This window comes from Eptesicus fuscus, chromosome 2 (genome assembly GCF_027574615.1).
Source record: "Eptesicus fuscus isolate TK198812 chromosome 2, DD_ASM_mEF_20220401, whole genome shotgun sequence".
Lineage (NCBI taxonomy): Eukaryota > Metazoa > Chordata > Mammalia > Chiroptera > Vespertilionidae > Eptesicus > Eptesicus fuscus.
The window spans coordinates 38,636,324-38,924,681 of record NC_072474.1 but is presented as its reverse complement, the minus strand read 5'-3'; the positions used below and the strand labels follow the sequence as shown (position 1 = coordinate 38,924,681).

Genomic DNA, 288,358 nt, shown 5'->3' with positions numbered 1-288,358 from the left:
AGCTTCAACGCATGCACCAAAACGTGGCGGTACAATTCCTGGTCAGGGCACATACCCAGGGTGCGGGTTCAATCCCCAGTTGGGATGCATATGGGAGGCAATCAATAAAAATAAAGAATGTTCAACTATGCAAATATAAAATATAGTAATACAACCATTTCACAATATATATATTACAGAGATATAGTAAAAAATGTTTTTTAAGGCTACCAAGGTATAAAACTGTATCTCTTTCACAATCAGGATGCTGTAAAGTATGATGCAGATTTTTAGTAATAATAGACTTAATTTTTTAAATTAAATTTATTGGGGTGATATCAGTCAATAGAATCATATCGGTTTCAGGTATAGATTTATATGATACAAGAACTGTATATTTCACTGTATGTCCGCCACCCAAAGTCAAATCTTCCGTCACCACATATTAATTAGACTTAATTTAAATAGGAAGGTTTAGTATACAATCCTGAGTGTGCATTCATTAATTCAGCACTGAGATACCTTTTGTAACCCTTATTATATTTTTTATTAATCTTTTATTTTATCTCAAAATAATTATAGATCGCATGCAGTTGTAAGAAATAATATAGAGAGGGAGGATATTTAACTCACCTTGTGATTGCTCAAGACAAGCCTTATTAATAAGTTCCTTTGCTTATTAAACCTCCACCAACTTAAAAATAATACTAATAATAGGGAGAGATCTCATATAACACTTATATACCTTCCCCCAATGGAAATATCTTACAAATGTCACAACCAGGATAGTGACATTAATATAGTGAAAATACAGGCAATTTCTATCACCACAGGTATTTCTTGAGTTGCCCTTGTGTAGCCACAACCCCTCTCCTCTGATCTTCCTTTATCCCACATCAGTGACAACTAATATATTCATCTCTATCATTTTGTCAATCAGAATATATATAATTGTAGTACATAACATTTCAGGATGGGCTTTTTATTATTATTATTCAGCATAATTCTCTGAAGATTCATCTAAGTTGTTGGCTGTAACAACAGTTTGTTCTTATTGTTGAGTAGTGTGGTATGGATGTACTGTGGTTTGTTTAACCATTCACCTGTTGAAGGATATCTGATTTGTCACTAGTTTGGGGCTATTATACACAAAGCTGCTATAAACATTTCGTACAGGTTTTTGTGGGAACAAACTTCTTTTGTTTTTTCTTTGTTTATTGACCAATTTATTTGGTACTCTGACCGAGAATCGAACCCACATACACATGAGACAAGACTCTAACCAACTGAGCCACACAGGCTAGGGCAAACATAAGTTTTTATTTCTCTGGAATAAATGCCAGAAGTGCAATCACTGGGTCATATTGTAGCTGGGTGGGTTTTTTAAAACTGTTTCCCAAAGTAGCTGTACCATTTTTACATTACCACCAGCAATGTGTGAGTGCTCCAGTTTTTTTATATCCTGACCAGCATTTGGTGAACCCTTCTATAATTTTTTTATTGATTGATTTTAGAGAGAGAAGAAGAGGAGAAAAAGAGAGACATCGAGTTGTTGTTCCACTTATTAATGTATTCATTAGTTGGGATTGAAGCCATAATCTTGGCTATTGGGTCAATGCTCTAACCCAGTGGTCGGCAAACTCATTAGTCAACAGAGCGGCAAACCGCGGCTCGCGAGCCAGTTTGCCGACCACTGCTCTAACCAACTGAGCTACCTGGCCAGGGCAACTCTACTGTAATTTTTTATGTCAGCATATTCCTGGGACATAAATATTAAGACAATGTATTTGTGTAAGTAATTCCATTTTCTTGTGAAATGATTTGTTCAATTACATATAAATGAAAGATGGCCACTTAAGAAGAATTAAGAATAAAAGTTGAAACCAATAAACTAGGCAACAACTACATATCCTATTTTACTTCATAAGTTTCTCTAATATAATTTTTATAAGCCAATGACTTATCCTCCATAAGAATAAGCTCTTGACAAGCTCAACTTTACCAATCGCATCTTAAGTTTACAGCTTTACCAACAATTTGTTGTGTTTGGGGAGTTCTTTTGGTCAAAATTCAGTAAAGAAAAAAATAACTTATCAGCATAAACAAATAACCTAAAAACAGAGTATTATCACATGTATTCACTTCATTTTCTATTCTTTCATTTTCTATTTCTTTTCTTTTTTTCAGATTTACTTTCCCCTTTCTTCATATTATTTATCTAAGCCAATTATTACCTCTCAAACACAATTGTCCACAGAAGTGTTGCTAATCATTTGAAGAGACTCAGAAAACAAAGTCATAATCCATCTAGACTCAACTCACCACCTCAAGAAATCCACAGGATTATATACCTATTCAGTTATTCAGAGAGTTAAATCCAGGCTTAGGTATAATAAAAGCTTGCTAAAATGTCTTTTGTCCTTTTACTGGAATACACAGTCTCACATGCAAAACAGAGAAGCAGGAAGCGATCACAGGAAGAGGAAAGATAGCACTACAGACTGAGAATAACCAGAACATGTTCTCTTGTGTTTTAAGTTAGCCTCTGCTTTCCATACCTTGAGAAGCATCAAATTAAAAGAATGTGACTTGAGACAGCAAAAAAAAGAGAGAGTAACCACATAGATTTACAGGCATACTCATAAGTCCATGTAGTTGCACAGCTCCAGGCAGAAGGTTTATGTTCATTGAAGAGTGGAAAATGTTTAAGTTTTTCCAGAAGCACCATCTGTTTCTACGGCTGGTCTTGGTTTGAATTATTTATTACAATAATCTCAGATTTATCAGGTTAACCTTTGGATTGCCTCTTAAAAATAACTATGGAATATTTAGAATTTTTTGAGTAATGTGGTAGAATACAGGAATTAATTTTACCGTTTTATTGAGAGGACTTTAAAGTCTTTATCATAACAAAATTGACCCCCCAAAAATTAGGCTGTTTATGACATTTAATAGGTTTGCTTTGTACACATATACACAATAAGTCCACAAGATGGCGCTAAGATAATTAAAAATTTTAAAGGATTATGGGTTGTGCAACTTCAAATAACTAAAAAAACAAACAAACAAAATTTCCCACCATGGTTATTGTAAGATAGCTGCCTTATTGGTCTCTTAATGAAAAATGGAGCCGAGGAAAAGAAAACAGTTTCCAAAATCAAAGCCAGGATTTTAAAAGCTGACAAATGGCTTTCTATGAATCTTTATGATCTGGTACGTCTCAGTATCTTAAGAAAAATATAAGTGACTTCCTATAAGCAAAGTTAAAGATAAATGGAATGCTATGAAAGGATTAAATATAGAAACATTGAGGGGAAAATGCATTTCCAAAAGACAGCATAGCTTTCCCCAGTGCAAAATTACATTAATCTCAATGAGAGTTATTCTTACAAAATGGAGGGAGAAAATAACAATTTTTCACGTATTTGTTGATGTAAGAAACATCCAAAACTATAGCGAATTTTCATAAGAGTTTATATGAGCCAAGCTGACAACAATTGCCAGGAGGCAAGATGTCAAATGCTCTAGAACAGCGATTTTCAACCAGCGTGCCGCAAGGATTTTTAACATCTGCAATACCGGACTATTTAGTCAGGGGCACTGACCTCTTTTCCCTTAGATTGTCAAATAAAATAAAATTACAACAGCCAACACAACAATAGCCATCTGGTATGAATGAATCAACATTATACCTATTTTTTTGTCAGATCAGCAAAAAAAATATTTTTGTGTGTGCCGCAGAATTTTAGTAATTAGTTCATGTGTGCCATGAGATGAAAAAAGTTGAAAATAACTGCTCTAGAAGACAGTTTTTCAGTTTCTTTTATGCATTTAAAATTAAGGAGGAAATATAAGGAAAATTACATGAAGGTGGGAGAAAGTAAGGCAGAGACCTAATTATAGGATAGTTAAGATTATGTGCTCTCTTGCTTCAGAAGGAGAGGTCTGAAAAGAGGCATTTCAAGGGTGTCTTAATATAGATGTGCTGAAACAATGGACAAGGCTTGCTAAAGGCAAAGATAAGCTTTTTACTAAAGAAGTTATATGCCTCGGACATGACTCTTCACCATGACCTACCCAGTTAGGAACTTATGATTAGGTCACCTTGTGAGGTTACTTTCCATGCAACCTCTTTTTTGTCCACATATTTAAGAACTCCAATTATAGCTTCTTGGGTTTTGTAGACTGGGACAACAAATGTTCAGTTAAAAATAGACAGATTTTTAAAAATCAGTTAAGAGCCTAATTACCACACCAAATTGACTAGTCCATTTCCATTCTCTTGAACTAAGTCATGAAGCTTGCAGACCATTAACATAGTCGGTCTAATTCAACTGCATTTCCCCAAGGTTTGGCTTCAAGACAGCATCTAACTGGTTGATAGCACTGGAGAGCACTAGAGGGTACAGGCTACAATTCCTTCTAGATGAAGGTATCAGCCTTCTTTTCTGTGTTTCTTTTGGTTTTGTTGATGCTGTATTATTTTTTGGCTTAACCTTTTCCCTCACTCATACCTAATTCATTTGTACTATTTGGGAGCAGGAAGAACTGAGAAGCAATTATTCCTCATTTTTCTTGGCTTAAAAGTGTCCTTTTATTGATTATCAGCCATTTTTGAATAGTGTGGATAAATTTTTAAGTTTGTTAGCACAAAGTTACACATGAAGAATAAAATGGGGTCCTGGTGGTTTTTGAAAGCATAAAACACAACTTAGAAAAGAAGTTCTAGTCCCATAAGATCAATGTTTTTCTTAGTGAAAAACATTTCAGACTATGAGTCATGTGTAACTTAGCTAGGAGTTTTAAATCTTTAAATCTTAATCCTTTGAATCTTTATGGAGGCGAGCTCTTAAATGGAAAGCATCCCATACCTAACTCCTAAATGGCCTCTTTTAAGATTAAAGTATAGCATCAATTATGCATGGCCATGTTGAAATCCTGTTACTGAACAAATTTTTCAAAATTCATTTCTTAATTATCAAATTAATAGTCAATGGAGGGAAAAAATATATCCTCTTCCTGGGTTCACCTTCAGTTTAGTGGCTATTCAGTAATATTCACAGCTAAAGGGAAGAGGAAATAATTGCAGGGTAGCCTTTCCATTATTATCTCTTTGTTTTGAGTCCCTAGGATATGTTGATAACAAATGAACCCAGACAGAAAACAGAAGCCCAGAGTTCACTGCCCCAACATCCATGGCTGAAGAAAAACCCTGCCAAAAACATTAGCTCAGGAAGACAGGAAGCATGACATGGACAAGAACAGGCAAATGCAGTTAAATGTGGCAGACACTGTGAATTTGAGTCACTGTATATTCAAGGATGAATAAGACACCATTCTTGTCCTCACAGACTTCATAGCCCAGTTAAGAAACAGGCATTTATACAAATAATCACAATAGCTGCTGTCACTGTACAGATCATCACACCACTAGGAGGTAGGTTTGAGTTGCAGTGGCTATAAGACCCTACACCCAGACAAGAACTGTTTAGAACAGTTTCCTGAGCATTGCCTGGATGCGATGGGTAGCACCAAAGTGGTATGAGATCCTTACAATGTCCTTATACTCAAGTTGTTACCTTTCTAGCTTAGGCAAGAAAACTAATATACAAAAACGCTGAACATAGCTCTAGCAAAGATGTAAATCCAACTAATATTGCAGTCTAGCAGCTGTAAAGTCTATATTTGTGTTTCCTTTCCAACATTCTCAACCCTGCCTGACTTTAAATTATAGATGCTCAAAGGGTAAGAATCTGTTTGAACAGCAGTGATCTATAAAGGAAGTTTGGGAAGAGGCAATTTGACTTCTATTCTCCCTCCTCTATTGAAGCTGCACTTTTCAGGGTTTACAATGAATTCTTAGTTGAAGGTTCAAACATCATTGTAGAATCATATCATGCTCTATGTGTTATGTCATTCTTTTTCTGTCTCCCTCACCATACCCAGCCAGTTGCCAAACCTTGTAGTTACCACCAGTGTCTCTCACATCCATCCCTTCTTTCCCATTCACACTAACCGTATTAATCCTAGTCCTCTCCCCCTCCCCCCGCCCCCAAGTCTCATGCACACTTAAAGGATTAACTGAAGAACATTGAATAAAGGGACTATTTACAGCGGTGTAAAAGGTAGTGAAGCTCCCAGGGACTTACAACAGCTGGAAGCCATCACCACCTTGAGTCCTGAAGGAGCAAGATGAGGGATTGTGTTACTGAAACCCAAAAAGAGTTGTACTTCTGAGAAAGGGGCCACCTGATAGAGAATGTGGCTTCAAGGAAAAGGAAGGCAACATCATGACCCAGAGCTGTAGGGAATTTGTGGAAAAGAACAAATACTCCAGCCTCTTTCTCCTTTGACACCCCAATCTCCAGTTTTTTGGTCTCCAATTGGCCAAGCCTAGTTAAAAGCCAGATGCAAAGGAGCCCCGGTGACTAGTCCACAAGGCTCTTAAGGGCAGAGACTAGACCTCCAGGGACAAAGAAAGAACAGCGCACTCTCCTCGGGAAGCTCAAAGCCCAGGATAGCTCACCTAGACTTTGTAATTACCTAACTGTTCTCTCCCTTCTATGGTTCCATGTATTGGTTCCATAAATAGTTTTTAATTTTTTTTTAGTTGGAGTTACACATCACAAAAGCATTCTCTACCTTCTACTTCCTTTCTAGCTCTATCTGTTTTGTTATTATCTCAGCAGTTGTATTTCTCTAAAATTATTATGTTCATTTTTTATGTTCACTCATCATCTACTTCCCCAAATAGAATTAAGCTGCTTGAGAGCATTGGACTGTGGCTAGTACAGAGGGCACTCATTTATTAATGAATAAAGGCATACACATGAATGACCACTGTATGTTGAACAATTATGACTGATGCAAAATGAATCAGCTACAAAACCTGAACCCAAGGACATAGAAATTAATTCATCTTTTTAATGCCCAGCATCTTTGAGTGTAGTTCCCAAAGATATATATTATTGTCAGGATGCACAATCCCCATCTTTTATTACAAGAGCAAAAAGGTAGAAATCACCTGTTTCTCTGTCCAATGGCAGCCAAGACATGGGCATATGACCTATACCTTGCCAATCAAATGCTCCACTTTGAACACTGGAGGAGTGGCAAACAGAAATATGTTCCGATTATATCACTTCTTGTCTTAAGAATCCATCAGTGATGCTGTTTCAAGTATTTCCAGTTAAGTATAAATTTCTTGGGCTGATTTACAGATTTCCAGGTTCTTCTTGTGTACCATTAAATTAATTAAGAACTGGAATTAGAGTTCAAGATCAGGTCTGTCCAATAACAACAACAACAAAAAACAACATGTACTGTCTTTTCAAATGTTACCTCTGGCATCAAGTGAATGAATCAGTCAGAAAAGAATTAGTGAGTTAGGCAGATGTGTTTTTATTTTACCTTACAAATCACAGAACTGATTTTACAGTTAGAAGACGTAACTTTTAAATTTTCCAAACATTCCTTTCAAATGAGAATTTATTCTCATTCATTGTGAAGGAGTCATGGCCAATTTTAACATTAAGAAACTGTTTCTTTTTGTCTCTTACAAAGAAAGCAACTAGAAAAATCAACTGCAATAAAGAAGTCATGTACTTGTCTAAGCTGTTTCATGAAATTGATTTTGGTTTCTATCAAAGTCTTCAAATCACAAAGTAGTAAAGAGTATATATAAGTGTCAAATGTTTTATTTGAACTGTTTTCTTGAAAATTCACCACTAATTCATCAAAGGAGAAGAAAGAAAGCCTAAAATCAGAATTTAAAAGAGTTTTTAGAGAATGGTAACAATTATTTCTAACCCAAAACCACAGTTCAATTCAATCAGGTGAATATAAAAATATACATTGCTATTGGCTGGTTAGTCCTTCAATGTACATCTGACTTGAGACACCATTCTTGCAAATAGAAGAGAACAATGAAGCTACAGAGGGAAAGAATACTGAGAGGGAAAGCTTATGTTTTGGTGAGCTATATCTTACATTAATGATGGTATAAATAAAATAATAATTATAACTCACCATTTATAGGTCCTGTTAGTCTTATATTAACCTTTGGTTAAGAGCCTGATTCTAGGTCCAATATTGGCAATTAAGGGATTAATTATTTAGTAGGTGATTTTAGAGATTTTTTTTCTTGCTAGAGAGTGATTACAGAAGTTAGATAGATTGTGGATAGAAAGAGATAGATGATAGATAGATAGATAGAAGATAGATAGATGATGATAGATGATAGATAGATAGATAGATAGATAGATAGATAGATAGATAGATAGATAGATAGCTGATAGATGATATTCAGATTAATTGAAAGCTTTCTGATATGGTATTGAAAATAACATTAATTTTCCTGGATGTAGTTATTAGTATATAAACACTGGTTAAAGTTGAGACATATTTCAATATACAATTTTGCAATTTCACTCAAGGCAACAGGAAACCACTGAATGGTCCCCAGTATGAGGAGAGCTTAAGTCATGTCATTACTTATTAAGGTTATATAAAGCACATGTCACCTACACCAGTAATTACTGGTATTGGTTTATGACATTCCAGGATTTCTCTACTTATCTTGAAGAGTGGTATAAAATTATCAAAACAAAATTAACATTCTTAATTTTTAAAAATATGTCTTAAGACTCTGAAAAAGAACTCAATGAATATAACCAGGTAAGTAATAAAATATTTGACTTCAAAGTTGCAGGAAATCAACAGTCTTTACCTCATAAGCTAAGCAAAATGATGGCTAAAAGTCAGAGAAATTACTCAAATCTGTGGAAACATTACTTGCCTGATGCTATACCTCCACCCAGTGGCAGTTAATGCTAACTGGACTAGGAGGACTCCAGACGGATACGGGCAAAGGAAAGAACAAGGATGCTCACAGCTGTAAAGAGCTTCTGCAAAAGGCCAGGTTCCAACATTAGAACTGCCTTGTACAAACCACATCCATTATTTCAAAGCATTCAGAGTCTCAAAGCTGCAAGACCATTTAGAATGAGGAAACTAAATCATTCAACACCTCAGTTATGCCTACAATGTGGAAAAAAAAATGAAAAGTGGAAAATTAGGTCAATTGTCCAGGTATTTGACTCTACATAATTAATAACCCTAGGGCTGACTTTTCCACTGTATATTCTTAGGTAACATTTGTATAATCTGAGATTAGAATTTGAGCATTTTGCCTTCATTGGGTTTCCTCTGATTTCCATAACATTTCTTGTGAAATGCTATTCCCTTCAGCATGTAAATTCAATGAAAGAACAATCTGTCTGATTCATAGCTATAGCCCAACCTTAAAACAATGCCTGTCCCATATTATGTTCTCAATACATATTTATCGATGTAATGAAGAAATATGATTCCTCCTATAATACTTGAGATATGTAGTCTTTTATTCTCAAATTCCTTTGAGAATCTGAAAAAAGCAATCAATCCTTTCTCCCAAGATATACATGTATAATTATGCATACAGTTTCCCTTGGACTCAATCACTCATGTTTATGGACCAAAGATAAGAAGTTCTACTCTAAAAATAACATTAAGACCAAATTTCAAAATTGGGAAATCGAGATGATTAATTGCATACATTATTTTTGCCCACCTTGCTTCAGCTGTTATTATCTCAAATCATGACCTGACAGTAAAATGAAAACTAATGGGGGGAAAAATCAGTTATATTTGAAAATCATGCAAAATATCAAAAAATATATATGAGAAGAACACAAGAAAAAAAAAAAAAGATTAATCTGAGAACACCAAACACTCAGTCTACTATTGTTCCCCTTCTCTTCTTCACAAAGTTGTGCCCAGAGTGGTCATAGTGATCAGCAGTCTGAGAAGAATGAGATTCACCAGGTCCAAATGCCCCCAAAGAAGGCACGCCTGGGGTTTTACCCCTATTCTGCAATAAGGGCCAACCCAGTGCCCAGAAGTTTCCCCATAAGTCAATAAATCTATTGCTCAAAATAATTTGACACTAAGACAGTGTCCTAGCTCTGGGCTCTGAAATCCTTATTGCACCAATAGTTGTACAACCTCCCTTTTCTATGTCTTAGGTTTTGCAACCTTTCCTTACCTGCATCTTTACGGTAGAACATAAGAATTTTTCAATTGTTCTCTCCAAGAACATTTCTATGGGCACATCTGGTGCTGGTTTGCAATTTCTTCGTTTGCAACCTCGGGAGTTCCCCAGGTGTAATTTGGCACTGGCCCCATACGTGAAAGGCAGGGAGATACTAAAGAAAGAGGCAAACCATTCCAGATTGGTAGGTGACAGGTTTAATAAGCAAGAAAATGTAATACATATGAGACTTGTCTTGAGCAGCCATAAGACAGTATCTCTGCACCCTCACACCAGAATCTTAAAAGTTTATATAGAGGCCTTATTTTTTAATATTTTGCATGATTACAGTCCAGATGGTTTCAACAACACAGTGCTCTCTCGAGGCTGCATCCTTGAAGTGACTGTCAGTATGAGAATAGTAGGCAGAACCTGCATTCCAAGGACAGGGGAAAGGGGAGGAACCTCTGATTGCCCAGGTTCAGCTCTCAAGTCAGCAGGTAGTCACATCCTCTTAACGACTCCCTCCAACAACTGGCCATAACCCATGACAGCCATCTACTTCAATTTAATTGAACTATTATTTACTGAAAACTCCTACATCCCAGACTCTCTGCCAAACATTGTGGGGGTGGAAAAAAACAAAAACAAAAACAGCAATTCCACTCCTATGAATGTTCCTGAGAGAATTAAAAACATATGCTTATGCAAAAGTTGTCCATAGCAGTATTATTCATAATACCCAAAAAGTGGAAACAACCCAGATGGTCATCAAGTGATGACAAGCTAAATAAAATGTGATATATTTATACAATGCAATACTTATTAAGTCATCAAAAGAATAAAGTAGTGACGCATGCTACAACATGATTGAATCTTAAAAACATGCTAAGTGAAAGAAGCAAAACACAGAGAACCACATAATGTTTGATAATATTTATATGAAATGTCCAGAATGGGCAAATCCACAGAGACAGAAAGTAGAGTAGTGGTTGCCAAATAGTGTGGGATTGTAGGAATTGAGATTAACTGCTAATATATACAAAGAATTTTTTTGGTGCAGGGAGATGGAAAAGTTCTGGAATTAGATAGTGATGATGGTTACACAACATAGTAAACATACTAAAAAGAACTGAAGTGTACACTTTAAAGTGGTGACTATTACGCTGTGTGAAATATATCTCAGCAACAAAAAATACTATTAAAAAAGTCAAGAGCGTCCATATTTCTGGAGAGGATGGTAATTAGGAAGAGGCACAGAAGGACTTTGGGGGAGTTAGCAGCATTTTATTTCTTGGTTTGGTTGGTAGTTACATAAGTGTTTGCTTTAACTTATTAAGCCATATATTTGTGTTTTATGCACAATTCTGAATGTATGTTTCACAATAGAAATTTTTTAAAAGAAAGAAGGTGTGAGATAGTACATTAATATCTATATGGTATTGTTTCCAACAAGAAACTAAAGTAACACAATTAACAAGGAATCTCAATTTTTTGGAAACGAGACAAATGAATATACATTTAAGGCAATAAAATGTTTACATATTATATGTGTTGGTATCATTACATATTCTTATATCTCAAATCGGCATCTTAAAAGATGTGCATTTGGGAGGGAAAGAATTACTGTATTTAAAACTGAAGCTAAATCAGAAAAATAAAGATCATATACAAATAGGAAACACTGACCTTAAAAATTTTGAAATGATCAAAAGGTAATAATATTTTTCCATAAAAAGTCAATGACAAGCCGAAACCGGTTTGGCTCAGTGGATAGAGCATCGGTCTACGAACTGAAAGGTCCCAGGTTCAATTCTGGTCAAGGGTATGTACATTGGTTGCGGACACATCCCCAGTAGGGGGGTGTGCAAAAGGCAGCTGGTCAATGTTTCTAGCTCTCTATCCCTCTCCCTTCCTCTCTGTAAAAAATCAATAAAATATATTTTTAAAAATAAAATAAAATAAGGGCTCTTGTCCTACTTGTTAAAAAAAAAAAAGTCAATGACAAATTAATCTATAACTAAAACAAGTTTGGTGAACTGTGAAAAATTCGGAAATCTAGATACTTTTTTTAAAAATATAAACACTTAGAAATTACCTGTAATATATGCAACTTGTGTTCTTTGCTCATTCACCTCTCTTCTTTCCTCCTCTTTTTCCTCCTCCTTCTCTTCTTCCTCTTCCTCTTCCTCCTTTTCCTTTCACCATTTCATACCAAATGGGTGTAAAAAGAGAAGCAAAATAATGTTGAATAAAGAAAACTCTTATAAATCAAATAACTTAAATATTTTGGGAAAGTAACCACATAAAGAAGTATTTTAAAATGGTATGTCGCCCTAGCCAGTTTGGCTCAGTGAATAGAGTGTCGACCTGCGGACTGAAGAGTACCAGGTTCCATTCTGGTTAAGGGCACATTCCTGGGTTGTGCCTCAGTCCCCAGTGGGGAGTGTGCAGGAGGCATCCAATCAATGATTCCCTCTCATCATTGATGTTTCTGTCTCTCCCTCTCTCTCTTCCTCTCTAAAAACAATAAAAATATATATTTTTTTTAAATGACGTGTCTCCCTCTCTGCAGAGAGAGTTTTACATAATAAAATTTCAGCACATGCTCAGTAGAGGTAATAATATATATTAATTAATATATTATAAATCTTTCTCTAGGAAGTCTACCATTTCTACAAATTTATTTTTTAAAAATTCTTTCTACCTAAGATCCTCCTTCCAACCAAAAAAGCAAACCAAGAAAAAAATGTCATTTAAATCCAAACCCATTTACTTAGGTTTTACTGTACCAATATACATTGAGTGGACAGATTATAATGATCTCTGAATACATAATAACCTGGCCACTCAGTATATATATATTGGGCCCGGTGCATGAATTCGTGCATTGGTAGGGTCTGGCCAGCCTGGCCAGGGAGAGGGGACATGGACGGTTGGCCGGCCTGCCTGCTGGTCGAACTCCTGGTCGAGGGAACAATTTGCATATTAGCCTTTTATTATATAGGATATACACTGAGTGGCCAGATTATTATGCGTTCAGAGATCATAATAATCTGGGCACTCAGAGTATTAGAAGTTATAAATATGTCAGGCTTTGTCCATGCAGAGCATCATATTTTATCTGTCAGATACTGACATTGATAGAACTGCAAAAAAAGGAAGAGGAAATTACTCCTTTTACTCCTGCATGGTACAAAAGCATTCTTTCTCCCTCCTCACTTGTACACCCAACTCTTTTGTATGCCTCCTACTCATCATCCTTCAAATCTCAGTATCAATATCTCTTCCTCAGGGAACAAGTTACAGCTTCACATTATTGCCTCATAGTCTCTATCCTTCCCCTTCATAGCACGTGGCACAATTGAAGTTAATGATTTGTACAGTGTTTGTTTGATACTTCTTATACCCACTAGATTGTAAACCCCATGAAAATAGAGAGCATAAATATCTGAGTTGCTATTGTATTCTAGCATCTAACCTGGTATATGGCAATAAATAAATAAACAGGAATTTTATATTTTTACTAGAGGCCCGGTGTATGAAATTCATGCATCGGGGGGTGTCCCTCAGCCCAGCCTGCACCCTCTCCAATCTGGGACTCCTTGAGGGATATCTGACTGCCTGTTTAGGCCCTATCCTATCCAGAACTTCTGGCTCCCAACTGCTCGCCTGCCTGCCTTCCTGATTGCCCCTAACCACTTCTGCCTGCCAGTCTGATCATCCCCTAACCACTCCCCTGCCAGCCTGATTGATGCCTAACTGCTCCCCTGCTAGCCTGATTGCCCCTAACTGCCCTCCCTTGAAGGCCTGGTCACCCCTAACTGCCCTCCCATGCAGGCCTGGTCCCCCCAACTGCCCTCCCCTGCAGGCCTGGGCCCCCCCAACTGCCCTCCCTTGCAGGTCTGGTCCCTCCCAACTGCCCTCCCCTGCTGGCCATCTTGTGGTGGCCATCTTATGTCCACATGGGGCAGCTATCTTGTGTGTTGAGTTACGGTCAATTTGCATATTATTCTTTTATTATATAGAACTTGAGGCCCGGTGCACGAAATTTGTGCACGGAGGGGAGGGGTGTCCCTCAGCCCAACCTGTACCCTCTCCAATCTGGGACCCCTTGGGGGATGTCCGACTGCCCGTTTAGGCCCGATCCCACCGGGCAGTCGGACATCCCTCTCACAATCCAGGACTGCTGGCTCCCAACTGCTTGCCTGCCTGCCTTCCTGATTGCCCCTAACCGCTTCTGCCTGCCAGCCTGATCACACCCTAATCACTCCCCTGCCAGCCTGATTGATGCCTAACTGCTCCCCTGCCAGCCTGTTTGCCCCTAACTGCCCTCCCCTGCAGGCCAGGTCCCCCCCAACTGCCCTTCAATGCAGGCCCGGTCACCCCCAACTTCCCTCCTCTGCTGGCCTGGTCACCCCTAACTTCCCTCCCCTGCAGGCTTGATCACCCCCAACTGCCCTTCCTTGCAGGCCTGGTCCCTCCCAACTACCCTCCCCTGCTGGCCATCTTGTGGTGGCCATCTTGTGTTCACATGGGGCAGGAACTTTGACCACATGGGGCAGCCATCTTGTGTGTTGGAGTGATGGTCAATCTGCATATTACTCTTTTATTAGATAGGATAGAGGCCTGGTGCATGGGTGGGGGCCAGCTGGTTTGCCCTGAAGGGTGTCCCGGATCAGGTTGGGGGTTCCCTTGGGGTGTGGGGCGGCCTTGGCAGGGGCCTGTGGTGGTTTTCAGGCTGGCCACGCCCCCCAGAAATCCAAGTGGAGGCCCAGGTATCTGGGATTTATTTATCTTCTATAATTGAAACTTTGTAGCCTTGAGCAGAGCCAAGCTTCCTGCTCACTCTGTGGCTGCAGCCATTTCTGTTGGAATTTATTTATCTTCTATAATTGAAACTTTGTAGCCTTGAGTGGAGACCAAGGCAGGCCAGGGCTGCAGAAACTTGGCTTCCTCCATCACCAGGGGCAACCCTAGCCTCCTGCTCTCTGCAGCTCCATGACTGCTGCCATTTCTGTTGGAATTTATTTATCTTTTATAATTGAAACTTTGTACCCTTGAGTGGAGACCTGGGCCCGCCAGGGTGTGTGGAAAGCTTGGCTTCCTCCATCACCAGGGAAACCCAAGCCTCCCTCCTGCTTGCTCCATGGCTGCAGCCATCTTGGTTGGGTTAATTTGCATACTCACTCCTGATTGGCTGGTGGGTGTGGCTTGTGGGTGTATCAGAGTGATGGTTAATTTGAATATTACTCTTTTATTAGATAGGATTCCCTTGAATTCCTTTAAGTTAAAATTCAAAAAAATTATGATGAATTTAAATACCAAATAAGACATGTGATATACATACTTAGCCTAGGACAGTTCCAAACTCCATTAAAATTTATTGTTTAATAAATATTGAACATTATTATGAGTCAGTACCAGGTCATAAAGTCAGACATTTACTATAAATTGATACGATTCTTAATCTCTTCTGAAATATTCCTATTAAATTTCCATAAATAAAAGGGAAACTTAAATGTAAGTTCTCTATTTTAATAACTGTGGCATTTAATTAAAACATAAATCTGTATAGCCCATATTACTGGTTTGGAATATATGTTTGGTCTCATCTCGTATTTTCCACTGTGTATCTCTTTCCACCTACCTGGCTTTATTAATAGAAGGTTGGTTATCTCTCTCTTCTGACCTACCCTTTCCCTTTCTGAACCCAAAGGCTTATTCATGCAAAATGCCTGGCTGATGGTGAAAACAAGAAAGGTTCCTTGCCTCGCACAGCTGTTGTTTCTTTCACTGTCACAAGATGTCACTGCTGAAAACCAGCCTTCCCAATCTAACAGACACATACATGTCTGCAGCAAAATCCTTTCTAATCCCAGTCCCTGCAAAACTCCACCCTTGAATGTAAGTTTATAGCTCTTTAATTTTCTACACAGATGCTCAGTCTTTTATTTATTTATTTTTCTAAAGCATCACACTTGGGGCAGAGTGGCTGAGTCCACAGGAATTTACAGTCTGCTTTATACTGTGCCAGAACTTGCAAGTCAGGGGCCCCTGGTTTAAAAATTTCTCTTTGATATGTTTTGTTTATCCACACTCTTAAAAGTCACCTAAAGTTTTTTACAGAAAAGAACTGAATTTCCAGTTTCTCTCGAATAATGTTGCAATACTAAACTTCTATCTGACCACAGCAACAGCCTTCTGGAGCTGAGTTGCAGGCGCTTCCTTCTGCCTCCTACATCAGATCACACAAGGCAGGCACTTCTCTACAGTCTTCTTCCACTCCACATGCTTTAATGTTGGCTGCTACCTGGCTTTAAGCAATTGAGTGTATGTTCATTCTAGGCCCTAATGCTCATCCAAGGTCAAGAATCCAGAGTCTGTCTTTTTTCACAAACTTTCCTATGTGGACCTAGGGGTCCTCACCTGCCATGAAACATTAATCAAGGCCACTTATGTTCATTAGAGAGGTCTCTGGGACCTCTCCTCCCAAAGACTCATTGACCCCCAACCATCCAGTAACAGGTTCTACAGACAAGGCCAACCATATAATTTGCAAGGCCCAGTACAAAATGAAAATGTGGGATCTCTTACTCAAAAAGCCGAAGAAGTGTCAGTGACAGTACTACAATATAAAACTTTTCCTTTTTTTATGGTCCCTCTCTCTAAACATGTCAAGATGGTTTTTTCATTTACTATTTAATAAAATAGTGGAAACCTCTCATGTATAGCCGGTTGGTCAGAAGTACAGGTAACAACCTGGGATTTCCATTGGCATCTGAGGTAGAGGACAGCCTGGTAGCACTAAACCCTTAACCTGTGGAGTCTGACATTATCTCCAGGTAGATAGTGTTGAGTTGAATTGGAGGACATCAGCTGATGTCAGAGAACTGCCACCCATTATAATTGGTGACCAGAATTGTTACAAAGCATGTTTTATTGTAAGAAGTTATCAAATCATAGTAGCCAAAGTTCTGAAGATCACCAAGTAACAAATATTAAAGCAATCGTTAATGAGGATTTCCCTTCTCAATTAAATACAACTTAGTAAGGAGCAGAGAGAATTATTTTGTTTCCTTTGCCTCATCTCCTTTTCCTTTCCATCTATGTACATTACATCGTGTACTATGTAATAGATCATACTTCCACAGTGACCTTTATTCCTGAATATAATTTCTTATACTATGTCACAGAAAAAGGTTTTTTTACCAGAAGAAAGCTTAGCCAGCCCAATTTCAATTGCACATTACAATGCGGGCTTCAATAATTTAATTTCTCTGATAAAAGGATGATAAATATGTTGTAAAAATATGATGATAGTGTCCATTTCTAGTGGGGAATTTTAACAATCTATTAATAATCAATTTTCCATGCATTTTTTGTTTTTCTTTTTCCCAGAAGATATGGTTTTAGTTTTTTCCCTCAGAAATTTAAATATTTGTCTCTTTCAATACTCTTCTAATCCTATCATGCATCTTCCATCAAACTCTCTGCCTTGGGTTTGTCTAAAATAAAGGATAAGAAAATTAAAAGCTAACACTTAAAAATATTTTATTTCAAGTTTACCAAAATGAAATCCCCATCAAAAATAATACATACCTCTCCCTCTCTTATTTACTTTTTTCTTATATGAGTACTAAGTTGTAGGCCTGGTTGGCCCTCCAATAATTCTACCATAGAACAAATTTAAATTAAATTCCTAAGATTCAGTTAAATTCATCTGATATTCCCATTTCTAAAAATGCCACTATGTGGAAAGATGCTCTAAACTGATAATAATGTAAACCTGAAGGAAAACATTTAGTTGAACATTTGTAACTGGACTTTAGACAAAGTGTTGAATTATGCTTTATGAAAGTAATGCTACTAAGCAAAAAGGACAGAGCCCTCTTTCAAGTCTTCTTACTTCTTCTTTCAAGAAACTGTGTCAGGTCTTATGTCCAGACTGATAAGGCTTCCTAATGGGACATTTAGCAAGGATGCTGACTATAAGAAAAGAGACATACCTCACTCAGAAAACTGTTTAGGTTGTAAATGTTTAGGGAATTAAACAGGTTATAAATGGTTATTAAGATAAAGAGATGCATAGCTAAGGAAATAGAAAATAAAACAGGAGCTGTTGATGTTTTTCAAAGTATATAGGGTGTCCTAAAAAAGTATACATACATTTTGAATAATTATAAAGGCAGTGTTTATTAAAATACATTTCACTTTCAAAATTGAACTATCAGCTGTTATATACACACTTTGGCATATGAAGTGTGTATACATTTTGGGGGGACACCCTGTATATGCCAAAGAATGTTGTTTGTGGTGAGGCCAACATCAAAACAAGCTCAGAGTGTTGGAGCAAACACTTTTCAGGGGTAGCTATACACCACTAAGCTACTAATAAAGGCACTAACCTCAACTTGTATTGGGACTTACTTTTGCCCCACCTTGTGTATTCTTTAGAATTAGTGTTTTGGATTTCTTTGGATAAATACCCAGAAGTGTAATCACTGGGTCATAAGGCAGTTCTATTTAAAATTTTTCCCTTCATAGTGTTTTCAGTAATGGCTGCACCAATCTGCATTTTCATCAACAATGCACAAGGATTCCCTTTTCTCCACATTCTCACCCACACCTGTTGTTTGTGGATTTATTGATGATAGCCATTCTGATAGTGGGGGGTGATATCTCATTGTGGCTTTAATTTGCATTTCTCAGCTGATTAGTGATGTTGAGCATCTTTTCACATATCTATTGGCCATCTGTATGTCCTCTTTGGAAAAATGTTTATTCAGATCCTTTACGCATATCTTAATTGGATGGTTTGGTGTTTCTTGGTGCTAAGATGTATGAGTTCTTTATAAATTTTGAATATTAACCCCTTATGGGATATATCATTGATGAATATCTTCTTCCATTCAGTAGGCAGTGTTTTATTGATAGTTTCCTTTGTTATGCAAAAAAGAAATTTATTTCAATGTAGTCCCACTTGTTTATTTTTTCTTTTGTGTCTCTTGCCAGAGAAGATATATCAGGAAAAAAGCAGCACTACTAAGAGCAATATCAGAGTTTACTGCCTATGCTTTCTTCTAAGAGTTTTATGAAAATATCTTCTTAAACCTAGGGTTCTGACATTTCCTAAGGCTGGGGAATTTTCAGGGTTTTTAAGGAGACCTATGGTTTAATAAGTAAAGAAGATGCTGCTCACAGCATATTTTCTTTTACCTAATTTTTTTCATTGGGAAATCTGATTAAGAACAAATCAATGTTACAAAAAGAAAGGTAAGCACTAGTACCACTACTATTAATTGCAACACATAACTGAAGCCAACCCCTAGGTCTGGGTGCTGATAAAGTTGTGAATACTCTGACCTCCTGGCCATTGTCTTATTGATTAATGTCTTACTGATTAATGTAGTTCATGGAAAGACTGCCACTTCAGGTGATGTCTTGAGTTTCTGCTATTGATAGAGCAAGGATTCTCAAACTTTAATGGACAGAAGAGACTCACTCACATTGTTTTACCAATAACAAACTGTATCCCCAGTTTATGATTCAATAGATCTGGGAAAGAAATCTTTCATTGATCACACACCGAAGATGATTCTGAGGCAGGACCATGGACCATGTTTTAAATATCATTTGCTACCTAAGTTTCCTCCGTCATACATATCTGGATTCAGGCTGTGAATCTAACAATGTGATGATAATGGGCTCTTACTGATGTATAGTGGCACAGATGAGAAACTAATTTTGCTCAATGAAAAGGGAAGGCAGAGAGAGTGAAAGAGATCCCCAAAGAATAGGTGATATTTAATGTGGGATTTTAAAGATGAGAAGGACTTTTCTAGCTAGGGCTACCTTATGCAGAGCTTTGTATCCTCAGAGGAGCATAGTTTATCCGTGGATTGGTTGTTTCCAAACACAACAGCTGCACCAGAAATCTCCTGAGCTACTTATTAAAATGTAGATTCCCAAGCCCTGCACCACATTGAACTGAATCAAAGCACCTGGGGAGAGACCTGGGTATCTGTACTCTTAATTAACAAGGGTCCCGGGGATTCTGATAAGCAGCCAGTATGGGAACTGCTGGTAGACCAAGGGTTGTCCATCCTGAGAGTCTAGGTCCTTAAGAGGATACAGCATCTGAGAGTTGATGGCAGGAAATATCCAGCCAGGGGAGCAACATATAGTCAAGGAGAAGATCCAAAGCCAGAAATAGGTCAGGAAATTTCCATAGAAAAAGAGATAGGTATAAATATGAGAATTAGGCAAATGAGTTGGACTAGAAAAAGCATAAGGTGTGACCACAGAAGGCAGTTTGTAGAAATAAAGACAAAGTGAGACAGAAAAGCATCCTATAGATCTGGCAGAGGTGAGCATCCTGAACTCTACAAGGATCCTTAATCTAGCTGATGATTTTCACCTGGGGCTGAAAAGACATCCTTTTCAATTAGCAGTTGAAAAGACAAGTCTAAGGAAAAACCAGGATTGGAGTTTGGAAATCATGATGCAATAGAAACCTGACTTTAAAGGGACCCAGTCGAGAAAACAGACACTAATTCTCAAGAGAAGAGGGTAGTATGTTGTCTCTTCATTTTGTAAATTGCATTCTCAGTAGGATTTAACTCATAGTTTCCCTCATGCTTCCTATCTAAGCATGTAGAATTGTTCTTTAAACTACCAGTAGATAGTGCATGGTTTTGGTAAAAAAAATAAAGGCAAAGCCAATGATAGCAAATGAAATAACTTGTTTTAAAAAGAAAAGAAATTGATGAACAAAAATAGATCCAGAGACAAATGTCAGAGGAGGTGCGGGGGGGTTAGAGAGCAACCAAAGGACTTGTATGCATGCATATCAGCATAACCAATGGACACTGACACTGGGGCGGTGGGGGCTTGCCCCGGGGTGGGAATGGCTGGGGGTGGGTAAGGGAGGGTCAATTGGGGGGGGTGGGGGGTGAAGGAGACATATGTAAAACTTTAGACAATAAGAAAAATAAATTAAAAAATTTTAAAAAAAAAGAAAAGAAAAACTTATGTTAAGGAAAGTCTAAGCCAAATTAAGATACTAGACCCATATCTGAAGGCTTATTTATTGTCCAAATAAATATTACTCAGAATTTTATGCTCTACATTAGTTTTAACTTATGACCAATAAATTGCATAACCCAGCCAGGAATGAAACGGATCACCAAACCCACAAACATAAAAAACTCTGAAGAATTTCTAATATGGTTATCAATTAAGAAGTGTTTTTTTTTCCTGTAAAGCTAACTACTTTCAGTGTGAGCTTTGGGCACCTTTATTTTCATAGGCTCCTTCCTTCATAAAATACTGTATATATACATATAAATTGTTTTTTATTACTGCTTTGGCATAACAACAAATATACTCCAGGCTTGATTAATTATAAAATACTATTGTTATATTCAGTTTTTCCTTTTAATTTAAAATAATTCTGTGACCCCCTAAAAGTATCATGGGCCCTATACACTGTGCCTATTCTGCTTAATAGACAAGTCCATCCTGGCTACTTTAAGTTATCCTAAGAAATGAAACATAAATAGAAAGTAAAACTAGAGAGAGAATGAGGATGAAGAAGACTGTAGCCCAAGTTATCCATGGCAAATGTAAAATTCCTTGGAACCTGCATGCATTATCTTAAGATTATATTCAAATATTGCAAAAAAAATGTTTCAAATTACTTCTCATGATGACTTGGGCTTTATCTTTTAAAGAAGATATAGATATAGGAAGCATGAAAGGAGAATTATACAAATAGGTTTTCATTTTAGAATGGCTCCTTCACCACACAGCAGAGTAAATTAGAGGAAACAAGGTGAGCATTTGGATTATAAAGATCACCCACCACTCCTCTCACAGTTTCTTCTTACAAACTTCTCTCAAAATGTCATGCAACCTCCACTGGCTTTGAAATACTTCTGAAAATCCTTCCTCTAAACTTGGGTAAGCCGAAACACAGCTCTGGGGGAAGTGGCATTTCTGCTTGATTAATCTTGGCTGAAGGGTAGCAAGATATTAAATAAGACTTTCTGTCTTGGAGTTTCACCAGTGACCCCAAAGTCTAAGGACAATGTCTAAATTGAGTTGCTAGCCCACTGAAGCAATACATGCTAAGGCCTGTGAAACTGATTGTATCAACATCGCTCAGTCTCCCACCTCCATTTCCGTGAATGTTGAAACTGAGGAATGTCTTTGGAAAGAGTTCTGGGAACTATAGAAGGGATGGGACCAGGTAAGGAAGGAAAAATATTCTCCACACCTTAATCCAGGAGAGAAGGGCTTTTATGAGCTTCTCAAAGAACTTGGCCTACAGCCTCTGAAGATTGGGAGACCAAGGTTGGACTCTCTACCTCTGCTGCAAGAAGTCTAAAGATGCAAAGGTGTGACTAGGGTTGGTTGCACTGGACGAGATCTACACTTCCAGTGAGGGTGTGCAAAGGTGTTTGTCTCCTAGGGGGATGTGAGAGGTCAACCAGAAGAAGCCAAAGACCCAGAGTGAGAGATATATTGCCAGAAACTTATAGCTAAAGGGAGACTCAAAAGCAGCCAGATATGGGAGCATGACTTGCTTAATGCAGTCATAGCTCCTCTTGCAGAAGGATCTCCCAGGGGAAAAAAGCACCCCTAGAAGGAAAAAAGAGCCAATAATTATATATATGTCATTATTCAGACACCTATCTTTGTCCCCTGCCCTTGACCAGTATGGGTGTGAGTCTCTTTTAATCAGTAAAATGAGGAAGAAGTGACATTGCAAGACTTTGAGGCTAGGTCAGAAAACGCCATGTAGCTCTCACTTTGTTGCCAGATACAACTATATTAGTCAAATAAAACCTTTTTTATGTCTTACCATTCTTCTTTGGAGAAACAGGAAATTATACTGAGGAGTGGAAGAAGAGGTAGAATTAGGAAATCATGAAAAGGCAAAGCATTCCTAGGCAGGCCTAAGCTGAAGGACTATAGAACCCTAAATTAGATTATAACCCTAATTTTTTATATTAAACTAGAGTCCCAGTGCACGAAATTCATGCACTGGAGGGAGGAGGGGGATCGGGCCTAAGCCGGCAGTCAGACATTCCTCTTGCAGTTTGGGACCCCTCGCTCCTTACTGCCTGCCTGCTCACTGCTCCTTACCACTCAGCTTGCTGCTCCTTAGCGCTGCCATGGAGGCAGGAGAGGCTCCTGCCACCGCCACTGTGCTCACCAGTCATAAGCCCGGCTTCTGGCTGAGCAGTGCTCCCCCAGTGGGAGCACACTGACCACCAGGGGGCAGCTCCCACATTGAGCGTCTGCCCCCTGGTAGTCAGTGCGCATCATAGGGACCAGTCATTCTGGTTCCAACGTAATGGTCACTTAGGCTTTTATTATATAGACTAGAGGCCCGATGCATGAAATTCGTGCACGGGGGGGAGGGGGTCCCTTAGCCCAGCCTGCACCCTCTCCAATCTGGGACCCCTCGAGGGATGTATGACTGCCCGTTTAGGCCCAATCCCGGTAGGATCGGGCCTAAACGGGCAGTCAGACATCCCTCTCACAATCCAGGACTGCTGACTCCCAATTGCTCACCTGCCTGCCTTCCTGATTGCCCATAACTGCTTCTGCCTGCCAGCCTGATCACCCCCTAACCACTCCCCTGCCAGCCTGATTGATGCCTAACTGTTCCCCTGCCAGCCTGTTTGCTCCTAACTGCCCTCCCCTGCAGGCCGTGGTGGCAGCCATTTCTGTTGGGATTTATTTATCTTCTATAATTGGAACTTTGTAGCCTTAAGCGGAGGCCTGGGCCGGCCAGGGTGTGCAGAAAGCTTGGCTTCCTCCATCGCCGGGGGCAACCCAAGCCTCCCTCCTGCTCTCTCCAGCTCCATGGCTGCCACCATTTCTGTTTGGATTTATGTATCTTCTATCATTGAAACTTTGTAGCCTTGAGTGGAGTCCTAGGCCTGCAAGGGCAGGCGGATAGCTTGGCTTCCTCCATTGCTGGGGAAACCCAAGCCTCCCTCTTGCTCTCTGTGGCAGTAGCCATCCTGGTTGGGTTTATTTGCATATTCGCTCCTGATTGGCTTGTGGGCGTCGCTTGTGGGCATGGCTTGTGGGTGTAGCAGAGTGGTGGTTAATTTGCATATTACTCTTTTATTAGATAGGATTTGGTAAGAATTTTTTTTTTCCTGAAATGAGACTTTTTTGTGATCAAAGAAACCAGAATGCTATTTAACCTGCCAATTATTTTTTCAGGGCAGAGAAGAGTAAGTCCAAAAGCAAGTTTGAAAGAAAAGAATAAAAAATAATTCACACCTGGCCAGGCATGGCTCAGTGGTTGAGCATTGACTTATGAACCAGGAGGTCATGATTTGATTCCCAATCAGGGCACATGCCTGGGTTGTGGGTTTGATCCCCAGTGGGGGACATGCAGGAGGCAGCTGATCAATGATTCTCCCTCATCATTGATGTTTCTGTCACTCTCTCCTTCTCCCTTCTTCCCTAAAACCAATAAAAACATATTTTTAAAAATAATTACATAGTATAGTTTAATTTGTTTGATAAATTACTACACAATTTATAATGTATTTTGATGCAGATATAAGACAAGAGCTACAGAGTCAACAGAGAGCTGGAATTATATAGAAAGTGGCGGTCATCTAGTGATGATATCCAGGACAGTTAAAACCCTGGCCTACTGAGGGTTAGGATTTTATATAAAATAAATAAACTAGCTAGTGCAATCATAAGATGAGCAAAAAAAAAAAAAAGACAGAAGAAAGAATAACTGGGTTATACTTGCTCAACTTTATTTTATGCTCTTAAAATATTACTGGGGGGAAATGTTTGGTAATTCCTGGAAGTCCTTTGGAAGTTGAGCAACATGGAATTAATTTAAAAAGCAAAACTATTCTATGTTGTGGCCAGTAGACAAAGTGGCCTTAATAAGCCAGAGTAAGTCCCAAACAGGCCTCTCTCTTCTGTACAGAGCCTGCTTTCTAATTCTTCTCAAAAACAAGACAAGCAGTAGCTTGTTGTTTTTTTATAGGAAGGTTTGTGGTGTGTTGTTTTTTTCAATATGTCTTATTTATAACTTAAATTTCCTTTAAATAGATATGTTCTTTTTTTTTTTAGTGATCAGAAATTTTGTATTTTGTAAGGCCTAGATCTATATCTCCTACCCCAAATCTGGGAGGGAATATGGCCCATTTTTAACCCGTAGAACATGACAGAAGTGACATTGCATGACTTACAAAGCTAGGTCAGAAAAAGTGATGCATCTGCCACTTAGTTTGCTAAGATACTAACTCTGGGAACCCCTGATACTGTTGTATCGCAAATCTGCCAGCTGGACAAGATGCCTAATGAGCCAGTTAGTTAGGAGTCATCTTTATTATGCGCAGGTTCAGAGCAGATTATCTCTGTCAAATTCTGAACTAACACAGGAGGGAGTATTTCCTTTTTTATATCCTTCTAGTTCTTTGTGTAAGACAGCTTGTAACCTTGAATACATATTATATCTAATCAAACACCTGTAATATCTATACAGACAACTTGTAACTTTGAGTACAAATTATATCTAATTGAAGCAGGAATTTTAGGGGGACATAGGCAGGCTTCGGGAATTTTTAGAATTGGGGTCCATGGGAAAAGCCTGGGGTTGCAGACTGGGAGAAGGTACATTTCCATAACACAAGGAAGCCAGGTGCAGTTACATTTCCATAAGACAAGGAAGCAGCAACAGGTATATTTCCATAAGACAAGGGAACTGGAAGTAGCCAAGAAAGGTCCATATTTACAAAATAGAAGGAAGCCCTTCATTCAGAAGGAGAGGAAGAAAGCCCAAAGGAAATAGGAAAACAATAAGGGAGGAGAGGGGAGAATCTCACATGTCCCATGTGAGGTGCGACCTTTGAGCCCAGGAGTTACTATAGTAACCAACTTGAAGGGGGATATTGACCAATCAGAGGGCATATCAGGCACCAGGATCTGCAGCCTTTATAAGCCATGGGGAAACTAACCCAGTGGGACTTTTCCCCCTCCCTACGTGGGAGTCTGTACTTGTTCTTCAATTAATCTCCATCTTTGCTATACCACTTTCTGTCTGTGGATTCATTCTTCGATTCTGGCAGACAAAGAATCCGGGTTCTAGTCCAAATATTAGGTATCAGATGGTGCGTCAGCTGGGAAAATTCTCTGTAAATTAGTCAACCCCCTTCACATCGAATGGTGAGTAACCACAGATTCTGTCTCTTGTATGATTTTGGAGGCTGACGGCGCCTGCCAGTCACTTAAACTTGGCTGCCGTCTAAAAAAGTGGGTATCATCTCTCTCTCTCTCTTTCACTGCTCCTTTCTGGATGTATTCTCCAGGGCCAAAACCAAAGGGGGCATGGGTCAGTCAAGTAAAAGCCACTAGGGCGACTGCAGCTAGAAGAAAGTCTCCCATGGAAGGATAAACTGGTGCCGGGTCGGGTTAGAGCGTTAGGCTTTGTCCAGTTGCAAGTCAAAGCCCAGCCATCGACTAAAAGTGCTTGGGTCCCTGCCCAGCTCAGAAGATCAAAAAGGTAATTCTCCCTTCAGTCCAGGATTCTTGGATGTTCTTACGTGAGTAAGAGCCACAGCGGGAGGTGCTGGGAAAGAATCTCTCCATGGCCTCAACAGGGTTTTAACAACACATGTAATTAAATTCTGACCTGTCCAGGGGATGCATGCAAGAGTTGGTCACCCAGCATCCTGGGAGAGAAACTGAGGCACAGTTCCAAGAACAGCACATATCTGACCCACTACATATGTCCACTCCCCTGGCCCAGATCCCAAGCAGGTTTTATTTGGAGAATCGTCTGCCTTTTCTTCTGCTTCCTATCTCAGTCAGGTCAAATAGTATCCAGCCAAGACCGCTGCCTCCGCGGTCCAGGACCCACTAAGCTTAAGATCCTAAGTCACCATTTGTGCAGGCCTTTATGGTAAGGGTCCTGGGGGAAAATTTCTAGGCAAGAGTTAAGAGAGGAAGAGCCAGCTGTTTTCCACCCCTGTAGACGTTTTAGCCTTTCAGAGAATTCAGCATTAGAGCCAGACATAGCTGTTTAGTTATCTCATTAATTACTGGGTAATTCGCCTCTCGCCTTCATTGTGACCCTGTAAAATGGTCACACACTCTCAGGAGCATTCTTAAAAGTCTGATTTTCACCAGGATTTATTTCCCAGTCCATTTGAAATTTGGAAAGGTGATGCATTCCGCATAAATTACGGGATGCTTCTGGGACTTTTCTACACCCGTGCAGAGGAAAGGCCAGTTCAAGGGGAGGCGCCCCACCTGACTTTAGGTGGCCCTTGGCCTGAGCCCACCTCGTCATGGCTGCTGTAGAATATCCTTGAGATGTGTCAAATGACACAAGGAAAATGCAAGACAATCGGGCGAGCCACATGGTCAAAATGGTCCATTGGAAAATGCTGAGGTTCTGGGGAGGGCCAGTCCCAAACCCAGGACGAGACACATTGCTTTTAATGGGGTGCCTTGTGAAGTGTCTGTGGATTGTGCGCGCTTGTAAATATTGTGTCTGGAGGGTTTCTGTTAATGTTTCATGTTGACGTATGATTAAGTCTGTTTGAAGATAGGGAACGTCCCAATTTGCCGGGACTCGGCTGCTTGTGGACAGGAGAAACATGTGGTTTGAATCTTGAGAGTCTCTTTGTCTGTGATAGTACCTAGGTTACAGATTGCTAGCTTGGTTTGCTCTTTGCCATCTTTATGAAGATAGAAAGCACTCTGTCTCTGTCCTGTGTAGGCTTTGTGTGTCGCTCAGAACCAAAGATTGTTCTGCTAGGATAAAATTTTAAGATTCTGAAGCTAATTTTAAAGTGTAAATTTGTGAAGGTTGCATATATGTTAACCCAGGGAAGTTTACATAAAGACCACTAGCTAAAGTTGTATGATTGTCTTCCCCACCTGGGGCGAAGCGGAAAAAGGAAAAAAAAGACCTTTTACTCAGACAAGCAGCCCAATTCAGAGTAAAATGTGTTAAATCTTGGTCTATAGGACAACCTATTCTACCACTACCACCAACCAAAACCACTTCCTCAGGCATTGGTTTATACTGTTTTATTATTACTCGTCTTTAACCGTTGCTTGTTATGTTTCATATTCTCCCATTTAGAAGCCCTAACACTGCAACTGGTCCTCTGCATGGAACAGCAAATGGAGGCCACTACATCCATCTTCCATGGACCCTTAGACCACCCACTTCCGGTGGGACTCTGACTGCCGCCAGGAACTACGACCCCTTTGCCAGCAGGAAGCAGCCAGAAAGACGCAGCGTCCATTGTCCCCAATGGCAGTTGGGGTTTCCTAATCGGAGGGGGGACTGAAGCAGGAATTTTAGGGGGACATAGGCAGGCTTAGGGATTTTTTTAGAATTGGGGTCCATGGAAAAAACACAGAGCCACAGACTGGGAGAAGGTACATCTCCATAACACAAGGAAGCCAGGTGCAGTTACATTTCCATAAGACAAGGGAACTGGAAGTAGCCAAGAAAGGTCATATTTACAAAATAAAGAGAAGGAAGCCCTTCATTCAGAAGGAGAGGAAGAGAGCCCAAAGGGAATAGGAAAACAATAAGGGAGGAGGGGGGAGACTCACATGTCCCATGTGAGGTTCAACCTTTGAACCCAGGAGTTACTATAGTAACCAACTTGAAGGGGGATATTGACCAATCAGAGGGGATATCAGGCACCAGGATCTGCAGCCTTTATAAGCCATGGGAAAAATAACCCAGTGGGACTCTTTTCCCCCTCCCCACATGGGAGTCTGTACTCGTTCTTCAATAAATCTCCATCTTTTTGCTATACCACTTTCTGTCTGTGGATTCATTCTTTGATTCCGGCGGACAAAGAATCCAGGTTCCAGTCCTAAAATTCGGTATCATAATCAAATACCTGTAACCTTGGATGAACAAACACTTGGCAGAATATGTGAATTAATATAGTGTATCAGCCCCTTTAGATGGCTAGCTTGCAAGGTCAGACAGTTAAGTTTATCTTTTCTATTATTCAAGCTAAAAAACAGTTATATTTTATAGAATAAGAGACTATCTAAAAATAACAATAGTTCAAACAGTTTTAAACAGCAGTTTTCCAAAGGAGGGACCACCATGCTTCAGTGCCATACGAAGGGGATTACATGAGGTTGCCATATTTTGAGGAAGCCCAGGCAACATGGAGAGGCCATGTGGAAGTGTTCCATTGAGACCCCTAATGACTTAACTGACAAATGAGGGAAGACACCTGCAAATGATACCAGCCTCTAGTCCTTGAGTCAACCCAGCCCTCATGTCTTCCCAACTGAGGACCCCGACTATGAGCAGAGACAAGCCATTTGAACTATGCCTCATCCAAATCCCTGGTTCACAGAATCTTTGAGCATAATAAATGATTACTTTAAAGCACCAATTTTGGGCGCATTTGTTGCACAGATAACATCAGATTCCACAGGTTGAGTTCAGCCCTATATAAGACTTGCTTCTGCCAACACATACACTCTTCAAATGCCAGCCACAAACCCAGACTATGCGTCTGATCAACTGACTACAAATTGGACGTTCCAACAACTCCCTTCAACTCGGAATGCCATTGTTGTTACCTATACTTCTAACTGGGGCTGTAAATCAGAAGTTTCCCCAACCCGCTCCTTGGGTTCAATTAATTTGCCAGAATGGCTCACAGAAATCAGAGAAACATGTTACTTACTAGATCACTGATTTATTGTGAAAGGTTTATTGGTTTGTTGTACTCAGGAACAGCCAGGATGGGGAAGAGCTGCATAGGGTGAGCTATGTGGAGAGGGAATGACACTTCCAGCCCTCCCCAGGCAAGCCAGGCTCCCAGATCCTCCAGGAGTTCCCCAACCCAGAAGTTCTCTGCACCCCATCCTCTTGGGCCTTTATGGAAAATTAATTACATAGGCATAATTGATTAAATCACTGGACATTGACAATTGATTTAAATCTCCAAACCCTCTCCTCTCCCTGGGAAGTGAATGTTTTGGAGTGAGACGAAAAGTTCCACCCCTCTAGTCACAAGGTTGGGTCTCTTGGCAATCAGTTCCCACTGAGGTGCTTTCCAAAAGTCACCTCGTTAACATGATAAAATATACCATTTTCACTGTCTTCAACTTCGGAAATTTCAAGAGACTGGGAGCTGGAAGCTAGGAATTGTGTACTAAGACTAAACATATTTCTTCTAAGTCACAATGATTCCATGTCCCGTCACCACCATGACTATTCTTCCATGAATTTGAGTCCATTTATGCCCAAACAAGAAACTTCCTATAATAAAAGCTATTCAATAATGCCACAGACTATCTTATAAGGCAGTGAGTTTACTGTCGCTGAGAGACCAGCTTTAAAGACTCACTCAGGGATGTTGTAGAGAGATTACTAAATCAGAGTGTAACAGAATGAAATGCTGGGTCTCTCTTTGACTCAATCTTGTTCAAGGCTGCTTTGTTCCCATAACCTTCAGGCTAATAGTTGAGTCTTGCATATAGACATGCTAATAATGAGTGGAATTTGGCTTGAGTTTTACAAAAACAGCCCCTTCCCCTTCCCCCTACCCCTGACCTAAAAGAAGCCTAAGCTCTGTACTCTCTTAACATGGATTTCAGGCATCACCAGGGCTCCCATCTTCTCCTTTGGTGCCTTCTCCATCAGTAAACCTTTCCTCACTCCAAACTCTGACGTGTTGAGTTTTGGCTTCCAAAGAATCAGGAACATGGACTTTGGACCAGTGACAAGAGAAAATACCAGACTGTCTGTCCTCAAGGAAACTTTTTTATTTTAGATTTTACAACATATTTGGGACTGTGATTCTGTTTATAGTCTCTCATGAACTGAGTAATAAATGAAGTACAGAGGGGGCACATAATAAAAATTCTGATGATAGTATTGAAATAGGAAATTTAGGGGGATATAGGCAGGTTTAGGAAATTTTTAAAAAATGAAAAAGGTCCATGGAAAAAACACAGGGTTACAGACTGGGAGAAGTTACATTTCCTTAAGATCAGGGAGCAGAAAGCCAGTAGAAGTTACATTTCCACAAGATAAGGAAACTGGGAGTAACAAAAGGTCTATATTTACAAAATAAAGAAGGAGGAAGAAAGCCCAGAGGAAATAGGAGAACAATGAGGGAGGCGGGACTCATGTGTCCCATGTGAGATTTGACCTTTGAGCTCAGGAGTTGCTATAGTGACCAAATCAAAAGGGGGATAGTGGCCAATCAGAGTGGATATCAGGACACAGGGACTTGCAGCCTTTATAAATTGTGGAAGAAGGGACTAGGTGGGACTCTTTCCCCCTCCCCACGTGGGAGTCTGTGCTGTGAGATTCTTTCCCCTTCCCCACGTGGGAGTCTGTACTTGTTCTTCAATAAATTTCCACCTTTGCTATCCCACCTTCCACCCGGGGTCTCATTCTTCAACTCCAACGGACAAAGAATCCGGGGAACCATCCTGCCCAGGAGAACACCACATGTTCCAGTCCAAAAGTCCCGTACCAGTATACTTTAGTAAGTCTTCACAAAGGGAGAAAACTGCAAAAAAGAAAAGAGCCTTTTGAGTAATAAACAACAAACTACTTACTTGTCATAGTACCTCATTTACCTTCCCTTTGGGTGAACTAGGTTTTTAATCCTCCTACCACAGATGCTCACGGGAACATTTTTACAAAAGCAAGTCTTACGGAATTCGATCTAATTGCATGATTTTTTAAATCTGCATTGAAATAAAAAGGCTAGGAGGAAGATTTCTTCACGTGGTTAGCCCTATGGCATTTCCTACAAATTTATCTACAGATCAATCTCTGAAATATGGTTCCTTTTAGTAAAACATATTTGAACAAAACTTTCATCTTTGAATAAATAATTAAAAGGTTAAAAGGAAATTTTTTGACCCTGACCCAATGCACAGTGAGGTTGTATTTCTAAGCTGTCCGGCTCCCGGCTAGTTTCTGTAACTGAGATGCTGACCAAGAGAACTTATCTACAGACTGAAAATTCGTAGTCTTATTCTACTCATAGACTTAAAAGGAGCTTCAACTATGACACTTGTGATAAAACAACAAATACAAACTATCAAACCCTCAGGAGACCGAAATTTCAGTCATGGTCTTATCCTTACTCTGGAGATAGGGGCACTTTCTAATGTGTAAGATCTTCACTCTTTGAAATACTACAGAGAAGAGCAGGGTTGCCTAAGGGCAACAAAGGGGACTTTGGTACCCTTGTTGAATTCCCCCAAAAAAGTGGCTTTACCCTTTACCCCAAAATAAATTTAGGTTTAAGACCAAAGATTTAAATGAAACAAAATAAACCAAAAACCAAAAAATATCCAGAAAAAAATGAGGGATTATTTTTTAATCTTGAAAGGAGAATAGCTGTTATAAACATAATCTCAAACATGAAAGCTATAAAAGTGAACTAAGTTTAACTTCATAAAATGTTAAACTCTCTTAGTGGTGTTAAAAAAATAAACAAACAAAACAAAACCATTGACAACAGGATAAGAACAGACCATTCACAGAAATAAATATGAACAGCAATCATGAAAAATGCATAATTTCCTTCAAAAGTTAAAAATGGAAATCAAAGTGAGGAAACTGCATATTTTACCTATCAGATTAGCATTCCTTTACAAAATAAAACCAAGCATGAGTAGAAGAAAATAGGCCTTCTCATACACTGTAAACGAAAGAGTAAGTTGCTAAAACTTTTTAAATTGACTTTTTAGAGGAAGAGAGAGGCAGGGAGAGAGGGAGAGAGGGAGAGAGAGAGGGCGAGAGAGAGAGAGAGAGAGAGAGAGAGAGAGAGAGATTTGCTGTTCCATTTACTTATGCATTCATTGGTTGATTCTTGTATGTGCCTTAACCAGAGATTGAACCCACAACCTTGGAGTGTTGGGTGATGCTTTAACAACTGAGCTACGCATCCAGGGCACAAAATGTTTAAGGGTCCATTTTGGAGAGACCATGGCTAGATTGGCCCCTTCACTAGGTTTTAATTTAACTTTTTTTATTGGCAAGAGTGAGGCCACTGCCTGGATTCCATTTAATCCCCAGGATCTTAGACTAAAATAATGCCTAAATTGAAACCTCAAAGAAGAAAGCTAAAAGCAAAAAAGATCCTCTCTAATAAAAGAGTAATATGCAAATTAACCATCACTCTGCTACATAAGCCATACCACCAGCCAAAACACACCCACCAGCCAATCAGGGCGAGTATGCAAATTAACCCCAACCAAGATGGCTACCAGAAGGGAGGCTTGGGTTTCCCCGGCAACAGAAGAAGCCAAGCTTTCCACAGTCTGGTGGGCCCAGGCCTCCACTCAAGGATACAAAGTTTCAATTATAGAAGATACATCAATCCCAAGAGAAATGGCTGCCGGCCATGGCGAGGTCAGGAGGCTTGGCTCCACTCCAGGCTACAAAGTTTCAATTGTAGAAGATAAATAAATTCCAGATACCAGGGCCTCTGCTTGCGTCGCCAGGGGAGTGGCTGGCCTGCAAACAACCACAAGCCCCTCGCCCAGGCCTCTCCACACCCCAAGGGAACCCCACCCTGATCCCTGATCCAGCACACCCTTCAGGGCAAACCAGCTGGTTCCCACCCATGCACCAGGCCTCTATCCTATCTAATAAAAGAGTAATATGCTGATTGACCATCACTCCAACACACAAAATGGCTGCCCCCATGTGGTCAAAGATCCTGCCCCCAGATGACACAAGATGGCCACCACAAGATGGCCAGCAGGGGAGGGCAGTTGGGAGGGACCAGGCCTGCAAGGGAAGGCAGTTGAGAGGGACCAGGCCTGCAAGGGAGGGCAGTTGGAGGCGATCAACCCTGCAGGAGAGAGCAGTTAGGGGTGACCAGACCGGCAGAGGAAGGAAGTTGGGGGCAAACAGGCTGGCAGGGGAGCAGTTAGGCATCAATCAGGCTGGCAGGGGAGCGGTTAGGGGGTGATCAGGCTGGCAGGCAGAAGTGGTTAGGGGAAATCAGGAAGGCAGGCAGGTGAGCAATTGGGAGCCAGCAGTCCTGGATTGTGAGAGGGATGTCCGACTGCCCGTTTAGGCCCGATCCCACTTGGGCCTAAACGGGCAGTCGGACTTCCCTTGAGGGGTCCCAGATTGGAGAGGGTGCAAGCTGGGCTGAGGGACACCGCCCCCCCCCCCACCCCCGTGCACGAATTTCATGCACCAGGCCTCTAATCTTTAAAATAAAAGAAAAAAGAAAGCCTCTCTCTTTCAGTCCAAGCTAATCACACCTCCCCCTGCACCAACCTCAGAAGAAAGAGTGGTTATTTCTTCAATAGATACACCACTTGGCAGACGCGGGCTAAGATCATCCTGGAACTTCAAATGTCCCAGCATCAAGGATGCAGTAAGGCTCTAGCTCTCCCCAGCAACCAGCACCTTTCCCTTCGCCCTCCTCTCCTGCCCAGGCACATCACCCTCGCCTTTCTCACTCCCAGGCTCCGAGGGCCCTTCTTTTGCTTCTGTAACTTGTTTCATGAGCCTATGCAGCCCAGGCTCACTTCTATCTCTGTAACTTTCTAAATAAACTTTCTCGTAATTTGGGGGAGGGCGGAAGGTACAGTAAAACTTTGGACAGAAGATGGTCTACCTGCAACCGGTGCCAGCACTGCATAGCCCAGAGTTTAGAAATATTGAAAAATACCATCTTTCCATCCCATTTCTGCCACCGAGAACTTTATAGTCTTTAAAAACAAAAACAAAAAACCGGTTTGCATTTATAAAATGAATTATGCAAGCTCCAGGAAGTGCTGAAGACCTACTCAGAAAATTCTTCCTGTGCAACCTGTGGTCAAACCTGTTACACGACTGGTAAACTTACAAGCGCCTTCCTGTGCTCTAACCACCCCTGGAGAATCCTGAGCTGCACTTCCTCCCACGCAGCCACAGCCAGCCCCACCCGCTCCACCTTCTCCTCTGCCTCACCTCCAGCCCCCACAGCACCTTTGCTGCTCAGAAAACCCAACCTAAAGCACTTAGTCTGGATCGTTAAATAAATAAATAAATAAATAAAAGATGCCCATGCAGAAAACAGTTAAAGATCTGCTGACTGTAAAATTTTAAAAATACAATTTTGAGGAAAGGATAAAGCTTGTTCCATCACCAAAGGTATGGAATTCATTAGTTGCGTCTCTGACCTACAGCAGGTTACCCTGGAGCCCAACTCCAAAGTGTTATCAACTCGAGTTGCAAATGCCTTCGTTCCTCCCGGTAAAAGGCAGATAGATCTGCAGAAACTGCTTAGAAAAGTCGATGCCGAGAAGAGCCCAGGTGGGACCCCAATTCCCAATAAAGAAAATAGGGAAACAGAAACTGGACGGACTCCAGCAATGAGCCGGGTCTTCAGGAGAAAGTTTCAGCCGGCTCACCCACTCCGAGAGCAGCTTTGATGAACAGAACTGGTGCCAACTCTGCCTGACTCTACGTGATGATTCATAAAATATATAGATACCACCACAATTCTTTCTTTTAAATGTAATAGGGTATGTACTAGTAGATAATTATTCTAATATATAATTTTATTTAAAGAATTAAAGTACAGTATGTACGGAGCCCATAAATACTGTGGGTATCTGGATATTTTCTAGTTTGCATGATCAATAAGAGAACAGACGGAAACCCCCAACATGATGTTTATCCTGGAATTACTCAATTTAGGGTGGAGAAGTTTTTCAAATTTAACTAGATAACACTAATTTGTATTCTGTAGGTGCAGTTATGACATTAAGATAATAACGTAGTTCCCCATTCATCTGGGGTAATTGAAAAGTATTTCAGCCTGTAAAGCTCAATTATTCATTAAGCGCTACAAACTAGATCAATAAAAGACACCCTCTAGATTTCATTTCTGTTCACTATAAACAGTCAAGAAGTAAACCCGTCCTCATCCAAACCCAACTGCTTTCCAAAAGGACTGGAAGCAAAATATCCAATGTGGCCTTAAAAATAAGAATGGATCATTTCTAGCATCTTTGGTAGGTAGGTAGTTATATCCGGCTCACTGAAGTCTGAGATACTCGTTCTTTGACGTCTGCTGTCCACATTCATACAGCTAAATATAAATCTCATGAAGTCTTCAACACAAACCTTTTATTTTCTGCAGCGCCCTGCGAAGGATGCTCTGAGGTCCTCAGCAGGTTCACTGCAAGACCTGATTCCTAGTCTTCAACAGCCTGTTGATTCAATGACAGTACATGCACACCTAACTGGATTTTTGTTCTTTGCTGCCAGTCCAGGGCTGCCAGGTCCGGCAAATATAAATGTGATGCCCAATAGGATTTGAATTTCAGATAAACAACAAATAACTCTTTAAAAATTGTTGTTTTTTACTTTTTTAAATTTTTGAGTATAAAGATGTCCCATTAAACAGTAACATTTTTTAGTATAACTATGTACCAACTATTGCATGGGACATATTTATACTGGAAGAAAAATGCATTGTTTGCCTGAAGTTCAAATTTAACTGGGCATCCTATATTTTATTTGGCAACCCTATCAGTCAGTCTCCTACAAAGTTGCCAAGTATTTCTGGGAGCCCCCAGTTTGTAAGACATGGGTACTTAGCAGTGGACACTGGTATCGCTCCAACAAGGATCCCCAGCACTAATGTTCTAAGTATCCTGGAGGAAGGGACACTCTCATTAGGTGAGTGTGACTGAAGGTGCAGGATGAGCTGAGATGCTGTAACCTCCACTGCAGTTCCAGAAATAAGGAGAGCAGTTCTTCATGGATAGGAACCCAGGGGTTTCACATCTTCCCTGTACTTTTTAGCCTGAGAGGAAGCAGCTACATGGATGACATCCTTGAAATATCCCCTGATTGGCTTAGGCTATAAAGATACTTTAGCATTTCCCAGAAATGCCTGTATTTCCACAAATAAATAGTGCTTTGAGGTGCCAAATAGTGTTCTGAAAGTTGCCAGACTAGAAAGCAGACCTGAGGAACCTTTTGTTTTTATGACATCCACATTTATGTTTACAGCACATTTACGGATAAAAATTCAACAGATAATGAAGTTAAGAAACTTATGTGCTTCCAGTAAAAGTCTTTTTTTTAACTTGCTAGCTACATTTTTTTATATTACATTTGAATAAAGAGAATAATCCCTGATAATAAAGCAGTTGAATGCTTGTTTCATGAGGCACTTATGATGTTTCTAATATTTTAAACCACTGTGTATTATATCAAATTAATTTAAATGATTTGATGATTTGATCATTCTCATGGAATAAAAGTTCATAAAAATGTTACAGAAAGCCTATAAACATTTGTAAATATATTGCCATTGTACCAATATCAAAATGTATTCTACTTTACATCATTTACTAATTTTTACATTTTATATTGTACCCATTTAAGAATCCTGTAAATACATGGTTTCATTAAACTATTGCTGATCAATAAAAGGGGGGAAGTTTGACAATATTTATCTCTAATGCTTTTCATCAGTTTTGGAAAGTATTAGCTGTTATCTATTTTAATATTGCTTCTGTCCCATTATGTCTCTTCTCCTCTTCTAATCAATTATATGTATGTTAGCCAACATAACTTGAAGAAGAAAGCTAAGCAATTTACACTATTACAAATCAAAAACTATTAGAAAACTATAGTAATAAGACTATGGTAATGGTACAAGTATAGACAAATCAACTATGGTAGGCAGAATTTAAAAAATACCACCCTACCCCCAAATTACTATTCATTGTTATTCAATCAAACCTAATTGAGACTGCTGTGAAGGAAATTTGCTGATATAATTATGGCTACTCATCAGCTGACCTTAAAATAGGGAGATTATCCTGGATTATCTAGGTGGCCCCAATGTAATCATGTGAGCTTTTAAAAGCAAAAGAGGCAAGTAGAAGAATCAGTCAGAGATGCAGCAAAAGGGAAAATATGAGAGATTCTAAGTAAGAGAGGAACTTGACTTGCTGTTGCTGAAGGGCCACACGGAAAGCAGAAGAAATGCATTACTTCTAGGAGCAAAAACTAAATCACAGCTGTCAGCCAACAAGGAAATGGGGGCCGAAGTCCTACAACCACAAGGCATTAAATTCAGCCAACAACCTGAATGACCTTGGAAGCAAATCCATCTTCAGACATTAGAGTTCAGACCTATCAATACCATGTTTTCAGCCTGTCAGACTCTAAGCAGAGGATTCAGGAGAACCACACTATGCCCAGACTTCTGTTTCACAGAGTTGTGAGATAAAAAAAAAAAAATGGGTGCTGTGTTGAGCTACTAAATTCATGGTAATTTTTTTAAAAATATATTTTATTGATTTTTCACAGAGAGGAAGGGAGAAGGATAGAGAGCTAGAAACATCGATGAGAGAGAGACATCAACCAGCTGCCTCCTGCACACCCCCCACCGGCGGATGTGCCCGAAACCAAGGTACATGCCCTTGACCGGAATCGAACCTGGGACCTTCCAGTCCACAGACCGACGCTCTATCCACTGAGCCAAACCGGTTTCGGCTCATGGTAATTTTTAATGGCAGAAATACAAAAGTAACACACTGACCAAGGAAAAAAGGTCTATAAATGGGCCTATACATATAGCAAAAGTGACCCTGAAGTACAGTGAGAAAAAGATATTCCTTTCAACAATTGGTGCTGGGCCCATTTGATTTTTTTTTTAATTTAATTTTTTTTAAATTGATTTCAGAGAGGAATAGAGAGGTAGAAACGTCAACGATGAGAGAGAATCATTGATTGGCTGCCTCCTGCACACCCTCCACTGGGGATGCAGCCCGCAACCTGGGCATGTTCCCTTGACCAGAATCGAACCTGGGACCCTTCTGTCCGCAGGCCAACACTCTATTCACTGAACCAAACCAGCTAGGGCTGAGTTCTTTCTTTCTTTCTTTCTTTCTTTCTTTCTTTCTTTCTTTCTTTCTTTCTTTCTTTCTTTCTTTCTATGTGTTTTGACCACTATGTCATACCATATACAAAATAAATTCCAGATGGATTGCCAATTTGAATGTTGAACTAGTAAGGGGGAAGGGGGTTGTTACAGAAAAACATGAGAGATTATCTTTGTAACCTTTTTTCCCCAGCTTTATTTAGGTATGATTGTCAAGTGAAAGTTATGTGTTTAAGTTGTACAACATGATTTTTTGAATCTGTAGAACATAATGATTTAACTGTGAACTGATTACCACAATCAAGTTATTGATATATCCATCACCTAACATAGTTATCAATTTTTGATGTGCTTAAGATGTAATCTTTTAGCAAAGTTCAAATATACAACACAAAATTAATAACTATAGTCACCACACTGTGCATTCAGTCCCCAAAGCACATACATCTTATAACTTAAAATTTGACCAACATTCTCCATTTCCCCCACCACTCTAGCAATCACTATTCTACTCTCTGGTTCTATGAGTTCAGCTTTTTAAAATTGTACATGTAGGCCTGGCAAGTGTTTTTCAGTGGTTGAGGGTCAACCTATGAACTAGGAGGTCATAATTCCATTCCCAGTCAGGGCACATGCCCAGATTTAGGACTCTATCCCCAGTAGGGAGCGTGCAGGAGGCATCCGGTGGATGATTATCATCATTGATGTTTCTATCTCTCCCTTTCTCTCTGAAATCTGAAACTAATACATATGTCCCCTTCTTTCCCCCATTGACCTCTGCACTTATTATCTTTCTATCACCTTAATGTCCCCTTTTGTATTTTCAGTCCTCAAATGCCTAATCCACCATTTCTTTATCTTAAATTCTCTCCTTTGAAATAACTAATATTTTGATAACCCATCAAAATATTAGTTACTAGAGGCCTGGTACATGAAATTCTTGCACTTGGGGAGGGGTTCCTCAGCCTGGCCTGTGCCCTCTCACAGTCTAGGAGCCCTCGGGGGATGTCAGACTGACAGCTTAGGCCCGCTCCCCATGGGAAATGCACTGTGTTGAGCATCTGCCCCCCTGGTGGTCAGTGCACATCATAGCGACCAGTCATTTTGCCATTGGGCTGAAACCAGCTCTCTGACATCCCCTGAGGGGTCCCAGATTATGAGAGGGTGCAGGCCAGGCCAAGGGACCCACTGGTGCACAATCGAGGCCAGGGAGGGATGTGGGAGGTTGGCCAGTGGGGGAGGGACCATGGGAGGGCTCCAGGGCATGTCCAGCCCATCTCGCTGAGTCCCGATTGGCCGGACCCCAGGAGCAAGCTAACCTACCAGTTGGAGTGTCTGCCCCCTGATGGTCAGTGCACATCATAGAAAGCAGTTGAGCGACCTTAGCATATCATTAGCATATTATGCTTTAATTGGTTGAATGGCCAACTGGACGACCGGACACTTAGCATATTAGGCTTTTATTATAAAGGATTGTGGTGGTGGCTAGTGGCTTGGGAGCACAAGGAGAACTTCTACATTGCTGGTAATGTTGTGCCTTGAGCTAAGGTTCTTGGCACAGCAGTGTTTAGTTTGTGAAAATGCACTGAGTTTTACAGTTATAATATGGCCACTTTTCTGTGTGCTTATCCTACATCCAGAGAATATCCAACCAATAATGTAGCAATCGTTGTAAGCTAGTATTTGCAGTCCAACTTTCAGCAACTTTCATTGTTTATGTCATAAAAATATTTAATATAGTCAGAAATGTGGTAGAATCATGAGCAATTCGTATTTTTAAAATTAAAATATACAAACATAGAAATAGTACTTTTTCTGAATAGTCTTTTTATATAATGTATCACATTTGTTTTTGTACTCTTGTCCCATTTCTTTTATAAAATGTAGTGTAGTGTTAGTCACTTTTTTAGCACACTCAAGTTAGTTTTATCAGCATGGTTTTACAAGGATAAGAAAAACTGGAAATGATTTTTAAAAATGAATCATAAATTTATTCTTGAAAACCTGACAACACTGGAGATCTTGGTTTTTATTTCCTTTTCAGGGTATAGACCCCAATAGCTACTAAAAATCTACAACTGCTTTTTATCTGCTTCAGTTCTAGCTTTTTACATTCCTTTCCCACACTCCATCTGCTTGACAGTACTTAGTACATCTTTAAGCTCCCTGATGCAATTCACAATACTGGTCTGGACTGTTTGTCTTCTGTATATCATGATCCTATTGCAGGCCAGACTTTCCCACAGCATTTCTGAAGACTTATCCATTCAATTTATTCCCCATGCCTACCCCTATTTCCAAGTCCTGACCCTTCCTGAGGTTCCAGGTCCTGCCCTCTCATAAGAAACATCCAAAAATAGAATTTTCACAAACTGAACACACCTATAAAATGAAAGCCCAAAGAAAGACACAGAACATTATGAGCATGCCTCACGGTATAGTTTGCTCAAAGTCTAGATGAGAATCTGTTAAAATCACTTATTCATTCTATTGATATTTATAGCACATCTACAATGCCAGTCCACTTCCAGCTACCCTGGAAATTTATGAGGCCACATTTTTATATATATTTTTATTGATTTTTTTACAGAGAGGAAGGGAGAAGGATAGAGAGCTAGAAACATCCATGAGAGAGAAACATCGACCAGCTGCCTCCTGCACACCCCCCACCGGGGATGTGCCCGCAACCAATGTACATGCCCCTGACCGGAATCAAACCTGGGACCTTTGGGTCCACAGGCCGACGCTCTATCCATTGAGCCAAACCGGTTTCGGCGAGGCCACATTTTTAGTGCCACTTTCTAGCTATTTCATCTTTTTTTTTTTTATTATTTTTTTTTTTTAATTTCTTTATTGATTAAGGTGTCACATATTTGTCCTCATCCCCCCATTCCCATCCCACCCCTCTCCCCACGCATGCCCCAATCCCCTGTTGAACTTAACCGTTGGATAGGCTTATATGCATGCATACAGGTCCTTTGGTTGAACTCTCCCCCTCCCCCCCACCCTCCCCCTACCCTCCCGTATCCTCCCTCTGAGGCCCGATAGTCCGATCGATGCCTCCTTGCTTCTGGTTCTGTTCTTGTTCCTCAGTCTATGTTGTTCATCATTTCCTCTAGATGAACGAGATCAAATGTCACTAGATATATACTAATAAGAACTGAATGTGAGACGGGCAATAATATTTATGCTGACAGGCAAATGAATCAATCTGTAGCGAGCTTCCCCCTGGACCACCAGTTCTTTTGAGACCCAATTTCGATGTCCAGTAGTTCCTTATGTGTACATGTCAGCACTGACCCCTCAGCTCTGGATGGTGGACAAATGGTGGTAATGGAGGTCTGACTCCCTCTGGTTTGGTCTCGGCCGATCCCAGGGGCACGGCGTCACCTGGACTAAGGGGCACGTGGCCTCACCCATATCCAAGGGGCGCGTGGTCTCACCCGGGCCTGGGACCCAGCCTCACCCGGATGGATCCAGGGGCGGACGGCCTCACTCGGACCCAGGATCTGGCTTCACCCGTACCCAAGGACACTTGGCCTCTCCCAGACCCAGGGGCACGTGGCCTCACCCGGGCTTAGTTGCACAAGGCCTCACCTGGATCCAGGGACACATGGTCTCTCCCGGACCCAGGGACGCTTGGCCTCTCCCAGACCCAGGGCCACTTGGGCTCACCCGGGCCTAGGTGCACGAGGCCTCATCCGGATCCAGGGACGCATGGTCTCACCCGGACCCAGGGACGCTTGGCCTCTCCCAGACCCAGGGCCTCTTGGGCTCACCCGGGCCTAGGTGCACGAGGCCTCACCCGGATCCAGGGACACATGGTCTCACCCGGACCCAGGGACGCTTGGCCTCTCCCAGACCCAGGGCCACTTGGGCTCACCCGGGCCTAGGTGCACGAGGCCTCACCCGGATCCAGGGACACATGGTCTCACCCGGACCCAGGGACGCTTGGCCTCTCCCAGACCCAGGGCCACTTGGGCTCACCCGGGCCTAGGTGCACGAGGCCTCACCCGGATCCAGGGACACATGGTCTCACCCGGACCCCGGGACGCTTGGCCTCTCCCAGACCCAGGGCCACTTGGGCTCACCCGGGCCTAGGTGCACGAGGCCTCACCCGGATCCAGGGACACATGGTCTCACCCGGACCCAGGGACGCTTGGCCTCTCCCAGACCCAGGGCCACTTGGGCTCACCCGGGCCTAGGTGCACGAGGCCTCACCCGGATCCAGGGACACATGGTCTCACCCGGACCCAGGGACGCTTGGCCTCTCCCAGACCCAGGGCCACTTGGGCTCACCCGGACCTAGGTGCACTAGGCCTCACCCGGATCCAGGGACACATGGTCTCACCCGGACCCAGGGACGCTTGGCCTCTCCCAGACCCAGGGCCACTTTGGCTCACCCGGGCCTAGGTGCACGAGGCCTCACCCGGATCCAGGGACACATGGTCTCACCCAGACCCAGGGACGCTTGGCCTCTCCCAGACCCAGGGCCACTTGGGCTCACCCGGGCCTAGGTGCACGAGGCCTCACCCGGATCCAGGGACACATGGTCTCACCCGGACCCAGGGACGCTTGGCCTCTCCCAGACCCAGGGCCACTTGGGCTCACCCGGGCCTAGGTGCACTAGGCCTCACCCGGATCCAGGTATCATGGTCTCACCCGGACCCAGGGACGCTTGGCCTCTCCCAGAACCAGGGCCACTTGGGTTCACCCGGGCCTAGGTGCACGAGGCCTCACCCGGATCCAGGGACACATGGTCTCACCCAGACCCAGGGACGCTTGGCCTCTCCCAGACCCAGGGCCACTTGGGCTCACCCGGGCCTAGGTGCACGAGGCCTCACCCGGATCCAGGGACACATGGTCTCACCCGGACCCAGGGACGCTTGGCCTCTCCCAGACCCAGGGCCACTTGGGCTCACCCGGGCCTAGGTGCACGAGGCCTCACCCGGATCCAGGGACACATGGTCTCACCCGGACCCAGGGACGCTTGGCCTCTCCCAGACCCAGGGCCACTTGGGCTCACCCGGGCCTAGGTGCACGAGGCCTCACCCGGATCCAGGGACACATGGTCTCACCAGGACCCAGGGACGCTTGGCCTCTCCCCGACCCAGGGCCACTTGGGCTCACCCGGGCCTAGGTGCACGAGGCCTCACCCGGATCCAGGGACACATGGTCTCACCTGGACCCAGGGACGCTTGGCCTCTCCCCGACCCAGGGCCACTTGGGCTCACCCGGGCCTAGGTGCACTAGGCCTCATCCGGATCCAGGGACGCATGGTCTCACCCGGACCCAGGGACGCTTGGCCTCTCCCAGACCCAGGGCCACTTGGGCTCACCCGAGCCTAGGTGCACGAGGCCTCATCCGGATCCAGGGACACATGGTCTCACCCGTACCCAGGGACGCTTGGCCTCTCCCAGACCCAGGGCCACTTGGGCTCACCCGGGCCTAGGTGCACAAGGCATCACCCGGATCCAGGGACACATGGTCTCACCCGGACCCAGGGACGCTTGGCCTCTCCCAGACCCAGGGCCACTTGGCCTCACCCGGGCCTAGGTCCACGAGGCCTCACCCGGATCCAGGGACATATGGTCTCGCCCGGACCCAGGGACACTTGGCCTCTCCCAGCCCCAAGGGCATGTGGCCTCACTCATGCCTAGGTGCCCGAGGCCTCACCCGGATCCAGGGACACATGGTCTCACCAGCACCCAGGGACGCTTGGCCTCTCCCATACCCAGGGGCACGTGGGCTCACCCGGGCCTAGGTGCACGCAGCCTCACCCGGATCCAGGGACACATGGTCTCGCCTGGACCCAGGGGTGTGTGGGCTCTCCCAGACCCAGGGGCGCTTGGCCTCGCCCGGGCATGGGGTCCAGCGTCATCCGGGTCCAGGGGCACTTGGCCTCACCCGGACCCGGAGTCCGGCCTCACCTGGACCCAGGGGCATGTGGCCTCACCTAGACCCAGGGACGTGAGGCCTCACTTATACCCAGAGGCGTGTGACCACACCCGAGTCCAGAGGCGCGCAACCCCGCCCGCACCCGGGTCTCAGCGGGGCCCCGTCTTCCCGATCCCAATTCCTGCCGGTCAATCCCCCCTCAGCAATTCCCCTGGCCATCCTTCCAGAGCTCCAGTATGGCTGCTGCAGAACTCGTCGGGCGGTGGCTCGGCGAAGTTCCGGTGCACCCGGTGCATGGCGGTGGGCCAGTCTGGCGTCGCTGCGTCGGCCCTTGGGTCTGCATAGGTGGCCGGTCGCCGAGCATGCGCACCTGGCCGCTTCCGGGGCGTTGAGATTCTTGACGGACTCAGAGGTCAGCAAGCGCGGAGTCTCCCACCCCATGTCTCATAGGGGCTCGTCTGTCCGTGCTTGGCTGCCAGTGGAGCCGTCCCCTCAGCCGGAGACCGCCGGGGGAACTGCGCCGAGCACGTTCCAGGCCGCTGTTGTATCGCCTGAGCCATAGTTCTTTTGTGTCGCCTGAGCTGTAGTTCTTAAAGTGTGGTCTTTGGGTCACCGGCATCAGCATCATCCCACATACCCCTCTTTTATTCTAGTTGTAGAGCATCTACTCAGCCAGCCCTATGGTGGTCTTGGATGGTGTCTGCTCTGCTCTCTTGTCGTAGTCTCAAAGTTGTTGTGGTAGGCAACAATCAGGCTTCCGCCCTATGCCTCCATCTTGGTCCTCCTTTGTATAGTTAAGTCTTGATTGTTGTTGGTGTCACTGGGGGGGCTCTCTTTGTCTATAAAGGAAGAGTTGCTGTGCAGGAGACACGTTTATGGGCCGGGTCTTGGTGCAGCAAAGCTTTGGCGCTCACTGAATATTCCCGTTGAATGTGTCCCTTATGCACGTGGTTGAAATCTGGTGTCATCTCCCACAGACCACTAGATGCCCTCGTTTCTGGGTCTCCAATGGGGTGTAGATCAGCTACTGCCTTAGGCACTCAGCAAGGATTATAGCAAAAACTGTAGTTTCTTCCTCCTGTCTGAGTGGCCCTGGAGCAGTCCGACTAGAACAGCAGATCATCTGGTCCGCTGCCAGAGGGCAGGCCACCCACATGCATAAGCCGTTGCTTGGGGCGCAGGTGTGCCTGCAAGACTTGCGGGGCAGGTCTTCAAAACATGCGGGGCGGGTCCCAGGGGGGGGCGGGGTCTCAGGGCGCCAACAGGCCATGGTGCGGCGAGCCTCGATGGCTGTGAGTCTGGTCCTTCTGCCTTCCATGTATCTAAGTCCCCTCGTTCCGTACTCCAGCGCAGCAAACACTGATTGCTGGGCGTACCTCTGCAAGAGTCCCGCCTCTCCCCGCAGGCATCTGGGTCTCCCGGGGTTCGCCAGAAGATGGGTTTCAGGGTGATGGAGAGCTAATCTCCCTTAGGTTTGGAACAAAAGCCCCTTTCCCCCGCCACCAGCCAGACCCACGCACCTCCACACCTCATCCCCTCCGATTTCGCTGGGTGCGAGGCAACAGAACAGCCTTTAACCTCCGCCGCCATCTTTTTCAAACTTCTCAATTTGTACTTCTTAATCCCTTCATTTCAGTCAACTCTACTGAAGTCTAGCGCCGCCGGGAGGTGCAGGGAAAGGGCGCCCGGGCCTCCATCCGGTGCGCGGTGCGCGCGTCCCGCGGAACCAGGCGCGCGAGGGCTGCGCGGCTGGGACGGGCGCTGGGCGGCCGCCGAGCTCCAGGCACCGCCATCACCGTGTTCCGGACGTCGCCGCCGCGGCGTCCCCCCAATTTATACTTTTTAATCCCTTGAATTCAGTCAACTCTACTGAAGTCTAGCGCCGCCGGGAGGTGCACGGAAAGGGCGCCCGGGCCTCCATCCGGTGCGCGGTGCGCGCGTCCCGCGGAACCAGGCGCGCGAGGGCTGCGCGGCTGGAACGGGCGCTGGGCGGCCGCCGAGCTCCAGGCACCGCCATCACCGTGTTCCGGACGTCGCCGCCGCGGTGTCCCCCCAATTTATACTTTTTAATCCCTTGAATTCAGTCAACTCTACTGAAGTCTAGCGCCGCCGGGAGGTGCACGGAAAGGGCGCCCGGGCCTCCGTCCGGTGCGCGGTGCGCGCGTCCCGCGGAACCAGGCGCGCGAGGGCTGCGCGGCTGGGACGGGCGCTGGGCGGCCGCCGAGCTCCAGGCACCGCCATCACCGTGTTCCGGACGTCGCCGCCGCGGCGTCCCCCCAATTTATACTTTTTAATCCCTTGAGTTCAGTCAACTCTAGTGAAGTCTAGCGCCGCCGGGAGGTGCACGGAGAGGGCGCCCGGGCCTCCGTTCGGTGCGCGGTGCGCGCGTCCCGCGGAACCAGGCGCGCGGGGGCTGCGCGGCGGGGACGGGTGCTGGGAGGCCGCCGGGCTCCGGGCGCCGCCGCTGCGGCGGCGTCCCCAGCGTCCCGGGCTGGGCGGCCTGCGGGGGCGGCGGAGTTGCGAAAGTGAGTGAGTTTCCCAGGGTTTCGCCCGGAATGGGGTTCAGTGCAATCGGAGCCGGTGCTCAGCGCACTCCGGAGCCTTTATCTCCTTCCTGCCAGTGAACTCCGGCCAGGTCATCAGCCGCCCCCTCCTCTCCGGTTCCATCCTCCCCGCAGGCGCGTGTGCTCGTGTCTCCGCCCGTTTCTCCATACCTCAGGCTTTTACGGCTTCCCCGACTGTCCCCGTGGCCTTCTCCTTCCCCCCAGCTGTGGGCATTTCAGTCCGCCAGCTCTCCTGTGGTTCTGGACGATGTCCTTTCTGACCTCTAGTTGTATTTTTGAAATTGTTGTGCCCGGCTGCAGGTTAGGTGTTTAACCTATGCCGCCATCTTGGTTTCTCTCTAGCTATTTCATCTTAAATGCATCACTTAATATTTCTAAGCCTCAATTTCTTTACATGTATAAATGTATTCAAACATTTCTAAGGTTTCATAATTATCTAAAGATAAGCCTTACTGGAAAAATATGGGTTAAAAGGGGAAAGGCATAGATTTCCAGTTAAACAGAGTTAACTGAGCATACTTCTATTTCCTCTCTTTCATAAATTCAAAAAAAAAAAAAAGAGAGAGAGAGAAGAACTAAAAGGAGATAAAGTATAAGAAGAAAAAAAAGAATGGACAACAGCAAATGAGAAATATTTCAAGAAATTTAGTGGAAAAGAAGGTGGAGCAGGGATAACTAATGTAGCAGTGTAACCTACATGTCTTTAGAGAGCATACCAGTAAACAAGACAGTTTTTTTCTAGAGGCTCTGGGCTAAGATAGAGCTCCATGGAAAGGGGTAGGGATGACTCCTGCTAAAACCAGGGCCCAGTTGAAAATCTGTATGTTTGCATGTGAAGCAGCTAGAAGTCTAGGTCCCCATCCCACCTCACCTGTGGTGGGCGAGAAATTGACTCAGAGAAGTACTTGACTGATGAAACTCAAGAGTATGGGGGATGGAAAATGAAAATAGGATTAAGTGAACATCTGAATACTGAAAGCTGAGACTTTCTGTCCCTTTCTTCTACCCTATTTTCAGAACAGCAGCCAGACATTCACACCAACCTGTCACATTTACTCCTCTCCCCATTCATGGTGCATTAAATATAGTCAAAATACTATTGTCCGGCGTGTGGCAGAGACATAATATTTGTAAAAAAATAGGAAGAGAATCTTAGCAAACCCGGCACATGAAAAGATGAGGGAATTATTAACTGCAGAAAAAAGTATAGGAGAAAAAGGTGGGATGTGGCACACTGTGTGGCTTGTGGGTAACATTTGCACAGGCGGAATAATGTAAACACTGAGTAGTGATTTAGCCTGAAATAGTCATGTAACTACCTTGGGGAATGAGAGAAGGAGACTGTGCTAGATATGATTGTTGGGTCTTACCCCTTCTATGTACTCCTTAATCACCAGTGCTGGGAAGCTAAAAATGGCCACATTTCCCAAAAGGTCTTGAAGCTACAGCTCTGGGTACACTTTAAGTTATGTCATAAAATTCAGTGACTTATGAAAGGCAGAAGTGAGACAAAGGCCATTTCCTTGTGGCTGTGGCTGCCGGTGAATAGGTTGGGCAGATAAGAGTGTTTACAGTGGGCAGCTTTCACATTCCACTGTCTATTCAGGCCTCCAGGGGTGTGCCCTTCGCTTGGCATGGGTTGCCACAGAATCCAATTGTCCTGCAGCGGCCCTCGCCTCTCACCCTGTTGTTGCCTCCTCCACTCCCACAATTTGGTAATCGCCTCATTCCCTGCTCTGAGTCCCTAGAATGGTTGCCAAGAAAAACAAGTCCAAAAGAACAAATTGAGAAACAGCAGTATGAGCACATTATGTAGAAATCTAGAATTTCTTACCATGAAAGTCCTATCAGAGTGAGAGTGCGTAGCCTTGGAGAGCAGGCCGGGGGATACATAGAAGTGAGTATAACTTATAAATTATACTCAGGTGTCCTAGGACTATGAACTGGATCTAGCCTCATTTATCTAATATTGTTGTTCCAAGATTAAAGATAGTATTACTGTAGGGTAGTTTTAAACACCTACACATATGCCAATTTTATTCTCTCGAGTTTTTTGTGTCAAGTTTATGGTATTCATACAGCCAAAGGAAGAAAAAGCAATCCACAATATGTCTCACCATACATTTCTTAGGATCAGACCCATAGGGAGCAGGCAGACAGCTCTGAGGTGTGTGTTGGGGGGCGGGGGGCGGTAAAGCAGAAAAGGGATTAAAAAAAAGGGAGAGAAAACTCATGGACACTGGACAACAATGTGGGGGGGGGAGGGGGAGTAGGTTTATGTTAGTTTTTTATTATCTTTTTGTAGTTGTGGGATAAATCTTCACCCATTGCCTCTCTCAGGAGTACATAAAATATGATTAGGTAAAGACCTCCAAAGTTATCCTTGAAAATAAATTCCTGTGTGTATTTAACTGTTTTAACTTAATTATGTCTTTATATCACTAAAGTTTTTTCTGCTTTGGCAAACATACCTCTGTTGCAGGCTCCTCCCCAGCCCTGGCCTACCTTGTGCAGGAGGCAACCAATCGATGTGTTTCTCTCATCTCACATCAGTACTGTATTTCTCTCTGTCTTTCCCTCTCTTCTACTCTTTCTAAAAATCAATGGAAAAATATCCTCAGGTGAGGATTTAAAAAACAAAAATTGATGCCAGAAGGTGAAAGAAGCTGCAAACTAAAACGTTAAGTCCCCTGAATATTTATTTATTACTTTTATTTAAAAATAAGAAATATAGATGTGAATTTGTTATTTTTCAGCTTTTAAAACAGCTTAATTGAGCTATAATTTACATATCATAAAATTCACCCAATGTAAGTAAGTAATGATTTTTACTAAATGTACAGTTGTGCAATGACCTTCACAACCCAATTTTAAAACATTTTTGTTGCCTGAGGAATTGCCAAACTGTTTTCAAAGCAGCCACACCGTTTTTGTATTCCCACCAGCAATGCATATAAGTTCCAATGCTACACATCTTCACAAAAACTTAATATTGTTAGTCTGATCTGGAGGAATTTGCAGATTACCAAGAAAGAAGTCACTGATCCTTCACAAAAACAAAAGGAAATCAGGTTTAAAAAAAAAAAATCCAAGCCTACAGATTATAAAAATTTATGTTATACAAAAAATGAAAATAAAAGTATTCTCTGGAGCAGAAAATGGAGAATATTTGAGAACAGTGGTACCACTCCATTAGCCAGGCAAGCCAATTGGAATGAACTATGGAGAATGCATTCCACCTGCTTTGGGTGGTGCTGGCCCTTTCCATCTCCCTGCAGCTGAAAACACAATCTCTGGCCTTGCAATCAGAGAGCTCCGCCCCCTTATTGCTGAGGTTGGCTTGGGAAAGGCAGAGGAACCGATGGAGAGTCCTCCCTGGAACTTTCCCTGGAAGGAGCAAGAAAGAGGTATATTCCTATTTGCTGGGGTGGGCCGCCAGGCATGAAGACAATGGAAGCCTGGAGTTGTAGTTTCCTCAAATGGTACACCACTCCTCTCCCACCATTTAGTCATGGAATTTGGGAGTGGTTTTTTAAAAATCAATTATCCCATCTTTCCTTCTACAAAGCCAAGGCATTCCCTCTCCTTACAGTCTGGTCTAGAAGTGATCTAATGGAGGCAAAGGTCAGGACTTTCAATCAGTGGTTAGGGAAGCTAAATGCTCTCTTTACCAAGAAGTGTGACCCACTGGTCGTAAGCAGCCATGAGAAAAATCAGTCTGAGGGTAAACCTACCACAAGGAGAGGGAAAAGCCTGGAACATCTCAGAGAAAGATACTGAGCCCTGAAAAGCCATTCATGAAAAAGGTGTGTGAACAAAGAGATTTTTTTTAGCGGGTTTAAATTCAATTTTCTGCTTCTTGCAATAAAAGCATTCAACATTTCTTTAACATGGGTTTTGTTTTGTTTCGTTAAACTTCTCTGTATTATTTGACACTACCAATCCCTTTTTAGAATGTTGTCTTCCTGGGCTTTGTCAAAATTCAGGGTCTTTCTTGGTTCCATATAAATGTTTGGATTTTTTGTTCTAATTCTGTAAAACAATACCATTGGTATTTACATAGGAATTATGTGGAATCTGTAGAATGCTTTGAGTATCTACAGATTAATGAGTTAATTCTTTTTCCTCAGGATTGCTTTGGGTATTCAGGGTCTTTTGTGGTTCCATATAAATCTGGCGATATTTTGTTCTCTTTCTTTAAAAGATGACATTGGGATTTTGATGGGGATTGCATTAAATCTATGTATTTCTTGGGGTAATATGGCCATTTTTAACTATGTTGATTCTTCTAATCCATGAAAATGAAATATCTTTCCATTTCATTTTGCCTTTTTCAATCTCTTTTAATAATGCTTTGTAGTTTTCAGTATATGGGTCCTTCACATCCTGTGTTAAGTTTATTCCTAGGTATTTTATTTTTTTGGTTGCAGTTGCAACAGGAATTAATTTTTTCATTTCTTTTTCTGAAGTTTCTTCATTAGTTCGTAGGAAAGCAATGGATTTTTGTACATTGATTTTGTATCCTACAACTTTACTGTATTTGTTTATTGTTTCTAATAGGTTCTTTTTTTTGGTGGAGTCTTTAGTGTTTTCTACATACAGGATCATGTCATCTGCAAAAAAGTGATACTTTTACTTCTTTCTTCCCAATTTGGATGCTTTTTATTTCTTTCTCTTGCCTGATTGCTCTGTCTGGGATGTCCAGAACTATGCTGAATAAGAGTGGTAAGAGTAGGATCCTTGCCTTGTTCCTGATTTTAGAGGAAAAGATTTCAGTTTTTCACCATTGAGTATGATATTACCTGAGGGTTTATCATATATTCCCTTTATTATATTGAGGTACTTTCCTTCTATACCCATTTTATTGAGTGTTTTGATCATAAATGAATATTGTATCTTATCAAATGCTTTCTCTTCGTCTATTGATAAGATCATATGATTTTTATACTGTGTTTTGTTGATGTAATGTATTACATTGATCAATTTGTATATGTTGAACCATCCTTGTGCACCTGGAATAAACCCCACTTGATCATGATATATTATTTTGTAATGTATTGTTGTATTCAATTTGTTAGTATTTTGTTAAGATTTTTTGCATCCATACTAATCAGAGATATTGGTCTATAGTTTTCTTTTTTAGTGTTATCCTTACCAAGTTTTGGTGTCAGGGTTATGTTGGCCTCATAAAAATGTTAGGTAGCATTACCTCTATTTCAATTTTATGGAAAAGTTTGAGAAAGATAGATATCAAATCTTCTTTGAATATCTTCTTGATATTCAGTGTTCCTTATAAAATGTCCATCTTTGGAGAAACCAAGATGGCGGCATAGGTAAACACCTATACTGCCACCTCACATAACAATTTCAAAACTGCAACTGGAAGACAGAGCGGACATCGTCCAGAACCACCGGAAAGCTGGCTGAGTGGAAATTTTACAACTAGAAGGAAAGATAAAAGGACACTGAGACCCAGAGGAGCTGTGGAGGACAGATGCGGAGACCCACACGCGCGGAAAGGGCGGGCTTGTGAATACGTGGCTGGCTTATTCGCAGCGCTCGGAGAGGGCGGGCAGCAAGCGCACAGCTAGCTTTCTCGTTCGGGAGGGAAACAAAACCTCACGACTGCACTGAAATCCAGTTCCAGGTGAGACTTTGGGTACCCAGACTCATTTGGGGAGAAACTGGACTGTCTGGCAGCGGGCGAAACGCAGGGCAGCCTTCTCTCAGAGGTGCGTGCAGCCATTGCCGTGGGACACTGAGACACAGGGGCCTTGTAGGGCGGGGATAACGGGAAACCAAGGCTGTCTGCTCAGCCCTGAGACTCCGCCCCATCCAAGCTGAGCACAGAAGCTCTCCCAGTGGAGACACAGCTGATCCTCACAGCCAATTGGCCTGGAGGTCAACTCCCCCTAGTGATACTAAGAACAATCTAGGCTTAACTACAACAAGACTGCACACACAGTCCACAAAGGGGTGCACCAAGGGTGTCCACCTCAGGTAACTGGGAGGCTGAGCCACTGGGCCCTGCTAGGACACCTAGCACACAAAGCCACTCCATCAACTCAGGGAAGCAGCCAAATTGCAGAGACAAAGAGGCAGGTCACAAATGAAGGAAATGGAGGAAAGTAAACAACTGGATATAGAGTTCAAAACCACAGTTATAAGGTTTTTCAAGAATTTCCTAGAAAAGGCCGATAAATTTAACGAGACCCTCGAGGATATGAAAAAGGATCAACTAGAAATTAAGCATAAACTGACTGAAATAAAAAATATTATACAGAGACCTAAAAGCAGACTATAGGAACGCAAGAATCAAGTCAAAGATTTGAAATACAAAGAAGAAAAAAACACTTCTCTGGAAAAGCAAAAAGAAAAAGAATACAAAAAGTTGAAGATAGTGTAAGAAGCCTCTGAGACAACCTCAAGTGTACCAACATCCGAATTATGGCGGTGCCAGAAGAAGAGAGAGAGCAAGATACTGAAAACCTATTTGAAGAAATAGTGACCGAAAACTTCCCCCACCTGGTAAAAGAAATAGACTTACAAGTCCAGGAAGTGCACAGAACCCCAAACAAAAGGAATCCAAAGAGGATCACACCAAGACACATCATAATTAAAATGCTAAGAGCAAAAGACAAAGAGAGAATCTTAAAAGCAGCAAGAGAAAAACAGTTAGTTACCTACAAGGGAGCACCCATACGACTGTCAGCTGATTTCTCAACAGAAACTATGCAGGCCAGATGGGAATGGCAAGAAATATTCAAAGTGATGAATAGCAAGAACCTACAACCAAGATTACTCTACCTAGCAAAGCTTTCATTCAGAATTGAAGGTCAGATAAAGAGCTTCACAGATAAGAAAAAGCTAAAGGAGTTCATCACCGCCAAACCAGAATTATATGAAATGCTGAAAGGTATTCTTTAAGAAGAGGACGAAGAAGAAAAAGATAAAGATAAAAATTATGAACAACAAATACATATCTATCAACAAGAGAAGCTAAAAACCAAGGGAATAAAAAATCTGATGAACAGTATTAACTGGTGAATATAATAGAATCAGGGGCATAGAAAGGGCGTGGACTGACAATTCTTGGGGGGAAAAGAGAATGGGGGGTGCGGGAAGAGACTGGACAAAAAGTGTACACCAATGGATGAGGACAGTGTGGGGGAGGTAAGGGCAGAGGGTGGGGTAGGAACCTGGTGGAGAGGAGCTATGGGGGGAAAAAAGAGGAACAATTGTAATAATCTGAACAATAAAAATTTATTAAATTTAAAAAATAAATAAATAAAATGTCCATCTTTGTTTCTTATAACCTTTGTTATCTTGAATTCTATTTTGTCAGATATAAAGTCACTATTGAAGCCATCTGGTCCTGAACTTTTATTTTTGGGGAGGTTTTTGTTGGCTGGTATAATTTCCTCACTATTTATTGGTCTATTTAGATTTTCCATTTCTTTATGATTCATTCTAGAACAATTATGTATTTCTAGGAACTTACCCATTTCTTCTAGATTATTGAATTTGATGGCATATAGTCTTTCATAGTATTCTAGTATGATCTTTTGTATAACTTTGATGTCTTTATAACTTCTGTTTCATTTCTGATTTTGTTTATATGGGTCTTTTCTCTTTTTTTTCCTTAGTGAGTCTAGCCAGGGGTTTGTCAGTTTCATTAATCTTTTCAAAGAATCATCTCTTTGTTGTATTAATTTTTTGTATAGTCTTTTTGTTCTCTATTTCATTCAGTTCTGCTCTAATTTTTATTATCTCTTCTGCTGACTTGGGGTTGCTTTTGCTCTTCTTTTTCTAATTCTTTAAGATGTAGTAGTTGGTTGTTTCTCGTGTTTCTTGAGTTAGGGCTATAATGATACAAACTTCCCTCTTACTACTGCTTTTGCTGCATCCCAGAAGTTGTGGTATATTGCATTGTCATTTTGATTTGTCTCTATATCTCTCCTGATCTCACCTTTTATTTATTCTTTGACCCAATCATTGTTAGTAGTATATTAATTAATCTACACATATTTGTGGGTTTCTTTACTTCCTTTTTGCAGTTTATTTCTAATTCCAAACCATGTGGTCAGAGATTATGCTTGGTATAACTTCAATCTTCTTGAATTTGTTGAGGCTAGTTTTGTGACCCAACATATTGTCTATCCTTGAGAATGTTCCATGTGCCCTGGAGAAAAATACATAATCTGATGTTCTGGGATAAAAGGCTCTATAAATGCGAATTCTATCCACTCAGCCTAAAATATCATATGAGGCCGATATTTCTTTGTTGATTTTCTGTTTGGATGATCTGCCTAGAGCTGTCAATTAAGGTCCCAATTATGATTATGTTTTGTTCTGTGTCTCCCTTTAATTCTGTTAGTAGTTGCTTTATGTATTTTGGTGCTCCCTGTTTCTGTTGAGAAATCAGCTAACAGTCTTATAAGGGCACACTTGTAGGTAACTAACTGTTTTCTCTTTGTCTTTAACCTTTGCCATTTTAATTAAGATGTGTCTTGGTGTGAATTCTTCTTGTTTGGGACTCTGCACTTCCTGGACTTATGTGGGAGACACACACTCTTGATCTGAATTGGTCAGATGGCTTTTAAGATTTGAGATCCTTTTTAAATTTTATAATGTGTCTCCATTGAAATACAGTAAGTGTAATGTTAATATTTGCTCTGCAAACTTCAGTATGAGTAAGAATCACCTGGAGAGCTAGCTAAAACATATACTGTATCAGAGCTCCACCCCAGCCCCAGAGATCCTGATTCAGTATGTCTGAGGCAAGGCCCAAGAATTTGCTTTTCTAATAAGCTCCTAAATGATGCTGGTTTTGCTAGTCCACAGACCATGCTTTGAAGAGCTCTGCAAATTATAATTTTATTATATATTTATGAGGAGATGAAAGAAAATTAAAAGCCTTTAGCAAGCAAAAAAAGGAAATAAAAATTACTATGTACTTAGAATTCATATAGGAAATAAAACACTGTAATGACTACTACAAAGAGAAGAATCCTTTCAAAACATAGGCCATATCTACCCAACAGTATAAAGACATCTAGAGAGGAAATTAATTGGTACATATGACTGTGGGTGTTCCTTTCTAACAATACTAAACGTTCCATCAGAGCCTTTCTTTTAAACATCTGGTTAAGTAATTCTAATGAGATGATGCCATTTAATAACCTCCCATTTGGGGTGAGGAACCCACTCAGGCCCAGGCATCTCTTCTGCTCATCTAAAACACCTTTAGCAACTCCACCCAGACGGGTAATAAAACTGGGGAGGAGCTTGCCAGTGAAAAGTAAAGAACAACTCTTTGGGACAAATAGCAAAATTTAGTCTGTAAGTGTCTTTACCCTTAAAATGAAGATCTGCAGTCATCATTTTAAAAATACAAGCTCTCCAATGGCAAATTCAAAGGAAATCCTTATTTATTCTTCAAAGTTCATCTAAAATTGCACTCCCTCATTAAGTCTTTCCAGACCCCATCAACAGACTGTGAGTTCCAAATCCTTACCTCATGTTTAAATCTCTTAAGACACTCCATACTTACTATATTCTATCTTGCAAATGTTATCTGTTGTATTACTGTAGGCCCAATCATAAATGGGTTAAACAGAGAGCATCCACAATAATAAAAGAGAAAGATGCAAATTGACCATACCTTCGCAACGCCCACCAGCCAATCAGGAGTGAGTATGTAAATTAGTGGGACTAAGATGGCGGTGGCCACAGAGCCAGCCAGAGCAAGCAGGAGGCTTTGGTCGCCCTGGCAATGGAGGAAGCCAAGCTTCCCGCCCACCTGGGCCAGCTGCTGAAGGAGGGGCCTGCAAGCGGAGGACACGGAGCTAGCCCAGGCACGCGGGAGGCTTGGGTCGCTGTTGCCCAGGCTGGCTGCTGAGGGAGGGGCCTGCAAAAGGGGGGGCATGGCAAGCCTAAAAACATTCATCAGCCCCTCACCCAGGCTGGCCAGGCACCTCAGCAGAGACCCCCACCCTGAAGCAGGTGTGACCAGCCTGAAAACAGCCCTCAACCCCTCACCCAGGCTGGCCATGCCCCCCCAGTAGGGACCCTCACCCCATGAAGGCGTGGCTGGCCTGCAAACTTCCCCAGCCCCTCGCCCAGGCCAGCACCATCCCCAGTGGGGACCCCCACCCCAATGGGGGCATGGCCGGCCTGCAAACCACCACAGGCCCCTTGCCCAGGCCACCCTGCCCCCCAAGGGAACCCCCACCCTGATCCAGGACACCCTTCAGGGCAAACCAGCTGGCCCCCACCCATGCACCAGGTCTCTATCTATACTAATAAAAGGGTAATATGCTAATTAGACTAGGAGACCTTCCAGACGTTCTTCTGGACAAAGTCATGGTGGCGGAGCCAAGGTAGAGGCGGTTAGGGGGCCAAAAGGGGAGGGCAGTTGTGGGTAATCAGGCCGATGGGGGGGCGGCAATTGGGGGTGAGTAGGCCGGTGGGGGGGGGCAGTTGGGAGTGAGCAGGCCAGCAGGCAGAGTGGTTAGGGGCAATCAGGCAGGCAGGCAGGTGAGAAGTTAGGAGCCAGCAGTCCTGGCTTGCAAGAGGACCTAAAACAGCAGTAGGACATCCTTTGAGAGGTCCCAGATTGGAGAGGGTGCAGGCGGGGCTGAGGGACACCCCACCCCCCCCCCCCCCCCCGCACGAATTTCATGCACCGGACCACTAGTGTAATATAAAGAATTATTACATTATGATAACTGAGTGTGTAGAAACAAGTATAAGGAAACTACATGGTACCCTCTGGATGAGGGAGAGTAGCCAAGGGAGAACAAAGTTGCAAGGGGGTCCCCTCCCCAAGGCTGGGGTTCAGACCTCAGGAAAGAATATAGTTCAGCTCCCTGGAAAACAAAATAGCTTACTGGTTTGTTCTTGTGAGAGCTGATTGGAGTTGCTGGGAGAGCAGGGGTCTCCCCTCTAGAATGTAGCAGGAGGATAACTGATCAGCAACCAGAGGTTTGGGTGTGCATAAGGGCTGGGGCTCCTGGGAGCAGGCAGGCCATGGAGGCTGGAAGAGGAAATAATGGCTCTTGAAAACCCTCCAGGCTTCTTGCGGTCTACATGTGGGCCTGCACAGGGAATGAGGGCAGTGACGTGGACAGCAAGCCTTCAGGACACCAGTTGCTTTGTGGAGGAGGGGTTGCGTGGGAAGTTTACTGCCAGGCTAGGCTGAGGCTGCAAGGTCACCTAGTGACCACACATTTTGAGCATGTGGCTGAAGCAGAGTTCCAGCAAATGTTCTAACACCCACTCCACCAGCTGGAAATAGCAGGAGATACCCTTCCAACAGCCTCTACTGAGAGAATTTGGCATCATCCTCACTGTAAAGAGGAGGTACTTAAAAGAATTCTGTCCATTATCAAAGAGCATACTTGAAGATCAAATTTGGAGCTGAGAGGCAATAAGTTGATAATTGACACATTTGTGTTATTCCTAGACTGTTTTCTTTTAAGATTAAGGAGTGGGCTTCATCTTTGTAGTCTCTGTGGTGTCTAGTTGTTTTTGTTTTGTTTTGTTATATATATATATGTTTTGTTTTGTTGTTTTTTTTGTTTTGTTATTGTATATATATATATATAATTTCAGAGAGGAATGGAGAGGAAGAGAGAGATAGAAACATCAATGATAGAATCATCAAGCGGCTACCTCCTGCATGCCCCTCGCTGGGGATCGAGCCTACAACCCGTCATGTCCCCTGACTGGGAATCGACTGTGACTTACTGGTTCATAGGTGCACGCTCAACCACTGAGCCATGATAGCTGCACTGTGGTATCTAGTTTTTATAACAAACTATGCTTCAATAAATATTGAGAATTCCCAGCTGTCTTTTTCTTTTTTCAGAAGTTGACAGGCTGATCTTAAAATTTATATGAAGCCCTAGCCGGTTTGGCTCAGTAGATAGAGTGTCGGCCTGCGGACTAAAGGGTCCCAGGTCTGATTCCGGCCAAGGGCCCATGCCTGGGTTGCAGGCTTGATCCCCCCCAGTAGGGGGCATGCAGGAGGCAGCCAATCAATGATTCTCTCTCATCATTGATGTTTCTATCTCTCTATCTCTCTCCCTTCCTCTCTGAAATCAATAAAAAATATATTTAAAAATTCATATGGAAATATGAAGGATCCAAGAACAGACCAAACACTCTTGAAAACAAAAAATTGGAGGACTCACAATTCCTGATTTCAAAATTTACTATAAAGCTATAGTAATCAATACAATGTGGTATTACCATAAGAGTAGAAATATAAACTAATGGAAAAAAATTGAGAGTCCAGAAATAAACCATTAAATTTATGGTCAATTGATTTTTTATATAGGTGCTAAGACTATTCAATTGAGAAGAATATCTTTTCAATAAATTATACAAGAGCAACTGAATATTCACAGGCAAGAGAATAAATTTGAAATCCTCCGTTATATACAAAAATTCACTCTAAACAAATAATAGATCTAAATGTAAAACTCTTAGAAGAAAAGATAGGAGTAAATCTTCATGACTTTGGATTAGGCGATGATTTCTTAGAGATGACAACAAAAGCACATGACAAAATAAAAAATAGATAAATTGGATCTCATCAAAATCCAAAACCTTTGTACTTCAAAGGACATCATTAAGAAAGTAAAAGGTAGCCCACAAAATGGGAGAATATTTTGCAACTCATATATATGATAACAGACTTGTATCCGGATTATATAAAAAACTTTTATAAATCAACAGCAATAACAAAATAATGCAATATTAAAACTAGGCAAAGGATTCAAATAGACATTTCTCCAAAAGAGATATACAAATGTTCAATAAGCATAAGAAAAAAGGTTCAATATCATTAGTCAATAAAGAAATGCATATCAAAATAACAATGATCTACCACTTCACACCTACTAGGATGGTAATAATAAAAATGGCAAGTGCTGGGGAAGACATGAAGAACTTGGAATGCTCATGCATCGCTGATAGGAATGTAAAATAGTGCAGTCACATTGGAAAGTAGTCTGATAGTTTCTCAACATGTTATACATACAGCACCATATGACCATCAGTTCCATTCCTACACCAAGAAAAATGAAAACATATATCCACACACCAAAAAAACTGTACACAAATGTTTATAAGTAGCATTATTCACAATAGCCAAGAAATGGAAACAATTCAACTGTCCATTAACTGATGACTAGCTAAAATAATATGCTATAACTATCCAATGTAATACTCATGCTGCCATTAAAAGGAATAAAGTATTAATACATGCTAAAACCTGGATAAACCTCGAAAACATTGTTCTAAATAAAAGAAGCCACAATCAAAAGGTTATACGTGATTTAATCTACAGTGACAGAGAGTGGATTAGTGGTTGTCAGGGACTGCGGGGGGAGGGAGAAAAGGGAATGACAGCTAATGGGTGTGAATGAGATTTTGGGGGGGAGAGATGAAAATGTTCTAGAATTAGATAGGAATGATATATGCACAATATAGTGCACATAATGAAAACCACTAAACTGTACACTTTAGAATTAACTTGATGCTGTGTAAACCCTATCTCAATAAACCGTATCTCAATGTTTATTTTGAAAACTAAGATTTTAATATTTACTTCCATCTTCTTCTTTCATTACCATGTACAGAGATGCATCCAAAAAACCTGTATTGGAAAAAAAATTTCTCACTGAAACTGGTTTGGCTCAGTGGATAGAGCTGCGGCCTGCAGACTGAAGGGTCCCAGGTTCGATTCTGGTCAAGGGCATGTACCTTGGTTGCGGGCACATCCCCAGTAGGGGGTGTGCAAGAGGCAGCTGATCGATGTTTCTAACTCTCTATCCCTCTCTCTTCCTCTCTGTAAAAAATCAATAAAATATATTTTTAAAAAAATTTTATCTCCCTTTTCTTGGAATAATTAAGATATATGGAAAATTGGAATGTAATAATTAATGATTTCAAGTTTCATACATTCTTATAAAACTGTCTAATTACAATTATTGGTTGCCATGAATTTTGAAAACAAGTGTGATGGTGGAGAGGCTGTGGGGTAAATAACCAATGGAAGAGAAGACTTACAGCAAGCCACCTAGTCTCTCTTGGGACCCAAATTCCTCACCTCTGAATAGGAAAGCTGGGATAGGCGACCTCCAGCATCTGCATGCTGCCATCATTTGCCCTAGAAAATTAGCTTTAGAATCACGTTTTCAAATGCCTTTAATGTTTAATAAATTAAATAGTAATAAGAATTATTTTCTAACAAGAATACTTATTAAATGTGGGTAGAAGTATATGCTTTCCTTTTTCTCTTGATGGGGCCTGTGTCTTTTTATCACAAGGCTAAAAAATATATAATTCTAACCCTCTGTGTGTGTATTTATATAATACTATTTAAATTTTTATGTATTCTTTGAAGGAGTCTATCCACTTAACAACATAGGCCTTCTAATTGGTTACATAGATTTCATTTTTCTCTGTGCAAAGTTAAAATACAGGCAGCTAATAAGAAGCATAAACTATTTCTGCCAGCCCTCTCCAGGGACTCTGTTCCCAAGTTAGGCAGCTATTTAAAACTGAGCAATTGTACTTTCTGTTTCTCTAATAGTTATCATTTTTAAAAATCATGGCATTTAAAAAACAACAACAACAACCAAGAATAAAGCAAACCTTCTTCAACTGGTCAGTGTGCTCCCTTGAAACACAGCGATACTCTTTTATCTATATTTGGATTTAAAAATATATTTAGACTCTTTATCCTAGGGGGCTGAGTGCTCTGAAAGCATGTGCTCATCTTAAGAAACCACTTTTCCCCTTCCTACTTCAAAAAAAAAAAAAGTATGAGGCTGGGGAGAAAAATAATTTGATCAAGAGCTGGAGGGAGAGTAACCAGTAAGAAAAAACTAGGGCAAATGAAATTCCTCAAGGCTATGTCCACCCACAGAGATCACTACATGCTTACCACACTCTTTTTGGTGCCTGCAGTCACAATTTCCCTGCCTTTCCTCTGTGTACCCACAGAGTGTTACTTTAGACTGTGCTTACTGCTTATTTTATTCTGTGTGCATTATATTAAATATGCCTCCCCCATCAGAATCATATTTTTTTTAGTATTGTGTCAGAATACCACTAAGTCACATTGGATAAAAACCTAGTCATTTCCAATTTAAGCTACTCCAAATTCTTTTAAAATGGAGAAGGATGCCTAATTGATATTTATATTCCTTGACTAGCTCCTTAAAAAGTGTGTTCTTAATACAGTTCATTGAATTCAATTTACTTGTGAAATCATTTAGTTAAAACATATGAAATGGCCATTTTCTCAGGTCAAAAGTTGATAAGAATTCCATCACCCTAGCGCAGATGAATTTCAGAAACCCAGACTTGAGTGTTAGCTTCTTCCCTCCCCGTAAATGGGCTCTCCTATCAGGCACTTCACATTCAAGTGATTTTGTCAACATTTCATATGGCTCAATTTAATAATTTTCACTAAAGAATTTTTAATTTATGGAAGTGTATTAATTATAAGAGCATTATCTGAACTTAATTCCCTCCTGTCTGTTACAGATTTTATATTTAAAAACTATAACAGGGCATCAAGGGCCAGTAACTTGTGAGTGAAATGATGGAGTAATGATTCTTATTCTTTTTTTTTTTTTTTTTTTTAATTTCTTTATTGATTAAGGTGTCACATATTTGTCCTCATCCCCCCATTCCCATCCCACCCCTCTCCCCACGCATGCCCCAATCCCCTGTTGAACTTAACCGTTGGATAGGCTTATATGCATGCATACAGGTCCTTTGGTTGAACTCTCCCGCTCCCCCCACCCTCCCCCTACCCTCCCGTATCCTCCCTCTGAGGCCCGATAGTCCGATCGATGCCTCCTTGCTTCTGGTTCTGTTCTTGTTCCTCAGTCTATGTTGTTCATCATTTCCTCTAGATGAACGAGATTAAATGTCACTAGATATATACTAATAAGAACTGAATGTGAGACGAGCAATAATATTTATGCTGACAGGCAAATGAATCAATCTGTAGCGAGCTTCCCCCTGGACCAACAGTTCTTTTGAGACCCAATTTCGATGTCCAGTAGTTCCTTATGTGTACATGTCAGCACTGACCCCTCAGCTCTGGATGGTGGACAAATGGTGGTAATGGAGGTCTGACTCCCTCTGGTTTGGTCTCGGCCGATCCCAGGGGCACGGCGTCACCTGGACTAAGGGGCACGTGGCCTCACCCATACCCAAGGGGCGCGTGGTCTCACCCGGGCCTGGGACCCAGCCTCACCCGGATGGATCCAGGGGCGCACGGCCTCACCCGGACCCAGGATCTGGCTTCACCCGTACCCAAGGACACTTGGCCTCTCCCAGACCCAGGGGCACGTGGCCTCACCCGGGCTTAGTTGCACAAGGCCTCACCTGGATCCAGGGACACATGGTCTCTCCCGGACCCAGGGACGCTTGGCCTCTCCCAGACCCAGGGCCACTTGGGCTCACCTGGGCCTAGGTGCACGAGGCCTCATCCGGATCCAGGGACGCATGGTCTCACCCGGACCCAGGGACGCTTGGCCTCTCCCAGACCCAGGGGCACGTGGCCTCATCCGGGCCTAGGTTCACGAGGCCTCACTCGGATCCAGGGACACCTGGTCACACCCAGACCCAGGAACGTTTGGCCACTCCCAGACCCAGGGCCACTTGGGCTCATCCGGGCCTAGGTGCACGAGGCCTCACCCAGATCCAGGGACACATGGTCTCACCCGGACCCAGGGACGCTTGGCCTCTCCCAGACCCAGGGCCACTTGGGCTCACCCGGGCCTAGGTGCACGAGGCCTCACCCGGATCCTGGGACACATGGTCTCACCCGGACCCAGGGATGCTTGGCCTCTCCCAGACCCAGGGCCACTTGGGCTCACCCGGGCCTAGGTGCACGAGGCCTCACCCGGATCCAGGGACACATGGTCTCACCCGGACCCAGGGACGCTTGGCCTCTCCCAGACCCAGGGCCACTTGGGCTCACCCGGGCCTAGGTGCACAAGGCCTCACCCGGATCCAGGGACACATGGTCTCACCCGGACCCAGGGACGCTTGGCCTCTCCCAGACCCAGGGCCACTTGGGCTCACCCGGGCCTAGGTGCACGAGGCCTCACCCGGATCCAGGGACACATGGTCTCACCCGGACCCAGGGACGCTTGGCCTCTCCCCGACACAGGGCCACTTGGGCTCACCCGGGCCTAGGTGCACGAGGCCTCACCCAGATCCTGGGACACATGGTCTCACCCGGACCCAGGGACGCTTGGCCTCTCCCCTACCCAGGGCCACTTGGGCTCACCCGGGCCTAGGTGCACGAGGCCTCACCCGGATCCAGGGACACATGGTCTCACCCGGACCCAGGGACGCTTGGCCTCTCCCAGACCCAGGGCCACTTGGGCTCACCCGGGCCTAGGTGCACGAGGCCTCACCCGGATCAAGGGACACATGGTCTCACCCGGACCCAGGGACGCTTGGCCTCTCCCAGACCCAGGGCCACTTGGGCTCACCCGGGCCTAGGTGCACGAGGCCTCACCCGGATCAAGGGACACATGGTCTCACCCGGACCCAGGGACGCTTGGCCTCTCCCAGACCCAGGGCCACTTGGGCTCACCCGGGCCTAGGTGCACGAGGCCTCATCCGGATCCAGGGACACATGGTCTCACCCGGACCCAGGGACGCTTGGCCTCTCCCAGACCCAGGGCCTCTTGGGCTCACCCGGGCCTAGGTGCACGAGGCCTCATCCGGATCCAGGGACGCATGGTCTCACCCGGACCCAGGGACGCTTGGCCTCTCCCAGACCCAGGGCCACTTGGGCTCACCCGGGCCTAGGTGCACGAGGCCTCACCCGGATCCAGGGACACATGGTCTCACCCGGACCCAGGGACGCTTGGCCTCTCCCAGACCCAGGGCCACTTGGGCTCACCCGGGCCTAGGTGCACGAGGCCTCACCCGGATCCAGGGACACATGGTCTCACCCGGACCCAGGGACGCTTGGCCTCTCCCCGACCCAGGGCCACTTGGGCTCACCCGGGCCTAGGTGCACTAGGCCTCATCCGGATCCAGGGACACATGGTCTCGCCTGGACCCAGGGGTGTGTGGGCTCTCCCAGACCCAGGGGCGCTTGGCCTCGCCCGGGCACGGGGTCCAGCGTCATCCGGGTCCAGGGGCACTTGGCCTCACCCGGACCCGGAGTCCGGCCTCACCTGGACCCAGGGGCATGTGGCCTCACCTAGACCCAGGGACGTGAGGCCTCACTTATACCCAGAGGCGTGTGACCACACCCGAGTCCAGAGGCGCGCAACCCCGCCCGCACCCGGGTCTCAGCGGGGCCCCGTCTTCCCGATCCCAATTCCTGCCGGTCAATCCCCCCTCAGCAATTCCCCTGGCCATCCTTCCAGAGCTCCAGTATGGCTGCTGCAGAACTCGTCGGGCGGCGGCTCGGCGAAGCTCCGGTGCACCCGGTGCATGGCGGTGGGCCAGTCTGGCGTCGCTGCGTCGGCCCTTGGGTCTGCATCGGTGGCCGGTCGCCGAGCATGCGCACCTGGCCGCTTCCGGGGCGTTGAGATTCTTGACGGACTCAGAGGTCAGCAAGCGCGGAGTCTCCCACCCCATGTCTCATAGGGGCTCGTCTGTCCGTGCTTGGCTGCCAGTGGAGCCGTCCCCTCAGCCGGAGACCGCCGGGGGAACTGCGCCGAGCACGTTCCAGGCCGCTGTTGTATCGCCTGAGCCATAGTTCTTTTGTGTCGCCTGAGCTGTAGTTCTTAAAGTGTGGTCTTTGGGTCACCGGCATCAGCATCATCCCTCATACCCCTCTTTTATTCTAGTTGTAGAGCATCTACTCAGCCAGCCCTATGGTGGTCTTGGATGGTGTCTGCTCTGCTCTCTTGTCGTAGTCTCAAAGTTGTTGTGGTAGGCAACAATCAGGCTTCCGCCCTATGCCTCCATCTTGGTCCTCCTTTGTATAGTTAAGTCTTGATTGTTGTTGGTGTCACTGGGGGGGCTCTCTTTGTCTATAAAGGAAGAGTTGCTGTGCAGGAGACACGTTTATGGGCCGGGTCTTGGTGCAGCAAAGCTTTGGCGCTCACTGAATATTCCCGTTGAATGTGTCCCTTATGCACGTGGTTGAAATCTGGTGTCATCACCCACAGACCACTAGATGCCCTCGTTTCTGGTTCTCCAATGGGGTGTAGATCAGCTACTGCCTTAGGCACTCAGCAAGGATTACAGCAAAAACTGTAGTTTCTTCCTCCTGTCTGAGTGGCCCTGGAGCAGTCCGACTAGAACAGCAGATCATCTGGTCCGCTGCCAGAGGGCAGGCCACCCACATGCATAAGCCGTTGCTTGGGGCGCAGGTGTGCCTGCAAGACTTGCGGGGCAGGTCTTCAAAACATGCGGGGCGGGTCCCAGGGCGGGGCGGGGTCTCAGGGCGCCAACAGGCCATGGTGCGGCGAGCCTCGATGGCTGTGAGTCTGGTCCTTCTGCCTTCCATGTATCTAAGTCCCCTCGTTCCGCACTCCAGCGCAGCAAACACTGATTGCTGGGCGCACCTCTGCAAGAGTCCCGCCTCTCCCCGCAGGCATCTGGGTCTCCCGGAGTTCGCCAGAAGATGGGTTTCAGGGTGATGGAGAGCTAATCTCCCTTAGGTTTGGAACAAAAGCCCCTTTCCCCCGCCACCAGCCAGACCCACGCACCTCCACACCTCATCCCCTCCGATTTCGCTGGGTGCGAGGCAACAGAACAGCCTTTAACCTCCGCCGCCATCTTTTTCAAACTTCTTAATTTGTACTTCTTAATCCCTTCATTTCAGTCAACTCTACTGAAGTCTAGCGCCGCCGGGAGGTGCACGGAAAGGGCGCCCGGGCCTCCGTCCGGTGCGCGGTGCGCGCGTCCCGCGGAACCAGGCGCGCGAGGGCTGCGCGGCTGGGACGGGCGCTGGGCGGCCGCCGAGCTCCAGGCACCGCCATCACCGTGTTCCGGACGTCGCCGCCGCGGCGTCCCCCCAATTTATACCCTTTAATCCCTTGAATTCAGTCAACTCCACTGAAGTCTAGCGCCGCCGGGAGGTGCACGGAAAGGGCTCCCGGGCCTCCGTCCGGTGCGCGGTGCGCGCGTCCCGCGGAACCAGGCGCGCGGGGGCTGCGCGGCTGGGACGGGCGCTGGGCGGCCGCCGAGCTCCAGGCACCGCCATCACCGTGTTCCGGACGTCGCCGCCGCTGCGTCTCCCCAATTTATACTTTTTAATCCCTTGAATTCAGTCAACTCTACTGAAGTCTAGCGCCGCCGGGAGGTGCACGGAGAGGGCGCCCGGGCCTCCGTCCGTTGCGCGGTGCGCGCGTCCCGTGGGACCAGGCGCGCGGGGGCTGCGCGGCGGGGACGGGTGCTGGGAGGCCGCCGGGCTCCGGGCGCCTCCGCTGCGGCGGCGTCCCCAGCGTCCCGGGCCGGGCGGCCTGCGGGGGCGGCGGAGTTGCGAAAGTGAGTGAGTTTCCCAGGGTTTCGCCCGGAATGGGGTTCAGTGCAATCGGAGCCGGAGCTCAGCGCACTCCGGAGCCTTTATCTCCTTCCTGCCAGTGAACTCCGGCCAGGTCATCAGCCGCCCCCTCCTCTCCGGTTCCATCCTCCCCGCAGGCGCGTGTGCTCGTGTCTCCGCCCGTTTCTCCATACCTCAGGCTTTTACGGCTTCCCCGACTGTCCCCGTGGCCTTCTCCTTCCCCCCAGCTGTGGGCATTTCAGTCCGCCAGCTCTCCTGTGGTTCTGGACGATGTCCGTTCTGACCTCTAGTTGTATCTTTGAAATTGTTGTGCCCGGCTGCAGGTTAGGTGTTTAACCTATGCCGCCATCTTGGTTTCTCCCTGGAGTAATGATTCTTATTCTTTTGAGGTATTACAGAAACTTTGAGAATCTGACAGAAAATATGGACACCCTTCCTAGAAAAATGTGTATGTAAACACACACACACCATTTTGCATATAGTTCCATCAAGGTAATAGATCTTTTTATTCCTACTAAGCCATTAACTCCTCTTCCAGAGGACTACACTCAGAAGATGAAGAGAGTGTTGTTCAATAATTCCAGCCATTTTCCAATTTTTGAACAAAAAAAAATGTCTATTTTATGATCTACACAGTTCACAAATTGCCAGATGGTTGCTACTATCACCAATAGATCACCGTCACCAAGTCAACGCCAATAGGAGGCCCCAATTTGAGGTGTGGTGGTGGGGAGAGATTTTATTCACTGAAAACATCTCAATTGTGATACAGCTCAGTTGTGGAAAAACGTGGCTTCCAGCTCATTCCTGAAACAGCTCAGTTCTGAAGTGACTCAGGAGAAGCAGCCTACGGAGGAAGTCTTGATTTTACAGCCCAGAAAAAGCAGTCTTCAGGGGAACCTGAAAGTGTGCTCCACTGAGACAGAAGTGAAGTTGTCTCATATAGAGGAGTTGCACCCCTGGTCCCTGATTGGTCCATTCTCATGTAAATGAGGGCTCCAAATCTTCACGTTTGATTGGTCTAAAAAGCACTGTCCTGCTAGGATTGGTTGGTAAAGATGCAAATGAGGATATAGCTGTGAAGCTATGATTGGACAGGGAAAGTCTCAGTCCTATTAGTCAAATTTTGATCCTGGGAGCTCTCTTATAAGGCTCCACTCAGCTGACAGGAACACAGCGCAGGAGGCTTGGCAGCCCATTCTGTAGTCTTTCGCTGAAATGCAGTGTGCATTAGGGACCTCTGTAAACAATGGCTGTGGGACTCTGGTTATGAATTTGAGCCCAATTAACCATGAGGAGTCCTTTTTGGCAAGTATATTCTTTTCATAGTCCACATTCCTCTGCCTGTATTAAAACTATTAAACTGGAAAAGCATGAAATATATTGTCTAAACTGAGACACTTTTGAGGGTGAAAGGGGCATTAGTAATTACACCAAGACAACAGAACCATGATCTATTAAAAAGAAAATATCTTCATTAAATATTTGTAGCATTTATTCTTTTAAATGTATAAGACTTCTATTGTCCAGGTGACCATCCCATTTCTCTGCTTTCCATAAGGGACTAATGTCCACCACCATAAAAAAACCAACAACCAAATTTACAGCTTTTTCTTCCTCTTACATTTCAATTAGAGTAAGTCGTTAAATTCTATAGGACTCAAGTCTCCTCACCAGTAAATTCATAGGTGGAATATAAGCTCTCTTAAGGTTTTTAAAAAGTTTCAAGCTCCATCATCCTACAAATCCAATTCAAACATGATTTTTATCAGAAATGCTTCCAAGTAAAAATTTCCTAAGCCTCCTGCTTAGAAAAAAAAGAGACTTTTAAAATCAAAGTATATTTGTAAAAGACGAATAAACTTAATTGATTAAAAGTCTCTAATAGGGGACTCTCTCCACCTCCCCACGTGGGAGTCCATTCTGTGGGACTCTTTCCCTCTCCCCACATGGAAGTCTGTACTTGTTCTTCAATAAATCTCCCCCTTTGCTATACTACCCTCTGTCCGTGGATTCCTTCTTCGACTTTGGCGGACAAAGAATCTGGGTTCCAGTCCAAAAATTCCGCTTCACTACCCTGGTGTCTTCCACCTGGATTGCATCCCTGCTCACCCACCCCTACCACCTCTCCACACTCTGCTTGCCTACAAGCCACCCGGCAGGAGGTGGGAGTTCTGGGAAGATGGAGAACCTGGAGACCTCTTACAGAGCTGATATGCATAGAGGCTGCCCTCAAATTGAAAATTTGCAATTAACAAATGTAAACAATCATAGGGTATCCTGCGAGCCCAGAGCTGGGATGGAGCATCCTGAGGAGCAGCCAGCCAAAGACTGGGGAGCCCAGGGGCCAATTGACTAGATTGGTTTATAGCTCTCTGCTCATTGGTGTAGACTCTGGGGGAGAAATGACAATCTTTGCTGCTTCACATGACTTGGCTATAAAACAGTCCTGGGGACTGAGCCCACTAAAAGCGGCTACCCTTGCTCTGCTGGTGCCTGCGACATCGTCGGATGCCCTCAGCCCCTGTGACCTCACCACCTGGACAGCTCAGCCCAGCAGGGCCCTCACTACTCCCTCAAGCAGCACACGTAGCAGAAGGCCTAGATGACCACTGCCCCCTCGGGAGAAGCCGGCATCCCCACGCACAGTGACGGCAGGTCTTCAGACAGCCCTGCAGTGGGGTCCCAAAGTCAGGTCTCCCTCCCCGCAGATGGCCCGTGGCTAGCGGTGCAGCGTCAACTGAACAGCAGGACGTAGATCCGGCCTCCATCAAGCCAGCCGCCTCCAAGGCCACGGCAGCGTCTGGGGATGAGAACCAGCGTGAAGATGAAGCTGATGCAGGGCACAGGCAGGAGCCCAAGGAGGCCATGGCCCAGCTGGCCCACCCGGCCCCGGATGCCCTGCAAACGTCCTTGAGTCTCCAGAACCTAGTGTGGGCTGGGCCGGTGCGAGATTCCAGGAGAACCTGGAGTCTCTGATTTCCCAAAGTGACTCCCTGGTTAAGGAAGAGACACCACAAAGAGCAGGTGTCCCAGACAGGGAGCAAGACTTAGACCCATCTACCCCTAGGGCTGAAGCACAGTTCCCCCGAAATGTGCCTGCAGATGCAGACAGCCAGCTTGACACCATTGAAGCTGCTGAGAAATCTGAGGGTCCGGAGGCCGTGAACCCTGACACTGAAGCTTTGCCATCGGCTGAGTCCCAGGCAGTGACCGAGGGGGGTCTGATAGACTGACTGCTCAAGAGACCTGCAGGCTCCACCGGTCCCTCCCTCCCCAGGAAGCAGTGTGTCCTGCTTGCCAGGCGCCCCCACGGCGGCCCTGGGGAGAAGGCCTCTGGACTCCAGTCTGTACATAGCCTGCCAGGAGAACTCCTACATGCGCTCCATGACCAGCTTGCTGGGAGGGGCCGAGGGGTCCATCAGCTCCCTGGCAGACATCCTGGTCTGGTCTGAGGCCACCGTGAGCATGGCCACTGGCCTCCTGGCCTCGGGACACAGCTCCGTGACAGACCTGCTCCAGGGCCCAGCCTCTGCTCGGTCTCCAGCATCTGCTCGGTCTCCAGCATCCTGGGGAACGCTAGGTCGGCCTTCTCCTCCGGGCTGGTAGCTGGGACCCGCTCGGTCCTTCGCTCTGTCAATCGCATGCTGGAGAGGATGGAGCCGAGGACTGTAGAAAGCATCCGCTCAGCCGTGTGTTACATGACCAGCCAACTCACCTCTCTCTGGTCCCAACCATGACTAGACCCTGCACAGCAAGCCACCGAAGGACTGGCTCAGCAGCCTCCTGAGACCCTGGGACACTCATGCCCTGCCCTCTTGCCCCTGCCAGCCTGGGATGGCTCTCCCCAGACAAGCAATAAATCCCCAGCAGCATTTATTTTCTGGAAAAAAAAAAGTCACTAATAGCTTACAATCTATCATACTAGTAAAATCAGTGTGTAATTTTGAAGTGTAAATGGATAAAATGTATTATTATTGATAAACATGTAACTTTTTTTTACATTGGCAATGAATTTTATTTTTTAATTTCTTTATTGATTAAGGTGTTACATATGTGTCCTTATTCCCCCATTACTCCCCTATACCCCCCCCCTACTCATGCCCTCACCCCCCTGTTGTCTGTGTCCATTGGTTAGACTTATATGCATGCATACAAGTCCTTTGGTTGATCTCTCCCCCTTACCCCACCCTCCCCTACCTTCCCTCTGAGGTTTAATGGTCTGATCGATGTTTCTCTGTCTCTGGATCTATTTTTGTTCATCAGTTTATGTCGTTCATTATATTCCATAAATGAGTGAGATCATGTGATATTTATCTTTCTCTGACTGGCTTATTTCACTTAGCATAATGCTCTCCAGTTCCATCCATGCTGTTGCAAATGGTAAGAACTCCTCCTTTTTTACCACAGCGTAGTATTCCATTGTGTAGATGTACCACAGTTTTTGAATCCACTCATCTGCTGATGGGCACTTAGGCTGTTTCCAAATCTTAGCTATGGTAAATTGTGCTGCTATGAACATAGGGGTGCATATATCCTTTCTGATTGGTGTTTCTAGTTTCTTGGGATATATTCCTAGAAGTGGGATCACTGGGTCAAATGGGAGTTCCATTTTTAATTTTTTGAGGAAACTCCATACTGTTCTCCACAGTGGCTGCACCAGTCTGCATTCCCACCAGCAGTGCACGAGGGTTCCTTTTTCTCAGTGTAACTAACTTTTATAGAGTATTTAGTATGTGCCAACCAACGCTAACTAAGCACATCATGTATTTTCTCACATAATTATCACAATGAGGTAGGTACCTTAGTCCCACTCTACAGACAAGGAAAACAGAAGTTAGATACTTAACTGAGATTGCACTGCTAGTGAATGAGAGAATCAAGGTTAAAGCACAGTCTGATTGCTGAGCCTAAGCTCCTTACCGCTGAATTCAGCTAATGAATTTACCAAATAATGTCCCTGCTTTGAACTTAGCTGCCATTCTACTTATAGCCCTGACATAAAAAATACCACATTTTCTAGATGTCCTAACAGACATCTCTTGCATAATCACTTAATTGCTTATTATCACAATATGTGGTAATAGTCATTCTCATCATCTTTTTTTTAAAATATATTTTATTGATTTTCCACAGAGAGGAAGGGAGAGGGACAGAAAGTCAGAAACATCGATGAGAGAGAAACATTGATCAGCTGCCTCCTGCACACCCCCCACTGGGGATGTGCCCATAACCAAGGTACATGCCCCCGCTGGAATCGAACCTGGGACCTTTCAGTCTGCAGGCCGATGCTCTATCCACTGAGCCAAACCAGTTAGGGCAAATTCTCATCATCTTTGAGATCAATTCTCTAAGGAATCCTATCTAATAATAGAGTAATATGCAAATTAGGTGTCACTCCACAACAAAATGGCGGCCCCCATACCCACAAGATGGAGGCGCCCAGTCCCCTCAGCCCCACTGCTGGAGTGTCTGGCCTGTCCCACCAGCAAACAGAGCACTGAGAGCAGGGCATGGTTGCTTCCTTAGTGCTGCGGCAGTGGGAAGACACCAGGCCCTGCGCACACGGAGCTGGCGGAGGAGCAGGGCATGGCGTCTTCCTGATGGTCGCCAAGGCGATCGGGAAGACTCCAATGCCAGCAGAGCAGGGCATGGCAGCTTCCTGATCTCGGCAGCCAGGAAGCCGCCAGGCCCTGCAAAGCCGGGCATGGCAGCTTCCTTAGTGGGGCAGTGGCAGGGAAGTCCCCAGACATGGCAGACAGAGCCCAGACAGCAGGGCTTGGGGGCTTCCTTAGTGGGCAGTGGCGGTGGGAACACCCCCAGGCCCTGCAGACAGAGCCTGGACAACAGGGCTTGGGGGCTTCCTTAGTGTGTCCATGTCTGGGAAGCCCCTAGGCCTGGCAGACAGAGCACACTGCAGGGCATTGGGGCTTTCTTCACATGGCACATGGCGGCAGCAGGCAGAGAGCGACAGCAGGGCATGGGGGCTTCATCTCCATGGCTGCAGGGAAACCTCCAGGCCCCGCAGAGAGCAGAGAACCATGGGGAGTGGGCCTAAGCCATCAGTAGGATATCCTCTGAGAGCTCCTGGATTGTAGAGGGTGCAGGTTGGGCTGAGGGACCCCCGTGCACGAATTTCGTGCACCGGGCCTCTAGTACTTCATAAGGGACTATGTCCTTGAATATGAAATAGCTGCAATTGTGAGGGATATGACCCCATCTGAAAGAATTTTTAAATGACAAACCAAAAACTACACTGCATTTGTTACATGTGGTACTTAAAACCAACTTCCATAAAGTTTTTTTAATCTTAATATATGATTTAAATATATATAATACGTATTTATATAAAATTGTCCATTTCCTTCAGAATTGAGAAAATACATCAGCACAAATATATATATATATATAATATAAAATACATCAGCACAAATATATATATATATATAATATATATATATATTACTACTAATTTAAAACATACAACTACTACCTCTTTAAAAGACACCACCTTATAGGTTTAATTGTCTTAATCTTGAAACCTAATATTGTAAGTTAACATGCACGATTACAATGCACATTTTCCTGGAGATATAATGAAAAGTCAAGGAAAATTTGCAATTAACAAATGTAAACAATCATAGGGTATCCACCTGTAGTTGCCTTCCTGCCCTTTCATGAATCAACCAATTGTGGTGTAAGAAAAGGCAGAGTGAAGTTTTTGGTGTTGTTGTTTGTTTGTTTGTTTGCTTGTTTGTTTTTCCCAGAATCGAAATCTTTGAAGACCCTACAAATGTTCCATTGGCTTTTTAAAAATATATATTTGTTAATGATTTCAGAGAGAGGAAGGGAGATGGAGAGATAGAAACATCAATGATGAGAGAATCATTGGTGGGCTGCCTCCTGCACACACACACCCCCAACTGGGGATAGAGCCAGCAACCTGGGCATGTACCCTGACCGGGAATCGAACTATGACCTCCTGGTTCATAGGTCGACACTCAACCACTGAGCCACCACGGCCAGGCTCCATTGACTTATTTTGACATTTTCTCAACTCCAGAACATGTATTATTAGTTGTGTAAATGCTCTGTATTCCCTATTAGATTTTAAGCACTCAACAATACGGAGAATCTCTTAAGCAAATATGTGCTGCTATCTACCAAAACAACAAAAATAATAACATCAGATGTCCATGTTAAATTAGTCTGTTTTCTTGGTGACCTGAAAGCTATAAATTTCAGAAAATATTTTAGAAAAAAAACAAGTATTTTGTGCCTTTCACCTAGAATGTAACTTAAGTTCACATAAATCTTAAATACTCACATAAATTATAACCAAATTACATAATTAAAACTAAAAATAATAACTATTTGCACAAAGTGTACCTAATAGAAAACCAAAACTGGAAATACACTATCTCATAAAACACATCAAAATATAGGTGCAAAACCAAGGACAATATTTAAATACAGGCCAGAAACCCTATTAAACCAAAGGCAAAACTTGCAGATTGTTTTTGCTCTATTATCCAGGAACTTAAAGCCAGCTGGGTAAAAACAGAGGGAGGTTTCTTCCAAACTACCCACACAGTAGCTGTTTTTCTGCTCCCAGATCTGCCCATGATGACCAGCTTCCTGCTCCACCATGGGGAGCACACGTGCATGTGGAAACTGTGGAGCCAAATTCCCACCAATATCAGTTCCTCTCCTGGAGAAGGGAGCAAAATATATTAAAAAACAGTCACACAAAGAAAACTAATCTGAGAAATTAAACCCATTTCAAAGGGGTTATAAAAGGAAGAAAATAAATTGATTGAATGTAAATAAAAATTAAAACCTTGTCTCTGGAGAAACATTAGTGAATGAATTGTGGTATACAGAGTTTTCTGGAGAGCTGGGAATTTTAACTAATACACATTTAAAACAAACTTAGCCTTCTTGAATGCAAATCTTTCTAAAAATGTGATACATTATTTTTATTCTTTTTTTTTTTGCCTTGATTCTTAAATGTGATTATTTTTTAAGGCTCATGATAAAACACATTGTCTAATGATTTACTAGCCCTAGCCTGAGGTTAGGTACTAGGTTGATGCATAAGAATCACCTGGGACGTGGCTGGCATGGCTCAGTGGTTGAGTGTCGACCTATGAACCAGGAGGTCACGGTTCAATTCCCGGTCAGGGCACATGCCTGGGTTGTGGGCTCGGGTGTGGAACATGCAGGAGGCAGCCCATCAATGATTCTCTCTCATCATTGATGTTTCTCTCTCTCTCTCTCCCTCTCCCTTCCTCTCTGAAATCAATAAAAACATATTTTTTAAAAAAAGAATTACATGGGAAACCTCACAAAAATATAGAGAACAGACTCTGATTTACTAGAGCAGAAGTGAAGCCCAGAAATCTGTGCTTTTAAAAAATTTCCCAGGTGATGCTCATTCATGGCCAGTTTCATGAACCAGGAGTATAAGGAAAATTTGCAATTAACAAATGTAAACAATTGTAGGGTATCCACACTTGCCTGACCATTAGTATTCAGGTAACTTTATTTCCTACTAGAGGCCCGGTGCACGAAATTATTGCACTGGGGGAGGGGGGGTCCTCAGCCTGGCCTGTGCCCTCTCACAGTCCAGGACCCCTCGGGGGATGTCCGACTGCTGGCTTAGGCTCAGTCCCCACAGGGAGCGGGCCTAAGCTGTCAGTTGGACATCCTTAGCACTGTCACAGTGGCAGGAGAGGCTCCCGCCACCACCACTGCACTTGCCAGCTGTGAGCTTGGCTTCTGGCTGAGCAGCACTCCCCCTGTGGGAGCACACTGACCACCAGGGGGCAGCTCCTGAGTTGAGCGTCTGCCCCCTGATTGTCAGTGCACATCATAGCGAGCGGTTGAGTGGCCTTTGCATATCATTAGCATATTACACTTTGATTGGTTGAACGGCCGACTGGCCAACTGAACACTTAGCATATTAGGCTTTTTATTATATAGACTAGAGGCCCGGTGCACGAAATTCGTGCACGGAGGGGGGTTGTCCCTCAGCCCAGCCTGTACCCTCTCCAATATGGGACCCCTCAAGGGATGTCCAACTGCCCGGTGGGATCGGGCCTAAACGGACAGTTGGACATGCCTCTCACAATCCAGGACTGCTGGCTCCCAACTGCTTGCCTGCCTGCCTTCCTGATTGCCCCTAACTTCTTCTGCCTGCCAGCCTGATCACCCCCTAACCACTCTGCTGCCAGCCTGTTTGCCTCCAACTTCCCTCCTCTACCAGCCTGGTCACCCCTAACTGCCCTCTCCTGCAGGGTTGATCACCTCCAACTGCCCTCCCTTGCAGGCCTGGTCCCTCTCAACTGCCCTCCCTTGCAGGCAGGGTGCCTCCCAACTGCCCGCTCCTGCTGGCCATCTTGTGGTGGCCATCTTGTGTCCACATGGGGGCAGGATCTTTGACCACATGGGGGCAGCTATATTGTGTGTTGCAGTGATGATCAATCTGCATATTACTCTTTTATTAGATAGGATAGAGTCCTGGTACAGGGGTGGGGGCCAGCTGGTTTGCCCTGAAGGGTGTCCCTGATCAGGGTGGGGTTCCCTTGGGGCGTGGGGCGGCCTGAGCGAGGGGCCTGTGGTGGTTTGCAGGCCAGCCATGCCCCCTGGCAACCCAAGCAGAGGCCCTGGTATCTGGAATTTATTTTCCTTCTACAATTGAAACTTTGTAGCCTGGAGCAGAGGCCTGGGCCTGGCCAGGGTATGTGGAAAGCTTTGCTTCCCCTGTTGCTGGGGGCAACCCTGGCCTGCTCTCTCAAGCTACATTCTGCTGCCATTTCTGTTTGAATTTGTTTACCTTCTACAATTGAAACTTTGTAGCTTGAGTGGAGGCTTAGGCCTGGCAATGGCAGGCAGAAAGCTTGGCTTCCTCTGTTACCTAGGAAACCTTGCTCTCTGTGGCTGTAGCCATCTTGGTTGGGTTAATTTGCATGCTCGCTCTGATTGGATGGTGGGCGTGGCTGGTGGGCGTGGCGTGTGGGTGTGTCGGAGGTATGGTCAATTTGCATATTTGTCTATTATTAGGTAGGATAGTACAATGAGCCAATTCAATAGAATGCAGTGAAAATCTATCACTGGACAGTAAAAGACCTCCTTTCTTAGCCTGGGCTTCCTGAAGGAGATGGCATTTGAGGTGAATCCTAAAGGTTGAGATATTAGCCAAGTAAATTTGAATAAGTTATCATATGAGGGAAGGAGGCAATATGCCAAGCCCCACCCCCCAATATTAAACATACAGTATCAGGAGTCCATGGTATGAAGTGGGGAAGGGAGGGCTGGATAGGAGTTCAAAGTTCATCTTGCAAGCAATGGAAAGCTTTTACAGCATAAGGTCAGTGAGTGTCACTATCAGATTTGCATTTCAGCCAGGTGTTTCTGGCTGGATAAGTGGCATATAGATTTAAGAATAATAAGAAATGGAAAGAGAAAGATGAGTTAGAAATCCAGGGAAGAATTTCTAGGCAGGAGATCTTGAAGGTCTGACATAAGGCAGTAAAAATTGAGACTTAAAAAAGGGAATATAAATTTGAGGAAAATAAAAGAAAAAAATAAGGTAATTGATTAGTTGGGATGGCAATTTGGAAGGATGAAAAAGGTAAAGGAAAGAGGAAAAAAGGAGTCAGAGATGATCCCCCAGACTACCCAAAGCAAATGACTTACCCTTTCCAAATGTCATTAATAAAATTCACAGCCTAGCTGGCATTTAAGAGAACTTTGAATTCTAAAAGTCTATGACTCATTATAATACTGATTATTGTATTATTCAATGATGTCCTCAAAACCTATTAAAGTTGACCTTACACTAAGTGACTCCTGGAAATTTTAAGTTCACATACCTGCTTTCTAAAATATTGCTAAATTCTCTGTTGGTGTTAACTATCAGCTGTAATAGTAGCTGCCTACTTGTAAATTTGCTATTTCTGATGAATACTGTAGATATGGAAGCTAGGTAACTATGTAATCTCCCCCTCTTCTGAACTACATAGCACTTCATTTGTAATTCCCTATGACACTCTCCTCATTCTACATGGTTTTACTCTTGGCTGTGTAAATGCTTTATAGTGCCTTATTAAGGTTTAAGTGCCTGAGATAAGAAGGACCTCAATATTCTTTGTGTCTCTTGACATTAATCTCCCCATACACAATCATCTTGCATACAGAACTTAAACAATACATAGGTGTCTTTTTGCACCAAGATTGTTAGAATTGTGAATAGAGTATGAATACATGGACTCTGAATGAGGACTCAAACAGCATTTGTTTTTTCTGAGTGGAGGAACTATAAGGCTTGGCTGGTTTCACAGTTTTTCAGAAGGCTTTTTGCTCAGTTTCTTATTCTTATTTATGATCTAGATAAATACTGTTATTAAAAGGCAGAGACACAAAATAGCAAGACATCATTAAACCAGAAAAAACTGAAGATACTCAGGTACAATTTGAGAAAAGGGGCAACTATTAAAGAAAATAAATAGAGGCAGTCCCCTCCTTTTGCATAGAATAGATTTCTGAAAATCTATGTGAGGGCTGAATGTACCTTCTCAGAAGGCTAAAAACTATTTGAAAATCCTTTAAAGGATTTGAAGCTATATGAAGATATAAACTATTTGAAGATATATGTCTAGCAATTTGTATCGACTCTATTTTATTTTTCCTGACAATTAAATTTCACAGATGAGCTGAACAAGTTAAATCTAAATAGTGTATTTGTTATGCCAAAATTATTCCATTAGGGGTATGCCTAATGGTTTTGACCTTTGTTCACTGCAATTAAGTTTAAAATTTCAGCAGAACTTTTCTTTTTCAAGCACACTGCCTCTTATAACTATAAAAATGTGTCAAAATTCAATTGAGTAGCTGAATGGTCACTTCTGTTCAGAAAAAGAAGGCCGTGGGGTCAAAACTGAGCTCTTGACCCTCTTTCTCTCATGGCTCAGAATACTCGCTCTCCAGCCTCTGAATCCAACAGGATACATTTTATTTATGAGAGTCAGTCAATGTGCAAACTGCAAGTTGGACAAAATCTCCGGAATTATGATTAAGGACAGCCTTTAACTTAAATATTTACAAAGATAAGGACTCATAGAATTTTTATTTTGTTCTTGAGGTCTTAATAAATACTTTGTCTAATGACTTTCAGAAGCAGAAAGGACTGGTTAGTATTCACAGAAAGCCTAAAATTTGCTTCTCTGAGGTCTCCCAAGTCTCCATTTCCTACCTGAATTCTGTCCTACGTAAACTCTTTGGAAAGGTTTTGCAATCAAGGGTTTATTGCTACTTTTCTACAATAATTGAAGTTTGGCAAACATATTTTTGCTCTTAGTTTACTTAACACAAGATGATAACTTATAAAAGATATTTTAATAGAAAACTAAGCAAAGAAGAGACATCAAAATAAGCATAAAAATGCGGTGAGTTTCATAGGGTAAGGACTTTCAATTCAAACCTCATCAAAATTTAGATATAGCTCAATCAGCTCAAACATTGATTATGCACCTACTACATACCTGGCACTGTGTAAAACACAAAGGATAATAGTGGATCTTCCCTCTGGAAACGTACAGGCCCCAGTGGAGAGAGGAACACAGAAACAAAGACGTTACTACAATGTGGTAAATGTGGGGACAGATATAGACACATTATTGGTTTACTAACAGGTCTGATGGAATACTTCATTTCCTTCTACAATTTCTTTTTTTCTCTACTTAGTCTTAACAGTATTTACTAGCCAGTTGTCAAGTTCACTCCCCGTCCCTGAAATTTGCTTTGTCTTTTACACCTAGATCAGAAATAACAAATACATGGCATTTGTGCTATTGCTCAGCTCTCCCAGGCCATAGCAGCCATTCTTTCCCCAAAGTTCTCACAAGGTATTTTATACAGTGTACCAGGCAGCCACTAAGAGTAACTGGCGCATGAGATGAAACCATCTGCTTCTCTTACCTAGGTTTTGTTGCAGTAGCACTGCAGTGGCAGATGCTATTTGAAACTTTCAGCATGGGGTCTGATCTCTTGCCCAGCCAAAAACACATATTTTTAAATTTCACTTCAGATTTCTGCATTCTCTTTTGGGTCAAGCATTAATTTGTTTCCTATGTGAGAAAACTCAAGATCCAAGCTCATTTGCAGAGCAGAGATAACTGAAGCTTCCCATATGCAATGACAAATCATACACATTTCATGTGAGCTCTACTCACATAATATTAACACTATGTAGCATGTTTTGAGTCTGAAATTAGGTGCCAATAATACCCATATTTTGCAAATATGAAAACTGAAGATAAGAGTGAGTCAGGATTAGAATGCAGGGGAAGTTAACACTCTAGATTGTTAACCCCTACCCTGTACTATCTCCATTTCTCTAGGTCCTTCTAAATGTTCCCAGGTAAGGGTAGCCTCCTCTGAGCAGTCTTTAGTTTTCTTAATATAAGCTCTTTTAACACATTGAGAGTAATAGACTTACTCGGGAAAAGATACACAGGAAAGCAACTACAACAAAATATTAACATCTGGCCAATCTAGGTGAAAGCTCTGTTGGTGTACTATTTCTGAAACCTTTCTGAAGGCTTCAATTCTTTCGAATAAAGAGTTGGAGCCCTGGCGGGTGTTGCTAAGTGGTTAGAGTGTCGAACTGCAAACCAAAGGGTCGTAGGTTGCGGGTTCACTCCCTGGCCCTGGTCAGGGTGCATGCAGGAGGCAACCAGTCTGTGTGTCTCTCTCACATCAATGTTTCTTCCCCCCTCCCGCCTGATCCCCACCCCCCGCAACCCTTCCACATTCTCTCTCAATGGAAAAAAAAATATCCTTGGGTGAGGATTAACAAAACAAAAAGAAAGAAAGAAAGAAAGAAAGAAAGAAAGAAAGAAAGAAAGAAAGAAAGAAAGAAAGAAAGAAAGAAAAAAAAGTTGGAGACAAAAGAGTAAAAGACCTAATTTTCACTGAGTAAAATGGGTTATTTCATGCCATAGTCTTAAAATTATAGATGCCTTATAATTCTAATAGGACAGTTTATATGTTCATTAGAATATTTTTAAAAGATTGGAGGGGTGATAAAGGAAGATGCAGCATAGGAAAATTGCTTCCATCCTTTTGCTTTGGGAAATTAATCTGTCCAATAAGAACAACTTGGCCAATTGGAATAAAAGGAAAGGACAGCAGTCAAGACAGTTAGGCTAGAACGGAAGGTAAAGTCATATAGAAATCATAGAATTTTAAAGCAGGAACAGTTTTCTGTAATTGTCTACCTCACCCTGCTCTTTTTACTAATGATGAAATTCAATACCAAAGACTTTAATGACCTTCTCAAATTTCTTCATTCTGACACTAGCAGAATAATTCATTTCTTCTGTACTAATTTAGAACTTGTACCATTCTGACTCCTTAGATATAGCCCAATCAGCTATAAATGAACATATAAATTGTCCTATCCTATCTAACAAAGAGGGAATATGCTAATTGACCCTCACACCATCGCAAAGATGGCAACGCCCACAGCCAATAAGGAGGGAATATGCTAATTGACTGCCACGCCCTCAAAGATGGCATCCACAACATGGTGGCATCCAGTCCCCTCAGGTCCACCGGGACGGCAGGTGCGCAGCAAGGCTGGGCCACTCCGTGCACCTGCCTCTGGAGTCCCCCAGTGCCCTCAGCCTCCCAGCTGCCCAGGGCCAGCCCAAGGCACAGGCAAGCCTCAGATGTTGGCTGCCCAGCCGCCCAGGGCTGGCCTGAGGCACAGGCAAGCCTGGGATGGAGGCTGCCCAGCCGCCCAGGGCCACCTGAGGCTCAGGTAACCAGGGCCACAAAGGCTTGTGCTGCTGGCAATGGCAGCAGCAGATGTGTGATGGGGCATTGCCTTTCCCTGATTGCCAGGTCGCCTCCCTCCCCTGAGGGCTCCCAGACTGTGAAAGGGGGCAGGCCAGGCTGAGGGACGCCCCCCTCCAGTGCATAAAAATTCATGCACCGGGCCTCTAGTCTAGACTAGTAAAAGAGAAACATGCAAATTGACCATACCCCGCTACACCCACAAGCCATGCCCACTAGCCAATCAGGAGCGAGTATGCAAATTAACCCAACCAAGATGGCGGCCAGCCACGGAACTGGAGAGAGCAAGAGGCTTGGGTTGCCCCCGGCGATGGAGGAAGCCAAGCTTCCCGCCTGCCCTGGCTGACCCTGGCCTCCGCTCAAGTCTACAAAGTTTCAATTATAGAAAATAAATAAATCCTAGATACTTGCTTCCAGCTGGCCCTGGCCTCCGCTCAAGGAGGCACTGGGGGGAAAAAAAAGAAAAAAAAAAGGAGGGGCTGGGACCTTGGGTCGCTGGGGGTTGATCAGGCCAGGATGGGATGGCAGGGGCCATTGGGGATAAGCAGACCAGCAGGGGGGCCAGTGGGGGTGAGCAGGTCGTCAGTGGGGGTCAGTTGGAGGTGATCAGGACAGCGGGGAGGGGGGCAGTTTGAAGTGAGCAGACCAGGATGGGGGCAGTTGGGGGTGAGCAGGCCAGTGGGGAGGGGAGGTGGGGGCAAGCAGGCCAGCAGGGGGGGGCAGTTGGGGGTGAGCAGGCCGGCTGTGGGGGCAGATGGGGGCAAGCAGGCCGGCAGGCAGAGTGGTTAGGGGCAATCAGGCAGGCAGGCAGGCAGGTGAGCGGCTGGAGCTAGCAATCCCGGATTGTGAGAGGGATGTCCGACTGCCAGTTTAGGCCCGATCCCTGTAAACCAGCAGTAGGACATCCTTCGAGGGGTCCCAGATTGGAGAGGGTGCAGGCCGGGCTGAGGAACACCCCCTCCCCCGTGCACAAATTTTGTGCACCAGGCCACTAGTCCTATATAATAAAAGAGAAACATGTAAATTGACCGTACTCTGCTACACTCACCAGCCAATCAGGAGTGAGTATGCAAATTAACCCAACAAAGTTGGTGGGTTAATTTGCATACACAGGTGCCGGGAGGAGAGCAGAGCGGGAGAGCCGGTGGAGAGTGGAGCGGCTTGGGGAACTTGACTCCCCAAGCCGCCAGATGGAGAGCAGAGAGGGAGAGCTGACAGCTTAGAGGACTTGGCAGAACAGGAGGCCTTGGGATGGAGACAGAGCAGGAAGGGAAAACCAAGAGTGCGGGGAGCACCAGGAATTCTGGGAATAGTAGTTCTGGTGGCAGATGGATCTCCTAGACACTAGAGCAAAGTGAGCCTGGAGCAAGTTACTGTTGAGGTGGGGAATGGAGGGAAAGCAAAGGTGAGAGACATAAGTAAAATCAGAGTGTCTAAGAAAGATAAAAGGGAAGATATCCTAAAACTTCCAGGAAATCTCCACCAATGAAGCAAAGAAAAAAAATGCCTCTATTATTCTGTGAGCAACAAACCAAACAGGGTTGGGGTCTCAGACAATTTGCTCATATGATTGCAAAGACAGACAGAAACTCCCGGATTGGAGAGGGCTCCCGTGAGGGCTCCCAGATTGGAGAGGGTGCAGGTCAGGCTGAGGGACCCACCCCCTGTGCATGAATCTTCATGCACCGGGCCCCTAGTTATAACTATAAGTGATTAAAAACCAACCCAAGGTGGCTTATGAGGAGAAAAAGAGGAGTGGGGTGGAGAAGAGACAGGATTATGGTGATATACTGAAAAAGGACACACAGGGTAGCTTAACTTTTGGAGTAGTTGGCTTAAAAAGCTCATCTCTCTGTCATGTATTCTTCTGGGTTGACTTCATTCTTAGGCCCTATAAGGTGGTTCTCCAATAGTTAGTTCCAAGCTCATATCACACACCAATCCTATAGACAAGACTTTGCTTTTCCTATAATACAAAAAAAGGTCACACAACGGAGTTTTATTGGCCCTGATCGGCCTGACCTGGGTTATGTGCCCATCCTTGAATCAATCACTATGGCCCACTGTGAGAGTTAGGGAAGGTAAAATGCATTTGATTTACTTAATAAAAGTCATATCCTTTCCTCCTGGACTCAGGAATAGTTATCTTCACTGAAATCACAGACTGAGAGTGGGAGAGAGTTGGATCAATAACAAAAAGCTGGGATACTGTTAATACAAGATGTTGATACAGATAACAAATGTCAAAATCCACAAATTCTACAACATCTATCCATAAATAACAGTTGAAAAAATAAAAGTTAATAAAGAAGACAAAAAATTGCTTTGTAAAAAATATCCAAGAAAACTGTCTTGAGGAAGAAAAATATTAATCTGTTTTCTTGTACTTCAGAAAAGAATTAGGACCAATAGGCAGAGGAGATAAGGATAAAGGTTCAATCCAATAGATGCAAAGAACTTTCTAACCATTAGAAATATCCAGTCATTGAACAGGTGGCATCATGAAGTAAGGAGTTTCCCATAGTCGGAAGCCTTCAAGCAGAAGGAGGGTGATCATCTGTCAGGAATGTCATACAAAAGATCCCTACAATGGTTGGAAGGTTGCTTTAAACTGACTCTCAGATTCTAAATTATTTTGAACAGCATGGATAAAAGATACAAATCCTGCTCTAGCCAGTTTAGCTCAGTGGATAGGGCATCAGCCTGTGGACTGAAGGAGGAATGCAGGAGGCAGCGATCAATGATTCTCTCTCATCGTTGATGTTTCTATCTTTCTCTCCCTCTCCCTTCCTCTCTGAAATCAATAAAAAATAAAATAAAAAGACCCAAATCCTGTCAAGAACTAAATTATTCAATGAAAGGTTATAGAACTTTATCTATGAAGTTGAACCAACCAGAATTTGGTTGCCCGCTGTCTAGTTTTTACAAGGATTACAAATATAAGTATTTAAAATTATTATTTTTAAGTTATAACATTTAAATTAATTTTTCAAGAAAATACAGCATCCAGATATTTTTAAACACACATTCTGAATGTATGAAGTAATGAGTTTCCCATAGTTGGAAGCCTTCAAGCAGAAGGAGGGTGATCATCTGTCAGGAATGTCATACAAAAGATCCCTACAATGGTTGGAAGGTTGCTTTGTTCAATATGTTCATATAATTTTACTTTTGTCACACTTATACCCTAATAAGTCTGTATTACTCTTTTTATCTTCCTAGTTCCTGAGATACAGGATAACTAAGTGACTCTGCTGACTCTGCTACTATCAAGCTGTACTTTTTCACTTAACATTAAATATGTTTATTACATCCATACATAATCTTCATCATTACCATTTAAGGACTTACACATTTAATTGCATTGGTATATACCATAGTTTACTCAGCCATTTCCTCCTGGAGGGCATTTAAGCTTCTTTCAACTTTTCACCATAGTTTTGCCTTGAACATCTTTATACAAACAGCTTTTTCTCCTAGGTCTGGGGTTACTGGGCCAAAGGGTATGAATATTTTGGGTATGATTTTCTAAATATGTACTGACAGAAGAATGTCATCAGTTTGCAGCGCTACTGGCAATAACTGAGTTTAACCATTTCTCTAAGGCATTGTCCAAGTTAGGTTTTATTCAACATTTTAAAAATTGCTAATATATATTAAGTGGTACTTTATAATTGTTTACATTTCTATATTCTCTCTCTCTCTCTCTCTCTCTCTCTCTCTCTCTCTCTCTCTCTCTCTTCAAGTGAGTTAGAATCATCTGTGCAACTCTTTTTTTTAACTAAAACACAACTCAATCTACATTCCTACCAGAGGAAGAGAACTCAGCAGTGCATAAGGATACAAGGAAGTCACACCAGAGACAAAGGGAATAAAACAGTGTTAAAGTGAACAGACAAGACTCAAAATGGAGTCACTCATGGTAAACCCCACGTTAATAACTCAAAACTTAACAAAGTTTCTATGCTAGCTCTCCCAAAAAGGGATGGCCCGAGTCAACCAATCAGTGCTTGCCTAAATGAACACAAGTTACCCAGCTCCAAGACTTCCCTTTGCTCCATGTAAGGGATGTAACCCTACTTTAACCAATCAGCAAATACCCAGTAAAACTTACTTCTTCCTGCTGACTTTGGCCTAAAAAAAAAAAACACTTGGAATTGTATAATTCTTTGGCGCTCCTTTCTGTTAGATTGCATCCTGCTCACTTCATGAATTGCTTACTAAAGCCAATAAGATCCTTAAAATTTACTCACAGAGAGGATAGAAATTAACTCCAAGAGACAGGCAAATTTCTCCTCTGAATCAGAATGGACTCTCTGGAAAGGCTAGAGAACATTGAGCAAGTATTGGTTCAACATCTCTCTGATATAGCTTCTTGAAACAGAAGGAATGTTAAAGGAAGTAAAGTTCTCTAATAAGTTCCTTTTCCTTTAGAAATCACATGTTATTCAGAAACCATACTTTTTCCTGGGATTTTTTATTAAGATTCTAAATATCTCAAAAAAAAATAATGTTCCACACCAACAGCTCTGCTAAACAGATAAGACAAAGATTTTTTAAAATCCCATTGATATGGGATTTTTGGACTGGAACATGCGGTGTTCCCCTCGGCAGGATGGTTCCCCGGCTCTTTATCCCTCAGAGTAGAAAAATGAATCCACGGATGGAAGGTGGGATAGCAAAAGTGGAAATTTATTGAAGAACAAGTACAGACTCCACGTGGGGGTTGGAGGGAAGAGTCCCACCAAGTTCCTTTATAAAGGCTGCAGTTTTTGTGCCTCGAGATCCCCTCTGATTGGCCGCTATTCCCCTTTGATTTGGTCACTATAGCAACTCATGAGCTCAAAGGTCAAATCTCACAGGGGACATGTGAGGTCCTCCTTTATTTTGTAAACTAGTGTTCCCGTTGCAGGAAAAATCCTGCAATAGGGTTTCCTGCTGCACTCTACCCCACCCTGCCCGCTCTCCTTCCTTCTCCCCTAGCCCCGCCTCCGCTCCTCCCTTCTCCCCCGGCCCGCCTTCTCCGCCAGCCCGCCTGCTTTTCCCTTCTCCCCTGACCCTGCCTCCGCTCCTCCTTTCTTTCCCAGCCTCTCCTTCTCCGCCAGACTGCTCTCCTTCCTTCTCCCCCGACCCCACCTCCACTCCTCCCTTCTCCACCGGCCCCGCCTCCACTCCTCCCTTCTCCCCCGGCCCCGCCTCTGCTCCTCCCTTCTCCCCCGGCCCCGCCTCTGCTCCTCCCTTCTCCTCCCCCCGGCTTGCTTGCTTCTCCACAGCTTTGTTCCCTTCTGCAGCTCTTGGCTTCTTTCTACACTGTCTTGATATGCAATTAGCCACCATCTTTGTTGGGGTAATTTGCATATTCATCCTAATTGGTTGGTGACGTGGCTTGGCTGGTGGGCGTGGCTTGGGCGTAGCGAAGGTGCGGTCAATTTGCATATTTGTCTATTATTAGATAGGATACAGACCTTTGGCTATTCCCAGTTCCCTTATCTTATGGAAATGTAACTTCTGTCTTCCCCTTGTCTTATGGAAATGTAACTTCTGCTGCTTCCAACTTCCTTGTCTTAAGGAAATGTAACTGCTGCCTCCCCCAACTTTCTTGTATTATGGAAATATAACTTCTGCTGGCTCCCTGCTCCCTGTCTTATGGAAATGTAACCTTTTGCAATTCTGTAGCCCTGTGTTTTTTTCATGGACCCCCTTAATTTTAAAAATTCCCTAAGCCTGCCTTTTTCATACCTAAAAATTCCTATTTCACCATAAGAAGCAAAAATTAAAGTACAACAATCATATAATAAAATAACATCATAGTATGTCAAAAAGCAAACTGAAAAATGAAGTTTGACATAGTTTCCACAAATAACTGCATTTGTTTTTCTAAGATTATATTAATAAATAAGTACAGATCACTCTGATTTATTCATTTGTTTCCTCTGGGAAAATCCTATATAATAAAAGGCTAAAATGCAAGTAAACCAAACTGTGGAACAACCGAACAACCGGTTGCTATGATGTGCGCTGACCACTAGTGGACTCACGCAGAACATGGCGGGCATCAGCAGCAGGCTGCAGAGCACAAAATATGGTGGGCATCGGCTGCGGTGGGATGGTGGAGCAGGTGAGCGGGGGCGCCAGACCAAAGCAGGGCACCTGTCGCTGTCATTGGAGCGAGCCTCTGATGGTTACTGAAAATTCTTTGCTCCCGCACACCATGGTTCCACCCAGAGCTCGCACCTGCTGCTGGCACCCAGTGCCGGCTCTGCTTATCCCTCAGGGCTTCTCCACCTCCCTCTGCTCCTGAGGGGCAATCAGGGCAGCAGCCGCCATTCGCACCCGCTGCTGGCACCGGCCCCAATGGCTCTGCACAGTCAGCAGGGACAGCGTTGTCAGCACATGGGAGCAGTGGCAGCAGGAGTGGGGCTGCTGGCAGACAGGGGACTGGGGGCTACTGTGGGAGGGGCTGGTCTGGGGTGCAGAGGATGGGCTGAGACCTGCCCCTGTGCCCACCACAGCCTCACAGCCCACAGTACAAGGTGCACGTATTGGTGCACTGGGCCCCCAGTGTACAAATAAAAGTGGTTGAAGATTTAAAATAAGATATGAAAGGTGTAAAATTGAAAGATTAAAAGTCTTTGTTCTCACAGCTACTGCAAATGAGCTATTTGCATTACAAAGACCACTCCTTATACTTTCATCTGTTTCTTGCCACTTATTATTCCTGGGAAAACACAAGGCAAATATACTAATAAAATTACAACTGAAGTACACACAGTTTGATACCAATGTGTTATAGTTGCCTAGGTAATAACAATCCTATATTTCCCATAGGAAACTGGCAGTAATAGCTTTATGTGTATATTAGTCATATTGTGCAGCAGAGTGAAAACAGCCCTCTCCTCTCTTAAGGTGTGCTTGAACTTGTGTTACCTGTCATATAATTAAATAATGGGTGTTTTGTGCAGAGTGCTGGAGTTAGTTTTTTTTTTAAAGAGGTGATTCCCTAAATCTCCAGGAAAGACCAAAGTTCTGTGAACAAAAGAATAACAGTTCAAAGGCAAACTTATTCACGAAATAAAAGGTAGATAATACTAAGAAAACGAAAAGGCTCTGACATTTGCCCTAGGATGGGATCAAAGGATTCTGATCACCCTTGGGTGAAATTTTTTGGTTTTTTGCCAGGAGAAGCAAAATAGAATTCAATAGAGAATGAAATGGAAGCTTCATGAGACTAGGGACCTAGATCTAGGTCAGATGCCTACTGCTGTTCAATAATTACGTACCTGCTAAATAACTGAATAAATACACTTCTCACACTATCAGGAGGAAGCCTGAATTGCCAAAAGGCCATACAGTGTAAACTTAAGAACTTCTGTAAGACTTGTCCCCTAAGTTGAAGACAGCTAAGGTCTATATACTCCTTCTACCAGCTCGCTCATATATATTCTGTGCCTTCTATGTTCTCATGTACACAAGGAGTTTCTGTTCACTCTCTAGCCTGATTGAAGAGTGCACAGCTTCTTGATTACCAAGTTATCACACACAAGCCAAAAGAGGGAGAACTTCAACTGTGCCTTAAAAAAAAAAAAAAGAAAAAGAAAAAAATGGGACTACATCAACCTAAAAATTTTTGCTACATCACACTTAAAAGTTTTTGCACAGCAAAGGAAACCATCAGCAAAACGAAAAGACAGTCTACTAAATGGAAGACGATATTTCCTAATGATACATCCTATAAGGGGTTAATATCCAAATTTATAAAGAACTCACACGTCTTAACCCCAACATACATATATATATATATCCAATTAAAGAAAATAGGCAAAGGACATGAATATACACTTCTCCAAAGAGGCCAATAGACAAATGAAAAGATGCTCAATGTCACTAATCATCTGAGAGATGCAAATTAAAACCACAATGAGCTATCACCTCACACCTGTCAGAATGGCTACCATCAATAAATCCACAAACAAGTATTGGTGAAGATATGGGGAAAAAAAGGGGGGGGAGCCCTTGATATTGTACACAACAGGTCCGAGGTTGCCTGTCACTCCTTGAGCCAAATTACGCAGAGGCAGGGTTGAATCATATATGAGCGTTTATTCCAATCATGCCAGCAGAATGCGGAGAGCAGGCGGTCACCTTGGAAAGCCTGCTCTGACCCCCCACACACACACCCCTTCCCCCGCCAGTGGTCGGCAAACTCCTAAGTCAACAGAGCGGCAAACCGCGGCTCGAGAGCCAAAGTTTGCCAACCACTGCCCTAGCCAATTGGCTGATTACATATGGCAAGGGAGAAGAGAACTACATGCAGCTGTGAGCTGCAAGTGTCACATGGAAAGGGGAGGGGAGGGTCTGTAGTCCGGCCTCAGGAGCTCCAAGTCCCATAACAAGGTGGCTAATCTGTGATGTTCCAAACGGCCCAGCCCGTTCCTGGGGCCGGAAAATGGTCAGCGTTCTGAGGCAAACTCCCAGAGGGGGTCAGGGTCTGGACACAGCAACCAAATCAAAGAGTGTCCTTGGTCTGTTCTCAAAATGTAATAAACTCAGAGGAACATTTACTTACTTTTACCAGTTTATTCTAAAGGCTATGATAAGCAACGCAGATGAACAGCCAGATGAAGAGGTAGAGGGTGAGGTACGTGGAATGGGGCACAGCTTCTTGGGTGTCTCTGGGAGTGCCAATCTCCCCACATCTCCACGTGTTCACCAACCCATGAGTTCGCCAAACCCAGGTCCTTTGGCTTTCTATGGAGGCGTCATTACACAGACATGATTGATTGAACCATTGCCGATAGGTGATTGATCCAACTGCCAGCTCCTCTCTCCCACTCCCCAGAGGTCAGGAGGTGGGACTGAGAGTTTCAACCCTCTAATCGAGTGGTTGGTTCTCCCATCCTTATATTGCCTAGGGCCGTGGTCGGCAAACTTCGGCTCTCGAGCCACATGAGGCTCTTTGGCCCCTTGAGTGTGGCTCTTCCACAAAATACCATGGCCTGGGTGAGTCTATTTTGAAGAAGTGGTGTTAGAAGAAGTTTAAGCTTAAAAAATTTGGCTCTCAAAAGAAATTTCAATCGTTGTACTGTTGATATTTGGCTCTGTGGACTAATGAGTTTGCCGACCACTGGCCTAGGGGCTTTTCAAAAGTCACCTCATTAATATAACAAAAAGCGCCTTTATTACTCTCCTCCCTTAGGAAATTCCAAGATTATAAGGATTCTGGGCCAGAAATGGGGATGAAGAGCAAATATACACTTATTATAAACCACAATATCACAGGTAGTAAGAAAAGGAATTATAAATTGGTTGTGTCCCCCTTACCACCCACTGAGCGATACCTATTCTTACCCTTTTATAAAAACACACACAAAGGCAGACAGCTACACCACCAAATGCTCCCAAGGCTCCAACAACCAACAAACACCGGGGAAGCACTCAAAAGAGAAACAAAAAGATACTGGAGAGGAGACAAGAGGAACAAAACAGAACAGTATTCCTTGGAAAGAATGGACAGAGCTACTCGGCCTGTCAGCCAGCAGCACATCCCCCTCGGGACCCCCCCACCCCCAGTCCCGGTGTCAGGCAAGGACAGGGGACCCCACTGGATTGTAACTGTGTTTCTCTCTCTCTCACACTCACACACACACACACACACACACACACACACACACACGTGATCTCTCAGTCTCTTACACAATCTCTCACACTTTTTTATGTACAGGCAGCCTCTTATACACACTCACACACACAGTCTTCTAAGGTAGACAGTCGCTCTCACAAACGCGCGAAAACAACGCACTAGCCCCGTGGACCCCGCCCCCGCGTGGCCACACCCCCGGGCTCCGCCGGGCGGGCGGTGAGCAGGGGCGGGGCGGGGCGGTGAGCAGGGGCGGGGCGGGCGGTGAGCAGGGGCGGGGCGGTGAGCAGGGGCGGGGCGGTGAGCAGGGGCGGGGCGGTGAGCAGGGGCGGGGCGGGGCGGGGAGCAGGGGCGGGGCGGGGCGGTGAGCAGGGGCGGGGCGGTGAGCAGGGGCGGGGCGGGCGGTGAGCAGGGGCGGGGCGGGGCGGTGAGCAGGGGCGGGGCGGGGCGGTGAGCAGGGGCGGGGCGGGCGGTGAGCAGGGGCGGGGCGGGCGGTGAGCAGGGGCGGGGCGGGGCGGGGCGGTGAGCAGGGGCGGGGCGGGCAGGGGCGCGACAGAGCTGCTACTCCCCGCGCGGGCCGGCGGCCGCAGGCGGGGGAGACCGCTGTCAGCAGCGAGCGCTTTGGGTGCCGGCGGGTCCCCTCCGGTGGTGGCGCCGCCTCGCGCTTCGCTGCCTGGCCCCTCCGGCGGCCGTCCCGGCGGCGGGATGTGCTCGGCCCGGCAGCTCCTCGGAGGCGGGGGTGGCAGCGACTGCGGCGGTGACGGCGGGGCGCGCGGCGAGGACGGAGACGCGCTGGCCGAGCCGGCGGCGGCGGGGACCGAAGGGGAGCCCGGGGCGAGCCCGCGGCGGAGCGGGCGGCGGCCGCAGGAGGAGCGCGGGCAGGTGAGCGGGCGGCGCGGCCGGTTCCGAGCGCCCCCCGACGGAGGGCGTGGCCCGGAAGAGCGGTTGGACCGGCGCGGGGCCGGGTGCGAGGCCTGGCGCGGGCAGGTCCGCCCGGCCCTTGGCCGGCCCGGGCCCCGTGGGGGGGCCCTTGTCAGTGCTCACTGCCCCGAAGCCTCCTCGTAAACACTTCTTTTTCAACTTGGTGCGAGGCCGGCCCGGCGCTGGTTTCAGGGCCGCCCCCCCGCCCCCCCATCCCGGCGTGGGGCGCACACCTGGCGCCGGGAGGTGTGGGCGGGTTTCTCCCGCCGCCCAGCCGGTGTCTGAGCCGCGGTGGGAGCGATATTACTGTCACGGTCTTGACAGGGACTTTCCCAGAGCGAGACCTTCCCGTGAACACAAGAGCTGAACTTGGTTTTAAAAGTAAAAGAATCGGGAAATTTGCTTCCAGTGGGCACCAAAGGCATTATAACACATCAGATGTGTTCAACATTAGGCCAGGAATTTAATCAAAGAAATTGAATTACATATGTGGGATGAATGTTCACCAGCAAATACAATTAGACGTTCGAAAATATGAGAAATAAGCCGACCTTCAGAATCGCATTAAGGAACAGGAATTCACATCATTATTTGCCTTTACTGCAGCCGATACTGTTGGGAGAATCCACACCTGTCTCCTCTCATTTTCCTTCTCCATCTGTCCTTTTGGTAACATTTCACAAACTCCAGTATCATTAAATACACTGAGAGGTTAAGTATAACGTCTAGTGTGTCAATATTTTACTTAGGAAACAGAGGTAACAGTGCGTGGCACACACAGAATATGTCTTAGCATTAGGCTTGCTCGCCATATGGAAGTGTAAGTTTTCATCTTTATGACAATACTAGAGGCCTGGTGCATGAAATTCGTGCACGGCAGGGGGGGGGGGTGTCCCTCAGCCCAGCCTGTACCCTCTCCAATCTGGGACCCCTCGAGGGATGTCCGACTGCCCGTTTAGCTCACAATCCAGGACTGCTGGCTCCCAACTGCTCGCCTGCCTGCCTTCCTGATTGCCCCTAACCACTCTGCCTGCCAGCCTGATCACCCACTAACCACTCCGCTGTCAGCCTGATTGATGCCTAACTGCTCCTCTGCCAGCCTGTTGGCCCCCAACTTCCCTCCTCTGTCGGCCTGGTCACCCCTAACTGCCCTCCCCTGCAGGGTTGATCGCCTCCAACTGCCCTCCCTTGCAGGCCTTGTCCCTCACAACTGCCCTCCCTTGCAGGCCTGGTGCCTCCCAACTGCCCTCCCCTGTTGGCCACCTTGTGGTGGCCATCTTGTGTCCACATGGGGGCAGGATCTTTGACCACATAGGGGCAGCCATATTGTGTGTTAGAGTGATGGTCAATCTGCATATTACTCTTTTATTAGATAGGACTAGAGGCCCGGTGCATGAATTCGTGCACGGGTGGGGTCCCTTGGCCTGACCAGCGATCGGGCCGATTGGGGCCAGTAGGCTGGGGGGTAGGGACTGCAGGAGGTTGGCTGGCTGCCCAGATTGGGAAGTTGGCCAGCCCCAGGAGGTTGGCTGTGGGAGCGCACTGACCACCAGGGAGCAGCTCCTGCATTAAGTGTCTTCCCCTTGGTGGTCAGTGCGCATCATAGCTACCGGCTGGTCGTCTGGATGTCTGGTCCTAATGGTCACTTAGGCTTTTATATATATAGATAAGAGATGGTGACTAAAGCAAAACATTGGTTGCCACATCTTCCTGAGTCTCTCCCTGGTAGTTTTCCCCATCAATTGCACCATAACTCAGTAGCTAAAGGGCTTAGTTTCCCCTTACCTTAGTGGTTGAACTGGAAAAGTGAAGAAAAGGGCCACAGGAAGGCAGGGGAGGGGGAGTGGAGGAAGTAGGGGTTTGTGGTGCATTTGAGCTGAGGTTCCCAAAGTAAATTTTCAAATGGTTGTAAGAGAGCATGTAAAATACTTCATTTAGGCCAGCCGTGTGGCTCAGTGATTGAGCGTCAACCTATGAACCAGGAGGTCACGGTTTGATCCCGGGTCAGGCCCATGCCTGGGTTGCTGGCTCGATCCCCAGTAGGGGGTAGCCAATCAGTGATTATCTCTCATCATTGATGTTCCTATCTTTCTCTCCCTCTCCCTTCCTCTCTCTGAAATAAATAAAAATAAAAATAAAATACTTGATGTAAGCTTTTGTGGATATCACATTATCAGTTGCTCTGGTCTTGCCAGAGCTGCTTATGGTACAAAGAAAAAGAATGAAACATATATTCTAGAAAACAAATATCACTTTGCATACCTGCTTCTTTTGTTGCATGTCATGGAAATTTATTTTCCTGTACTCCTTCGAAATGTTATTTTTATTTTTATTACAGGATTGATTTATGTACTCTAAGTCTACATACACAGTAATTGAAAATAATGCCTGAGATAAGCATTTCCTCCTCTATCAGCACCAAAGAAGAATTTATCAAGAAGTCAAAAATAAACAACAAACTTGGTTTAAACCCAACCCATTGGTGCAAGGAGCAAGCTTTTGTGATAAATCATTTTTTGGTAATATTATTACAAAGGCTTATTTTCTAGCTTTATTTTAGCTCCTGTAAATGAAAATGAAAATTTTGTATGCACTGCCTTGCATTAATGATAGAGGTAGCTACAGATATGAAGATATTTGAGGGAAAGAGAAATGAAATTAACAACTATAAAACATACTCTAGGGAGTTGTTTTATTTAGCTTTTCTTTAGGGAGATGATGTGTGTGTTTTTGTTTTAAGGACACACTGACTTTACATTACAAATGGAATATCTTTGTAAACTTGGTTTGTAAACTAGTTCTTTAGAACTTACGGGAACTTTCCCATAGAAACAATGATAGAAACAGAAACAGAATCACAACTAATTAGCTGGAAATGAGGCAGAGGTGGTTTTCTTCCTGTCCTTTCTGCTTAGCTCAGTCACTTGGCATCCCAGAGTCTCTGTGGCCCCGGGGACATTGGGAGAGAACTGACTGCAGTGGCGGCGGCAGCAGCAGTGGCAGCTCCTTGATATCTGGGTCAGGCCCATGCGGGCCGCGCTGTACCACAATGGCTCCGGAAGGCACCTGCCTTTTGCTCCTCCAGCTCTTCAGTGGTTTTTGTCAGCCCCTTCACAGAATTTTGCTCTTATCTGATAAGTTGATGAGGTGGGTTTCTTCCCCAGGCTGAAGGCTCCTCTACATACATCCTTTCCTTCGCTGATTTTTCTTTCCTCTTTTTTCTGAAAGGCTCATACCCTTCCCTCAACCTGGAAGGCTCTTGCATCAGATTTGATTACACAAAGTCCATCTTTGGCTCATTGTTATTATGATACCAGATCAAAGTGTCTACGTATTTTGGTGTTTACTTCATGTAATACTGAAATGTTGGTATTAATATAGGTGTTTTGATAACAGAGATATTGTCAGCCTCGGGGTTTTTTTGGTTTTTTTTTACAATTTGTCATTAGATGCCACTCCATCTGAGAGAAAACTAAGGTTCTTCTGCCCTTTTGGCCTAGGTCTTTCCAGGTAGGATGGTTGACAAAGAAAGCCTGATCAAAATCAAGTATCCTAGGAAAGAAGGACTTTAAAGAATGGACCAAGTCTCTAGATGAAGTAGGAGTCAGGTCTCTCAGAGAAGTAAGCTAGGGAGAGAAGCAGAATGCCAAAGGAACTGAAGGGACAGGGCACAGTTATCCTACATGTGTGTTGGTAATTGTGTGCATGAGAGATGACCTAAATATGTTTATAACTGTAAGGGCCGTGTTGTACAAGAGTCTCTGCCCTGTTGCACAGCTGGAAGGCTAACCTTCTCCGGTCCATTTATTACACGTCTGTAATGTGAGTGGCATCCACTTAGATGCAGCAGTTCACAGCCTGAAAAACCTAGGACAGCCTTGCTTACCTAGAGCATATAGATGTCCCATTATCCTTAGATTGATCTTTAGCTTTAAGGTCTTTATGATTCGAAAAGTAATGTGTACTTCAGAAAATGTAGAAATATAGAAAGATCTAAAGAAGAAAACAAAAGCATTTGAAATCCCACACTGAGAAATATTTTGTTGTAAAATATAAAAGTTTGGTACTACTACATTAATATATCTTTATGTATGTGCATATGTGTATATATACACAGAGATATATTTTTAACATGTTTTAATGTAGTGTTTGAATTTGGTATCTTGTTTTATCTACTTAGCATATTTTGTCATTTTTTCCATGTTATCAAAAATTCTTTTCAAAAATTATATCTAGGGCTGCCTAATAGTTTATTCCTCCAATACTGCACACTGAAGTTGTTTTAAATTTCCTTTTATAAATAACTAGTGACCCGGTGCACGAAATTCGTGCACATTAACCCTTTGCACTCGCTTGCTTTTTTCTCGATTCCTTTATTCTAATGCTAACCATGTCGAGTCACACTTGACATCCGAGTTCAAAAGGTTAAAAGGGGATTAATTAGAGGAAATAATTTAATATTGCTATTTTCCCTTTCTCTATAATAGAAGTGTCAGAGATGAAAGAAAATTAGTAAAATGTATATGAAAACCTTCCTCCTGTCTGAGTCTGGGGCTCACCACGGGATCCAGAGTCAAGTCCCCGCCTACCCACATGCACCTCAAAATCACATGAGACCCAGACCCGGCCGCCCCCCCCCCCCCCCACCATTGGGCTAGATCCAGACCCCGCCAGTCCCACCCTTGTCAAGCCCTGCCAGGCAGGGGGCATGGCCTGAGGTCCCCCAGCCCAGACTGGGGCAAGGGGCATGCCTTGAGTCCTTCATCAAGCCCCGCCAGGTGGGGGACATGGCCTGAGGTCCCCTGTCAAGCCCTGCCGGGTGGGGGGGCGCGGCCTGAGGTCCCCTGTCTAGCCCCACGGGGGCAGGGGAGGGCATAGCCTCAGGACCCTGCTGATTGCTCATTGAGGCTTCTTATGGGAACTTGGCCTCAGCTGTGGGTGTAGCCATCTTTGTGACGGAGTGATGGTCAATTAGCATATTCCCTCTTTATTAGATAGGATGCTGTCATGAAAGTCTTTGCTTGTAAATCCTCACAGTTCTACTTCGGAATAGATTCCTAGAACTAGGTCAATGAGTCAAACTCTGAAGCCTCTCAAAACAGCCTAAAACATTGCATTCAAGAAAGGTTACAGCAATGTATACTTCTATCATTGCCATATTTGAGTGCTGATTGGAAACCATCCATGCCAGCAAAGAACAGGATAATTTATAAATTAATATTTGCCAATTTACTAGGCAAAAATTATCTTACTGTTGTAAGACATTGCTGCAGAGATTTTCTAAACCATGCACAGGGACGGGCATAAGTAGGATTACAGTTTATATAGAAAAAGACAAATACAAAAACAGTAATACAATAATAAATAAATAATAAGACAACTCACAACTATAAACCTACTTTTGCCCACCCCTGTGTGTGTATACACACATTTGTATTTCATATATACATATAAACATTTGTATTTCCTTTTTTATATGTTTTTATTGATTTTAGAGACAAAGGAAGGGAGGGGAAGAGAGAGAGATAGAAACATTGATGAAAAACACTGATCATCTGTCTCCCACATGCCCTCTCACACACCCTCCCACATGCTCTCCTCCCAACTCCCCCTCTCCCATCCCCGCCCCCCCACCTCCCTGGGATAGAGCGCACAACCTGGGCATGTGTGCTGATTGGGAATCAAACCAGTGACCTCTTGTTATATAGGTCAATGCTCAACCACTGAGCCACACCGATAATATTCTTTGACCATTTTCCTTTTAGCATTATATTTATCCCTTATTTCACATTGATTATAAATATTTTTCCTGCCGAAACCAGTTTGGCTCAGTGGATAGAGCGTCAGCCTGCAGACTCAAGGGTCCCAGCTTCGATTCCGGTCAAGGGCATGTACCTTGGTTGCGGGCACATCCCCAGTAGGGGGTATGCAAGAGGCAGCTGATCGATGTTTCTCTCTCATCGATGTTTCTAACTCTCTATCCCTCTCTCTTCCTCTCTGTAAAAAAAATCAATAAAATATATTTTTAAAAATAAAATAAATATTTTTCTTGCTTGCTGTTTACTTGATAACTTTGTTTATGATGTTTTGGATTTAGAAATCCTCTACACTTTTATTAGCTACAGGAATTTTTTTGGTAATTTCATACACATCACCCACATTCACATATAAACATAATACTCTCCATATATATACAAGGTGTCTATACTAATAAAAGGGTAATATGCTAATTAGACCAGATCAACCAGCCATCTTCCTTTGTCCGACTTCCATCTGGACAAAGCCATGGTGGTGGGGGCTGAGGCAGAGGCAGTTAGGGGCGAGATCAGGCTGGCAGGGGGTTAGGGACAATCAGGCCAGCAGGAGAGGGCAGTTGGGGGCAACCAGGCCCGCAGGGATCAGGCCTAAACCAGCAGTCGGACATCCCCTGAGGGGTCCCAGATTGGAGAGGGTGCAGGCCAGGCTGAGGGACACCACTCCTCTCGTGCATGAATTTTATGCACCAGGCCTCTAGTCTATATATATTTGTTTAGAGCATTCTTTTTAATTCTACAGTTAGTTAAATATCCACTAATTTTCTCTCTCTCTTTCTCTGGTGTTTGTGTGTGTGTTTATGTGGGGGTTTTTTACCTTATGCATATAATCATTTTAGAATGATTAATGTATAATGTGAGGTATGGAGCTAATCTTCTATTTTTTTTCCCCTAATCATTGAATAATCCACTTTCTCCCTGGCTTTCTAATCCTTTAAAATAATTATGAATACTAAAGTCTGTATTAAATTTTTATATTTTTGTTGGTATTATGAAAGGGATTTTTTTTTTCCACATGATGATTTTGCTCCCGGTTTCTAGCTATTGGTTCTCATATAGTTTTTAACTAGCTACCTTTCTGAATTCGTTTTATTAATTTTAATGCTAATAAATACTATTAGCTCTTAGATTTGATTTTTTGCATCTTCTAGGTATATAATCATCCAGTGTATAAACAAGGTTGATTTTGCTTCCTTTCAAATGGTAATGCTTCATTTCTGTTTATTGCTTTTTACAATGCCTAGAACTCTCAGATCAATGCTGGCTCATAGATATTTAAGCAAGTTAACTTTTCAGCCTTCAATTTCTTCATCTATATAAAGGGACTCATAGTTGTATAAACATCAGGATTTTTGGGAGAATTACATGAGTTAATAATATATGTAAAATGCTTACAGCAGCCCCTAACACATAATTAGCATGTAAATTAGCTTTTGGACCCAGTTTTCAACCAGAACTCTAGCTGAAAGAAACCTGAAAAGTGCCCCTCTTAGGTTTTACAGACTCTGCAGTTAGAAAGTCACCCTAGCTGGAAGGTGGAATAGAACAGTTCTCCTCAGCTTTAATTTGCATACAAATCATCTCTTGTTAAATGCAGATTGTGATTTCATTGGTCTGGGGTGAGGCCTTAGATTTTGCATCTCTAACAAGCTCCCAAGTGATGGTGATGCTATCGATGCCCATGGACCACACTGAGTGGCAAGGGACTAAAGGACAAGCAAGACAATCCACTGTGTTCATCGTACTATCTGTAAAGATATATAGATGTAAGTGATATAGATACAGAGGTAGAGGTAGAGGCAGAGATAGAGGTAGTAGAGATAAGAGCTAGAAACAGAGATAGAGATAGAGATAGAGATATACTATAGACGTGTTCTAGGTTCTACAACTAAGTAGTATTAAAGCAGACCAGAATGCAGGTCTCCAATCTCCAAAGACAGTTTTTTTTCATATATAGAAAGAGCCATCCTACATGATGGGTAAACGGTCACTGACAAATCTCCTGCTCTCCCTTAAAATGTGTAGTTCAAAACTAGATACACTTCCTTTTAATGCAGCTTGCAAGCAATACTGTAACAAGAGCTATGAGTTTAGATGAATTTGGCCCTAAACTTAATCTCATATTGTTCTCAAGGATGTCCAATCACTAGAGGAATTTTGCATATGGTAGGCATTTTTTGTTCATTTCTTAATCATTATATCCGTGGTTCTTTTTTTTTAAATATATTTTATTGATTTTTTACAGAGAGGAAGGGAGAGGGATAGAGAGTTAGAAACATCGATGAGAGAGAAACATCAATCAGCTGCCTCCTGCACAACTCCTACTGGGGATGTCCCCGCAACCAAGGTACATGCCCTTGACCGGAATCGAACCTGGGACCCTTGAGTCCACAGGCCGACACTCTATCCACTGAGCCAAACCGGTTAGGGCATATCCGTGGTTCTTAACTGGGGCAGTTTAGCTCATAGGGGAAATCTGGCAATGTCTGAAGCGGTTTTTGATTGTTAAGACTGCTGGGGTGGCACTGGCATCTAATAGTTAGGGTCTAGGGATACTGCTAAACATCCTATAATGCTCACAACATTCCGCTCAACAAAGCATTATCTAGCTCAAAATGATAATAATGCCAAAGTTGAGAAACCCTGTTCAAAGTGTACTAGGGTTACAGTGCTTTCACTTGTCAAGAATAATCACTCTGCTAATAGATATTCCAATGCATATGTAAAAATTGTATATTTTCTTGAAGCCTACATTCCAAAGAGGCAGTCTCCCAACTGATCTTTTTTCGCATTCCTTCTTCTAGCACCTTCTCACATGCAACTTTCTCTGTTTTGCTCTCTCTCTCAAATCTTTTTCTGCCCCTTTCTTGCTGCTCATCTCCTTTTTATCTCTCTCTATTGAGTGTCTCATTCTTTCTTTGTCTTTTATTCTCAGCCACTTTCTCTTTTTCTCCATACATCTCCTCCTCCCCACTACATCCTCTCCTCTGAAGAAGTGGAGAATTATGGGACAATGAAAAAGGTTATGGAGTATGACAATTTCAAGTTTGAATCCTGGCTTTACTATTTTATTAGCCTTGTCATACTAATTACTTAATCCCTTTGAGCAGTAATTTTCAATCTTTTCCATCTCATGGCACCTGTAAACTAATTACTTAAATTCTGCAACCAAAAAAAGTTTTTTTTGGCCCATCTGTGAAAAAAAAATAGGTATGGTTTTGATTCATTCACATCAGACAGCTATTGTGTTGGCTTCTGTCATTTTTTTATTTGACAATCAAAGGGAAAAGAGATCAGTGCCCCTGGCTAAATAGTCAGGTATTGCATATTTTAAAAATTCTTGTGTCATACCAGTTGAAAATCACTACTTTAGAGACTCAATGTTATCATTGTAATAGGTATAATGCTACTCACTTCTTAAAGTTCTTATGCGAATTCAGTGACATTTTGTATACAAAATGCCAGCATATAGTAGGCCCTCAATGACTATTAGAGACCTACCGTATTTTTCCATGTATAAGATGCTTTTTTTTTTTTCTAAAATCATTAGACTGAAAATCAAGGAGCATCTTATACACAGAAGTCAGCGGAGGAGGGAGCAGTGCTGGTGCGTAGCTGCCCATACCTTGTCAAACAGGCTTCCTCCAATCACGAGCCTTATTGTTACTGACTTCAGCTGATGCCGTAATTGGAGGTGGAGGTGGAGATGGAGAATGTGCAGATGCAGCAAGGACCCGAGCATTCTGAGCCATAAAGCTGTCAAAAAATAAAAAGCTAAATACTGATAAGCAATTGTCTTACTCCGCAAAATTCAAACTGAATGTAATCAGCTATGCAAAAGAGCATGGAAGTAGAGCTGCAGAGAGACAATTTGGACCTCCTCCCACTGAGTATATGATCAGACAGTGGAGAAAACAGGAAGAACAACTCCTTATGATGCCAAAAAAGAAGAAGGCCTTAAGAGGAAAACCAGAAAAATGTTTAAAATATTGATTTCTTAATTTGGGGTTGGAAAAGTAGGGGGGCGTCTTATACATGGGGGATCTTATACAGAAAAATATGGCATTTCACCCTCATCTTATCCCCTGGTTCCCTTCTTATTCCTATCAACCAACCACATGATAGTACTGAATTTTGTAGATGTAAAACTATCCAAACTGGTAGAGAATTTTTATAGTAACTTATTTGAGCCAAACAGAGAATATACCTAGAAGCAAGATCTTAACAGAAAAAAAATGCTTCTGAGAAAAAGTTTGCAGTTTATTTTATGAATTTGAGATTAAGGAGGAAATGTAAAACATGAAGGTGGAAGAAAGACGGGGATCAAATTACAGAATAGCTAAACTCTTGAGTGTGTTCACACATGCATTGGATTGCAGGTTCTCTCTTTGGGTGGTCATTGCTTTAGGAGGAGGGGTCTAAAAAGGTGGTCATGTATTAGAAGGAGGGATCTGAAATTGGGTATTCCAAAGGTGTGATAACCTAGATGCACAAAAACTGGACATGGCTTGCTTTAGGCAAAAATAAAGAAGTTATATGCCTGGGGCATGACTACCCACCATGACCTTCCCAGTTAGGAATTTTTGATGAGATCACCCTGTGAGATTGTTTTCCATTGAACCCCTTTTTTGTCCATAATTTTAATATATGTAATTTTCAGATTTCAAGAATGAATATTTATTTACTGAAAAACACATTAAGATTTCCTAATCTAAAAATTATATATTTTATATTTATCTAAAAAAATTTAACCTGCCTTGGCCAGGTGGCTCAGTTGGTTGGAGCATCACCCCACACACTAAAAGGTTGTGGGTTCAACACCCAGTCAGGGCACATATATAGGTTGCAGGTTTGATCCTGGTTGGGGCTCATATAGGAGGCAACCAATCAATGTTTCTCTCTCTCAAAATCAATTAAAAAAATAAAAACATATCCTCAAGTGAGGATTTTAAAAAATTAAAAATTAACCTGCCAACCTACATTATGTTGCTTTTTGTGTAGATTTTCAGTTGATTTTTTTGTTGTAGGTCACTGATCCTTGCTAGGAAAAAGAATACCCACCCACTGTCCAATTTATTTTTAATTTCTTATTCAAAATAAGTGTGAAATTAAGAAATCAATATTTTAAACATTTTTCTGGTTTTTCTCTTAAGGCCTTCTTCTTTTTTGGCATCGTAAGGAGTTGTTCTTCCTGTTTTCTCCACTGCCTGATCATTGAAAGCAATGTTAAAGGGAAAGCTACATGTACCATGACATTAGCTTTGCCCTAAGAGGCCTAAGTAGAAACTCTATATCCTTATTCAAGTCTTCTTTAAGCCTTTGCCACAGTGTCTTTAGTTTCTGTCTTCTCTGTAGTTACAATCTTATCTTGCAGTAGCAGTCACATATCTTCAAAAACCTTGAGTCCCAACTAGTCATGTTTTGGTTCATTAAGTGTGTGTGTGTGTGTGTGTGTGTGTGTGTGTGTGTGTGTGTATTTAAGGGAATTGATAAGACAATCAAGGATTAGTTTTATTTGAGCAGAGAAATTGAATTTCTAATAAACTTGAAACAAAAGATACTTTCTCTCTCTGATCTAATCTTTTCCCATATCCAGTGTTTTTTTCCATTTAACCTCATTGGTAGCTTTGCCTTATCTTGGCATAGAAAGAAGTGATTGGCTTTATTTGTTGTTGCTAGTCTCTTATGGCAACAGCTATAGTTTATCAAAATTCTGAGCAAAGAGAAATCATGGTGAATATGTTTTGAACTTTTTGGAAAATGAAGGATAAATTATTAATACTTAATATGTGAACACATGTTAAGAAAATTAAATTTCATTTGTGATTTTTTACTATACTACCTTTGATATAATTTTTCTCTAACATCTGTGTTTCACATTTTTTTATTCCCTTTTCTAGTTAATGTGAAATAAATTTATTTTTGTTTTCTATTCTCTTGATCAAAATTTTACTCAGATACATGCAGATCATCTACAGAGGCAGGGAATTTAAGTTCGATTTTTCGTGACTGGCAAATTTCATCAGGCTGATTGCAATCAGAGTTCCCTATCCCATGATTTTCAGAGGTAATTACATACAAAAGAGGCTCTTGTCACTGCTAGAAGTTGAGAATTGAGAAGGAGAGTTATTTTTCGGAAAAGATGTTTGATTTGGCTACTTTCAATAGACAAGCTATTCCATCTTTAGGTAGCATACAGTAGTTCCCCCTTATCTATGGTTTCAGTTATCTTCAGTCAAGTGCAGTCCAAAAATATTAAATGGAAAATTCCAGAAATAAACAATTCATAGGTTTTAAGTTGCACACTGTTGTGAGTAGTATGAAATATCTTGAAGACTTGCTTCCTTTCTGCCCGGGACATAAATCATCCCTTTGACCGGCGTCTCCACACTGTACAAACTACCTGCCATTAGTCACGTAGTAGCTATCTGGGACATCAGATCCACTGTCAAGGTATCACAGTGCTTGTGTTCAAGTTTCCCTATACGTAGTCTTAACACTTTGTCACAATGCCCAAGTCATTCACCTCAGTTCATCTCATCACATAGGCATTGTATCATGTCACATCACAGAAAAAGGAGTGAGTATAGTACAATAAGATACTTTGAGAGACAGATCATATTCACATAACGTTTATTACAGTATGTTGTTTAATTATTATTAGTTACTAGAGGCCCGGTGCACAAAATTCGTGCACTGGGGAGGGTGTCCCTCAGCCCAGCTTGCACCCTCTCTAATATGGGACCCCTCAGGGGATGTCCAACTGCAGGATTAGGCCCGATCCTGTGGAATCGGGCCTAATCCTGCAGTTGGACATCCCTCTCACAATCCGGGACCACTGGCTCCTAACCGCTCACCTACCTGCCTGATTGCCCCCTAACTGCTTCCTTGCTGGCCTGATTGCCCCCAAATACCCTCCCCTGCTGGCCTGATCACCCCCAAGGCTTTTATTAGTATAGATATGACCCTGCACAGAAAATTTTACTAACCCTGCTTTACAATAAGGGCTTGACGATTGAATCATTAGGACCAGACACCAAGATTTCCTTTCTTTGAATAGTGGAGGGAATACTTATCTTGTCTTTAAGTTGCCCGGAAATTAAAATGAGATAATGACTTAGAAAAGTATAAAAGCACCATATAAAGACAACTGTCTTTTTAATGAAGTGGCAAAATGAAAAACACTTTTTATTCTCCCCTTCCTTCCTTTACAGCTTTTATTTAAACTTTGAAATTTATAAATATTTCACTCCAATTTTCATGTCTTTACATTCAACATTATTTTGTATTGGTTTCAGGTTTTATATTAGTTTCAGAATAGTGGTTAGACAATCATATACTTTACAAAGTGTTCCCTGATATATCTAGTACCCACCTGGCATCATACCATCATTACAACACTACTGACTATATTCCCTATTTAAGTGACAATGGGTTTACAGGTTCCTTTTAGTCTTTCTTTTGTGTTTCTCATCCTTCCTTTTCTTTCTCACTTCTTCCCTCATTTTCTTTATATAGTATCTCAATTGGCCATCAAAGCTCATAGAAGGCACTGGGACACGCTTCATCCATTTTACAGACCAGGAAACTGAGGCCAATTCCAGTTGGCTGTGGAACTTGACTCAGCACAAAGGAAGCCCTCAGAGCCATGCTCTTTGTGCTTCCTAAGGGGCAGTGGCCCAGCAAACAGAACAAACCTTCCAGTCAGGCTTCCCAGCCTCTTTCTCAAGCACCTCTTCATTGCTAATGCTCCACATTCTTTCCTCTCCCCCCATTCTTTACTGCCCCCGCTTCTCTGAAGCAGGTGGAAGGCTTCCCACTCACTGCCTAAGCATGCTCTGCTATGGGGCAGGGTGTAGCGAGCTTGCTTTTGGGTGAAGGCAGGAGCAGTAGTCACTGCCTCTGAAGTGTGAAGGCCTCCTGAGCGAGGCCCATTAGCACTGGGAGCTTCTCTGAATCATGTCAGTCAGTCCAGTACCCTGCAGTGCAGCACCCCTTCACTGAGGTGGCTCCACCCCTCAACTCCCGCCTCAGGGGTGAGGGTCCTTGCCCCTCTGCCAGGAGTCCTTCCATACCCCTTGATCCCTGGCTGGGCCCACCCACATCTTGGGGGCACTGCAGAACCTCTGTCTCTCTGCAGATGAGGCAGATCCCTGCCCTAGGTCTCCACAAAGCTATGAATCTGTGGCCAGAGGCCTGGTCTGGGTCTCAGCAACTACATGCCTGCAATGTTCCCAGGGACCCTGGGAGGGGCTGGGAGAGTCCTGCCAACGCCCCCCCAGGGTGGCGATCACCCCTGGGACCCCCGGGAGCATCTGGCTCAGCCCGGCCACGCCCCTCCCCCCCCCCCCCCCCCCCGGGTGGCGATCACCACCGGGAGCCTCTGGCTCGGCCCGGCCACGCCACCACAGGGTGGTGATCGCCCCTGGGAGCGTCTGGCTCGGCCCGGCCACGCCCCCCCAGCGTGGCGATTGCCCCCAGGACCCCCGGTGAGCATCTGGCTGAGCCCGGCCACACCCCCCAAGCGTGGCGATCGCCCCCGGGAGCGGCTGGCTGGCCCGGCCACGCCCCCCCCAGGATGGCGATCGCCCCCGGGACCCCCGGGAGCAGCTGGCTGGGCCCAGCCACGCCCCCCCAGGGTGGCGATTGCCCCCGGGAGCGCCTGACTCGGCCCGGCCATGCCCCCCCAGGGTGGCGATCGCCCCCGGGACCCCCGGAACTAAGAGGATTGGGCGCCGCCATCTTGGTCTTCTCAACCACCGGATAAGCCACCCGGAGTCCCGCCCCCAGCCTCTCGCAGGCCCAATCATGGGCATAGCGGAGGTGCGGTCAATTTGCATGTTTCTCTATTATAAGGTAGGATTGTTCATCTCTTACTACATCTAATTTATAAATTAAATTTTATCACAGGTATGTATGTATAGGAAAAAACATGGTATATATAGGGTACTATCCCTGGTTTCCAGCATCCATTGGGGATCTTGGCACATAATAAGGGAAGATTGCTGTACTGCCCTGTATTATCCAAGGCACTTGATAATGTCACCAGAGGCTTCATTTCTTAAAAACAAGTAGTATGTTGTTCAAGTGTCTATATATATATATTGATAATATGCAAAGTGTCCCCTCGGGAGTTCAACCGGGAGACTGGGAGTTCGATCGCTTGCTATGATGTGCACTGACCACCAGGGGGGCAGCACAGATCGAAGGAAGGCCCTGGCCAGCAGACAGGGAAGGAAGGCCTTGGCCAGCAGCCAGAAGGCCCCAATCGGCCCTGATCACCAGCCAGGCCTAGGGACCCTAACCATGCAAGAATTTCATGCACCGGGCCTCTAGCATAATTATGAACTAGAGGCCCAGTGCACAGATTCGTGCACCGGTGGGGTCCCTCGGCCTGGCCTGCGCCCTCTTGCAATCCGGGACCCCTTGGGTGATGTCGGAGAGCTGGTTTCTGTCCTCTCCCCGCAGGCCAGGCCGAGGGACCCCACCAGTGCACAAATCCATGCATCAGGCCTCTAGTATGCATATAAGATCTTTGGTTAATCTCTTCCTGCTCTCCCCCAGCAGCAACCTAACCCACAGCCAATTCCGTGAGGAATTGGGCTCCCTCCTCCCTCCTTTCTGGGTCTGGGGTGCGGATGAAGCAGATTCGGGGCCGACAGTGCCCCAGCAGCAACCTAACCCATGGCCGATTCCGAGAGGAATCGGGCTCCCTCCTCTACTAATCGAAGTGTCTGCCCCCTGGTGATCATTGTGCCTCATAGCTGCCAGGCGAATGGTCGGACAGTCACTTAGGCTTTTATATATATAGACGGCATACTCTTCCACTACAATAGGCAACTCTTTTAATATGTTTGATAGATATGGCTGATACTGTATGTATCTTTTTTAAAACTTGGTTGTTTCATTTGTCTATATTTGCAACTATGATTTAAAGTATTGAATCCTTTTAGTTAAAATGAAAATGAATACAAATTTTAATATTGTTTGGTTTATACTAATTTCAAAGACTAATTCAAGAACTAGCTGATATTCTCATTAATTTTTTATCCATCTCCTCAAAAACTTTTTTTTTCTTTATTGGTTATATGTAGTTTAATGGGAAATAGTATAAATGGAGGCTATAACTTTGCATTGACAAACAAGTTCTAAAGTAATAGTAAACATGTTATAAATTATGTAATATAATAAATTATGTAATATAATGCTGTGGTTAGGTGAAGATTTATATAATTATAAATTTTTATTTAACATATTTTTGCACATTGTGTTGTAAATGAAACTGCAACTACATTTAGTATCCAATAATAAGCAGGAAAACATGTCAGTTTCACTAGAAATAAAAAAATGCAAATTAAAACTATTAGGAATGATTTTTTACCTATCAAGTTGTTAAAGATTAAAAAGATGAATAGTGTGGGTTTAGAGAAACAGTATATGAAATAAGAATACACTAAAGTTAGAAGTGTAAATTGGTTTAGTCTTTCTGAAGGGAAACCAGATATCAAACCTCATGAGTAGATATTGTATTGCTCCACTTTAACGATTTAAAAACTAAAGCACAGCAAGGTTAAATAACACAAAGTATCACAGCTAGTAAATTGCGGAGTTCAGATTTAAACCCATGCTTAAAGCCTGAGTTCTTAACCATCAAGCTAGTGTTGGGGCATGAAATCAACTTAGTAGATTGTGTATAGCATAGGATAGGATAGAAATGGTTCAAATGTATCCCAGATGGTATGAGTGTCGTGCCATGGAACTTTAGTTTATATGGGTCCAGAAATAAAATATATCTAATTGTGGATCACAGTCACAATCACTGCACAAGGCAAGCCAGCTCAGTTCTGTCTCAGGACTTCTTCCCAATATTTTTCCTATGCAGCGCATCAGATCATCAGCTTCCTCTCTTCCACTACTCTGTTTTATTCTCCTTATAGCTCTCACACTATTTGAAATTATTTATTTGTTAACGTGTTTATTCTCTGCCACTTCTCATTCACCCCTTCACAGGTTCACACTAAACCACAATCTCCATGAAAGTAGAGATCACATTATGCTTCAGAGAATTAATCTGGTATCTCTGAGGTAGTACAGAGCCTGCAAAAACTTCTATACAAAGTGATACTAGTATGTTGGTAAAAACTCAGTTGATGTTTTTGCTGAAGCAATGTGGCAAAAAATGATCATGACAGAAATTAGAGAGAGGACTTTGTATATAACAGGAGTATATTCTATGATCAGAATCAACAACAAAGAAACTAGTGGTTTTAGTTACCATTGAACTAATGAGCCCTGTAAGACATTTGTAAGAATTTAGGCAAGGATTGTGTTCCTTGATATGTTGCATTTAAAAACCACCATAATATCAAGAAGGTGAAATGCTAATGAACATAGAGTGTGGAATACTGTTATTAATCTACGTAATTACTCTAAATTTGCAGTTTTGTTTCTAACTGTTCTTGAAGTGAATATAGGAAGATAATAAATGAAACCCAGAGATAACGTAAGTTAAAATGCAAATTAGCCATTTTTAATAATGGCGATTATAAAGGATTATTTGCAAAAAGAGGTAATGTTATAGCTATTATTACATGTAAAATGAACAGGCATTAAGGATTTTATTTAACTCACTAGTGGCCCGGTGCACGAAATTCGTGCACATTAAAAGGAGGACCCAGAGTCAAGTCCCTGCCCACCCACATGCACCTCAAAATCGCGTGAGACCCAGACCCAGCCACCACCCCCCCATTGGGCTAGATCCAGACCCGGCCAGTCCCACCCTTGTCAAGCCCCGCTGGGCAGGGGACATAGCCTCAGGTCCCCTGGCCTGGCACCAGGATGGGGGGGCGTGGCCTTGAGATCCCCCAGATGGGGCAGGGGGGGAGTGCCTTGAGGTCCCCTGTCAAGCCCCGCCAGGTTGGGGACACGGCCTGAGATCCCCTGTCAAGCCCCGCTGGGTGGGGGGCGCAGCCTCAAGTCCCCCATCAAGCCCCGCTGGGAGGGGGGTGCGGCCTGAGTTCCCCCGACCCAGCACTGGGGGTGCACTTTGAGGTCCCCCGTCAAGCCCCACTGGATAGGGAGCACGGCCTGAGGTCCCCTGTCAAGCCCCGCCAGGTGGTGGGTGCTGCCTGAGGTCCCCCGGCCTGGTGCCAAGGCAAGAGGCGTGGCCTGAGGTCCCCCAGCCTGACGCCAGGGCGGGGTTGTATGGTCTGAGGTCCCCTGTCAAGCCCTGCTGGGTGGGGGGCGAGGCCTGAGGTCCCCAGTCAAGCCCCACTGGGGCGGGGGAGGGCGTAGCCTCAGGTCCCTGCTGATGGCTCATTAAGGCTCCTTAAGGGAACTTGGCCTCAGCTGTGGGTGCAGCCATCTTTGTGACAGAGTGATGGTCAATTAGCATATTCCCTCTTTATTAGATAGGATTATTAATGAGGGACCCAGGGAGTGTTACATCTGATTCAAAGAAAAAAATCAAAGAAACAAAAACAAGTATATGGAGAAAATATATGTTGAAATGAACTTACACGTGGACATGAAACTTACTGGCTCTTTCCATAGGCAGGGGAGGGAACCTTCCCTGGAACAGAATTTGTTTACATGTGGATAGATAAGAATTATTTTGCATTGCTGTCAGTTTTCTACAGACCTGCAAAATAGCTCAAAAGCCATGAAGGCTATATAATATTCTAAACAACGCATCGTTGCTCATGAGACACCCCATATTTTTAATTTTTTGCTTATTCTTAACTTCCTTATAGTAATAAAGAAGGTAATTTATAAAAATCACCACACAGAGTAATTTGTGGATAGAGGGTACTCCATTTCTTTATAATGTCTCATGCTACTAGAAAATATTAACTCTATTCTAATCTCCTTTCATGGTAATATTGTATATATTCGTTCAATGTGTATGTGACTTATATGCATGTGAAAAGCAAGGATTGATTTCTATTGGAGTTCTTTCTGATGAGTTATAGAACTAAAATTAACCTGATACTAAAAGAACTACCAAAAAACAAAATATTGCTGCTCCAAGGATTCCATAGCTATGTCTACTTTTTATTAGCACACAAATCCCAATTTCTTGTTCATATCATTCTAGCATATTTTATCCATATGCAATAACCAATGGTTATTGGTTTCAGAGACAACTTCATCTATTCAAGAGTTTCACAAGAGTGAAGAAGCACATTTAGTTTAAGCTTTTAAATTTAAAGTAGGTCGAGAATTAAGTGATTTCTTCATAGAGAATTAACTATTTTAGCATGACCAACTGTGTAAAACAATTGATAATAAATATATGAAGAAAATTTAAAGAAAATGCCATATTTATTTCTTCATTATTCAGTATGTGTGCATACATAGTTTAATAGTAATATAATAAAAAGGCTATAATGATTCAGCCATATTTGGATGATAATATTTTCCCTTTGGAGTTTAAATTATTAACTATTTGGAAATCAGTATTTGTATATTCTATCCTTGGCTACTAATTTTAGAATTCATTTGTGCTAACCATCTGGCCATATGCTGAAGATATTTTCTTTCTCCATTTGTATTATATTGAATATGAATTGCTTTAATAACTAATTATAGTCATTGTATTATAGACATTTTATGTATTTATTATTTGTTCCTTATTTTTTGTATAGCATATACATATACCCTTGATAGCTTCTCATTCATGCATTGAAAAATGTTATTGAGGGGTAAGGGGTTTGGGGGAGGATGAAGAGAGTAAAGAGAGTCAAATATATCTGTGATGGAGGGAGACTAGACTTTGGGTGGTGAGCACAGAATGCAATATGTAGATGATTATATAATTGTATACTTGAATCTTATGTTATTAAACAATGCCACCCCAATAAATTTAATTTATAAAAAATTTATTGAGCTCCTACTGTTTTCCAGGCACTGCTCTAGGCAGCGGGGACACAAAGACACAAACAGAAACAGGCACAACACTGTACTAGGGAGAGAGAGAAACAGTGAATAAATGAGCAAAACATCCATGGGTTATTTTTTTGGGAAAAAAAATAAAAGTACGGAAGGTAGATAGGGAGTATGGGTATGGGGTAGGATTGTTGTTTCAAACAAGGCAGTCATGAAAGGCTTGCTGTGCTGATACTTGCACAGGCCTAAAGGAAGTGAGAAGTACTTACTTGCCTGTGTTTCTCCTTTTGCTTTGACTCCCCCGGAAGGGAGAGCCAAATGTAAGGCTCAGTCTTAGTAATTGTGTTAACAACGTATCTTTCCCCAGTCAAGTTTTTCAATTCTTTCTCACCTATCCCCTCTTCCAGTTCTTTATTTTTTTATTACTATTTTATTTATTTGTTCCTACGCAAGGAAATTCAAATCCTTTGTGAAAAGATGAGAGGAAAAAATAAATTGAATTATGGACTTACTTCCATTAGCAAATTTCATTATTTATATTTCTTAAGGAGTATCTGTCATGTATCTCACCTCATAAGGAATTTGTTCAAATATATTGCTTTCTTTTTAATACCTGGTTCATTTCCTTTGCACTAAGGGATTTACAAGTTTGAAGAGCAGTTTATTGGAAAGAACTCAGAATTTATAGTCAGAAGATTCCTGAGTTCAAATCCTGGCTGGATGACTGATTTTGGGGCATGGCTTCACCCCCAGAGTATAATAACATCTGCCTTACGGCGTTTTTGTGATGAGCAAATGCTTGGAATATGTGTGTTTAATAAGTTTATTTGAATAAATGGAATAGTATGGGGGATTTCACTTAAAAAATGGGGGGGATCAAATTTAAACTATAGGGATATTTTTTCTAAGGAGATTAAATATATTTCACCAATAATGTTTTTCTTAGCCAGAGTGGGATTTAAAAAATTAAAGTCTAGCCCTGCGCATGTGGTTCAGGGGTTGAGCGTCGACCCATGAACCGGAGATCAAGGTTCAATTCCTGGTTAGGGCAGGTGCCCAGGTTGCAGGTTCAATCCCCAGTAGAGGATGTGCAGGAGGCAACCGATCCATGATTCTTTCTCATTGGTGTTTCTATCTCTCTCTCTCCCTCTCCCTTCCTCTCTGAAATCAATGAAAACATAAAAATTTATTAATTAAAAATGAAAGTCTTCAGCATATAAATCATAGAAACACTAATAAAATCTCCATCAGGAGAGACTTATAAAGAAGAAAAGCTGGCCTACAGATAAGTCCCTGAGGAGTTCCAACACAAACTCAGAGGGAAATGAGCTAGCAAAAGTTGAGCCAAAAGGACAAAGGCGATAAAGACATGTAGAGTGACTAGCAGGCCTCTCGCTTGCACTTCTGGGTCATGCCATTCACGGAGGTAGGGGACCCTGAAGGAAGGGCAAGTGTAGGGCAAATGATTGAGTTTGGTACAGGGCATGTTGAGTTTGAGGTTCCTGTAAGACATCTCTGAGGAAATGCTGAATAGACAGTTGACCATATAAGTCTAGAAATCTGAAAGGTTTCCTGAGCTGAGAAGTAATGCTCAGGAAGATAAAACTATGAATCTTGTATAAAAGTACAGATGATTTTTACTAGTAAGGGAGTGTGCAGCCATGTTTTAATATAGTGGTTTGAGTACATACTGGTATCTTTTCCTATATATTAAGCAACTTTCCTATATATTAAGCAACTCAGGGAGTATGGATTATTTATTTTGCATGCCCCACAGCACTTACCTTGCTCATGGTATGCATTCAATTATTATTTATTGAATTGAACTAAGTTAACTAAAGGGTTTACTTTGCAAGCCAGACTGTTCTGTGAGTCAAGAACTGTGAATTCTTAGAGTTGGAGTTTTCAGTAATCAAGGATCAGTGGTTCTCTGAGAGGACGCGACACATACTAAGAACCAGAGGGTGGTTTCCTGGAAGTAAACAGCTGCCAGTCTGGTAAACCAGTCAGGACCGAGCAGGCTTGGCACGGGTAGTGCACAACACATCTTGGATAAAATGCAGGTGCAAACATGCTGAGAGAAGAGAATAATGTAACTACAGACTATTACAATAGGCAGAAAACTTGTAGTCATTTTCACTGTATCACCATTCACCTAAAATTAAAAAAAACTAATATACTTCATTATAAAACAAGGTGGCTTTATATAGATAGACTGTTTTTCAAAGAATTTTTCCATAAGAAATATCATAAACCTACATACTCTCTTTATCTACAAGACTAAATTTCTATAGATTATTTAGTGTCATGTGAAAACCAATTAAACTTTCCCCCCACTTTGTCCAAATGGTTAATTGATAATTTAATAGGCATTTTATTTTATAAGAACTGCACCATAGTGGTTATTTCAGAACTGCAAAGAAAATAATTAGCCAAGTCACTAGATTTAACAAAAAGTGCAGTATAAAAAACAAGAAGTTGTTATTATGTAGAACACAACAGACAGCTCCCAAACACTGTTATATGAGTGGCATTTTTATAGCTGTTTGACATATCGTCAGATTCTTAAGTATGGTTAACTTTGCTCTGAGACAAAATTCCCAATATAGATCTTAAAGGCAACATAATTCTAACAAGGATGGCTCATATATTTGCAGAGTTCTATTAAACATACCAGTCATGTTAATCTTTAACTCTTCAACTATGATAGGGAAAAGATATATAATAGCACCAGAGGCCCAGTGCACGAAATTCATGCACGGGGGAAGGGTCCGCTCAGCCCAGCCTGCACCCTCTCACGATCCTGGACTGCTGGCTCCTAATTGCTCACCTGCCTGCCTGCCTGCCTGATCGCCCCTCACTGCCTCTGCGTGCCGGCCTGATCGCCCCTAACTGCCCCCCCCGCTGGCCTGGTCACCCCTAACTTCCCCCCTGCTGCCGGCCAGGTTGCCCCCAACTGCCCCCTCACTGCCAGCCTGGTTGCTCCTAACTGCCCCCCCCCCCCGCTGGCCTGGTTGCCCCCAACTACCCTCCTCTGCCGGCCTGGTTGCCCCCAACTGCACCCCCCCACACTGACCTGGTCGCCCCTAACTGCCCCCCACCGGCCTGGTTGCCCCCAAATGCCCCCCCCACCAGCCTGGTCGTCCCCAACTGTCCCCCCTGCCAACCTGGTCACCCCACGCAGCCTGCTTGTTTAGTCATTTGATCATCCCTGGGGCCGGCCCTAGGTGGCTGGGCAGCCACCATCTGAGGCTTGCCTGCGCCTTAGGCTGGCCCTGGGCGGCTGGGGGGCTGAGGGGACTGGGGGACTCCGGAGGCAGGCAGGGCTGAGGGGACTAAGTGCCGCCATCTTGTGGTTGTGGGCACTGCCATCTTTGAGGGCGTGACAGTCAATTAGCATATTCCCTCCTTATTGGCTGTGGGCACCGCCATCTTTGTGAGGGAGTTAGGGTCAATTAGCATATTCCCTCTTTATTAGATAGGATAAGCAAACTTATGCTATTTTCAAATTTTCATAAAGCTATATAGTGTTAGCCTAGATCAGCAATTTTCAACCAGTGGGTATTGTATGTTTTAAAAATTCTTGCTGCACACAATTGAAAATCACTGGCCCAGATACATACTTAAAACTTCTATTCTAAAATCTGACTTAAAATAAAAATATTCACAAAGTCATAAATGTTGGGGTGACTCTTTCAATAGATTATGGTGAAAAAAACCATAACAGCAGCATCAGTGATAGACCTAGTGCTTTTAAGAATCAGTCATCTATTTAGTGCTTCAGATTCTGACTAGTGCCTCTGATTTTGTAATAACTTTGCCTTTCTTTGTCTTAAGAGGAAGTGTGCCTGATAGACAAGTGTTCCCATTCTAATCAGGATTTCTATTTTGCTTCTTTTGCTTTAGGAATGAAAAGGTGTGTTACAGTACAAAGTACTTAGATGTATGGGTGGAAGCATTTGGGATTATGATTCATTGTTAACCTTAAAAGGAAATAGCAATACCTCTAGGAGGGAGAAGATAAAAATGTGACAAAGATTTGGAGCAATAAATATGAGGAATTGGATGGACAGTTATCAAGAAGTGACTGAAAGGATTGATAACATGGAAGAAGTACTAAGAACACCAGGATAATGCATCTGAGCACAATTTTTAGCCCAGTAGAAGAAAGAGGGAAATTGGAGGCTACTGTAAGTCAGGGAGTCGGGGAGATCATATGGCTATGAAGTCATAGTGAAAATGGTAGACTGTGAGCTCTAAACTGCAAGGAGAAAATGAAAGCCCAAAGGGCTAAATATATAAGTAATCAGAAATTTTTAAAATATAAAACTACTTCTTTCTTAATATATATTCCATGCGTTTGTTTATTACAGAATGAAACTCTCTTGTTGGTGTTTTGCAAATGTGAGACTCCTGCCCTTTTAAATGAAAGTAACAAGATCTTTTTCAAGAAATGTCTTTCTTTTGAGAGGTTGAGTGAGATGGTAGAGTGGATTAAGTTCCAGTACTTTTTTGGGAAAAGACTTTTCAGTCTAAAAGCCCTCTGAAACTGATTGAAATTTTTTCTGTCCTTGTTCTTCCTCCTTAATATTTGTCTCTCCATAATCATAGTCAATCAAAAAATATTTATAAAAGCAACCTTTCCATGATCACTGGAGCACATTCTATAGTCATGTACCACATATCAACGTCTCAGTCAATGAGAGACCACATATATAATAGTGGTCCCATCCTATATAATAAAAGCCTAGCCGAAACCGGTTTGGCTCAGTGGATAGAGCGTCGGCCTGCGGACTGAAAGGTCCCAGGTTCGATTCCGGTCAAGGGCATGTACCTTGGTTGCAGGCACATCCCCAGAAGGGGGTGTGCAAGAGGCAGCTGATCGATGTTTCTCTCTCATCCATGTTTCTAACTATCCCTCTCACTTCCTCTCTGTGAAAAATCAATAAAATATATATTTTTTTAAAAAGCCTAGGTGGTGTCATGCGACGTCATCACAAGATGGCTGCCGCCACTTTGTCACAAGATGGCCACCCACATCATCACAAGATGTCCACCCCATGTCATCACAAGATGGCCGCCCCCACATCATCACAAGATGGCTGGCAGGGGAGGGCAGTGTGGACAATCAGGCTGGCAGGGGAGGGCAGTTGGAGGCGAACAGGCCGGCAGGGGAGGGCAGTTGGGGGTGAGATCAGGCTGGCAGGGGAGGGCAGTTGGGGGTGAGATCAGGCTGGCAGGGGAGGGCAGTTGGGGGTGACCAGGCCAGCAGGGGAGGGCAGTTGGGGGGAGACCAGGCTGACAGGGGAGGGCGGTTAGGGGTGACCAGGCCTGCAGGGGAGGGAAGTTGGGGGCGAGATCAGGCCAGCAGGGGAGGACAGTTGGGGGGCACCCAGGCCGGCAGGAGGGCATTTAGGGGCCGATCAGGCAAGCAGGCAGGAGAGCGGTTAGGAGTCAGCGGTCCTGGATTGTGAGAGGGATGTCCGAGGGGTCCCTGATTGGAGAGGGTGCAAGCCGGGCTAAGGGACACCCTGACCCTGTGCATGAATTTTGTGCGCCAGGCCTCTGGTAGGATTATAATGGAGCTGAAAATTCCTATTGTGTACTTGCATCATAGCCATAACAATGTAGTGGTGCAATGCTGGTGTAAATATACTTACTGCGTTGCCAGTTGTATAAAAGTATAGCACATACAATTATATATAGTATATAATACTTGATAATGATAAAAAACTTATGTTACAGGTTTATGTACTTACTAGAGGCCCGGTGCACAAAATTCATGCACGGGGGGAGGGGGTGTCCCTCAACCCAGCCTGTACCCTCTCCAACCTGGGACCCCTCAAGGGATGTCCGACTGCCCGTTTAGGCCCAAACCCAAACGGGCAGTCGGACATCCCTCTCACAATCCAGGACTGCTGGCTCCCAACCGCTCACCTGTCTGATTGCCCCTAACTGCTTTTGCCTGCCAGCCTGATCACCCCCTAACTACTCCCCTGCCAGCCTGATCGATGCCTAACTGCTCCCCTGCCGGCCTGGTCACCCACAACTGCCCTCCCCTGCAGGGCTAGTCCCCCCCAACTGCCCTCCCCTGCAGGCCTGGGTCCCTTCCAACTGTCCTCCCCTGCAGGCCTGGTTCCCCCCAAACTGCCCTCCCCTGCAGGCCTGATCACCCCCAACTGCCCTCCCATGCTGGCCATCTTGTGGCGGCCATCTTTTTTCCACATGGGGGCGGCCATCTTTAACCACATGGGGGCAGCCATCTTGTGTGTTGGAGTGATGGTCAATTTGCATATTACCTCTTTATTATATAGGATTATACTTTATATTTTTTATCATTTAGAATGTATTCTTTATACTCATAAAAAAAAAATAGTATGCCTGTGTTACACCGGCAGCAGCCTCATATATCTAGTGTTTGCTATATCTCTTGCATGCATCATTTTCTCTCGTGCTTGATATAATCTCATGTTGTTTTATTCATCATGGGTCCTAATCCTACAAAATCCACTGCTAATATTGCCAGTAAGAAGCAATGTCCAGTGATTGACCTGGAAACAAAGTTAAAAGTGATTATAGACTACAATGGTAGAAAATCCGTGATGGTTATTGCTCACAAGTCAGGCATGTTCCTTTCACCACAACTGTGATCTTGATCTTAAAGAACAAGAACTAAGTGGCTTAAGCTGTTAAAGTATCAGCTTCTTTGAAGACAGTGAGACTAACAAAAAGTCAAGCAGAGAGAAACTTCTAATGACATGGATTGAAGGGCAAACATAGAAGCTCTCCCACTCAGTCCTGTGGCAATCACAGCCAAAGCAAAAAGTTTGTGGTGTTGAAAGAAAGGGCTGGATCCTACTACAATGTTGAATTTTTACTAGCTCTGGATGATTTAAACAATTCAAGAATCATTATTCATTGCATAATGTGAAAGTGGTAAATCTGCAAGTGTCAATAAGAAGGCAGCTGGATAATTTTTGGGTATCTCAGAATTTTTCTCTTGTCATGTATAATTGGGTACAAATGAACATTTTCTGGGGAACGGACTTGACTTCTAGGTGAACTTTTGAGCTTATTGTACAAAATTATTTCAATTTGTAAACTATGTATTTCTTTCTATGAGATTAATAAGAGGCATTTAAGACATTTGTAGAATTTAGACAAGGCCTATGCTGAAGTCTCCTTAGCTGAGGCAAAGGCTGAAAGATCATAGCAGTAATGACTAAGGATTGCTCAATAGTAGCAGCAAGACATGCTCCAATCATCTGAGGCTAGGATCCTTAAAGTATCAGTGTCAAAGGAAGACACTAAAAAAAAGCTTACTTACAAATCCAGGGCCCTGCCTCAAAAAAGAAGATTGCTGGGAAAGGGTTATTCTGAAATCATGGCCACTGATAAGAGCAGTACAAACATGGCTCTTCATGTAAGCAGCTAGCTGTCTTTGTGCAATTCCAGGAAATTAGAGAATGAATGGAAATTAATCAGGTCCTTCCTTCATCTTGTGAATCAGTGTTCTGGTAGTTGAAGGTCCAGTCAATGCTGATTTTCACAGAAAATAAATCGGTGCTTTCCACATTCTTGGAAGGTGAGCACAGACACAGTTCTATATGTCAATCAAAAGGAACATTCCAAGTATTTATTGAATGATTATCAGAAGTATAATTCTTACTTCCAGTACTTTGGAAGATAAAGAAGAATTATGAGGTAGCCTTTATTCTTAAAAACCTTCACCTATTTCTCATTTTCATGTTTATGTTTTGTTTTGTCTGCCTGTCTTTAAAGGATTGTGAAGAATCACAGAACCACGCTGGCGATCCTGTTGGAGATGACTACAAAAAGATGGGAACACTTTTTGGTGAGCTGAACAAAAACCTCATCAACATGGGCTTTACGAGGATGTACCTTGGAGAACGGATTGTGGAACCAGTGATCATCATTTTCTTTTGGGTTATGCTGTGGTTCCTTGGCCTACAAGCCTTTGGACTAGTTGCTGTTCTTTGCCTTGTCATTATTTATGTACAACATTAAAATATGGCTGAATGAGCTGTTGATTGACATTTGGTAGCCATATATATATATATATAATTAGTGAAGTTATATATTTCACTACATGAAAGCCAAAAAGCTTGCCTTGTTTCAAATTGTGTGCTGTTTTATAATATAATTATAAGTGGATATTGTTTAAAATAAAACTCAACTCTTGATTATAACAGGGTTCAATATACATCTTGTAGCTTATTCAAAATTCTTGTGTTAATACTATAATCTGTGCCCATTTTTAAATATCCCTATTCCCATGCCAAATCTTAAATAACACCACCAAGTGAGCAGGGAAAATAACAGGATATGCAGTTCAAATTGGGCAATATAAGTCTTATAAAGAGCTCCAGTAAAATGTTTTAGAAGAAAAATGATGAAACAATACGCTAAAAATAAGTTGTACTTGGGGAATTTCTCCCCACCCACTCCCACCAAATAACCCCATATTATTTGGGAAATAATTTGGACTTTTATTGTCCCTGCTCAGCCCAAACCATTGTATATGATAATTACTATACACTACCTTAATGTTTTGATGAAAATCAGTAAAGTTAGCACATCTTCTACAGATTGACAATAGTATATTTATTATTGCTTGGGAAACTTCCCAAGTTAAATATAACTTTTTTATAATGAAACATGTGGGCCTGGAATCACTTCAGTATATCATTTGGAGTTTTAGATCATTTTGGTGCTAATTACTTTTTGTGAGTTTTTAAAGTTTCATAAGCCAGATCCATAGTTATTGTACCCCATAGTAATGCTATATTTTCTTGTACCTAACAAGTTGTATATTTTTTCCTAGAGAGAGACATTTGCAGTGTTGTTTTTCAAAATTTATATTTATAGTTCTTTTATAAAAATTATTCTAAGACTTTAAAAATCAATTTATCTTGTAATGAATTACTTTTTTCCCCAAAAATTTGATTTGTATTATAGCTGAAATACTTAACTATTGTTTTGAGGGGGGGAGGTCAGTTCATTTCTTTGATATATGTATTGGAAATTACAGTATTACAGAATAAAAAGCAAATGCTTAAATGGAATTTAACAGCCAATTGTAATAATATTCCTCTAAGGCTAAAGTAGAATTATTAATGTGTCTTCATTCAGCACTTTGGGATTTTATATTGAAATAAGCATTTCTTTAAATACACTTTGAAAATGGAAAATGGCTTAGTGACATTTTGGATTTTTGTCAGAAAACCTAAAATTTTTACACTTTTGTCTCAAAGAGTTTCTATATATACAAAGGAGAGGTAGTTAGATGATTATCTAAAAATTCAAGTTAAATAAGAGAAAAATGGAACATTGGGTCATTTTTACCTTTGGCAGGGCAATAACTAAAGCATGTAAAGTGTTTACTAGTCCACTTGGTGAAGTTTTTGCCCAATCCTGTTTTTTAAATTTACTCTATAAGTTCTCGGTGTTTTCTATTCGAAAGCAGAAAATTAATGAAAAATATTCAAGTTAGATTTCTAAAATCAGATAATCCTGAACAAAAATACCAGTCATAGGGTACTAAAACATATTGTACATTTGTATAAATATAGGCCTTTTAATGTTTGACTTTGAAAAAAGACTTTATACTATACCATTGTGTTTTTATTGGGCTTGCAGTATTTTTATGGTCACTTTTATAAACTCGGCAAAGTGTAAGTTATTTGAAAAGCTGTCTTCATTTGTGCACAGTGGAATTGTGAAGTTTTTAATGGAAGCCATGAGATTTTTTATACCTGCATTAAATATTAAAAAATGCGTTCTTCTCTATGCTACCAGGAATTTTAATTTCCCTTTGGAATGTGAAAAAGACATAGTATGCATAATGACAGCTCTGGTTCCACCAGTGCCTGATGTTGAAAGTATTTTAAAAGTAAGTTTTAATGGTAATTATTCAGTATACTAACAATACTGTTTCTGCACAGTGTGTTAATAGTGTATATATTAAATTATATAAAGAAATTAGATATTTTGCTGCTATTCTTTCTGCATATATTATTCATTACATCAGTATACCATCAAAGTGTTTGCTTTGATAGGGAAAAGGCAAACTTTGCTTATTTGATGGAAATAAAATATTTTATTTTATGAAATATATTAGAATGCAAAGTATTCTGATACCCCAAAATGAAAAGAAACTAGTCATTTCTTTGGTTCATAGTATAAAGAAGTAGATTGAAAATGATTCTCAATAGTTTCTATTTCATATACAAATCAATTTTAGAAACTTATCACTTATAAAAATATATATAAGTTGACAAATGCTAAGTTATTGATACATTACTCATACCACCAGCTTTCAATTCAAAGGCAAAAGATCTACAGATAAACTGAATATAGGTGAATGAATCAATTTTCATTAGAATAAAAATTCAGTATTAGAATTTATTCCTCTCATATCTTAAACTGTTACTAGATTACGGTTACTAGTTAATACAGATTTTGTAATCAAAGAAAACACGATAATTTCAAGAGAAACATCAGAAGTGCTTTATTCAAAGTATTGTCCATCGCTAGCTACACATTTCCCCCATCTTTCAGGTAATTTGTGGATACCGTCCCAATAGAACTTTTCTTGTTTTGAGGCAAACCAATCAGAGACCCAATTTTCCACTTCTTCGTATGTTTTGAAGTGCTGCTCAGAAAGTGGGTGTGCCATCGATCGGAACAAGTGGTAATCTGAAGGAGCAAGGTCTGGTGAATACAGCGGGTGGTTAATACTTCCCAGGCAAGGTCTTTTAACGTGTCTTCAACTGGTTTTGAAGTGTGTGATGGTGCATCATCATGAAGCAAAATTACTTTGCCGTGTCTTCTGGCACATTCTGGTCATTTCACGATCAAAGTGTGGTTCAAATTATTTGTTGTCGGTAGCGATCAGTATTAACGGTTTCACCTGGTTTTGGAAGCTCATAATACACCCACACCTTCCTGATCCCACCAAACTCAGAGCATTGTCTTCTTTCCAAAGCGATTTGGCCTTGCAGTTGATGTTGATGGTTGACCTGGATCCACCCATGATTTTGTGCATTTGGGATTCTCAAAATAAATCCACTTTTCATCACCAGTCACAATTTGATGCAAAAAAGACATTCTTTCGTGCCATTGAAGCAACATTTTACTGATGACTTTGGTTTTCCATTTGTCTTTTATTCAATTGATGTGGCACCCATTTTCCTTCCTTTAAAATCTTTCCCATTGCTTGAAAACCATCGGAAATGGTTTGCTGAGCAACGTTTAATCTTTCTGCAAGTTCTTTTTGAGTTTGACGTGCATCTTCATCCAATAATGCTTGTAATTGTTGGTCTTCAAACTTTTTCAGTTGACCTGGATGTTCTTTGTCTTTCACATCGAAATCATCACTTTTAAAGCATTTAAACCAGCGTTCACAAGTATCTTGAGATGGAGCATGTTCACCATAAGCTTCCTGAAGTATACAATAACTTTTTCTTCAAAATAAAGTAATGAATTAAAACTTCCCGTAAATGCTCTTTTTTTGGCACGAAATTCAACATTTTTAAGTGTAAAAATATCTATGATGTTAACACCTTCAGAAAATTTGACATACGAAGTTTTGAAGCTTATCAGTACAACAAAATAGCATACATATCAAATCGCATTTATATCAACATATGTGTAACTCCATCTATTGAAAAAAATCCGCATTATTAACTGGTACACCTAGTATATACAAGGTGATTTCCCATTCCTGGCCACCAGTCAGATCATTCTTGGTCCAGTAATGTGCTGGAGCTAGCTCACACTGGCTTGCAAAAGCAACTGTGTACATTTCCCCCTACTCTGATTTCAGTGACATTGATTGCCAGTGGTGGTGGTGGTGGTGTTTATACTTTAAAAATTGGCAAACACAACAAATCAGGGCTCTTTTTTCCTGGCTAGCCAATTGTTAAACATATATCCGCACACCAGTGATTAGCCACTCTGGAGGCCACATTCCTATTTCTACTCCCACAGATATAAAAGGAAGTATATTGAGGCAAATCCCCTTGGGCCCATCCAAAAATGTATTTGGATCTTTTCCATGTGGAAATTATGGACCAGGGTCATCTCTTGGCAGACATATTTCTGTTTACTCAGACATTTTGATCAGAGAAAATCTCCCCTAGCTGTCACTGAGCTGCAAATCCATTAAAGATACTCAGAAACTAAGAAACAGACACAGAACTGATGGAGGGCAAATTGCAGCATGAGTAAAGGTTTGTTGTAGAGTAGAAGGTTCAGCATAGCCAAAGCTAGGTATTGAGCAACCAAGGGATGTTTGTTTGGCTTGTAGATTAATTTTAAATGTTTTCATTGCCAATTTATGGCTTTGCAAGGTAAAAGAAGGGGAAAAATCAAATAAGACTTTCATAGCTGTTAATACTTCTGGTAATAGAATTGGCCAAGGAGAATATAAAATAATGTACAAATTATGGCTTCAAAAGTATTGCTGGACTGAGAGCTCCTATTTCTCTCCTTAGCTTTGGTGTTCCTTAGGGTTTCTTCCAACAGCCTGTTCTCTCATCACTCTACACATTGCCTTGGACAACATCACCGCTCCCATGGCTTTAGTTACCATTTCTTACTGAGAACTCTCCAGTGTGCATCTCCAGTAGAGAACACTGCACAGAGTGTCAGATCTAAACATTCTCTTGCTTGCCCAACATTTGTACTTGCTTTTCCCTTAGTACCTCAAATTCAGTATATTCAAAAAAGGAACTTAGTATCCTTCTCCTAAACCCTTTCTTCTTTCCGTTTCCAATCTCAGCAAATGACAGAATCCCCTCCCACCCTGCCCATATATAAAATCAGTCACCAAGTCCTGCCTATTTTACTTCCTAAAATGGTACTCTCTCCACTTCTCTCCATTCCCAGTATACCATCATCATCATATCACCTAGATTTCTATCTCAGAATTCTCAATGGTCTCTCTGCCTTCATTTTTTCAGTTTAAGGTCAATAATCTTTCAAACAATAACTTTGATCTCCATGGCCTAAATCTTTTCAGTGGCTTCCTGTTGCCATATGATAAAGTCCTTACTCCTTAATATGTTTTACAAGGCCCTTCGTGAACTGGTTCTTTCATGCTTCCTCTCCTTCTATTACCACCCTCCCTTTCCAAGACTCAGCAATACTGAATTTATTTTTCAGTTCTATGAGAGAGAAATGCTTTCTCACTCAGGATTCTATACATGCTTTACCTGTATAGAATTTTAACCGCTCCCCAGCAACAGGTCCACAGCTTTAATGTCTCCACAAGACATCATGTCCTCCAGGAGAATGACTCCTTCAGGTCCAGAGAGCCCTTTACTTCCCCATCAGCATTTGTTATCCTATGTTGCAGTAGCTTATGTGGCAGCTTCTTCTATTAGACAGTCGGCTTTACAAGGACAGAAAGCATGTCTGTCTTGTTCATAATGGCATTGCCTAACACAATGCCTAGCATAGAATATGTGTTCAAATTATCTGTCAAGGGAACAAATCAACTTCATGTATTCTTGCTCTCTCTATAGTGCCTCAACAAAGAAGATCTAGAGCTGGTTGTAGAGTTCTTTGACTCCAAAAATATATATATTGTGCATAAAGAAAATGAATAAATGTATATGTTACCATTTATAATGTTTACTCATTTTGATGGAAGAATATTGCTGTTATTTGCATGTATTCATATATGCATATATGCTACTTTACACTTACATTTTTTAGGAGAAAATGTATTCTCTTTTGAAAATTTTTTTCTAATTTTCCAATTACATTTAATGTACAATATTGTATTAGTTTCAGGTGTTCAAAATAGGGATTAGACATTTACATACCGTATTTTCCAGCGTATAAGATACTGGGCGTATAGAAGATTTTCCTGGGTTAAAAAGTCGTCTTATATGCCAGAAAATACGGTACTTATGGAGTGATCACCTTGATAATCTGGTACCCATTTGGCACCATACATAGTTATTACAATATAATCGACTTTATATCCCCGTGACTGTTTTTATAGCTGCTAGTTTGTGCTTCTTAATCCCTTCTCCTTGATAAAATGTATTTTCAATGATGTACTTGATGGAATCACTATTTCTCCAGAAAGGATCATTTAGAATTCTTATGGTCACTGATGCTACCTAAGTTTCATATTTTTCCAGTATTTTTAATAGACCTTTATCTACTAAATTTTAGTATTTTAAAAAACTTAGAAGTTGTGAGCAAGAATTCTCAAGTAAGTTTGCTATTTTAGTATCCAGAATAAACTCACTACTACAATGTGTTAGTAGCCCAGATAATATATGCTAAATAACATGTACTTTGTTATTCTAATAAAGAATATTCTTTCAGAACTCTGCATTCTGAGTCTCTCTTCTGACTGCATATATCATATTCTACTTATCAGTTAATTGCTGCCACATCAAATTTGGGAATTGCCAGAGCAGCAACACACCTTGAGAGTGAACAGAGCTTATTATTTTCCTCATCCCTGCTGCTGGAGCAGAAAGCCATGGCTGATGTGTGTGTGGCTTCCCAGGCAGTAGTGTAGTAGGAACACCCAAACTGAAATCAAACTCTGAATCCAAGCTGCATTTCTTCTTGACTGCTGTGTGAGTTAGAATTATTAAGTGAGCTCTTCAGGAGCCTGCTAAAATCCAGAACATGAGCTAAGTCTTATCATTTAACCTTTTCGCAACTTAGTGAGTTGGAAATTGCCTTGCTAGTACAGAATACAGTAGCTTTTATCATAAGACCATTAACCTTTTTTGTTATTGGTTTACCTTTGTATTACAAGAGGCTAGTTAATTGATGCTATATTTTTTAATGTGAGAACTTTTAAAACAGAGGAATGAAAATTCTATATACAATTTATTTATTTATTTATTTCCTAGTTAGTTTAAGACAAACTCTTAAGAAGAATTTGGGGGCTGGGGGTGCAGATCGGGTAGGATTGGATAAAATATTTGAGAATATGTGCCATTTACTGAAGGCCCTTCTCTGGTCTGTCATGATTGCTTCTGTCGTATATGTTACTGGTTTCACTTATGTAATATCAAAAATACTTGTGCCTGGCCGGTATGGCTCCATAGTTGAGCATCTGCCTATGAACCAGGAGATCATGGTTCGATTCCCAGTCAGGGCACATACCCAGGTTGTGGGCTCTATCCCCAGTGTGGGGCATTCAGAAGGCAGCCAATCAATGATTCTCTCTCATCATTGATGTTTCTCTCTCTCTCCCTTCCTCTCTGAAATCAATAAAAATATTTTTTTAAACATACTCTTGAGTTTATTATTTAATGGATTTCATCTTTAAAAATCACAGTATATATGTAAACACAAACAAAAAGGCTAAGAAGAAACAATTGCATAGAAAAAACACACTCCTTAGGTGTTGATTTGGAACAATTAACTTAAAGAAATTGGCCATGCACAAAACCATAATGATAATTTTTCATATTGTGAGAGCAGTGACTTTCAAAGTTTTTAGTTTAGTTTGCTTTAAGTGTAATCTTACATGACTGTCCAGTATATGTAAAAGATAAAAGCAGCCCTAGCTGGTTTGGCTCAGTGGATAGAGTGTCAACCTGCAGACCAAAGGTCCCGGGTTCGATTCCGGTCAAGGGCACATACCACGGTTGCAGGCTCCTCCCGGGTCTGAGCCCTGGTGGGGTTGTGTGCAGGAGGCTACCAATCGATGTGTTTCTCTCACCTGGATGTTTCTCTCCGTGTTCCCCTCTCTCTTCCACTATCTCTTAAAGATCAATGGAAAAATATCCTCAGGTGAGGATTAACCAAAAATAGATAGATAGGTAGATAGATAGATAGATAGATAGATAGATGATAGATAGATAGATAGATAGATAGATAGATAGATAGATAGATAGATAGATAGAATAAAAGGTAAAAGCAGAGCGGCTATGATTTTGCTGTAGGTCCAGTTCCCTGGGGCTGAATCTGAGAAAATATTAGCATGCAGGAAGTTCATTAGAGAGTGCTCTGGGATCAGCACCTGTGAAGGAAATAAAATAAGCAAGATTGGGCATCGGGAGTTATGCAAACAGTCACAGCCAGGCCTCAGTAGCTCTCTCCCAAGCTCATGTGGGACAAGGGTGCTCTCCCGCCATAAGTTCCTGAGAGGGCTGACAGCTGGGGATATCCTCTAGCAGCACTCTGAATAAATCCTTTAGTTCTCTGGGGATCTGAGCACACATCACAGCATCCACTATATTCTCTATTCTTTTTTTCATCTGAGTCACCTCCATAAAACCCACTTCAGAGTACAGCATGAAGATGACTAATTTAAATCATAAACTCGTTTGTTAAGATGGATTTAAAAATTAGGGGTACAGCATTTAGTCATGTTGCCTGCTTCTATTATGGGTCTTCAATTATGATAAAGCTTTAGTTGACTAAACAGTATGCCCAGGGTTTAACAAAGGCTTGGAGGTATTAGGAACAGGTGACAGAAAATACCATTACTTAAAATGAGGAGTAGGAAATTCATGAGACCTATATGAGTAAACTGCTTAGTCCAACACTTAACCAGTTAACTGCCACGATATTTTGAATTTAATTGAAAAAGGTCCTCCAGTTGCGTCTATAGACACTTACGGCGTACAAATAGTTTTAAGCTAATAAGTCCCTCAAATATAAGGTGACCAGACGTCCCGCTTTTGGCGGGACAGTCCTGATTCTTAACAATTTGTCCCGCGTCCCGCGGCGTTTTAAAAAAGTCCCGATTTTTGGAAAGAATGCACGACAAGCTACGGAACGGCGGGAGAACGGGAAGGGAATATACGGTTTTCGGCGGCTATGTGGCTATTTAGCCAGGATATGAGTTTTATATTATTTTTGTTAATTTTATAATGTTAAACTTTAATAATAACAAATAATTGTTGAGAACTGATTATCGAGAACTGCTTATCAAAGTTTGCATTGTTGATCAGTTGTTAGAATTCGACCACCATTGTTTGGACTTAATGAACAATGGCATTTTTTGGGATTGGCAACGATACACATCGTACTGCGTGCTAGTAAGCTAGTTAAACAAGTGATATCATTACAAATCAGCTATTCAGATAATTTAGGTAAGTAATTTATTTATTTAATAAATACATAAATTTTCTTGAATTTAGCAGACAGTACTCGTATTCTTTATATTTTATAGTGGCAGCAAAAAGTCTAGCGCCGGCCTTGAAAGTGACACTTACGACTTACGTTACGGCAAATTCATGACCTTTTAAACAACGACAGCAATCTACTAAAAAAAATTCACTCAAATGAGAAATATGCCAAAGAATAAAATAATACTATACATAATTTTTTATTTATTATATTTGTAAATTGTACTTAGGTTGAAATTTAAAAAAATATATTACAATACTATTTTTGCGTTCTATGAAAATTTTTGTTGCTCCATATAGACCAAATTTTTAATCAAGAACTCCCCCCCTCCCCCCCCCCCGGTCAATGGTGTCCCACTTTACCAATGTTAAAATCTGGTCACCTTACTCAAATAGCACCCCAAAGGACATCAGGGCAAACCATCGTCAGGGTGTGTCTGAGAAGCTGAGTAAGTTTAAGCCGAGCTATAGGTAAGTCTGCTTCCTGCTCTCTTGCCCCTTTCCCAAGTTCCAAAGCAGCTGGAATCCTCAAACTTTTGGAGCGTGTTTAAAATAAAATTTTTAATGGGAGAGCTGAATTCACTTGGACAATTGCAACTGATTTATGATTTGGAGATTTGGCCCTAATTGTGACTTACCCATTGTTAATGTAAGAAATGTTCAAACCTGTAGAGAATTTTTGTGAGTCTATGTGAGCCAAACTTGACAACAATTGCCGGGAAGCAAAACCTCAACAAATTGAGAAAATGGCAGTTCTTAAAAATAGATACAGAGGCAAAGAAGCATCGAACAGACTGTCAAACTACAGCGGGAAGGCACGGGAGGGTGGGGGCGGGGGGGGTGGTCAGGGTGGCAGGGATCAACCGAAGGACTTGTATGCATGCATATAAGCATAACCAATGGACGCAAGACACTGGAGAGGGGTTGAGGGCATGTGCGGGGGGGGGGGGGTGATTAAGGGGGGGAGGGAGAAGGGGAGGCAGGGGGGAGGTCAATGGGGAAAAAAAAGAGGAGACATATGTACCACTATTTGTAATACTTTAAACAATTAAATAAATAAAACAAATTATTACAAAAATAACAACAACAAAAATAAAGAAAATGGCAGTTCTTCACCCTGCTTTATACATTACAATCAAAGGGAAAGACATAAGCTGGTTACATGAAATCTATTGGTGATAGATTAGGGAGGTGGGAGAAAGCAACGTGAGGGTCTCTCTGGGATTGGATAAAAAGTAAAATGATGGCCCCATACCTCTTTTACGGAGGTAGGCATAGGATAGTTAACAGTCAGCAAGTAACATAACAGTGATAATGAGGGGATTTGTAGTCTCTGCTGTTTGAGGGGTCGGAAAAGGGGAAATTTTTATTTTTTTACAAAGGCAAGTATGTTACCCTGGATGCAAAAAGACAACAGACAGGCTTAATTAAGGTAAAGATTGACCTTTGTTAGGGAAAAATAACTGCCTTAGGACATGACAACCACCATGGACCATCTTTTTAAAAAAGTTTTCATTTCAGACCATCCTATGTGTTTATTTGGTCTCTGGGTTTGTAAGGCCGCCACGGAGGCCTCCCTGAACTTGTCAAGTTTAGTGTGTGGCCCCTTTTTGTCCACACCATTTCTTTTTAGCACAAAGGATCTTACAGGCCAGATTTGGTAATTCAGTAGGACGAAGGGCCTAGTACAGAAACTCACCAGGGCGGAAAGCCCCAGATGCCTAGCAAGGGGCAAAACTGGGAAAATAAAGAACCTCACCCCAGGGTAACCTATCCTTCCCTAACATCGCTGGTCATGCAGTTTGGACCTCCTGGCTTTTTATGTGGCTAGTCATACGGCTTAGACCCCTCCTGACCTTTCCCTCCCTAAAGGTAACATCTAGGTCCCAGTTGTATTTCAGCTCCAGGCACAGGAAAGCAGCAAAACCAGACAAGTGACGCCAGGGCTGCCTCAGGACCAGCTGCAGTGACTGACTACTCCAGCTCTGGCACCAACCAATCAGTGGAGACCACGACCCTGAAAGAGCACACCTGGAAAGATGATGCATGTTCTGTTGAGACGTTCTCCTGGGACCTTTTCTATGACTTCCACCTGCAAGGAGAGAGAAATACACTCAGGATGAAGCACGCCCTGTCCCAGAGGAGCACGCCCACACCATTCCCTTCCTCCCCAGGAGACTTGCAACCAGGGGAGCAATGGGCAGCAGCAACTTGTCCTGGGCTAACCCCCTGAGCCTGTCTCCAAGGCCCCCTTTTCTCTGACTTAGTGAACTAAAGCAGCCCCACCTAGGCCCTCCTGTTGCTTCTTCTATGCCCTTCCTTGTGTCACTGTCCTAAGTATATTTTTGCTGTGGCCAATAAATTCTTATTTAACTTTGCTATGCTTTGTCTCTTGTGAAATCTGTCCTTCAAGAAGACAAGAATCAAGGTTGCAGTGTCTCCCCAGTAACACTTTGGCTTAGTAAACTTAGGTGCAGAATTATAGTCACCACTGTATACACAATTCTACGATGGGTTTGAACAATTTACTACATAAAATCAACAATGAAAAAATTTTCTAAGTTTCAATCCATTGAATTGACCAAGAGTATTATGTTATATTTATAGAATTGCAAACAATCTCTGGCTTTGATTCCAAAGTGAAATTTCAGACTAATCTGTTGGTCTATGTATATTACATTTTTAGTATACACCAACATAAATGTAATAGTACACTCATACTCTCACACAAAAAAAATCCAGTACATGCCAATACATTGGATCCATTCTGTAAACAGGTAGATAGTATAAGCCAATAGAGATTGTTAATTTGTTGTGTTTAGTGTTTAAAGAGTATTATTAATACACTAGAGGCCTAGTGCACGAAATTTGTGCACTGGGGGTTGGATTGTCCCTCAGTCCAGCCTGCACCCTCTCCAATCTGGGACCCCTTGGGGGATGTCCAACTGCTGGTTTAGGCACAATCCCTGTGGCAGTTGGACATCCTCTCACAATCTGGGACTGCTGGCTCCAAACCGCTCGCCTGGCTGCCAGCCAGATCACCCCCTAACCACTTCCCTGCCAGCCTGATTGATGCCTAACTGCCTCCCTGCTGGCCCAATTGCCCCTAACTGCCCTCCCCTGCTGGCCCAATCACCCCCAACTGCCCTCCCCTGCTGGCCTGGTTGCCCCCAACTGCCCTCCCCTGCTGACCTGGTCACCCCTAACTGCCCTTCTCTGCAGGCCCGGTCGCCCCCAACTGCCCGCCCCTGCTGACCTGGTCACCCCTAACTGCCCTCCCCTGCAGGCCCAGTCACCCCCAACTGCCCTCCCCTGCGGGCCTGGTTGCCCCCAACTGCCCTCCCATGCTGGCCATCTTGTGGTGGCCATCTTTGACCACATGGGGGCGGCCATCTTGTGCGACGGTGTGAGGGTCAATTTGCACATTACCTCTTTACTATCTAGGATTCATAATACATGCAAGATCTGTGAAAACATGCTAAAAGCATATTGTGATAAAGAAACATTGTTATCACAGAGTTGTGAACCATTTCACTAAACATTGCAGAATGGGCATCAGTTCCATTCAAGGAAAGAATACTGTGCTGAATGTAATTTGCAAGTAGCTTATTAGAAACATCTTTTTCTTTTAAAAAATGTTTTTTATTGGTTCTAGAGAGAGAGGAAGGGAAAGGGAGAGAGAGAAACAGTGATGTGAGAGATCATTGGTCGGCTGCTTCCTACATGACCCCTACTGGGGATGGAGCCTGCAACCTGGGCATGGATCCACGGTGGAGATTTCACCCCCATGTCTCTACTCCGTCTTTCCTCAGGAACCCCTCTGCCCCGCATAAGCTGGCTGGAGCCAGAAGTCATCTCCAGGACTCACCTTGCCCACCTTTTCCCAGGACCACCTCTGCCAAGAGGGAAGGGTGGCACAGGCATGCATAGGTAAGAGCCAGGCAAGACGGGAGTTGATGGTGGGCCAAGCTCTGCATCAGGGTTCACCTTGAGAACTCCACGTTCCAGTGGGCAGCTTCCAGGGCACAGCTGATCATATCTGTGGCACGGCCCTAAGTCACATTCCTTCCTCATGGGCTCAGAAGCGTTTGGAAAGAAAAGAGCTTTTCCTGGTGACCTCCACTCAGTTGTTATTCATAAGATGCACACTAGATGGCAGCAGTGACCTCTGATGTTATTCCCAAAATGACCACTAGATGGCAACAGAGAAGATCTTTTCCTGGTGACTTCCACTCCTGTGTTATTCCCAAAATGCACACAAGATGGCAGCAGAGAAGAGCATTTCCTTGCCTTAGGGCTTAGGGTGCTCTGCCCATTCTGCATTAAAATGAGAACCCAGGGCAGGGGCGGGCTAACAGGGGTCAATGGAGGGGGGGCAGAGGTTGGGGAGAGCATTAGTAAGACTTTCAACAATAAAGATTTTTTAAAAATAAAATAAGACTCCAGACCCCTGATACTAAGCTCATTTTGAGATAAATCTTGTTTTAGGCCCTTCACCTACTGCTCCCATTTGCCAGATAAAGTAGGGACAATTATTACCTCCATTTTATAGGTATTTATACTGAAGACTGATTCTAACAGAGTTCTCAGTACAGAACACTGGCCTAAATGGGCCAAGATGGGCCAGAAGAGCATGCACACATAGGGTCCTGGACAAATAGAGTAATCTAAATAATTCTTGCAGCTTTGGTCATTCAATTTAAAGAAAACCTGCATATAACCTAGTGGTTGAGCTTTTATATACTCATCCAAACTGCTTTTTGGGGTGGGACTTGGGAAAGCAGCTGGGGATGAGGACAGGTGGGGAGGCAGGAGGTGGCCTGGCCCTTCACAGACAACCAGCACCAGAGCCTGATGACAGTGACTGCCCTGCTTCTACAACCTGCCTGTCCTCTGGCCTTTTAGAAATCTGTTCTTCTTCAGTCCAGGCCAGCGGTGTACTTCTGCCCATGCTCCCTTCCTCGGAGGTCTCAACTGACAAAAGCTTCGTAGCTACCCAGAATGAAGTCCAGGGGGGCAGTTTCCTTTTGGGGGAATGCCTGAGCCTCAGACAAGCAGGGAGCTGACTTCTGGCCCCACCACCTACTAGCTGTGTGACTTCAAGCAAAGAAATGAAAATTCAGTCTCCTCATCTGTCAGATGGAGATAACCACTCTCTCCCAGGATGGCTGTGAGAATTCCGTGAAGCAGTGCATGTTAGCTTCTGCCCTACAAGTGATCAGCACTCACTCTCCCTCCCTCTTTCCTTCTTAGTCCTTGCTTTACTTTCCATGGGCCAGATAAATGAATGAGCAGATATATTCCTGTCATTTCCTATGCATAAGAACCTCCAACAGCTTCCACCGATCCTACAGAATAAAGTTTCTATCATTATCACAGTGTCAAAACTCCTGTATTAATTTTTTAAATAATTTTTTATTTTTAAATTACAGTTGATGTGCAATATTATGTTTCAGGTGTACAGTCCAGTGATTAGACATTTATATAACTTACTAGAGGCCCAATGCACGAAATTCATTCCAGAAGGACATCCGGTCTAATTAGCATATTATACTTTTTATTATTATAGATTAAGTGACCGCCCCAATAAGTCTACTACCCACCTGATACCATACATAGTTATTAAAATACTCTTGTCTTTTTCCTTATGCTGTACTCCATTCCTGTGACTATTTTGTAAATACCAATGTATGCTTCTTAATCCCTTCACCTTTTTCACCCAGCCCTCTAACCTGCCTCTGGCAATGGTCAAAATGTTCTCTGTATCTATGAGAAATGTTCTGTTTTGTTTGTTCCTTTATTTTGTTTTTTAGATTTGACAGATAAATGAAATCATATGGCATTTGTCTTTCTCTGTCTGACTTATTTCACTTAGTATACCCTCTAGATCAGTGGTCGGCAAACTCATTAGTCAACAGAGCCAAATATCAACAGTACAATGATTGAAATTTCTTTTGAGAGCCAAATTTTTTAAACTTAAACTATATAGGTAGGTACATTGCTATTAACTTAATTAGGGTACATGGTATTTTGTGGAAGAGCCACACTCAAGGTGCCAAAGAGCCGCATGTGGCTCACGAGCCACAGTTTGCCAACCACTGCTCTAGATCCATCCATGTGGTTGCAAATGGCAACATTTTTTTCTTTTTTTATGGCCCAGTAATATTTCATTGTATATATGTACCACTTCTTCTTTATCCATTTGTCTATTGATGGGTACTTAGGTTGCTTCTATATCTTGGCTATTGTAAATAATGCTACAATGAACATATGGATGAATATGTCTTTTTGATTTAGTGTTTTGGGTTTCTTCAGCTAAATACACAGAAGTGGAATTGCTGGATCCCCCTAGCCCCCCACTCATGCCCTGACCCCCCTGTTGTCTGTGTCCATTGGTTAGGCTTATATGCATGCATACAAGTCCCTTGGATGATCTCTCCCCCTTACCCCCACCCTCCCCTACCTTCCCTCTGAGGTTTGATGGTCTGATCGATGTTTCTCAATCTCTGATCTGTTCTTGTTCATCAGTTTATGTTGTCCATTATATTCCATAAATGAGTGAGATCATGTGATATTTATCTTTCTCTGACTGGCTTATTTCACTTAGCATAATGCTCTCCAGTTCCATCCATACTGTTGCAAATGGTAAGAACTCCTTCTGTTTTACCGCAGCGTAGAATTCCACTGTGTAGACTTATTACAGTTTTTTAACCCACTCATCTGCTGATGGGCACTTAGGCTGTTTCCAAATCTTAGCTATTGTAAATTGTGCTGTTATGAACATAGGGGTGCATATATCCTTTCTGATTGGTGTTTCCAGTTTCTTGGGATATATTCCTAGAAGTGGGATCACTGGGTCAAATGGGAGTTCCATTTTTAGTTTTTTGAGGAAACTCCATACTGTTCTCCACAGTGGCTGCACCAGTCTGCATTCCCACCAGCAGTGCACGAGGGTTCTTTTCTCCGCATCCTCGCCAGCAGTTGTCGCTTGTTGATTTGTTGATGATTGCCATTCTGACAGGTGTGAGATGGTAACACGTTGTCGCATGGTCGTTTTGATTTGCATCTCTGGGATGATTAGTGACTTTGAGAATGTTTTCATATGTCTCTTGGCCTTCCTTCTGTCTTCTTTTGAAATGTATCTATTTAGGTCCATTGCCCATTTTTTGATTGGGTTGTTTATCTTCCTTTTGTTAAGTTGTATGAGTTCCCTGTAAATGTTGGAGATTAAACCTTTATCAGTGATAACATTGGCAAATATGTTCTCCCATGCAGTGGGCTTTCTTGTTGTTTTGTTGATGGTTTCCTTTGCTGTGCAAAAGCTTTTATTTTTATGTAGTCCCATTTGTTTATTTTCTCTTTAGTTTCCATTGCCCTAGGAGCAGTATCAGTGAAGAAATTGCTTCGGCATATGTCTGAGATTTTGCTGCCTATGGATTCCTCTAGTATTATTATGGTTTCCCGTCTTATGTTTAAGTCCTTTATCCATTTTGAGTTTATTTTTGTGTATGGTATAAGTTGGTGGTCTAGTTTCATTTTTTGCATGTATCTGCCCAATTTTCCCAACACCATTTATTGAAGAGACTGTCTTGACTCCATTGTATGTTCATGCCTCCTTTGTCAAATATTAATTGAGCATAGTGGCTTGGGTCAATTTCTGGGTTCTCTATTCTATTCCATTGATCTATATGTCTGTTCTTGTGCCAGTACCAGGCTGTTTTGAGAACAGTGGCTTTGTAATACAGCTTGAAATCTGGTATTGAGATCCCACCTTCTTTGTTCTTCTTTCTCAGGATTGCTGCAGCTATTCGGGGTCTTTTTTTATTCCAGATGAATTTTTGGAAAGTTCATTCTAGGTCTGCGAAAGATGCCATTGGTATTTTAATGGAGAGTGCATTGAATTTATAGATTGCTTTGGGTAGTATGAGCATTTTAATGATGTTGATTCTACCAATCCATGAACATGGTATATTCTTCCATCTGTTTATGTCTTCCTCTATCTCTTTTTTCAGTGTCCTGTAGTTTTCCATGTATGTTATAGCCTTCTTTAAGTCTATTTTGTGTAGCATAAGTACTACTACCACAGCTTTTTTTTTTTTTTGATGATACACTGTTGTCCATTCCTTTACTATCAGTCTGTGTATGTCTTCCATCTGAAGTGAGTCTCTTCTGGACAACATATATAAAGGTCTTGTTTTCTTATCCATTCAGCCACCCTGTGTGTTTTGATTGAGCATTTAATCCATTTGCATTTAAAGTAATTGTTGATAGATTTGTATTTATCGCCATTTTATTATTCATATTTATTATCTTTTTTCTAGTTCTTCTTAAAGAACACCCTTAAACATTTTTTGTAATACTGGTTTGGTGGTGATGAACTTATTTAGCTTTTTCTTGTCTGGGAAGATCTTTATCTGTCTTCTATTATAAATGATAGCTTTACTGGTAGAGTAATCTTAGTTCTAGGTCCTTGCTTTTCATCACTTTGAATATTTCTTGCCACTCCCTTCTGGCCTGCAGAGTTTCTGTTGCGAAATCAGCTGACAGTCTTATGGGAGGTCCCTTTTAGGTAACTTTTCTTTTGCTGCTTTTAAGAGTTTCTCTTTGTCTTTCATCTTTGGCATTTTCATTATGATGTGTCTTGGTATGGGTCTCTTTGGGTTTGAAACTCTCTGCACTTTCTGCGCTTATTATTCTATTTTCTTCACCAATTTAGGGAAGTTTTCAGTCATTATTTCTTCATATAGGTTTTCAATTTGTTGCTCTCTTCTCCTTCTGGAAACCCCATGATGTGAATGTTAGTATGCCAGAGGCTCCTTACACTATCCTTTTTTTTTTTTCCCTGTTCTGATTGGATGTTTTCTGCTTTCTTATCCTCTAAATTGCTGATTGGATCTACTGATTTTTCTTCTCTACTTTTGATTCCCTGTAATGTATTCTTTATTTGAGCTATTCTATTCTTCATTTCTGACTGGTCCATTTTAGTTTTCAATTTTCATTTTTATGTTTTCTACCTTTTTGTTGAAGTTCTCACTAAGTTCATTTACTCTTCCCATAAGTCCATTGAGCATCCTTATAACCAGTGTTTTGAAATCTGCATCTGGTAGATTGCTTGTCTTCATTTTATTTAGTTCTTTTTCTGGACTTTTGTTCTGTTCTTTCATTTGGTACATGTTTTTTGTCTCCTCAATTTGGCTGCCTCTCTGTGTTTGTTTCTAGAGCTGCTATGTCTCTTGGGCTTGGTAGAGTGGCCTTATGTAGCAGGTGTCCTGTGGGTCCCAGTAGCACAGCCTCCCTGGTCACCCAAGCTGGGCATTCCAGGTGCACCCTCCATATGGGCTATGTGTACCCTTCTGTTGTAGTTGAGCCTTGATTTCTGTTGGCATTTTAATGGGAGGGTTGACCCTCAGGCCAGTTGGCTGGTCATCCCACAAAGTAAGACTTGCTTCAGCAGGCCTCTACTACACTGAGTCTGACCCTTGAGTGTGTTGCTTGTGGAGGTGGTTGGATGATACTTTGACTAGTCTGAAGCTGTCCACTGGGTGTACTGGCTTCTGGACTCCTGGGAGGTGCAGGCAAAGGTCAGCCATTGCCTGTGCCCTATTCAGTGCAACTGAGCATCAGCTACAAAGCAATCTGCTGATGGCTGCTACTTGTGGTAAGCCTGGAGGTGCCCGGGAGAGATCAAGCCATTACATAAACTGAGGCTGACTGCTGTTACTACTGGGCTTAGGCTGCTTAGTAAGAAGTGCCAGACATGCGGAGGCCAGATGCTGCTTATTTGAGGTTTGTGGACCTTTGAGAGATTTTAGAAAGTCCACAGCATTAGCCAAGACAGACGATTGTATGGAAAAGCCATGGAAGTGGCTTGGGTGAGCTTAAAAGTTGGTTGGGGAGGGAAATTGGGGAATCAACAGGGCAGGGCAAATAGTGTTAGCCAGGTTGATGGAGACTCAGATATGGCAATCATTTGCTGGCTCTGTGAGGGAGGGCTCAGCAAAGAAACAATGGCTTGTGCCAGCACTTTTGTCTGAGAGAAAGCTGTCCCTCCAGCCCTCACTCTGAAGCCAGACAACTCAGTTCTTCCCAGATGGCCCTGGTGCCTTTCAAACTGCTGCTCCAGCACTGGAACTCAGAGTGAGTGAGTCCGAGTAAGTCTGTGTGTGGGCCCTTTAAGAGGAATGCCTGGGTCTCTAGCAGTGCTTTGTCTCACTCAGCAGAAATCTCTGCTGGTTTCACAGCCAGAAGTTACAGGAACTTCTCTTCCCTGCACTGGACACCTGGGCTGGAGTGCTTGAGGGAGTGCTGGAACCCCCTCACTCCTCCAGCGGGGGACCTCTGCAGCCAAGATATCCCTCCCAATGTTATCTGCCACACATGAGAACGGAATCAGTTCATTCCATGTCTTTGCCCTTCCTACCAGTCTTGATGGTTTCTGTATATCCTTAGTTATAGGACTTCTGTTCAGCTAAACTGGGTCATTCTCAATGATGGTTGTTTTATAGTTTAATTGTAATTTTGATGTATCACATTTATCTATGCTGCCACCATTACCACGAGCCTTGACACTTTATCAGGCCCCAATTTCTTCACCTGGTCTCATTTCCTATCATGCCACCCCAATCCAGCTGCCAGACACCCTAGTTGTCAACACTAACCTCTCTGATTGGATGATCTGTGAGGCCTTTAGCAGATCGAGGCACCAAAACTAAAACTGAACCTTGTCTATGGAAACCTGAATAAAATATAGACTTTATCCTATCTAATAAAAGAGTAATATGCAAATTGATTGTCACTCCAACACACAAGATGGCTGCCCCCATGTGACACAAGATGGCTGCCACAAGATGGCCAGCAGGGGAGGGCAGTTGGGAAGGACCAGGTCTGCAAGGGAGGACAGTTATGGGTGATCAGGCCAGCAGGGGAGGGCAGTTAGGGGTGACCAGGCTGGCAGAGGAGGGAAGTTGGGGGCGACCAGGCCTGCAGGGAAGGGCAGTTAGAGGTGACCAGGCCTGCAGGGAAGGGCAGTTAGGGGTGACCAGGCCTGCAGGGGAGGGCAGTTAGGGGCAAACAGGCTGGCAGGGGAGCAGTTAGGCATCAATTAGGCTGTCAGGGGAGTGGTTAGGGAGTGATCAGGCTGGCAGGCAGAAGCAGTTAGGGGCAATCAGGAAGTCAGGCAGGTGAGCAGTTGGGAGCCAGCAGTCCTGGATTGTAAGAGGGATGTCCCAGATTGGAGAGGGTGCAGACTGGGCTGAGGGACACACCTCCCCTCCCCCACATGCACAAATTTTGTGCACCAGGCCTCTAGTTTCATAATAATGAATCAATATTTACTTATTAATTAGAACAATTCTGTAAACACCTGAAAAAGAGAAGGAAAATTAAAGTAAAATAACAGAAACCTATTGCATCAAAATTGAAGCTTAGAGGAAATGGGTAATCTCCTAGTAAAAATAATCATTAATAATATAGACTCTCGCCGAAACCGGTTTGGCTCAATGGATAGAGCGTCGGTCTGCGGACTGAAAGGTCCCAGGTTCGATTCCGGTCAAGGGCATGTACATTGGCTGCGGGCACATCCCTGGTAGGGGGTGTGCAGGAGGCAGCTGATCAATGATTCTCTCTCATCGATGTTTCTAGCTCTCTATCCCTCTCCCTTCCTCTCTGTAAAAAATCAATAAAATATATTAAAAAAAAATAATATAGACTCTAAAAGTAAGGAAAATACCAAATACCAGATAAATTACCCATCCAGGGACCTCTCCCCCCTGCTGGTTCTCCTCTCCTTGTTCTGAGGTTTTTCTCTCCCAAAACAGACAAGGAACTGGGACAGAGCTGATTTGCAGCTGCCCTAAGATCTGACCCCACCCTGTGTCTTCATCTCCCAGCCAAGTCCTGCCCAGTAAGGACACCATGCAGAGGGAGTCTTGGGGATTATTGATTCTGATGTGTCAGCCAGGACTTATTTGATTGCAAGAGACTGGACACACTTACTAAAGTAAAATAAATTGGTCAAATGGTAGGGATAAATTAATACTTGTAAGAGGCAAGCTAAAGGATGGGTTTGGACCTGGCAGGTCCAGGTTCTCACACCTGCAGTGGGACCTGGCCCCTCTCCAACCTTTTGTCCTGCTAAGTGTCTTTGGGCTGCTCCATTCACAGGCACAATCTCGCTCCTTTATCAGGTGCCATCAACAGTGCCAGGCTGACCCCCCTCACCATCCATTTTATTGATTTATTTATTTAAATAAGTTTCATACACACACACACACACACACACACACACACACACTGAGTGGCCAGATTATTATGCGTTCAGAGATCATAATCTGGCCACTCAGTGTGTGTGTGTGTATGTGTATATATATAATTGATTTTAGAGAGGAAGGGAGAGGGAGAAAGAGATAGAAATATCAATGTTGAGAGAGAATCATTGATTGGCTGCCTCCTACAAGACCCCTACTGGGGATCAAGCCCGCAACCAGGGCATGTGCCCTGACGGGGAATCGAACCATGACCTCCTGGTTCATAGGTTGACACTCAACCACTGAGCCACGCCGGCCGAGCTCACCATCCATTTTAATGGGAAAAGTTTCTTCTTCCCTTAGGTTCCATGAGAAGTCACAGGTTTAAATGCCTTGACCTGGATTAAGTCACTTCCTCATTCTAGATCTCGTCAGAGCACCCAGAAGTTGGAACATAGATTTGGTTAGACGTGGCGTCAGCCCTCAGGACTGTTTGGACTGGAAGCAGGTAGGTTGAGTTCCCAACGGAAAGCTGAGGTGCTGGACTTTGGCAGGAGAACAGATTCTGGGTGGGGAGAGCGGCAGATTCCACGCCCCTGACGGCCCACTGCACAGCTGTGGGAGGGTTTCACCTAGGGTCCGGGGCTGCAGCCACCATCCAGTGCTCTTGCTGTCTTCCACAATGGCAGGAAGCAATTCCACTTACTTAAAAAAAAAATCATTTCTACTTGTGGTAAACTCCAGGCTCCTGTCTTGGGCATCAGGGTCCTCACATCCCTTGGAAGGTACACAGGCCTCAGTGTGCCTGGGAGGTGGGGACACAGGAGGATGGAAAAGAAATTATCGGGGGGAAATGGGAGCTATCTGTAATACTATCAACAATAAAACATATATTTAAAGAAAAAAATTATTTGCACACAACTCCAGGGAATTAAAAGAATTAAAAAGGAGAGGAAATTGTTCTAATTATTTATTTAATGTTGTGGAATAATATTTTCAAAACAACTTTTACAGTTATCATCAGTTATCTACACTACCTACTTTTCCAAACTTTCAGGAAAATGTTAATTTTTAGAAGCCTGCTTTTGAGGTTAATTCCTCGTAGCACAAACATGTTTTCTATTCACACAGTATTTCTAAGCATCCATGGCCACACAACCCTGTAACTCTCTCATTCCAGGTCCTCCAAGTTTCCAAGAACGGCCCTTCTAGACACATGGTATCAGATGAAATCTTATCTCTGGTCTCTGCCCTCTTTCCTAAACTTGGCAATCATGTGTCTACTGTAAACATTCTCTCCATAAAACTTCAACAAGTGGGTAATGAATTCCTTATTTTGTCTGTGGAAATATTTTCCTTGTTATGCCTTGAAAAATTGAATCTGAAGAAGCACTTTATCTTGGACCACACATTTAGGAGAGAGTGGCAGTTTTAAACTAAGGTTTACATGAAGACATAAACAGTCACAGTGGCTTCGCATTAAGTGATAGATACCTCAAAGTGATTGTTCGATGTGCAATGCACAAATAGGTGGTCCTTCCATACCACTGTTCTTTGTATTGTGTGCACGGCACACAGCAAGTACTGATGCTGACCTGCGGCACTTGACAGAAAGTACATCAATAGCTGCTTTCCTGGAGCTTCAGTCCCCACATCATTTACAAAGACCATCACTGTTTCATGGCCTAATGGTCTTACTCAAAACATGTTTGCTATGTTTAGGTGCTCTATCTAAATAAGAAATCCTGTACACACTATATACTAAACATCCATCTTTTCACTCCTTTATTCGCGGAGCCATAAATTTGGTATTTACTGTTTGCCAGACGAAAAAGAGAAGAATAGGATAACGTCTGTGTCTTGAGATCATAGACTCAACATAGAGACAGGCATATAAATGAATAATCTTAAGACAATAATTAAAGTTGTGTCCTGGGCCCATAAAATGTATCTTCTACCTGAACTGATTCAGTCAGCTCACTGTTTTGTGATTTCACAGGTGTTTCTTGTCATCCATCCTTCTCAAACATCTCATTCAATTGTGTTGTATTACAAAAAGAACCCATTAATTGACAGATTAATTCAACAAACATGTTACATGGCATCTATAAGTTCCTTGGGTTAGGGAGTTTTGGATAATGCAGTATTTGATAATAGTCACCGTAAACTTCTAATAACAAATGCTATCCAAAATGCTCCAAGGACAGGCCAACTGTACCATTTTCTTTTCTCCCAGGTGTTCTATAGCCGAGAAAACAAGAGACAACATTGAATTTCTCAGTATTATTCTGGCATATTAAATACTCAGTAACTCATCTTGCTATATTTGCAAAAACTTACCTGTCTGAGGAATCAGACCTCTTTTTTCCCCGAAGAGAATGTGGCAACATAAGGAGAAACGTGGATTCAAAATGCTTTTGATTTCTCAGAGAATTGTTAATGGATAGTTCATAATGTAGTATTATAACATAAATATTACATACTATATTTGGAGGTATAGACCATATATTATGCCACAAAATAAGTTTCAATAGATTTAAAAATATAGATATGATGCAAAGTATCTTTTCTGTCCATAATGAGATAATGTAGAAATAAAAAACAAAAGTTTAAAAAAAGATATTTTGTGGAAATTATGCAATATACTTTTAACCACCTAATGGATCAAAAAAAGGCACAAAGGAAAAAACATTTAGAGAATAATGAAGCAAAAATCAACTTATGAGTGAAAATGGTGCTGAGAAAAATGTATAGCTATAAACATTTACATTAAGAAACAAGAAAAAAATCTCAAACAATTTAATTTCACAACCTAAGAAACTCAAAAAAGAACTAAACCCAAAGCTACCAAAAGGAAGGAAATAATAAAGATGACAAAAGATAAAGATAAAATAGAGAATAGAAAAGGCAATAGAGAAAATAAATGAAACCAAAGGGTGGTTCTTAGAAAAGCTAAAAAAAAAAAAAAAAAAGACAAAACTACAAAGCTCAATGGACTAAGAAAAAAGGAGAAGACTCAAATTACTAAAATCTTAAATGAGAGTAGAGACATTACAATGGATTCTACAGAAATAAAAAGGATTATAAGATTGTCTGCCAAGAAATTGGATAACCTAGATGAAATGAACAAATTGAACAAATTCCTAGAATCACAAAATCTATGAAGAAAAGTCATGCCTGGCCAGTGTGGCTAAGTGGTTGAGCTTCAACCTGTGAAACAGAAGGTCATGGTTTGATTCCCGATTAGGGCACATATGAGCTTCATTCCCAGTATAGGGCATGCAGGAAGCAGCCAATCAACAATTTTTTCTCATCATTGATGTTTCTATCTCTCACTCTCTCTCCCTTCCTCTCTGAAATCAATAAAAAGATATGTATTTTTAAAAAACACCATGAAAAAAAAAAAGAAAAAATGAATCAACCTATAACTAGTCAGGAGATTGAATCAGTAATCAAAATCTCCCAACAACAAAAAGCCCTGGACATGATGGCTTCATGGGTAAATTCTACCAAAGTTTGAAAGAACTGATGCCAAATCTTCTCAAACCTTTCCAAAATATTGAAGAGGAGGAAATACTTCCTAACTAATTCAATGAGACCAGTGTAACCTTCATACCAAAGAAAACCATATTATTGACTATATTCCTGTAATGCACACTTCATCCCTGCAGCTTATTTCATAACTGAAGGTTTTTACCTGTTATGTTAACTAGATTATTGAGGTGATCATATCATAAGGTATATAAATGTCACACCACTTTGTTTTACACCTAAACTAATACAATGTTGTATGCCAATTATACTTTAATAAAAATTTTTAAATGGAAAAAAGCAAAGAAAACTATAGACCAACATCCCTTATGAACATCATTGCAAAATTGATCAACATAATACACCACCTCAACAGAATGAAGTAAAAAAAAAAACCACATGATCATCTCAATTGATGCAGAAAGAACTTTGACAAAATTCAAAGTCTTTCATGATAAAAACACTCAATAAAATAAGAATTAAAGAAAACTAGTTACATATGATAAAATCATATATGAAAAATCAACAACATGAACATTATACTCAGTGGTGAAAGACTGTAGCTTTTCCAATGTAATAAATGATTTCTCTATAGGACAATGGCTGAATATAATTAGTGAGATTGACAATGCCTAGTAGGTCTTTAAAAAAAGAAACTCATTTCAAATGATAAGAGCAATAGTAGGAAAAATCTGTTAACTCATGAAGAATTGATGGAGTATGAAATATATGCATGTCTTACCAAACTGCTAAGCTAGCAACTTCTAAAAGTCATATCCTATCTAATAAAATAGTAATATGCAAATTGACCATACCTCCACTACACCCACAAGCCATGCTCACCAACCAATCAGGAGTGAGTATGCAAATTAACCCAACCAAGATGGCTGCAGCCACAGAGCAAGCAGGAGGCTTGGCTCTGCTCAAGGCTACAAAGTTTCAATTATAGAAGATAAATAAATCCCAGATACCAGGGCCTCCACTTGGGTCGCTGGGGGGCGTGGCCGGCCTGCAAACCACCACTGGCCCCTTGCCCAGGCTGCCCTACGCCCCAAGAGAACCCCAACCCTGATCTGGGACACCCTTCAGGGCAAACCAGCTAGCCCCCACCAGTGCACCAGGCCTCTATCCTATCTAATAAAAGAGTAATATGCAAATTGACCATCACTCCAACCCACAAGATGGCTGCCCCCATGTGGTCAAAGATGGCTGCCCCCATGTGGACACAAGATGGCCACCACAAGATGGCCAGCAGGGGAGGGCAGTTGGGAGGGACCAGGCCTGCAAGGGAGGGCAGTTGGGGGTGATCAAACCTGCAGGGGAGGGCAGTTAGGGGTGACCAGGCCGGCAGTGGAGGGAAGTTGGGGATGACCGGTCCTGCAGGGAAGGGCAGTTGGGGGTGATCCAGACCTGCAGGGGAGGGCAGTTAGGGGTGACCAGGCCGGCAGGGGAGGGAAGTTAGGGGCAACCGGGCCTGCAGGGGAGCAGTTAGGCATCAATCAGGCTGTCAGGGGAGTGGTTAGGGAGTGATCAGGCTGACAGGCAGAAGTGGTTAGGGGCAATCAGGAAGGCAGGCAGGCGAGTAGTTGGGAGCCAGCAGTCCTAGATTGTGAGAGGGATGTCCGACTGCCCGTTTAGGCCTGATCCTACCAGGATCAGGCCTAAACGGGCAGTCAGACATCTCTTGAGGGGTCCCAGATTGGAGAGGGTGCAGGCTGGGCTGAGAGACACTCCCTCCCCCCGTGCACGAATTTCGTCCACTGGGCCTCTAGTGTAAAATAAATAACAGCAGGTTAGCTAGACAGATTACTTTTTATTTATAATAAATATCAGGAATATAAAGATACATCATTCTATTATAACATAATAATGATTAAGTCACTTGTATCACAAGGTATATTCTATGGAGTATATGTTTGCTTAAAATTTTTCTATTCCTATGATCATACTTAGGTATAAGAAGTTTTTAAGTTTACATCAAGTTATCGATATATATAAAGAGGTAATATGCAAATTAGCTGGGACTCTGTAAGGCATCACGACCGTCTCAGGAGGGGTGATTAGGCCAGTAGGTGAGCAATTAGGGGCAATCAGGCCAGCAGGGGAGTGGTTACGGGCAATCAGGCCAGTAGGGGAGCAGTTAGTGGTGATCAGGCAGGCAAGCAGAGGGGTTAGGGGCGATCAGGCAGGCAGGCAGGTGAGCAGTTAGGAGCCAGCAGTCCTGGATTGCAAGAGGCAGTTGGACATCCCCTGAGGGGTCCCGGATTGGAGCGGGTGCAGGCCGGGCTGAGGGATCCCCCCCCCTGCACGAATTTCATGCACTGGGCCTCTAGTTAAACTATATAAAGATTGAGGAAACATTTGTTACATTTTAATAACTGCTTAGATTACCCTTCTTCATTTTGGGACAAGAATTATAATCTCTTTTTTAAAAAAAACTGTTTCTGAGGAGAACAATATTTCCTTAACTGGCCAGAGGTAAACAACTGTAAGAGTATATTACCCAAATGGCAACCACTAATCCTTTAAATTATATTAAATAAAGATTCAGTCCATCAATTGCACTTGGCCATATGTCAAGTGCTTGATAGCCACATGTGGCTGGTAGCTACCACACCAAATGGCACAGACACAGGACATTTCCATTACTGCAGAGAGTTCTTTTGGCCTTTCCTGCTGTGAGGAGAAGCCTCCAAACACAGAGGAAAATAGGTAGATTTAAAACCAGTTTTATGGCATTATTGGGGAAGAACTAGATGAATGGTTTTCTCTCTTTCAGAGTTTGAAAGAAGTGTTGCTTGCCCTGTGCTGAGCTCAATCCAAAAAATTGGATTATGCTGCCTGACTCTCACATTCCAGATGTAGTCCCATAAGCCTCAAACAGATACAGTTTTTAGTTATCTCAAATATCTAAATCTAAACCAACAAGGGTAAAAGGAATCTAGTTTTAAGAGAAAACTATGCCCTTGATAACCTGGGAGAAGTTTAATTTAACATTTTAGCGGTCTCTTAAATATCTATGGCCCTTCTAACAAAAAGCATCAATGAACTCTATGAGCCTTCTAAGGCCTCTGCATGACAGATATGGCTGTTTTTAAACTGCTGCTCTGCAAGTCCAAATAGGCACAACAATTTTGAAAAAGAGGGGGGTAGGGTTGTTTCAGTTGAAAATTTCAGTACCTAAAGGAGACAAATGTATTCGCACTAAAATATAGCCAGAACAGAGAGAAAAAAAAAACACCTGTTGCAGAGGAATTGATGTAGAACCTTTAATAATTTTATGCAGAAGGATTTGTACTTTGGCCAGAAGATTGCTTTTATTTTTCTACGACTGCTAGATAAACAGGGGTGTGTGTTTTCATCACAAAAGTACTTTGCTTGAGTTTAAAAAAAGTTACTCAAATCATTTAGCGAAGTATAAAATTCCCTTGAGAGCTTGTGTTTGTATAGATGGATGCGTACATTTTTATATGTGAATGATAGTGCCAAGAGAAGGCAAACGTCAGTGGGAATCTGCAGATTTCTTAATGAATGCTACACCCTGCATCACCTCATCTCTTAAAGAGATTCAACAGCAAAGCAAAAAATCACAGAGCCACAGTGCTGACTGGCTTTAAGAAGTGAGAGAACAAAATAACAAAATTTAAAAAACAGAAAGCAACTGCATAAAACTGGAGTGAAGTCAAGAAAAGAACAGGTGCATATAGCAAGAAAAAAGTAAAAATCATATTTCTGGGTGGAAAAGAAAAATAAAGATGAAATTAAATTTCCACCCCTTTTCCTCTTAATAATAATCTATACTAATAAAAGCCTAGGTGGCCCTCACGCGATGCCCTCACGTCATCACAAGATGGCTGTCCCCACATCATCACAAGATGGCTGCCCCCCCACATCACCATAAGATGGCTGCCACAAAATGGCCACCACAAGTTGGCCACCACAAGATGGCTGGCAGGGGAGGGCAGTTGGGGGCCATCAGGCAGGCAGGCAGGTGAGTGGTTAGGAGCCAGCAGTCCTGGATTGTGAGAGTGATGTCCCAGATTGGAGAGGGTCCAGGCTGGGCTGAGGGTCACCCTTCCCCCCCCCCCCCCCCAGTGCACAAATTTCGTGCACTGGGCCCCTAGTAAATAAATAAAACCTGATCCTTTCCATGCCCACTGGGAAATGACATAGTTCTTGTACATAAATATATAATTAGTTTCTTGCTTATTTGGTATAACCAGTAAAGTACATATTGAATTAAATATACACCCTCCTTTAGCTAAAGAAAAGGAATCTACCCCCACTACCCATCAATATCTCTGAAAATCGGCATCCAGCAGCAAGGGCACTGATTAGAGTACTTCTTTACTAGAATTGGTACTGTGGACATTTTAAGGATGTCAGCTATTAATTTCCCTCAATAATTTTTAACTTTCCTTCTCTCTAATTTACCAGAAGCGTATTGTCTTGAGAGAGATCTGATTCAAGCATATTTTCTTCTTCAAGGACTAGACTGACCAGACCACGTTGGAGACTCCTTCCCCACTGGTTATGTGGACCCACGCCTGAGTGGGACTGACTCCATCTCTCCCGCGTGCCCTTCCCCTGCATGTTAGCCCTGCCCTGCCGCGGGCCCCAGACTTGTTCAGACAATGTGCTCATTTCTACTGGAGAGAGCTCCAGGGCAGTCAGGGGGGGCGGGGCAGAGAGGCTTCAGGCAAATACTTGCCTCAGGCGTAATATTTCAGCACAAAATTCAGGGCCAGGTCTCACTGATTCATGTAAACTGGTTGGTTTGACTTTCCTGGAAATGTGATAGGAATAGAACAACATAAAGCCTTCTGGACGTGTTCCTATAGTCTTCTCTTCTTTCAAAAGATAGGAAGAGCCCTAACCGGTTTGGCTCACTGGATAGAGCGTCGGCCTGCAGACTGAACGGTCCTGGGTTAGATTCCCGTCAAGGGCACGTTTCTCAGTATCTCTGCTGAAGGCGCATGTGGGAGTCAACCCATCCACGTTTCTTCTCTCTGTCTTTTCCCCCTCCCTTCCACTCTCTCTAAAAATCAATGGAAACATATCCTGGAGTAAGGATTAAAAAAAAAAAAAAAAAAAAAAAGAAGGAGGAAAGGAAGTAAGAAAGGCAGGCAGGCAAAGCTGCTGCGAGTGCTGTCCCTGCGCCTGTGCGTTTGTGATAACTGAGGCTTGGCCCCGTAGGAATACAGGGTGTTGGTGAGGGCGAGCTACCAGTTCTGTGCATGTGACACCTAAGAAACTATTTTGGCCACATGGCTTGCCAAGGGGTATATTCATTCAAAACCAAAACAGGCATAGCTAATCCACTCTCCCAGCAACCACACAGCAGGCCACAGTGACTATGGGGCCATTATACCCTCCAGCCAGGCATAAAAATACAGGCTGAGTACACAAGGAGGTTTGTTTAATGGTCACGATTGAAGCCCACGTAACCAAGACCCACAGAGAATCAAAAGAGGGAATTCTTTACGGCATGTGGAGATAGTGCCTTCTGGGAGAGAAAACTCCTAATGTGCTGTCAATATATGCAGAGATTTTACTACTGAGTTCATTTCCAGGGTTAAGCAGATCTGCTAAACACTCTTTGATGAGGACTTAAAATGTAACTTTACCCAAGTATATCAGCAGACATGATAAGCACATTTACTTCTTTCTAAAACACATCTATTGACAAGAATATGTTTCGGTAGAGAGACGATTCCCAATTCTCTTTGGCATTCATTGCACTCTGCTTCCCTGTCCAGGAGCTGTGGGGGAGGGGTCTCGCTGGCCCTAAAGAAATGGGACTGAGCCATACACTGATAAAGGGACAGTAATCTATCAAAATCTCACAGAAGGTGTGAAGGAAAACACCGGATGAAGTGGACAAAGAACAATCACGAACAGCTTTGAAAGGGCAGCTTCTTATTTGATCTCTTCTGACAAAAGAATAAGAAAGAAACTTCTTTATCAGAATAGAGTTCGTTTAAATACGGGGATTTATTTCTCTTTCGTGTTGTTACATTGTCAAATTCTTAGAAAATAGTCCCTGGGCTGGAACAAAGACGAGAGTCTCTGTGTTTCATAACCACTGGGCTTTTAGCACCAGCACTTCCTCCAGAGAAATGGCACAAGTGAAATGTTCCTCAATTGAAATAGGGTTGTGGGTGCGTGTGGGATGGGGGAAGTGCTTTACCTTCCTGAAATTAGTAAAATATACTGCATAACCTTACGTTAGTTTTGATACTTCGTCAGTCATGCTATGCTAACCTATTTCTAAGTAATCTAAGTTCAGTTATTAGAATTATTACTTTATAGAATAATGTTATTTTATTTTTAAACCTATAGAGAATTACGTAACTTTATACATCAAATTAAAAAAAAATTGTGATAATGTCCGCTAATGCCATGTTTGCTATTCTTATTTCAATGAAAATAATTGAAATTCTACATTGTCTGTGGAAGAAACAAGAACTACAGTATTTCACTGACTTTAGTGATCATGCAAACTAGGGATTATACTGTTCTTAAAGTACTTTTAAAAATATGTATTTTTATTGATTTCAGAGAGGAAGGGAGAGGGAGAGAGGGATAGAAACATCAATGGTGAGAGAGAATCACTGATCAGCCGTCTTCTGCACGCCCCACACTGGGGATCGAGCCTTTCACCCAGGCTTGTGCCCTGACCAGGAATCGAACCATTATCTCCTGGTTCACAGGTCAACCACTGAGCCCCATCAGCAGGGCTAAATACTGGTACTTAAATTTTTAAATTACCAATAAATTGCCTTGGTAAAAATTAATAGACATTAACCTCATGTCTGAATATGGGTTTTACTTTGTGAGATATCTTCCGATCCAGATGAGGACAGGATTGCTGACACTGTGAAGAAAGCCCGCTCTTGTGGGAGTAGCAACTTTTTTCTCAGTGGACTGTCTCTTCATCCATGGGGGTGTGGTTCTCAGTCTCATTTCTCTGGGAAACGCAGTGTGAAGGAAGGACTAGAAGCAGGGTGGACATTTTATAAAACCCAGTCCTTGGGAGGACAAATGCACAGGGTGCATTAATGACCATGGAACTAAATAACTGTCTCACTCCTGGTCAGATTCTGTAATTTTTACATCTATAGCATAATCCTGAGGCCTTTAAGAAAGGGCAATGTCTTATGAAAGTGGGATTATAGGTGTGAGCAGTTTCAGTTACAGTGAGGGAAAGATAAACCGAAAGACAGTTTAAAGAAAAAAAATATTTTTTCTCCTCTCATTTTACATGAAGGATGCAATATGGAATTTTATTAATTTTCTTAGATTTTAATAGGCACTTTGTGTACTTCCTAAGATTGAGGTTGAGGAGACTTGATAAGTGAATAGGGGGCTCTGAGCGAGCATCCCTGGAAGTGGTATCCAGGGACCCTGCTCGTGGCTGTGTGCTGGGCACAGCATGGAATCATGGGCACATCTCTTGTGACCCAGTAAGTCTCCTTGGACATTCACACACCCTCTCTGCACACCCTGCTCACCCTCATTAGACGAGCCCTTCACAGATCCCCCTTGTCCCCAGCATCCCAGATCTTGTGCTGAAGGCGAACAGCCATGGAATTGAATTGAATACAAAAACAAATTGTCTATTAAACTTCACTCTTGTTTTTAAAAAATTACAAATTATTACACGCATATTCTAAACAATTTATCTTTTAGAAATTTTAACTATATTACATAAATACAAAGACTTACTACTTTCTCATTGGTGTTCTCACCAAAACCAAAGCATACTTTGTAGGTTGACACACAAAGTGGTAGAAATTTTTGAAGTAATTAATAATAGGCACTTAAGAATTTAAAGTATTTAAAAGGCAAATAAATTCCATGAGGTCAGTCATTGAAAGATGACATGTTACTAATTTGAAATGCAAAGAAATGAAAGAGTAATTCCATATGAAAGTAAACCCTAAAATTTGGAGAGGAATTCCCTTATTAACGGACTCCAATAATGAAATGCAGCATTATCAGAATAAGATCTCTAAAACAAGTATCAGAAGTAATGGCTGGGTCCGGGTGAGGCCACGCGCCCCTGGGTCTGGGAGAGGCCACGCGCCCCCGGGTCCAGGTGAGGCCACGCGCCCCTGGGTCCAGGTGAGGCCATGTGTCCCTGGATCCGGGTGAGGCTGGGTCCCGGGTCGGGTGAGGCCACGCCCCCCTGGATCTGGGAGAGGCCACGCGCCCCTTGGGTCTGGGTGAGGCCACGTGCACCTGAGTCCGGGTGAAGCCGTGCCCCTGGGTGCGGCCGAGACCAAACCAGAGGGAGTCGGACCTCCGTTACCACCATTTGTCCACCATCCAGAGCTGAGGGGTCAGTGCTGACATGTACACATAAGGAACTGGTGGACATTGAAATTGGGTCTCAAAAGAACTGTTGGTCCAGAAAGAAACTCACTACAGACTGATTCATTTGCCTGTCAGCATAACTATTATTGCTCGTCTCACATTCAGTTCTTATAAGTATATCTCTAGTGACATATGATCTCGCTCATCTAGGGGAAATGATGAACAACATAGACTGATGAACAAGAACAGAACCAGAAACAAGGAGGCATCGATCGGACTATCGGGCCTCAGAGGGAGGATAGAGGAGGGTGGGGGGAGGGGGGAGAGATCAACCAAAGGACTTGTGTGCATGCATATGAGCCTATCCAACGGTTAAGTTCAACAGGGGGTTGGGGCATGCGTGGGGAGGGGTGTGGGATGGGAATGGGGGGATGAGGACAAATATGTGACACCTTAATCAATAAAGAAATTTAAAAAAAAAAGAAGTAATGGGACACTAGAAAACAACCCTTCATCAAACGTCATGACCAATGCACCACCACCACCTGCGGTATAAACTGAGTGGATACGAGTGAGCACATTTTTAGCATTTCTCTTGATACTTAGAGGATAGAATAGTCCGCATGCAACCCTCTACACTGGTAAAGTTTCCAGAATCATTGTTTTTATTTTTTAGGTCAATTTAACACACTGAAATGAAACTCTGAAGTTTAGGAGATTCTCCCACATAATTTGAATGAAGTCGTTGTGAGTTTAGAGTTAGTAAACTATTAGGTAAGTATCTCTCTGCAGTTGTGGTTCTAGGCACATCCATTTCATGTGTTTTAGTTTTATTGAGACATAGGAGGCATTAACCAACTATGTTAAGAATTTTAATCAGAAATCCGGAAAGGAAAATGCCAGGCTTAGAGCAGCTGGAAAACGACACCCCCAGGCATTTTGTTTAATTTAGCAGAAAAGTGGCTCCTGTGTCTTATGAAGCGCGTTTGTGGGTTTTTTTTGTTTTTGTTTTTTAACATGAGGGCAAAAGCACCTTGGGGATGATGCTCCTCAAGGGAAGAAGCATTAAACACTGAAAACTCCTTCCTCGTGCTCTCTCATTTTCAACAAGTCAAACCACTAGCAATCCCTGCTGAGTGCTCTTTTTGCACGGGAGGAAAACATGGATGGGAAAAAATCACTTATGTTGTATTTTGAATTAATTTAAGCAAGGTGAAAATTGCATTTTGCTGTGTCTGGTATGCTAATGTTTAACCTGACTTCGCTTTAAGAGGTTTGCCTCTGTATTAATTACAGAGTGACATGGAATTTAATGCAAAGAAATCCCCTTTCCTCCCAGTCTTTCCCACATCCCATAAAAGTGGTTGCAGCTAAAGACCTTCGTTATTTCAGAAATTTATAGATATTAATAATGAAATATCATTTGTCTATCATTTTTAAATGAATAAATTTTTATTAAGCACTTATTATTTACCCAGTAATCCCAAAAGTTTCTGTTTATTGGGTACCTAGTTTGTGTCAGTACATACACCAAATACAAGTTATATATTCAAGCTATCCATACAGTTATGTCATACCAGGAGTGTGTACTTTACTCCCGCATACATAATAATATGACATGGTATGTATTGAATTATAATTTGAATGACTCTTCTCCAGATTAGTGCCTAAACTGAACTTGGATATTGATTTCTCAAAGTCTGTACAAGCTCAAATTGGCATTTCAAAAAGAAATGTCAGGAAATATTTTAAAATATTTTGAAATAGATGAGAATAAAAAGACAACTTATCAAAATTTGTGGGTTGCAGCAAAAGCAGAGCTTAAAGGGAAATTTATAGTGTTGGGTACATAAATTACAAAAGATGTTCTAAAATCAATCATCTAAGTTTTTACCTTAGGAAACTAAACTCATGAATACAAAAACACAAGTTTTATGTTAGTTTTGAGATCTAAGTGTTATATATACAGTTCCTGTGAAGAAATAATATATACTTCTCTATAAATATATTATTGATATATATTAAATACTAGAGGCCCAGTGCACGAATTCATGCACCAGTGGCATCCCGCGGCCCGGCTTGCGGGATCGGGCTGAAACTGGTTCTCTGACATCCCCTGAGGGGTCCCGGATTGTGAGAGGGTGCAGGCCAGGCCAAGGGACTCCACTGGTGCATGATCGGGCCAGGGAGGGATGTGGGAGGTTGGCCAGCAAGGGAGGGACCACGGGAGGGCTCCAGGGCGTGTCCAGCCCATTTCACTCAGTCCTCATCAGCTGGACCCCAGAAGCAAGCTAACCTACCAGTCAGTGCATGTCATAGCAACTGGTTGACCAGTCGATGCCTGCCCCCTGGTGGTCAGTGCACGCCATAGTGAGCGGTTGAGCAGCCTTAGCATATCATTAGCATATTATGCTTTGATTGGTTGAACAGACGACCGGACACTTAGCACATTAGGCTTTTATTATATAGGATATTTTTATATAATTGCTATCTCAATTATACTTTAGTGAATGGCAAGAGATATTATTTTCTATTGTTTCCAATAATGGAGGAGAGCAGACATATGAATAAAACAAAATTGGATATTAGAAGTAATGGTAAAATAAATGGAATGTTACTTTCTTTCAACTGTGGTTTTATTTGCAGAATATAAAAATATTAACTTGAAACAGCTCAGGAACAGAGTCCTGAGTCCCCTGGACAAAAACATTTCTCTATAATTTAGTAGCCCTGTTGACAATAGATTACTCACAAATATATTGACCTTTTTCTCTCAAATTTCATTTCTGAAGTAAGGAACGTAATAATAATTACTGAACCCACACCAAATTGACTTCACTCACTCCAGTGAAAATGTTTGTATGAAGGTCACCAATAAACTCTAAATGTTCCATCTGCTTCTCACCAACTTTTAGCACAAGACATCATGCTCTATGATCAAAACATTTTCTTCTTTTTCTTCTATGACACCACACAGAACTGTTTCCTCCTACATGAACCAACTTCTTGGTTTCCTTTGGTGACTCTTCCTATAGCTCTAACAGGACTTTTATTTGGATATTTTTCTTTTCCCTTATTGCCTCAATTCAAGACAATAAGAAAGCTTGTCAGTTCAACCTTGTAAATATATTTCAAAACAGTTGATTCCCGTCCTGCTCCAGCTTCTGAGCATGTCCAGGGATGCGTATTTCAGACTCTGTGATGTCATCAAAGACCCTGTTTTCTTCAATCCTTCCAGGGGTCAAAGGACAGAGTTCTGGACCAATAGATGTTTACCGCTATTGTGCATGATGTTCATTGCTAGATTGTATGTTTCTGACTTGTATTTTAGAAATACTTATTATGGAAAGATCACAATGGTCTAGCTAGTTTAAAGGGAGTATGAACTCCACAGACAGGAAGAAGGAATATATTCACATGAGGTAAAAGAAAGAGAAAGAGGGAGGGAAGTAAGAAAGGAGGTAGAGTAGACAAATCTATATAGTTTTAGCATATTTTGTAAAATCCAAATATCAAGTAAAAGTACCCTTCATATTTTGCTATGCGAGTAGGAGCAGTACACTTATACAACTTGTAAGAATACTGTAAGATTCTTGTAAGAATCTAGTACCATAAGATAAAGTTTAAAAGATGAAGAAAATGTGATATTGATGAATTTCCTTAGGTTATGTATAATGTGTAACTAAGTTGTTTCTGACTTCACATTTAATTTTAAAATCAGCTTCTTTTACTGCTTTTTTTGTTATTGATTTTAGAAAGAGAGGAAGGGAGAGGGATAGATGAGAAACATCAATGATGAGAGAGAAACATTGATCGATTGCCTCCTGCATGTCCCTTACTGAGGACTGAGCCTGCAACCCAAGCATGTGCCCTGACCAGGAATCGAACCATTAACCTCTTGGTTCATGGGCTGACGCTTAACCACTGAGCCACACCAGCTGGGTGCTTTTATTCTCAAATTTAACAAATCTTTTCATTATATACAGCATAGTGAAAGCAATTGGCAAACGGTAGAGTTAAATCTGAACCAAATTGTCTAGCATGTAAATGAGATTGCCACAGAGTCACACACAAAGGTGAATGTGATTTTATAAAAGTATAACAATAAAATACTTCAATTTAAATTTAAAACTTTTCATCCAGGCTAAATTTTTACTGTTTTGATAAAAAATATTATTATCATTAAAAGAACATAATAGCTATAATTCTCACACCTGACCTTAACTTTGGAATTCCTTCTCTTTATCTGTCATCATCAACCTAATCTTGCCAGAGGAGAATCTGAGCATGTTAAATGTCTTAAAGGAAATAAACAAAATAACCAAGATGGACCCAATGGCAAATTCTATGGTTCTAAACTGTAAGTGATCAGAGGGAAAGATTTTTTCCACTTTGGGTGACTCACTTAAATTCAATATTTTGGGTTTCTTTTGCTTTGTTTGTTTTAGAGTTTTTCACATAGCCTTTGTTTAGTGAATGTGCATCTTTTATTTTAAAATGTCATTATTTTGTTCTAATTAAAAGACTAGAAATTTTAGTACAAGACAGGGAGGTTTCTTGTGTGTGTGTGTGTGTGTGTGTGTGTTGTGTGTGTGTGTGTCAATATATGTGAATTGTCTTAGCTATCAGGAATAGCCCAGACTTCAGATTCTGTCAGTAAGTAATCTTGGATTCAAGTCTGAGTTCGGTCACTTGCCAGCTCAGAACCTAGGCAAGATATTTCATCTTTCTAAGTCTCAGTTTCCTTACGAGTAAAATATGAGTAAAGAAGTTCTCAGTTGTTAAGGATGAAATGAACTCCTGTCATGGAGGGCAGCTCCCTCCCTACCACAGGGAGCTCCACACATTTTATTATGAATGAAGGTCTTTGTTGTGAAGGGGTTTAATGATTGAAAGTACATTTATAGAAAAAATGAACTTTCTAACTACAACTCCTCACTATATCATTCAGAGAATTTTTTACCTTCATGAGCTGTATCAGTTCAACATCACTATGATTTTCAATTAAGTGAACTATTGAACTGATTTCTAGAAGATAAGTTTGAGGGGAAACTTACATGAAATGCTATGAGCACTTTCTTTTCGTTGGAATCCAGCTTATTCTATTGGATTACCATTTTCCTAAAGAACAAACAAACATGTCTGGCTTCACTTTTACTTTTATTTTTCAAAACATCCCACTCAGCCCTAGCCAGTGTGACTTGGTTGGTTCCATGAACCAAGAAGTCGAGGGAAATTTCATTCAGGGTCAGGACACTTGCCTGGGTTGTAGGCTCAATCCCCAGTAGGAGGTGTGTTGGAGGCAGCCAATCCTATCTATGTTTCTCCCTCTCCTTTCCTCTCTCTAAAATGAATTTTTTTTAAAACCCAACATAGTAAGCCCAGCCAATGTGACTCAGTGGTTGAGCATCGAACTATAAACCAGGAGGTCACGGTTCAATTCCTGTTAAGGGCACATGCCTGGGTTGCAGGCTCGATCCCCAGTAGAGGGGGCATGCAGGAAACAGCCAATGATTCTCTCTCATCATTGATGTTTCTATCTCTCCCTCTTCCTTCCTCTCTGAAATCAATTAAAAAATATATTTTAAAAGGATTTGTGATTAAAAAAAAAATCCCACTAGTGGAATCTGAAGATCAATACTGGTAAGTTGAACAATATGAAAGTGTTAATATTCAATTTATTTGACTTAAAAACTGGCTTTAATTAAATACTACTATGAACAGTAGATTTGTTTCTCATTTAACAGAGTACGTAAATGTTTTCATAGATATTTTAACTGAAAATAAAATTTCTAATAACTGTATTGTATGCTGCTTTTGAGGCATAGTCTCATTACTATTGAATATTATTTAAAGTTAGATAGCAAATCTTTTTTTATGTTATTTTATTGATTTTTTTACAGAGAGGAAGGGAGAGGGACAGAGAGCTAGAAACATCGATGACAGAGAAACATCGATCAGCTGCCTCCTGCACACCCACTACCGGGGATGTGCCCACAACCAATGTACTTGCCCTTGACCAGAATCGAACCTGGGACCTTTCAGTCCGCAGACCGACGCTCTATCCACTGAGCCAAACCGGTTTCAGCATATAGCAAATCTTTTAACATCAAATATTTTATTTTCAGAATAGCTTTTATAATCATAAAATGAATATAGGATCAAAAAATAATATAGCCGAAACCGGTTTGGCTCAGTGGATAGAGCGTCGGCCTGCGGACTCAAGGGTCCCAGGTTCGATTCCGGTCAAGGGCATGTACCTTGGTTGCAGGCACATCCCCAGTAGGGGGTGTGCAAGAGGCAGCTGATCGATGTTTCTCTCTCATCGATGTTTCTAACTCTCTATCCCTCTCTCTTCCTCTCTGTAAAAAAAAATAAAAAATAAAAAAAAATAATAATATAAAAAAGGAAAAATAAATCACATATAGTTTTATTTGCCAGACATAAATATATTTAATATTTTATCTTATTTCCTTTTTGTCTTATTTCTATTAATATGTATGGTTATTTTTATATATGATCATTTCTGTAATGCATATCTTAGTTTTTTACTTAACAGAAAAATAACCTTTATCAACAACTTATTTAATTGTTACATAAATCATAATTTTTTAAAATATTTTTTATTGATTTCAGAGAGGAAGAGAGAAGGAGAGACAGACAGAAACATCAATGTTGAGAGAGCCTCATTGATCAGCTGCTTCCTGCATGACCCCTACTGGGGATCAAGCCCGTAACCAAGGCATGTGCCCTTGACTGGAATCGAACCTGCAACCCTTCAGTCCACAAACGAATGCACTATCCACTGAGCCAAACTGGTTAGGACATATAAATCATAACTTACTTAGCCATGTTGCTATTGTGTGTGTGAGTGAAGTGGGGGGGAAGGTGGGAGTGTAAGAACTTGCTGACATAATGGGCAGTTTATATAAAGGATTCCAAAATGTGTTTAACTTATAACAACTAAGCACCTCTAATAGAAACTCTTGGTTAAATAGTAAATAGAAATAAATACATATGCATTTAAAATAAATAGTTATAAACTTACCTAGAATGGAGGCACACACTAAAACAGTTTTATAATTAGCATTTGGTATATTAGTAAATATATAAGAAATTCTATACTTACTCCTAAATCTTGTAATCTATAGATTCAACTACTTTCTCTTTCAGTAACAGTCCTTAAAAATATATATATATTGATTTTTTAAAAAGTGCCCTAAGATTCACTTTTTCTTTTACCTTCCTTGCCCCTATTCTGGAATAATTTTCAAAATAGAAATAACAAAATGAGAAATGAATGCAAACAAGAAAGGACATCCACCCTGAATGGCATTGTGTGTGAAGGTTAACGGGCTTACCCAATGAGGAGGGAGGCAGAAAAAGCCTTGACTACAAGAGGCAGCAAACCAACCAGGGTCAGAAACAAACAAATGCATTCATTGCTGTTTATATATAGCTGTTGAGGAAGCAGCACTTCCTGTCTGAAATTTGTAGTACACTTAAATAAAAAGAAAAAGGAAGTTATGCTTTCAGCCTAGAGTGCCCAGCTCAGGTGATTGGGGAGGCTGAGCAACTGGGCCCTACAGGACACCTACTACACAAGGCCACTCTACCAATTCCAACAGCAGCTCTACCTAATACATAGAAACAAACAAAGGGAAGCAGCCAAAATGCAGAGACAAAGAAACATGTCACAAATGAAAGAAATGGAAGCAAGCAAACTACAGGATACAGAGTTCAAGACAATGGGTATAAGGTTACTCAACGATCTTGATGAGAGGTTAAAGGGACTCAAAGAGAGCTTCAAGGAACTTAGTGAGACTTTCAAGAATCTTAGTGAAAATGTCAAAGACATGAAAAAGGACCACTCAGAAATTAAGCATACACTAACTGAAATAAAGAATCATTTACAGGGATTGAACAGTAGAGTAGAGGATTCCAAGAATCAAATTAGTGATTTGGAATATGAGGAAGCAAAAACAAACAAACAAAAAAACCACACACACACACACACACACACACACACACACACACACACACACACAATCAGAAGAGCAAAAAGAAAAAGAATCCAAAAATATGAAGATAGTGTAAGGAGCCTCTGGGACAACTTTAAGCTTATCAGTATTTGCATTATGGTGGTGCCAGAAGAAAAAGAAAGAGAGCAAGATATTGAAAACCTATTTGAAGAAATAATGACAGAAAACTTCCCCTCCCTGGTGAAAGAAATAGACTTACAAGTCCAGGAAGTACAGAGAGTGGCAAACAAGAGGAACCCAAAGAAGTCTATACCAAGACACATCATAATTAAAATGCCAAGGGTTAAAGACAAAGAGAGAATATTTAAAGCAGCAAGAGAAAAGCAGTTAGTTACCTACAAGGAAGCACCCATACGACTGTCAGCTGATTTCTCAACAGAAAACTTTGCAGGCCAGAAGAGAGTGGCAAGAAATAGTCAAAGTGATGAATAGCAAGGACCTACAATTAAGATTACTCTACCCAGAAAAGGTCTTTATCTGACCTTCAATTCTATCAGTTAGAAAAAGATAAAGGAGTTTATCACCACCAAACCAGTTTTACATGGAATATTGAAGGTTATTCTTTTTTTAAAAAATATATATTTTATTGATTTTTTACAGAGAGGAAGAGAGAGGGATAGAGAGTTAGAAACATCGATGAGAGAAACATCGATCAGCTGCCTCCTGCACACCCCCCACTGGGGATGTGCCCGCAACCAAGGTACATGCCCTTGACCGGAATCGAACTTGGGACCCTTGAGTCCGCAGACCGACGCTCTATCCACTGAGCCAAACCGGTTTCAGCGAAGGTTATTCTTTAAGAAGAAGAAGGAGAAGAAGGAAAAAAAGATAAAAAATATGAACATTAAAATGGCAATAAATACATATCTATTAACAATTGAATCTATAAATCAAATGAACAAGAAATGTAATGAACAAAATAAACTCAGAGGCATGGGAACATGGAACAGACTGATGAATCTCAGAGGGAAGAAAGAGATTAGCCAAAGATCTTACATGCATATATGCATTACCTATGGACACAGACAGTAGGGCGAAGGCCTGAGGCAGGGTGGGAACCAGGTGGAGGGAGGCAATGGGGGGAAAAAGAGGACATCTGTAATACCCTCAACAATAAAGATGAATAAAATAATAAAATAAAATGTTTTATGTCTTTTTTTTAGCTATTTCACTGGGCAATTCAGTGAGATAAAGGTATTTCCTTCAAACAGAGAGAAAGTAAGAATACAAAAAGATATTTTATATTTACTTCTGGAAGGGAATTTTCTCACAAACTATTTATTTAGAACTGTTACCTGTAATGTTCCTGTCCCTTAAGGCTTTTTAAAATTTCTCTCAACTCTAATTGGTATTACAAACCTGAAACTCGCATAAAGAATGTCACTTTTAATTTTATGTCAATTATCCAAATCTGGAAGAAATCTTCTCTAAATATTAGAAAATAGAGGATCTTTTTAAAATATATATTTTTTTTTTATTGACTTCAGAGAGGAAGAGAGAGAGAGAAAAAATATCTATGAAGATAGAGAATCATTGATCGGCTGCCTCCTGCACACCCCCTACTGGGGATCGAGCTTGAAACCCGGGCATGTGCCCTTGACTGGAATCGAACCTGTATTTCGTATCCACTGAGCCAAACCAGCTAGGGCAGAAGATAGAGGATCTTTCAGAACAAGCGTCAATTCCAAGGTCACTGGTAGAAAATTGATGTTTTTGTAAATATGAACTTGTGCAGGAAGGAACATAACCAATCATGAAGCTGAAGGAGGAGAATAAAAAAAAATCTTAAATACCATATTCCACGGTACTGGATTTGAAAGAAGCTCAGAATGTTTACCCCAGGTTCTCATTTGTTACTACACTAGGTGGCAATGAGAGAAAAGAATTTCTGTAAAACGTAGCATGGAGAAGGGCCTCTTTCTGTTAACAGTGGCATGTGATCAGACGCGTTCATCGCCATCACTGAGAGAGTAAACCTTAGTAACAAGTGGTAATGTTGGTGTCTCCTCTTTTGATATAAACTTCCTACATGAAATCCTTCCTAAGATTGTCCTGTGTGTAGAATGTGACTAAATTTTGTCCTCCCTAAAAAGTGACAATATGTTGAAGAGGTATCCCAGATGAGAGGTTGGGGGATGTATATAAAAAGGAAAACGTGCATTTTCTGGTGTTTTAAATCTTTAAATGAAGAAGAGGGAGAGAGGAATCTACCCGCAGCCAATCAGTCTGATGGTGCCTTCGCAGAGACCAGGAGTTATTTAAACCCAAGCAAACAAACCACCATAAAGGGAAAAGAAAGAAGAAAAACTGGGGGTACAGAAAAATAAGGGTGCATGAAGCAGAAAGAATATCTGATAAAAGAGTTTTCACAGAAGACCTTAGGACAGGTTAAGTCAGAACAGGCAGAGAAAACAGGATTCCAGGAACAGGTGTGAGAACAGCCCTGGAGTTCCTACTACTTGAGCGCTCAGGGAACCTTAAAGCGCAGTTAGTAAACCTCCCTCGCCTACAAAAGAGAAAACTGAAGCCTGGAGAGGTTGCCTTTTGCCAAAAGTTGTGTGATTAGTCAGAAGCAGTGTTTGGGAAAGTGGCTGCTGGGGTCCACGCAGACTGATATTTAAATTTCTTCTGTCCAGATGAGGGTAATTAGGTCAGAGTTGGATGAGAAACAGCTGTAACCCCTGGATCTGTCCTGGGGCTTGGTTGTTGGACCTGAAAGGATGCAGAGGGATGCGGAGGTGAGTGACTCACCTACACATCCTTTTGTCTTCAGGTTTCCTGCTTTTATTGTCTTGTGTATGGGGCTTGATGTGTACGGGGCTTGACGTTGTGGTGAAAAGGGGAGCACATTTTAGAGTCTTCAACTCACTTAATACTTGTGTTCAACAATGGTATTATTGTCCCCATTTTACAGATGATAACAGCAACTGGAGCTGTTCATTATGGAACAGTTATTTCGGTCAGGCATTATTATGAGAATTATACGTGCATTTCGTCATTTAATCTTCACAATGACTATGAAATAGGTCATTCCTACTTTAAAGACGAAGAAACTGAGACAGATTGGTAAATAACTTGTTCAAGGTCAAGCTAGAGAATGTTGGAGTTGGATTTCTAATCCAAGCAGTCTGATGTCAAAAATCCATGCTCTTGACAACTGGGGAAGTTGAGGCTCATAAGGTGCAATCACTGACTCAAGGTCTCACAGTGAGCTGGAGTTTGAACTCAGATGCTCTCTCTATGCCAAAGCCCCTGCTCTTTCTGCTGTGTTGCGCTAGAGAAGAGAGACAGGGAGAAGAGCAGGATCCCATTTTGGAGGGAAAAAGACACACACGCACAAACACCCTTTTCACCTTGAGTTGCTTTCCTTTAAATGTTCTGAAGCATGTTACCAGGTGTGGTAGGTCCTCCTTCCCGTAGGTACTGTACATTCACAGACAAAACCAGGAGCGAGCTGAAGGAGTCCCAGGCAGGGAGTGCTAAAGAAATGCCTGGTCTGGGCAGGAGGAGCAGGCCTGCCCGAGGAGCACTGTCCAAAGGAGCCACGCAGGCAGTGGGGGCGTTGGTGCCTGCACCTCCTGCCCAGGCCCAGGCATTTCTCCAGCACTCCCTTAAAAGAGAGCTCTTACTTTATACTGGAAGCTTTTTTAAAACTAAAATATGCCACAGTGCGTGCTTCAGGCTTAGCCACAAAGGATCGCAGCTTTGGTGAATGGTCATCGACATTGCAAGGTTTGGTCCACAACGTTCTTCAAAACATGATTTTTCATCATCCACAGGTGACTTGACACTTGGAAACTCAGCAACACTGGCTGAACTCATTAATAGCAATTTAATACCAGAATAGCAATTTATCTTTAGGGAAAATAGGGGGAAACTATATTCATATCTAAAATACCAATAGCTAATTCAAAAGATTATGGGAAATCCAATCAGAAGTCAAAAAGGTATGGAATAAAATCAAAGGAAATTTGTAAAACCGAAGTGCAGTCCTAGAAAACATTTTATCGACCCCTGAGGCATTATCACTCTGCACTCTGTAGTGACCGCTCACTTCAGTATCTTTTATTAAATAGGGGTCTTTATTCTGTGTGTGTGTGTGTGTGTGTGTGTTGTGTGTGTGTGTGTAAGGGGGTGGGGGGCTGTCACATAAGTAAGAGAGGACATTCTAGGCCACACATCCCCATGGATATGAGTTTTTGGTTTTTTTTTTAATATATTTTATTGATTTTCTACAGAGAGGAAGAGAGAAGGATAGAGAGTTAGAAACATCGATGAGAGAGAAACATCGATCAGCTGCCTCCTGCACACCCCCTACTGGGGATGTGCCTGCAACCAAGGTACATGCCCTTGACCGGAATCGAACCCGGGACCCTTGAATCCGCAAGCTGACGCTCTATCCACTGAGCCAAACCGGTTTCGGCTGGATATGAGTTTTGATTCCCTCCTGCTCTCTCACATCAGGAAACACCTTTGAAAGTGAATGAGTGAAGAAGATGGCCCTGAATGTGAGTGTAAGTCCACAGGGGCACCTTTGGATTTACACTCACCTACAGTCATTTGCAACAGCCTGCTGCAGTTACTAGTAAGTAAGTGCTCGTGGTAATATCGTACAGCGCAAAACGATGTGTTTTATAGTATTGCACACAGACAAATCTTTACTTCTTGATTCTCCTGTTTTGGAATGGTGAATTCCAGAGTGGGTGTACGTAGCCCCAGGTTTCTCCCAGATCACAGGCGCTGTCTCGGAAGGACACTCTGTTGATCTTTATCTGTTTTGTACAAGGAATACACAGATAAGATTTCGTTGCTTGTTTTTGTGACAATATAGTGAATGGAAGGTAATAATTACTTAAGTTCACTTTACATGACAGTAGTTTATCCTCATTGATAAGTAATCCATTTGTAAACCTTTTGTGTGTGTGTGTGTGTGTGTGTGTGTGTGTGTGTGTGTGGTGAGCTGCTTCTATGACAACTACCCACATATAGCTTACATTTATTTTTATTAGCTTTCATTGCCCAAAAGTTATATTTTGGGGCTTTTTATATAAATTTTGGGATGTGAACTATGTATAGATTGCAGCCATAAATCTCTATATATACCAAAGAAATCATTGGGAAATAAGATTCTATATAACTTAATTTTATAGTTATATATTCCTTCAAGAAAGGGATCCCTACCTGGTACCGTTCTGTATACGGGGAACAACCAGAATTGTAGGCTAGTTACTAGTAATCTTTTACCTGATCATGAACAAAGATTTTTTTTAAAAAAAGAAAATGCCTGTAACCCAAAGAAATATACATTGTTGTCATTTTCTTCCTTCTAATATTTAACAAAATGGAAATCATATGCATATGTAATTTAATATTCCTTTTCAACCGTCAGTCTCTAATGTTGGATTTTTATCTTATTTTCATTTTATTTTATTGATATTACATAAAATTGTGATGAGCAGCATTCGTTAATTCATCAACTAGTTCTGAATGCCAAATATTTCTGAGTTCCAAGTATTTGGCAAAAGTGCCTAACCATGGGTAGTTAACATACCTCACTACCAGCATTCTGCCTCCTTTCTTCCTTAATTTCATCCCCAGTCCTGATCCTGGGTGCTGAAGTTCACTGGTCTGCTACACCAGACCTGTTTCTAAATATGTTGAAAATGAAAAAGAAAAATAATTTAGAGAATTGTGTTATCTCTCAACAAAGCTATGTTTGCAATCCAATTGTCTTGCAGATTGGAATTTCCTATTTGGAGTGTCAGCACCTTAATATTAACTTTCCTTCTATGTACATTCTTGCGCTGACCATCCTAATGCCCTCCAAGGTACATGAATGCCTTAGGGACTTCATGCATCGATATGCAAAGGAGAAAAGTGTACTAATGTGCTTCAAAACGCTCAGGCATATATACCTCTTCTGTTTTATGAACACACCCACACACATGCACCCAGTGAGCAGGAAGAACATGACATGGCTTCTCCCAGGGTTTGGGGGAACTGCATTTATAAGATCCTTTACTCCACAGCCTTGAACTATTAGCCTAAGTATAACATCATCTAATTAACATGTGGTTTTAATTAATATGCATTTAGAAGGACTACAATGCTTGAGTGACAGAGCTACGGGTATTAGGTTATTTAAGAGCAAAACACTAATATCTAGACAGTGCTCTGTCAAGTACAATGAGACCACCAATTTTATCTGTGGCATTTCTCCATTTAACACATTTACTGGAAGCCTGGATGTGCTATGCAGAACAAACCCTCCCATCAGTTTCTAAACACTAAAGTAAACATATAATTACAAACAATTTTGTGTTATGGAGAAAAATAGAGAGGGCCAATTTACATTGGGGGCTCACAAAGGTCCTTTTTTTTGGGAAAAAAGTAACACTTGAACGGAAACTGAAGAAGATCGGGGAAGTATGTGCTGGAAGGAGGGGACAAACTTTGCATCTTCCTGAGAGAGTTATGCAGTCACTTCTTTCCTAAAAGCTAAGCTTTCTTTTATGCATATATGATGTTGCCACAGTGAAATAATGCGGAGCCATAGTCTTGTTTTATAGATGACTTTAAAAGAGGGTGATGTGCTTAAAGCTGTTTATTGTTAGAATTCCTGGTCCAGCACTCAAACTAGGTCTGGCTTGATTTTATCTGAAACCCTTTAACCCATCTGCTGCATTTTATTTATCTGAAAAAATAAAATAAAATTATTTTGTGATGTTCCCTGAGATAACCAAAAACTCTTTGTGATGTATCAGAACTAGGGCTATCGATGGCTGAATAATTGCTTTTTTGACTGGTGTACATCGTGAACACCTATTCAAATATCACCCATTTATTTCTAAATTCTGAGTCTTAGAGACCAGCTATGGAAAAAAAAAAAAAAGATCGATACATTGGATTATAATCCCAAAATTACTCGGACAGACTCTTCCCAATGATTTTCAGGTACCTCTGTCCAATGAGAATCAGAGCAAGAAATTTTGGCTGATAGGCTGTCCATCCAAACTCCTAGTGGGGAAAGCAAGGTTTTTTTTTGGAAAACATGTAGAACCTGTAAAAGTAGGCTTATCTTTGAGACTTTCTTAAACCATATATTGGGATCTTCTCTGGTTAGATCTAGAATGACAAACTTAAGAGAGATAACCTCGTTCTCTTTGCACAGATTTGTAGTGTTTCTGTCTAATTGACAATGGGTGGTCCCGTGCTTTTTCGAAGTCCTCCGTGTGTGTATAGAATGAGGAATTAGCACAGCCCTGCGATTCTCCTTGAGGACAGAATGAAAAAGATACTAAAACCACTTTCCCAATTTGGTTAACGAACGTAAAAATGAATGCTTCGCGAAGGCTCTGCCATTGGGCTCGCTGCACGCGAGGAAACGAGTCCCTCGGACCGGAGACGGACGCGGGCGGGCGGGCGGGCGCCGGCCCCGCGGGCCGCGCGCGGAACAATGCGGGCCGGGACCTTTGTGCGCCGCTCCGCGCCCGCGCGCCGGCACGTACGTCGCTTCCACGTGTGGGGCCGCGAAGTGCATGTGCGGCGCCGTGAGAATATGCTGGAACAAATTCGGGTAGCGGCGCCGCGGACAGGACGGAGGGAAGGTGGGTGTGGGCGTGCACCGCGCCGGCCGCCGGGAGGGAGCCCGAGCCCAGCGCGCCGCGCGGCCGGCGCCGCACAATAAAGTCCGGGGGCGGGCGGAGGTGGAGGAGGCGGCCCGCGAGCGGCCGCCCGCGCACACACCGCCATGTGAACAGCGCCGCGTCCTCGCAGGACGGAAACTTTCCCGGCGGCGGCGCCCCAACTTCCCGCCCCGCCCGGGCCCGCCGCTCGGCAAGGAGACCCCGTAAGTCCGGCGGCGGGGCCTCCGCGTCCCTGGCCCTGCCGGCGCCCCCCCCCCACCCCGGCCGCCGTGCTTCCCTGGCCGGGCTCGCGCTCGCCGAAGGTGCGGGCTGTAAACATGGCGCCCTGAAGCGCCGAGCGGCCGGGGGCGGCGGGAGACGACGCCGGGGAGAGCGCGCGGCCCGGCCCAGGGAACCGAGGAGGAGGGCGGCGGGGGGACGCCAGGGAGACACCCTGGAGAGGGGAAGGCCGGGCGCGCGGAAAGAGGGCGGCGGGGAGAGCCGGAGGACGGGCCCGCGGAGCCGGAGAGGAGGGCGGTGGAGAGCCGGGAGGGCGAGCCCGCGGGGGCGGAGGCGGAGGCCGGCGGCCCCCCCTCCCCTCTCTCTCCGCGCCCGCGGCCCAGACCGGGGGGGAGGCGGCGCGGCGGCGGGGCCGGGCGCGGAGGGGAGGGCGGGCACCGCGGCGGAGGCCAGGACCGGAGCATAATGGTAGGAAGGCTGTGCGGCGGGCGTGGGGGCGCGGGCGGGGGCGTCCGTGGCTGGCGCGTCCGTGGCGTTGGCGCCGAGCTTTGTGGAGCCCGGGCTGGGCTGCAACCTCTCCGGGCTCCGAGCGGGAGTGACCGCCGCTCGCCCTCCCGCGAATGGCCCCGAGTTGCTCGCGGAGCTTTGTGTGCGGCGGGCCCGGGCCTGCGGGGGTCCCGTCGGCGCCCCTTCGCCTGCGGTGGGCCGGGAGGGAAGGCCCGGAGCGGGGAGACGGCCCGGGGCCTACTCGGGCGGGGAAGCCGGGGTGTCGCGTGAGCGTCGCACGCGAGGTCCGCCCTCCTCGCGCGGCCAGGCCTTGGGGCCCGCGGCCGCGCTTTGAGGTCCTCCGGAAAGCGGCCCTGTGAGTGTGAGGAGGGCGGGAGGGGGCGTTTGCCGTCGCCGTTCGTTTTTTTTGGGAGCCATGACCGAGGCTGGGCTGGCGGTCCCCAGAGATCCAGGCGAGGCTGGCTGGGTCCGCGTCCCCCGCGGCTTTCGCCTCCTCAGCAGGCCCTTGAGGCCCCGGGACTGCTTGCGGGGGCCACCACTTCCACGGGGCGTCCAGAGGGCCTCTGCCGGGCGGGGGGCTCCTGGAGCGTCCCGGGGACCCAAGTTCCACGTGGACTGCCCCTCACGCCCCTCCTGGGCCAGCTGTGAAGGCGCTTTACGGTGTGGGCCTGGTTCCGGGGGTGTGCCCGGTGTTTATGGGTGTGGGCATGAACTCAGTGTCCCCGGTTGTGCATGGCGCCTGGGGTGTCCGGGGCGCCTGGGGTGTCCGGGGCGCCCGCTGTTACGTGTGCTGTGTTCATGATACGCGGTGTGGACATGGTGCCCTGTGTTATGTATGGTGCCTGAATAGTACCTGGTGTGGGCATGTGATACCCTGTGTTACCTACGGTATGTCCATGATGCCGGGTCTGCATATGTATATAGTGTGTCTGCGAGCTTAAAGCAGGTGCCCAGGTAGCCTGTGCAAGGACCAGTGCCTGAGGGTTGGAGAGGCCCACCTGACTCTCTGAGGTGTCCCTACTGGGTCCTCTGGTCTGCCTCACCCAGGTGTCCTGCATCCTATAGTAGGCCCTGTCCATGGAGGGATTAAATTATTTTTAAGAGCTTGCTTAAAAATAATTTAATCTGTGGGTTGAAAGGCACAAAGTACAACATTTACTTATTTTCTTTTAAACTGAAAAAAAAAATGTAGTAGTTGTAGCATAGTAATTATGGGATGCATACATAACCTTTTGAGGGTTTTGGGTCATTGATTCATATTAATAATGGTCGGAAGTTATCAGGGTATCAGATAGTCTTGGTTGTACTTGAGGAATTTGAGTGCTTTCTGGTTAGCAAAGTCACCTTTGATTATTTGGAATTCTAATTTGTGCACAAGGCAGGAGATAAAATACGAGTTTTGGCCCTCGCCGGGTGGCTCAGTTGCTTGGAGTGTCCTCCCATAAACCAAAAGGTTTTAGTTTGGATTCCCAGTTCAGGGCACATATCTAAGTTTTGGGTTTGATCCCGGTCCAGGTTGCTTATGGGAGGCAACCGATTGATGTTTCTCTTCCTCTCTCTCTAAAAATAATAGACATATCCTCGGATGAGGATTAAAAAGAAATAGGAGTTTTGTACAGGTGTGTAATTTTTCTTATCTTTGGCTAACTAGTGCTTGGTACAGTCATTTTGTTGGACTCTTCTTTATAAGATGGTCAGGTTAGAGAATAAAGGATTAGAAAATATGGGATGTGATTATGACAATAAAATTTTTTCTTGCTTAACTCTACCGGTGATTAACAGGATTTTTATTTTTTGCATGTACTTTTTTGTCCTAGTTGTTTTTCATATGAAAACTGAATCTCCCTTTTACATTCTGTAATTGGGTGACTTATTTTTGCAGTTACTTGTTACAAGGTGTTTAAAAAATGCATGTAAGTGCCTCCAGCTTTACAAAGAAAAATCAATATAAATTTAAATGTTAAAATTTAGCTCCTTAGTTCATACTAAATATTTCTAGGATATTATTACCTTGGTACTTTAAGTGGATGTCATCTTGCATGTTTCTATGAATTGACATGTGTTTATTTGAACTCTCACCCTTCTGTAACCCTATCCTCTTTTCCTTTAAGGGTTGTTCAGATAGTGTATAATAGAAACATTCATACCCTTAGGCATGCATACCTTAACTGAGACAACTAAATGAAGCTAATTAAGAATTTTAACATTTGTAATGGAAGTATCAAATGCAGTCTAATACTACTTAGAGCCCTAAACCTTTGGCTTCAGATTTTCTTTACTTACTTTATCTTTCAGTTGAATTCCACATGGAAAAACAAGCAAAGACTATATCTAGAAAAAAACATTAAGGAGAAAATGGATAGTCAGACTTATGATAGTTAAAAACTTTTCACTGTTTGAAAACCTTAATTTGGACTTCACATTGAATACTTTTAGAGGGTAATAAGATTTTTTTTGCCATTAGAGAAGTAGCATAAGTGGAGGCTAGATGGCTTGGGTTTGAATCTCACCTCTGTTATTTACTAGCAAAGTGATCTTGGACAAATTACTTAAACTTGTCATGTCTGATGTCAGTTTCCTCATCTGGAAAATAATAGTAATTGTACTATAGGGTTATTGACTCATAAATGACTCTAGACTAATTCAATTCATTTGAGACAAATTCAGTGTTACTGAGACTTTAATGTGGAAAGGTGTGAAGCTCTGAAATTATATTATTGTCTTACTAATTTGAGTTTGACTGTCGTAGCATACCTCTGAATCTCTTTTTCCTTTTTAGTTAACTCAGAAGGTTAGAAAATAAACATTTGTTATATTTCTTGGGTCTCATTTACTTGAAGCAATTTTAAGGGTCTTTCTATGATTACTTTAACTTTTTAAAATTGGTAAACTATGCATAACGTAAAATTTGCCATCTTAACCATATTCAAGTGTACAGTTCAGCGATAATTAAATACATTAACATTGTTGTGCAGCCATAACCACCATTCATCTCCATAGCTCTTTTCATCTTGTAAAACCGAAATTCCATATCCATTAAACACTTAACTTCCCATCTCCTCTCTCTCCAGCCCCTGGCAACTGCCTAGCATTACTTCTTAATATTTGATGAAGAATATAGGTAATTGAAGTACATAGTGTGAACATTCTTATTTTAACCATTGGTTTTAAATGAATATTTTTGTATTTTCCCACATCTGCCACCCTATCTGTAACTGCTTCAGGTTGTATGTTTTATATTTGCTTGAAGCAGATGGACTTTATAAATAAAGAAACGCTGCTTGGCACCTCTTCATTTGATCATTGTGGAACTAATCCCTCACCAACATTTTTACTAGTACTAGGAATTTTGAGAAGAAGTAAAAAATAACTGATGTGAGTTTAATTTTTGCCTGTATCTCTTGCATAACAACTTTTTTGTTGTTTTTGTTAATCCTTACCTGAGGATATTTTTTCCTTTGCCTTTCAGAGAGTGAGGGAGGGAGGGAGAGAAGAAGAGAGAGAGAAACATCAACTGGTTGCTTCCAGCACACCCCCCTACCAGGGGCAGGAGTGAACCACAACCCAGGTATATGTCCTTGACCAGGAATCGAACCGGAGAACCTTCAGTGCTTGGGCTGATGGTCTTTCCACTGAGCAACACGGGCCAGGACTTAGATAACTTTGTTATTTCCTTGCACTAGTGTTGTCAACTTTTCAAAATAGTTTAAATCTGCTTTGGTGCAGTGATTCTGTAAAGATCACTAGTGATCTGAAAGTTCTTCACACGTCCTTCTTTGGCCTTGATTTTAGAAATGTTTTGTTAGTCACAGGTTTATTATACAAAATAAGTATATGATGATAATATGCATCACATGTTATATGTTTACCATGTCTCAGCCACTGTGCAAATTTCTTTACAAACACTGTCCCACATGATCATCTTAAAACATATCAGTCTTCCTTTTAATTATGGAAGGTTCCACCTCCTCATAACACACCCCCATTCTAGCACACACACTCTAATGAGAAGTGAATGAACTAGGAGTTTTGTGAGAGAATGTGATTCATATAACAAAATCCCCGTAACAAGAAATAAAATGATAAAAATGAAGATGTGAGGGAGGGAGAGAAAAATAAAAATATCCAGTAGTATAGTCTGAATAATCAAGTCTTAACTAATATTTTAAACATATATGTACTGCCTTAAGGGAAGATCTTTTTGCATGTGTGTGTGCTTGCTATTACTGATTTTTCCACTTAGAAAACTCTTAATTTAGTTTCTATTGTGAAAATGCTGTACAATGTTTAATATCAAAATTACTTACAAATGCAAGTAAATAGTCTGTAAAATAAAATTATTTGGAAAATAATTTTATTTTTGCATGTGTGTGTGCTTGCTATTACTGATTTTCCCACTTAGAAAACTCTTAATTTAGTTTCTATTGTGAAAATGCTGTACAATGTTTAATATCAAAATTACTTACAAATGCAAGTAAATAGTCTGTAAAATAAAATTATTTGGAAAATAAAAAATATTCGTGTATCCATTATGTGTTTAGTAGGGAAATTTCTAGATATTTAATTCAGTTTTATAAACAATATGATTTATATGGATCTGGTAACTATTTATACATTTAGTTAATCTTCCATTCTATTTTTGGGGGTATATTTCTGTTCAATAAATGGCTAAGTGTTTGCCTGACTTTATGTGAAATTAAAGAAAAATGACAAAGGCAATGGAATACTGTTATATGAGCATTTATAAGGGATCATATTGACTCATGTCTATTCAGTGATGAGAAGTTCTCATTATGTGATGGTATACCTTATTTGGAAAATGTCTGTTCCTGAAAATGTGTACAGTTTTTTTATTTTTTGTGTGTGAACTGAGTAATATTTAAGTACTAGAGGCCCAGTGCATGAAATTCGTGCACTTGGCAGGGGTGGTCCCTCAGCCCAGCCTGCGCCCTCTCACAGTCCGGGAGCCCATGGGGGATGTCCGACTGACGGCTTAGGAGTGGGGCTAAGCCGTCAGTCGGACATCCTTAGCGCTGCCTCAGAGGAGGGAGAGGCTCCTGCCGCCACTGCTCTACTCGCCAGTATTGAGCCCGGCTCAGGGCTTCTGGCTGAGTGGTGCTCCCCCTGTGTGAGTGCACTGACCACTAGGGGGCAGCTCCTGCGTCTGCCCCCTGGTGGTTAGTGTGCGTCATAGCGACCGGTCATTCTGCCATTTAGTCAGTTTGCATATTACTCTTTTATTATATAGGATAATAGGTAAACTAGTTTTGTTTTAAATAAATACTTTCATAGTTCAAGTTACTTCATAATTGATCCAATTCGTAAGATCACATTAAAATGTTATATTTTTACAATGGGTAGAATATGTTTTAAGATCTTATTCACTTATTAAACAGTTATTTATTGAAACTGTACTATGTACTAGACTTTTGCTAGGTAGCATCATTATTGAAACAAGTGCAATGCAATGTGACAGAAGAAAGTGTATGATGTATGTGAGTTAAGATACATTGTATTTGAACGAAAATTATTTTTGAGGTCTTAACGATGATGATTTCGAACTTTGTGATTTCACTATATTAACTACCTGAGGATTTTTAAAAACAACTTTGTTATGATTAGTAATTTTTATGTTCTCCAGATATTTTCTAAGCATTTAAGTGAAATGTGGACCCACTTAATATTTTTGATTTTTTTTTTTCTAGTTTGATCTGGTATGCTAAGTAAATTTATAATTTGAAGAAGGATGATTCTTTCCTAGTTCAAACATTTATGCAAACACTAAAATATATGTGTGTGTGTGTGTGTGATATATATATACATATATATATAATCACACACACATACATATGTGTATATTTTAATGGATTTGTATTGAGATTGGGATATTTCACAGTTGGGATTAAAATGCTTTTTTTTAAGATGGCATAAATACATTTTAATTTGACTGTGTAGGCACATTAGTTCCCATTAGAAATCTATATAAGCAGTTTTTAGAAAGCTGTGTGTCATTATAAATGTTGCTTGTGGCAGCACCATTTTTTTAAAAAATATATTTTATTGATTTTTTACAGAGAGGAAGGGAGAGGTCTAGATAGAGAGCTAGAAACATCGATGAGAGAGAATCATCGATCAGCTGCCTCCTGCACACCCTCCACTGGGGATGTGCCCGCAACCAAGGCACATGCCCCTGACCGGAATCGAACCTGGGACCTTCCAGTCCGCAGGCCGACGCTCTATCCACTGAGCCAAACTGGTCTCGGCACCATTTTTTTTTTTAAAGGTGACTTAATGAGCACCTACTATAGTAGGCAATTTACATACTCCCATTTCTTTCTCACAACAGCATGAGGGAAGTAGTATTAGTGTGAGTATATGATAAATTCCAATATTATAGTATAATCATTACTGTCCTATAACTTATATTAAGAGAACAGACTTAGGAGGGTGAAGTTACCAGTGCCTGAGGGTCACTCAGAATACATGATCAAGTGGGTATTTGAATTCAAGTGTATGACTACCAAAACCTATGGCTGCTCTGTCTCCTAAGATTCTCTTAAGTCCTTGAATCTTTGTACTGATACCACCTTCATCACCCAAGTGTGCTTTTATTTACAAGTCTGCCAAACGGGGATAATAAAAAAAGGTAAAACTAAACTCACTCTTTATACAAAAGTAGGAGGTGGAAAGAAAAGGAATATTAGAAATCTCCTGGTAATCAGAATGTTCCATACATACATAAAGTTCTGCTTAATTCCAGCTTCACTGGCAATCTAAGAACAAGTGTCTATAATTGGCTTACTTTCTTCTTGTCACTTTTTGCTAGTATTATGAAGATACTTGGCATGAGGTAGAAGGGGAGGAACCTACAACTTTATTTTAATATGTATAGGAGAGAAATGTTGGAAAATATTCGGAATTAACTCCAACACTAAAGTGTTTTTGCTGTATGAGAAGGGGGGTCATATAGCAAGAACACTTTACCATTCCCTCTGTTGGATAAGTTCAGTTTGTATTGAAATAACTAATTACTTGAAAGTTGCTCTAAGTGTGAAGACTTCAGAGTTCTGTAGGTATTTACCATCTAAAATATGAGAAGCATATGGTGAAGAGAGAAATAGATCAAGTGAGTTGTAGCATTCACATATTCACATCATGCTGATATTCATCAATGGGGATGTTACATAGTAAATATGACTTCCTCATTAAATAGCTCTGGAAAGATTTTTAAAAATATTCTATTAATGAAGGCTAGCATGGGGAATGCTTTTGCATGGGGAAACTCTGAACTTGAAAGCCATTATGAACTTTTTAGTTTTTTTATAGGCTGATTTGTCTGCTTGTTGATTCTTTCCTTTCCCCTTTCAAAACTGTATCTGAAAAATGCTGTTTAGGAGATCGAGGAGTCCTTCTTGAATTAATATAAAATATACCTAGTTTGTTTGACCAGTTCTTTCAGTAGAAATAAGTGAGACAAATTTTGGAGGCGGGGGGAGAGTTCCATTAATATACTTAAAATATTTTTGGGTCATTAGAAATTTTTTCTTTTTAAAATTACTTTTTAAGACATATAGTTTAAGGTGATCTATTTTCCTACTGTACTTAACAGTGTTTAAAAATAATCACATTAAGCCCTGGCCGGTTTGGCTCAGTGTATAGAGTGTCGGCCTGTGAACTGAGGGGTCCCAGGTTCGATTCTGGTCAAGGGCACATGCCCGGGTTGTGGGCTCGATCCCCAGTGGGAGACTTGTAGGAGGCAGCCGATCCATGATTCTCTCTCATCATGGATGTTTCTATCTCTCTCTCCCTCTTCCTTCCTCTCTGAAATCAATAAAAATATTTTAAAAAAATAATCACATTGAGTATTATGTCAAAATACCTGGTATGTTTTATTTTTGAAATACTCTACCTAGTTATTTTACTACTAGAGGCCCGGTGCATGAATTTGTGCATGGGTGGGGTCCCTTGGGGGGGTCTGCAGAGATCGGGCCCCAGCTTGCGCCCCCAGCCTTGCAGCCCTGCAGTCCTGCCTTGGCTTGACGCCGCACCCTCACCTGCTCCACCATCTGCCTTCGGGGGGATTGATCGGGGCTGGGCCCCCCACCCGGCTCCCTTTGCGCCTGGGAGCTGGGTGGTGGCCCCGCCCCCCGCTGCCACCACTGGTCGCCCTCTGCGGGGCGATTGGCGGGGTGATTGGGCCCCCGCTTGCACTGCCTTGGCCTGGCGCTGCCTGTTCACCTGCTCCACCATCCCGCCACGGTCTCACTCTTGTTGGGGCCGGCAGCGCCTCCACTGCGTCGCCGATGCCCACCATGTTCTGTGCCACCCCCTGGTGGTCAGCACACGTCATAGCGAACTCCCAGTGTCCTGGTCAAACAACCGCCGGAGGGGACAATTTGCATATTAGGCTTTTATGATATAAGATAGGATTCTGAACATAGATATTCTGCACACATAATGTTAAGAAGCCTCTTGCTTGTGATCAGTATTCATGTTGGATTGTTTCAGGTAAGAAACTTTCATTTGAATAATTTGAAAGTTAAATTTTATTTTCTTAGGATTACTAGCTTTAGTCTCAGTGGTTTTCAAGTGAATTAAAAGCTGAACAACACCAATCTAGTTTAAAATTAGACTTTCTCATTTCATTTGTATATTTTAAACAAATCCTAATGAAAAATACACTGTTGTAAGCCTTAGTTGCAGTAGTATTTGGATTTTTTTTTTTTTCTTCAGAGAGGAAGGGAGAGGGAGAAAGAGATAGAAACATCAATGATGAGAGAGAATCATTGATCAGCTGCCTCCTGCATGCCCCACATCAGGGATCGAACCCACAACCCCGGCATATGCCCTGACCTGGAGTCGAACTGTGATTTCCTGGCTTATAGGTAACGATGCTCAACCATTGAGCCACATCAGCTGGGCTGGATCTTATTTTTTTAAAATAAATTCTTTGGGGTTCTAGCTGATACATTAGAAACCAAGGGTGACCTGATGTGCCATTAGTACAACTGGCTCAATCAGGACTGAACATCTGAATTACTATTTTTTCTTTAATAAAAACATTAAATCAGAATCTCTGGAGATGGGTCTGGGCTCTTTTTTAAAGTCACAAAAGTTTTTTTAACTTGTGAGTTTCAAATTTTTATTTTGTAAAGTAGGTTGTGGTATGTATGCCTTCTTTTAAATATTCCTTTTTGAAATGACTTACAGAAAATGATGTACCCTCTGATCTTTAGCTCTATGTCTCAGAAATTGTCTTTCAAGAATAATATTCATGAAGTTTCTTTTTTTATTATTTTTCTTTTTTTATTATTACTTTTTAAGATATATTTTTATTGATTTCAGAGAGGTAGGGGGAGAGAGATGGAAACATCAATGATGAGAGAGAATCATTGGTCGGCTGCCTCTTGCACGCCCCACACTGGGGATTGAGCCCACAACCCAGGCATGTGCCCTTGACTGGAATCGAACCCATGACCCTTTAGTCTGCAGGCCGATGCTCTATCCACTGTGTCAAACCAGATAGGGCTTCATGAAGTTTCTTAAAGAGGGTTAACAGCCTGAAAAATAAATGCTTCCTACAGGAAAACCTTGAGTCTTTTTTGGTTTCTCTAAAATGCTCCTGTATTGTTGCTCTACTAGTCATGGAAGGTGGATATCAAAGGTAGGGTTGGTTGGGGTTTCCTGATAGTCCTACATCAGGTCTAAGGTGAACGATATTCAGGAGATAAACTGCCACTCAGTTTCATTGTCTCTGGGCTTTTCCGTAATTTGAGCAGTGGCCTAAAGTTCCTGCTGGTGCTGGAGTAAGCTTTCGACGCTGACAGGTATCAGAAGAACTTGGATGTCTTTCCCTAGACCAGTGGTTGGCAAACACTTTAGTCAACAGAGCCAAATATCAACAGTACAACGATTGAAATTTCTTTTGAGAGCCGAAAACCGACTTCTGCGCATGGGCCACGAAGTTTCAATCGCACTGTATGTGTGTGCCTGCACGTGGTATTTTGTGGAAGAGCCACATTCAAGGGGCTAAAGAGCCGCATGTGGCTCGCGAGCCGCAGTTTGCCGACCACTGCCCTAGACAGTCATGCCATCCATCATGGGTTGTGTCTGCAGGCAGGGTTGAGACCACATGCAAAGGTTTTTTAGGCCCTTAGCAGTCTGGCTAACCCTGGCCTTTGTCTGGATTTCAGGTGATCCTTGGTATTCCTCCAGATTGAGGGTGTCATTTCCACTTTCAGGTTGTTCCCCAGAGACATGAGTATTGCAGGGACAGATTCAGTGTCTGAGCTGAATACCAGAAGAGTATGAGGGAAGAAGCCCTGTCACTTTGATGACCAATGTCTACACCTTTCCATGCTGAGCCATCACAGTGGCTCTGGATACCTGTGGAGTGCCTGATAATGACCACGGTTTCTCTTCATCTCTGATGCAGTGTCCATCAGTTTTGCATAGCAGATGGGATGTCAAGGAGGAGGGAGTGGCTCAGGGAGGCCTCAGCTGGAGTCTCTAACAAGGTCTCAGCTGTTATTTCATTTGTTCTTCTGAGCATATGGCACAGGCCATCCACAGCTGATTTCCAACTGATGTCAGTCTTTATACTGTTCTTTCTAGTTATACTCAGGTGATTAAAACAAAGTTTTATCTGTTTTTAAACTGTTAAGTCAAATTTTTTCTGAAATACACATAATTTTCTCAGTTTTAGATTACCAGATACATTCAAGAATTATATTAATTGGTGCTGTTAGGGTTGCATTTTAAATAGAATATTTTGTAAAATTTTACCTTGAGGAATAGAGTGGAAATGTTAAAAAGTTTGCTATTATGAGTCAGTATTTGTTCTTAACTAGAGGTACCATTTCATAGAATAATCCTGAATATCATAAATAATAGGGAGGGAAGAGGATCTGAAGTCTGGTTCATAGAACTTAAAAGTTTAGGGTCTACAAAACTGGCCACTAGTCTCTGCTCTTTAGTCTCCTTAACTCAGGAGGCCACAGGCTTCGTTCAGGCTCTTCCTGCACTGCGGCCTGGAATTTGCTACTAGGTAGCAAGATGTAATTGTAAACCTCTCTTCATGCACTCCCCCCTCCCAACCCCCCAATGGATTTTAATTCTGTCATTCGTGATATATATATTTTAAAGTTTTTTAAAATTTATTTTGAGAGAGAAACATCAATGTGAGCGTGGAACATCAGTCAGCTGTCTCCTGCACACCCCCCTATGGGGGATTGAGCCCCCAACCCGGGCATTTGCCCTGACTGGGAATCAGACCAGCAACCTTCCTGTGCACAGGACAATGCCCAGCCAACTAAGCCACACCAGCCAGGTCTCATTCATAATATTTCGAATGGTTTTAGTCTAACTTTTTAGTCTTATTTCCTGTTTCCCTAGAGGTAAAACTTTTGTTTCAGCCAGTCATTCTATTTATTCTTTTAATAAATGGCTTTTAAAATACACAGATAGTACTGATTGTATAAATATTATTTTATAAGTTTTTAAATACATATTTTTATTGATTTCAGAGGGGAAGGGAGAGGGAGAAGATAGAAACATCAATGATGAAAGAGAATCATTGATCGACTGCCTTCTGCACATCCTGCACTGGGGATTAAGCCCACAATCTAGGCATATGCCCTGACTGGGAAGCAAACCGTGACCTGGTTCATAGGTTGATGCTCATCCACTGAGCCACGCGACTGGGCATATAACTTTTGTTCAAGTATCCTTTTTCCCCCTCCTTATTTCATACGCAATGCTGAAGTCAGCTTAAAACTTAATTTAAAATTAGTTGGCATTTGAGATCTCTGTCAATTTTCATCTTATTAGCCCACAGTTAAACTTCTACAGCATTTAAAGTTTGCCTCAAATAGTTCTTATTCTATTGCCTTTTATTATTTAAACTTTACCCCAATAATCATCTTCCCAATTCCTTGACCTATAAACACTGACTTTTTAAATCTACATGAATAAAAGAGTAACATGCTAATGGACCGTACCTTTGTGACACCCACCAGCCAATCAGGAGTGAGTATGCAAATTAACCCAACAAAGATTATGGGTTAATTTGCATACACAGGCCCCAAGCGGCCGGGGGTGGGGCGGGATGCTTGCGTTGTCACCATGGCGACGATGCAGGCATTCCGCAACACCCCAGCCGCTCTGGGCCTCTGGGCAGCGTGGGAAGGCAGAAAGGCGGCTCCAGGCGGAGTGAAAGCGGTGCCGGCAGCCAGGGGAATGAAGGCCCATTCTTGGACGAATCTTCGTGCATCGGCATCTAGTATCTTTATAATACCTAATGTGTACAGTGCTATTCATACAGTAGGTCACATGAGTGCATCTAGGTAGACAAAAAAGTGTCCCTTTATCTTTTCATTGCAAACATGTTAAAGGCAAAACCCAAATTCTGGATAAATTTACCCTCCTTGCCTATACACTGGAGAGAAATTAGAGAGCTGAGTGGTGACACTGTGTGTAGGTTCTTAGAAACCGACATAGATGGACATCTGAGCTCTCAATCAGACTTTATTTCTCTGATAGTTCATCATCCACTTTCCATAAAGATTTACTTAACTTTCTTTATTTTCCTCAACTCCCCCACCACCACTCTTGTAGACCACTTTGGCATCTTTTTTTTTTTTTTTTCCCCAGAGAAGAGACTGCATCATGTTGGAAGTAACTTACTTTAGGCACTCACCATCTCCTTTTGTCATTCTCTTCATGTGCCCATAGATCATTTGCTTCAGAAAACTCACCTATTTTATTTTAATCCTCTTCTGTACTGGCTCCCTTTCATTTACATTCAGATATACTCAGACATCTCCTACCATTACAAAATAAACAGTATAAATGCTTTCTGAACTCTACACTCCTCTGGTTTTCTTTTTCTTCCCTTTATAAACTTTGAACCCTCAACAAAAGCATTCTTTTGTTTCTCTTTTCTGAGTCCAGCTCCTACCACCATCATATGATTGGAGCTGCTCCTGAGAGGTTGTCATGACCTCCAGCCTGCCAAAGGACCGACTTTCCATTGTCCAGCCCATCACCCGCTCAGCTCTGTTCTAAGACTAGTTCATGCTTATGGTTGCCAGATGGCTGCATCAGTTTGGGGCATCATATCTAAACCTAGTGATAGTAAAAAAAAAACAACACAAAAAACAAAATACCACTTCATTTCTTATTTTTATTTTTTATATTTTTATTGATTTTAGAGAGGGAGGGAGAGGGAAACATCAATGAGAGAGAATCATTGAGCGGCTGCTTCCTGCACACCCCCTACTAGGGATCGAGCCCTCAACCCAGGCATGTGCCCTTGACTGAATGGAACCTGGGACCCTTCAGTCTGCAGGCCAACACTCTATCCACTAAGCCATACCAGCTAGGGCAAGAAGAGACCATTTTATAGGAGCTAGGATAGTGGTCGGCAAACTGTGGCTCGCGAGCCACATGCGGCTCTTGGGCCCCTTGAGTGTGGCTCTTCCACAAAATACCACGTGCGGGCGCACATGTACAGTGCGATTGAAACTTCGTGGCCCATGCGCAGAGGTCGGTTTTCGGCTCTCAAAAGAAATTTCAATCGTTGTACTGTTGATATTTTGGCTCTGTTGACTAATGAGTTTGCCGACCACTGAGCTAGGACATCTGTCCTAAAAGTAGCTCTATCACACTTTTTCCTCATTGAGGCATACAGCAGGTGCTGAGCCTGATATCAGGTGATTAGAAAGATGGAATTACCATGGGTGGGTACAGACTAAACTTCTAATCTAAATAGCTGTTGGGAGTCTAATCCCTCTGACTGAATTCTTCAGTGACTTCCCATTGCCATTAGGTTAAAGTCTCAAGTCCTTTATAATGGTGTATGAAACTTCACATAAACTGGCCTCTGTTTCCTGTACTACCTTTATCTAATCTTTCTTTGCTTCTACCTTGCTGACTAAGTCTACATATCCTAGAGGCCTCAGGTTAAATGTCAGTTCTTCAGGGAAATTATAACTATCCTACAAGTTGAGGTAAAGGAACACAACCTTTTCTGTACCTTTCTGCACTTCCACAGCATATGTACTCCTAACAACCAAAATTGTTCTTTAATGTAAATAAATGCTGACTGATTAAATGGCCTGGGTAGTACAGCATAGAATAATGAAAGAGTTGATGGGTAGGGAGCTATGAAATACCCTTGACTGTCTCTTAATTATGGTTAAAACTAGTGTTGCATGTGCTTAAATAACATTTGTATTAGCTTGTTAGGTTACTATTTTTAAAATATAAATATAGAGTTTAATAAGAATACACAGTAAAGTATAAATATATTGTTAGCTTACCATTGTTAATATTTCTATATGAAAGTTATGTTTTGATATATTTAGAGATGAATTTTATACTTTACCAAGTATTACACTTTATATATTATATTACTTAGGAGGAGGGCAGTTATTCTATGAGAGGAAAAAGGATGAAGCAGAATCTAATCAAGTGAATTATTTTCGCTCTTTTCTCTCTCCCTTTTTATGGAAACCTGCTCCTCAGACTAGAGAGTAACACGTATTATCCTGACCACCCCACCTTCAAAAACAGAGAGGGAGAAAGTTGAGAAATGTAGTCATAAGTGAAGGAAGTTATTTGCCAGCTGCATCAAGGTTAGCCAAGGAGGCATGATGAATGTGAGCTCTCTCGGTGCTATTCTGGCAACTTTCAGAATTGAGCCATGTCTTAGGCTGTGGCCATTTTAAATGCCGATGAGATGGGATTATTTTAGAAAACAATATGCCTTTATTAATCATTGTTAATAGTTACTTACTTTTTTTTTTTTAGTTTTCTGGAGACTCAGTCTCTTCCCCCTTTCCCAATAACCTGTAAGTTTACTCCTTGACCTTAAAATTCTTAACACATTGCCCTAAGCAGTCAGTACAAACTGATTAGGAATGTGAAATGAAACTAAACTTTTTGACACCCCTTTCTGAGATTATGGGAAACATTTTACCCAAATTAAAACTCGAAAGTACTTTAGAAACTGACATTTTATTAAAATAACAAATATTTGACAATTTAGCTATAGAGAGTGCCAGATTTACTGGCAGATATTGTCAGTGTCTGCTGTTGCTTGTGTCCACTGTTGCCATACACTTTACATGTGTAAGATAATTGTATGATTTCAGATTTTTTTGCATATTTAATAAAATAGACATTTTCAAAGATATAATAAACTTTGAGCTGTATGTTATATCAATTCAATACTATAGCATGGAGAATAAAATAACCAAATCCTGCCCTGGCCAGTGTGGCTCAGTTGGTTAAGCTTCGTTCCATGCACTGAGAGGTCACTGGTTCCATTCTGGGTCAGAGCCATATGCCCAGGTTGTGGGTTCGATCCCCAGTAGGGTGCATGTAGGATGCAGCCAAATGATGTTTCTCTCTCTTTCTCTCTCGCTCGCTCTCTCTCTCTCTCATCAGTAAACATATTTAAAATAACCAAATCCTTCTCAGATGTGGAATGTCAGTGTAAATGCATGCTGTTCTGGATGACATTTGCATTGGTGCAGAGCACGTACCAGGAGCCTTTGAGCCATGTGCTTGTTCTCACCCTGTGCATGGACTTGCCATCTTTGATCTAGAATATGGTCCTGTAATTTCTTAGTTGTTTTTTCTATTGCTTTTTCATTATAGCAAAATATATATAGTAAAATAAGATTTGTTCCATTGTTATCTTTTATATGTACTGCTAAATAATTGAGGGTTTTAAAAAATTACAGTTAACTTTCATGTAATCAGAATCCAAGGAAAAATTCAGTTGTAAACTGGTCTAATTTCATGAATTAAAGAGATGATAATTTTAAAGGTAGATGTATTAGGAAAGAAGAGGTCAGTATAGATCAAGATATCACCTAGATCTTGTCTTTTAGAAGTATGCTGTGACTATTAATGTGCATGAAAGTATAAACCATTATTTGAGTAGACACCTTTTAAATCCACTCAAACATTTAATAAGCAAGATGTGTTGTTACTTTTAGTGTAAACTAATAACATCAGATAAAATTGACATTTACTTTTGTGTCTCTGCCCTTGAATACCTTCAGCATGGTGCTATTGTATACTCTCAAGTATTTCATATTTTATCAGTTCTGAAATCCAGATTTTCTATTTGTCATTTTCTTCAGATTTGAAATTTACCATTCTACAAATTATGACAAACTTCTTTTGAAAAAAAAAAGTATTTGAGAAATGAAGTAGTCTGGTTAACTTAGCATAGGCTAGTATGATTGCTATGTAATAAACGAATGGCTGATTAAAAATAATTTTAATATAAACTATATATGTAATTTTGTAGATTTTTAAGTTCTTGGAAGACAGTGGTTGTGTTATTTTAACTGATGTGTTAGGAAATAATGTAATGAGCAAATTATAGGATCACAATAATCCCTGTTCTACCATACTGACATTTATCATCAAAGTTGGCTATCTCTTAACTGGAAATATCATAAAAGCTTTAGTTGAAATTTTCCATCTCCTTACTTAAAATGGTTTTCAGGAGCTCTTTAAAATAATGTTATAAAAATAGCTGTTCAAAACATTTAAAAAGTAAGGCACATTTTGTTATAATCAGTTAATTCTTGTTATTTGCTGTAGATACGTTTCATAAAGTCACCACAAACACTGAATTAGCTATTACTGACTCTTTTCCCCTTGGGGAATACAGAGTTAGGTCTGTGAGCCTCTGGTCACAAAACATTTTTTGTAAACCAAAATGCCATTTCCATTATATAGATTGGTTTGCCAACATCCTTGTAAAACAAGCCACTCTCAGCATCGAAAACCTGTTCTTCTACATAACCATTTTCCTGTACTAATATTTGCCTGCCGTTCCCCACCCCCCCATACTACCTATCACCTTTTAAAACATGCCAGCCAGCTCTACCTGAGGAGGAATTAGTATTTTCCTGACCCTTGGTATTCCTATCTAATAAAGAGGGAATATGCTAATTTACCCTCATACCTTCTCAAAGATGGCGGCGCCCACAGCCATAAGAAGGCGGTGCCCAGTCCCCTCAACCCCACCAGGACGGCAGGTGCACGGCAAGGCTGGGCCCTCACCTAGGCGGGCCCAGCCACTCCGCGCGCCTGCCTCCAGAGTCCCCCAGTCCCCTCAGCCCCCCAGCCGCCCAGGGCCGCCTGAGGCTCAGGTAACCAGGGCCGGCCAAGGCTTACACTGCTGGCAGTGGCAGCAGCAGAGGTGTGATGGGGTGTCGCCTTACCCTGATTGTTGGGTCGCCTCCCGCCCCTGAGGGCTCCTGGACTGTGAGAGGGGACAGGCCGGGCTGAGGGACACCCCCCCTCCAGTGCATGAATTTTCATGCACTGGGCCTCTAGTATGACTATAAATTTCTTTGGCTTTCAACCTCCAACCTTCTGTTCTTTTTATTGGTTGTCATCTCATGGATCCATGAATTTAGCCACTTTCCTATTTTTTTTTTTTTTTTGTAGCTCCCTCACACATTCTAAATGTTATTTAGCATTTCCAAAATACCCTTGGGCACAGATGGCACACTCCTCTTCCTTGTTTTGGGTGTACCTGATAGCTGTTTGCACCATAACTTGTACCTAAATGAAGCTCATCTGACATATCACAGCCTATCTGTGCTCAGGAACACTGGACAGCATCATACCTAGGGCCATTTTAAATGGCAGAAGCAACAAAAACACAAAAAACGTGGCACTAGATTGCAAAAAGGACACTATTTGTACTCTAAGCTGGAAGGAGAAGGCACAGTGTTGCCTGCTCCACGGACTCTGCTTGGGAGCATGTGCATAACTGCAGAAGGCTGAAAGTATTCAATGTGGGGTTACATATAATTTTAGCAAGTTAGTGAATTTACAAATATGAAATCTGGGAATAATAAGAATTGACTGTAGCTGCAGTAGCTAAAGATTTGTGTTAGGGTTTTTATGGTGATTTTTATGTCTTATTATTTTATTTTATAAAATAAGTTTTGTTCTGAAATTTCATGGCTCAAATGCAATATAAGAAAATTCCTCTTATTTTGAGTTCTATTAATTGGACTTTTTTTTTTCTCTGTAAGTTTTAGCTCTTTTTCCCAACCCAGACAGAGCTTAATATACACTAGGCTCTTGGTAAATTTGGCTTTAAAGAAAGGATCCGGATTTCTTTTTTCAGAAAGCATTTCATATGATTAAACAAATCAGATGTACTTTAAAGAAGTTGAGATTGTTTTGGTGGGAAAGTGGACAGTGTTTAGAAGTTTTTTTAAATTTTAAGTTTAGAAAGGTGATTGATACCAAAAGTAAAAATTTTACATTGACAAATTTGAGTACATAAAAATTTAAACTGGAAAAAAAGCCCATTATAAACAAACAAGAAACTAAGAAGTGTTGGCAACATAAATGGTAACCCAAAGGGTACTATTCTTCAGGTGTATAAAGAATTTTGGAAAATCATTAAGAAAATGGTAAATAACACACAGAGAACACAAACAAGCATCTTTCTAAGAAAGAGCTGCTAATGAAGCTCATCTGACATATGGCCTTCCTGTGCTCAGGAACACTGGACAGCATCATACCTTATTTATTTTTATTTTTTTTACAAATCACTTTTTTTTTAATTAAGGTATTATATGTGTACATATCTTACCATTGCCCCCCCCACACACCCCACTCCCATATATGCCCTCACCCCCCAGAGTTTTGTGTTCATTGGTTATGCTTATATGCATGCATACAAGTTCTTCGGTTGATCTATCTTCCCCACCTCTCCCTAACCTTCCTGCTGTAATTTGACAGACTGATGCTTTACTGCCTCCCTAGGGCCATTTTAAATAGCAAAAGCAACAAAAATAAAAAAACGTGGCACTAGATTGCAAAAAAAATTATTTGAAAAGATGTTTGGTCTTAATAGCAATCGTAAAAGCAAATTAAAACAGGATGCCATTTTTGTACTTTTGGTGAAAATTGAAACAAGAACAAATAATCTACCCGACCAGTGTGGCTCAGTGATTGAGCATCAACCTATGAACCAGGAGGTCATGGTTCAATTCCTAGTCAGGGCACATGCCTGGGTTGTGGACTCAATACCCATTGGGGGCGTGCAGGAGGCAGCCAATCAATGATTCTCATCATTGATGTTTCTATCTCTCCCTCTCCCTTCGTCTCTGAAATCAATAAAAATTTATTTTTTTAAAAAAGAACAAATAATCTGAAATGGTTAAATGTCTGTAATAATCATGATCTAAAAACTCATACCCTATATTCAGAGGAGAGTTCCACTCTCTTCAACTATGACCAAAGAGGTGTTCTGATATTTTGGTGGACAACACGTTTAAAATAATTTTAAAAGGAAAAGGGAATTCTTGGAGAAACATGCATACTTAAAAGAGGTTACTGTGCCATTGAGAGGTGAACACTGAGGGAGGAGAAAGAAATTTACAAAAATCAAATATACATGTAAAAAGCATGATCATTTGGTTTGCAGCCAGTGAGTTTGACCCCCTCTCTCCCAAGGGACATTTGGCAACGTCTCCAGACATTTTTTATTGTCATGCCTTGGGGAATACTATTGGCACCTGGTGGTCAGAGACCAGGAATGCTGCTAGCAACCTACAGTGCACAGGACAGCCCACAGCAAAGTTACCTGGCTCATGAGAGCCCTGAGGTTGAGAATCTTGGTGTAGGGGCCGACAGCTCCTGTGTATCTATCTCACTGAAGAGTTGATGTACCACTGCATATGATGATGGCCCAGAGTTATTAAGAAAATGTGTTTGCTATATACTTAAGCAGATATGGGTGTGACTACTGTATGTTAGATTTCCAATAACATTATTTAAAGACATTTTTAATGCTTAAATCACTTATTTGGAAAATTTTATACAATCTATTTTTGAAAAGGATAATCTAGGCATTACTGTATTTTATTGTTTTATTTACATGAGTCATGTAACTAACTTAATTGGAAAACATTTTTACCTTTTCATGTGATTAATTTAACACTAATCACAAATTTCTTATGCTAATCACAAATATGATACACACTTTAGCTTAAAGGCCCTTATATAGGTTAAACAAAACAACTAGTACACATGAACCTTCAGGTAATGTGAAAACCATACATTTGGAAGTAGACTGGTGGGTTACACTTGAAAGGGATATTTGTGATTATTTTGTCTTGAGTTTTCATAAATATCCAGGATATGATTACTTATTAAAAGCACAGAATGATTAGATAAAGTTAAAAATACAAACACATCCTTGGCCAATGTGGTTCAGTTGGTTAGAGCGTTATCCTGTATACTGAAGGGTCTCGGGTTTAATTCCCATTCAGGAAACATACCCAAGTTACAGGTTAGATTCCTGGTTGGAGACAACCAATTGACGGGAGACAACCAATTGATGTTTCTCTCTCACATTAATGTTTCTCCTTTGCTCACTCTCTTTTTGTCCATCTCCCTCTCCTTTGCTTTCCCTCTAGAATCAATGAAAAACATATCCTCTGGTGAGGATTAAAACAAACACCAAAAATACCGTTATAATACTTAATATTTAGGTTATGTAGGGGCAGATTTTTGCATTGATATTTGAGAGTTTGCTGTATATAATCTATCATTTCTTTGATATCTTTTGGTAATAGATGGGAGGGAAGGATATTATAAAGAGTTGTTTGAGGCTTTTGGTCAAGATGGCAGTGTAGGTCAATGGGGTACTTGCATCCTCTGACAACCACATCAAAATTACAACTAAACTACAGAACAACCATCATTCAGAACCACCTGAAATTTAGCTGAAAAGAATTTCTACAGCTAGGAATTTAAAGAAGCCACTTTGAGACTGGTAGGAGGGGTAGAGAATGGGATAGCCCCAAATCTACATGTGGCAGATAAAAATTGGGAGGGATATCTCGGCTGCAGAGGTCCCACCTGAGGAGTGAGGGGTCCTAGGCCCCCCCAACCCAGTGTTCCAGTACCAGGAAGAGAAGGCCCCATAATTTCTGGCTGTTAAAAAACAATGGGTATTGCCCTGACTGGTTTGGCTCAGTGGATAGAGTGTCGGCCTCCAGACTGAAGGGTCCCAGGTTCGATTCTGGTCAAGGGCATGCACCTTGGTTGCGGGCACGTCCCCAGTCGGGGGTGTGCAGGAGGCAGCTGATAGATGTTTCTCATCGATGTTTCTCTCTATCCCTCTCCCTTCCTCTCTGTAAAAAATCAATAAAAATATATTTAAAGGTGGCTCTCCATGATCTCATACTTTAAAACAAAAACAAAAAACCCAAAAAATAATGGGTATTGAGGCTGAGGGAGATGGAAGGTTGCTGGAGTCCCAGGCATTCCTCTTAAAGCAGTGGTTGCCAATCGGTGGTCCATGAGGTCCTGAAGGTTGGTGACCGCTGGTTTAAGGAAACCTTTGGAGCAGTGGTTGCCAACCAGTGGTTCGCGGACCACTGGTGGTCCATGAGGTCTGAATGGTTGGTGACCGCTGTCTTAAAGGGCTCACACACGGACTTATTTGGACTGACTCCCTCTGAGCTCCAGTACTGGGACAGCAGCTGAAAAGGCACCAGAGACATATGGGTAGGAACAGAATTGTCTGTTGAGAGCTGGAGGGGCAGCTTTCTTCCAGGCAAAAGTGCTGGAAGAGGCCATTTTTCCTTTTCTGAGAACCACCTCCACAAAGCTGGAAGGTGGGTGCTCATATCTGAGTCTTCACCAACCTGACTCACACTGTTTGCCCCACCGTGGTGATTCCCTGAGACCCCACCCCACCCCACCCAACTTATATGCCCACCCATCCTATTTCTAGTGGCTTTTCCATACAAATGGTCTCTTTTGGCTCATGCTTCAGACTTTTCTAAATCTCTCAAACAAGCAGTATCTGGCCTCAACGTGCTTTGTACCTCTTGCTCAGTGAACCCCAGCACCAGGTGTGGCACTTGTAACAGCCAACCTTGGTTCACAGTTTGAGCTCTCCTGGGCACCTCCAAGCCAGCACAAGTAGCAGCCATCTTCAAATTGCTTTGTAGCTCATGCCAGATGCCCCTGGCAAAAGACAGGTGGCAAATAACCTTGGCCTGTACTTCCCAGGAGGCACCAGAGCCAGTGTACCTGGTGGATAGCTTCAGTCTATGTCAAAGCACCAACCATCCACCTCTACAGGTGACACACTCAAGGGGAGGACTCGGCGGGCATCAGGGCTCTGCACAGCTGATCCTCCATGATGGTTGGTGATCTCTGCCAGTCCTTGCAGCTGATCAGCCTTAGGGTAAATTCCTCCCATTGATGTGCCAACAGCAGTCAAGATTACCTATCAATCAGGGCTTAACTACAACAGAAGGGTGCATACAGCCCACATGGAGGGTGCACCTGGAATGCTCAGCATGGGTGACCAGGGAGGCTGTGCCACTGGGACCCACAGGACACCTGCTACATAAGGCCACTCTACCAAGCCCAGGAGACATAGAAGCTCTACTTAATAAATAGAAAGAAACAGAGGGAGGTAGCCAAAATGAGGAGACAAAGAAACGTGTCCGAAATATGAAAGAACGCAACAAACCTCCAGAAAAATAACTAAATAAAATGGAGACAATTTATCAGATGCAGAGTTCAAAACACTTTTTATAAGTATGTTCAATGAACTTAGAACTTCAATAGCATACAAAAGGACAAGGAAACAATAAAAAAGAACCTGTCAGAAATGAAGGATACACAACTGAAATGAATTTAAAAGGAATCAACAGTAGAATAGATGAAAACAAGAACCACATCAGTAATTTAGAATATAAAGAAGCAAAAAAGAATCAGAACAGGAAAAAGAAAAAAATCCAATAAAATGAGGTTAGTAATGTAAGGAGCCTCTGAGACAACTTCAGTTGTACCAACAGCATGGGGCAGGAGAAAAGAGAGAGCAAGAAATTGAAAACCTTTTTGAAAAAAATGACAGAAAACTTCCCTTATTGGTGAAGGAAATAGACATACAGTCCAGGAAGTGCAGAGAGTCCCAAACAAGATGAACCCAAAAAGGTCACACCAAGCACATCATAATTAAAATGCCAAAGGTTAAAGCAAAGAATCTTAAAAGCATCAAGAGAAAGCACTTATTAGTAGTTTCTTACAAAGGAGCACCCATAAGACAGCTTATTTCTCAATAGAAACTTTGCAGGCCAGAAGGGAGTGGCAAGAAATATTCAAGGTGATAAAAAGTCTCATTGACAAGAAAAAGCTAAAGGAATTTACAATCGCCAAACCAGTACTAAAATTTTTTTAAAGGATCTTTTTTTTTATGAAGAGTGAACAAAAAGATTGTAAATATGAGCAATAAAATAGCAGTAAAAACATCTATTAATAATTCAGTCTAAAAAACAGTAAATAACCAAGAACAGAAACAGACATCGATACAGAGAATATTTTGATGGTTGCCTGATAGGAAGGGAGATGGAGGGATGGTTAAAAAAGATGCGAAGGGATTGAGAAGTACCAATTGGCACTGTTGGTTATTGGTAGAGCATTGCCAAGGTTGCAGGTTCAATTCCAGGGTCGATACAAGAAGGATCCCTAGAATGCATAAATAAATGGAACAACATATTGATGTTTCTCTCACCCCTCCCTTTCTTTCTCTCTCTCTCTAAAATCAATTAAAAAATAAGTACTAATTGGTTGTTATAAATAGTCATGGAGATGTCAAGTAGTACAGCATGGGAATTTAGTCAATATTCTAGTAACTATGTATGGTTTCAGGTGAGTACAAGATTTATTGGGATGGATGATCACTTAGTAAGCTGTATAATTTCTAATCGGTGAGGTGTGTACCTGAACCTAATTTATGTCAACTGTAATTGAAAAATGAAAAATGATTAAGAAAATAATGAAGTTTTTTATTTTATAATTTAGTCGTTTTTATATTAAGGATAAATTGCTGTGTCTAATAGTGAACATTTGCTAGCTATGTGTTGGGGATTTTTAGGAAAATAATTTAGACTTAAAAATATATTGCAAAATGTTAATTATTTGAAGCACAAAAGGTTCATATAATTCTACTTTTGTATATGTTTGACTTTTTTCATAGTGTTTTAAAAAGTTAATAACAAAAGCAGATACTTTCTAGAGGATAGGTAGCCTGTCTCGTGGAACATTACTGCATTCTCTCTGATTCAGCTGTAGAGCTCCTGGTTCAGGAATTCCCTTTGCCTCCTTCCTTGTGTTCACTACACAGGATCTCATATTCATTTACTCCTGAGAAAGAATGCAAAGGGCATAAATTTTGGTGTTATCTGTGTGACTGAAAAATCTCTTTATTCAGTGTTCACTAGTTGATAATTTGAATAGTTACAGAAATTTAGGTTGAAATAATTTATAAGGCACTTAACTCATCTTTTCCTGGTTTCCACGTTGCTGTTGAGAAATCCAGTACATCTTGGTTTATGACCTCTCCCCACCACTGCAGAAGCCTGGGAACTCTTCTTTTTCATACTGGTGTTTTGACATTCTAAGTTGGTGTGCTTTGTGCCTTCTTCCATTCACAAGCTGGGCCCTTGACAGGTCCTTTCTCTCTGCAAATGCCTATACTCAGTGCTAGTTACTGTTCTTGAATTTTTCTTGGATAATACTCTCCCCTCCAAATGTTTTCTGAAGCTTTTATTATTCAGATATTGTATCACATGAAGTTTTCTCCTCTGGTCTCCGATTGTGTGTTTCTTAATATTTTTTATTCTTCTCTAGGGGAGATTGCCTTAACTTTATTACATTTAAAATTTTTTCTGACTATTCCTGTGTATAGTATCCTATTTATGGTTTCATAGTTGCAATTTTCTCTTACATGTTTATATCTTTACTGTTTCTATTTTATTTGAGTACTCCCCCCTTTTTTGTTTGCTTGATATGACCTCTTTTTCATTGAGAAGCTGTTTTCAAATGTCTGGTGCACCTTGTCTGTCTGTGCACACTGAAAAACTAATTGAAAATTCAGTGGATGGACTTTACTGTAGGAATTTCAGGAGGCCATTTGGCTGTTTTTTGTTGTTTGTTTGATTTTAGGTTCCCTCAAATGTCAGTGTCTAAAGGTCCTTTCTCTGAGATAATTTAATTTCTCCAGGAAGGTCTCATTTGGTCTCTTGCCTGAGCCTAAGGTCAGACCCCTGGAATTTGTCAGTACAAAGGTATTACCAGCTATTTACAATTTATGTTGTAGTTTCCCTAATCCCCTGTTCTAGTCTGTTTATCACCACTACCCTTCTCTGTTGGTGGGTCTAGTCTCTCTGGCTCAGCTTATTCATAGCTTGTATCTCCTGTTCCCTCAGGGCTAAGAATGGGTAGCTGTCTGACTGAATCAGAAGGCACTGAAGATCCAGGACTCCTAATTGCTTATTGAGGCTATTAAATTATAATCTTTATTCAACATCTCTAATTACTCCTATATCTGGTGCATCCTGTTCCCAAATCTTTCTCAAATTCTGTGCAAGTGGCTTGCTTTTCATCACCTTTTCTGTATATAAATTTGATTTTCCTCTGTTTGGCCAAAACATTTAAAATTCTTATATCTATCTATTATCTTCATTTTTTGTAGAGTATTTATCTTTATTTTTATTTTTTTAAAATATATTTTATTTATTTTTTACAGAGAGGAAGGGAGAGGGATGGAGAGCTAGAAACATCGATGAGAGAGAAACATCGATCAGCTGCCTCCTGCACACCTCCCACCGGGTATGTGCCCGCAACCAATGCACGTGCCCCCAACGGGAATCGAACCCGGGACCCCTCAGTCCGCAGGCCGACGCTCTATCCACTGAACCAAACCGGTTTTGGCGAGTATTTTTTTTTTAAATCAAAGATGTTTTCGTTTGTTACTTTTAGAGAAGGGGGTAGCAAGGTTTTTACTCTGTCATCTTAAAATCTGTAATCTAAGGATAACCTTCAATCAGATTATGTTACTCCTCCTGCCCCACTGAAGTTTAAAATTCTCTCACTTGCTGCCTGTTGAAATTATGAGGAAATATAAGCCAGTTACTCTGGCCTTTGGATCCTGCCTGGCCTGATCATAATTTACCTCTACTACAGCTGTCCTTGCTCTCTACATTTCAGCCAGTGTCCTGTCTGCTCCTTAAATCAAACTGTCTTACTGTAGCCTTTTGCATGGCTAGGTCTTTTTCATCGTTCAAGTCTTAACTCAATAGGATCTCCTTAACTTTCTGTGATAGGATCAGTTAGATTTTGCTGGGATGACATGTGAACTCCATGTCTTAGTGGCTAAAAGGAACAGTGACTCTTGCTCATTGATATGTCCCTCATGGATTGGCTGGGACCTACGATGACAGCCACCATCTGCAGCATCCCCATTACCTATGGCATAAATAAAAAGAAAGCAGACCAAATCAGAGAGTTTCTCAATCTTCCAAAATAGAGTGATATAAATCCCTTTTACTCAGATTCCATGTGCCAGGTCTAGTCACATGGCCAAATCTAATTTTAGGGCATTGGGGGAAAGTGCAGTCCTGCCAGTGCCTGGAACAAGAATTAGAAATATTTGGTGAATATTTGGTGAAAAACACTACCGTAGCAACTTTGACCAACTTAGTGTAAAGTAGCTGTATTAGTTAGGGTTCTTCAGAGACTTAGAACCAGTAGGGGACACACACACATTTGCTATGTGGTTATAGAGGCTAAGAGGTCCCATAATTTGCAAGCTGGAGACTTGGGAAAGCTAGTGGTGAAGTTCCTGTTCAAGTCTGAAGATTTGAAAGCCAGAGGAGCTGATGGTGTAAACCCCAGTCTGAGGTTAGGAGAAGATGGGATGAGATGTCCCAGCCCAGTAGTGAGGGAAAAAATATCAGGGCAAATTCCTCCTTCCATGTTTTCTTATATTCAGGCTGTGGAGGAAATCTACTTTATTGAATCCACTGATTCAAATATTAATCTCATCCAGAAACACCCCTACAGGTATTGTTTTTTCATAGGTTTTGTAGTTCTTCTCTGTTCCTTTCTTAGTCTCTTGTATGGTGATGACTTTCTATAGTTTAGATTCCTTTCTCTACTTCTTGTATATTTCTTGTAGATTTTTGGTTGATGGTTACCATGTGCTTCATACATACCAAGTTATGTTTATACCAGTCTGTTTAAGTTGATGGTTGCTTAAGTTTAAACACATCCTAAAGTCACTACAATATTTACTCATTCTCTTTATGTTTTTGTTACTATTTGACTTTTGTGTATGTTTGTGGGTATCCCCTCATTTTTGTTGTAATTACATGGTCTTCCTACTTTTGTCTTTTGTTTTTTATCTTTATCACTTTAGTGCTTAAATATGTCTTTGTTTTTAAAACTGTAACAAATTATAATAAGACTTAAAGCAATACATTCTTGCAAAAGACTTTCAAAAAAGATTTTAGATAGTATATTATGGCATTTGAAACAGCATCCCTGGTGTCTCCATTGCCCAAACCTAATCAGAAGCCAACAGTGTGGAAAACTTGAGTGCACTTCTCAGGTCGGACTTCAGGGGATGGCGCCAGCAGATAAGTTCCACAGAGGCAAACAAGCCACTGTCATTGAGTGAAGATGTTCTATTTCCCGTCAAGTCTAAAATTACTCTCGTAGAGCATCTCTAGGATCCACTATTTCCTCTCCATTTCCATGGCCAAAATTTCAATCCACACTCTCATCACATCAGCAACTCTCTGCTGAGCTCATGCATTATACCCCAACTATTTTTGTTTACTGAACATAGTGAAAATATGGATTTATGGGCTCTGATGTACACAAGCTTGTTTGACTAACAATGAAATAGCAATGCTCTGTAGATAGTAAGAATCATTAGACTGTTTATTGGGCAGGAGGTCAGGGTAGAAGTTTTGATAAATGAGGCATATACAGCTGCCTATTGAAGCCATTTGAATAGATGTTTTCCCCAGTGGTTACTAGAGTTAATATTTTCCGCAGTGTAACTTTTAAAAAAATTATTTATTGTTTAAAGTATTACATAAGTCTCCTTTCACCACCATGACCTCTCCCCAGCCGCCACCACCCCCAGAACATGCGTACCCACTTCCCCATTCCCCCAGTCTGTGTCCATTGGTTATGCTCATATGCATGCATACAAGAAGTCCTTTGGTTGATCCCTTACCCCCTCATAGGTTGGACAGTCTGTTTGATGCTTCAATGACTCTGTTTCTATTTTTGTTCACCAGTTTATGTTGTTCATTATATTCCACTAATGAGTGAGATTATGTGATATTTATCTTTCTCTGAGTTATTTCACTTAGCATAATGTTCTCCAGTTCCATCCATGTTGTCACAAATGGTAAGAATTCCTTTTTTTTTTTTTTACAGCAGTGTAGTATTCCATTGTGTAGATGTGAGTAGTTTTCTAATCCACTTATCTGCTGATGGGTACTTAGGCTGTTTCCAAATCTTAGCTATTGTAAATTGTGCTGCTATGAACATAGGGGTGCATATATCCTTTCTGATTGTTGTTTCTGATTTCTTGGGATATATTCCTAGAAGTGGGATTACTGGGGTCAAATGGGAGTTTCCTTTTTAATTTTTTGAGGAAACGCCATACTGGTTTCCACAGTGGCTGCACCAGTCTGCATTCCCATCAGCAGTGCACGAGGGTTCCTTTTACTCCGCATCCTCTCCAGCACTTGTCCTTTGTTGATTTGTTGATGATAGCCATTCTGACAGGTGTGAGATGGTACCTCATTGTTGTTTTGATTTGCATCTCTTGGATGATTAGTGACTTTGAGCATGTTTTCATATGTCTCTTGGCCTTCTGTATGTCCTTTTTCGAAAGATCTGTTTAGGTCCTTTGCCCATTTTTTTGATTGGATTGTTTATCTTTTTGTTGTTATTGTTAAGTTGTATGAGTTCCCTGTAAATGTTGGAGATTAAACTCTTATCAGAAATAACATTGGTAAATATGTTCTCCCATGCAGTGGGCTTTCTTATCTTGTTGATGGTTTCTTTTGCTGTGCAGAAGCTTTTAATTTTGATGTAGTCCCATTTGTTTATTTTCTCCTTAGTTTCCATTGCCCTAGGACCGTGGTTGGTGAACTGCGGCTCGCGAGCCACATGCGGCTCTTTGGCCCCTTGAGTGTGGCTCTTCCACAAAATACCACGGCCTGGGAGAGTCTATTTTGAAGAAGTAGTGTTAGAAGAAGTTTAAGTTTAAAAAATTTGGCTCTCAAAAGAAATTTCAATCGTTGTACTGTTGATATTTAGCTCTGTTGACTAATGAGTTTGCCGACCACTGCCCTAGATGCTGTATCAGTAAAGATATTGCTACGACAAATGTCTGCTATTTTGCTGCCCATGGCTTCTTCTAAGATTATTATGGTTTCCCGTCTTACATTTAAGTCCTTTAGCCATTTTGAATTTATTTTTGTGAATGGTGTAAGTTGTTACTCTAATTTTTTTTGCATGTATCTGTCCATTTTCCCCACCACCATTTATCAAAGAGATTGTCTTGACTCCATTGTATGCTCTTGCCTCCTTTGTCAAATATTAATTGAGCATAATAGCTTGCACCAAAATTACAGGTTTGATTCCTAGACAGGGGACATATGGGAGGCAACCAAGCCATGTTTCTCCCTTCTCTCTCTCCCTTCCTCTCTCTCTAAAATCGGTAAACATATCCTCAGGCGATGATTGAATAAAATAGTTATGATGCCAATTTTACATTGGTTGTATTTTACTACAATAAAAGAAAATGGAAAAACTTTACTGGAAGTTTTGAGTTTTGGATTTTTATTTTTTGAACTGTAGGCCTCTTGAGAATTATTGCCCGAAGGAGGTACTCCTCCTGAGGGGAGTCTGTCATTGAGGACTGGATTACGTACCTCTACAAGTCTTCTCATCTTTGTTTTTGGTGTTTTAATCTTTGATCTAACTTAAATGAAGGTTTACTCTGGGACTTTGTTATTTGTATAGCATAGTTGGAAAAGTTTAATTTCATACTAAAAGTTTATCATGTTTATAATTATGCTAGGCACCTTTAAAAGACAAATGAAAAAATAAACAGTATATAGTCTTTCTTACTTGAATTAATGGATTCTTTGGGGAGGAATTTATAATTTTGTACATTGCAGTAAATTTGAAGAGATGCATAAACAAATTACACTATAATACACAAGACAATTGAGTTTGATTCAGTTTGTTGGTCAGGAACAATTGCATTAGTGTAACTTCTAAAAAGAAGGAAAATTTTAATAATTAATAAAGGGGCAGGGTTAAACATTCTAGGTAGAGAGAACTATTAAGCAAAGCGATAAAGCTGTGAAGTTTTTGGACATATTTAGGAATTTTGAGGAGTTCAGTTTCGTAGTAATATAATATACATTAAGGAAGGATGGATTGAAAAGTTTGGTTTGCCGTATTAATGAAGACTTAAAATAACAAACTGTGTATATAGGATATAAGAAACTCATTTTCTGAGGTTTTCTTTTTATTGATGAACACCAGAACTTCAAATTATATTTATATATGATAGAAAGATTTGTCTGTTTTGCTATTGCTATATTCCTAGAGCATACAGAAGAGTTGAATGAATGATTTTAGATTTCATTAAGAAAGGAGAATTTCAGCAATTGTATGTTAAAGAGACCTTGCTCTACTGGGTCATATTGTTTTTGGTACTATTATATGGTTCAGGTATTAATTGTTTTCACTTTACTTGGTTTGCATTCTTTGCAATGTTCTCTTTGGGCTCCTAAAACTGAGCATCTTCCTTATGGTGTACCTTCATTAATAGGGCATATGTATTCACCTGTGTGAGTTGGTTCAGGTAGATCCCAGAATTTTTTGGTTTTCACTTTACATCTGTTTTCCTGAAACTTGGCATTGCTTAATTCTTTAGTCTTGATTTTAACTATTTGTAGGAATTGACATCACTTTTAGGGATTCTGCTACTTTTCCCTCATTGTATTCTTTTGGTTGTTAGATTATGTTATATAAAATTATTTATTTAGGTACTATTTCTTCAATGTTAACTTTGTTGTTATATATTTTCTATAGTTTTGAATAAGTTATTCTTAATTTTACACATATTTTGAAAAAACATTTTATAAGTTGAATTAAAGTTAACTGTTCCTGTTTGTATTCTTTAGTGCTTGCTCTAGGGATTATAACATGCATCCTCAATTTACCATAGTCCCCATTGAATTACTATAAAACCACTTCAAATAAAGTGTAAGAATTTACATGATGGTAATTATTACTGTCTCTTCCCTGTTTGTGGTGGTATTGTAACCTATTTTATGTCTACATATGTTATAAATCTAATCATAACAATTATTTTTATCTTTGCTTTAAACAGCCAATCATCTTTTAAAAGCAAAGATAAACAGGTCCCTTCATGCCCTGCTGAGAGTCCAGGGATACCTCTTTCTGTGGTAATAGCACAGGCATTCAGGCTGCAACCCCATTCCCCCCACCCCTCCCTGCCCCATCTTGCCAGGATACATTAGTGGCCATTTTCCTTAGTTCACTCAGAATACTAAAATTTGAATAAAATAGCAATGTTGTTTCCAAATAATGTAATGAACAACCAACACTAATCCAAGCACATGAACATTTGTGTATCTGCCCCAGCCTTTCACACCTCAGCCAGAAATAACTGCCTTATATTCTCTGTTTATGGTTTTACTTTAAAGAAAGAGAATGTTGTTTTCATTTATCAGTAAGATTATATAAAATTGAAAATTTAAACCATGAGTATAATAAACTGAAGAACCAAAGAATTAGGGCATTTAAATTTCATTTTGTATCAATCTGTAAGATGAGGCACAATGTAATGTCAAAAAATGAAATTTTATGTTGTAATATTTTTATTTTAAAATAAAATTTAAATATATTTTGATAAATTGGAATAAGGTGACCATTTGTCATTAGGACGATGTTTTTTAACTTTGGATCTTAAAATTTCATTCTTTATGAAGTAATGAAGTGAATGATAATTTTTATGAAAGTAATTGATGATGTGTATTGTAGAGAATAAAAAGTTGGTCATATTTCATACTACATTAGTGTACTCAGCAGTATTCAAGAGATGCTGATAGTGTTAATTATAATTCATTTTGTAATCCATGCTTTTTGTCCTTATATTTTTGTATATTCCCACAGCTAAAGCAGTTAACAGGTCATGGCACGTTTAACAAAAAGACGACAGGCGGATACAAAAGCTATCCAGCATCTTTGGGCAGCCATTGAGATTATACGGAACCAGAAGCAAATTGCCAACATTGACCGTATTACAAAGTAAGTAAATTTAAACAAAAATATCTCTGTAAAATTTCATATAAGACTTTGGGATAAAAGGTCCAAAAATACTTATTTATTATGATAACATATATTACAAAGTACTAGTCACTTTTTGCCTTGCAGGAGTATACAGTTGTTAGAAAAACAAATACAGAAACATACACAAGCAACTTGTGTTTAGAGGTTTTATAAATAAATATTATTATTCACTATTTGGAATAGTACTTTAGTTATCAAAAATTTAACTCTTGAAACAAGTCTTTATATGTTTTTTGTTAAAAAGGCTTTTAATTAATCACTTTTATTTAAACTAAAAACTGTTCATTATTGATTTTAATAAAGGATAAGCATGGTACCTATATAACATCCTTTTAGTTCATAGCCCACTAACCAAGAATGTTTAATATTTTATTTGAATGTTTAACAATATTATTCTATAGTTTAAAAATATAGTAAATAAATCTTAGTTAAAAAAAGGAAGTTCTTTTTCCCTCCAGTTTCCAATGCTATTATTTATCTTGATAGACCAAGATTCAGTATAGAAAAAATCAGACTGCTTTATGAATATTCAATTTTCATGTAAATATTAGTTATAAGGGAGTCTTCAAATAGAACTTGATTTTATTATATTTGTTTTCCTGGGTATTTTTAAAGGAACAAAGCTAAAAAAAATTTTTTTTAATGTTTAAATATTTTTTTGGTAAGTTAGAATTTCTTTATACTTATTCCTCCCACACATTTTTAGATGTTATCTGTAAAAAATGGAAAACATGATTTATATAAAAGCTCATTTAATTAAATACTTATGTTGGCCTTTATTAATAAGCAACAAAAGTGAGTACCATATATTTTTGTCCCTTACCTATATTCTGGTGGAGAAGATTATAAAGGTTAGCTAAGAGAGAAGCAACAGGAGAAGTTGAAAGGGATGTTATATATTGTTCTCAATCTGTATTTACACTTTGAATATTTTAAAGTTTCCTATGTACAAGTCCTAACTCCTATAAGCTAATGGAAGAAAAAAGGTGGGTAACACCTATGTGGAAAATAAAAATAAGTAGCAAATAATAATTAAATTTATAGTACTTTATGTTTTTAAATAAAGCAACTAATTTGAGGCATGACAACTAAATGCAAGTTACAGTGAAATAATATTGGTATAAAAACATTTTTAAAAACATCTCAAAGAATTAAAAGCTCAAAGTATTTTCCCATGATTGGGAATTTTTTATTAAAAAAACCCATGTAGTTTATGTATGTCAAAATTGTTTATAGAAGAAAGTAGAAATGAAATACTATTCTTTGGATTTAATTTTTAAAATTAAAGTCATTTAAGGCTGACTAAACTGTTTTTTCAGGCTATTCTTTCTAAGCCATGGCATCTTTCTCTAAAAGCTTTAAAAGGATGGTCGCTAGGAATCTGTGGGAATCTCCCAGTGTGAGATGTACACAGTTTGGCCTTCAACATCGCTATTAGGCTATACCAGTGGTCAGCAAACTGCAGCTCTCGAGCCACATGCGGCTCTTTGGCCCCTTGAGTGTGGCTCTTCCACAAAATACTACGGCCTGGGTGAGTATTTTGAAGAAGTGGCATTAGAAGAAGTTTAAGTTTAAAAAATTTGGCTCTCAAAAAGAAATTTCAATCATACTGTTGATACTTGGCTCTGTTGACTAATGAGTTTGCCGACCACTGGGCTATACCAACCTGCTGATCTGGGAGTCAGAGAATTAATCCTACAGAAGTGGATGCAGGTGTCTTTGGATGGTCATAACATCTTGTTTGTACATACATATGTACACATGTTAAATTATAATAAAAGATACAGAGGTTGTTAACAGAATTGTACACCTCTTCTCATTTTGCATTATGGATTGTTGATAAACATTTTCTTGGCTCCTTTCTTCATCGGTACAGCATTAGGGATGCCAAGGCTTATTTTTCTTCATATCTTAAGGTCCATAGATCTTAAGATAAATATGAATAAACTAGAGGCCCGGTGCATGAAAATTCATGCACTGGAGGGAGGGGTCCCCTCAGCCCGGCCTGCCCCCTCTCACAGTCCGGGAGCCCTCAGGGGCGGGAGGCGACCTGGCAATCAGGGGAAGGTGATGCCCCCATCACACCTCTGCTGCTGCCAATGCTGGCAGCGCAAACCTTGGCGGGCCCTGGTTACCTGAGCCTCGGGTGGCCCTGGTCGGCTGGGCAGCCACCCTCTAAGGCTTGCCTATGCCTTGGGCCAATCTTGGGCAGCTGGGGGGCTGAGGGGACTGGGAGACTCTGAAGCAGGTACGCGGAGCAGCCGGACCCACCTGGGGGTGGGCCTGGCCATGCCACATGCCTGCCACACCGGCGGGGCTGAGGGGACTGGGCGCCACCATCTTGTGGCTGTGGGCACCGCCATCTTTGAGGGCATGGCAGCCAATTAGCATATTCCCTCCTTATTGTCTGTGGGTGCTACCATCTTTGTGAGGGCGTGACAGTCAATTAGCATATTCCCTCTTTATTAGGTAGGATTAATTTACCTACCAAATAGTCATTGTTTTATTAGACTTATCCAAAGGTGAAAAGTACTTAAGTAAACCAGAGGGTAAGTGTTTAAGAGTGGTTCCCAGTGTTTTTTCTGCTTCATCTCATCTGAGAGTATGCTATTTTCCTTTTTATTAGGGGGTAAGCTTCATAGCATGCTGTACTTTTTTTTTATAACATTAGTCACATGTGTAATTACCTCCCTGCCGGACCATCAGCCCCAGGAAGGAGCTATCTAGCTAACTGCCTAGCCCAGTGGTTGGCAAACTCATTAGTCAACAGAGCCAAGTATCAACAATACAACGATTGAAATTTCTTTTGAGAGCCGAAAACTGACTTCTGCAAACTGACTTCTGCGCATGGGCCACGAAGTTTCAATCGCACTGTACGTGTGCGCTCGCACGTGGTATTTTGTGGAAGAGCCACACTCAAGGGGCCAAAGAGCCACATGTAGCTCGCGAGCGCCGTTTGCCGACCACTGGCCTAGCCTAAAGCCTTGGCTTGCTCATTATCATTATACTTGCCAAGGTAAGTTAGGAAGAAACATTGGACCATGACAAGAATTCAAGTCTTTTGCTTTAAAGCCTAATATTCCTGTTCTGTATTCTAAATTTAGGTACTTTTCCAGCATTAGACTAATTTTAAATCAAGTTGCTCTGCTTATTTATAGCCAATTCTGAACACACAGGTATCTTAATCTTTACAAATAATCTTAAATTACTGAAGGCTGTAGTAGAGTAATCGAATGCATATGTAGTCATTATGTTTCATTCTGTATTATGATTAATGAGTGACTCCATTATAAAAATAAAAGCTACATAACTTTAAAATGATGCTTTAAAAGTTTTAGGCTTTGGGGTCATGGCTCTTCATAATATTTGGAAGCCTGGCACACCTGAAACACTGTAGTTTACTTATGTATAGTGTTTTAGTTCTCATTTTGTTTAGGTTTGGTATGACTTTTAAGCCACTTTTAATCTATAGGTTTCTTGCTCATCTTTCTTGTTGTTGTTTTCCTTTGCAATTTATTTATTGAAGAAACTGATTCTTTTGCTATTTGGTTTCCTATAGTCTGACTTTTGCTTATTGCATCCCTGGAGTGGACTTTAACCTTTTTCTCATTCCTCTGAATTTCATGGAAATTGATATTTATCTATAGAATTGGGGGTGGGACTCTTGTTTTCCTCTCAGGAGGCCTTAATGCCTGTTGTTTCTCATATGTGAGGTTAGTAGCTTTGATACAAAGGATTAAAGATTGCAAAATGATGGTAGTCTAATTTTATTCTTTTTTTTTTTTTTAACTGGAATACTTCTATTTAAGGACGTAAGCTTCCCATTACTTACTGTTTGATTCATATTGGAAAAGTAGAATAACTGATTGTTTTCCTTTATTTACCAGTTTTCAACATCGTATCCTCTAATGGTAACCAATTAGTTTTTTAAAGTGTTATTTGGAATTTATGCATTTGATATATTTCAGTCCATTTCTGATGTAATCTTTATTGATGCTCAAAATTTCCCATCTTTGACCAGTTGGAGCTTATTCACATTGTGAAGTTACTCTGCTCTCCAATACAGCAGGATTTTACATACACCTTTCCCCTATATTTCTCCAGGGGCCTTTGTTAGAAATAGTATTTCAAGAGCACTTTCTGGCCCTCATTGTGCTCATTAATGCTAAGTCAGTCTCTCTAGGAATCTAATGGACAGAGTTTTGGAAATAAGTATAATTGTAACAGAAAAAAACGATCTCATGAATTCATACTGTTATTTTCCACTTGAATTTATGTCTGTTGGGTTTTACTTAACTCTTTTATCTAAAATCTTTATGTCCTTTCTTACACAGTAAGGGTCATATTCTCAAGGACATCATGAATGATAACATTTTGGAATATCATGTAATAATCACTCAGTTGTTTTATCCAACATTATGTACCAAGCTATTTGAGTATAATAACAACACTATAACAAATAATAGTTCTGTGAAAACCATATGAATTGCTTTTTAGAATCAGTTGTACTGATTCTAAACTATCAGAGAATATAGCAATTACATATTATACTTTCTTCCTAATAAAACCACCATTTAGTCTTCTATAAGTAGCTATTTCATGCTTATCACTAGCCTATGTTGATATTTAAAGTTCATTCTCTAGTAGATTCTTTTCCCCCAATTTCATTGAGATATAATCCACACTGTGTTAGTTTAAATTGTACAACTTAATGATTTGTTATATGTTTATATTGCAAAATCATCACCTCAATAAGTTCAGTTAACATGCATCATTTCATATAGTTACATTTTTTCTTTGTGATAACGTTTAAGACTTATTCTCATAGCAATTTTCAAAATATACAGTACAGTATTATTAATAACTAGAGGCCCGGTGCACAGATTTGAGGGGATAGGGCCGAAACCGGCTCTTCGACATCTTCCGAGGGGTCCCGGATTGTGCGAGGGTGAGTCTCGGGTAACGCACCCTGGAATCGGGCTCCCTCCTCTCTGGTTCCGGAGAACTGCAGCTGCCAAGTCACCGCAGCTTGGCGGCTTCTGTGTTGAGCGTCTGCCTCCTGGTGGTCAGTGCGCGTCATAGCTACTGGCCAGTTGGCCGGTCAGCCAGTCGCTTAGGCTTTTATATAGATAGATAGTCACTATGCTGTACATTACTCCACAGAAATTATTTATCTTATGCTAGAAGTTTGTACCTTCTGTCCGCCCCCAAACCCTGCCTCTGGCAACCACTAATCTGTTCTCTATATATTTATGAGTTTGGTTTTTATAGATTCCATATAAAAGTGAGGTTGCACAGTATTTATCCCCCCCCCTCAATTTATTTCACTTAGCATACTGCCCTCGGGGTCCATTTACATTGTCACAAAATGATAGAATTTCCTTTTTTTTAAATGGCTGAATAATAATTCCATATAATTTTTTTATCCAGTCATCTGTCATTGGACACTCAGGTTGTTTCCATGTTTGTGTTATTAATAATGCTGCTATCGCCGAAACCGGTTTGGCTCAGTGGATAGAGCGTCGGCCTGCGGACTCAAGGGTCCCAGGTTCGATTCCGGTTAAGGGCATGTACCTTGGTTGCGGGCACATCCCCAGTAGAGGGTGTGCAAGAGGCAGCTGGTCGATGTTTCTCTCTCATCAATGTTTCTAACTCTCTATCCCTCTCTCTTCCTCTCTATAAAAAACCAGTAAAATATATTTTAAAAAAATAATGCTGCTATGAACATGGGGAGCAGATATCTTTGTGATATAGCGATTTCATTTCCTTTGGATAAATATGCAAAAGTGAAATTGTTGGATCATATGCTAATTCTATTTTGATTTTTTGAGGAACCTCCATACTGTTTTCCATATTGGCAGCACTATCTAATAGTAGATTCCTTTTTTGTTAATACTCACCCAAGAATATTTTTTCCATTTTTTTTTTTTTAAGAGAATGGAATGTGGGAGAGAGAGAGAAATACTAATGTGAGAGAGACCCATCAATTGGTTGCCTCCAGCATGTACCCAGACTGGGCCCAGAATTGAACCTGCAACCCAACTACGTGCACTTGACCAGAAAAAGCCTGCACCCTTTTGGTGTATGGGCCGATGCTCTAACCAGTGAGCCACACCGGCCAGGGCTAGTTGTAGATTTTTTTCTTTTTCTTTTTTTTTTAACAAAATCTATATAATTTATAAATGCTTAACAAATATAGTGAATTCCAGTTTGTTGGGAGAGGCAGTCTGCTTATGGACCCTGAGTACTTGCACATTTTGCTTATAGTGACTTTCTTCAATGCCTATCTGTGCTCTGACCATGAACAGCGTCTATAGCTGGTCATATAGGCAGTTAAGCAGGTCAGGGAGACACATTGAGACTACCATAATCATTCTGTGGAGGCGAGGGACTGGTTAGTTTACTGCATGCTATAAAAGTGCAGAGCCTTTAACCTTGGGTTCTCAACTGTAGCAAAACCCATTGTACATGTAACTGACATTTGGTCCACTGCATTACCCCAGGAGACTTGGATTTAGGGGAGCCAGTAGTGCCATGCTATTGCCTCTGATGTTTGATATGCTGTGAGCAATAAATTTTCTTGCTCTGAGCTACTGAGTCTTATTGCCTATTTCTGGCGCCTGTGACAAACTAATCTGCTTCTTTAATAATCTCTTTTGGAGTCTTGTTACTTCTTGCCATGTTCTATGAGGTTGGGGTTCTTTCCTGAACAAACCGACTTGCTGAATTCCAAATATAGGCAGAAGGGCATGCCTGAGGTTTAAAAGAAAGATCTTCTGGATGATTAAAGTAGGTGTCACTTCATGGAGAAAAAAGGAGAGCATTGGAAGTAATCAATTATTGAAGAATTGTAAAAAGGGGGGAAAAAAGGAATTTCCCTCCCTGATATATGAGGTTGACATAAGTATAAGCAACATGACATCACACAGTTCTTAGTGACTCCTCAGACTTAACAATTTGGAAATCATCCATTGTTGTAATTTTAAGTACAACATTGCTTTTTTCTTACTATCTTGTCCTTATAAGTGTATCAACATTTCTATAAGGTAGGTAAATGCAGTGTTCTTTCCTCAAACTTCACTTCTAGTAAATAACCTTGCTTGGCTGTTTTTTATTCTATTTGTGGTAATGTTCTGAGTTATTTTCCTGCTGCAATGATGGTTCTTTTAGTGTCTCCTTCCAGGGCTCCATTTTATCCTACCACCCTGATGTACTCTGATCCCTTTCCCTCAAAGTAGCCTTCAATCTCAGTTTTCACTTTTCTTCTATATTCCCAAATCAATTTCTAGTTTCATCTTTTCTATCAGTAGCATGGCATCTACATTTTTTAAATTTAAATACTTTATTGTTGAAAATATTACCTATGTGTCCTTTTTTCCCCCATTGACCTCTCCCCGGCCGCCCCCGGCCCCCAGCACATGTCCCATTCCCCTTACTGTCTGTGTCCTTCAGTTATGCTTATATACATGCATGCAAGTCCTTTGCCTGATCTCTTACCCCCCCCCCCCTCCCGTCCCCTCCCTCCACCTTCTCTCCAAGGCTCAACGGTCTGTTCAATGCTTCCGTATTTCTGGATCTATTTTAGCTCATCAGTTTATGTTGTTCATTATATTCAACAAATGAGTGAGATCATGTGATATTTACCTTTCTCCGACTGGCTGTTGCAAATGGTAAGAGTTCTTTATTTTTTACAGCAGCGTAGTATTCAGTTGTGTAGTACCACAGTTTTTTAATCCACTCATCTGCTGGTGGGCACTTAGGCTGTTTCCAGATCCTAGCTATTGTAAATTGTGCTGCTATGAACGTAGGGGTGCATATATCTTTTCTGATTTCTTGGAATATATTCCTAAAAATGAGATTACTGGGTCAAATGGGAATTTCATTTTTAATTTTTTGAGGAAACTCCACACTGTTTTCCACAGTGGCTGTACCAGTCTGCATTCCCACCAGCAGTGCACGAGGGTTCCTTTATCTCCACATCCTCACCAGCACTTGTCATTTGTTGATGACAGCCATTCTGACAAGTGTGAGATGGTACCTCATTGTCGTTTTGATTTGCATCTCTTGGATGATTAGTGACTTTGAGCATGTTTTCATATGTCTCATGGCCTTCTGTATGTCCACTGTCAAAGAGTGTCTGTCTGTTTAGGTCAGTGGTCAGCAAACTCATTAGTCAACAGAGCCAAAATATCAACAGTACAACGATTGAAATTTGAGAGCCGAAAACCGACTTCTGCGCATGTGCCATGAAGTTTCAATCGCACTGTACGTGCGCGCCCGCATGTGGTATTTTGTGGAAGAGCCACACTCAAGGGGCCAAAGAGCCGCATGTGGCTCGTGAACCGAAGTTTGCCGACCACTGGTTTAGGTCCTTTGCCCATTTTTTGATTGGATTGTTTATCTTCCTTTTGTTAAGTTGTATGAGTTCCCCCAAAATTTTGGAGATTAAACCCTTATAGGATATAACATTGGCAAATATGTTCTCCCATGTAGTGGGCTCTCTTTTTGTTTTGTTGATGGTTTCTTTTGCTGTGCAGAAGCTTTTAATTTTGATGTAGTCCCATTTGTTTATTTTCTCCTTAGTTTCCATTGTCCTAGGATATGTATTGGTAAAGCTATATGTATTGGTAAAGCTATACGGCATATGTCTGATATTTTGCTGCCTATGGATTCTTCTAAGATTTTTATGGTTTCCCGTCTTACATTTAAGTCCTTTATCCATTTTGAGTTTATTTTTGCGTATGGTGTAAGTTGGTGGTCTAGTTTTATTTTTTTACATGTATCTATCCAATTTAGTTGTATATTATTTTTTTTAAAATATATTTTATTGATTTTTTACAGAGAGGAAGGGAGAGGGGTAAAGAGTTAGAAACATTGATGAGAGAGAAACATCGATCAGCTGCCTCCTGCACACCTCCTACTGTGGATGTGCCCGTAACCCAGGTACATGCCCTTGACTGGAATCGAACCCGGAACCCTTGAGTCCGCAGGCCGACGCTCTATCCATTGAGCCAAACTGGCTAGGGCTAGTTGTATATTCTTAATCAAGACTTCATGGGAACAAGTTTTTTAGTTCTTGCATATTAATAATTCTTACTTGAGAATCAATTTGACTCGATATAGAATCCATAGCTTTTATTTTTCCTTTGAGTTTCTTATACAGGGTGGGGCAAAAGTAGGTTTACAATTGTAAGTATGCTAAACAGTTTATTCTTGCATTATTATTTACTTATTGTTTTCCATATGAACAACAGTAAACCTACTTTTGCTGCACCCTGTATGTTATATATTCTCATAAGGCATTGCTGTCAAAAAATCTGATAACTTGATTTCCTTTTTGTTGTGACTGTCATTTTGCCTAGATACACAAAGATTTTTTTTCTTTTTTTTTGAAGTCTAATAATTTGATTATATGCCCCAATGTTGATCATTCTAGGTTGTTTTTCTTGGGTACAGAGTGTCCCATTAATGTATACTTTGGAATCTTGAAAATTGTTCTTAAAAATTATGTATGTGTCATAAAATTTTATTATATACACACACTTATTTAGTATTTTTTAATTGGGACCTTCTCTTATACTGTATTGGATCTTCTTTTTTTCATCTTTTATATTTGTAATTTTCTATTGAGTTTTTTTTTTTTTTTTCATCTTTTAGACTATTTGTTAAAGAGCAGTTTTAGATTTACAACAAAATTGAGAAAATATAGAGGTTTCCCATATATTCCCTACCTCCACACATACATAGCTTCCCCTACCACCAGCATCCTCACCGGACAGTACATTTTTTTTTTTTTTTTACAAAGGATGAACTATACTGACACATCATCACCCAAAGTCCATAGTTTTACATTAGGGTTTACTCTTGGTGGTGTACATTCTGTGGGTTTGGACAAATGTATAACAACATGTATCCACCATTATAGTATCGCAGGGAATAATCACTATCCTAAAAATCCTCTGTGTTCCTTCTATTCATCCTCTCCTCCCAATCTCTAGCAACCTTTGATCTTTTACTGTTTCCATTGTTTTTCCTTTCCAGAGTGTTATAGAGTTGGAGTCATATAGGTTGTAGCCTTTTCAGATTGTCTAATTTTACTTAGTAACTAGAGGACTGGTGCATGAAATTCGTCTACTCAGGGGGGAGTCCCTTAGACCAGCCTGCGCTCACTCACAGTCTGGGAGCCCTCGGGGGATGTCCGACTGATGGCTTAGCCCTGCTTCCCGGAGCGGGCCCAAGCCGTGAGTCCGATATCCTTAGCGCTGCCTTGGAGGCGGGAGAGGCTCCCGCCACCGCCGCTGTGCTCGTCAGCCATGAGCCTGGCTTCTGGCTGAGCGGCGCTCCCCCTGTGGGAGCGCACTGACCACCAAGGGGCAGCTTCTGCATTGAGCGTCTGCCACTGGTGGTCAGTGCACGTCATAGTGACCGATAGTTCCGCCGTTTGTTCGATTTGCATATTAGCCTTTTATTATATAGGATGTGCATTTAGGGTTTCCTCCATGTTCTTTTATGGCTTGATCACTCATTTCTTTTCAGTGCTGAATAATATTCAGTTGTGTAGATGGACTTCAGTTTATTTATCCTCCCACCTTGAAAGATATCATGGTTCCTTCCAAGTTCTGGCAATTATGGGTAAAGCTGCAATATAGTTTTGATTTTTAACATTTTCTTCCTTTGCAACTTCTAGTTATGACATTTTTTCTGCTGTATATTCACTCTTGTGTATCTTCTAGTTTAGACTTCACAGCTGAAGTAATTTTAAAAATTTACTTTTAATGTTTAACTCATTTCTGAGTTTTTCTAATTCTAATGTATATTTCCTCTATATCTTGCATAATTTTCATGTCTTTTTTCATGATTAGAATAGTAGTTATAGTTTTCATCTGTCTTGTTGGCACATCTCTTGGACCTGCTTTCATTGTAAGGATGTTATTCTGCTCCTTCAATCAGTCTTCATGCTGGTCATTTTGATATGAAATTAATTTTTCTGAACTTGTATCAGAGAAAGGTGGTTAGAATAGTTTTTTGAGATTTATGGCTTTAAAGTTCCCTTTTCTGTAATTGTTATGATCAATCAAATGATTTCCTGCTTCTTCTTCACTTTCTTTCCCACTGCTTTTTTCTGGAACCACCCCTATATTTTGTTCCCATTATCCTTACATTGAAGATCTTTTTGACCTGAGCTAGCAGTATTTGATATTTTTACCATTATTGCTCACAATTACTTTATAATATGGGGCTCCATCCTTGGAAGGCAGCTTTGGCTGATTAAGTTTGAATGTTCATGGGGCCCATTGTGCTCCAGCCCCTTAGACACTACCATGAATTCATGAATTACCATGATTCACCTGCAAATGGGAGTGTGTAAAACCCTATCTGGTTTCAACTGCTATTCTCAAATTGGCCCACTGTACTTTCTAGTGACTGTCTGTTGCTTCTTTTATTCTATACTAGAAGCCCGGTGCACGAAATTCGTGCACGGCGGGGGGTTGTCCCTCAGCCCAGCCTGTACCCTCTCCAATCTGGGACTCCTGGAGGGATGTCCGACTGCCCGTTTAGGCCCGATCCTGGTGGGATCGGGCCTAAACGGGCAGTCGGACATCCCTTTTACAATCCAGGACTGCTGGCTCCCAACTGCTTGCCTGCCTTCCTGATTGCCCCTAACCGCTTCTGCCTGCCAGCCTGATCACCCCCTAACCACTCCGCTGCCAGCCTGGTTGATGCTTAACTGCTCCCCTGCCAGCCTGTTTGCCCCCAACTTCCCTCCTCTGCCAGCCTGGTCACCCCTAACTGCCCTGTCCTACAGGGTTGATCACCTCCAACGGCCCTCCCTTGCAAGCCTGGTCCCTCTCAACTGCCCTCCCTTGCAGGCCGGGTGCCTCCCAACTGCCCTCTCCTGCTGGCCATCTTGTGGTGGCCATCTTGTGTCCACATGGGGGCAGGATCTTTGACCACATGGGGGCAGCAATATTGTGTGTTGCAATCAATCTGTATATTACTCTTTTATTAGATAGGATAGAGGCCTGGTGCACGGGTGGGGGCCAGCTGGTTTGTCCTGAAGGGTGTCCCGGATCAGGTTGGGGTTCCCTTGGGGCATGGGGCAGCCTGAGCGAGGGGCCTGTGGTGGTTTGCAGGCTGGCCATGCCCCCTGGCGACCCAAGTGTAGGCCCTGGTATCTGGAATTTATTTTCCTTCTACAATTGAAACTTTGTAGCCTCCTTCTGGGGCGGCAGCCATTTCTGTGGCAGTTAATTCACCTTCTACAATTGAAACTTTGTTGCCTTAAGCGGGTGAGCCCGGCCAGGGTGTGCGGAAAGCTTTGCTTCCCTTGTTGCTGGCGGCAACCCTGGCCTGCTCTCTCAAGCTCCATTCTGCCGCCATTTGTTTGAATTTGTTTACCTTCTATAATTGAAACTTTGTAGCTTGAGTGTAGGCTTAGGCCTGCAACGGCTATGGAAAGCTTGGCTTCCTCTATTACCTGGGAAAGCTTGCACTCTGTGGCTGTAGCCATCTTGGATGGGGTTAATTTGCATACTCACCCTGATTGGCTGGTGGGCGTGGCCTATGTAGCGGAGTGATGGTTAATTTGCATATTACCATTTTATTAGAGAGGATACTCCTTTCATTAAATACTCTTGTTGTGCCCCTCTGTTTTCTCCTACATAGGTGTCAATACTAATTGGGATTATAGTTCTTGTAGATTTACCCTCACCTGCTCAAATTTTGGGATTCATGAGGATTTTTCACCTCTTAATTTTGTTGTTTATGTTATCTAAGGGTAGGGTTTTTGCTTGTTTGTTTTTAGCAAAACAACCACTCTTGTTTACAGGTTTGGGAGAGATTAAAAACTATGCTACCTTCACTGTCTTCCCAGTTCACATCAGTCTTGTGATTTTTCTTAAAAGAAAAGATAAGATAGTTGGTAAAGGCACTGGATATTTTCTGAAGTCCTAAAAGCAGAGCTAGAAACCATAAAAGTTTCTTCTGGCAGAAGCAAATCCAAGGGACATTCTTCATGTTTGTATATAACACTGAACACATCAGACTCTATAGCAGTATTATCTTCAAACACAGGACAGTTAAAATACTAAGATTCAAGTTGAAATTTACAAAGAGCACTAGCCGGGTTTTCTCAGTGGTTAGAGCATTGGCCTGAGGACTGAAGGGTCTCCGGTTCTTTTCTAGTCAAGGGCCCGTACCTTGGTTTCAGGCTTGCACTGGTGTGATGTGTTTCTCTCACATCTATGTTTTTCTCTCTCTTTCTCTGTCTCTCCCCCTCCCTTCCAGTTTCTCTAAAATTCAATGGAAAAAATACCCTCCGGTGAGGATTAACAAAAAATAAATAAAATAAAGTCATTTACAAAGAAATTCCATGAGTGGAAGCCTCAGATCCTCAAAATTATTTGAACAATTGGGGACTGATAATAATTTCCTCATCTTTGTAACAAAATAGAATTTTTCTGTTGCAAATGTTTCTTCCACCTAATCAGATAATATCTAACTTTAGGGCTTATATCTGTAGTCTCCTATTGGGCTTCACTATATCTCTTTTTGTTGTTTGTTTGTTAATCCTCACTTGAATGTATTTTTTTTCCTTTGAAATTTTTTAGAGAGAAAGGGAGGGAGAGAGGGAGGGAGGGAGAGGGAGAAGGGAGAGAAAGATTGATGTGAGGGAGACACATCAATCAATGGTTACCTCCCACATACACCCCGACTGGGGCCTGGGATTGAGCCTGCAATCCAGGTACTGGCCCTTTACTGGGAATCCAACCCTCAGCCCTTTGGTGTTTGGGTGGATGCTCTAACCATTGAGAAACACTGGCCAGGGTATAGCACCTCTTTAATAAAGAGTCTTGAGTCCTTTTTACCATTTTCTTTTAATTTTTCTTTAAAAATACTGCTGATGTTTTGTTAAAAAATAGTAGAAAAGTATTATAAATTAGAGAATTACTGTTGAGATTTAAATATTTCAAATATTTAAAATTATAACTAAGAGAAACTTCTTTAACAAATTCTCTTTGGGAATGGAAAGTATTTTTACAAAAGAGTTGGTCTGAAATCAAAATACATATATGGGATTAAGTTTGACATTTAGTTATGGGTAAGTTGTCCCTTTGATTTAAAAACTTTTTTTCTTTTTAACTCTCACCTAAAGATATGCTTTTTTTATTTAAAGAGAGCAAGGGAGAGAGAAACATCAATCGGTTGCCTCTGGTACACACCCTGACACTAGGAATCAAACCCTTAACTTGGGTATGTGCCCTGATGGGAATCAAACCTAAAACCTTTTGGTGTATGGGATGACACTTCAACCAACTGAGCCACCCAGCCATGGCCTAAAGGCTCATTTTTGTAAGTTGATTTACTGATAATGTAAAATTACATAGATGTCTTCATTAGTATAAAATTAAATGTCTTCATTTTGGAGCTAAATAAGCAAAAATTTCGGTCTCAGTAAAAACATTTTACATTCTTAGAAACTGAAAGATGTTCTGTGGTGTTTAATTATCAAAATGGAAACAAATGAGTCATTTTATCATAAGAAAGATCCTGTATAGTAGTTTAGATGAAGATAAGCATAGGCTTATATCTTGTAAGAGCAGCTTCTCTTTTAGTTTAAAAGTCTGTAAATGCTAAATTATAATTAGCAGATAGGAATTCATCAATTTTATGATGCTTTGATAGGCATCATGAAATTAAAGTTTTGAAGTATTTGATTACTTAGCATTTATATAAAGCAAATATTCATAGCACATTTTTATGCTTAAAATCATGATATTAGCCTTTGTTTTACAGTTTTTAAATCAAGGAGCAAAGAGATAAAGCATCATATAAAAACAAAATCAGAAACAAAAATGTAATTTACTTTCGATCCCTAAGATTCCCAATATGATTTATAACTCATTGTCGTGTTACTTTTCTAAACATTACCTATATTTTAATATACAATAAAAATAAGTTACATACATCATTTATTTTTTCTCTTCAATTCAAACAAATTATTCACATCTAATTTGGATAATTATGATATGGTATTTGAGTTTCATAAGTATTTGTACTAGTTATAAGGTTATTTAAAGACAGACATTGAAATAAGTATGGATTTTATATTATCTCTACCAGCATTATTGGCTCGTTTCTGTCATTGGAAGAGGTCATTTTATTTTTTTATCAGCTGTTGCAAAAAGCAATTGAACCTTGGTTTTTTTTTCCTGTCTTGAGTAACTTTGATTTTATTTTGAGAGGTGATCACATTTGTGACTAGTATGATTAGACTAACATTGGATTAGTAGACTAGCCCCGTTCAAGTTAATGTTTCAGATTAGGGCATCTATTAATTACATGTATTGCTTACTTTAGGGTCAAAACCCAATTAGAAAATGTGACCTCTGACCTCTTGTGACATGTTTGGCATTGAGATTTCTGAGTTCTCCTGGAGTTCTTCCTGTCGCTACAGACAGACATAAGCCCAAACTGTAAGTCCTCTTTGTGTGTAGGTTGCAACCAGGTACCCATTATTTATTTGTTGATTACAATTTAATCTTATGAAACCGACAGTTTCTAGGAGCTGTTTACTAAAGTTATAATTTTGCTTTGTCTCTGTCAGTTTCTGTTCCTTCATTAGATTTTATTTACTCTAGAGGAGGAAAATGGCCATTGTCTAAATTACTTCTTTGGAAATAAATTAGTTTTTAAAAAGTACCAGTTAATATGCTATATATATAATCCTAAGAATTCTTCACAGCATTACGAAGTACATTTTCACTTCAGTCTACATGGATTTTGTACCTATCTTTTATGGTCGCCGATTGGCAGGTACACTACCATTGTTACCATTAATATTTTATTTTACATAATAGCCTTATGGAAGAACTGATTCTGAATGACCATAATTCACAATTCCACAGTGAGTTTTTTTTGTTTTTTGTTTTTTTACTTCAGTATGCCATATTCTTATGATACTCCTCTTGGTTTAGTTTGTTGTGTAGCTGTTTTTATGTTTGACATTTCTCTGCAGATCTGTGAAGGAAACATACAGACAAGGCATAGATTTGAATGGGGTCAGTGTGGGAATTAGTCCTTGGAAGTTGGATGGGGTTTGGTGAGGCAGAGAGTCGAAGCAAAGGACTGTAGGGTTTTAGGGAAAAGGGGATGAGAGGGCGAGGGCTAGACTAGGAGAGCCTGTGTACCAGCTTTAATTTTTATCCTGTAGCTAGAAGGGAATAGTGAATGTCTTTGAAATGGTGAAAGTAAAACAGACTCATTTTTTCCTCCCCAGGTACATTGAATAGTCCTCTTAGATGTCTCTTGAGTTTGCCTGCTCTTCCCTCTCTTGGCCTGGGTTTTCCTGCCTCTGCAGTGGCTGCAGGTTTCTAATTGGACTTCCAGCTTCCTGGTCTTGCTAGTCTGTTTTCCCCCCTATCCTTGGTGTCAGAGATATTTTTCAAAATACCATCTTATCAACTAACTGTTCCACTATAAAAGCCTTTTTTTCTATTGCCCATGAAGGCCAGATTCCTGACCAGGTGTTAATGCCTTGCCTTTCTCTTCTGCATTCTCCTGCTGCTTCCCACTCAAGGTGCTGCACTCTGGATGCACTGGGCTCTCCTGTTTCCACACTCTGCCTGGGATGCCTGTCCTCCTGGACCCGTCTGTCAGGCAGGCTCCTCTTTCAATTCAAATCTCCTAGGAAGTTGTTCCTGACACCTTTAAATCAACCAAAGCTTCACATTTTATCAGCTATTTTTCTAGATTTTAGTTTTGTGTTCTTCTTAAAATCCTCTTGATTTCCCCATTGAGCATAAAGTGTACATACCTGAACGGCATTTGTGCAGAGCCCTTCACTGTTAGATCCTCACTTTTTTTTTTCCTTTTCATGCCCTGTGTCTGCCCACTTACAGCTCCGTATGATTCCCAATTACCCAAATGCTCTATGATTTATTTTGTATTCTTCCTTCATTAATGGACATAATAAACATACCCTTTCTTTTAAGATCCAACTCAAATATCTCCTTTGATATACTGATTCATTTCTCACTATAATCAATCTCAGTACCGTTGCTTTTTGCTCACATATTAATATGTATAAAATTCAGTTTTATTATTCATTACAGTCTCTTGCAAATTATAGAAAAATATTTCTGCCGAAACCGGTTTGGCTCAGTGGATAGAGCGTTGGCCTGTGGACTGAAGGATCCTGGGTTCGATTCCGGTCAAGGGCATGTACCTTGGTTGTGGGCACATCCCCAGTGGGGGGTGTGCAAGAGGCAGCTGATGGATGTTTCTAACTCTCTCTCCCTCTCTGTAAAATATCAATAAAATATATTAAAAAAAGAAAAGAAAAATATTTCTGCTTCCTTTGCTGGTTATAAACTTCTCAAGGGCAGGGCATACATCTTTCCTATCTTTGGATCTTAGCGTGAAGCTGGGACAAGGCATGGAGAAAAGGTTTCTTAATAGTCAGTTGCATTAACTGAAGGAGCTGTTTGAGAACACTGAATAGTTACTTTGTGACAAAGCACTGTGCTTTAACTTAACTCATTTAATTTTCACAGCAACTCCCTGAGGTCTATTGTCATTATCTTCATTTTCCTGATCCAAGATGATAAAGCTTGGACAGGTGAAATAAATTATCTAAGGCCACACAGGTTTTCAGCAGAATATAGAGCTGTCTGATGTGTTAGTCCAAGCTCTTAACCATTAAATGTTTTCTTTTGATATTTAGTGAATTTATGTTTGTATCCTACACACTTTGACTCTTGTTTTCTACATGGTACTTCCATATTATCTCATTTCACCATAGCAGCAACTCTCTGACATTAAAATTACCACCACTTTATAGGTGAAGAATTTGAGGCTGTTTGAGTAAATTATTTGTCCCAGATTAAGTATTAGAATTAGGAAGAACCTAGTTCTTCAGAGTTTATTCTAAATTTTTAAATAAATTGATTGATGAAGAGTTCACAGAGATGCTACTTAGGTTTTGAAGTGTATTAATTTGTGTTCAACACAATTTTAAAATAAAATATTTGTTGTATACCTATCCATCTATAAAGCACCTAGTGGCAGATCATTATTACTTTAATTTTTTTATAGTAAAATACATAGCATGAAACTTACCATTTTAACCTGGTTTAAGTGCACAGCCTCATTGGTGTTAAATACATTTAATTGTGCAGCCATGACCACCATTCATCTCCAGGACTTTTTCAATCTTGTAAAATTGAAACTCATTACCTATTAAACAATAACTCCCCTACCCCTGGCAACCACAACCACCATTCTACTTTCTGTCTTTATAATTGTGACTAAGCACCACATAGAAGTGGAATTGTACAATATTAGTCTTCTTGTGACTAGCTTATTTCACTTAGCATAATGCCCTCAGGCTTTATCCACATTGTGGCATATTCCAGAATTTTCTTTGCTTTGCATATATACCACATTTTGCTTATCAATTTATCTGTCAGTAGACACTTGAGTTACTCCCCATTTTTAGCTATTGTGATTAATGCTGTTATGAACATGGTGTACAAGTATTTCTTTGAGACCCTGCTTTCAATCCTCTTGGGTCAATCCTTTTGGGTCAATACCCAGAAGTGGAATTGCTGGATCATATGGCAATTCTATTTTTAATTTGTTGAGTCACCATACTGTTTTCCACACTGTGCCATTTTACCTTTTCATCAGCATTGCACAAAGGTTCTAATTTCTCATTATCCTCATCAACACTGTTTTCTGTTATTTTGATAGCAGCCATCCTAGTGGGTGAGAGGTGGTATCTCACTTTAGTTTTGATTTGCATTACCCTAATAGTGATGTTGAGTATATTTTCATGTGTTTATTTGCCTTTTATGTATCTTCTTTGGAGAAATGTCTATACAAGTCCTTTGCACAATCGGGTTGTTCATTGTTGGGTTTTGGGAGTTCTCTATATGTTCTGGACAATAATCCCTTATCAAATAGATGATTTGCAAATAATTTCTCTCACTTAAAGATTGCTTTTTGACTACATGGCTAGTAGTTCATAGCATTAATTACTTTGTGACAAAGCACTGTGCTTTACATGACTTTAGTGTCTCCTGTACAAAATTTTTAATTTCCAAAGTCCTATTTGTCTATTTTTCTTTTGCCTGTGCATTTGGTGTCAAATCCAAGAAATCATTGCCAAATCCTATGTTGTGAGCTTTAGTCTCTTCTGAGAGTTTTATTGTTTTAGGTCTGACATTTAGTTCTTTGATCAGTTTTGCGTTATTTTTGTATATTGTGTTAGGTAAGGGTCTAATTCTTCTCCACTGCTCTTAGATATCCAGTTTTCCCAGCACCATTTAAAAAAATAAATTCAAAGTTTGCTTTATTTTTAAAAAAATATATTTTTATTAATTTCAGAGAGGAAGGGAGAGAGAGATAGAAACATCAATGATGAGAATCATTTATCAGCTGCCTCCAGGGGATGGAGCCTGCAACCCACGTATGTGCTCTGACTGGGAATCGAACTATGACCACTTGGCGCAACCATTGATCCACACCGGCCAGGCACCCAGCGCCATTTTTTGAAAAGACTGTTCCCCATTGAGTGGTCTTGGCACCCTTGTCAAAAATCATTTGAATGTATGTATATGTGAGGTTTTATTTCTGGGATCTCTATTCCATTCCATTCTTCTACATATTTGTCTTAATGCCGGTACCACTTAGTTTTGATTACTGTGGCTTTGTACTTTTTGAAGTTAGGAAGTGGGATCCTCCAAGTTTTCTTTTTCTTTTTTCAAGATTGTTTTTACTATTTTGGGATATCTTTAGATTTACATATGAATGTTAGGGTGGGTTTTTCTGTGTCTGATAAAAAATGTCATTGGGGCCCTGACTGGTTTGGCTCAGTGGATAGAGTGTTGGCCTGCGGACTGAAGGGTCCCAGGTTCGATTCCGGTCAAGGGCATGTACCTTGGTTGCGAGCACATCCCCAGTGGGGAGTGTGCAGAAGGCAGCTGATTGATGTTTCTAACTCACTATCCCTCTCCCTTCCTCTCTGTAAAAAATCAATAAAATATATTTAAAAAATGTCATTGGGATTTTAATGGGGATTACATTTATGTAGATCTCTTTGGGTAATAATTGACATTTTAACAATATTAAATTTTCTAATCCATGAACATGTGATGTTTCCATTTACTTACATCTTTAATTTCTTTTAGCAACGTTCTATAGTTCTGATTCTATACATTTTCATCTTTTTAATTCCTAAGTATTTTGTACTTTTTGATGCTATGGCAAATGAAATTATTTTAATAATTTTCTTTTTAAATTGTTGATTGTTCATCTATAAAAATGGAACTGATTTTTGTGTATTGACTTTGTATGGCTTTGTTGGCTCCACTTATTAGTTACTATAGCTTTTTTTGTGAAGTCTTTAGAATTTTTACATATATGATAATATCATTTGCAAAGACAATTTTACTACTTCTCCAATTTGGATGCCTTTTATATAATTTTCTTGCCTAATTGCTCTGGCTAGAACTTCTAATATTGTGTTTAATAGGGGTGGTGAAAGTTGCCTTTTTTCTGAGCTTATTATCTTTAAGTATGTTGTTCACTGTGGGTTTTTCATACATGGCTTATAGTGTGATGAAGTAGTTTCCTTCTATATCCAATTTATTGATTTTATTTTTTATCCTGAAAGGGTGTTGAATCTTGTCAAAGGTTTTTTTTGCATCTATTGAGATTGAACATGAATTTTATGTTTTGGTACATATTAATAAAATGTGGTGTATCACATTTATTGATTTGTATATATTGAATCATCCTTGTATCTATAAAGCACCCAGTGGCAAAGCATTTGGTTTTAAAAAAATTTTTTTCTCGAAGTAATATAACCATTTTGCAGGCTACTTGAAAAATAGAAAACAGAAAAATAATCACCTATAATTCCTCTATCCAAACTCACATAAGGGACCCATTTTATTTCTAGTCATGTTTCATGCTTGTTTTGGTGCCTCACATTATTTAGCCTTTTTTTTGTTGTTATATGATCACCTTAAATTATTTTTGGTAATGGCTGCATGATAGTCTGTTGAAACTGTTCATTAATATACTGTGGGAGAAAGGAGGGATGAAACACAAGATATTTATTGTAAGATTTGCATTACATTATCTTTTTACCTTCAAAACAACCACGTGTTAACACTATGAATTTTACTTTATAAAAATGCACATTGGGATGCAGAGAGGTTAAGTAAGTTGTCCAGGGTCTTGCAGCTGGTAAGTTGTAGAGCTGGTGTTTGAACTGAGATCTGTGTGACTTCAAAGGCCTTATTTTTTCCACTGTACTTTTATATTGTCCATATGTCATCTATTGATTTCTTATAATACCTCTGTATTCTTATTATACAAATATCCAGTAATGAGATAAATACAAATAATGAGGTACAAACTTATAAGAATAAATGATAATTAGTGCAGGAACCATTTACTTAGAACATATTAAATGCTGGGCACTGGGCTGAGTACTTTGCATTTATCACCTTGTTTAGCTTTTATTATAACCCTATGGTACCTATTATCATCTGCTTTTTTAAAATCACCATTCTGCCATTGTATTTTTAGATAACTTGCGTGTTTCCATTTTTTTTTTTTCACTGTGTCCAATAATTGTCTTGCATTATAGACTTTCCCCATGCTTTGAATTATTTCCTTACAATGGATACTCGGGTTATCTTCAGTTTTCCCTCTATCACAAATAACCATGCATTGCTCCAATTCTTTACTACCATAGTAATAGTTTCCTTTTTGACCTAAATGAGGAATTCATTAATGTGTATATCCAGGGAACAGATTCCTCATAGAGTATAGATTATCTACACTTAATTTGACTTGGCTCTCAAGAGAGTATGTCTCATTCTACATGTTCATTAGCAGTGAACAAGGATTCGGTTTCCCCTGTCCTTGTGTATGATCAGTCTGTTATGATTGGCCCCTAGCCTTAGGAAATCACTAATTTGCTTTCCGTCACAATGATTAGTTCTGCTTGTTCTAGAATTTTATATAAATGGAATCATATATTATGTTCTTTTTAATGATTAGCTTCTCTTAGTCATCATGTTTTAAGATTAATTTGCTGCATATATTGTAGTTTATTCTTTTTCGTTGTTAGGTAGTATTGCATCATATGGATATACCACAGTTTTTAAAATTCATTTATCTGCCGAGGGACATTTGGGATGTTTCCACTTGGGGACTGTTAGGATAAAAGCTACACTGTGTTTTCATGTACACGTAGGTGATGTATATTCAGATAAATATACAATATAAGATAAATATAAGAATACCTGTAACTGGGGTAAGAGTGAAGGGGCACTACTAGTAGTTATACTGGTACAACATGTAGAACAGACAGTTCAGGAAAAAGGGTGAAAGGTGGATGGGTTTTAATGGTGTATATGTGTACATTGTATTCATATATGTTTATCAAATAAATATACACAGTATATTTTATTAGACCTTCATTTGTTTCAAAAATATTTTAAGGACAATTAGAAAAAAATGTAAGTAAATAGAGTAAGGTAATATATATTAGAAGGGGATGAGAAGTAGGGGGAAAAGAAAAAAAGAAAGTATAGGACATAAAATCGAGTCAGGAATAAAGTTCTGGCAGACCCTACAACTTGCTAAGGATGCTACAAATCTGGCTTTCCGTTTTCTAGTAGGTAATACAAAGGGAAGCCTCACTTGCATAATAATGTATAAAGGAATTAATTGCTGAGTTGAAATATAGTTATTTGTAATAGTTCTGAAACCAGAAAGAAATTTATTCCTAGGATTTTAATAAAGTTAACCACTTTATATTTGTTTCAAGCTCATGTCAGATGGCAGTGTCTGTCTACTTCTGTGTCTGAGTAGTTGGGCTGAGGTTTCAGGCAGTTTCAGTGAGAACATTACAGTTATATAAGAAAAGTATGCCAAAATGCTACTCTGCCATTGCTTGTGCTCTTTTTTTTTCCAATTACAAAGGAAATTGAAACATGAAACTTGAAGTATACTCTGAAATTATGGGGCAGTACTAGCCTTATCCAAATCATTCAGAACACACTTAAGTTTGTTATATTTCCATCACAATGAATGCCTCTGGACTTCATGATAGTGTGAAGCTACTTGTATTGACAAGAGGACAGTACAAGTGTTCGTATGTTTTCTGGTTAGTAGAAAACATATCAGTACATTTTGTGGTGGTTTTTTCTCCCCCAGGACATGCTCATACGTAACAGTGTCTCGTTGGTATGCTCACCTCCCAGAATGTTCCTTAAACAATGGTAATACATAATTCTGAGAATGTATCATTATTAGAAGAGTTAATGGTGGTAGATAATTACTTTTAGGAAATTATGGCTCATGAGATTTCTTACTTTGGTAAAAATGTTAAATCTGTAATGGTTGTCACCATTAGCTATATATTTTTTGTCTTGGAACATGCTCAGTTATCTCAGGAGAGATTAAACAAATTAGGATTTTGCAGTCTGTTGCTTGGATACACTTCAGTGCTCAACAGCAGTTGGGAAGTGGTGTCCTGGGGGAAATGTGGGGAAGAGAATTACAGGAAAGGAAATGGATGGAATGGGAGAAAATTAAAAAGTTACTGAAAAAGTTCAGAGACATTAAGTATAACATTTCAGTATTAGACATTTACATACTATTCATCATTTACGCTAAGTGAAATTAAAATAGATTAGATGGTCACTGTAAATGCATCTCAAATATGAATTGCTATTTTTGCGTCTTTATTTGATGGATAAGCAGCCTGTAAAAAAAAAAGAGAGAGAACTATGGAGTGACCATAACCTGATTTATTAGCATAAAAGTATTTTCACTTGAAGTAAACCTGCCTGAATATTTGATGATCTTAGAAGAGAAATAATGGATTGGCATCTTTTGCTATGTTCAAGGTTTATCACATAAATCACTTAGTCCTTCAGAATTTATTTGTGATTCACTGAGACATATTTAGCCTACAGTGCTCAGGAAGAGAACATTAATTACTCTTCATTAACATCTAGAGCACTCTAGCTCAGTTCTACTTTTTAAGAAAAGTAGGTAAGAATCAATATGTTTTCCAAAAGAATGGAAGAGTAGGGGAAAAATAGGAATTCCTCAAGTTTAGGCACTACTTTATGAGCTTGTGTTTGTTAATACTTGACACGATTGGTGATTTCTGTCACAATAAATATTAAACCAAACATCTTACATTGCTCATACATGGTTTGGATTCATAGCATAGATCACACACATGAACCTCTGACAGATCAACTGTGTTGATAGGTATGTTTTTAATCTTTTGATATGTCTTTTTGCTAATTATTCCCTGTTTTAATTTTCTTACTCTTAGAATTTGTAATCTTAATTTTGTGTTTAAATCTGTCTTTTACTTGTTTCTTCCATTGTTATGATTTATAATTTCCCCCAAATAGCTGATAAATATTTTGTCCTAATTCTTATTTTCTGTTATATTTAAATATTTAATCATTCAAAATTTAAATGATGTAGATATGAATTATTTTTATCCAGATTGACATTTAGTTATTCCACTATCACTTGCTAAATATTGTTACATTTTCCTTTTTTTAAGAAAGTTTCTATATACATTTTTATTGTCTTTCACGGCCTCCCCTTTTACTAAACTCTTGCAAAGTTCAAATCTCCCTGGCACTTGCTTGGCTCCCAGAACATGGCGTGAGGGCACTCAGAGGTCAGTCAGCCATGGCCCCCAAGCTTCCTACCATACACCATGTCGCTGCCTGCCCTGAAGCCACCTACGTCTACATTTTCCCTTCTTTTATAATGCTTACCTTTTGCGTTTAGATTCTTGTATATTTGGACCTATTTCTAGATATTCTGATCTTTTGTATTGTTCTTTTGTTTGAATTTTTTTAGTCTGGAGCCCAACATGCAACATCTTCAAGGTATGCCATTGTACCAGAGTTAATAAATTAAGGAATGTTTGGATGTTAACTAGACTTACTGTGGTGATCATTTTGCAATATATACAAATACTGAATAATTATGCTGTACACTTGAAACTAATATTATATGTCAATTATATCTCAAAAAATAAGTTTGAAAAAAAGAAATTAAGCAATTTTGATAATTGTACTATTTTATGTAAGATAATAAAATTAGGAGAAGCTGGTAAAGGATATATAGGAACTTTACTATTTTTGCAACTCTTCTGCAAGTCTAGAATTAATCCTATCTAATAAAAGAGTAATATGCAAATTGACCATCACTCCAACACACAAGATGGCTGCCCCCATGTGGTCAAAGATGGCTGCCCTCATGTGGGCACAAGATGGCCGCCACAAGATGGCCAGCAGGGGAAGGCAGTTTTGAGTGATCAGGCCAGCAGGGGAGGGCAGTTGGGAGGGACCAGGCCTGCAAGGGAGGGCAGTTGGGGGCGATATAGCCTGCAGGGGAGGGCAGTTAGGGGTAACCAGGCCAGCAGAGGAGGGAAGTTGGGGGCGACCGGGCCTGCAGGGAAGGGCAGTTGAGGGGGGGACCCAGGCCTGCAGGGGAGAGCAGTTGGGGTGGGACCAGGCCTGCAGGGGAGGGCAGTTAGGGGTGACTAGGCCTGCAGGGGAGGGCAGTTAGGGTCAAACAGGGTGTCAGGGGAGCAGTTAGGCATCAATCAGGCTGGCAGGCAGAAGTGGTTAGGGGCAATCAGGAAGGCAGACAGGCGAACAGTTGGGAGCCAGCAGTCCTGGATTGTGACAGGGATGTCTGACTGCCCGTTTAGGATCGGGCCTAATCGGGCAGTTGGACATCCCTCAAGGGGTCCCAGATTGGAGAGGGTGCAGGCTGGGCTGAGAGACACCCCCTCCTCCCCCGTGCACGAATTTCATGCACCGGGCCTCTAGTTTAAAATAAAAGATTTTATAAAATGGCATTGAGATTTTCTGTTACTCATGAATATATTTGAGCATTTATTGATTACAAATATTATGCGAGGCACTGTCTAATATAATTTGCCATCTGCTCCCAGTGGTGGCACGTTTCTTGGCTGCAGCTGCAGATAGGTCAGCAAATTGGTCCTGTGATTGGAAGGCCTTAAAGGGAAGTAAATAATACCTATTTGAAAAACATTTAAATGCAAATGTAACAACTATTTAAAATAATGTATACATGTTCTTAGCCTTTTAGGCGACAATTTTTAATAGATGTTAGATCACTTACTCTTTATTCTAATTTTCCTAAACCCAGACTTTTTATTCAGAAAACAAAACCCCTTAATGGGCCCTTAATTCAGAGCTGTTACATTCCCAGACTGCAACGATACTAGGAGGAGCCACTTTTTGGTGTTGATGGAGTTTTCATGTTTTGTAGAACTAATCCTTCATCCATACCCTCTCCTGATATATCCTGTCCTTGTGAAAAGGGCTCCCTAAGTCCATCCTGAATCGTTCCTTATGAACATCTTTGTGGTTGTTCATGGGCCAAGGGCTAGAATAAATGGGTTTAGCTGACTTCAGTTCTCTTTGAACTAAGGGAAGTTGAGCCCAACATGCTATCACTAAAGAGCAAGTAAAGCTCTTTTTTAATTGTCTTTACTCCATGCTGTACAGATGTTGGAGTGCACTGTAGATACGAAGACCCATCTGTATGGTGAAATTCAGTGAATTAAAATATAACAAGGAATAATAGAATGTATTGCCATTTTTGTTTAAAAAACAGACAGACAGCCCGGCCATTGTGGCTCAGTGGTTGAGCATCGACCTATGAACGAGGGGGTCACAGTTTGATTCCCAGTCAGAGCACATGCCCGGGTTGTGGGCTCCATCCCCAGTAGGAGGCAGCTGATCAACGATTCCCTCTCATCTTTGATGTTTCTATCTCTCTTTCTCCCTCTCTAAATCAGGAGTGGGGAACCTTATACTGCCAAGGTCATTTGGATATTTATAACATCATTCACTTAATATAAATTTATGTTGATATGAAAAAAGCTCTTAGATTTATTGAATTTTGAGTTGCACCTGCAGTTGCCTTGGTAGGGCTAGATCAAATGATTTCATGGGCCTTGTACGGCCCACAGGGCAGACATTCCCCACCTCTGCTCTAAGACCAAGAAGAGTCAAAGGTGAGTTTGAAAAAATTGGCAAGCATATGTGAGAGAAAGGAACTTTCATACATTGCTGGAGGGATGGTGTAAATGGTACTTACTTTTGAAAAGTGAAAATAATTTTTATCTAATAGATGAACAAACAAAATTCTTAAAGGCATACCATGAAAAAATGTTTTCTTCCTACATGTGTGCTGAGCTACTCAGTTCTCCTCGGACAGTTCCTGGAATATACCTGAACTCTTTTGTGTATACAGAGGTAATTACAGAATGCTTTTCAGAAATTGTACCCTTTTATATACAACTAGAGGCCCAGTGCACGACATTTGTGCATGGGGCGGGGGGGATCCCTCAGCCTGGCCTGCACCCTTTAGCAGTCCCGGAACACTCAGGGGATGTCCGACTGACGGACATCCTTAGCGCTGCTGAGGAGGTGGGAGAGGCTCCTGCTGCTGCGCTCGCCAGCCGTCAGCCATTTTGTGGCTGAGCAGCACCCCCCCTGTGGGAGCGCACTGACCACCAGGGGGCAGCGCCTGCATTGAGTGTCTGCCCCCTGGTGGTCAGTGTGTGTCATAGTGACTGGTCATTCTGCCATTTGGTTGATTTGCATATTACCCTTTTATTATATAGGATGATATTTTTTCACTGATTTTTTTTTAAATTGAGGTATAATTGACAAATAACTTCATATTAGTTTTAGGTATACAACATAATGATTCTAATAAAGAGGAAATATGCCAATTGACCGTCACTCCCTCACAAAGATGGAGGCGCCCACAGCCACAAGATGGTGGCGCCCAGTCCCCTCAGCCCCCCAGCTGCCCAGAGCCGGCCCAAGGTGCAGGCAAGCCTCGGATGTCAGCTGCCTAGCCGCCCAGGGCCACCCGAGGCTCAGGTAACCATTGCCAGCCGAGGCTTGCGCTGCTGGCAGTGGCAGCAGAAGAGGTGTGATGGGGGCATTGCCTTCCCCTGATCGCCAGGTCACCTCCTGTCCCTGAAGGCTCCCGGACTGTGAGAGGGGGCCGGCTGGGCTGAGGGAACCCCCCTCCAGTGCATGAATTTTTCTGCACTGGGCCTCTAGTTTGTATATATTGCAAAATCATCACCACCATAAGTCGATAACATTTGTCACTATACATAGTGTTTGTGATGAGGAATTTTAATCTATTCTCTTACCAACTTTGAAATATGCAATATAGGATTATTAGCTATAGTCACCATGCTGTACATTACATCCCTATGAGTTATTTTATAGCTGAAAATTTGTACCTTTTGACACTCTTCATTCGTTTCACCTCTTCTACCCTCCCTACCTCTGGCAACCACCAATCTTTTGAGCTTCAGTTTTCTTCTTTCCTTCCTTCCTTCTCCACTTCCTTCCTCAAGATTCCACATATGTATAAGCAAGAATGTGGTATTTGTCTTTTTCTGTCTAACTTATTATAATTCCCTCTAGGTCATCCATGTTGTTGCAAATGGCAAGATTTCCTTCATTTTTATGGATGAGTAATGTTCCATTATACAGACATACATTTTCTTTATTAATTTATCAATCAGTGGACACTTCTGTTGTTTTCTTATCTTGGCTTTTGTAAGTAATGCCACAATGAACATGGGTGCATGTCTCTTTTTAAATTAGTATTCTCTCTCTCTCTCTCTCCCTCTTTTTTAATGAATACCTGGAAGTGGAATTGCTGGATCATGTGGTAGTTCTATTTTTAATTTTTTGAGGATCCTCCATACTGTTTCCATAGTGGCTGCACCAGTTTGCATTCCCATGTAACAGTGTGCAAGAGCTCCCTTTTCTCCACATCCTTGCCAAGACTTAATGTCCTGTCTTTTTGATGATAGATGTTTGAATAGGTGTGAGGTAATATTGTGGTTTTGATTTGCATTTCCCTGATGATTTGTGATGTTGAAAATTTTTTCATGTACCTATTAGCCATTTGTATGTTGTCTTTGGGAAAATATCTATTCAGATCTTCTGCCCTTTCTAAAACCAGATTGCTGTTTTTGCTATCAAGTTGTATGAATTCTCTTTATATATCTATAATAGTAAAAGTTTAATATGCTAATTAGACCAGACAGCTGAACAACCTTCCGGACGTCATTCCAGACGTCCTTCTGGATGAAGCCACCATGGCAGGGGCCGAGGCAGAGGTGGTTAGGGGCGATCAGGCAGGCTGGTGAGTGGTTAGGGGCAATTAGGCAGGCAGGTAAGCGGTTAGGGGTGATCAGGTAGGCAGGCAGAGGGGTTAGGGGCAATCAGGCAGGCAGGCAGAGGGGTTAGGGGCGATCAGGCAGGCGAGCCAGTGGTCCTGGATTGCGAGAAGGATGATCCTGTGGGATCGGGCCTAAACCGGCAGTCGGACATCCCCCAAAGGGTCCCTGATTGCGAGAGGGTGCAGGCTGGGCTGAGGGACACCCCTCCTCCCTCGTGCACGGATTTCATGCACCAGACCTCTAGTGTTGAATATTAGCCCCTGGTACCATGATTTTTTCAACATAATGTACCTTGGACTTATGTCATCATAACATTTATAATACTGCTCCATTTCTTGAATGATTATGTAATCCTTGGTATGGTTATATTATAAATCAGCCAGTCCCCTAAAATACATATTTAGATTGTTTCTAATCTTTTCTTGCTAGCAACAATGTTTAAATGAATTTCCTACTTTGTCTATTATTTCACACATATCTAAGTATATCTATAGGATGAATATCTAGGAGAGGAATTGTGATACTACCACACTTGCCTCTATAGGAGTAGTACTAAATTACATCTCACCAGTGATGTAGTTCCAGTCAAGCCCAATCCTCCAGTAAAACTGACATTTATTTGTGGGTACAGACTAGGGTAGGGTTCCATCTCTATTTTTTTCAAGTTATTGAGCTCGATGTCCCAATTCCCATGAGTTGATTAATAAGTCTTTTCACCCACAATTTGAAATTCCACTTTTATTATAATTGAAATGTATATTTGGGTCTTTTCCTGAATTTTATGGTTTGTTCCATTGGTCTGTTCTCCATGCACTAGTTTCACAATATTTTAATTACTTTGGTACTATAATGTTTTCTAATATGATATTACTCGTAAAGAATTGTCTTGGGAAGTGCTTGTTGAATTCTCTATAGAACTTTAGAATCAACTTGCCTATTTTGTGGTGATATTTACTTAATCTTACAGGCAATTGAATTTTGTTGTTTTTCATCCAAATACAGGTATGTCTTTCCATTTGTTTATCTTCTTCTGTGTCAGAATTTCAGATTTTTCTTCACACAGATCGTATCATTTCTTCTATTTTTTACTGGGTATTTTATTTTTCTTACTGCTTTTGTAAATGATTGGGGTCTTGTCTTAGTTTAAACCTCCTCAGTAGTTTTTTGATTTGTATATATGAATGTTGTTAATTTTTACTATGTTAGCTTGTACCCAAACAAATAATTGACTAAATTATTTGCTTATTTAAAATAGCACATCAGTTGATTTTCTTGGGTTTTCTTGATATGCGATCTGCAAATAATAATTTTAACTTCTAAACAAATTTTATGCCCCATTTCTTTCTCTATTTTACCTATTTTGGTTACCTTTGGCAGAGTGTTAAAAGACATCTTTGAATATTCTTGATTGGTTAAATATTGTTTACTCATTCCTATTTGTTAGAGGCTGGATGTTGAATTTTACTAAATACCCTCTCCACATGTATAGAAATCTTCATGATTTCTCACTTCTGATGTATTAATGGGATGAATTATATTTCTAGATTTTTTAAATAAGTATTCCTTAGAAATCCTGAAACTAAACATTCAGTTATGGTATATTTTTTTTATATTTGAATGTATTAACATTTATTAATTTATGTTAATACTTAACATTGTACTGTAAATTTAAATACTTCATTTGGTATTTTTCATACCAGTATTCCTATGGGACACTAGTTTTCTTTTTCTGTGCCTTTTTTGTGCGGTCTATCATGCTGGATCCCTTGCTTTCCTTCTTTACTATGTATTGGAAGAGTTTAAATCACATTGGAGTTGTCTGGTCATTAAAAGTTCGATAGAATTACCTTGTGAATATGTTCCTACCTTGTGCTTTTCTGGCAAAGCTCTTTGTCAACATCCTCTGTTTCTTTGGAAATTGTCTTTTTTAAGTATTCTATTTTTTTCTGTGGGCAAGATTTGCTCATGTATTTTTTACTAGAAATTCTATTTCTGCACAGAATTTAACATAGTAGTTGCTTATGACTAGTATTTTAATTTCCTTTTTACATATGGTGTGTTATACATTTCTTAGTTTGTATGTTTTTGTGCTTTGTTTCTTCATCGTTGATTAGGTTAGCTAATGATATCTCTAAAAATCTTCCCTAAGAAGGACCTCTTGGATTAATATTGTTAGTTCTATAATTTTTGCTCTTAAACTAGCACTACTTTAGCTTTTTAATTATTGTTTTTGTAATTTTAAAAAATCTCTTTGATTCAATGGTTTATGTAAGTTTTTCATTTTTGCTATTAATACCTGGTTTTATTTCATGGTGACTAGCAAATGTCTATTTTGAAATCTATTAAGGTTGTTTTGTGGCTGATTTTATGCCCCATTTTAATGACTCTTGGATTTATTGTACTTTTGGGGTTTTAGAATAAATTCAACTAGATATTAATTAATAAACTTAATTAAAGGTCTCCTGTATCCATACTTAATTTTGTTCACTTAATGTTTTTGTGAACTGAGAGAAGTGAATTAAAGTCTCATAATCCTGTATTCCTGTCAGTATTCTCTTTATTTATTACTGGTTTTGCTTTAAAACTGTCTGTGCCCTATGTGCCTTTTTTTAAAAAAATAATTTTTGCCCAATTGCAGTGTTGATCCCTGATTCATTTGGGTTGTATTTTTATGATATGCCTTTGCCTATTGTTTTTCAGTATTTCTGTCACTATAAGTGTATCTCTTGTAGACAGTGAAATTTTTGTTTTGTGATTTAGTATGTTTTTAATTATTGAGTTTGACCAGTTTGTATTTATTAAAAGGACAAATTTACTTGCTTTTGGTCCTCTGATATTTAATATGCTGCTTATTTTTATTGTTTCTTTTTTTGTTTTAATGTTACTGCATAATGTGTTTTTTGTGTGGGTTTCTTCAGATAATTTGGAAGTTTTGAATTTTTGTTCTAAAGGCTGTCTTTATGAGTTTGTATAGTGTACTTAATTCCTATGATAATGTCTAATAGCTCCCTACGGTGAACAGGGAGGACATTAGCACATTTTCATTTTGGTTTAATTCCTTTCTCCACATTCAAAACTACAGTTGATTATTTTTGTTAGTGTTGATCTTTATCAAAATATACACGTGATTTATCACCTTAGACTATTAGTCAGCAAAGGTGACAATCAGTATTTGTGGATTAACTTCACCTTCATCATCTTGTAGTCCCATTTGTTATTACTGCAAATCTGATTTGTCAGGGCCACTGTTGGGTTCATCATAATTCCGTGTCTATTTCTTCTCAGCCCTTCAGTTAACTGCATTTGTAGAGAAACCAGATACTTTGTTATCTATATATGTAATCTATCTATATATATAAAAGGCTAATATGAAAAGTGCCCCTCAGGAGTTTGACCAGGAGACCGGGAGTTCGATTGCTAACTATGACATGCGCTGACTACCAGGGGGCGGTGTGGAACGACGGAAGGCTCCAGCTGGCAGCTGGAAGGCCCCGATCGTCCCTGATGGCTGGCCAGGCCTAGGAACTCTACCCATGCACGAATTTCATGCACTGGGCCTCTAGGCGTCTATAAATTGCAAACACAGAATGCTTACCATTGATGGGGCTTACTGCTTTTTGTTGTTGAAATTTGTCCTCTTATTGAGTTTATAAGGTTCTTCAGTGATGATTTGTTTGGAATGCTAATATTTAAATGACAGATAAATTGATACAAATTCTTGTCCTACTTAATTTTCTTGAGACATGTAGGCATTGGCCTCGGGTCTTCCAACTTGGAATGTTTCTCTGGCCTGATTTGTGTCATGATGTTTTTGTTTCTGGATCCCCAAGAGACTCTGATGTCCAGTAGTTTACTGGTAGAGGGTTTGATTGCTGGGGAATGGAATATGGTGCAAATTTCACCAGTATCTATAACATTTTATTGCCTTTAAAAATACAAAAGAAAAGATATGAAGCAAATATGTCAAAATATTAACATGAGTTTAATATAATTGGTGAATATAAGGGAATCTCCAGTATTATTCTCTGTGGTCTGAGGTATATTTGAAATATTACATTTTTTTACATTAAAAAAAATGCCACGTAACTGTAAATCAGGGAGAGCTTGTATGCTTTAGTGATCCAGTTCAGAGTATAATTTATTGAAAATTAGTTTTTGCTTTATTAATCACAGCATGCATTGTTTTCTTTAGATGTTGAGAACCACTCGTGATTTCTGTTTTGTTTGGCATCATTTCCTAAGTTTTGGGTAAAAGCATTTTATATTCTAAAGTTTTATGGCTGGAGATTATAAAATTCTAAATTTAGACTCTGTACAGTGGTAATTGCTCCAGAGACTAAAACTACATGGGATGTATGACTAAAATCTGTTAAGTGATTTATATTGCTGGTTTGGTATTATTTGAACAGATATTCCTCTAGCTATACAAAAATAAGATTGAGGTTTAAAATACCATGATAATTGAAAGAGTTAAGTATTCAGGACTCCTTTTGTCCTTCTTTCAGCAGGGCTCTGATAAGTACAAGTAATAATAAAAGAGAAATAAATTATCTCTATTTTCTTATTGCTATGCATTTTTATGTTTTATACTAAAAGATTTTTAAGTTTGTTTTTTCTCTGTGTGCAGGTACATGTCTCGAGTCCACGGTATGCATCCAAAAGAGACCACCCGTCAGCTGAGTTTGGCTGTGAAAGATGGTCTTATTGTTGAAACTCTCACTGTGGGCTGCAAAGGTTCAAAAGCTGGTATTGAACAAGAAGGATATTGGTTGCCAGGAGATGAAATTGTAAGTATGTTTTATTTGATAAATTTGGATAAGCTGACTTTTAACTTTTGAACAGTATTTAACTACAACCTTTAGAAACTCATTTTCGGCAGTTTAGTAATGTTTCTCTTTAACCTTTTTTACTAACATTAAGGACCTACATTGGTAGGGTGGATACTTTCCTCTGTGTTTCTTAGGTAGTAGAAAACTCACTTTTATAAAGAGCCTGCCTTTTCTGTGTAGTTTACCTTGAATCTGAAACATTTAAACAAAACAAGCAAAACCCTTTTATTGTACACACAATTCATGGTATTTCTAAATATTTTCTTTAATAAATAATAGTAAAAATGTTTCAGTGCAGGATAATGTTGATGCCGTATTGACAGATTGGAAGGAACAGACTGGCTTCTCAGGGACATATCTTACTCAGGTTGGATGATGTCAGAGCCCAGAGCCATGCTTCAGGAGGGTTTGCAGGTGACAAGGTTCCACATGTTAGATGCCTCTGGCTAGTGTCTTCATTGATTTCTGTGACTTGAGTGTGTTTTGTGGCACTTGACAGAAATCATAGTAAAGATAGTTAATTTTCTTTATATTTTTACTTAGTTCTTATTAAGTTATATTTTATTATTTTTCCTTGTAATACATAATTTTATATTCAGGATCATGTAAGAAGTACAATTTTTTTATTTTTTTTAATATATTTTATTGATTTTTTACAGAGAGGAAGGGAGAGAGATAGAAAGTTAGAAACATCGATGAGAGAGAAACATCGATCAGCCGCCTCCTGCACACTCCCCACTGGACATGTGCCCACAACCAAGGCACATGCCCCTGACCGGAATTGAACCTGGGACCCTTGAGTCCATAGGCCGACGCTCTATCCACCGAGCCAAACTGGCCAGGGCTACAATTTTTTTCTTATGTAAAGACTGATTTGGTGTAAAATTTCCATCTTCCTACCTCATTTGTTTTTGATATTTCTAACACCTTGATTTTAAAGGTCTACTTTTTGCAACAATATCATTTAAGACAATATGTTTCAAATTTAATAGAAGTGAGTTATTTTAGTTTCTGAAAGGAATGGATTTTGTAATTAAGTATTTTGAGAGTGTTTCTCTCATGAATTCTCTAAAATCTAATGTTATAAAAAATGACACAAGATCTTAAAATTGGTTCTTTGTGGAAACATTTCCCAAAACCTTTGAGTTGTGTTTTCCTTTCTGGCTCTACATCAGGTGAGCCAGCAACACATTTCTCAGTAGTCAGCTCTGTGCAGTAAACTCATAGCACATCCCCTGTGGAGGGCTGGGCCACAGAGGCAGCAATGAGTTACAAACTTGTTCAGTTTTAACATTGTTTTTGTGCCTTCAGAGTTTCAGGAAATAAAATTCACGTTTTCTACAAATAAAACTTAGAAGAAAAAAAGTGTTTAATTTCTCTGGTATCATTTAATTTGCACACCAGAAGTGTTCTTATAAACTTAAGTAAAAAATGTTTATATCAGAATAATTTTTCTGTTGACTTCCATATAGAAAAGTACAGTTTTGTTGCCAGTAAAGAAACTCCAGACATCAAGTCATAATAATAATATTTGTTTACATCATGGATTAACAGGAGGGCCATTGATAATTGATAGCTTATTATATACTCAGAATAATCCAGTTAATATAAAATTTCTAATCCCCAAATAGTTGGAAATGTACAGATTTAGTATAGAAGGCTATCCTGATAATTTCTGAGATTTATATAGTAATTAACCAGTAGTAAGTACAACTTAATCCACAGGATTTTGGTTTGTGGATCATGTACATTTTTTTCATAAAAATGAAAAAGTGATTTTAGTTCTTCTTAATTTTTAGATTTGTGCTTTTCCCACATGCATTCTTCCTCTTCAATTTGAAGTTTCCATGTTCAATTTAATTAAATGAGCAGTTAATGAGTTATGCTTACCACTGCATTAGGTTATATATTCTTTTTTTTATTTTCACATGTACTTACTGCATATATTTATAGCACCATCCTTTTCTTTTTTTCTAGATGAAATCTTATATGTAAATCAACCAACCAGTATACAGATTTTATTAATTCATGTTGGTTCTTATTCACATTTTTATACTGAGTATGCATGTATGATGTAAGTATAAATGAGTATATAAAAGTTGTGCCTAGTTTATAAAAATATGCAAATATTAAAAATTCAGAGGTAGCAGAAAGAGGTAAGGTCTTATATGTACTAGTATAATAGACAGTCACTGGATCTATAAGGCTTAACTATAAAGTGATGAGGTTAATTATATTTGTATCTCATAACTGTGGCTGGTATACCACCTGGCTACACAGGGGCTGTCATGTGCTGCAGTTGTCATGCCCTAGTATACTCTAGAAGGACACATTACTGTGTCACACTTGGCACAACACAATCATCTCACACTTGCCAGCTCTTTGTTTATGGGCTGTGGGGCCCATGCATCTGAGCTACTGTGTATGGGGCCAGTTGTCAACTACACAACTTAGGAAGTCACACTCAGTTCTCAGACATCATATGCTTGTATGTTTATTCAGCAGTTTTCTAGTTTATGGCAGGTAAGTGTCTTATTCTAACAAAACCTGTCTTAGGGAAGGGTCACCTTTTCTGATTTGCACAAAGGAACTCTGTGGGCTAGTGACAGCCCTGTAGGCTGGCATTTGAGTCTAGGACCTTCCTTTATAGTTTCTCTATCTTATATATAATACGTTGCCTCTAAAAACTTGACTTTTTAATTTGAAAGGTTTACATTATTATTCATCTTGTCAACTTCTGACTCAATATCAAAAGAAGAAAAAAGTCAAGTAGATATTTATATATCTCTCTATATATCTGTCTCTATATATGTGAGCTGTATAGAATGTTTTGGTTATTCATTTTTAATTTAAAGTTGCAAATATTCTTCATCCAGGGAAGTTCTGTTATTTGAAAAATGGGTATAAAGCACTTCTTTTCCTTCTATATATAGCCTCTAAAAATAGTATCTCAGAGATGTGGAAAAAATTGATTTCTCTTGATAAGTCCCACAAGTTACATCCTCAAGAGATACTTGTATTAGCAAAGAGGCTATATTCTCCTTGTCCTTTCTTTCACAATTATGGTAAGAAAGACCAGGTAGGCAAGAGTGCAGTTTTCTTTATGCCACTCAACTATAGTTGAGCAAAGAGTTTGTTGGTATCACATTTTTATTTCACCTCTGCTACCTCCCCCGCCACAATGCTTATTTTTAAAACTTGGTTCAATTGAAAAAATATTCATAGCTTGAGCAAAATTGTTTTTATTAAATCCAGTAATGTTATAAGTTTAATTCTAATAATAGGTCAGGTTATAATTATATATAATCTGTTGAAGAGGAAGACACCTGTATAAGTCAAAGATGATGGCTTTAATTGTACTGAGATTCCTTTTAGACTGCAATGCTTTTTAGATAAGTTGAGATGCTATTCTTAACTACCATTTGTAGCCCTATTGAAGTGATAGTTCTTTTGTAAAAACTGATAAAATTAGGCAAGAGATAAACATCTTTATGGTGATATTTTGAATATGTTTGTTGGAGATAGTAGAATGAAAATGTAATTATTAAAAATGAAAGCACTCTCAATTTAAATAGTTTGCTTAAATATTAGTCAATAAACAAGGAAGAGTATATGTACAAACCAATTTTTAAAATGACAAACTTGCTGAACCTGGGACCTCTTGTAAATTTTCTGTGGTCATCTTAGACTTCCAGATTTGTATGTTATTAATATTCATTAATCAGATCCAAATAATGATTTCAGAGATGGTTTTCATAATGTTTGAAATTATATTAGTAAAAGGCCAGTAGACCAGGGCACAGAAGGAAACTTTCTGATATCTGACCATTTAATATTTTATTAAGGATTTTTTTCTTTTGATTTTTAATAAAGAATTACAAGTTCTGATAGATTGCTTTACTATCTGCTTTCTCTAAAGAAATAAATATACATGAATGGCTATATTTAATCCACATTTGATCACAGTATTAAGTGTCCTTTAGTCTAACAACTTAAGAAATGTATTTCTTGGGCAGAATTTTACCATTTGCTGGGCTCAATTAAGTTTGGCATTTAGTAACTCCTTTTATAATAAACACAATTTCTTATGAGTTAAGGGCTCACTAAAGATAGAACGGTCTTACAAAGGTATTTAATGTTACATGTCAAATATGTATTTTGAATTAGAGGCAGTTATACTAATATGATGATTTCCAAATGTATTCACAGTTCCTGGCACAAAGCTATGACTCTACCCTATTATTTGATAAATACTTTTGATCTGACATTAAATAATTTGGTCACCAGTATAGAGGATGATTTAAAAGTCAAAAAATGATGTTTGCTATGAAACTACTTCTCCCTTTATTTAACCTGTCAAATCCCAACTCAGGGTCTCATTTCTTTTCTCATACTTAATACTACTTCAAAAACAATGTATCATTGTAGGTACCACAGCTTGCATTTTCAGTTAGAAGCCTTCTACCAGTTTCATTTTGTAAGACGCAAGAGCAACTGCAAACATGAGCTCAATAGTCTTGACTATTATGCCCTGCTTCAGTTTGAGTAGTTACTTTTCATATAATCAAGCTTGTCCCACCAATAAGCAGGACCTCAGACTACTTTTAAAGTAAGCCTAAAAGAAAAGGTAGATTTCAGTCTATATTTTTGCTTTTTATTTTCATTAATTTAGGTTTTGACACCTTTTAAGAAGCATAATTAATGAAAATACATATTTTGTGGTTTCTTGAAGAGATTAACATCTTATATTGGGCGTAAATGGATTTAGCTTAACTTAGCAAGATAGATACTTTTTTCCTCTGTTATCATCTGCTTATCTTGATTCAGAATGACCAATCTAAAAGAAACTGTGGCTTGTGTACCTATTGAAACTTAGCTAAGCTCTCATCTTTTAGATAAGAGGTAGGATGGACTTAAGTCTTATTCTTCAGAAATCACACCATTAAACAATCATGGCAGGGAGTAGTGCCCCTTGCAAGTATGATTTTTTTTTTAAGTGAAATATATTTTGTTACATTTATGTTAATTATGTGCAGAACTACACATTTCTTCCAAAGGTCCATTACCTGTCTCAGACAAATATAAATTATTGTTTATTTACTAAGTAAAGTATTAAGTATTTGGTGATTTTTAATTAATGAGAAACCAGTTATGCTGTGGTTCTATGTATATTCAAACTTTAATGTACTTACATCTAGAAATTATTATTGCTGTGGTAAAGAATGTCCATTTTATTCAGTAGAATATTTTGGGTCATGCTATTCTCTTTTATTCTTTTCAACTTAGTGATTGTGTGTGTGTGTGCGTGTGTGTGCGTGAGAGAGAGAGATTGAGAGAGAGCTTTTTTCCTCCTGTCTAAATTCTTTTTCTCTAAGCAGTGTTGTAATATTTTTATTTAAAATTATTGTAAATATTTAATCATTCATTATATTCTTCTCAGTGATTAACTAAATTAATTAACAGCATTAAACTAAACCTTGAATTGTAGAGAATTAATTTATGTTAAAACACATCAAACAAATATTTGATAATTTAAGATTTATTTGCTCATTACATATAAATAGGGAATCACTTTAAAAGTTAGAACCTCTAGAATATGATGAGCATGGATTATAGTTTCGGAGGCCCTTGTTACAGACACAGTTCTCCCATGAACTCTCTTGCTTTAGTGTTCTCTCTAAATTGACTTAATATTTCTTGGTCCATCTAGCTTATAGAAATGTTGTGAGAGTCAGCTGTCATAATGAGCTTACAGTCCTGAAGAAGTCCACACATGTATAATTACACATCATTTATGACTTGTCGATTCGATTCCTGTTTTGCGCACTATAGCAAGCAGATCATCTTAATAACTCACTGAGTATAGTAACTCAATTGATCCTTACAAAACATCTGTATACCAGGCATTATTATTTTGTTCATTTTACAGATAGAAAATAATACACAGAGAAGCTAAGTATTCTGCCCTAGATGACACAACCTGTGAGTGCTAGAGCCAGGATTTGAGCCAGTCTTTACTCCAGAGTCTTAATCAAATGCTATAAATGGTGCCAGAGATGTAGGGCAGTAGGCTGCTTCTAGATGTTGGAATGTTTTCTAGTAAGTTCTGAAGACATTCTGTGTCTGTTTCACACCGTGGTTAAGTATGGAGTTTACCATGTTTACATTCATCACTCCCAACTTAAAAAAGTGGATCAGTTTCAGATAAAAAAGACACACATTCATGGTCTTAATGAAATTTATAATGGCACCGAGTTTATTTGTTACTAAAATGTTTTCTAACATTATGATAGCTTTCCTGGCACATGACTTTCTAAATAGAAAGATTTTCTCTGTCCATTTGTAGCTTTTGTGTTAGTATCCAAAGTTTCCTCTTAAGCGAGTAATGACTCTTGAGTTTGCATGCTACTGTCTTTTTATTCATGATTAGTACATTCATAGATTATCAGTTGATATAATCTGCAAAATAATGTAAGTCATATAGCAAATAATAAACAGTTTGATCCTCTATGAAATCCCTTTAGCTCTGTGTATTGCCTGATATTGAGCAAAGTTATAGTAGAGAGACCAAGATTATTTTGTTTTTATTTTGAAAGGCCTACAGTATGCAGCCTTTCTCCAGGACAGCAACCCCAAACAAGGTGAACTAATTTTGCACTGTTATTTTACTTTAAATCTGCTTTTAAAAAATACTACATTTCTATCTTTCTTTAGGCTAGCTTAGTTAACTCTTGTTAAAATTGTTCATTAACACCATATTGTCTTTACTTTGCTTCTAGTTGGGGAGTTTTTGCTTTCTAAAAATTTTCTTCCAAGTATTGAAATGGCTTTTCACATATTATGCTGCTAATCAGGCTGTATGAGAATAGTTGCTGACATCTGGTGCAATCCAGGAAAATGCAGGCTTAGCTTTTGGGCATACATTATTATTAGAGCACTATGTAAATTAATTCTATTTACTAAAAGAGAAATTGTAGGCAACTCTGCCTATCTTAAACATGCTTATATAATTTATACCTCAGATAAGTGTGCCCTGGGTTAGAATGTAATAACTTTTGAACTTGACTTCTGCGTGTTTTGTGTATTCTAAACAGCTATTGCTATGATTAAAAGAATGAATAGCACATATGTTCCCAGACCATACCTCTTATATCCGATAATGGAGTTAGTCATATGCCATTATGTAAATAGTATATCCAAATGTTTCTCTGCTTTTACTTCATTTGAATTATATTTTTATTTCTGTAATTGTTATGAAAACTAGGTTTGCTACTAAACACCCCAATGAGGAAAGATCCATTTTCATCTCATTTTATGGGTGGATGGGAGAGAATAGGAATAGAAAAGGGGCGGAGGTAAAGTGGGGAGGCTAGAGCTTTAGAGCTGCGCACCAAAGTTATACTCTTGCTTTCTTCTCTTAATGTACTTAGTAACCACCATTTTAAGAATTGCAGGAAGATGAATTAATGTAAAAAATTTCAAATGATGAAGGTTCGCACTTTCTTTTGTTAATAATGAGTTAAACATAAGCCCCCAAAATCCTTTAAGGTGTTTCTGGACAACTATAGGAAAAAAAATATTCTGAAATATTGTTTTAGACTTGGCAAGAGTTCTGTTAGTTCAGAATAGAGCAAAGTATCTTTTATCAATGATTTTTTATATAAATATTAAAATAGCTAAAATGCAGCTTACATATGAACATTGTGAAATGGGTACACAACGACTATTGTTTAGTACAGCCAAGCACTACATATATTGTCTCTGCAGTGCCTCTACGACACACTTGGTGAGATAGGTTTTTTTCCCTACCATGCACACATCAGGGTTTTATGTCTTATCAGTCAGTATCTTACGATTTTTTTAGCAGTTTGATTAAAATTACTCCAGTGTAAGTTTACAGAGTATATCCATCTGCAGCAAATAACTAGAAATGGTTATGTTTTTCTTTATTGCTTTGGTCAATCAAGACCATGATTTCTGAACAAAACGTAAACTAAAAAGTTTACATTTTTGCTGAGTTTACTAATGTGCTGTAGCCATGACTCTGAAAGTGAATTTTGGAACATTAGTGACTCTCTTCCCTTTTGAAGGTGTTGGTAGTAGCCCTGTCAAATGTTCAGGCAGTAATTAATACATTTTAGCCTTAGGCGCTAAAGGAGTTACTGCCTGCTAACCAAGTGCTGTATTGGAAGCCCATTTATTGGGGGAGTAATTGACATATAAGAAAACGGTTCAGTTTCAGAAACAACAGTGATTTATAAAAAAGACAAATGATGGCAGAACCCAAGTTTGGAATTCAGGACCCTCATTGGCAGTGGCCTTGATTACACTGTTGTGGGTTAAACCATTGTTCACTTAGTTAGCACATCTACAAAAGAAACCTGAGAATGAATCCATCACTCTTAACAGGTATTTTTTGGCAGAAGCTAAGAGTGGCATTTATGAAGAATGAATTCTAAATTAAGAGAACTTATAACATCTTCCTGTTTATGTTTAAATGGTATTGGCTGTACAAAAAAGAAAATGTTGAAGAAAACCTACTGCAGTTATGTTCTTTTATTTCCAGGAATAGTCCAAGTAAGAAAATAAGCCTACTTCCTTTTAAGTTTTTTTATGGCAATGTCCTTTGGAGAATGTGATTAAACCTTTAGTTTCACATTTTCAATTTATTTTTCCAAATTCAACAGACCCTGAAAATTTGGCAACCTATCAGAACATGGACATTCTGATTAATGGTTATTTTCAATAAAGCATCCAATACCATGGATGAGAAGATAAGAATAGTGAGCATCACCATTTATTACTATTTTCTCTGTTCCCACAGTGAGCTAATTAAGTACTTACTATATTTTTCTAAAAAAAGCAGAACAAAACAGAGGTTTGTTTATTTGAAATACTAAGGTATAGATGTTTGTTTGGGATATTCAGTTTACTGAAGAAATCCATAGATTATGTTTTTAAAATTGAAGATAATGTTAGACTGCGATTGGCTTTGGACTTATTTTTGAACTGGTTTTGTTTTCAAATCACCTTAAGATATTTTGAATATTAATACTGTTTAGGAAAGAATTTAAAATTTAAAGAAGCAAATTTGTAGATATTTTCCCTCTTGTTTTAAAATGTCTGAAATTGTTTATGATGCCTAACTTCTGATGGACTTTAGTTTCAATTTTGTTCTTAGTCATTGCAGATATTGACAAAATGTCATACGAAATTATTTTGTATTTTTTGTAGGACTGGGAAACAGAAAATCATGACTGGTATTGTTTTGAATGCCATTTGCCTGGAGAGGTGTTGATATGTGACCTGTGTTTTCGTGTGTATCATTCCAAGTGTTTGTCTGATGAGTACAGGCTTAGAGACAGCAGTAGTCACTGGCAGTGCCCAGTTTGCAGGGTGAGTACCTATATGAGCTTTAATGTGCTGGTCAGAGGGTTGGAGTTCATTGACAATAGCTGCACAAAGATACCCCAGGTGGTCGTGCCAGGTTGATGGATAAAGTACTGGAGGGTGGGGGTTATCTGCTGAAATGATGATATATAAACTTAGAGCATTCATAAATGGATATCACAGAACACATGACATATTCAGGGTTCGGATTTTAGAAAGTTGTAATCATATAAAAATATACTCTCTTCCCTTACTTTACACTTGCTTCTGGATTGTATGACTCCTTCAATGAATAGTCTTTGGGAATTAAGAAACACTCTTCTATACCAAGGTCTGTTCAGTTGTGTCCTCTTCGCTACTCAGAAAACAAAGCAAAAAGGCACATTGTTGGAGACATTCTGTATCTGCTTCCCATTTATATTCATGTAACATTGCCCCCCCCCCCCCCTTTATTTTTTGTCACATCATGGGTTAGTTTCTTTCTTGCTTATAACTCATTTGGAGGGTGGATGGATGGGACAGTCGTATGTATATAAAGCATTCTAATTTAAAGTAAAATGAAATAGGCTGGTAGGTAAAATAGGTACTTTCCACAATTATTTTCATTCATATTATTTCCCCATTGAAAAGTATACATGCTGTGCTTGTTGGTTGCAGGATGTGGTATGTGTGTGTATACGAGTGATGTGTGATACCTAAATACTGCATTACATGTGGCAGTGATGGTGATTAGTAGTGACTTACTTGATTGTAACCTCTATTATTTTGTACTTAAAATTACTAAGATACTTATTTGGAACTATGCAGATCGCCTAGATTACTGAGTTGTTTGTGAATATACTTTGTAATACTGGAGTAACTTAGATATTCATTTATTCTTCCAAAAAAATATTTGTCTTCGTAATTTTTCTTCTCTTTGTTTTCAGCCAAACATGTTCTGCCAGTATGATGAGCAAAAGATAGTGTACATTCTAGTCTTTTCTTAGTACCTATGGTTTTGTATTACTTTAAGTGTACCGCATCCTACCAGCATACTGTACATGTTCCATAGGCAGACAAAAGACCATTGAGATAGCATTAAAAAATAATGTGTGATGATGATGTAATAAAATGCCTAAATGCTACATAAGTAGTGATAAATCCCTAGAACTGAATATATTAGTATCAAGCCTCAAGTTATAGACCACCTTCTTTTTAAGGTCTTCCAAGAATTTATGTATCTACAAAAAATTATTGTAATTGGGGGATGGGAACTGCATTTAATATTCATATTTTATTTTGATTTGTGCATTTTATAAACAAATATATTTCCTGTTTTCTGGTAACAATTTAAAGTAAAGAACATTGAGATCTTAAGAACAAAGTAAAGAACATTGAGATCTTAAGAACAAAAAGCATTACAGTATAAAAATATAAAAGAGATGGGGTCACTGACCAAATACTGACTCAGGAATTTAGGAAGTACAATGCTGAACATACCTGTGTCTTTATAGCTATAGCTTTTTAATACTTAATATTTGGTTCTTATTTTCATAGTGAAGAATTTAAACAGTAACACTAGGATTTTTAAGGATGGGTTAAACTTTATTGTGGGTGTTTTATATTCCTTACATGAAGAATGGAAATTGAATAGTTATACTTCTGAGGAAAATGTGAAATATTCCTTCCATTAGAATTCACCATCAAGTTGTCAGATTCCATTTTCTATGTGTTTGCTGTACTCTTTACTGATTAGATGATTTTTTAAAAAAAATTTTCAGAGAATTTTACTGGCTCACACAGAAACATGATAACCAAAATGGAATTCCGCTTACCCCATCCTATTTTTCTTTTCTTCCCTCTGGGTTTCTACTTGTCTTTGTCAGTCTAGATATTCTCATATTGTGATATAATTACATTTACTGAAAAGGAAGCTGTGAGTCAACAAAAAATAGTTAACACTTTTGTTTCATAAACTGTGAGCTACTCTTTGGTTAAGCTCAAAAGGCCTTTTTCTGGGTTGGGGGTGGTGAGTTTTAACTTCAGCTTTAAACTTTCCAAAGAAGTAGTTCTTTCTATGTTAGAATTATTGTACTTTAATTGTTAATTGTTACTTTTCAAGAAAAAGATTAGTGTTATCTTCTTTTCCTGGGAGAAGAGGTAATAATAACCTTGAAATTTGAATGGAATTTTAAATATCTTTAAGGTAAAATTTCTTGTTTGATTTTTGTTGTTTAACAAAGTGTCAAAACTTCAAGTAAAGGCATTTTTTTAATCTAACATGAGAATGACTGATTTAAATATTTATGGACTAAGAGAACTGAGAGACTGCAATTTAAGGACTATGGTTCCAAACCAGAAAAACAATCTTTTCTGTTTTTCTTTTTAATTAATGTTTGGGGAAAATATAGACGAATTAGATATGCTAATGAGGAATTTTGAAGATAGATGCCCAGAACAAAATTTCAGCTAAGGCTTAGCAAATAGATGGAACCCCAACCATTATTACCTAAAATTCAAATTTAAAACATTTCTAATATTTTATGGCAATCAGAAGGCTATTTTATTTTTACATAACTTCTGCCCCTCAGTATTGAAAAAGTCACTGAACATGTCAATTCTAATTTTAAAAAAATTAAAGAAAAATAGTAAGAGTACATGTAAGGATTCATTTTAAAAAGTCACTTAGAATAGGTTCTTTCTCCTTAGCCATCAGCTATTCTTACGTCAGCTCAAGCAGCTTTATCTCAAATATCTGACTATTTATGAAATATTTTAAGAGGGTAATGGTAGGAATTTTTCTCAATTTAAATAATTTTATCAGTTTTTGTAATCTCAAGAATCTCGGAACTCAGGATATTTCTTTGGAATGTTTGCCTTTCTAAAATTAAGCTGTTACTTTATAGATGTAGTAGATTGTTATTGAAAAATAGCCTATGAATATCAGATTAGCATTTTGCTTTGAAGAAAATTTGAGTCATGTTGTTTTTCACACTTTTCAAAAATGTTTTTATTGATTTCAGAGAGAGGAAGGCAGAGGGAGAGACAGAAACATAATTGATGAGAGAGAATCATTGATTAGCTGCTGCCTCCTGTACTCCTTCTATTGGGGATTGAGCTGGAAACCTGGGCATGTGCCGGATCTCGAACCATCACCTCCGGGTTCATGGGTTGACACTCAGAGCCACACTGTTTCACATTCTTGTTACTGAAAACTGTCAGTTAAAAAAAAGGGGGGAGGGGAGGAGGGACTTAAAATATTTATTTTAACTTGGTTGTAAAAAATTCAAATAATTTAGAGGATAAAGAAAAATAAAATTCCTGGAAATGTTGTCACATAATAGGTGAATGTTCTCATAGGTATATAAGTATCATAATGTGCCATAATTTATTTAACCAGTGTCCTACTGGTTCTTATTACATTGCTTCCATTGGCCTGTCCGATCAGTAACATCACACTGAAACTTAGCTGTCAAAGGGGACGTTCATGTTGCTATGTTCAGAGTCATCCCTCACTTTCCACTCTGAAGAGCAGTCTTCTCATTATATTTGGATGTATTGAATTTTATATTCCTGAAACAGCCATGAATTTTCTAGGGGGAAAAATAGAAAACCTTAATTTTTAAGTCAAAATTGCTTTTAAGATTTTATTTGCCTAAAGAATATATCTTTAAAACACAGTGTAATCAATTGTATTTTTTAAAAAGAGATAAAATAAATTCACTTCTACCTATGTAATTCTGTCTGATCTCTTTCATAGGATAGAAGTAAATTTGTTTTTCAGAGGACAAATTTATTGAAGTGAAATTCTTAAATTAAGGGATAGGCACATGTAAATTTGTGATAAAATATCACTAAATTGTCCTGCAGAAAATTACACCCATCTATGCCAACATGAAAGTATTTTTCAATTTTTTTTACTAATTTGATACAGTACAAGTGTCTGTATTATTTTAATGTTGCTTCCTTTCATAAATGTATTTTCCAAACTACAAAGTCATTTTATCCTTTGATGCTGTGGTTATAGAAGACAGGCCTGGGTGTGTACACAAGCCTATGTGCACGTGTGTGTGTGTGTGTGTGTGTGTGTGTGTGTGTGTGTGTGTGTGTGTCTGTTGTGTCTGTATGAGCACACATGTGCATGCATGCATAGCTGTTGTGTGTGTGTACCATTGCGGTGCATGTCTGTGCAAGCATGGGTATGTTTGTGGAGGGTGGGGGCACGTGTGTACATCTTGTTGTGTATGCATGGATGTCTGTTGTGCATTCAAGTGTACATGTGTGCATGTATGTACACGTATTCATGTGGTGATGTGTGTGCATGTTTTGCACTTTTGCTGGCCTCCAATCTTGCTGGTGAACATTATGATGCTGTTTGAGTAATGACTACTTGAGATTTTTTAAATATACAGGCAGGTTAATGTGTTATAAGAAACCCTAGGGCCATCTCTGAGACTGGAGCACCATGTTGCTTTTTAGAGCAGCACTTCCTGTGGGGATGGAAGTGCTCTATCTGTGTTGTCCAGTAGGAACTACCAGCTATGTATGTTTATTGTGAGACCCAGAAACTGGAATTCAACTTGGCAAATGTAGCTGTGGCTACCTATTGGATCATAGAGTGCTGTTTCAGAACTGCATGTTCTAAATGCCTGTACTACTCCCAGAGAAGCATCTTTGGTGCAGAATGTCTGCTTCATGACTGGCCTGGCATTTGTTCTCCCTATGAAGCCATAGTTAGGATTTGGAGGAATTCTAAAGGAGGGATATAGATCAGCACTGCCTCTCCTTTCCCTCATGTACACAGCAGATTGTACAGCAAACACAGCGTTGTGCCTATAAAAGACTGTAGTGCACAGGTTGATGGCTGTAATATCGGATAGTGCTGCATATGCTCTGAATCTGATACCTCATAAAAAGTCAAAAGTTAACTTTAAAGGAAAATAAACTGTATATATAGCCAAACAAAATAATTGGCACTTTCCTGCTTAATAATTTTGAGATGTATTTTGAACCTGGGCCCCTATTTCCTCTATCCTCTTTTAACATGTTCATGTTTCTTACATAAATGATTTTTGTTTTCATAACTTAGACTTATATTACTGCTCCTTTAGATTCAGATATATGAAAATTTTATATGTGGACTAAAATATGTCATTAGGGAGCAAAATTTTGTGTATTGTGTGCCTTTACTGTGAGCACATAGAAAGGGCTAGAATGGGAAGACCACAGCAACTTACAGTACTTTTCTCCTTTTCCATATTTGGATATCTAAAATGGAATATTGCTCCAGTGAAATCCATCCAGAGGTTTTTATCTTAGGCTCTTATAACATAAAATTTTTATATGATAATTTTTTATATCCTGTAGCAAACTTTGGTTTACTTTACATCCCATTTATGACATACTTATTGTGACTCTTATATGAATGAATCAGTGTAAGTCATATTCCTCCTCCCGCCCCCACACGCAAATTTCAGATAGCATTTTTTTGTTTAAGGATCACAAATTTTTAAATTGTGTTAATATACAAATTGTATTGTGAATCAGCCTAGCCCATTAATAAAATGGAGGAACATGAAAATGTAGATAAGGAAATTAAGATGAATCTATGTGGAAAATTTTTATTAATAATTAAAAAATGTTTATGTTGATCCTACATCTAATCCAAAAAGGTCTCCCAACTTGTACCACCTGATTCTCTGATCAGGCATCTGCAGAGATTTGAGGAAGAGCGCCCCTTAGCTCTACTTTCACATTAATTGGAACTATTTCAAGCATTTCCTACTAGTTTCTCTTTAAAATATTTGAAATGAAGATATATATTTTACAGGAAACTTAATAATTTAAAAATGTATATGCAGAAGGAAGTCTATAGAAAGCATTTCAAATTAACTTTTAAATTGGATGTTAAGACCCAGATACTGTATTTTTTTCACACGGGTTATAGTATACTCATTAGGCAACTGAAAATGAAGGAATTTAACTGGTCTACTAAAACCAAACCAAGACTAAATCGCCATCAGACAGCCACCTAGAGTTTTATCAAGTGGGTACTTATCAATGTTACTGACTTGCTAATGTTGACTTAGTTCTGGGTATAAGTTATATTTTGAGTCATTTGCATCATGACTTTTGTTCAGATAGCTAAAAAAAAAGTCATGATGAAAGCTATTTCTTGAAACTGGTTATAGAAATTTACTTCTGAATCCATTTTTCATTCTGTTGAATAGGTAGGCAATATAGTTCTTTTTAAATTCCAAAATCAGGAGAATGTCTATTTAATGTTCAGAATGAAATAGGATAAAGTGCTAAATGAAAATATTTTGAACATGAATTCCTTATTATGTATTTATTTTGAAACTGTAACTATTCTTACTTTCTGGTCAGTCTTCCTTCGTTAATATGGGAAATTTATTCTTATTTTCACCTTGAAAGTAAGTACCTTTACCTTCAAGATACATGTTAACAAATCAGGAATGGAGATTTGATTTTTAAATAAAATAGAAGTAGAAGCCATGTTTGAGGGGATGTGTACCTTTTTTTAACTGGTGGGCAACCATAGTATTGAAAATGAATGAACAATAAATATTTTTATAATTTTTAGAGCCAACTGAACCATCATCTTTGTACTAGCAAAATAGAAAATTTTAAGATCTTTGTCTAAACCAAGTAATTTATAAAGCAGTTTTACTATTTGTCACTACCTTGACTAGAGGAAAAAGTAATGGGAACATTGATAAACGCAGAGGGTTTTAAAAATTGATCTGGGTTATAAAACTGTAAAATCTTATATATTGTTTTCTAGTCTCTTTATAAAACTACTTGGACCCAAGCAAGAAAGAAAAAAAATGTCCATGTCTTCTACATTGCCTTCCTGTGATGAATTTAGCAAAATTATGGTCAGAAAGGCTTGGGTATGAGTGTGAAATGTTTTAGGTGGTGTATTTAGTCTTTGTGATATATGTACTTGGTGGCTTGTTTAGAATCTTAATAGAATTTTATATTTTTAACTCTAAGGCAGTGGTTCTCAACCTTTCTAATGCCGTGACCCTTTAATACAGTTCCTCATGTTGTGGTGACCCCCAACCATAAAATTATTTTTGTTGCTACTTCATAACTGTAATTTTGCTACTGTTATGTAATGTAAATATCACCTGTGGCCAGGTTGAGAACCGCTGCTGTAGAGCCTAAGACCATCGGGAAAACACAGATATTTACATTACATAAAAGTAGCAAAATTACAGTTATGAAGTAGCAACAAAAATAATTTTATGGTTGGGGGTCACCACAACACAAGGAACTGTATTAAAGGGTCGCGGCATTAGAAAGGTTGAGAACCACTGCTCTAAGGGATTAAGGAAATAATAGTCTCTATATCAGGATGGTTACAACTTAATCTAGATAAATAGAAAGCTTATTTAGTGTTTCCAGTATTGATGAACTGAAAATAGTACAAAGGGCGCAATTTCCTTTTACTGTCTGCAAATGCATTAGGTGGTAGGGAAAGGTGTGGACAGGTGGGCAGGTAGTATTCCCATTAGCTGGTAGAAGTCTTATTCCACTGAGGATGCCACTCTGTCTCTGCTTTTTAAATCTTGTTCTTTCTTTAAAGATTAGTATTGTGTAGAAGGGAAGGAACAAGTAGATACAAAACCTGGTTCCATAAAGTTTTCCTGAATGTCCCTTTTCTATTCTCTAGTCCCTGTAATATGCCACAAAGGAGCTTAAAATTAGCCCCAAAGTCCATTTAATAATGAATGGTAAAATTTCTGACATGCATAATGACACCTACGTAGCAATTTTTTTTGTGGATATGTGAATATAGTAGATCTAGAAATAATACATATTTTTATAATACCAGTTGGTTTTGTGGCCTATACAATTAAAGATGCTTTAATAGTTTGTAAATCACCCTAGACTGGCTGCTATAAAGCTGAAAGCTGATTTTATCATATGAACTTAGTCATAACTTAGTTCAGTCAGAGCAAAGAGTTGACTTTGTAAAAATTAATAAATACATGTATAGCTGGAGTAGTATTCAGTGCTCTTTGTAAATCTGGACAAACAAGTCTGGAAACACCTTATTAGTGGAGCTGCATTTGCTAGCATGCTCCAAGTGTCCTCCACCTCAGGACACTCTTAGTAGTTTGCGTAATCCTCAGAGTTCCAACTTTTAGCTGTAAGGAGACATATTTATGACAGGTTAAGGGAGGTTTAACAACTTAAATTTACACCCTTTAACTTAAATTTTTAAAAAAAGCACAAACTATTGCCAGAAACTTGAGTGCAAATGGCTGTTGCTGGATTGGTTGTGGGAGATTTGGGATGGAGCAAAAGGGACTCCGTGTGGTTAAATGTGTGGTGCACCCCACATGCAGAAGTGAGTAAGCCAAGTTTTCCACCATTAATTTGCACTCGGATGTCAAGTGTGACTCGACACGGTTAGCATTAGAATAAAGGAATCGAGAAAAAAGCAAGCGACTGCAAAGGGTTAAAACTGGCAGTAGGTGTGGTGTTCTGATCTTTCGGTCTTATGTTGGAGAGTTAATTTTAATGTTAGTGCTGGGAGTAAAAAAGACTGAACGTAGGTATATTTTTAGAAAACTGTCCTAGAATATGATTGACATTGATGGGGCTGCTGGGGTCCCAGTGATATTGGAGGAGAAATGGTAGGCCTTTGGGGTACTTCCATCAGACCAGCTCTACCCTTAAAGTCTCAAACATTGAGGTTTGTTATGCATACTTTGTATTCAATCATTACAAATGGTTGTAGATAATACTTTAGAGCCTCTAATTTCAGTAACAACATATGTAATTTATGTGCAGATAAACTTTATTGTGATTCTTTTCTGTGATTACAGATAGTTAGAGGAGAGCTTGGAGTTTCTTAATTCTTCAAACAGTGTAGGTAATTTAAATGCAGATTCATGTTTCTCCACCACCTTACAGGGCCACCTATACCAGAATCACCTGGTGTACTTGTTTAGAACACAGCCTCTGGGCTGAGGCTCAGGAATCTGTTTTTCAGCAAGTGCTCCAGATTTATAAATTTATTAATATTTAAATGAGCCTTTGGTTGTTAGAGCCAATGGTGATATTTGGTCCACTGGCAATGAAATGGTTCACACATCAGAAATAAATAAAATGGTTTAGAGTGGCCAGAATATGCAAACAGAGCTTGGGTGTGTGATTAACTCTTTCACATTTTGGACAGGTCTTGTCAGTTCAATGGCATGGAATATTTTTGTAGTAAGCCGTGAAGTTAGTTACTAATGACTATCATCACTTCAATTCACCTAGCACTTACCATGTGCTACATAGTATACAGGCCCCTGGCTAAAGAACACTGAACTAGGTAGATTATTATGGATCCTGTTTTCCAGAACTTAAAGAGTCTAGTCAAGGGCTGGCAAACCACAGCCCATGGGCCAAATCAAGCCCTCCACCTGTTTTGTACTAGTATTGCTCATGAGCTAAGAATGGGGCTTACATTTTTAAATGGTTGAAGAAAAATCAAAAGAGGGATAATATTTTGTGATGTGAAAATGATAAGAAGTTCCAATTTTAGTTTCCACAAGTTTTGTTAGAATAATGTACCATTATTTATGACTGCTTCTCCACTATGGCAATTGAGTAGTTGAGACAGACGCACTGTGTGTGTCCTCAAAGCCTAAAATATTTTCTGTCTGGCCCTCCACAGAGAAAGTTTGCCAACCCTGTTGAGCCTGCTGCCAAAGGACATTCTGGATATTGGGAATCCCCCAAAAGTGTGAGGCGCTTGTCTTTCTTTAGTCACAGACTTGGGGACTTGGATTTGAATTGAACTCCAACAGCACAAATATATTTATCTAAGGAGAAGATACCTTGATTTCTAATTTCACACTTTTTTTTTCTTTTGGATATTTGATGTACTGAAATAATACTTCCACAACTTCATCCTCTGCTAAAATATGTTTCTACAGTTTAAAGCAGGGGCTCTAGAAAATATTAAAAATTCTAGACCATTTAATCCTGAGTGTCCCTTTGATTAGTGGTGCTTAGGCATTGTAATCAATCATCAGTTGTGGATCAAAAGTTGCTTATACCTTCTTCCAGCCAGAAACATCATAAGTCACTGAGTGTGACACTTTATTCATGATTTGTCTGAGGTATCTAACTAGATTTTGGATTTGCTGTATCCCAGCAATTGTTTATAACTGGCCTAAGAATCCCTACTCAGGAAGATGCTCAAGATTTTCTGTTATTTTTTCCCCTCAAAGTAGAGGAAAGCAGCCCCTCAGTTGTCTGTAATATACTTAAGAGCATCTCACTTTAGTGGATGTCTTATGCACATTTGTAACACAGCTTCCGCAATGTGATTATTGTCCATTTAAAATGGTTGCAACAATATTTGCCATGAAATGGAAAGTTTGTTTCTTGATAATTTGCAGATATTGCCCAAATCACTCCTGTATGCTGCTGGGTGTTATGAACAGTTACCAGAACTTTATTGGGCTTTACTAGGTCTGAGCTACATGCTGTTACAGAGAGGCCTTTACTGATGAGTCCTGAAGTCTGTAAATAGACAGTGTAGGTACAGTTCTTCGAAGCCTGAGAAAGGATTGGGTCTGAAACAGTCTGCAGATATTACACAGCATTACTTTTATGTTTTCCAAACTTGTGAAGAGCTGCCTGCTTAGTTATGTTACAGACAGAATAGCATTTAACCTTAGAAGCGAACCCTTTACTTTCTGTTAGCGTAGCTTTTTCTCAAGCTACTATAAGTGGCGTGGTTTGGCTGACAGGCATTACCTGAGACACTCTGTTGTGAATGTCCCGTAAGGCAGCTCACATATATTACCTAAGAAATCCCCAGAAGTCTTATAGTGCAGCTCTGGGGCAGAAGCAGCAATGCTTTGTTGATTTCTTGTGTGAAATACTGAATCTCTAAATTGTAACTGGAAACTCTAGAAAGAAAGCCCACACAAGTTTAGCAAATGTGAAAGCATCTTATAGCAAATGTTTTATCCCTACACATTATTGGGAGAGGTTTTGCATCTCTTCAGGGTCTTCTCTTTTGTTTGCTTCAGTTTGCTGAGGAAGCTCCCTGGGCAGAGAGCTCTGTGCCCCAGGGCAGCTGTTCACTTACCAAGGGAGTGCTTGTATGCATTTCAGTTCTTGTCCTGAGAAGAATAGAATCCCATATTTGTCACCAGAAAAGTGGATTGGGCAGCAGTTCAAAATAAACAAGTAGGAGAGGTTTTCAACAAAATAATATTTTGGATGTGAAACTCCTTTTGGTGAATCCTTCTATCCAACCCAAATCACTAAAGTTTTTAGTACAGTATCTGCAAAGTGAACAAATATAGGAGAGAAGCATTCTGTTTTAGCAAGTAGATGCAGAAAGTTACTAGGTCTGGCATCCCTTTAAAAGGACTTTTGAAGATTACCACTTGACACTTCTCAGTGTAGCAGCCAAGGTTACAGTTGGAACCACTGCACCTGTTTGTGTAAATACATAGCCTCTTCAATAATGCCAGGCGGTGGTTCTCAGTCAGGGTCACTTGTTAGAAACACCTGGGGTATTGGCACAGTGAGTGCCCAGGCCCCTCCCTAAGCAGTGTTAGATGACTCTGGGGTGGCACCTTGACATTGTGGGGCTTTTTCTTTGAGGTAAAATTTACTTTGCAGGGGTTTGCAAAAGTCTTGAATGTACATTTCATGAACAGACAAATGCACACACACCTGTACACCCAGGTCCCACCAAGGCAGAGAACATGATCATTGTATCCTCCTCCTCACAGCCATTGTTCTCATTACTTTTTTTTGTTTGTTAATCCTCCGCCGAGGATATTTTTCCATTGATTTTTAGAGAGAGTGGAAGAAAGAGAGAGAGAGAGAGAGAGAGAGAGAGAGAGAGAGAGAGAGAGAGAGAGAGAGAGAGAGAGACAACGATGTGAGAGAGACACATCGACTGGTCACCTCCTGCACACACCCTGACCAGGGCTGGGAACCTGCAACCAAGGTACATGCCCTTGACCGGAATTGAAGCTGGGACCCTTCAGTCTGTGGGTCAACGCTCTATCCACTGAGCGAAACTGGCTAGGGCCTCATTACTTTCCATCACAGATAATGTTGTGCCTGTTCCACAACTTTATATAAGTGGATATTGGTGTTTTTCCCAGTGATTCAGCAGCCACAGTTGAACATTGAGTGGGATAGATAATCTGGGTAGCACTTTATTAAGTGGGATAGAAGACCTCCTGAAGTAGTATTTTGAAGGAATTGGAGCTGTGAAGGATGGGGTAGGTCATATCTATTCAGCCATGGAAGTCACATGTCCCCTTTGTGTTTCCTTTTACATTTTGTATGAAATAGTCCTTTTTCCAAGCTCATAGCACCACTTTTAATTGCACATAGTAGAAAAGAGATACTCTAGCTACTTGACTCGAAGCAAACTTAAACATGACACAAAACCAGATTATCATCCTACATTTATCATTTAGATTTGTGAAATTAAGGCCCTCAGTCTGAACACTGCATTTGCAGTCTTCCCAACAAGAAAGAAATATTGCTGCACATGATTGCACTAATTTAGCAGTTCACTTAAGAGTGTTTAAACAGGTGAAACCAAAGCATTGTGAGATAATGGGCACAAGTTACCTAAAGTTAAGCAAAGTAGAATAAGGTTTTCCATACCAATTCAAAGTGTTTTCAGTGTTTTTATTACAAAGAAAGACCAATGTAGTTAGGATGTTTTGGCTATAGTGATGTTCTGATTCTAGCACTGCATCAATTTTGCCCACAGGGAAATATTGAGTTGGTTTGTTTTTTAAGGTTCCAAAAACAAAAGAGGTTAGCCTCCTACTAACAGTGAAGTTTCATAGATTGGTGTTTGGAGCACAGGAATGAGAAAAACATATTTCTGTGTACACGTGAAATACACAGCAACCCATGACACAGGGCTGTGTTGTGGTAGATGCAGTGAGGAGCTCATTCCCATCATCACTGCTCAGGTGACTGTAGACCAGTGATGGCGAACCTATGACACGCGTGTCAGCACTGACACGCGTAGCCATTTCTGATGACATGAGGCTGCTGAGGCGGCCGCATGCCGAGGATGAAACATTTGCTGCTCCTGAGGATGAAACATTTGTGAAATAATGTTTTTTCCTCAAAGTGACACTCTACCCGAGTTATGCTCAGTTTTTTGGCGACGTTTGACACACCAAGCTCAAAAGGTTGCCCATCACTGCTGTAGACAATATTTAGGGAACATTACTCTTCAGCACTGTATAAAGTGGTGGCTGTATATTTCCCCTAAAGAATATGTTATCTATCGAAAGAACCATAGCCCCACAGATATTACAAGACTTCTAACCTATGTACATTGCTATTACATCTGAATTTATACAAATTTATGATTTAATGATCAGATTGATATTTGAGATCAACAGTTTTAGTACTGTACCCAAAATATTTGGCATGATAGAGCATGTAGCTAGAAGCATTGTTTTTACTCTTTTTAAGGGAATGTAGGTTTTCCAAGAGGTAAGAAAAAAGCAGCTTTCTTGGCCTTCTTATTTTTTCTCTTCCCTATATCCAAAAGTTTAACAAACTGTTTAGTATAAAAAACAGTTTGTGGGAGGATGTCCATGCTGCAAAAACATTTGTCCAAAGTGCTAATAGCTGATTGTGCATCAGACCCACTGAGAACTCCCTCTACACTACTGTGAGATTTGCAGAATGCAGAAACTGAGCTTAGTTCTCGGCTTATGGAAGGGGCTAATTAATAGTTCTCACATATTTGTGTGTGTGAGAATCACTGGGGATCTTGTTAAAAATGAGACTTCACAAGCTACATCAAAGCCCTTCTCCCCCCAAAATTATAAACTTGGGGTCCAAGAAACGTCAATACCTTTTAAACTCCACATCTATACCCTTGGTGCTTGGTCTTGGTCATGTCACAAACACCTGAGGAATTAACAAATGGAAGAGTGAACAAGCAGATACAGAGAGCACAGGACCTTCCCCCAGAAATTCCAGCTCAGATGCTCAGAGGTAAAGCCCAACTGCATTTTAAGAAGCTCCATTTAGAAAATGTGTGCACAAGTCATACCATAAAGCTGGGTAAGGAAGGAACCATTGACTGTGTCTGTGCATTTTGCCAAAGAATTCAGGCAAAAAGTGGAGGGAGCAAGTCACTTGAAATGTGATTTTAAATGTGAAGCCCATGAGACAGTCTCCAGCTAAGAAAATGTTTTTCTATGTTTTATTTATAGACTAGAGGCCCAGTGCACGGGATTCGTGCACTGATGGGGGGCTTGGCCTGTGGGGATCTGCCCACTGCGGGAGCAGCCACTCATCCTGGTCAGCCTTGCATCCCCCTGGTGGTCAGTGTGTGTCATAGCGACTGGTTGACCGGTCATTCTGGTGGTTCTGCCATTCAGTTGCTGGGCTTTTATTATATACTAGAGGCCTGGTGCATGATATTTGTGCACTTGGGGGGGGGGGTGTCCCTCAGCCTGGCATGCGCCCTTTAGCAGTCTGGGAGCCCTTGGGGGATGTCTCACTGACGGACATCCTTAGCGCTGCCACAGAGGCGGGTTGTGCTTGCCAGCCATGAGCCCGAGCTTGGCTTGTGGCTGAGCGATGCTCCCACCTGTGGGAGCACACTGACCACCAGGGGACAGTTCCTGCATTGAGCGTCTGCCCCTTGGTGGTCAGTGCGCGTCATAGCGACCATTTGTTCCGCCTTTCGGTTGATTTGCATATTACCCCTTTATTATATAGGATAGGATTTTAATATTGTGTGTATAATCAGTTCACTTAAGCTCAGGCTAAGACTTCTCAGTTAAATGAGAAATTTAACTGTATTAAGCATATTAAGATGATTTCCTGCATTTATGTTTCTTTGGGAGTTATAATCTAGTGGCCTGAAAAAGTTAAAGCATCTGTTAGTAGGTAGCCCAGACCTACTTGGTCCTCTGCTGTGCCATATGCTTATGACCCAGTGTCTGCTGTGGTTTCTTAACCTTGGCTAAAGAAATGGGAATGTTTGTCTTTGTTTCTTTGCTGTCTAGAAAGGACATTAGAGAAATAGAATCCTGGATTTTTTCTTCTTCATGTGAAGTTAGATTTTCTGAAAGATAAATTGAAGAACCTAATTAGCTTTTAGGCCAGACTATCAGAAATTGGATTTATACTGACTAGATCAATAGCACTTTAAAACAGATATGTAGGTGTGTGCTACTGCACTACTGCACATATTTCAAAAGTGACAGATTTTAATAATGTTATTTTGAAAGTCATCATGCATGATTGCTAATTTAAAATGCACCCTAAAGGACTTCAGCCATTGGTTATTAAGATATATAAATATATATCAAAATAAGTGATTCTATATTATGTCATTATTATGTTATCATTATTGTTGTCATTTCTTTTAATCTGAAAATTGCTTTAAGTTTCAAAATATCAAGAAACAAATGCATAATTCTTAAGGTATTATTTCAAGTACATCATGATATTTTCCAATTCTTATTACAGTACATGTTATTTTTGCTATGCAAATTTCAAATATTCTCTGTATCAGATATTTTGGAAATAGTGCATTTTTTAAATGAAGTCTTAGAAGACTATAATCTTTTATATATAGAAGTCTTTTATATGAATATAGACATATAAATGATCAGATTTTATATCTGGCCTTTTCTGTTTTTAACAGAGCATCAAGAAGAAAAATACAAACAAACAAGAGATGAGCACATACCTGAGGTTCATTGTCTCCCGCATGAAGGAGAGGGTGAGTCCTGCCCCTGCGGTCTTCCCAATTAGATTTCACTCTGCTTCACACTTTAAAAGTTAATGACTGACAAGTAAATATGTATAGAGCAGTTTTGTCATAATTCTTTGGTACAGTAAATAGTTCTATAATAGGCTTTTAGCTTTTTTTGTTTTGTCTTTGTTTTAGAACAGACATTTCTTTAGCTGCATTGGATTAGAAACATTTACATTTAAAAAATTTGTTTATCAGAACATTTTCATTGATAATTAGTGTTTAAAATGAAATGGAATGTTCCAAAATAACTGTTCTGTCAAAACCTTAAGGAATGCCATGTTAAACTATATAGTGCATGTACATTTCTCTATTAAGTTCTAAAGTACACTTCTTTAGAAATTGATGCTTTACCTGTCTCTCTCTAGCCACATTTAAACTGGTGTATTTAATGACCTTTCAGGCCATAGACCTTAATAAAAAGGGAAAGGACAGCAAACACCCGATGTACCGGAGGCTGGTGCATTCAGCGGTCGACGTCCCCACCATACAAGAGGTAAAGCCAGGCCTTCCGTACTGCTTCCCATTTACCTCGTGGCTCCCAGGTGAATGAGAGATCACAGCCAAGCATGATCTTGGGTGCCATTCCTTCTTGAGGAGGATGTCTCTGCTCGGTGTCTTACTAAAACCAGCTAGGCGTGGCCACCACATGCACATGCCTGTTGTTTTAAATTTCGTGTGATCACTCCGGTACAACCAGACCTTTTAACAGGGCTGGTTTTAAGCGACCTGTAAATTCTTGATACTTGTTTGTTAAAGCAAATGGATGGGACCCTGGTCAATTTAATATTTCAGATATAGAGAATTTACATCTGGACACAGTCCCTAGTTTTAGCAGTAGCACTTGGAGGTTTCTCTCAAGGAAAAATTAGAGCATAGAACTAATCTAGAGTCTTGGGAAACAATGAAATGAACTTGAACCAAATAATTATTCTCAAAGTTCTTAATGTTATCAGTGCTAGCTGAGGATTGTTTGGTTTGTTAATATTTCATTACTAATTGCAATAAAATTCCCTAGAACACTTAAGACATGTTTTCAGTTAGGGTTGCTGAATTACTAATTTTGTAATTTATGTGTCATTTTGAAATTTTAATATCTTAATGGTTGGCTATAATAGGTTATAGGAAGACCGTAGGAATTATTTGAAATTATCTTACAGGTTTCCTAATCCCTTAGCAGCTGAGAAAGACTAAAGATGTATTATTTCTATGGAAGGAAAGGGTAAATAATGGTTGTTCCCTTAAAGTTCTGGCAAATCCTAGAATAAAAACAATTTAAATTTTACCTACTACTGGCAGCTTTCATAGCCTCAGATGTAGCCTCTTTTTCTAAACTCTGAGGCCTCTGAGAGAACGTTGAACCTAGTTGCCCTTCCTGCCCCTGCCTGTGCTTCTGCAGCTTCCCCTTCCTGCATGGCACCATCCCAGATCCCCAGTTTGATCCCGTTGGCTCCATAGAAAACACTAGATGGGTGGATGCTGTCTTGGTTCTGTGCTTGGCAAGTGCTGGTCATGAGCAAAAGCACTGTAAGAAAAGGAGAAAAAGACAGGATTTTTATGCTTCTAGGAGCTTAACTACAATCCAGATCAAAATGCAAGCCTCGGTGCATACCTCACAAATCACAAAGGGGGTATGAGCATCCCGGAACCCCATATAGTAAACCCTGAGGCACATGACAGGAGGCAACTACCTTCAGCTGGGGAATCTGGGGGGAAGCCTTCTGAAAAAGGGCAACTGAATTGGGTTTTGGAGGATTTCAACAAAAAGGTCGGTTCGTAACTTTTTTTTTTTACAATCTCAATTTTTTAAATTGATTTTTAAGGAGAGAGAATGAAACATTGATCAGCTGCCTCCTGCACAACCCCTCCTGGGGATCAAGCTGATCAAGCCCAGAACCTGTGCATGTGCCCTGAGTTGGAATCGAACACTGCAACCTTTCAGTGCACTGGACTATGCCCAACCAACTGAGTCACACCTGTTAGGGCAGATCTTAATTATTCTTTAGAGGCCTTAATATTTTAGTATTTAGAAGCCAAGCAATTTTCAAACCTATTTCCTAAAAATATCACCAGGATAAGAAAATGCCTTCTTGTTGTTGAGTTAATTTGTCATACCCCCATCTAAAAATCTTGTCTTATCCCAGAAACCCCTCAGATTTCCCACCTAACCTTTCTCTTTGGCAGCTAAAGGCAAAGCTGCAGAGAATTCAGTTATGGAAATCCTTGACATATAGCACTCTAATGTAGGAGAAATCCTGATACTGCCTTGATGCCTAAAGAAACACCTGGGCCTTTATTTTTTAACTAGAGGCCCGGTGCATGAAATTCATGCACAGGGTGGGGGGTGTTCCTCAGCCCAGCCTGCACCCTCTCCAATCTGGGATCCCTCTCACAACCCAGGACTGCTGACTCCCAACTGCTCGCCTGCCTGCCTGCCTGATTGCCCTAACCACTTCTGCCTGCCAGCCTAATCATCCCCTAACCACTCCCCTGCCAGCCTGATCGATGCCTAACTGCTCCCCTGCCGACCCGATTGCCCCTAACTGTCCTCCCCTGCAGGCCTGGTCACCCCCAACTGCCCTCCCCTGCAGGCCTGGGTCCCCCTCCAACTGCCCTCTCCTGCTGGCCTGGGTCCCCCTCAACTGCCCTCCCCTGCAGGCCTGGTCCCCCGCAACTGCCCTCCCCTGCAGGCCTGATTGCCCCCAACTGTCCTCCCCTGCAGGCCTGATCGCCCCCAACTGCCCTCCCCTGCAGGCCTGGTCGCCCCCAACTGCCCTCCCCTGCAGGACCGGACACCCCAAACTGCCCTCTCCTGTAGGCCTGATCACCCCCAACTGCCCTCCCTTGCAGGCCTGGTCCCTCCCAACTGCCCTCCCCTGCTGGCCTGATCACCCACAACTGCCCTCCCCTGCCGGCCATCTTATGTCCGCATGGGGGCGGCCATCTTGTGAGTTGGAGTGATGGTCAATTTGCATATTATCTCTTTATTATATAGGACTAGTGGCCCGGTGCACGAAATTCGTGTACTGGGGCGGCGGGGGGGTGTCCCCCTGCCTGGCCTGTACCCTGTCATAGTGTGGAAGCCCTGTGATTGATCGCCCCAAAAAGGTAGGCCCCACCCACCCATATGGGGCTCCTCGATGGATTGCCCCAAAGAGGTAGCCCGGAGCCACGGACGCCCAGGCCTCCACACCGCGTGGGGACCTGCTGGCCCCGCCTTCCCCGCACAGTGCGGAGGAGGCCGAGCCCCCCAGGCCTGGCCGTTCGCGGAGCTGGGAGGAGGGCAGGACTCCCAGCAGGCTCTGTGCCGCACACGTAGCGTCAAGCCCAGCCCTGCCCACCTGTATGCGCCTGCTGTGTGCGCAGCCATCATGTGATGGCATGAGGGCATAAAGGCGTGAGGATCACCTAGGCCCGTGGTCGGCAAACTCATTAGTCAACAGAGCCAAACATCAACAGTACAACAATTGAAATTTCTTTTGAGATCCAAATTTTTAAAACTTCTTCTAATGCCACTTCTTCAAAATAGACTTGCCCAGGCCATGGTATTTTGTGGAAGAGCCACACTCAAGGGGCCTTGCAAGCCACAGTTTGCCGACCACGGACCTAGGCTTTATTAGGAGGATTATTTGTAAATTAGTGCTTAGTCCCAATTCAGGATTACAAATGTGTCTTCTTTAGTTATGTCACAGAAGCTAACAGTTTTTTTTTTCTTCAGTCTTTATTCTCCCATGTTATAATATGTAGTTAAGTTCTCATCAGTGACACTGGCCAAAGCTTTAACTGTTTACAAAGCTTAGCAGTACCTTTTATCATCGCTACAGAAGGAGATGTTTAGGCTGCCAAGTTCACTCTAGTACATCAGTAGAAAGGACAGTGGTGGCTGTAGGACAGCAGATCTGCCACACTTCACCATACTGTCACATTCTAACTGCACTGGAGTTGTGGGTTTCTCTTATATATGGTATGTCAACACTGGGACACAGGAGTAGCCATGATGTTGTTCTGAAAAATTCTGCTGCGTCCCATACTCTAACCATGTTAGCATATTGCAGAAAATATTTTTACTAGTAACTCTTGCCATTTTGTTTTTAATCACTGCAGAAAGTGAATGAAGGGAAATACCGAAGTTATGAAGAGTTCAAAGCTGATGCTCAGCTACTTCTCCACAACACAGTGATTTTCTATGGAGGTTGAATATTTTTTGCTTTTTCTTTTGCATTTTTTTCATACCATTTATATTCCATGTTGAGAAATAGCTTTGATAAAATACTACATTAAAATTAATATTTTAATGATCTATAAGTAATAATGTTATGGTTTAATCTTAAAAATATTTGGTAATGTAGTTATAGCTTATAGAATTAACTGTCCAAAAGCAAAACACTAGTACACTAAATGATCTAAGTATTACTTTTTATAGTTTTAGTTACAAACTTAGTTTTGAAAGGCTTTTTATAAGCACTGTGATTAATTCTGGTTGATTCCCCATTAATATTCTATCATTTAAAGGTAAAGAGAGAGGCCACTCTATACCTAGAGAATTAGTGTTGGATGTGAAATTAAAGCTGCCTGTAGAATTTTATTTCGCTGTCAGAACTTTTAAAAACAATACACATTTTGTTTTAAATGGTATATATCCATTTTTGTCAAAATGAAAGAAAATTTAAATGAGTGTATTAATTTTGGTAGTCTGTATTTTAGATTACTGGTAATGGATATCTGTCTTTAATTGCAGCAGACAGTGAGCAAGCTGACATAGCAAGGATGCTGTATAAAGATACCTGTCATGAGGTACTTTCTATACCTAATAATTAAACTCTTACTATATTCCAAATTAATTTATTTCACAATTCCACTCGTCTTACATATTTTAATTTTGCAGTTTCCTTTAAATATCAATTTATTTTCATTTTTTATATCCATGGGAAATAATGCAAATAAAGGCAAAAAATTCTGGCATACTATTCTCAGACATCCTAGGAGATTTAGTTACTAAGTAACTTCTACAAAGAAATTTTGTTTGCTCTTTTTTAATTACCCTTAAGTTATTAGTTACCTAAGGCATGTACATGTCTTGTATGGCGCAGAGACACCCAACAAATGTTACCTCCTTTGGATGAAGGATACTACACAGGCAAATAAACAACCACCACCAAACAACACAGTTCATATTTATATAGTAAATGAAATACTATTTTGGAAAGGTTTTTTTGTGTATATGGTCTTACTTATTTGAAACACCTGTAACCATATTGTTTTTGCAAAAGTGTCTCAATTATATAAAAATTTTGTTTCTTAAATTCATTTCAAATTTGACTTTTTAAAATTCATTCAATATATATTTACTAAGTGTCTATTGTGTGCTGGGCAGTGTGTTAGGAGGAATGAAATGGTGATCAAGGTGCTGGCTTCCTGCTCATGGATCTGTATGATGAAGAGGAATACTTAAATAACAGACAAAATATGTTTATAAGTTGTATAAGAATGTTATGAAAGAAAACCAAGACTAAAATGGAGAGTGAGGCAAAGTAAGGACTGCTGTTATTGGTAGTGGATAGTTTATATGGGTAGATGAGGAAGACCTTACTGAGGAAGTTGCATTAATCCAAGAGCTAAAGAGCCAAAGGCACCAGTGGGGCTGGAGCGCAGAGGTCAGACATGCCAGGCCTTGTAAGGATTTTGTCTTCTCTTTTAAATGCAGTGTGAGACCATGGGGGTAGTTTGAACAGGAAAGTGGCAGGCTTTTCCAGTATTACTGAAAACTTAAAATTTAAGCTTAGGAACAAAATTCAAGGCTATTTGTGTACATGAACAAGAATGTTAATTTACATGGATCAATTTTATATAGTTTAATGCAGCTCTTTATTTTTTGTAGGCTAAATAGTTGTTTTCTTTTTCAGCTGGATGAGTTACAGCTTTGCAAGAACTGCTTCTATTTGTCAAATGCTCGTCCTGACAATTGGTTCTGCTATCCTTGCGTATGTGACATTTTGTGATTTTTGTGTTCTACCTCTTAAGTATATGATGCTCTAAGGAAGTTTATTTGCAGTTTGCTTAAAGTTTATAATCCTTCCTAAATATGTTTCTTTATATCATAGGACATATGGTTTTAATGAGTGTAAAAACTGAGACATGGGAAAAACAACTTGGGATTGTTATCCAATTTTGACTTTAAAACAAGGAACTTACGACTAAACATTGAGTCCCTTAATATATGTAATAGATTTTTGCTTTTCTTCTCATTCTTTCAAAAGAAATCGAAGGCTTTATATATGTTAATAGCTGTGTAATTTCCCCTAAAATGAGAGGATTTCAGGAAGGGTGATATGTGTAAACCTGTGAGTGTTCTGGGGCCCCAAAGGCACGGATGTAAAAGGCCACCTGAGAGCACTCAGTCTTCCAGAAGTTACGTGCTTCTCAGTCATTTGAAAGTTTTTTAAAATTTGAATGTCTGATTAGTTAGGTTTGAATCAGGGCCTAAAATCCTCCCATTTCAAACAGGCTCATGAAACACGGTGAGGGCCTTCTGTTTGCCCCCACTGCCTCATTTCGTAGTGCTACGGGATAGTAAGTGAGTATTTTTCTTGTCTCTTCTCAGAAATGAAGGTCCATATTCCTGCTTGAATGCACATTTCAGTTTTTCGTGTTTTTCTTGGAGGCAAAGTCAGTCAATCCCAGAAAAAAGAAAACAAGTTCTATGTGTTTAGTAATGTTTTCAAAACAATGAGTTATACTTAACTGATTCAATATTAATGACATACTTAATACTCTATAAAAGTAATATGACAAGGTAGAACGTTTTATTTGCAGATACCTAATCATGAACTGGTTTGGGCTAAGATGAAAGGTTTTGGATTCTGGCCAGCCAAGGTCATGCAGAAGGAGGACAATCAGGTTGACGTCCGCTTCTTCGGTCACCACCATCAAAGGTAATCACGACCCACATGCAACCCTAGTAGCTGAGCTCTCAGTTCTCAAGATTCAGTCTGGCCATTATCAGTGTTCTGGTGGCTTTATCAGAAACAGCATGAAGTTTCTTAAGAAACAATCAGCACATAACTTGACTAGGCAACTAACAATGATTTCTGTAAATTGTGTCTTTACGTATATTTCAGATACTGTTTACTAAGCAAGATAGTTTCAGTAACTGACACTTTTGAACTCAGGTGCATGTTAATGCTGGGACTGAATTCCTGATGGGAGTGAAGGGGGGAAGGGTTCTCAAGATGTGTCCATTTCATAGTATTCTAGTGACATTATGGTTGTTTCAACCATCTTTCAGAAGCCATAGACAAAAGTAAGCAACTCAGTAGTAGAATAGAATTTCAATCTTGAGGTCTAAGTATATATAAGAATTATATGCATAGAATTACCAGACATTGTTTCCAATCTAGATTTTAAAGTTTCTGTTGCTAGGGATATGTATACAGCAACGCATAAAATTTGCATTTTCATAATACAATAATATATGTATCCCACGGGTAAAAACTCTTTTTATTACTATAAAATTATTTTGTTATAGTTATTTGACACACAAAAATGCTAAACTGTTTTATAAAATTATAGCTATCTCCTTTATTGTGATATTAAGGCCTTAAATTTTACTGCACATTGAACATAGAAAGTCTAAGATAGTGTCCTAAATAATGTGTCATAAAAGCATTGACTCTAAAAGTGAATTCAAGTACTGTGAACTGTCATAGGACCCAGAGATTAATGAGTCTAACTAACCAAGCCACAATAGGAAAAGTAATTCACATGAAATTTGTGGGAGGTTCATTTAACAGAGATATTAAATTAAAGGGTGAAAGTGCCAAAAGTCAGCTACATGATCTAAAAGTGTTATTGTCCAAGGATTTAAATTTACATTTCATGAAGTGTCTGTCTCCTATCATGCCCGGAGGGTAAGTGTCCTGTATAGTTGTTATTACTGTAAGAGAAGCTACAGAATGAGAGACTTTATTCCTCCCGTAGTGAATTTTTACCTAGTCTCCATTTAATTTAAGTAGAAGTTTAGTTCTAGGAAACCTGTGAATAGTGTAAATTTCCAAAAAAGTTTTGTTCTTTCATAGATAGATGCACACTTAGCTGACACTGCTTTAATGGCAAGAAACATTAAATAATAATACCATAATTCAGTAAAATGAATGTTTGAATTGTATGATTATTAAATGGTAATTTTTAATGTTACATGCTCAAATTCAGTTTGTTTCAGCTTTCCATCAAAACCAGCTGGGAAGCAATGCACACGCCAAAGTGAGTTAGTGCAGCCTTTCTGCAGAAACACTAATCTGTAGAAATTTCTAAATTGATACCAGGGAAGGTCCAGTGGTTAGATTTGTGTCCTTGCACCATCGTTTTCTACTCTAGTGTTGGGCAAGTTATTCAGTCTCTCTCAGCCTTGTTTCCTCACTTGTAAAATAGGGGCCTCAATAGTACCTATCCTATACGAGTTTATAAGGTTTAAAGAAATTTTTATACATAAAGACCTCAATATATATATAAAATTTATTTTCAGAAGTTTTTTCCCAAAAAAAAAATTTTGTGTAAGATTTTTATCTAATGATTCTGGGCAGATGGGATTCGAAAGCTTTTATTTTAGAAAATAATAGATCTACAGTTTTACTATCAATATAGTCTTTTTCCTTTATTGGTTACAGTGTGACCAATACAATATTTGAAGTGAAGGATTGATGAAGGAACACCTTGAAAATGATTATCATTATTAGAATATTTGATTTATTGGAAATCAAGCTTTATAAATATTATGATCATTAGTTTTAATTACTTAAGCAACATGTTATACAACAAGAACAGATGGCTAATAAGGGTTACCAGCTGCAAGTTTTCATTAATAAGTACTTTTTTAAGTGTACAAGTTTAATGGTATTTAAATACATTCTCATTGTTATATAGTGATCCAATAAATATTCTTCTGTCAGTTCATCATATCTTTACATGTATGTAGGAGAAAAATATAAATTTTAAATAAATAAATGGTTTCAGACTAGTCCCTTCTGTACACTCAGAATGTGCTGCTTTGTCTCTTGACCTTGGTAAGCTGTAATGTCCTATGAAAAAAAGGTGACTGTGATCCCTTAGAGCAGTGGTCGGCAAACTCATTAGTCAACAGAGCCAAATATCAACAGTACAACAATTGAAATTTCTTTTGAGAGCCGAAAACCTACTTCTGCGCATGGGCCACGAAGTTTCAATTGCACTGTACGTGTGCGCCTGCACGTGGTATTTTGTGGAAGAGCCACACTCAAGGGGCCAAAGAGCCGCGTGTGGCTCGCAAGCTGCAGTTTGCCGACCACTGCCTTGGAGTATAGGTGGGATTTGCAAGGTTTTGTCTGCAAGAGGATAAAAAAGTAGTTGATAAGATCTTGTCAAGGCTAACTCTTTCTGCTGCATGTAGTTGGAGGGTGGGGTGACACAGCCAGGAAATCAGGTCCTACAAGAAAAAATAGAATGGTTTACGTTCATTTGCCTTCAGATCCCTGAGCCATTTTATTCTGCATATATTCAAAGAATCAGGTTTGACGGATGTATAGATACAGCCAAATTAGATTATACCTCTGTTTATTAACTTTAAATTGTGGAGTGTTTGTTTGCCATTTCAGTTATTTTTTTTGTAGATCAGATCACATACCCACTGATACCTTTAAAAGTGAAATCTGATTACCTACGATAATGGAGTTGATTAAAGAGGACATTTATATGCATAGCCCATGGACATGGGCAATAGGGTAGTGAAGACCTGGGGGGGTGGGTAGGGGCTGGGAAGAGGGAGGTAAAAGGGGGAGGGGGAATGAGAGATATCTGTAATGCTATCAACAATAAAAATATACTTTAAAAAGAATGTATTATGAACAACATTGAGAATTAAGTCCCATGTTAAGAATAGATATTAATTTTATTATATCCAGGGCACAAGTAGATAATTTAAGGGGAAAATACTCTCACAGTTCAGTAGTTTGTTACAGGTAGTCAGCATTGTTCATAACAGAAATCTCTATAAAAACCCACAGCTTTTAAAAGTGAACCAAAATACCTTTGTTGGTGGCAGTAATACTCAAGGTCAAATGGGCCTCACTCACTGTTGTATGGTTTGTGGTGCCTTCACCAGCACACAGTAAACAGTATTCTCAATATTATTTCAGTCCAATCTAATGATTTGTGCCCAAGAAAATTGTCAGCATTTTTTCCAATAGAACCAAGTACATTTTTTCATTCTGTAGTTTTAGATCAATATTACACATAATTCAGAGACACTTGGAAGTTGTGTTCATAGCTGTGTACTTCATTGCTGAATGAGTCAGACACTTTTCTATTCATTAAATATGGTTCAGCTAATGAGTAGGGATGTGATATAAATATAACTCACTAAGTAATATTTTTCAGAAGCCCTCGTATGTATGAATCTCATGAAAATATCTGGGCATTTTCAAATGATTCTGTACTAATCTGCAAATAGCTAGATTTTAAGTAACTTACAGTATTTAGATCAATAAGAGATAACATTTTAAAAAGGACTTATGCAAAATGTATATATACACCCTGACAATGTTAAGCTGGTTAAAGAAAATAGTTCTGAGATATTTGAGACACTTCAGTGATTGGTAAGAGTTTTTATTCAAACCATAGCTAACAGGTCAGTAAATTGGAATTTCCACAAACCATACTTTACAATGGATGGAGTCCACCACCATTTTGGAATTTTCTAACTATACCTTTAAATATTGCTAGGGCTTGGATTCCTTCTGAAAACATACAGGACATCACAGTCAATGTCCATCGGCTGCATGTTAAACGCAGTATGGGTTGGAAAAAGGCTTGTGATGAGCTGGAACTGCATCAGCGTTTTCTTCGTGAAGGAAGATTTTGGAAGTCTAAGAATGAGGACCGTGGGGAGGAGGAGGCAGAATCCAGTATCTCCTCTACCAGCAATGAGCAAGTGAGTGGTGTCCACATGGAAACTACACATCAGTTATTATTTTAAATGTGAACATTGTTAATGCACACTCCTTACTGTAAAGACTGCTCTGCAAGTCTTTTTTTGTGTTAACATTTGTAAAGTGCTCTGCAAAAGAAATTGAACCCATTTCAAATAGCTAAGCCACCCACACCATGATCAGATTCTACCTGTTTGAAGAGTTAAGTGCACTGCCGCTCTTCCAAAGGCACATTAGCTCTTTCAAGCCCTGCATATCAGAGCAGTAATGAGTAAGATGTGACTTCGTGAAATGGAATGAGTTACTTCTTACCTGTGGGTCCATAGCTAGTCTTTTCAGCAGAGAAGTGTTTCAGTGTCTGGAATAATATGCTGTTACTTTTATGATGCCCACAGCTAAAGGTCACTCAGGAACCAAGAGCAAAGAAAGGGCGACGTAATCAAAGTGTGGAACCCAAAAAAGAAGTAAGTTGTGCACCTTGCAGTTTCCTGGTGGCATTGGCACAGAAAACGTTTTCAAAGTTACAGTCAAGACAGTTGCTCGTGATGTGTACTTGTGAAAGGCATTGCCATCAGTCAGATAATATCAATCAAGTTTGAACCCAGTCTTCTGACCTTTCTGTCATGAACTATCACTGGAAAAACACACATATGCCGAGCCTCCGCCTCAATTAAGCAACTAGTGACCAAATCTGGCTAAGTGGGAGTGCACGTTTTGGCATTTCCTGGAACTCTAATATGTTCTCATAGCATTATTAAATAAACTCGAGGCCCGGTGCATGAAATTCGTGCGTGCGTGTGTGTGTGTGTGTGTGTGTGTGCACGCGTGTGTGTGTCCCTCAGCCCAGCCTGCACCCTCTCCAATTTGGGACCCCTCGAGGAATGTCTGACTGCCCTCTCACAATCCAGGACTGCTGGCTCCCAACTGCTCGCCTGCCTGATTGCCCCTAACCATTTCTGCCTGCCAGCCTGATCACCCCCTAACCACTCCCCTGCCAGCCTGATCGATGCGTAACTGCTCCCTTGCTGGCCCGATTGCCCCTAACTTCCTTCCCCTGCCAGTCTGGTCACTCCTAACTGCCCTCCCCTGCTGGCCTGGTTGCCCCCAGCTGCCCTCCCCTGCAGGCCTGGTCACCCCTAACTGCTCTCCCCTGCTGGCCTGGTCCCTCCCAAATGCCCTATCCTGCTGGCCTGATGGCCCACAACTGCCCTCCCCTGCCGGCCATCTTATGTCCACATGGGGATGGCCATCTTGTGTGTTGGAGTGATGGTCAATTTGCATGTTACCTATTTATTATGTAGGATTATTATATAGGATTGTGTTTGTCTAGTACATCAGTTAGGCCAGCATTTTAAAACTGGAGGAAACTGTGGTTAAGCTCAACCTTTTAAAGTATGTAATTCATGCATGTTTTAAATCCAGGTGTATATTTGGGTATAGGCCAAACACATGTTCATTGAAAAGTGGTTTAGGATTTTAAGAAATTTGTTAATAAATCTAGTCCAAAAAGTGACTCTAAATTGATAATGATTTAAAATGATAGATGTTTTTGTTTAGTCTTTTAAAATCAAATGAGTATTAACATGTAATGAAATTATAGATGAAGTTATTGTTTAGAACCATTGTAGCTAATAATTTCATGGGCTTTTAGTTGTTTTTTTTCCATTTTTAATATTTAATTGTGGCAAAATATATCTAATAGCATGTATTTTCTGTTAATTACATGTGTTTTTTTAAAAACAGTTTTTTGTATGGCTATTTATGTGTATCACGGTTTTATCCTGATAGAGCTTATTCTTGAACTAGTGAATTAATGGTTTAGTTTTACATTGAAGGACTTTCCTTACCTTTAGGAACCAGAGCCTGAAACTGAAGCAGTCAGTTCCAGTCAGGAAATCCCCACATTGCCTCAGCCAATCGAAAAAGTTTCAGTGTCAACTCAGACCAAGAAGTTAAGTGCCTCTTCACCAAGAATGCTGCATCGAAGCACCCAGACCACCAGTGATGGAGTGTGTCAGAGCATGTGCCACGACAAATACACCAAAATTTTCAATGACTTTAAAGACCGAATGAAGTCTGATCACAAGCGAGAAACTGAAAGAGTTGTACGAGAAGCTATAGAAAAGGTAAGGAGCCCACACAGTGTGTCTTGTCGTCTTACCCCTGGGCATAGTGAGTGAGTCTTTCCCTGTAGCAGTTTAGCTTCTTTCACTCATGTCTCAGCCAGACAGCTGCTTTTTAAAACTAAAAATAGGAATATAATAAAATATCTTTTATGCTATTTCAATCAACAATACCTAAATATTTCTCACCTAAATATTCACAGCTCTTCATGAAATAAAGGGAAGAGGTACATCGTTTAAGTAGAAACTATGTATTAAGGCCTTTGTAAATTATGACTTGACATGTTGTGGGTTAACTTGTTCTTCATTTCAGCTGCGTTCTGAAATGGAAGAAGAAAAAAGACAAGCTGTAAATAAGGCTGTCGCCAATATGCAGGGTGAGATGGACAGAAAATGTAAACAAGTAAAGGAAAAGTGTAAAGAAGAGTTTGTAGAGGAAATCAAGAAGCTAGCAACACAGCACAAACAACTAATTTCTCAGACCAAGAAGAAGCAGTGGGTAAATATCAATATATTTTTTAAGCATCTGATTATTGAAAATATACAGGTATAATGAAAATCAATTCAGAATGATATATGTGGCATATGCAAATATTATCCGTGAAATTGTCAGCTTTAATTAATTTTCTAATCCTCACCCAAGAATATGTTGTTGTTTTTTAATTGATTTTTTAGAAAGAAAAGAGAGAGAAACTTTGATTGGTTGCCTCCCATTTCCACCCTGAGCAGGGATCAAACCCACAACCTAGATATGTGCCCTGACCAGGAATGGAACCTACAACCTTTTGGTATACGCAATGGTGCTCCAACCAGCTGAGCCACCCAACCAGGGCTAATTAATTTTTAAATTTTATTTAAAGTCCTATAATTTCTCAACTCCAGACCCCACAGTTTTGTTTAGGATTATTTTGCTAAATTGAGATTATGATATAACATATTTAGTACAATTAATTTATATAACCTTTCCATGTGTGCAAGTATTTTATTGGGATAAATTGGCTGGCCCTGACTTTTGCCTGTTAGCTCCTGATAGGTAATAACCTAAATTGTGAAATTATAAATGTAATTATCACAATAGCAAATAAAGGATTTTCAGAATTTAGCACTTAACATTTATATATTAGATTATATTAAAGAAATTGATTACTTTTACTTTATGATGGTAACATCTCATTGGTCTCTAACTCCAGTTAGAATCTGAGAAATAGTTCATTTTTCATTGTATCCTGTTTGTGACTCTTGTCTCCCACTTATATTAGAAACTTCCGAGCATACACATTCTCCACAGATCTCAGGTAATTGGGGCGGGGCGGGGAGGGGGAAGGAGATTTTTTTCCCCCAAACGTTTGTAACTTGGTTTTAATTTTAATGAATTACTGTAGGAAGTTTAGTGATTCTTCATTTGATCCAGACCATGTTCTGAAAAGAGTCTTTAAATACATGTAAAGTAAATGTTTCATGAGGGAAGTAAACATAAAAATTATTACAAAAATTGGGCAAGAAGGAAAAGGGAAAGTTAGCATATAATTAAGAAAAGTCTTTGTAAATAAGTTGGTAGGAAAAAGAGATGAATAATGGAATAATGCCATTATATGGAAATTAAGGTGTGCTCAAGGACAATACCCTTACACCATGTCTGTAATTCTACCTTCATGCAAAGAAAAGAGAAAGCCAGAAAGTGGACACTAGATTTAAGAGAAGAAATCCCCGTAAGTTTACCAAACAATCAAGGAAATGGGAAGAGGAGGCTGTAATAAGGAATTGTAATACTGCCTTTTATAGCACTTACATTTGTGAATTTGGTCCTATTATACCTATTCATTTGATTCCATATATAAGTGATAGATACCATGCGTATTTGTCTTTCTCTGTCTGACTTGTTTTACTTAGCATAACACTGTTCTCTAGTTCCATCCATGTTGTCACAAATGGCAGGAATTCCTTCTTTCTTTGAATAATACTCCATTGTGTGTGTGTGGGGGTGGGTGTGTGTGTGTGTGTATCATTCTCTATTTATTCATCCATTGACAGACACTTTCAAGTTTTGTCAAAATGTTGTCTATAGTGAATATGCCATAGTGAACACTCTACCAGTGTAAGATAGTGGTCCAGTTTCCCCCCCACCCCCTACCCCTTTGGATAAATACCCACAATGGGATTCTGGATCCATATGGCAGTTCTATCTATATATATATATTAAAAGCCAGCGACCAGAATGCCATAATGACCGGTTGCTATGACGCCCACTTGTGGCCAGTGAACCTGCCCGATCGGGGGGTGGGGCTGGCTGGCCAACCTCCCACAGTCCCTGCCCCCGGCTGGCCCCACCCCACCCCGATCGGCCCACAACCCCTCCCCACGGTCGGCCCCACCCTCGATCAGTTCCCACCACCCCAATCAGCCCACGGCCCCTCCCTCCAGCCAGGTCCACCCCTGATCCCCCTTCCCCCCCCCGACCAATCGGGTGGGGCTGGCCAGCCAACCTCCCCTGGCCACTGACCCCCCCCCCTCCCGCTTGGTCCCCCTGATGCCATTCAGGGGCGGGGCCATCCAGCCCACTACCCACAGCCCCTCCCCATGGCTGGCCCCACCCACAAGTGGCCCCCCCACCCTAATCGGGGGCGGGACCTGCCAGCCAATCGCCCACGGCCCCTCCCTCCAGCTGGCCTGGCCCTGACCAGGCCCTGATCAGGGCAGGCCAGCCCAGCTGGCCAATCTACCGCTGTCTCCTCCTCCCGGAAGGCCTGGCTGCAGACAGGCCCCACCTGTGCACGAATTTGTGCACTGGGCCTCTAGTTTTTAAATATTTGAGGAGCCTCCATACTGTTTTCCATAATGGCTGCACCGTTTTACATTCCTACCAACAGTGTACCAAGTGTTCCCTTTTTTCCACATTCTTACCAGCACTTACCTCTTTTTGGTACTAGCCCTTCTAAAAGTTGTAAAGTGATAATCTCATTGTGGTTTTGATTAGGATTTCCCTGATTATTAGAGATGTGGAGCACATGTTCATGGACCTGTTGGCCATCAGTATGTCTTTGGAGAAATGTTTATTCAAGTCCTTTCCCCATGCTTTAATTGGATTATTTATTTGTTTTCTGTTGAGTTGTATGGTTTATTTATTTATTTTGGATATTAACCCTTTATCAGATATATGATTTGCAAATATTTTTTTCCATTCCACAGGTGGTTACCTTTTCATTTTGTTGATGGTTTTGTTCACTGTACAGAAGGTTTTTAGTTTAATATGCCCAACTTGTTTATTTTTGTTTGCTTTGCTTTGGTGTGAATAAAATTTTTTTTAAGATCATCAAGACTGATAACTAGGAGCTCTTACTCCTATTTTAGTCTTTAATCTATTTTGAGTTGATTTTTGTATATGGTATAAGATAGTGGTTCAGTTTTTTTGTGGGTGTTTTTTTCATGTGGCTGCCCAGTCTCCTAATACTATTTATTGAAGAAGCCATATTCTTGGCTGCTTTGTGTTAAATTAGTTGATCATATGTGTATGGGTTTATTTCTGGACTCTTCAATCTGCTCCACTGATTATGTGTCTGTTTTTATGCCAATACCATATTGCTTTGATTTATACCCATTTTTATAGGTGAGGAATTTGAGGTTTATGAGCTTGAACAGTAAAAACTTGGTTGGTAGAGCTGGAACTCACCTTCTAAGCTGCTTCAGCTCGTCATTTCAAGTAGACTGGTAAAATATTTAGAATTGTTACTGTATTATAATTAAATCTTACATTATTGTAAGAAAGACTAGTGTTGTAGAACAGAATGTAGGTATGTCAGATGCCAAAAAATGGATGTTAAAATTAGATATAAGAAAGAGATATCAATATATCCACAAAGAAAGGGAGAGATATAAAATGAGTGCATAAATAAGGTAATAGGTTATTTAGGAGAAAGGATGGTGCTGCTTAAAATATTATTTAAAGATTGTGAAACTAAGAAGTTAAATAAACTTGGTTCCAAACTCACATGACTAATTAACACAGGCCCAAGATTAAAACACAGATCTGACTCATTACAACTATTTCCAAAAATTAAAACGGCTGTCCATATTTTTCTAATGGTAGTCTATTCTCCCTGGGTCCTGCCCTAAGACTCTTACTATCAACTGTCAAATCTATATCTATATCTGTAGGTCTATCTATCTGTCATCTGTCTATATCAGTCTGTATATCTGTCCAGCTGTCTTTTCATAGAACTTACATATCTATATGGATGTATTTTCAAGTATCTATTTCCAAAACTCAGTCTCATCTTCCTTGCCATTACCTGTTCATCCTCCTTATGGGTATCTATTAATGATACCACCATTTTTTTTTTTAATCAACTCAGCTTGAAATCTTAATTTTTACTCTTGCACCATTTTCTTCTCCCAGGTCCAAACAGTCTTAATTACATAGATTCCTTCCTCCCCTTTGGTTAGACCAAATTTTCAACCTCAGTACTGTTAACATTTGGACCAAAAATTCATGGAAGAGAGAGCTATCCTGTATATTACAGGATGTTTAACTGCCTGAACCCATTGGATGCCAGTAGCACCTCCTCCTCTCTGTCCCCCAAAGTTGTGACTATCAAAATATCTCCCAACAGTGCCAAATAAGATGAGGGCTGAGAACTGACCACTAGTTTTGGGTCATAAATGACCTTGACAATAATAGCATATTCAGTGGTAAAGGGCAGTCATATAATATTTGTCCTTTTTCATGTAATGTCCTTAAGGTTCATCCATGTTGTAGCATATTGCAGAATTTTCCTTTTTTTCGAAGCTGAAAAATATTTATATACCACATTCAGCTTATTTATTCACATGTTGATGTTCACTATTGTGAACAATGCTGCTATAAACATGGGTATATACATATCTCTTTGAGACACTGCTTTTAATTCTTTTGGGTGTGATTGTTGGATCATATAGTAATTCTGTCTTTAATTTTTTGAGGCAACTCCATACTGTTTCCACAGGAGCTGCACCATTTTACATCACCAACATTTGTTTTTTTTACTTGGATGGTAGCCATCCAAATGGATAGAAAGTGGAATCTCATTGTAGTTTTGATTTGCATTTCCCTGATGATTAGTTATGTTGAGCATCTTTTCATGTACTTATTGACATTCCTGTATCTTTTTTGATAAGTGTCTATTCAAGTCCCTTGCCCTTTTCTGAATTGAGGTTTTAGTCGTTGAGTTTTAGCAGCTCTCTAAATATTCTTAGCATTAATTTCTTACCAGATATATGATTCACAAATATTTTCTTCCAGTCTGTGGGTCATTTTCATGAAGTCTAAATTGTCTATTTTCTCTTTAGTTATATGTGCCTTTGGTGTCATATCTAAGAAATCATTGCTAAATGTGGGGTTGTGAAGCTTCTATCCTATGTTTTATTCTAAGAGTTTTGTTGTCTTAGGTCTTATATTTATGTTCTTGATACATTTCAAGTTAAATTTTTTATATGTTAGATAAAGATTCAGTTTCTTTCCAGCACCATTTGTTAAAAGACTTATCCCCATTAAATGGTCTTGGCACCCTCATCGAAAATCATTTGATCAAAAATGTAAGGGTTTATTTCTGGGCTCTCTGTTCTATTCCACTGGTCTGTGTCTATCTTTACGCCAATACCACAAAGTTTTGATTAGTGTAACTTTGTAATAAGTATTGAAATTAGGAAGTGGTAGTCCTCCAGATTGGTTTTTTTTTTTTTTCATGATTGTTTTGGCTTATCAAGGTCCCTTAAGATTCCACATGAAAATTAGAATGGGCTTTTCTGTTTCTACTAAAAATGTCATTGTGCCCGGCTGGCATGGCTCAGTGGCTGAGCATTGCCCTATGAGTCAGGAGGTGGCAGTTCGATTCCTGGTCAGGGCATATGCCTGGGTTGAGGACTCGATCCCCAGTGTGGGATGTGCAGGAGGCAGCTTATCAGTGATTCTCATCATTGATGTTTCTATCTCTCCCCCTCCCTTCTTCTCTGAAATCAATTAAAATGCATTTTTAAAAAATGTCATTGGGATTTTGATAGGAATTGGCATTGAATACATAGATCACCCTCAATAGTATTGACATCTTAACAATGTTAAGACTTTTAATCTGTGAACATGGGATGTGTTTCCATTTATTTATGTCTTCTTTAATTTCAGCAATATTTTTTAATTTTCATTGTACAAGTATTTCACCTCCTTGTTAATTTCAAAGTATTTTATTCTTACTTTGAGCAGTTTTAAATAGAATTATTTTCATTATCTATATATATAAAAGCCAAATGACCAGAACGACCAGAACAACTGGTTGTTATGACATGCACTGCAGTAGCCAACCGGCCCGATTTGGGCCCTGATCGCGCGCCCCTTCCCCCCCCCCCCCAGATTGGGGGGTGGGGCTAGCCAGCCAACCTCCCACGGCCCCTCCCCCCACTGGCCCAGCCCCGATCGGCCCCCATCAGGGCGGGCTGGCCAGACCCCACCTGTGCATGAATTCATGCACTGGGCCTCTAGTTTCCTTATTAGGTTATTTATTGTTCGTTTATAGAAATATAACTGACTTCAGTAAATTGACTTAGTATCCTGCTACTTTGCTGAATTCATTTATTAGATCTGATACTTTGTTCTGAAATCTTTGGGGTTTTCTACATCCTAGATCATATCATATGTAAACATATAACTACTTTTCCTTTTAAATTTGTATGGCTTTTATGTCTTGTTTGCTGAATTGCTCTGGCTAGAATGTTCAGTACTCTATTGAACAGAAGTGAAAAGCAGGCCTCCTTGTCTTGTTCCTGATCTAGAGGAAAAACTTTTACCATTGAGTATGATGTTTGCAGTGGGTTTTTCATATGTGCTTTTATGTGGAGGTAGTTTCCTTCTGTTCGTGTTTTGTTGAGTGTTTTTTTCAGGAAAGATGTTGAATTTTGTCAGATGCTTTTTCTTTTGATCATCAATTGAAATGATTATGTGCTGTTTTTTCCCTTCATTATGTTGATGTGGTATATTACATTAATTGATTTTTATTTCAACCATCTGTGATTAAAATTTGAGAGGAATTGGTATTCTTCTCCAACTAAGAATTTGGTGAATTAGAAGACATCAGGTACAGAGTTCTTTTGTATTGGGAGATTTTTTTTTTATTAATAATTCAATCCCCTTACTAGTTATGGGTCTCCTCAGATTTTCTGCTTGTGATTTAATCTTGGTAGGTTTTGTTTCTAGGAATTTGTGTATTTTATCTAGGTTATCCAATTGGTTTGTATAATTGTTAATAGTGCCTTGTTAACATTTTTTTATTTCTATGGAATCAGTAAGCTCCCCACTTTCATTTCTGATTTTATTAATTTGAGTCCTCTTTTTTTATTAGTCCATCTAGCTCTAGGTTTGTCCATTTTGTTGACCTTTTTGAAGAACCAACTTTCAGTTTGATTTTTTTTTCCTCTGTTTTTCTATTCCCATTTAGGTCTGCTCTAATCTTTATTATTTCCTTCCTTCTGCTAGCTTTGGGTTTAGTTTGTTTTCCCAGTTCCTTAAGGTGGACTTTTAGGTTATTGATTTGAGATCTTTTTGTAAGGTAGGTATTTGCAACTAATAATTTCCTTCTGAGCATTGTCTTGCTGCGTCTCTTAAATTTTGGTATATTGTTTTTTCTAATTTCCCTTGTGATTTCTTCTTTGATACATTGGTTGTTTAAAAATGTATATTTAATTTGCACAGTTTTGTGACTTTTCAAGTTTTGTTTTGATTGCTTACTTGATCTCTTGTGGTCCGAGAAGATACTTTGCATGATATGAGACTTAATTGGTGAGCTGACATACGGTCTATCCTGCACAATGTCCCACGTGCACTTGAGAAGAAGGTGTGCCCTAGCTGGGGAGGCTTCTGTAGAAGTCTCTCAGACCTCGTTTATTGTGTTAAGTCCCCTTCTCTCCTTGTTTTCTGTCCGGTTGTTTTATCCATTATTGTGAGGGGGGTGTGGAAGTCTCAGCTGTTTATTATGGCAGAACTGTCTGTTTCTCCCTTCAGTTCTGTCAGTTTTTGCTTCATATATCTTGATGGTCTTTGATTAGGTATATAAATGTTTATATTAATAAAACTGAATACAGCAAAAAAAACCCACAACAATTATATAGTGTCTATCTCTTTTGTAAGCTTTTTAATTATTTAAAGTCTTATTTTGCTTGATATTAGTATAGCCACCTGCTCTCTTTTGATTACTGTTTGCATGGAACATCTTTTCCCCTCCTTTCTTTTTCAGCCTGTTTGTATATTTCTGTCTCAAGTGAGACTCCCTTAGATGGCATATAGCTGGGTCCTGTGTTTTTATCCATTCTGCCAATCTGTGCCTTTTGATTGGAGAGTTGAATCCATGTAACTCAAAGTGATTACTGATAGGGGAATGTCTGTCATTGTGTTTATTTCCAATACACCCTATACCTTTTATCCCTGATTTCCTGTCTTTTGTTGAGGTTTTTTTTGTAGTGAAATGTTTAAATTTCTTTCCTTTGTGTATATTCTATAGATCTTTGTGGTTGCATTATTATGGGGATTACACATAACATCCTAAAGTTATAACTCTGTAATATGAATTTATTCAGCTTCACTTCAATCACACATAAAAACTGCTCCTATATAGCTCTGTTCCCACCCTTTGGGTTGTTAATGTCACAGAATTACATCTCTGTACATTGTGTCCCCAAAACATAGTTCTTTTAACTGCATTAATCTCCTAAATTATGTAGAAAACAAGATTTGGAGTTACAAACAAAATGTACAGTAATACACTTTTAAAAATGTATTAGTCTTTTAATCATCTAGAAAACAAAATGTATAGTTACAAGCCATTGTCGAAATAGCACTAGCTTTTACACTTGTCCAGGATTAACCCTCACCGAGATCTTTGGAACTCCCTCAGCTTTTGTTTATCTGGGAATTTTAAAATTTCTTTAACTTTGAAGGACAGTTTTGCTGAATATATGATTCTCTGTTTACAGTTTTGTCTTTTAGCACCCTGATTATATCAGTCCACTATCTTCTGGCCTCCAAAGTTTCTAGTAAGAAATCTGATCATGTATTGATGATCCTTTACATGTGCCCGTTTTCTTCTCTAGCTGCTTTATGATGCTCTTTGTTTGATTTTAGAAAGACAGAAACATTTTTTTGTTGCTTCACTTATTCATGCATTCATTGGTTGATTCTTGTATGTGCCCTGACCGGGGATTGAACCCATAACCTTGGCTTATCAGGATGACTCTCCAACCAACTGAGCTACCTGGCTAGGGCAGTTCATGATTCTCTTTTTAACTTTGGCCTTTGAAAGTGTTGTTATAATGTGTATTGATGTGGGTCTCTTGGGGTTCATTGAGCTTTTTGAATGTTTATGTTAATATCTTACATTGGGAAGCTCTCAGCCATTATTTCCTCAAATATTCTCCCTGCCCTTTTCTCTTTCTTCTTCCGGGAACCCAAAAATGCATATCTTGGTACCCCACGGATCCCATAGGCTCTATTTGATTTTCTTCAATCTTTTCCTTATACTTATTTGTAAATTACTTTTATTTTAGAGAGAAGAAGGCAGAAGCATAGAGAGATAGAAACATTGATGAGAGAGCGAGACATCAATTGGCTGCCTTCTGCATGCCCCCCTACTGGGGATTGAACCCACAACCCAAGCATGTGCCCTGACTGGGAATTCAACTGGGGACCTCCTGGTTCTTGGGTTGATGCTCAACCACAGGGCTTCCTTAGACTTTTTTTAAAATTAATTTTATTATTAGTGTTTAATCCTCAGCCAAGAACATATTCAGAAAGAGGGAGTGGGAGAGAGGGAAACATGGATTGGTTACCTTCCCCACACTCACCAACTGGGAATCAAACCTGCAACCCAGGTATGTGCCCTGACCAGGAATCAAACCTTTCAGTGCACAGATGACGTTCAACCATCTGAGCCACTCTAGCTGGGCCTTCCTTATACTTTTTAATTTCCATTGTCCTGTCTTGTGCCTGCTCAGATCTGCTTTTGAATTTCTCTAGTGAATTTTTCCACTTCAGTTCATAGACTTTTCAGCTCCAGATTTAAAAAAAAAAAAAAAAAATTGATAGTTCCATTTTGTTCGCACATCTTGACTTTCTCCACATGTTCCTTTAGTTCTGTGAGCATCTTTAATAAAGTATTTGACTAGTATATCTGCCATTAGGCCCTTTTTATGGACGGTTTCTGTTGATTTTTTTCCTTTGAATGGTCATACATTTCTGTTCCTTTGTACGCCTTGTGATTCTTTATTGAACACTGGGCATTTGAATCTAATAATATGGTAACTCTCTAATTCTTTTTCTCCCTCTTTTCAGGGTCTGTTGTTGGCTGTGCCAAGAATCAGCCTGATGTGTAAACTAAATATCTTTTCTGAGCCTCTCTTAGGGCATGCACGTCATTAATATTCACTGTCTGTGCAGTTGGTTTTGAATGTCCTAATCTTTAATTTCTGGCTGCCCAAAAGGGGAAATTCAAGGGTACTGGGCCTTTAACTTTCCTGGGAGTTACTTCAGTTGGAGAGAGGGGGCTTGTGACAATGAGAGAAACATCATCGACCTCCCCTCTGTCTGTACCTCTGTGATCAGAAGTGGCAGTCAGCATAGATCCCTGCTGTTGGGAGGACAGGCCCTTTTTATCCGCCCTGGCTCGCACAAGCTGCTCCAGGAACACACACACAGCTGCCTGTGTCATGGTGGGTAGCTGCTACTCTGCTAGGAGCTGAAATTGGTCATAATTAACCACAACTTGCTGTCCAAGTCTTCCCCTGGAAGTTGCAAGGCTTCAATAAATTCCAGAGTTCCACAATAGTCAACTTCCGACAGATTCTGCCAGTGCAGTTGTTGTCCGGGGGGGGGGGGAGACAGGTTCCTGTTCTTTCGTCTGCTCAGAGTCCTCTCAAGACCTTTGTAAGGAAATAGAGATGTTTGTGCTGATGGTAATGACCCCGTAAAGAGAAAACAGGTGGTTGTGCCAGGTAAGCTTGAATTTGTTAATAACAGTCATTCCATTGTTTCCTGCCATTCGGCTCAGTACATAAAACGTATTCTGATATTCTTGGCAATGATGTGAGTTTAAGGTTGAGCCAAAAAGATCTTTAAAATCACAACTTCGAAAGTCATTAATATTAACCAGTGTCCTTGGTCACGATTTCCCCTCCAGTGCTACAACTGTGAGGAGGAGGCCATGTACCACTGCTGCTGGAACACGTCCTACTGCTCCATCAAGTGCCAGCAGGAGCACTGGCACGCCGAGCACAAGCGCACCTGCCGCCGGAAAAGATGAGACGTTCTTGTGAGGCACCGACGACTGCTCTTCTCAGACACAACGGTTTTTGTTTCCAAGAAGCCAAACTTGTTTAGAATTTGCTTCCCATTTGCACCAGCCTTTAAACACTTTTCGTGAAGAGATTTTGCACAGTAGTTTAAATCTTTTGTTAATGTCCCTCTGGAATTTTTCGAGGGTAAAAGTAACATCAGTGGAGGGTATTATTTTAAATAAAATTTAATTGAGAATTTGTTGCATTTACAGCAAATTTTAAAACATTTTTAGGTTTTACAGAGATTTTAACCTTTAAACAACAGATCTTTAAAAAAAACAACTGGTGAACACAAGTGAGTTTAACAAACCTTTAAAATAGATCTGAATGTAAGAACTACAGGACTGTTTCAGAAATAAAACATACTACCTTGATGTGAAATTTATTTCTTAACCTTGTTGAGCTGGTTTTGTTCAGCTTAATTTACTGTTTAAAGGCATTATCTGTTGGTTATGCCAGTGGGTGTATGATTGAATTTAGGGAACAGGGTTGACACAGCAGGTGCTAGTCCTGCATATTTTTTCTTAAATATTTCCCAATTGTGTTTTTCATTTTCTTTTCAATATATAACTTTTATAACAAATTATTAGCTTTGATCTCGTAGTTTAAAATCGCAGGGAACTGGGTAATCTTTTACTGAGCTGGATCTTAGAGAAAATGAATATTTAAATTTTAAAGTTTGCACATTTCATCTTTATCCTAACATGAGTGCTTGTAACAAAATAAACAACAAAAATAAGCCAAAAACTACCTTAATCCATACATGAAATTATAGATGGGGCATACAAATTTATTTACTGCTTCCCTTCCCTCCCCAAATATCGATTGCCTATTATCTGGTGTCACCTCATATATTATAAGTTAATGCTAAAAGGAAAGAAAGCACTTAAGTTTCACAGAAGCCGTTATGTTTGTGGTAATGGGTCATTGCCTACTAATGAACCCCATCGCTGTACACAGAATGAAGAATAATGCATGTTAATTTTCTTGTATTAAAGATGCCGTGGTTTGTAAAAAGTCTGTATTTTGCGGAATGTCTGGATGAAGAAGCATTACCAATAGGAATGGATCGATAGTTGAATAATGATTTTTTTTTATACATAGATATATAAAATACAGCCAGCTAAACTGAAATTACTTTTTTTTTAAAGAAAAATCTCACAATTTATGTTTTTTCAAAGACTGATCTTAGACCAAGTCAAATTCCCATTTATCATTTAGTTATTTTTTAAGGTTAGAGAAATAATTTGTAAATATTTATTTAGACCTTTGATATTTATTAAAGCAATTACACACAATGGAAGTGAAAGAATCAGGAGAAAAACCTTTTAAAAAGTTTTCTCGAGGTTTGTCAGGGTCACTCTAAAGTTAAAAATGTAACCGATTCTTCTGTGAAATAATCATTCACCCCAGTCCTGGTGCTGCTGCAAATGGCAGTGACACACGTTAATTGACAAGCTGCTGCCCAGCGGTGCCCAGTGGCTCATAGGAACTGCCGCGCACCCTTTCAGCACCACCCCGAGCTGTGCGGTGGCCTGCGTCTCGTCCTTCCTGTTGCCGTGTGATTAGTCAGTGTTGCCACGTGCCGTG

The 288,358-nt window shown here is 40.7% G+C and overlaps 3 protein-coding genes, 1 long non-coding RNA gene and 1 pseudogene across 20 annotated transcripts; 4 read left to right on the top strand and 1 right to left on the bottom strand.

Annotated features, from left to right (window-relative positions):
* Window positions 1–33,163: 33,163 nt before the first annotated feature.
* On the top strand, window positions 33,164–35,506 carry LOC103293923 (proline-rich protein 11-like; annotated as a pseudogene).
* A 35,058-nt stretch (window positions 35,507–70,564) lies between these two features.
* LOC103293924 (testis expressed 44) lies at window positions 70,565–71,699 on the top strand. Its single transcript, XM_054724963.1, is given in 5 exon segments — window positions 70,565–70,617; window positions 70,671–70,905; window positions 70,965–71,201; window positions 71,203–71,476; window positions 71,479–71,699. Coding segments are annotated over 5 exon segments (1,020 nt in total).
* Window positions 71,700–93,000: 21,301 nt separating this feature from the next.
* Window positions 93,001–122,889, top strand: FAM241A (family with sequence similarity 241 member A). Its single transcript, XM_054726626.1, has 2 exons — window positions 93,001–93,340; window positions 120,862–122,889. The coding sequence occupies exons 1-2, from the start codon at window positions 93,164–93,166 to the stop codon at window positions 121,105–121,107; spliced, it is 423 nt and encodes a 140-aa protein (XP_054582601.1). The 5' UTR covers window positions 93,001–93,163; the 3' UTR covers window positions 121,108–122,889.
* A 43,672-nt stretch (window positions 122,890–166,561) lies between these two features.
* On the bottom strand, window positions 166,562–169,776 carry LOC114234663 (uncharacterized). The gene is made up of 4 exons (XR_003620860.2): window positions 169,687–169,776; window positions 169,316–169,374; window positions 167,909–168,005; window positions 166,562–167,129 (listed from the first exon to the last, which is right to left on the bottom strand). It is a non-coding gene; the product is annotated as an uncharacterized LOC114234663 (long non-coding RNA).
* A 203-nt stretch (window positions 169,777–169,979) lies between these two features.
* Window positions 169,980–288,080, top strand: ZMYND11 (zinc finger MYND-type containing 11). 17 transcript variants are annotated; one of them, XM_054726584.1, is made up of 17 exons: window positions 169,980–170,206; window positions 202,833–202,967; window positions 236,957–237,116; window positions 243,755–243,799; window positions 246,393–246,554; window positions 262,234–262,311; window positions 262,748–262,840; window positions 266,449–266,536; window positions 267,086–267,138; window positions 268,248–268,325; window positions 269,158–269,276; window positions 273,097–273,304; window positions 273,698–273,766; window positions 275,156–275,428; window positions 275,739–275,924; window positions 276,685–276,720; window positions 286,612–288,080. In XM_054726584.1, exons 2-17 carry the CDS (start codon window positions 202,852–202,854, stop codon window positions 286,732–286,734), a joined length of 1,887 nt encoding a protein of 628 aa, XP_054582559.1. In that variant the 5' UTR covers window positions 169,980–170,206; window positions 202,833–202,851; the 3' UTR covers window positions 286,735–288,080. The 17 variants fall into 17 exon arrangements, with proteins under 17 accessions (XP_054582559.1, XP_054582547.1, XP_054582567.1 ...); XM_054726572.1 differs by having other exon boundaries at window positions 267,083–267,138; XM_054726577.1 differs by lacking the exon at window positions 169,980–170,206 and adding an exon at window positions 170,633–170,690 and having other exon boundaries at window positions 267,083–267,138.
* Window positions 288,081–288,358: the final 278 nt, after the last annotated feature.

Excerpts from the sequence above, each read along its gene's own strand:
- FAM241A (XM_054726626.1), top strand. The coding sequence starts at position 93,164 with ATGTGCTCGGCCCGGCAGCTCCTCGGAGGCGGGGGTGGCAGCGACTGC. Across the intron at positions 93,341-120,861 it reads CGCAGGAGGAGCGCGGGCAG|GATTGTGAAGAATCACAGAA; the intron begins GTGAGCGGGCGG and ends CTGTCTTTAAAG.
- ZMYND11 (XM_054726572.1), top strand. The coding sequence starts at position 202,852 with ATGGCACGTTTAACAAAAAGACGACAGGCGGATACAAAAGCTATCCAG. Across the intron at positions 262,312-262,747 it reads TCTCCCGCATGAAGGAGAGG|GCCATAGACCTTAATAAAAA; the intron begins GTGAGTCCTGCC and ends ATGACCTTTCAG. Across the intron at positions 275,429-275,738 it reads TACGAGAAGCTATAGAAAAG|CTGCGTTCTGAAATGGAAGA; the intron begins GTAAGGAGCCCA and ends TCTTCATTTCAG.